The following is a 288,358-nucleotide window of genomic DNA, read 5'->3' as shown; positions in this document are numbered from 1 at the left end:
TTTATATTTTTAAATGCCACAGAAAATTAATCAAGTGGTTTGAAAATATATATTTTTCCTCACTCATAATAGTCTGAAATTTGGACAAAGAAAGAGGACTCTGTGAGAGAAGATGTCACGAAATCCTACACTTAGACAATTTAATATTTTATTTGCATATGAAAGGAATTACTTCCTCCCCACCTATGTCTTTTCCTCATATCTTAGGCTGAAAGAGTGTGACTGATCCAAGATCTCATTATGTGTTTCATGACTAAGTAGGAGTTTAAACTCTGGTTTCCCACTCTAACAACCACACTACTCACACACAGGATATTCAGTAGGAATCTCCAAGTACATATCAGATGCCCGAATCAGTACTGAATTCTCAGATACCCTGGCCTGAAAATATGAGAACATTTTTGGTTTGAAGTAGGGGCCAAGACAGCAGAATTGCCTCCTTTGATTTCTGGTGGATTAGTTTTATCTTTCTCTCCCATGTACAGATGCACAGACATAAAAATGGCTATTCCAACATCTCCCATTTCTTTTTCTCTCAAACTGCAGGTCTCAGGTTACCATGATCCCTTTAACTTCCAGAATTTAAGCCATGGGCCTCTTCTCCACTCTCTCCCCATTTCTTTCACTTCTCTCTCTCTAATGTTGCAAGTTTCAATATACCAAAATCACCTTAACTTTCAGTATGTTATCTCTATCAGTGATTCACAGGGTGAAAGTAGAGGTTTTAGGCAGAGCTTCCAAAGATCCCAAAGAAAAATAAGGCAAGGCAGTGGGAGGGTGCTCCTGTGTGGCAAGTAAATAACCCAAAGCCCCAGAGAAAGAAAAAGCAGAATCAGCAGCAAAACACTTTCTTTTCAGCCTAGTTTATTGCTGTATTCTTGAGATGCCTTCAACAACTTGCTACTGCCCGTAAATATTGAGCACATGTATGTATTGATGGACCACAGTGCTACAAAACTGTTTCCAAGGGGCTTGAAGTCAATTGTGTTTGTTGCAGGGGGGGGGGGGGGAGATAAGTCACAGCATTTAAAGCATTCCACAGTCTGCAAAGGAATTATGTAGCAGCAACTGATCATTTTATTAGTTCTCTTTATGTTATTGTTAGCCACATATTGTGGAAACAGGTCATTGAAAAGTTAAGGCAATTAATTTTTCAATAGGAAACTGCTGCCATTCAGTGTGTCTTATATTCTATGGCAAAGCATTCAAGTTTATCTTGCTTGAATAATAAACATCTGAAAAACAGCCATCTCTGCCGCAAATTGAACAAATTGAACTGCTTAGTTGAATATATTCTGGACCTCTTTACATACATGTAGCTGTTAACCATATGTTGTAAGATGAAAAAGACTGGATGAGACTACAACTGTAATTATTGTGAAGATTAAATGACTTCCGCCAGCACTGTTATTCTTGTCACGATCAGTAAAAAGATACTAAAAGTCCATCATGATAATGGACTAGTACTAAAATACAAGAACTAATGTGGCGTTCATCTAGCATTTCTAGTATTGGCCCACTATGGGGGTAACTGAAGTTCAAATGCCCCACTTTTCCATGTAGCTCCCTGGATGACACTGGGTCACTGGCCTCCCTCAGCATAACCTACCCAAGATTCATGGAAAATGGAATGGAGAAGCTTGTTACTCTGAGCTTCCTGGAGGAATAATGGGATACATAAAGTGGAGGTTGTAGCTGCTGAAGCTATTGTGATTAAATAAAAAATAGGTACTCTGTGTTAAGTTTAGCATGTCATGTATGCAGTCACATGACAGCGCAGCAGTGCAGCCGGAAATCAGTATACGCTGCTGAAAAAAATACAGGTGAATAATGTAAGGTCTTCCCAACATGGGGAAAATTATTTTTTTAGCGGAAAGGAGTTGTTGTTTAGACATGTTGCTCCCTTTAAATGCAAACAATGATGTGTAATAAGGCACATGGAGGGAACTTTCATGTTGCCATAAGTCAGTCCTTAATGACTGAAAAGAGAAAATACATGAAAGCATAGCTGGCAGGAAAGAAGTACTTTGCATAAGCATCAAGTTTTGTTTTGTTTTTTTAAAAAGGGTTAGCAATTGAAAATATTTTGATGTTGCACTAGCTTAATTACTGCAGTGATATGTTCATATCAAATTCATTAACTGTTGTGCAGTTCACTAACAAGCATCTCCTCCCAGACACCCAAACATTGAAGATCCTAGAATCATAGAAACATGGAATTGGAAGAGTATTTAGTCCAATACCCTGCAGAATGCAGGAAACTCACAACTACCTGCCCACCCACAGTGACCTCAGTTCTAAGCCCAGAAGATGCCGCCCCCCCAACCCCCCCCTCCCAGAATCCATGGCCAGTCTGGCCTGGAGGAAATTCACCTCCCAACCCTAAAGTAGTGATCCCTGGAATGCAAGAAAGGGCCACATGAGCCAAGCACTGACACAAGCCTTCCTGCTCACCCACTCACTTATAATCTGATCCAAGCATGCAAATAGATTCCTTTCTACCTGCTTATCTAGAAGTAAGATATAGGGGTGAGACAAATATAGTTTGAGCTCATGAACGGTGAGTAGAAAAGTTGGCTATTTCCTACCTTCCCCTTCTTCTGGCCACTCTTTATTACCCCCCCCCACCAACAGCTGCACAGTGGTCAGTAGGTTTCTAATGTAAAGTGGTGTTTATATATCTTTTAAAAAGGTAAAGGTATCCCCTGTGCAAGCACGGGGTCATGTCTGACCCTTGGGGTGACGCCTTCTAGCGTTTTCATAGCAGACTCAATACAGGGTGGTTTGCCATTCCCTTCCCCAGTCATTACCGTTTACCCCTCAGCAAGCTGGGTACTCATTTTACCGACCTCAGAAGGATGGAAGGCTGAGTCAACCTTGAGCCAGCTGCTGGAATTGAACTCCCAGCCTCATAGGCAGAGATTTCAGACAGCATATCTGCTGCCTTACCACTCTGCACCACAAGAGGCTCTTATATATCTTTTACAGAGCTGTATAAAGGTGTCCAGAATGTGAAACTGCTATGTTAGCTGGTTTATGCTGGCTTAGGTGTAAGTTGATGCAAAGCTGGGTAGGTTGTTGAACTTCTGATTGGATCATTTCTTTTTAGAGATTTATTTGCATGAGTATAGATATTAAAACTGCATCTCAAGTAGAGGAGATGGGTGCTGTGAAAGTATTGTTCTAAGGGAGTGTTCATTTGCCATCTGATATGTAACCCATGGAAGCATATGCTCCAATATGTTACTTAGACTTTCAGATAGCACAAAAGTCTGTTTTTTTTTTTGCTGCAACAGGTTGCAGAAGTCTCCTACTGTTTTCATTTAAACACAATTTTAATCTTTAGCATTGATTGCAGTGACGGTGGAAGCAGTTTTTAAAATAAAGTCCTACTGATGAAGGGACAATAGAAGAAGAAGAAGAATAGTTGGTGCAGTTTGGTGTAGTGGTTTGGTGTAGTGGTTAGGAGTGCGGACTTCTAATCTGGCATGCCGGGTTCGATTCTGCACTCCCCCACATACAGCCAGCTGGGTGACCTTGGGCTCGACACGGCACTGATAAAACTGTTCTGACCGAGCGGCGATATCAGGGCTCTCTCAGCCTCACCCACCCCAGAGGGTGTCTGTTGTGGAGAGAGGAATGGGAAGGCGACTGTAAGCCGCTTTGAGCCTCCTTCGGGTAGGGAAAAGCAGCATATAAGAACCAACTCTTCTTCTTCTTCTTCTTCTTCTTCTTCTTCTTCTTCTTCTTCTTCTTCTTCTTCTTCTTCTTCTTCTTCTTCTTCTTCTTCTTCTTCTTCTTCTTCTTCTTCTTCTTCTTCTTCTTCTTCTTCTTCTTCTTCTTCTTCTTCTTCTTCTTCTTCTTCTTCTTCTTCTTCTTCTTCTTCTTCTTCTTCTTCTTCTTCTTCTTCTTCTTCTTCTTCTTCTTCTTCTTCTTATATGCCACTTTTCTCTACCCGGAGGTGTCCTTTCATCCATTGTTATTATTTATGGACTAATGTAGATATAATGTTATTATTTATGGACTAATGTAGATCTACCTGTTATTTATTTTTATAAACTCTTGTGAGGTTATTTCCCCCCATTTTCTAAGGGTTGTTGAATATAACAAGCAAGATTTTTTTTAGGTTAATGGTGGTTTTGCCAAAATTAGGATTACATGAAAAACAAATATTCTCTGGACAGATTACACATATCCCATTATTTTTAGATTTAGACTTTTTCAGTGTTCTTCATTGCAGAGCTCTAAGTAGCATTTTGGATTATATGAATCCATTAAGCATTATTTTCAATTTGGTTTCCAAATTAAAATGCCTGAACTGAAACCTTATGATGCTTAACAGCATCTTTTCAACACATGTCATTTGCTGTAAATTAGTGTTTTCAAACTGAAAAATAATGGTGTGGGAAGGAAAATGCTTGCTTTACAATGAGGTGCTATGTGATGTGGCCTAGATAATTTAAAGAAGCACTAAAGCATGTGAGTGGAGTGTGTAAAGAGAAGAATGAAATGCACAGTTAAAAAAAAGAACAGAGAGAGCAAATCTCAGTGATATCTGCATATAAGTTTTTTTTATCTCTGTTTGCAGATCAGACAGAAAGGGGGGGGGAGGAATCAGTTCAATCACTTCCTAGACTTACCTAAGACTGCCTTTATACAAATGCTAATAAATCCAGACAAGCTTCCCCTCCCAAATAGGGAACAGAGTTTTGGAGGGGTTAAATACTAAGACATTCCAGAAAGGCACTATAGGAAGAATCTCCAGGGGGAAAGTAAAACCTCTTTGACTGGGCCTGACCTGATCAATGGGTAGGGATAAGAGAGGTGATAAGAAGCGGCTGGGAACTTACCCAAGCCGCTGTTGCCTGGCAGACGGGCGGGCGAGGGAAGATGCGGCGGACGGTGGGCGGCGGGTGGCGGGCGGCAGGCGGATGCATGTGTGCTGCGTGGGGTGGGGCTGCGAGCGCGGGGCTATTTAAGTGGCCATGTGCTCGTGGCTCGCCCCTTTCGCCCTCAGCCGAGCAAACGCAACCCACCCTTCCCCCCCTTTTTTCTTTTGTTGGTTCAGATGTTATTGAGGTTGGAAGTTGTGTGTTAATTTTGTCATTCACGTCTGTCACAGCTGGCGGGGCAGCACAAGGAGAGGAGCCAGTTTAGGTAAGAAAGCAGGTCATGGGACCTGCAATTTTAAAAAGGGGCCTTCATTGAGGTGGCCAAAACTGCGAGTCAAGCTGAACCCGGCTGGGGAATCCTGATATGACTCGCAGGGCCAGATGGCTCGGGGTGGGCCGAAGAAGGTTTACGCCTTCTTCGGCACCCTGAGTGGTGCATCTCCCTTTAGTAAAATGCCCATCGGCCAGGCTCAGGGCTGCATGAGGTAATGCAGTCGGACGATGGGTAGGGGGCATGTGGTTGGCTGACCACCAAAGGGGCGTCCTCTCCTTGTTTAGCCAACATCTCAGGTGGTTTTTTGTGTATTCAATAAAGCTGTGGCCAGTTTGTTTAAGAGCCATACAGGTCTACGAGTCATTCATGAGCACAAGCATGCCCGGCCTGCAAGTCAAAACTCAGAGGATCAAGGAGAAAGGTCTTTTTGATGCTGAATCCATCAGAGCAGACAGATGGTCTTAACTGAGGTCTGAAGGCAGTGGCAATTAATCATGGTCTGATGAGATGGGGAAGCCAGTTTTTAAGAAGCCACAAAGTAATGGAAACTCTGTAGAGATCTAACATGGCACTTGTCCTATATTTTAATATATGATAGGGCATGCATATATATATATAGAGAGAGAGGAATTGTGTTTTACCCATTTCTTTTGAATCCCGCGTTCAGTCTGGTGCTGTGCTAAAAGTATTCTTGTGAGCAAGTTCTCTTTAATTAATACTTTGTAACTTTGGATGCTGGTAATGGCTCTCTGTACCCCATACACCTCCATTGTCTTGGTCATGCTATTTTAAAAGGTGTGCTATGGGAAGGCAGGCAGTTGGCAAGTGACTCCAGTGTCACATAAGACAGTAAACTTTCCCTGTGGCAACCAAGCATTGGATAGCAGGAGACAAAGGGGCTAATCCTCAGAATTTAGAAGGAAAGCTGGGAGTCCTGACCATCCCAATGGGCAATTCTTTATAAAGGTCAGGTGGTGGCAATGGTTACCGTGCATAATGGGCCTTTGTGATATTATAAACAACAATCTAATGTTATCACAATAAGAATTCAAATGTTTTGGAAAATCAGCACCAAATTCATTCCTTTGAAGCTCCAACTTGAAATATGGCAGCCACACTTAGATAGCTTTTACCTTGGAAATAACCCCCCAATATGATTCCCCCAATCACATTTTAAATGTGAAACTATGAATAAAGGGGAAGAAAATGCTCCAGGGTACAAATCCATGCCTCCTCCCCTTGAGAACTGTATTTCATCTTAAAAACTGGCCGTTATCCAAAAACTGGTTGTATTGGTCTGAAAGCTGCCATCAAATGATCTTACCAGTGGGCAATTTCCAGACTTCACTAGAATGCATATGCTACATTTTAATTCTTTGTCTAATGTGGAAACGGCATAAATATTTCAATGCCACCTTCAGTAATGTGTAAAAGGAAGCAATGGGAGTAACATGACAGAATATGACATGGGAAAAAGCACAAAGTGATGAAGGTGGCATAAAAATCCACAAAACAGAATTGTTATTTTTAATGATTCAAATACTTTCCCCTGCTTTCCTAAGCAGTCTTGAAAATAAAATGTCTTTCTCCCTTTCAACACGTTAACTCTAAATGTATTCTGGTACCAGTGCTTTCAACATCTTTGCTCCCAAGTTTTAAAAGTTGTGCTAATAGGATGTCTTGCAGCCACTGAGGTGTGAGAAAGCATTCTGGGGAAGGAATGTATAATCACCTTGAGACTTTTGCAAAGGTCTGAAGTCACCTGGAAAGGAAGAAATTACTAAAGCAGTCATTAGCATCTGCTTTGTGGTGACAGCAAAAGCTAGGTAAATAGAGTGGTTTCTGAGACTATCCCACACCATGTGTCATTATAGAAAAAATCTATATTTTAATGGGTATACTGATTTAAACATTAGGCATTGTTGCATATGTATCCAAATCCTAATTGTCTGTCATCAGAAAATACCAGTGCCCTGGTACAACTTGCACCCAGGATGGTTTGCACTGCATACTAGAGATGCTAGAACATTCCCTGCCCACCAGTCATAAGCTGACCTCTCCTTTGGCTGTTTGACTGTTCATGAGGGTGTCAGCTCTGTCCATGGGGCCACTCTTCATATGTAGCATGAGGATACGCTCCTTTCTCCTAAACTGGATCCAGAGGGTGGCGTTGGGGGATGAGTTGTCGAGTCCGTTTGGGCTCTCTTATGGACTACCTCAGGGCTTGGTGCTCTCCTCCACACTTTTCAATATCTTTATGCGCCCTCTGGCCCAGCGGGTGAGGAGTTACAGCTTGGATTGCCATCAGTATGCGGATTATGCCCAGCTGTATCTCCTGATGTGTGGCCAGCCGGACTCCCCCAGATCCATTTGCCAGATGTTTGGAAGCCCTGGCTGGGTGGCTTGAGCAGAGCTGGCTGAAACTCAACCCTGCCAAGACAGAGGTCCTGTGGTTCATTGGGAGGGGGCAGCTAAGGAAGCGCATCTCCCCAGCTTGGCTGGGACACAACTGGTCATCGCGTCCCAAGCCAGGAATCTTGGAGTGACCTTAGATGCCTTGCTAACCTTGGAAGCTCAAGTCAAAAAGGTAGGGGGGCAGGCATTTTTCCATCTTTGCCAGGCTCGGCTACTAGATCTCTACCTGTCTCCTGATCACCTAGCCACAGTGATCCATGTGACAGTCACCTCCAAAATAGATTTCTGGAACTAGCTCTACATGGGCCTACCCTTGCACCTGATATGGAAATTACAACTGGTACAAAATGCAGCTGCTAGGATCCTCACAGGGACATCTTGGAGGACCCATATCCATCCTGTGTTTAGGCAGCTGCATTGGCTACCGATTGCTGCCTGGATCAGATTCAAGGTTTTGGTTTTAACCTTTAAGGCCCTCCACGGTCTGGGACCAACATACTTGAGGGACTGCCTTGCGCCCTACTCCCCCCGCAGGGCCTTGCGCTCTACAGGCACAAATCGGATGGTCATACCCGGTCCCCGGGAGGCACGTCTGGCCTCGGCCTTTTTGGTCCTGGCCCCCACCTGGTGGAATGAGCTCCCGGAAGAGCTGCGGGCCCTGCGGGATTTACCAGTTTTCCACAGGGCCTGCAAAATGGAGCTCTTCCGCAGGTTTATGGTTGAGATCGTCTCCTCAATAGTAGATCGGACCCCTCCCCCGGGTTACTTTGGTGGTGATTGTTTATTCCTCCCTTGGGATATGGGCTTGGTTGTGTAGTGCCGCCACCACTTGGATTGGTTTGGGTTAGGTTGGGTTTGCTGGTTTTAGGTGGGATTTTATTGTATTAGGAGTTTTATGGGGGGGTTATTGAATGTGACCCGCCACGAGCCTCATGGGAGTGACGGGCTATAAGTCAAATAAATAAACAAAGAAACAAACACATAAATAAATAAATAAATAAATAAATAAATAAATTATTATTATTATTGTTATTATTATTTTTTATTTGATTTGTATGACCGCCGCTCTCGGAAACCGGCTCGCGGCGGTTCACAACATTTTAATACAGATACAATATATTAACCATTAAAATTCCCCATTAAAACCCCATTAAAACAATGACTAAGTCATAATGATGGCGATTAAAACTATTCCCGTACAGGCCCACTGGATGAGCAGAAGGGAACGGAGGATAATTGGGCATAGGATGGAACACTCTGGGGAACCAGGTCAGTCTAGTACTGGCCTCCCCCCTCCGGGGAGAGGGGTCCGATCTTAGCCCCGGGCCATCACCCGGCCATAGACAAACGCCTGGTGGAAGAGCTCCGTTTTGCAGGCTCTGCGGAACTCAGAGAGCTCCGACAGGGCCCGCAGCTCTTCAGGGAGCTCATTCCACCAGGTAGGGGCCAGGACCGAAAAGGCCCTGGCCCTTGTCGAGGCCAGGCGTGCCTCCCGGGGTCCTGGGATCATCAGCAGATTCTTACCCGCAGAGCGAAGTGCCCTGCGGGGGGCATAAGGAGATAGGCGGTCCCTCAAGTATGCAGGACCCAAGCCGCGTATAGTCTTAAAGGTTAATACCAAAACCTTGAACCTGATCCGGAAACAAACTGGCAACCAGTGCAGCTGCTTCAGCAGAGGCTGAACATGGGACCTCCAAGATGATTTAGTGAGGACCCGTGCAGCTGCATTCTGTACCAGCTGTAACTTCCGGGTTAGAGACAAGGGTAGGCCCGCGTAGAGCGAGTTACAGAAGTCTAATCTAGAAGTAACCGTTGCATGGATCACAGTGGCCAGGTGTTCCGGGGGCAGGTAGGGCGCTAGTAGCCGAGCTTGGCGTAGATGGAGAAACGCCGTCCGGGCTACCTTAGTGACCTGGGCCTCCATGGAAAGTGAGGCATCCAGAATCACTCCCAAATTCCTGGCTTGGGGCACAGATGACAATTGTACCCCGTCCAGGCAGGGAAGACGCGCTTCCTGTTCCTGCTCCCTTCGGCCTAGTCTTAGAGGGGTTGAGTCTCAGGCGGCTCTTCCTGATCCATCCAGCCACTGCTTCCAAACAACTGGCGAATTTTTCTGGGGGGAGATCTGGCCGGCCATCCATCAAGAGATAGAGCTGGGTATCATCAGCGTACTGGTGACACCCAAGCCCATAACTCCGTACCAGCTGAGCCAGGGGACGCATATAGATGTTAAATAACGTGGGGGAGAGCACCGCTCCCTGTGGCACCCCACATGGGAGTGCAAAGGAGTCGGATAACTCCTCCCCCACAGCGACCCTCTGTGATCTGTTCTCTAGAAAGGAGGATAGCCATTTAAGAGCCACCCTTCCAATCCCAGTATCAGCGAGGCGGTGAACCAAGAGCTCGTGGTCAACCACATCAAATGCGGCTGACAGGTCTAATAGCACGAGAATGGCCGACCCGCCCCGGTCCAGCTGGCGCCGGAGATCATCTGTCAGGGCGACCAGCACAGTCTCCACCCCATGGCCAGGACGGAAGCCAGACTGGTATGGATCAAGGGCCGAAGTTTCCTCCAAAAATGCTAGGAGCTGGTCCGCGGCGGCCCTCTCAACCACCTTGCCCAGGAATGCAAGATGCGATACCGGGCGGTAGCTGGCGGGGTCCCGCGGATTCAGCGATGTTTTTTTCAGAAGAGGGCGAACCACTGCCTCCTTGAGCCGCTCAATAAATAAATAAATAAATAAATAAATTGGCACAGCTCATTCTGTGCATAATCACAGCAGACAAGCATGAGTAGCTCCCCAATGAACCTTTCTACCACAAAGTTCACAACATTCTTTTTTGGTACTATTGGAAAGTTACTGGGTGCAGAGGTACTCCGCCCAGTGGGACCTGGATTTATCCCAGAATTACAATTGGTTTCTAGACTTCAGAGATCAGTTCCCTTTGAAGAAACAACAGTTTTGGAGGGTAGACTTCATGGAACCACTACACCACTGAGTTCCCTCCTCAAAGACCCAGGCTCCATCTCCAGGAATTTCCCAATCCAGAGTTATAGTGTTAAGTGGGGTTAAAAGGACAGCAAAACATAATGAATATGGTATTCACCTGCCATTCTCAACTAATAACCCCAGGATTACTCCAGAGCCCCAGAGGGGTTATGCCAGTTGAGGGGGGATTTAAATATACATTTATTTAAACCTCCCCATAACATTTAAAAACTAAACTGGGGAGGAGTCAAGAGGACAGAGTGGCTTTCTGTTCATCTGTCTGGTCAGTGGTGGCCTTGTTAAATTTGCGCATAATGTAGAAGTAATGGAAGCGAAGATATTAATCTGTTGCACTCCCCCCAGTTGCTCCTACCATTTCCCCAAAGTTATAAGTTCACAAATAATTTTCCTTGAGGAGAATTGCTGCTTTGCATGGTGGCCTTTATGATATCTGAGACAAATGTTTCCTTCCTTGGCTCATCAAGGTACTGTACGCACAAAAATGAAACTAACTTCTTATTTAACAAGCATTTTATTTTATTAGTGATACCATGTACACTATAAACATGTGACTTCCAGAGGCATGACAGGGAGGCATGGCCAGCTGGCATCACTTCTGGGGGTTCTTGAAACCTGAAGAACATAAAATATATTTGAATTTAGAATTTAAGATCAATTAAAAGCCATCTCCTCTTTCCAAAGGTTAAAAGTCACTATGAGGTAGGGAAAAGGCAGCTAATTAATGTATACAGAGTTTAGTTCATTAGGGTGGTTTTAGACAGGTGGGGCCAGCATTTTTAGATGTCATTGCTGACCTCAATTATAGGCTTGGTGCAATAGCTCTAGTTTGCTGGCCCTGTGGAACTGTTTCTGGTCCCATAGGGCCCTAATTTGGCAGAGCTTTTCACCTGGTTGAAAAGTTTTACCTGCTTGAGACCACAACACTGATTATACCACAACTTTACACTGATATATTGGTAAATTGTTTAAAATGCAGTTTTTTTTATGGAGCTGAAATTTGGCAGATTCAGTGGAGAAAGAAAATCATGGTTTTTTAAAAATGTAAGATTTGTGACCTGTCAAAGTATTGAAAATGCTGTTGAAGCTTTTCTTGAGAGGAAACCAGATGGTCATTTATTAATTGTTTGGGAAGGCAAAGAACTTCATCTATTCCTTGGTTAGGGGAAAATACTCTGACCATTTCCACGTTTGAGACATGCCTTGTTTTAGCCTCATTTTGGATTTCGATTTGGATTTCGATTTGATGCTATGTGTTGGCACTTTGTTCCGTACATTTGAGCTTTCCGCCCCTTGTTTCCCAGGCTGAAAATTGCCATATGTTTTCCACATTTCCTCTTTTCATTTTTTTTTGTTCAGAAAATCGTCCCTGCGTGCACCTTCCTTATTGTCATGCCCCTTTGATCCACTGTTCTATGCCCTTGATCGTCATATTGGAGGTAATTTCTTTTAAACTTGGGTTATCATCTTACAACACTTTTTAAAATACCTAACAACTATGTTGTAATTCTATCACCACTTTTTTTTTTAAGTTCAGATTTTTGGGACAGAGGGAGGAAGTGAGGGGGGAGGATGGCAATGAGGAAAGGAGCAAGCAGAAATGACTAAAAATGGCAGCCACAGGAAAAACCCCAAATGCAACCATTTCTCCATTGGGCAGCCCCGAATTAGATTTCATCTCGTAAGGTGAAATATCTGTAACGAGGAATTTTCTAACTGCACCATAAGTGAGAGTGCAATTCAGGTCTGCTCCTGGAAGGGAGGACTGTAATGCAGAAATTGAAGGAAAAGTCAGTCCTTTAAAAATGCAAATGTAAGCAGTATCAAGAGGTGCTTTTTCATCTTGTACAAAGATGAACTAGTGAGTAGGATTCAGTAAAGGTGTAGAATGCTAGGGAAAGATCCTAACGACTAGTAATTAACTAACCTGCATATGGTTCCTTTGTTTGTTTAATTTTTTCTTGTATCAACAAATGTCTTGTCTACTTATATCTGAAAACTGACAGCAAATTAGAATTATAGAGTTCAACAGGACATTTAGGGGTTGATGAGAAATTTGGATATGTCTGAATTTGACATTGAGAGCAAAATCAATCATCAACTGATTTAATTATTCAGAAACTACTATATATTCCTTTCATTTTCTTTATATAGAAGATTTGGTTTTCATGCCCCACTTTACAATCACTTTCCCTTCCTCTCTCCACAACAATCCTTTGGAGAGGTAGGTGGGTTCTGAGATATCTGTGACTGGCCCAATGTCTCCTAGTAGACATGAGGAGGAAAGGAGAATCCAACTTGGTCCTTCAGATTAGAATCCACTGCTCCTAAGCACTACAACAGGGGTAGTTAACCTGTGGTCCTCCAGATGTTCATGGGCTACAATTCCCATGAGCCCCTGGCAGCATGAGAATTGTAGTCCATGGACATCTGAAGGACCACAAGTTGACTACCCCTGCACTACACCACAGTGTTTGTCAGTGCACTAGTAATTATTTTTTTTAAAAAAACCTATTGATTTTAAGGGATTTAGAAGAAAATTAATTTCCTCAGGATAGCACTGAAAGTGGCAGATCCATGCTCATTGTTTTTGAATGTTAAAAAGCAGTCATGGGGCTGATGATGTGGATTAGGATGTTTAACATTTCACTCCATTTAACAATTCACTCCATTTTGCTAGTAGAACTCTCCTGAGCTGCTGCTAGTCCTGGTAAGGCGAAGAAGACAGTTACCCATTTTGTAAGGGAAAGGAACAATTTTCTTTCTTTCTTTCTTTCTTTCTTTCTTTCTTTCTTTCTTTCTTTCTTTCTTTCTTTCTTTCTTTCTTTCTTTCTTTCTTTCTTCTTTCTTTCTTTCTTTCTTTCTTTCTTTCTTTCAAACTGGCTCCAAGTTTGAGAAGTATTTTAAATATAATGTGGAAGGCATAGGTGCTTTTCACAAGGGGATAGGGGGACATCCCAGGAGAAGGAGGGAGACCCGGGTGACATTGTTGATGACATGAGTACATCACTGCCAGTATGCACTGGAAGTGACATCATCATGCCTCCACTGGAGGGCTGGTGACTCTATCTGCATAGTTTAACTGGCCAGGATCCCTAATAGTAGCCAGTCCCCTCATACCACCAGGGGTTTGTCATTCTTATAAAAGGTAAATAGGTTATATCAGTGTAATGTTATAACAATTTGCATATCATTTTCAGTGAATTTTCTGTGAGTAACCAGAATTCTTTTTTTTAAGTTTCTAGCCCCCTTTATGGTGGAAATTGCTATAACAATATCACAGCAGTGGGTAAATGTTGTTGTGGAGACAAAGGGTAGCAAAAATATTTTACCCATATGGCAGCCATAATGGCCTTGTTGCACACTTTCACAAAAGTTCACAACAAAAACTTCACAGAAATATTAAATAAAATCCTGGGATTCCTTGGGAGGTGCACAAATATGACATGATGATACGGGGAATCAGGGATGGGGGGAATCCAGCAGCATTGAACTTGGGACAAATCATCCATGTGGAAATGGGATAAATATGCCATCTGGAAATGGCCATAAAGAAACCAAGGTTGTATTTGTAGCTAATGTTTTTGCAATGTTCCTTGATGTGGAAATTTTCAGAATTCTCAATCCTGTTTTACAATATGGTAGTTTAATGGGTGGCCTTGGATGTGCATTCCAGATGTGGTCTGATTACATACAGTTAGAAATTCTATGCAGCATGCAGAAATAATGGCTTTCTTGTTCCCAGTGTGCATGCACAGCAGTAAAGACTATAGAAAATGCATCCATAAATAATACGCTGCCAAGTTATCCCAATACTACAAAAAAACAAAAGCTATAATTTACATAATCCTTCTGTAAATTCAAGAATAATCGTTTTTCAGCATTTTGACTATGTGTGAGCCAGGAAGACCGACAAGCCACAGTTAATTTATTAAAGTATAATTGTCATATTCAAATGCAAGAATAACACCATATGGAACTTTATGCTAATATGTTTCACACTAATTACTTCTTATATTACTCACCCTTCAGAGTTAACAAATACAACCTGTTTACCTTTAAAACTACTGGGAAAGAGTTTGTTATTTTGACCAACATATCAATATCTAAAACTTTTTTTGGGGGGGGGGAGTTTAAGAAGCATTTGCAGAATTTACTAATTCTAAAAAATTTAACTGTGAGACAGTATTACTTTTTTATTGTTATTGTTATACTATCTGGTGCTAGAGAGAATATAAATACAATGGCTATTTCAGAAACCTGGGGGCTTTCCGCACCGGGATCCTTATAGCAAATTGTTTGCTGAACGAAAAATCGCCATTTAAAATAGTGGAATTCGTCATTATGCATACCTGACTTTGTAGTGGAATCCAGTTGCGTTTCCATCGTTTCCCACAAGCTTCCGGTCTCAGCAAAAATCGCTAGAAAGGAAGCGCTATTGCCAAGCTCGTCCTGCCCCTAGCCGTCAAGCAGCCAATGGGCAGCCGTTAGCATGCTCCCAAACAGCCCCTTTCCCTTTAAGAAAGTTTTTTTTAAAAAAAAGAAACACACCCATTGCAACGAATATGTGTTGATTCGTTGCAACGGAGAGACCCATCCAGCTGGCAGGTGTGTTTGAGCTGTCGTTTCATCGTTGCCACGCTCCTCCCGAGTGAAAAAAAAAAATCCCCCCCCCTCACGGGCCCGATTTTCGGCCGAAAACAGTGTAAAAAATAAAGGGAAAATACATCATCAAACGGAGGGTGAATCCACTTTTGGGGATTTCCCTGAAAGCGCTACAAGGAAGCGCTTTTTGCGGATCGGTTTCAGGTGTGTGGCAGATTGTCAACGACGTTGTGCATAATGGCAAATCAGTAGCGTTTTCAATTGGCAACCATTGTGCGATTTTGAAGGCGTGCGAAAAGCCCCCTGGTAAAATGCTGGACCCGGGGAGCCCCCAGAATGACAGTTTATCTGCAGACTACAGACATTAGTTGCTCTGGAAACAATGGAGACTGGGAGATTGGACTCTGGGGCATTGCACTCCACTGAGGTCCCTTGGCTCCCCATACTCCACCCCCAAATCTCCAGGAGTTGTCCAGTCTAGATCTGGCAACCCAGATCTAGTATAATTGCAAAAATTGAAGACCTGGATTTAAATCCTCACAAAGATCATAAAATGACTTGGGATGAGTTACTTTGCCTCTCTCCTTAAACTCCTCCAAAGGGTCTTTGTGTAACATGAGCAAAGGGTGAGAAACAAATAAGAAAAATGATTACTCACTGTGTCCCCTTGGTCAGTGAACATGATAACAAGCTTGTTCCATACACATTTCTCTAAGACATGCAGTAGTTGGACAAGTGGCTTGATGACTGAGCTCTTGGATTTTTCGAGGCAGGTTCATAGAAATTGCATGCATTAAGCAGTTCAAAAGTATAAAGTTGGAAGAGTTAGGAGAATAAAGTATAACTTGTTCTAATGTGTGTAGATATGTGAGACACAATAGTCTTTGCACTGACTGTGTGAAATTTCACACAGCTGCATTAATGAGATACTTGATAAGAGAGGAGAGAATCTGCCACATTATTATGCTGCCTTTTATAGTAGAATCAAATCTAAATGATAGATTTGAATAAAGCAACAAAGATACATTTGAACTACAAATACATATATTTAAAATTCCTGTCACTATATAGAAATAATATACAAATGCATAAAAATAGTGGAAAGAGACAGGGTTCTGTATGCCAGATGCATATACACCTCAACCTTCTTGCAGCCAAGAAATGAAGAATTTCTCTGCTGGATCAGATCAGTTTACCATGTCTAGAATCCCATTTTAGACATTGGCTAACCATTCTTTATACTTTGCTGCCCCCACAACTGGAATCCTTTGTTGGTGCATGCTGCAGAAGCTTCTGTCTGGCAGAGGAACTTTATGGAATATTACATTATTTTCCTGAAACAACAACAACAAACCACCCCTGGAAGTGGCCTTAACAGTATTGGCCACAAATGATTCTGAAAGCTCTGTTTCAGACATGTTGGAGTGAAAAGGGAAGAGCTGTTTTTTTGTACCTCATTTTTTATTACCTGAAAGATTCTCAAAGCAGCTTACAATCGCCTACCCTTCCTCTCCGCACAACAGAAACCCTGTGAGGTAGGTGAGGCTGAGAATGCTGACCCAAAATATCCTAGCTGGCTGAATGTGAAGCAGCAGGGAATTAAACCAGATTCTCCAGATTAGAGGCCACCGCTCTTAACCACTAGACCAAGCTGGCTCACCTAGATGCTGTCAAATCTGTCTTGCTGCAGTAGTCACACCTAGTTTATGCATTAGAGGATCTTTCTCAAGGCCCACATTTTGATTCTGACTGGCAAAAAATGTACTTTGTCATTTTTGTACCCAATTAGGGCTTTTAACATGGTAAACAGTTAGAAAAAGACAAAGCAACTCAATTTTTACAGCAACATATATGTATAAGCCAACAATTTAAGCCTGGGAGCATATTTGTTGGAACAATATATTTGTTGCATCAAACATGTACTTAAAAGAATGCATTTTGCAGTATTATAAATGGGGCTTTCCCCCCTTGTACTAGTTATGTCTCCTTTCATCCAGTGATGAGAAATAAAATCATATTCATCTTTCATCCTCCTCTGCAACCCACACTGGGACTATGCCTGCATAGGCCGGCCACAGAAATTTGTTTCTAGTCTAAATTTCTACAACAGCCTTTCTCAACATTTTACTGTTGAGAAACCCCAGAAACATTCTTCATAAACTTCATAAAAGTTTCAAAATTCAAAATGGTTTGAGTTCCTCATCATGAGTGCTTGGTTTGTAGTTCTTGACTTCAGTTCTTAACTTTCAATCCACCAGTCCCACAAGATGTTTTTATGTTTCAGACAGGGTTCCAAAGTATTCCAGTATGCCTCTCTGCCATTTGGACTGCCTATAGTCTTTACAAAGTACACGACACTGTTTGTGGCACATTTATGTATACATGGCTGTCCGATGTCTTTATGCCTGGACAACTGGCTTATTGTGGCCTATAGTAATGAGAGTTTGAATGACCAGGACAGTTTCTGCACTGGGAACTTTGCTGCCCCCACTGCCATGTGGGAGCACGAATTTGGGGCAGATGAGATGCACCAGGCCAAGTGCTCCCCCATGGGGGAGCATGAAGAGGTGGGGCAACCTGATGTGACTCAAACTCCAGCCTGCAGTCCGGCACAAAGCCTCCAGTGTGGAGAGCTCTGCTTTGTATAACCTTCAAACTTGCACAGTCGAGGCTGCCATAGAGTTGGCAGATGTTGCAGTGACCTGTGGTAACACTAGTTGTTACTTGCTTTGTGAAGAAGTCTACCAAGTCTCCAGCATATGATTGTGCTAGTCTTCTAAACTAGCCTTCTCCACATGAAGGAACTGAGGCAGACATACAATACCTGCTACTGAGATTTCTGCTTGTGTAAAGCCCCCATTCTCCAGAATTCTCATTTTTTGGCTCCTGCCTGAGCAATTATTCTCTCCCTTGTGCCTGCTTCTCTAGCCTAATTGTCAAATTAAGTACTATAATGAAGAAAATATCATTTAAGTCCATTTAAATTAAACATTCACCAAGCCTGCACAGTCTGTGATCCACCAAACTAACAATACCAAACAAAACATAGTGTCACCAGATCTTCAATATACTTCTGGTTTTTCTGTATTTTTGAAAGTGCAATATCTGAAAATGAACTGAAGCTAACAGGCAAATTACTTAACCAGCAGGTTGTGTTAATCTTGGTGTTTCACAAGATGTGCAGGCCTGCAATACTAAAACCAGGCAATTTTCTTGTGAGGTACATTTCATGAGCCCCAGTTTCAATTAAATTCTGGCTTCTCGCATGCCCATTTTAGATTACTGGGGGTTGGTCAATGGAGTTTGAAGATGTCATAATGATATGTTTTAAGAAATCAGATATTGTAATCACCTAGCAACCTTATGCGGAAATGTTCATCTGTACTAGAAATATTATGAATAGTCTTCTCTCATCCCAATCATGCCCTGTGATCCAGAACACAAAGGGCAGGTTATTTCTATTTCAAAAACTAGCTTGGTACATGGTTCTTCTTGGAACTTGAGGTGAGTGATATTCTTAATCTGTGAGTCCTATACTATTGTTAGCTGCTGGCCACTCTTCATAGGTGAAAAGTTAGCTGTGATTATCCTTTCTTTTTTAATACAAGTTTATATTAAATAATTAAGTGCCAAACTTGAGACGTTTGTGAGGCCATAATGAACTTGACACACATTCTGGGTGGTATAGTTTCTGCTAAATTTATATATAAATTTACACTTGTTTAAATGTAGGTATAAAATAGGTAAGTATAAAGGTATAAAATAATGGCAGAAGTGAGGGGATGCCAAGGACAAACTTTTGCCGTATTTAATTTCAACGTTTTTATACTAAATTAGTATACATAAAATATACAAGTACTTGGGCTTGATAACAGAGGTCTAAAATTCATGTTTATTTTCAGAAAGGCAATTTGCCTAATCTGTTGTGTCTATGTTCTGTACAGACAGTCTGAATCTGGTTAGTCGGGCAGCACTTGCCAGACTGTATCATGAGGCGGCCTGTTATGAACATGGCAATCTTCACCTGACCACTAAAATAGAAGTGTGGTAATTGAGAAGGAAAATACATATTCGTTAACTATCTTAGTGTGCTCTGACACCAACAACTTTTTCCTCTAAATTAATACTGCATAGTGGTGTCAAATTTTGATTTTTCAAATTTCCTAGAGCTCTGGCAGCTGTTGTTCTCCCACTCTCAAATAATAACTTAGTTAGTGAGAGGATATGTATTAAACCTTGTTACATTTCTTCATCTGTTTTCCCTATCCTTTTTGACATTTTATTGTGTTTTTGTCATTTATCTATATGTACATGAAAATGTATTAAGAAACAGATTCAATCTGGCATTCAATTGTAACTGGATTGCCTTCATAAATCATATATTGTGCATATCAGTTCTAACAGAGAAGGAGAAAGATATCTAAGTTTCACACAACTCATAATTGTCATAGTTATTCAGCCAGGGTCAAACACAGAGCCCTTGCATAACTCAATTTTCTTTTTGATGTGTTTTTATATGAATGCATGGGATTAAAAATGCATGTTTAGAACTGATCACAGGGTGGTGATGTTGGGACCACCCATAAGGCAGGTCACAGAGTAGATTAAAAAGAAAAGGTTTTTTTTTCACAGAAGGGCTTTAGGATGAGTTAAAAGGAGGCAAAGTATAGGAATCAGACTCAATAATCCATGTTTGGTTTGCATCTTGCTCACTATTTACAATAACAAAGAAAAGAGTATGAGTTCAACATTGGGGGAGGGATGGGATTTTTAGCCGTCATGTTAGTTTTAATGGGAATTTTAATGGGGTTAGTTGTTGTGACCCGCCTCGAGCCTGTCGGGAGAGGCGGCAAATAAATCTAAAAATAAATAAATAATAATAATAATAATAACAACAACAACAACAACAGCAAAGATTAACAAAATAGGACAAGTAGACTACTTTAATGACTTGACCATGGCATCAGGAAATATATACCACATTTCTAGTGACCAAGCTTGTGCATGTACAGCAACATGTCTGTTGGAAATGATGTCATGTCTCCCGGGGGACTGGGCAAAATTCTATAGTAATCACTGAAAATTATATGACTTCACTGTAAAGATTCAAACAATTTCTAGAGAGGCAGAATTGCAATCAAACAGCTGGTCATTAGCTAACTACTCCTTATCTCTGCTCGTTCCCCTCCATGATCTGAGAGAGAATGGCAAAGACTGTTTATGCACTGGAGGTTTCATGCTGGGCTGCAGGTTGGAGTTTTAGTCGTGGCAGGTTGCCTCACTTCTTCCTGTACCCACATGGGGGAGCATTTGGCTTGGTGTACCTCATCCACCCCCGATTTGTGCTCCTACATGGAAGCTGGGGCAGTGAAGTTCCCAGTGCATAAACAGTCAAAGTGGCACAAACCAGACACAAGCAAAAAATTAAGTACATGCAAGAAAATCACTCCAGAGGAGGCAACCAACACAACAATTCCATGCACATTACAAAATTTCTATGTTTGTTGGTGCAAGGACTTTAAAACTTGTGGTGCTCAATAGGCCTTTTCTCCTACTGTCCACAGAACTTGGGACAAAGTTGCTTCACTCTCAGAGCACAAAACATAAGTACTGTCATATGTACCCATGGGGTTAGAAATATAAGAAAATTCATTGCAAAAACTGTAAAAAATTAAAATCTGTTTGCTCCCCTACACACCAATTTAAATAAAGTTTTGGGGAGCTTTAGAAAGTAAGAGATTAATTTGGGTAACTCTAATGAAGGAAACAGAATCACTTGATAAAAGCTGTTGAAAGAAAACAATGGAACTAGGGGAAAGACAGCTTTCTCCACCCTGTTTTCTGAAAACATTTTGCATGGATTATACAGAGGTAAGAGCTCTTGTTTACATTACCCACAGAAACTCCAGAACAAAAGACTCTTTTAAATAGAAGCAGCTTAATACACAGGACCATAGTGGAGGAAAGGCTGCTATTTGCGTCACTGCCTGCCCCCCTACCCAATCAGATCCATAGGCAAGGTTTCACTAAACCCTTCAATCAGCAAGGCTGGGTGACTCATTCTTTTGAACCAAGACAAAATTACCTTGTTGAAACATGACAAATCCTTTCTTTAAAAACTTATTGTGTTTTAGAAAACAAGCATGGGGGCAGTTGGATATAGAGAAAAGCAGTCTATGAAATGGCAAATGCCTTCATGTGCCTGGTCCTGCCATGGGTGTGCTATAATGAAGGTGAACATGTTAACTGTATTCTTGTTGGAAAGCATGCAAGCAAACTTGACATCTTTACAATATCTTTAACACCTGTTCCATTTTAACATCAGTTTTGCTCCTAGACTGACAGTAGAGAAAGACTTGGGACAAATCTGACAATGTACAGACCCACCCAGTCCAACACTCTGTCACACAGTGGCTATAATCCAGGAGATCCACCAGTGGGACAGAACTTCGGAAACCCTCGAAGCACCAAGAATACAGAGCATCACTGCAACAGACATAGTGCTCCATCTATACCTTGTGGCTAGCAGCCAATGATGGACCTCTGTTCCATATGTTTATCTAATCCAGCCTTTCTCAACCTTTTTAATAATTGAGAAACCACTGAAACATTCTTCAGGCTTTGAGAAACCCAGGAGTGGCATGATCACACAATACTGTTGGGAATCAATGCTGTGTACACACCCACCTGGGGCCCATCCCCCCCAGGCTATTTTGGGAGAGAGGTGCAAGTTGACATGCATATATATGGTTATATTCAAATCACATTTTGAAAATATTAAAATAAATGTATTATTATTTGTATTTATTGCCTGCCACTCTCACCAGAGCTGGCTTGTGGTGGGTTACATTTGGGTCCTGATCCCCTTTCCCAATGCCTGAGGATCAAATGATGCCCCAAGGGAACCTTTTTGGCAAGAACTGAAAAACAAAGACATTCATCTTATCCATCTTTATTTAGTTAGCCTAATTATAGGGTAACGGAGATGTGAAGGAATAGGTTTGCTGTCTCAAGCTGACTTTTTAAGTCTTCTAGCCAACTCATTTTCTCCATGTACCATCAAAATTAATGGTTCGAGTTACAGAAAGCACAATTTTCTGAGCTTGTACAGATAGCAACTACAGATGAGATTTCCCACTATTGATTTTATCCCTTTTCTTTCTTCAACATCTAAATCATATCTGTCTGAATTATGAGCTGAGGCACTTACTTCTTATTTCCAGAGAACAATCCCATACCAAGCTTCATGTTACTGATCAGCAGCAGTCCAAAGCCTGTTCCACAAATGCCTGTTCCTCCTGTGAGAGATGTTTTCATTCAGAAATGCCTACTGTGGCTACTGGGGAAAACAATACACTCTTTGGCAGTGGGGTGGCATTTTTTTGCCAAGTTGGTTAAATGAAGAAAAATATCATCATTTCTTTTTATTACTCGTACCTATTCATTCATTCATTCATTCATTCATTCATTCATTCATTCATTCATTCATTCATTCATTTTTCGATTTCTATACCGACGCTTGCCGTAGCCTCGCGGCAGTTTACACATAGAATTCTAAAACAATAAAACCCCAATAAAATCTCTATTAAAATAACAATCACAATGGCAACTATAATCTCTAGTAATCCCTCCTTGTTCAGGGTGGGACACTAGATCCAATCTAATGTAATGAGAGCCAGGGCCGAGATGAATTTGGGAACCAGTTGGAAAACCCCTCCCCTGGGACTCTGCCCCGGCCTCAACCGTATGCCTGGTGGAAGAGCTCAGTCTTGCAGGCTCTGCGGAAAGCTGGTAACTCCGGCAGGGCCCTTAGCTCTTCCGGGAGCTCATTCCACCAGGTTGGGGCCAGGACCGAAAAGGCCCTGGCCCTGGTCGAGTCCAGACCTGCCTCCCGGGGACTGGGCATGACCATCAGATTTGTGCCCGTAGAGCGCAAGGCCCTGCGGGGGCACAAGGCGGTCCCTCAAGTATGTCGGTCACAGACCGCGGAAGGCCTTAAAGGTTAAAACCAAAACCTTGAATCTGTAGCCAATGCAGCTACCTAAACACAGGATGGATATGGGTCCTCCAAGATGTCCCTGTGAGGACCCTAGCAGCTGCATTTTGTACCAGCTGTAATTTCCATATCAGGCACAAGGGTAGGCCCGCATAGAGCGAGTTTCAGACGACTCTGCCTGATCCATCCAGCCACTGCTTCCAGACAACTGGCGAATGTATCCGGGGGAGGGGGGGAGTCCGGCTGACTGTCCATTAGGAGGTAGAGCTGGGTGTCATCCACATATTGGTGACAACCCAGCCCGTAGCCCTGGATCAGCTGGGCTAGAGGGCGCATATAGATGTTAAAAAGCGTGGGGGAGAGTATTGCTATAAGGGAAAAAAAAAACAAAGCCTTACCATTTGCACATGGATAGCTGAGAAATGAATTTATTTCTCACGCTGTTTCCCAATTTGACAACCAAAGAAAACTGGCAAAATGAAATGTGATTAAAAGGAAATACGTGACAGAAAAGGAAAAAAAATCAAAAACTGCATGTTGGCCTGGCCCTCCTAGAACATCCTCTTAAAATTTTGCTTCTGCCTCTTCCACTGCAATCACAAATCTCAGAATTAAAACCACCATCCGTTGTGATGCGTAGGAGAACTGCCTCTTGTTGAAAAACGCATACAAAGGACACAGACGTCATCAAAGTTCAAGTTTGTTTGGCTGGCCAAATGTGCCTGCTTGTATGTGTGGTCTAGGAAAAAATTGAAATGCCTGTCTCCTTCCATACAAGATCTGTTGTGTTTGTGCTGTTAAGCTGGTATTCCCTGAGACAGTTTTGGCACTATGGATATAATTCGGATTTGCATTTTTAAAAGATCGATTTTTTTGTTTCTACACTACAATCCACCTAAAATCCACCCAAATTGCCTCCTCACTTGTCCCTGAGCAAAGGAATCCCTGCTTTCTAAAGTGGGGACTAAAAGGGTCTAATCTGGGGCTGCCAAATGCGGAAATATGTGCAATCGGGTTTTTCCATGCACCCACCATTTTGAGTTATTTGGGAATATTCCTTTCCTCATTGCTGACCTCCCTCCCCTTTCAAAAAAATCAGCCTTTTTTTAAAGGGGTGATTGCATTACAATGCTGTTTCTAAGTCTATAAAGAGGGTGTGTGTGTTTGTGGGTGGGGGGGAATGATGCACTACTGAAGTACCTGAATACTGTAGTAACCTGAAAGTATTCTAGTTCTAGAGAACATTCTCTTGGTTATCAGAATGCAAGAAGAGTGAAAGGCAGCACAGAACAAACATATGGAACAAAAATTAATTAATCAGGGTAAATCTTTGCATAGCTTTATCTCCAATTTCACTTCTGCTGTGAAAAACACTGCTTGTGGAAAAACACTAGAAGTTTATAACAAGGATAAATGGCTGTTCTTTCTATATGAACAGAAGGCGAATTCTTACCAGTGATTTAAGATAACTGAAAGCAAATTTTACAGGGACCCACGAAGCTGTGTCAGACCATTAACCTATCAAGGTTGGTACTATCTACTCTCTAGCAGTGGATCTCCAGATCTTGGACACCATATCTTTTTAATTGGACATGCCATTGACTGAACCTTAGGCCTCCTTCATGCAAAACAGAGGCTATACCCCCTGAACCTTCATGCAAAACACAGGCTATACCCCCTTTTTATGCGCACACACACACACACACACGTGTAAACATGCACTTATCCTTGGTTTATTTCTATTTATATACTTACTAGAATTATACTTGTCAGGAGGGAATGACCTCTTTCTAATAAGTAATCCAAGGTATCATTTTTTGCAGCAGGAGCAGAACCTACATGATAGTTATTGAATTGTAAGTGGCGGAGAAGGTATATTAGGTGAAATCTGCCTACCTGAGAAAGTATGCAGTCTCAGCCTTACTCACTATAAATGTTTGTATGTGCAAACAGCAGGGATTCCTGCTCTGCTTTCCATTGTACATACTTCATACTATCGGCATGGGTCTATGAAGCCATCAAACTAAGAATTTCCTTACCCCTACAAGCAGTTACCAATGAAGTAGAAAGCCAGCAGGAAAATGATATCTAATTGCTTGTTTATGTTAATAGACATTAAGATAGCAGAGGAGGAGACACTAGGCTGCTACTTTTGCTGGTATTTGTCAGATCATTCTTGCCTCTGCTTTATCTAGTAGGCAGCTCTCTAAAATCATCCTTGTTTCCATAGAAAACGTCACCGTGTACTTCAAAAGTTCATAATAACATGGAGTATGTTCCAGTGTGGCGCAGAGTGGCAAGGCAGCAGACATGCAATCTGAAGCTCTGCCCATGAGGCTGTAAATTCAATCCCAGCAGCCGGCTCAAGGTTGACTCAGCCTTCCATCCTTCTGAGATCGGTAAAATGAGTACCCAGCTTGCTGGGGGGTAAAGAGTAACGACTGGGGAAGTCACTGGCAAACCACCCCGTCTAGAGTCTGCCATGAAAACGCTGGAGGGCGTCACCCCAAGGGTCAGACATGACTCGGTGCTTGCACAGGGGATACCTTTACCTTTATGTTCCACTGGAACCCTTGAATATGTTCCCTACAATCCAACCACTGATGAAATTTTATAAAAATGTTATTTATGTTCATTAACATGGAAGTCTGCAAAGGGCAAGGTGCGTAATGTGATTAAGTGTCTGAACTCAGGAAAGGTTCTAAAATTGGGTCATTATTGAGATTAACTACTGGATTAAAAGGATTAGGAAAGTGGTAAAATTTGATTCCCATATTGCTCTAAAGACCTTTGACTTATGTAAAGTTTCCTCTTAGAGAATATATTATAGAAGTATTACATCAAGCAATTTATCAAGTTACAGATTATTCTTGTCTTTAAAAAAATGCATTTTAATAGTTTGCAATGTATTTGTTTTCTATCATTTATAATATGTATTGTTCCATATAGAAGTGGTCCCCAACCTGCGGGCTGCGGCCCAGTGCCGGGCCGCGGTTCCCTCTCCCCGCCCCCCCGCAGTAAAAAACTTCCCAGGCCGCAACCTTGCGGCCCGGGAAGCTTCTTACTGCGGGAGGGGGGGGGGGAGAGGGAATCAGGGACGCGCCCGCACATTGTGCATTGGTTTCTCAATGAAAGTGCCACACATGCGCAATTTCAGCCGCGCATGGCGCATGTGCACATGTGCTATGCAAGGCCGCGAATGCGCGATGCATGGGCGGGGCAGCCTGCTGGTCCCCAGCCTAAAAAAGGTTTGGGACCACTGCCATATAGGAGCAATATAAGTGAAAAGCAGGGATACACATGATCCAGCTCACAAAGTAAAGTTTATCTAGTATGGAGCTCAGTGCATGGTCCAAACCTTGAATCAGGTGGAGGACTTGACACAAGCTAGGTGTATGGGCACACAGTGTCCTGGTGTCCTGGAAGGATCTGAGGACAAGTATCATTTGGTAGAGGGCCAGCCAGTCATTGGAGTTGATGTTGAGCTCCTCTTCCCTGGGCTAGATAGTAATGGAGAGGATTGTATCCTGCATGGCACTCTTCTGCTCCACCATGCACGCAATCATGGCATAAGTGTACTTCCTAATACCTCTTCCCTTGCTTCTCATATAGGGCAGCCAGGCACCAACAGGTATTGAGCAAGAACAGTATTTTGAGGGGGGATACATTGCAGGTAGCCTTGACAGTGCTCCCCTGATCCAGAGCATCCTTCACCACTAGCCAAAGAGTTTGTACTACAGGGACTTTGGCACTGATGGCACTGCCCATGGATCTGGAAATGATGTCAGTGTATTATAGGGGGCTGTTTAGGACACTCGGGCATTAAACCATTGGGTTTTGTCCAAATGCCAGATAGTTGCCAGCATCCACCATTGATGCACAGATATCACACCGGAAGTGACATCATTGTGTCACCAGTGAAGGCGCCCATCACCTATAAGTTCCCCCACTTGTTGCCATACCCAGTAATGTCAAGGAAGAGTGTATGAGCGGGGTGAGGAGATCACTTCGGTTGAAAGAAAATTAGTTATGGAACTGTATTGTTGCAGTTTGAAGTTCTGTGAATGTTTTCATGCAGTTTGCAAACTTCCCCCTAGGAAACACCATTTGAAGAATATGAATATTTTAAAATCTGGTTTAACAAATTGTTTAAAATTCTGTTATTGTATAATAAACATTATTGTTAGTATCTGCCTAATATTTAAAATGATCTTAACAGAAAAATCCACCTAGAGCAGATGAATAGCAGTTCTGATTTTTCCTGTTGAGGAAATGGTTCTGACTGGGCTTTGTAGTTAAAGCACGGTGGACAAATGTGTTCGATAGGAATAGGGGTTCTAAGAAATAATTCCAATTTTTATTGCTGAATGAAATGCCTCATCCCAACCAATTTGATGGCAGTCACCATTAGCTTGCTAAAAAAAAGAGAGAGTCCCTTTTAGTCCCCAAATCACGTCCTTATTGACATTGACCAATCACTCATACCTCAATTGCAGTCTATTTCCTGCCATCACCATTAACCTGACTTAGACTCTTGTCGCTCTAGTGCATACCCTCTATTACTTTAAAATACCAGGCTCAGCTGGCTAGCCATTTTAGCCCAGTGCTTTATATTACATTCCTACTTTATAATAAAGAAGCTAGATTAAGTCATTTCAAATTATTCTCCTGTCACCTTCAGGTTCACAAACACATGCCTCACTCAGGCTGCTAAAACTCCATCCCTGCTGACATATAGTTTTGAATGGTGAATTCCTAAGAGCAGCTCATGAAAGTAAATGAGCTTGTCCATAAGCATTTTCCTGGAGAAGAGGGAAAGGCCCAATCTATCTCCTGCTGCTGTCAGTGTTAAAAAAGCCATACACACTCCTGCATCTGAACCCTACAGTGTTGCCATTAAAAGGATTTATGGGCCTTAAAGTAAACCTGACTATGTCCCCAACATTTTTAGGTTGACAAGTATTGGGAAGATCCACAACACACATTTGCACCTCCCCACCCACCTATTCCTTAGTACTGTTTCCATGATGAGGGTGAAAGAAGAAAGAGGGGGGGGGGATCAGTAATTACATTCCACTTTGGTATAACATGTATGAGAATTGCTGAGGAGGGTTTACACAGCTACAACCCTGAGTCACTTGAAGGAAGAATGAGGTAGAAAAGTGATAGACATAAAGGTTTGAAATGATCTCTAGAAACAAGAAGATGGACAGTAAAAGCAGTCTGCTTAATTGACAGAAGCGTATGCAGAATATATGTGTGAAGGGGTTGTATCTCCATTACTCTAAGCACTAGGAAGAGGTTTCATGAATGTGCTCATGCCTGCAATATTTAGTGAGGGGGATATTGTTTGGGTTCTCAGCCCTGAGTGGGGAAATTCCTATAGATTTAGGGGGTGGAGCCTGGAGAGGATGGGAGGAACCTCAGCAAGGTATAATGTCAAACAGTCCACCTTCCATAGCAGGCATTTCCTCCAGGGGATTTGGAGATCAGTTGTAATTCCAGATGTCTAGCCACCACCTGGAGACTGGCAATCCTAGGTATTGAAATTCATGGAAGTATTTGTAGAGTTATACCTTATATCAGCGGACCACAACCTTTTTCGAGTTGCAGACCGCTGCCAAGGGGTGTGGGGGGGAGGCAACCCGGGGCCCCACGCATGTGCGGCAGCCCCCACATAAATGCGCATGTGTGGACCTGCAGCACATCCGTGTTTGCACCCAAGCAGGGCTGCAAATGCGCACAAGCGTCAGTTTTTTGCATGCCCCTGTCAACTCCACAAAGCTGCAGAGCTGACTGGAGAGTCCCCCCACCCCCACCTTGGTGGGAAAGTGGCATGCCGCTCCCTGCCATTGTGTGTGTGGGGGCCTATTCCCCCCACTCTCCCCCTCACTGTTTCTGCCTCCTGGCAGTGTGTCAGGCTTTCCAGCCCCAGCGTTGTATGCATGCGAGTGTGTGTGCCCATACTATGCTGGGGCAGCCCATATACTCCAGGGGATACCTCTCCCGTGAGTACACGGGAATCACCAAGGCATGCTGCCCCGGTGTAATGCCCGACAGCAGCCCGGCATGGCTACTGCTGTGCATAATGGGTCATAGTAAATCAATAAACTCACTAAGTAAATAAACTCCATTTTATTCGTAATTGACTCACAGGAGGGCATTTTGGGTTGGAATAAGATGCAACACACCAATGTTAGGTATAAACAAGGCCACAGCTTTAAGGGTGACGTAGCATGGGAGAGGGAGACTGACCTAGCAGTCAGCGGACCGCACCACAACCCAGAGTCCAGAGGCGCCCTGGGGATCCGCACTGTTCCCAGCCAGGCGAGCAGATTCCCTTGCCTACTTTAATCTGCCCTAAGGGAAATGACCTATGTAGGGGAGCCAATGAGCATCCACTTCATTTGGCTGTCCCCAGGCTGCCTGGCAAAACAAGCCCATGGCCTCCCAGCTGTGTTAGCTGCATTCATTTACATGCCACCTCTTATGGAGGTCCCAAACTCCAGAGAGTCTGATTGCACACTGGACTCCCTGCCAACAGGCTCCATCCCATGCGAACCTGCAACTGCAATGAAAGATTAAGAAACATCCACCTCAAACATTGACATAGGGTGGATGGTAGGGAATCTGCTCCACGGCCTCCTGGAGAGTCTTTGCCACGCATTGACAGTATGAAATTACACATCCCCAGTGTCTCAATTAAACTGGTCTGCTACCAGGACAATAATGCTAAATGGACGGTATTAATGCACCAATGAACTATAATTCTCTGGTGTGGATTGCCATGCCATCTAGGTTGTTGTTGTTAGGTGCAAAGTTGTGTCTGACCCATCGCGACCCCATGGACAATGATCCTCCAAGCCTTCCTGTCCTCTACCATTCCCCAGAGTCCATTTAAGTTTGCAGCCATCTAGTTAGCATTTAACAACTGAGAAAACCATGAGAACTTAAGAATGATCTGAGAGAATCAGCACATGGAAATGTTATGGGATTACTTGTTTTTCTACACAGGAGCTAGTTCCCTATCATTGTCCCAACAACCTTTGGATCTTGTCATTTTATATGAGCTTAAAAACAGAACACTGGGAGGAGAAAATTCTTGGAGCCCATTAAGCAAGAGTCCAGCTGAATGCATTTCATTTTCTTTTAAACTTATTTAATGCAGTTGTGTGCTGCAGCCATGGAATGCAGAGAACTCTGAGTATAGTAAACAGCAGCCACTCTGACTATCTGTTCCCCTTACCTTTCTTTAATGGCTTCTCATCCTGGTTTGCAACTTAGAATATAGTAGTATAACAATAAATCTTTGTTAATATTAAGAACAAAAGGGTATATGTTAATATTTCGCCATGAACTACTGAAGAAGTAAAAAGATGCTTCACTCTTTACATGCAAGTATTCATCTATTTTAGTATACATATAGAACAGAAGTTAGAACTTCTCTCCCCTTAATTAGATCTAATTACATTTTAAACAGTGTTCAGGAACCCAATTGGTCTGCTATTGTAAGCATTTATCTTAATGTTATGTGACAAATGATGTAATCTTTTAAAATACTATCAGCAAATCCAATCCCAATACGTCTCATCCAGCACCACTATATAAACTATTTTGTTTCTCCTTTTGTGCTAGGAAAACGTATAGGTACCAGGGTAAACTGAAGCAGATTACTTAATGATTTGCTTATTAAAAATATATTGTGGCACAAACTAGAGTCCACTTCATCATCATCATCAGATATAAAAAGTGTATCCTACATTGTAAAGACATATATATATGTGTGTGTGTGTGAACATAAATATAAAATTGCACAATTAGACACATGGCTATAGAGAGTAATTCTGAGAGGCACAGGCTGTGCAAATGGAAGAGTTGAAGGGGATATTTTTAGAAGCTTGTCTTGGAAGAAGGAGGAAAACTGCTTTTTTTGTGCATGATTATGATGGCTTCTATAAATATGAGTCTTCCCCCAATCTTTGTGTTCACGGTATTTCACAGTAGGGTGAATGCTGAATGATCAGTCCTTCCAAATGTGAGAAGAGTAGCAGCAATACTTGATAAAGAAATAGCAATAGCTATCATCCTTTTTTTGGTAAACAAATGTCATATTCTGTCATTCTATCCAATGGGAACCCAAAGCAGTATGTTTTTCTGTCCTCCATTTTATCTTCACAACAGTCCTGTGAGCTAGGTCTGTCCAAAATTGTGTCATCCAACAACTTTCCATGGCTGATTGGAGACCTGAGCATTAGAGAAACGTGACCACATCAAATGTAACCAACAGGTTTAACATTAAGAGAATGGCCAAACTGCTCCTATCCAGCTGGCACCAGAGATCATCCACCAAGGCAACCAACATCATCTCCACCCTGTGGTCAGGATGGAAGCCTGACTGGTATGGATCACGTGCCGAAGCTTCTCCAAGAATGCCAGGAGCTGATCCATGGCAGCCCTCTTAACCACCATGCCCAAAAAAGCAAGGTGGGAGACTGGCTGATAGTTGGACGGATCTTGTGGGGCAAGCAATAGCTTTTATATTTTAATAAATATAAAATTAGACATATAACAATATAATAAATAAAATATAAACCCTATATAGTATAGTAGTATAAAATAGAAATATAAACTCTATGCAACATAGCAAGTTATAACTGTAAGTAATATAATGTTATGCATGCTCACCAGGGAGAAAGCATCACTGAATATAGAGGGAATTATATCTCAAATTCTGCCTAGACCGAAATACCATTGTGTTGACAGAATAGCATTCTATGTGTCTTTATTAATATCCTACAGATTAATTTAGAATTTTAAAAGCCAGACATACATTTTTTAAAAGTCTCTCTGTCTGCTATCTAGCTCTGGATCTCTTCAAAATGTATGGTAATTTATATCAGTATGTCTGTTCACGTACACACATGCAGTATGGTAGGTAGCCTGTGGCTGCTTCTTCACACTCAAGATTAAAGTAGTCCTCGCATGGCTCGTACAATCAACACACTTATTTTTAAACTCATGTGTTAAGCAGTAATTAACATTCTTTTTCCTAAAATTTCCAGTGCAAGATGTCTAACGAGAACATTTTAAATAATGCTCCCAGGGCAAAGAAAATGATAAAGGAGATAGCAGCATGATAGGAATTTCAAAACTTACAGGCTTCAGAGGACAGTGACACAATTGTTTATTTACTTCATTTATGCCCCCACCTTTTCCCCGAATGCGGACCCACAACCATCTTACTTCTTCCTCAAGTTTTCCATTTTATCCTCAGAGCCATACTATGAGGTAGGTGAAGTGGAATACATGGGACTGGTTCAAGGTCACCCAGAAAACTTCTGTGTCACCATTCCAGATATCATTGATGAAGAGTTTTCTGTGAAATTAACATTTTGTCCAACAGGTTTAGATTTTTTTTTTACTCCCCCTGCTCCCACAGTACATATTAAAATCTAGTGGATTTGGTGCTGAAATGGCACTCAGTTGATGTCGTGGATCAACCAGGGCTCAGTGACAGTGAGGACTCCTCAGAAGAGAAGGGACCCTGTATAGCCAGCCCAGTCAACAGGAGCAATAGATAGGTAAGATTTATTTTATTTATTCATATTTATATACCGCCCTCCCCGAAGGCTCAGGGCGGTTTACATATAACAGTAACTAAAACTATACATGGAACCATACATATAATAATTATAACATTCATATTATTAGCTGGTATAACCGGGTAAGTATAACATAACAATATAACATAAGCAATAGTAATTCAAACAGGTCCAGGAGTCTTAGTGGGCTTATGCGGGGGGAGAGGGGGGCCCTGCATATGTTCAATGAAACTCAATGTGTGTAAATAGGGTTGCTAGCTCTTGGTAGAGAAATACCTGGAGATTTTTTTTGGGGGGGGGAAGTGTGGGGAGCATGGGCTTTGGAGAAGAAAGGGACTCAGTGGGGTATAATGCCATAGAATCCACCATCCATAACAACCATTTTCCCCAATGGAACTGATCTCTGTAACCTGGAGAGCAGCTGTAATTCTGGGAAGTCTCCAGCCATCACCTAACTGGCTGCATGTGATGGAGCGGGGAATCAAACCCTGTTCTCCAGGTTAGAGGCCACCCCTCTTAATTACACCAAGCTGGCTTTCAGATTGTAGTCTGAACTAACCTCTACACCATACAGTACTCAGGAAACAAAACAAACAGAAAAATGTAACGAAAATAATAAAGTGGGGCTGCAAAATTTAGCAGAATCCCTAATGAAAGTCAAAAGGAATGTCTGAAAGTCTCCATTGCTGCCAGATCACACTGGCAATTAAGCTATCAGCAAACATGGATTCCAGATCCTGGATTTTAAAAATCTGAGGTATAAATCATTCACAAGACTGGAGTAATCTCTGTAAATTCAACCAAAAGTAGTCTTCTTAAATCCCCTCCTTATCATCTAATTCACTTGTGTTTTTTTTCTGAAGTTGATAGTCATTTCTTATCCTTCTATAGACTCTCCTAGCAGTTTTCAAGGTAACTGAAAAAAAGAATCTCCTGGTGAGAAGTTGGTAGCGGATAGTGTTGTTCCTTGTTAAAAATGATTTCCTACTAATAGTCTGTGTTTTATTTGACTCTTTCTTGTAAACTATGCCTGTGTGATGAATTATATTTTTTCAGTCACTTAGACTTCAGCTTCATTCTTGCATGAAAACAGCAAACTTCAATTACATGCTCATGATCCTTTAAGAAAAGATATTTGGTGGCTGATTTCTTGTACAGACACTTGTGAAGGCCTCGGGCATTTACTTTAATTGTAATTACCCCATTAAATCTTTGGCTTTTAAACAACATTCTTGGGGCAAGGATGTGAGCACCCTAACAAGTGTCTTTTAAATTATCACTTTCCCATTCAATTAAAAACACAAGATGCCATAGGGTCATTTAGCATCATCGTTATATTTTTGCCCAAGTATTAGTTCATCACATTATGTTAAATGTCATCATGGTTTTAGGCTATAAAATATGTTATTTTGTAGGTCCAGCAAGTTTTAAATTCATCTGTTAAAAGATACACTCTGAGAGCAATTGAATCGCAGGAGGGCATTTTCGGCTGGAATAAGATACGACACACGACTGTTGGGTATAAACAAGGCCACAGCTTTATTACTTCCCCACGGGAGTGTTGGCACAGCATGGGAGGGGGAGCCTGACCTAGCAGTCAGCGGACTGCATCAAAACCCTCGGAGTCCAGAGGCTCCCTGGGGATCTGCCACTAAGGGAAACGACCTATGTGGGGGAGCAAACGGGGTGCAAACCTCAGTTGGCTGCCCCCAGACTGCCTGGCGAAATGAGCTCCTGGCCTCTCCGTCGGGTCAGCCACACTCATTTAGGTGCCACTTCTTAGGGAGGCCCTGAACCCCAAGGAGTCCGATTGAACCCTGGACTCCGCGCCAACAGGCTCCATCCCACGCAAACCCACAACTGTGATGAAATATTAACCATGAAACATCCAGCTCAAACACTGCAGCAAGGCTGTTCACACAACAACATAGGGTGGCTGTTAGGAAAGCTTCTCTGTGGCATCCTGGGCAAAGAGGCTGGGACTCCGCATATTGCGCCACCGGCCCCACCTGCCCCCTTCGACGCTACATGCTGTGTACATGCAGCATGTACCACAAACGGGCTGCTGGGACAGTCGCGTCTGCTTCCTGCCAGCCCTCCGCAGCATTAACAGCAGCCTTGGTGAGTCTTGGTCGCGCATTATGGTCATTCAGCAATTGCACACATTGCTCATAAGATTGACTATGTAAACTTGCAGCTGGCATTTTGAATATCATGACTTCACAACTTTTGATTCTCAAAGAATTAATAGCAACATGCATATCATTATGATAGGCACAGTGTGGAAGGAAGATTTGTGCACTTCATGCACCACACGGAACACCGTGATTGCCAAGTCCCTGGAGGAAAACAAAATCTGTCAGCACTGCATTACTTTTGGTAAAAAACAAAACAGAACAAAAAACTCAAACCCTCAAGTGACATAGGGCATTTCTAGAAACTGCATGAGTTTCCAGCAACTGGAAGTGACATCATCACATCAGTGATGCTCCCCTGTCCCCAACCTTCAATTTTCCCACTGGGAGCCAGGTTCAGATTGGGCACTTTAGAGATTGCTATGCTGTATGCTTCTGTGTGCGCATCATAAAGTGAAATCATCCATGTGCACACATGTACATACTCATACAATGTGACAGCTTGGGAGCGATGGTGTGATCCCCAGTCTTTGAGAGAAATTCTCAATTTCATTTTGATAATTTGTCTACACCCTAACTTTTAAGCATTGATTTCCTATGGGAACTTTTCATATGAATGTGTAATTTATCACATTTCAGAATAAATTACTAGATTTGGTAAATGTTAGGTTTCAGCTGCAGAGCTATATTCAGTTGTAATGAACAGATTTCAATAGGCTTGTTTTGTTTTGAGGGTCATGTTAGCTCTCTTCCTTTCATGTTCAGACATGAGAGTGAAGACTTCCTAGTATAGTTAACTGGCTGTGGCATGTGATTGAGGGGTGGTGGTGGGAGAGATGAAACAGTGGGGGGGATGCAGAAGAATCAGGCCTTCTCTTATTTGCACATCTCTGGATTGACAACTGAGACCACTTGGCCCCAAGCCATGAGCCATCACATATGTACAGCCTTGCTAAGGCTTCACAATGCTCAAGAGAGGTATGCCACTTCGAGTGTCCCTAGATACAGGGTCTTTGGGTAAAGGATAATGACACCACTCAAGGGCTTTCTGTCCCAGATCCACAAAGGCACTGAGATATAAGCCTGTTCTGAGAGTTTACCATCATCCAAATGATGCTCCAGGATGCTCACCTGTACTGTATACCATTCAGTCAACTTGACCTGCCTTACTACTGCCAATATGGAACACTAAGGGTTTGGCAACATCAAAACTGGTGGATGACCTGTTGCCCTTTTCAGAGTAGAGTAATGAAAAACTTACCCATGCTAGTGCCAAACTGCCAGATAGGAAAATATTCCTACTTGGTCTCCCAATGATCAACCAGCTAAAGCCCACTCTGAAGGGAGGGAGGGAGAGAGGAAGGGAAAGTGTCTCCCTTGGTGGAAAAGAGAAGGAGGTGGGACATATTCCGTCTCTTATATGCCATTGCCCCCCATCCCCAAATGCATCACAAAGAGTAGCAAAAGATATCCAGCTCTCATAGCCACGGATTCAAATAGCGCCTTTCAGACTCTTGCTATTTTGAGGGTTCAGGAAATCACTTATTAAAAGGTCTGAATTCAAACATCACAACAACATAGGAACTCTTCAATCACAGCTCTGTGCACAAGGCAAGAAGGAAGGAGTGTGTAAACCTGAGATTAAACCAGGATTAGTTCCATCATGAAGTAGTAGTTTGTTTGTGATGTTTGGATGTAACCTAGGATATATTCAACGGGAAAATATTAACTGATAAAAATTACTGCTTAAGTAACATTTTAGGGTTTATGCTGTGTCAAAATTGAACATGAGACATTGTGGGAAGCAATAGCAACTGGGTTAAAGACTTCAGTTAAGTTAACCTGATTCACCCCCAGAAACCTTTGTCAGATGTCTGGAAGCAGTGATGAGGTGGCTCAAGCACAGTCATCTGAAGCTCAACACTTCAAAGACATGGTTAGGTAGGAAGGGTCCAAGCAAGGAAGCGCATCTGCCCATCCTGGTTCTATGGTTCACTTTGCTAGGAACCTGGGGGTGATCCTGGATGCCTCCCTCTCTATGGAGGCACAGGTTACAGGAGTAGTGCAGCTGGCATTTTACCACCTGTGCTAAGCCAAACAACCAGCGCTGTACTTTGCCCTGGAACACCAAGCCACAGTGATCCATATGATGGTCACCTGTAGGCTGGATTTCTGCAACTTGCTCTATGGGGGGCCTACCCTGATCTGGAAGCTACAACTGGTCCAGAATGCAGCAGCTAGGGTTCTCATGGACCCACATCCGGCCCATACTCCAACAACTGCACTGGCTACCAGTTGAATCTTGGATCAGGCTTCAGTTCTTGATAATTATTTTCAAGGCCATGCGTGGTCTGGGCCCAGTGTACCCGAGGGACCACCTCCTTGCCTATGCCCCTCAAAGTGCACTAAACTCACCCAGCACTAACTGGCTGGTGATCCCTGGCCTCAAGGAAGCACATTTGGCCTCAATCAGGGCAAGATCATTCTCTGTTCCAACCTGGTGCCATGAGCTTCCTGAAGAGTTCTGGGACCTGTTGGAGCAATCAGAATTCCTCAGTGCCTGCAAAATAGAGCTCTTCTGCCAGGCATTTGGTTGAGGCTAGTCAAAATCAGCAACACCTACATGGCCCTCAGAACTCCTCTATGGGGTTACAAGTTACAGTTGATATGTTAACATTGGATCATAACTGTTGTTATTGTTACTATTGGTTGTTACTGTTACTATTGTTACGGCTCCTATAACCATTACTATTGATTCTATTATTGAATTTATAATTTACCTGTTCATGATATCTGTAAACTACCATGAGCTGCAAGGGGAGGGCAGTATATAAATATAATAGATAGACAGACAGACAGATGATAGGTAGATAATTTGGCATTGCATCATCTCTGTACTAATGAAAACCAGAGGGGAGAACTCCCCCCACAGGATTGGCTGAATGGCAGGTTCTGTTGGGCAGTTTAGTTTAGTCCCAGTCTGGCTCCTTGGCAGGTTCTGTTTGGCATGGATATGAGTCACAGACAAGTTTGAACATGCAGTTTACAGGGGTGAGAAAGAGCGGCTGACTCACTAACAACCTTGTCCCCACCCAAGGGAGATGAATAATTAGGACAATGGGCATCCCAAGAACATATTGTCTCATCTTGATTTAATTCTGTCAGTACCAAACCTCAGGGTGGATAACAACAATAAGCAAACACAAAACTAGAAAATCATGAATTTAAAAAGGCAACCCAGCAGTATGGATAGATTGCTTAAGGGGGGGGGGGGAGTAGGGTAGACCAGGAGGCCAGCAATGGAAGGCAGCTATTGTCAACCATAGACCCAAGGGGGAAAGATCAGTGCTACAGGCCCTGCAGAAATGTAATAAATCCCGCAGGGCCTGGATCTAAACAGGAAGATTATTCTACCAAGCTGGTTGATGAAGGGGGCACTTGTTTCAGACCAGGGACCACCAGGAGATTCACAGTTTGAGAATGTAAAATACTAACAGTAGTATATAATTAAAGGTAAAGGTATCCCCTGTGCAAGCACCGAGTCATGTCTGACCCTTGGGGTGACGCCCATTAAGCAATACCTAACACTATGCACCATCCCTGGTAGCCTTTCCTCTCCAATTCTCACAGGGTCATCAAGCAACTAATTAATTAATTAATTATATTTTTGTACTGGTGAGCCGGCTCGGTTTACAACATTCTATATAAACAATTTACACCTATAGTTCTCAAGTGAACTCATCAAGTTTCTTTCAGATTATTTCTCGGCTCCGGAAAACCCATCAAGTTATTGTTTTGGGGACTACCATGTCAGCTAGCCCCAGGGAACATTTTGCCCTATAAAATATGGCATCTTGCTCCATAGCAGTATGTGGTGTATTCATGGATTCACTGCACATTCCACTTGCATTTGGGCCTTCTCTTCTTCCCATGAAATGCTGGTTATTGTCCTGCTGCCTCTACAGACTTCTATTTTTGAACCTGGTGCCTATAACCTTCCGTGAAATTGCCATCTCCCCCACCCCCATGATTTCCCCTTACCTAGTCTTGTATGTGTTTTCATCATTTTTGCATGTGTGCTTATTTCTCCTTTAAATAAAAAACTCTTCCGATCAACATAGCCAGGTTTATTTCAAAAGTTCTCTTGAGGAAACAATCCCAGTATACATAGATGGAGAATTCCAGTTACCAGGACACACAGTTTGCTACAGAGAACATAAAGCTGGGAAGGAAGCTTGTAATTTGCATGGGAGACCTAATCTTGGGCATGTTTTCATACATCTCATTTGAAAAGATGGATAGTCCTTTAAGAAATTCATATATCTATATAAAAAACAGAGCCTGTGGAACTCTTGCGTAAGGCTTGCTTAAGGTAAGTTTTTATATGAAGTGAGACATATTTTCTAAATTTCTGCTTATTTACAAGTTAATGGGGAACCAGAAATACTTGTACACATGTACACTTATGTACACCTATAACTGTGCTCATGCAAACATATACATACCTTAGGGTATGTGAACTTTTTCCAGGCCATACCAGTAACATCTATTGCAAATTAAAGAACCATTTTGGGATTTATAGTCCCTCTCCCCAGCTGTTTTCTATTCATGGGCATGATGTGTGGCCGTTTTTTAAAAAGCACAGTGAAATCTGTTGTTGCTTTCTTGTGGCTAGAAAGCCCTCCAATGTCTCCTTTATATGCCAGCATGTGTGTTTTCTTTCTAAAGGATCTAAGGGTGAGCCATATTGAAATATTACTTCCTGTTATAATTTGCACATGGCTGGAAGTTTTTCTTGCTGCTGTTCCACAAGACATTATACAGGTTTTCAGAATGACAGATAGCAGCAGTCAGTCCGATCGAGCACCAGAAATTGTTTTAATGTCATCATTATCTCTTAAGCAAATCGGACACTGGCAATCTCAGGTGATGTGTAAAACCCAGTTCATATATCAACTGGCCATTGTGCACTGCTTTTATTGTCAACGGATAACGAACCTGGGGGACAGACGGTAGGACAAATGCCCGGCATTGATTTACTCTTGATCTTTTGACAAGCACATTGGCTGGAGTATGATCTCTTGGTTTTTTGCAGAAGGAATGCATATTCCTTTTGAAACTTGTTGCCATAGGCTGAAACACATGCCAATATGCAATAGCTGTACCATTTAACACAATGAGGTTTTATAGTGTGAAGAATTTGGTTAACGTGCCAGGGAAAACATTATTTCGATGTGGTTAATAGACCGATTATGCATGGGGCAGGTAGTCCATGTTGGTGGCAGCAGGGCTAACCCTTGATTGTGCATGACGCTGCCACCATCCGAGCCCTGGCCTGGCACAGTGCCCCGGTTAACCCATGGTATGTGAATGCAGGAACTCCCACATTCTCTGTGGCCCTCCGGCACCATCCCCGTGCATAATCAGAAAGGCCCAGTGCCACCCCTGACCTACAGTGTATCTGCAGGGACACCACACGACCCTGTCAGCTCTGCAGAACCACGGAGTTGAACAGGGTGTTCCCCCACCCTCACCTAAGAGCGGCATATTGCTCCCCTGCCAATGTGTGGCGGGGGCCTCTTTCCTCCGCTGCCACCACTCCACAGTGCACCAGGCTCTTCCAGACCCTGCATGGCGCACACTCATACACTATGCCAGGGAAGTCTGTGTATGTTGAGGGATTCCCTTCCCCGTGCATATGCAGGAAGTGGTGGGGCATACCACCCTGCCGTAGGGACCCAGCAGCAGACCAGTGTGGCTGCTGCCATGCATAATCAGTCATACAATGTTTTGTTTCCATCTCCTGATAATTTGGTGCATGGTGACACTACTGTTTCTTCATCTGTTAGACATCAGTGGTATTCAGGTTCTCTCAAAATTGGGTTTATTCAAGAAATTAAAAACAGCATTAGCTAGTATACAAGATCCACAGTAAAAATGTTAAAGTCTGTCACAAACCCCTTCAGTACCCTTGCAGGGAAACAAAATAAATATCATTAAAAAAATTAAAAGAGAAAGTTATTATTATTATTATTATTATTATTATTATTATTATTATTATTATTATTATTATTATTATTATTATTATTATTATTATTATTATTATTATTATTATTATTAAAGAGAAAGTTGGTCTTGGCTGAGCCTTAAAATCTATTCTCCCTTTCGGAGTTTGTCCTGTAAGATTATTAGTGATTCAGATTATTGGGTGGTTTTCAGGACAAATGGAATCAGCATTGTAAGGCAACTTTGCAGCCCTACACTACAAACCATACCATTCCTCTACAAAATGGAAAATGATACCCTGGGGCTCTCTAAATCCAGAGCTCCAAAGGAGATTCCACAGGGCAGTCTTAAGCATAGTTGCATCTTTGTAAGACCACTGAAATCAGAGGGTTTAAAAAGATATGATTCTGAGTAGGATATTACTGCAAGTCTACCAAGATACAGTGACACCCCCCCCCTTTGCAAATATTAATGTAGTCTGAATAACAGGGGTCATGGTTCCTCTTAGGCAGTTGGCATTAGCCTGGACCTAAATATATTAGCAATAGAATTCGTTCACTCCTATTCAGCAGCTCAACAAAAGGCAAATGATAGGCAGTGTAGGCCTGCTCTGTTTTGCACTTCAATATGCTTATACATAGCCCTGCTCTTTTTTTATTGCAAACATGTGTGTGCCTGATTATTGTAAGGATGTAAAAAAATACCAACTTAGCCAGGATGTATATTTCTGGACTTTCTGAAATCAAAGTCTTTACTTTGAACCATTTCTCATCTTTGTCACAATATGAATGAGTTAGCACTGTGCCATCTTCTGGTTTCCTTTGCAGTCGGAAGCGCTAGATTTATTTTATGCTGCTGTCAGTTCTCATTTCTGTCTTTGTCAGAAGAATGAATTATAGCAGCACCGTAATGCCAGTTCCTCTTGTTACAGACTTTTATGTGTGGTATGGAGATGGTAATCAGAATAGAACATTGTGTTTTTTAAAAAAATGAAGACCATTCTGATGGTAATATTGAGGATGTGATGAAAATGTGAATACCTGAGGCTAGGAAAGGGGACAGCATTAATCAATTTCCCTTGCACCATTTATCCTTACAATTAAACAAGCCTTCTCATCAAAAATATTCATTGTAGCAGCGTCACCATCATATTCACACAAAGAAGAAGCCCAGTATCTCTTGATAAGAAATGTGATAAATCACTATAGCCAAGACTGATGCACCTTTTGCAACAGTAATACTAAATATATTACCTGGGAGGATGGCTACATCTGACATAATACCAATGACTTAGAAAGGGAATGTGGATGCGGACAAAGGCAGGATTCTATGGTTGGATAGTCTTCATGACATATCCTGAGGTTACCCAGCATGGACTAAACTAGAAAAGATGTAGGAAGCCTGTGACTGGCTCACCAGTTTCTTTACAGTTCTACAAATAACACCTGTGAGGAAAGGCCCGAAAAATACCAAGACTTTAAGAATGGGAAAGTGTGTGTGTTAACCCTGTCCTTTGTGCTGTTTTCTCAGTGTATCTGAGAATTGCTGTTTGCCCTGATAGGCCAAACATAGTCTGTTTTCTGCAACCTATGTCTCTGGGGGACATAGGAAAACAGTTACAAGAAGAAAGGTTGACTCATCCATTCACTGTCCCAGTCCTGATCCAACTTGGGGGAGCAGAGTCCCTATTCATCTATATATAGATGAGCAATCTAATCATAGCACCAGTTAGTATCTCCCCTGATCCCACGCTAAACTTGTCTGAGTAGGGATTTATATGAACTATAGTTTAATTTAATCTTTCCTCCAAAGAACTCAAGCTGCAACACTTATTTATGTTTTTTATAGTCCCTCACAGGGACTCAGCAGATTACCCATAGTGAGTCAGTACAATCGAAAAAATAGGACATCCAGTGAACAAACAGTGCACTAGGAGTGCCCCGGAACCACCAAAAAGAACTGAAGCATAGAATAAGTATTGACATATCACATTAAGCGGTACAAAAATTCTATAATAAGATCTTACAATAAACACAGCAGTACAGTCCACAGTCCCTAATCATTTATCCAAGTAAGTGTGTGAGTCATTTTGTACAGTGCATGGTTCTCCTTCCCCCATTATAATCTCAACAATCCTGTGAGGTAAATTAGGCTCTAAGGCCCATCCAGTGAACTTCATAGCAAAATGTCTTTCTTCATAATGTCAAACCAAAGTGGCTTTTACAAAGAATTTATATATTTTTTTTCTAGAGTAAAATATGGCCACTGCACAACAATAGAAAAGTGCAGGCAATATAGTATGTTTTGAATTTGAAGTATACCTAACAACTAGGAAAGAGGTTTGTGTTTGCATGTAGGTGATGTGGCATGAGAGCCAGGGTGTGGCAGCCTGAAACAGTTTGGGTACCACTGGTTTAGAGTGTTGGGCTGAAACAGGGGCGGCTCTTCGGATGTCCATGGACTACAATATCATGAGCCCTGTCAGCATTTCCAAAAGTGTGCATGTGCCATCAGGCTGCTAAGACACTAAAGCACTGTACTAGAGTGATTATCAGCACAAGAGAGATTTCCTTTCATCCCCATAATGTACATTGCTGCACAGCTCTTATATGGAATCTGAAAATGTCTTAATGTCAATAGCATGGGTAATGCAGAGCAGGGAGGGCCAGGCATGAGCTGGGATGGATAGCGAATGGAGTTCTATCCATAGCTAGGAGGTTCTGGCAGGTGAAGAAGAAGAGTTGGTTCTTACATGCTGCTATTTTCTTCCCGAAGGCATCTCAAAGCAGCTTACAGTTGCCTTCCCTTTCCTCTCCCCACAACAGACACCCTGTGGGGTGGGTGAGGCTGAGAGAGCCCTGATATCACTGCTCGGTCAGAACAGCTTTATCAGTGCTGTGCCGAGCCCAAGGTCACCCAGCTGGTTGCATGTGGGGGAGCAGGGAATGAAACCCGGCTCGCCAGATTAGTGGTCCACATTCTTAACCACTACACCCAGCTGCCCAAAAGGCCTTCCCTATCCCCAAGCTCTTCCTGTGGCCAGGAGGCCTGGGAGTGTGGTATAGCCACTATAGAGAGCTTCTGGATGACCTTCCCTGAACCCTCTCTGAGGCCAGGGGGGTGGGGATATAGGGGCAGCTGCAGCAGAGCACAGCTGAACTGCTGTCCCCAGCTCCTAGGCTTACCTCCTGGCTTCTCTTCCTCACATTAAGTGCCAGAAAACAGTACAGAGTAGGAGGGGCAGGGTGTAGGGAAAAGCCTCTGATTGGCCACCAGTTGGGGACGGTTGCCCTTTTGGAGGGATATCCCCAGGGAGGGCCAAGCAGAGACTCAGCACCTTGTTGGCAGGATGATACAGTTGTGGGAGTTCAAATTAAATGGTTTTGGATAAATGGCTATTTTTGCTATAATTTTCAGACTATAAAATCAGAATCATCATGAATCTCCTAATCCAGCTGCTGTGAAGTTTATTAAATATTTTGCACTTTGCAATTTATAAAGCATTTTTAAAAATTTATAATCAAAACATAAGCCCCTTCTCATTTGAATCCTACAAAAATGTAGAACAGGTGGATCACTAGAAGCAAAAAGTTGTTTTTACATCGTATATTCTCATCAAGATCCCCTTCTTAAAGTTCTGGAATACAGATGGTACCATCAAAGTAGATTTACTTGATTGATCTGAACTCTGGTGGGATTGCATCTTAGAGGGACTTGATCTTTGGGTAGGAAAGATGTGGCTCAAACAGAATACCCCGAGATCTTCTGTTGCAAAACACCTATTGACTAAATATGCCTATTTTTCAAGTGCAAGTCACAAAATGGATCAACAATTTTATGTTCATTTACTTCTTTGTCAGTTTTGCACTTGACAGTGCTTTGGCAGCTTGTTACTTAACTGGCCAGGGAAGAGGGGGCCAGGAACAATGTTCTTCTGGCTCTTGAGGTTGTATATCTCAGTCTGTAGATCCAGTGGCAACAGATAAAGGACAAAGAGTTAAAAACAAGGAAAGTCCAGATTCAAATCTGATGATTAGCAAGGTTCACAAACATAATAGCAGAAATTTTAATGAATATTAATCGCCATCAAACAAGCAAATAAGTAAGGGAAAATTTCCAAAGAAAATACTGGTAGCCAAGATGAAAAATACCATTCATGAAAGTTAAAAGAACCAAGGGGGGAATTTGTTTTTATGGTAAAGAAGCCACTTTGTGCTAAAGTAAAGATTTATGTGAACAGGTATCTGTGACATTTCTCTCCCAGGTTGTGTTTCTTCTCTGATATGTAGGTAATAGAAAGTGAGGGTAGCTATAGAATTCTGTAGATAAATAGCAGATTTGGCAATCTTATATTCATGAAATATTTGAATTCCCAGCTGAATATTGCCGAAATCAGAGTCCCCCAATAATTTTCTGGACCTTGTTCAAGGTTAATGATGCCTAAAAGCCTCTGAACAAGGGAGCCATGTGTTTTGCAGGCTGTCTTTTCCTTTGCATTGCAAGGGAGTCATCTGGCTGGGCTGGCAGAGAGTGCCTAAGCTGTCCTACAGATGCTGCAGCTTGTGAAAAAGACCCTGGAGACTCCTGTGCATGGGAACTACAATGGCTGACCTACATTAATACAAGGATTAGCATGATAGGAGGACTCCGATGGAAACATTATTTTTTTTAAAAGATGGAACACTAAAGCTTTGTTAGCCTCTGTATGAGTAGGGATGTGGGGTTCTTCTGGAAACAGCAGAAGTTTTTCCTAAAGGCAAGAATAAAAATAACAGCACCTCCATCCTGGTGAGAGATGCAAACGTGATAGCATCAGCTGGGAACTGTAACCATTTTCCTATTAAGTCTAGCATTTTTTAAAATAGGGTGTTGCTCCAAAAGACCAACACAATGACATTTAACTTCAGAAGGGATAACTTCTCTCAAAGAAGCAGGCTTGTGAAGGAAAAAAATGAAAGAAAACAAGGGTCAAATCCTTTTTTAAAATCTGGAGACTATTTTAAATTAGGATCCTGGAAATTCGGATAAAATGTATACAGCAAATTAGGAAAGGTATAAATAAGCATTAAAAAAGGCCTACATGGTAACAAACAGAAGTAATGGAATTTCTTAGTAGCCACTAAAAAAAGAACCAGCAAATCCTGCTTGCCTAAGAAATATCCCAAAGAACTATGTGAACCACCCTGTGCCTTAGGGCAGTGGTCCCCAACCTTTTTATCACCGGGGACCACTCAACGCCTTTTACTCAGGCCCGGTGGGGGGGGGGTAGTTTACTCCTCTACTCTCAACCACTGCCCTAACGCTCTCTGATTGCTATGGTAATGTTTAAACATCCCTTCAAAATAAGATACAGGCACGCCACAACAATGAACATAAGGAACATTTTATTTTCATGGAAATTTTACCTCATGACAATGACAAATCAATGGGAACCCTGAGCTTGTTTCTCTGCAACGAGATAGTCCCATCTGGGAGTGATGGGAGACAATGACATGCGAAGTGTGTTGTAAAGGGCCGGGGGGGGGGGAGAAGGCGTCCTTCGGGGCCCACCTCCAATTAGTCGAAGGACCACATGTGGTCTGCAGCCCACAGGTTGGGGATCGCTACCTTAGGGGAGAGTGGTAAACACATGTAATAAATAAATAGGCCTGAGCCAGGACCAGGGCTTTTTTTGCTCTGGCCCCATTCTCACAGAACAATCTGCCTGATGAGTTTAAGGTCCTGAGGGACCTTAAAACAATTCCACAGGATCTGTAAAACCAAGATTTGTTTTTGCCAGACCTATGGTTGAGGCCCTGGAATAACATCTGTAAATTTTCTGTCCTCCCTGTCCAAGTTTATCTTATCAATTTACACCATGAGGACTACATTTCATCTACGCCCCCCTCTTTCCTTTCTTGTTTAAAGAATGTGGCATTTAGAAATCAATTTTTAAATCAATGTTAAATTGTTTTAAGCCTCTGTTTTAAGGTGTTGTAATTTGCCCTGCACCTTTGGGGACAGGCAGACTAGAAATCCAATAATAAAGAAATATTCACAATGCAGTGATCAGCCAAATATAAGGCACAGAAATGGGGAATATAAAAAGGGCACTGTAGTGTGTCCTGCTTTGGCACACATTACCCTGATTTGGGAGTTTTTTTAACCCTTTAATGCCTGAGAGAAAAGTGAATTGACTTGTGAAATAATGTAATATTATTAAAATGCTATAATACTGAGTGACTTCAAGTACACTCAGTGATTGGGTAAATATGTCCTTAAGTCATAATGCAGAAACAAGCATTCTGGCCATCATAAAAGGCAATTGGAGCAATTAATCATAGAGCCAGCTAGCAACCCTGGACTTGGTTTTGAGCAGGACTAGTGACCTGGCACAAGTATATTGGTGCACCAACTTGACAGGGTGACAACAATCCTTTTAGGTTCAGCATTTATAACAGAAAGCTGTTTCTCAAATCTAAAACAGTCATATAATTGGACTTCTACAAAACTTTTGACAAGTTACCTTACCAAAGCTTAGGAATCATAGGACAGGAAGACAGTTCCACATAGATTAAAAGTTAGTTAAGTGCCAGGAAACAGAGAATAGGAATAAATGAACAGTTCATGCAATGGAGGGAGGTGAGCTGTGGGGACCCAAAAGGATCAATACTGGGAACATTGCTATTCAATTTGTTCAGAAATAATCTAGAATTGGGTCTGAGCAGTATAGAGGCCAGGTTTGAAGGTGATACTGAACTGTTAAAGATGGTGAAAACCAAGTTAGATGTCATTGAGTGTGTAAGAGCATGGCAAATGAATGCCACCTGGGCATTTTTTGTCCCTTCCAGAATGCCATATCTTGGTGAGGGTGGGAAGGAGCTGGGCCAGGGCAGTCCGATTCTTCCCTTCTGGATGGCCCTGGCCTGACATAGGCTGAAATGCCACCCAAAGGGCAACTGAGGGCCTTAGTCAGACCAGGCCTGGGATGGCCCTGGGCCAGCACCAATATCATGCAGAACTGGGAATGTGAGCAGTGAGTTGGGGCAAATTTCTGGTGCAGAAAAGGTATGGGTTGTATTGAGACTAAACTTTCTGCTAATCGTGAACCGATTATCCTTCTTTTTTGGGCAACCATACACACACACACGCAATATACAAATTAAACAAGTAAATAAACCTACAGCTTCAAGGTTTATTATGTTCATGACGAGAAGACCATGCATCTTGTTCCTTTACATGTATGAAACCAGGAAGCCTGGAGGCAGCACATGAAAGTCATTCACCCTTTCTTGCCACTTCTCTGAAATGTCAACAGCTGCTTTATATTCCTCTCAAAGTTTGTGGCAAGTCCTGTGATGGATTTTGCCAAGAAGCCAGAGACTTCTGAAAACATCCTCCCTTAATTAGATAAATTGATTCCAGTATTGCAAGCAGCATAGGCTGTATGGTCTTTCAGTTAAAAGCAGCAAGCCGTGGATCAAAAGCACACAGTTACTAAAGCCAATGGCATTACTTAAAGTTGGCACATGTAATAGGAGATGTTGATGGCAGACAACAGTGAGGCCAGATATAATCACTTAGAAATATCAATAGCTGGACTCAAGCCAAGCGTCATCTTTATCTAACATGTCTTCTCACTATCTCGAAAAATGATAGCCTCTTTTTGAGGAGACGAAGTCCTGATCAATAATGAATCTTAAATTGTCTATTGGACAGGCTCTAAATTATTTGTGACGTGTTTCTGACAATGAGATGAGTTTAATGAAGAATGAATAGAAGAAACTGTATGCTACAAATGCTAATACCAAATTTGACATATGATTTACCAAAGCAGAAAGTTATAGCTGTTTGACTACTGAGAAAAATTACAGTGGCATTAATTTTAGATTTGATTTTTACCCTGAAATATATTAGGACTATTTAAAGAGCCTTATTTCATGTAGATTTGCACAGCATTTTTTCCTCCCTCAGCGTTCACTGCTCTACTGTGTGTATGTACACAAACACACAGAGTGAATATTTTGGATATATTAGATCCATTCTCAATTTATGAAATATATAGGAGTGACAAAGCAAAGATGCTTTAAATAGCATGTTATTCCTAGGTCAAAGTTCAAAAACCACACAGGTTACTTTGAACTTTCCTTATTTAAATTAATACTTACTACTTTAGAAGCATTTCTTTTTATAAATGATTTAGAGACACTAAAGCAATAATTCTTCTCAATAGAAGTCCAAGTTTTAACTTTATTTAAATTAAGGTTTTAAAATAGCTACTCTGGGAATTAACAGCATTTTCATGCCATTTATATACCGTTTGCATTTAATCAACACAGAGATAATTCTGGCAAAATTCAATGCAATGGAACAGAAAATGATGTGAAAGTATACAATGACAGATTCAGTACACCCAAGGGGGAATCAAAACTGAAACAGAAATTTTCTAGCTGAGCCAGAAGGAATGAGAAATTGGATAGTGACAGAGATCCCAGCCAGATCTCCCTGAGTTGTTGCTCCTGGTCACTTGCTTGGAACCCTGAACAACTTCCCAGACCTGTGTGTCCTTGAGGTTAGACACACACAATCAGACCTTATAAAATGTATAAAGGCAGATTAAATAATTAAAAGAATTTACTATGCAATAAAATCTCCATAGTTTAGCGACAAGAAAATAAAAGAGATATTTTTTCTAGTGCATTGAATTCCTTAGTGTTATATGGCAGATCTCTTGTAGCATAAAATCCAAACAGTGGCATAAAAACATTGGATGTGTTGCAGTTCATCATGATGAATAACATATCTAAGCATACTAGCATGGTGTTAGCATAACTCTGGCTGGTCTATACTCTTATTATACCTTTCTAAATGATAGCATGAGGGCTTCTCTTTGGTTCAATCAGGGATCTTCTTCTGAGGAACTTTTCCAGAGGATGTTGGCAACTGCTCCTAATTCTGCCTTTCCATCCAGTTATACAGAAGAACATGGATTCTCAATTTGGAACCTAATTATTACATTCCTGCCTCTTGCTTTGAAGGCAATATGGATGATAGTTGCAGGAACACTGATGTCTGTGAGCAGAACTAGGCCTTCCAATATTCATAACAAAATTTGAGTCCAATGGCACCTTTAAGACCAACATAGATTTATTCAAGCCATAAGCTTTCATGTGCATACACACTTCCTCAGACAATAGAACAAAAAATATAAGAGTACAGATATAAGGAGAAAGTAAGTTAGTAGCAAATTAGTAAACAGCATCACATCCAAAATATGCAGTGTGATAATGCCTTGCTAGAAAAGCTAATCCATCTTTTGGGTTTAATTGTCATTCACAAAACATTGGGGGAATAAAAATGTCAAGGTAAGTGATTAATGGCAGACACTAACCTTTGTTGGTCTTAAAGGTGCCATTGGACTCGCATTTTGTTGTTCTACTTCAGACCAACATGGCTTACCCACTTCAGTTTGCACACTATGTTCCCCCCCCCCCCCCCGGAGATATCATCAATATATATCTTACAAAAAAAGTGTGAAGTCTCAGAGCACAAATACGTATTTTAAAGATAGACCTGTAGTAATGTCCGTTAGGTGCTGGAATACAATGGGCACTAGCTCATGGTTTGGTGTGAGTTATGTGCCTCACTTGGATGCTGGCAATCCTAAGAGGAGTCCTGACCCAAGTCAGGTTCAAGCACACCTAGGAAGTGTGGAATTCTAGATCATGAACCTACACGTATCTGGCATCCTTACCTCCTATCTGCAATGTTTTCTTGACCTGAAATAAGCTGGGGAGCACTATGTGGCTGGTTGTATAGCTGCGGAGGCATTATATCCTTTTGAGGCCCCACTTTCAGACCTCAAGCAATTGGCCCTGTGGGGGATATTCTACCCATAGGAGGCTTTGGAACCTTCAGCATTTTGTCTGGGTATATGCTCACCATCATATATATATATATATATATATATATATATATATATATATATATATATATATATATATATATATATATATATATATATATATATATACATAGAGGTAACACAATAGGTTTTTCATCCTGCTGTGTTAGAGTAGAAGATAATGATAATTATTTTATAATAGTCTGAAATTAAACTGAGTTCAGACTTAGGTTTTTCAAATGTGTTGATCACTATAGTGATTGGTGGATTTATCTGCTCTGTTCTCATGAAGTTCAGTGTTGGAAGAGTCATTGCATGTGTGTGTTGATAACTCATATAGTTACAATTATTCTTGTTGGCATGGGAAGAAGAATTCAGGCAGGAAAGAAGATTTTTTGGAACAAAGTGTTAACAGGCCCATGTGAGGACTTGCCACATCAAAAAAGAGTATGTCTGAAAAAGCTCTTAATGCATCCAGAAGAAGTTGCAATCAAACATAAATAAAAGTGTCCAGGCAGGACGGACATAGCCGGAGAGAAAAACCCCACAGTGCATTTGGGATATCAAGGGAGGTCTGAGGAACAGAGAAATAGGGGAAGACAACCCTCTGGGAGTAGCCCAGGCCCAGAAAAAGCAAGTAGTAAAGAGGAACAAACCTGGCAGGTCCCACGAGACACAGCGACTGTACCATCAGGAGAAACGGGCCAGGACCATACAAGCAGGGAAAGACAAGCCGGGGGGAAAAGATGCTGAGCTGATAGAAATTAAAGGGAAAGCCGCAGGGAACCAGAAGAAGCTCCCAAGCCTGTCCGGACTTGAAGAGACAGATAGAGGGGAAGTTAGGAAGACTAAGAGGGAGAAAGAAGAGAGATAAAGGAAGGGCAGAGGGTACTTACCAGGAGGGAAGGGCCATTCCAGAGAACTGTAGGAAGGCTTGGGGAGAGGTTTCTCAGCCAGCCCACAAGCAGGGTGAAGAGCTGGAGAAAACGACAATAGACCCCCAGCTCTGCCACTCCCACAAAGGGCCAGACCAAGGTCCAGAATGCGATGGAACCTAGAAGCCAGTAAAATTAACTTATCTGAATGCTCAGAAGAGGAGAGAAGAATGCTATAGGGGAAATAAAGGGTGAACACAGCTGAGGGGAACACACAATGGGGCTTAGAGCCAGGTGAGGCAAGGCTAGAATGGAGTGAGGGTGACTAAATAAGGGGGTGGAGTCAGCACAGGGGAATATAAGGAGGGGAAAAAGAAAGGGGAGTTGGCTGGTGTATGTTGGAGGTAACACTTGTGTGGAAGAGCTGATGCTGAATAAACTGTTGCTGTGGAGAGCTGTGTATTTTTGACAAAAGTGATGGAGGAAGGTTCACATCATGGTGGAGAAAGGGGAAGCCGGGAGCGGGACCCAAGAGCGCCTCACAAAAAGGTATGCCAAAAGCATATTATGACAAGTCAAAGCCTATTCAAATTGGATAACACTCTACCCCAGTCATTCTCAACCATGGTTACTATTAACTCCAGGGTTGCTCCAGAGTTCTGCAGGGGTTATGGGGGGGATTTAATTTATGCCTATCTTCTTATGTCCCTCACAGGGCCTTATGATCAGAGGGTATGAATTTGTTGGAGGTCCCTGGCCTGAGGGAGGTTTGCCTGGCCATGACCAGCACTAGACCTTTTCGGCCCTGGCCCTTATCAGATGGAATGAGCTCTCAGGAGAGCTGCGGGCCCTGTCAGAGCTTCCACAGTTCTGCAGGGCCAGCAAAATTGAGCTCTTCTGCCAGGTTTTTGGTTGAGGCCAGGGCTAAGAAGATCATGGGCCCCTCGCATAGGTCATCAGCTCCTCCTAGGAAAATCTCCCCTGAGGCTTGCATCCAGTTGATCTGTGAGCAGGGAAGGGGTAGGAGTTTGGCATCGAGGGGGTTAAATGTGGATTTTAATATTTTTTAAATGGGTTTTTATATCTGTGTTGTGAACATGAGCCTATTTGGGAGTGGTGGTATGGAAGCTGAAGTATAAATAACTACATAAATAAGGCAGGTTTGAGCCAGGAACTGAAGAATCCCTGCTTTGGGTGGGGCTGAACTCCCCCTAAAAGAGAAAGTTCATAGCTTGGGGGTCCCGTTGGATAAGCAGGGTTGCCTTTCACCAGCTTGGGCTGGTGAGCCAGCTGTGGCTGTTCCTGGGTAAAAAGATCATGAACTTTGGTATATGCCCTAGTAACATGTAGATTAGGTTGCTGCAATGTTTTTTACATAGGGTTGCCATTGAAGAATTTCTGGATGCTACAGTTGGTACAGAATGCTGCCACCACAATGCCGACTGCAGTGGGTTGTAGAGAGCACGTCACTCCAATCTTGTTCTATCTAGTCTGGCTCCCAATTTGGTTCCAGACTGAATTCAAGGTGCCGCTATTGACTCTTAAGTCCTGTACAATATGGGCCCAGCATACCCATCAGACCCACATGAACCTACCCAACCACTCTGATGATCTTCAGAAGCTTTGCTTTGGGTCCCCTCACTATCTGAGAATAGATGGGTGGAAACCTGAAAAACCTAAATCATGATGCTGATTGTGGGATTTCCTCCCCAGAAAGACTTGTCTGCTTCCCTTTGTCATTGTCTTTTGTCAGCAGATGAAAGCTTTCTAGTTTTATTTGGCTTTTTCTCACTAACTTTTATTAGCCCTCTTCCCTGTTTGTTTTTATGTGTTTAATTTTTTAGTATTTGCTAGTGTGGAGTCGCGATGGGTCGGACACGACTTCGCACCTAACAACAACAACAGTGTGGAGACCCTGAACTGGATCCGCTTAGAAATCTTTTAAATAAGCTCTGGGAATTTTTGTCACAGCATGAAACACAACAGCAAATGATGGTTGACTCCTCTGAGTCTTCATAACAGGGAGATGTACGGGGGGGGGGGGGAGAGAATCAACAAATCCAGAGCAAACTGCCTTCAAGTTGCAAACAGGATCAAGCTAGGGAAGGGAATAGCAATTCTGAATTTATAGTCTCTGGAACAGGATTTCAGTAAATTTGAGCAGTCAGGCTGTGGTTAGCTTGGCTTAAGAATGGCTGTTAGATTGTAAATGTGGCATGTTTGTATGGGGAAAGGGATGAGAAATGAATGAATTAAAATAAGGGGAAGAAGTTGCTATTCCTGTTCTCTCAAATTATTTCTTTGTCTTGCTTGTACCACTTTCCTCTGAAGCGATCATACAGCATTTCCTTTGCCTGTTACAACATTACATGTTGGAGGAAAGTTAAACAGAGGGAAACCACTCTAGTATTTTAAGTATAGATTATAGTACAGTAATCTGGGGGAGTGAATTTGGAGCTTATTTTCCTCTCCCCATTTATAGAAGTTTCTGTGGTCTTGCTCTGTACTGAATGGGTCAGGCCAGCCTGATCTTATCAGTTTGTGGAAACTAAGTAGGGTCAGTCCTAGTACTTGGATGGGTAGAACAAAAAGGAGGACCAGGGTTACTATGCAGAACTGGCAAAGGCAACTGTCTCTAAACATGCCATGTCTTGCAAACCCCATGAGCGGTCACCATAAGTTGGCAGCAATTTAATGGTGCTTTCCACCAGTACATGGTATTCTATGGAGGGATAAGGTCTCTTTTTATGTACATCCTGTGCCCATGTCAGAAGCTGCCTCAACATATAAAAAGTTGGAGGTAACTGTGGACAAGGAGCAGATAATAAATATTCTTAAGTGTTGTGTATGTGAAGGGGAAACATTTCACAAATTAACAAACCTCTACTTGAATTTATTAAAGCCATACTACAAGTATTTATTAGGTAAACCCAAACCAAGTGTGCGGCTATATGATGCTTTCCTGGACCCAGATAGTCCAGGCTATCCCAGTCTTACCTGTTCTTGGAAGCTAAGCAGAGTTGGCTCTGGCTAATGTTTGCATGGGAGACCCCTAAGGAGTGATATGGAGGCAGACAAGAACATAGTACCTCTGAATGTCTTCTTGCCTTGAAAGCCCTATGGCAGGGGTAGTCAACCTGTGGTCCTCCAGATGTTCATGGACTACAATTCCCATGAGCCCCTGCCTGAGGCTCATGGGAATTGTAGTCCATGAACATCTGGAGGACCACAGGTTGACTACCCCTGCCCTATGGGGTTGCCACAAAGCAGCTAGACTTATTTTATTTACAGTATTTGCTGGCGTATAAGACTACTTTCCCCCCCTGAAAAACATGCCTCCAAGTGGGGGGGGGGGTCATCTTATACGCCGGGTGCACTTCAGCTGGGATAGACATCGTTGCCCATAGTGGCCCATAGTACTGTATTTTGAGTGGAAATGTTGAGGGGTCGTCTTATACACCCAGTCGTCTTATACGCCGGCAAATATGGTATTTTATTTTTTTGAATTTATAACTCCACCCCAACCCCACTTGACAGCCCCCCCAAAAAGACCATTTTTATAAAGATCTAAAAGTCCATCAGCTAACACTGGAAACTTCAAAAGTAAAGAAAGTCTTAAAAAATCCTCTTCCCATTCCTAATTTTTATTTTACATGTGTGCTTCCGCAGACGAGTACCTAGACTGTTGTGCTTTCTTGTAAATTTTATTTTAATAATGACTTTTCCATCATATTTCAGCTGTTTCATTTTTTTCAGTTATAATTGCCACTATAGAATGAAAATGAAATATACTTAATTAAGCGATTGTTTCAAAGACAACTAGATAATTAAGGCCTATGGCAAAGCAGCCTAAAAACAAACAAAAAGATTTTAAAAGGCTTATCTTAAAAGGTAGGGGGAAGATGATACTTTTTTTAAAAAAAGGAAAAACTGTAAGAAGGGAAATAAGTACTCTAGAAATATGCCTCAAAGCCCGCCGCTGCCTTCCCGAACCTTCTGCCGGGCCCTGGAGCAGCCGAGACTGCCCCTGGCCCCAGCAGAAGGTCCCAAGGCCACCTACCTTCCTCTGTTCTTCCCTTCCTCCCAGCGTTCCCGTTGTCCTTCCCTTCCTCCCAGCGTTCCCTTTGTCCCTCCCTTCCTCCCTCTCTTCCATCTGCCTCTTTCTGGCTACCTGTTTCTCTCCCTCTTCTTCTGTCTCTATCTTCCTCCCTTTCTTTCTGTCTTTCTGTCTCTTTCTCCTTTTCCTCCTTCCTTCGCCCCATCCCTTCACCCACCCATCATGCTAGGGCCCGCTGTATTTTGGCCACAGTGGGCTTAATGTCTAGTCCAAAATAAATCAGACAAGCAAACTTCTGAATGAAGCAAAGAGAAAAGTTTATTTTGTGCAAAATAGGGAGATCAAAACAGCACAGCAAAGATGGCTGAAACTGGGATCTCTGCCCTCCCAGAGCTGGAGAAGAAGTTTTAATACTTTGAATTCCCATACTTTTACAGTATTCATCATTGATTGGCACGCAAACAGGTGCTAATTAGTATTCTTACTAACTATGGATCTAATAGGAAGTAATCCCACAATTTCTACAAGGCTAGCTTTTCTCAAGTATCTTCTCTCAGGTCTCTCATCACCTAATGCACATTTTTGAAACTGCTTAAAAAGGTTATTTTGAACTGAGATTGCGCAAAATGTTTTTGCAGCTGAATTGCACAAGACTGTCCTCTCAGATACAAAATCTTTGGGTTATTATGCCATCACTAGAGCTTCCTCATCTCTCATCCTGCCTCAAGAAGCCAACCAGTCATAGACTGTCTAGTAGTGGCAGGTATGATGACTGCGTCTGGTCAGGTTCTGATCTTCTTTTACCCTCTGCTGCTGAGGTCTGGTCTATCTCTTGCTCACTTGGCATATATAACATGTAAAACGGAACATTTCTACTTCACATTTACCTTCCATGGTTTTAGTTTCACAATAAATATAGCTGAAGTTGCCAATAATTCAATGGAAATTTGGCAGACATGAGGGAGAACATATTTTATTGTTATTTATTTTTTTACAAGACTTGTAGAACATATTCAGGCCATTGCAACAATGATCTTGCAAGTAGAAGTGTTTCAGTTCAGGCTCAGGAAAACAGAATCAGTGCTGTTGGGCTGGGTAACAGTGGCCTCTAGCGGAACACTTTCGGTAACATAACTGAGGTTTATTCTGACTGCTAATGCAATGGACTCTTCCCTCGGTTCTTCAGATCAGCTTGGCACCCACAGTTCTTCACTTGAATTTTATTTCTGACCGAGCACAGTCATGAGATATCAAATATTATAAGATATTGCTCTATTGATGATCTTGAATCTGGTGAAGCCAGCATGAACGCTTAAATCTTCTGGAGATTTTGTCAAGTCTCCAAGGTGCCACTGGGGTCCTATTTTGTGGCTACACAGACTAACACAGCTACCCATAGAAAGCACTGAATAACATCAATAGGCTTGGGAAATTTCAAAGAATATAAAGTCAATAATCCCTGAGGGAAACAATGCTATGATGCTTACAGGAGCCTTGTTTTTATTAATGTGTTTTGTAAAATCCATGAGCCCAAGCAGTGAGAAATGTGGAGGTCGTGGTTCTCTGTACGCAAACACTCGCATTTTTGCAGATGCCATTATGGCTTTGTTTCATCTTCCGTCTGCTTAAAGGACTGGACTGCTTTATTGCTTTGCAAAACCGCAACCAAAATAATTTCTACAGCCTGAAGCCATTTGACATGGCTAAAGCGCTTCACACATACACAGACTGAATTGCTTTTGTTCTCAATGACTCCCATAGGCTAGGCAGATTGGTGCAGTTAACCAATCAGAAGCCAGTTGTTAGGCTGCTCGTTCTATTTTTAGCATGTCTAAACACACATGCCCAGAGGCGCAGACAGTTTCACAATGAAAGATAGGAAAATGAACGTCAGCAGAATAAAGCCAACAGATCCTTGCATTTCGCAAAAAGCATTTTAGCTCTTGAACAGAATCTGAAGAAAGAACCAGAGACACCTTTGTTGCGCACTTTTAGCAGAGGAAAATTGTCAGACTGATTCTGTTTCAGGCTTTTCCATGCAACAAAAAACAAATGCTGAAAACGATGAAATTAGCTGTGTGGAAGCATTTGTGTCTTAATTTTTAACACTGTTTTCACAAGCAAAACACAGATATCTAAATAAAGGTCTGTATAATATGTGCAGCTAGAATCTTAAGAGTGTGATGCCAGTTCATGAAGTTTAAAAACAATGTAGAAAAACCACCTAAAGTATTCAAAGCGGAAAAAAAGGGTTTGTTTTCTGGTATCATTTACTGTTATTTTTAGTAACCAAATTAGTTTATAAATCAAGTTTACAATAAATCAAGCACACAGTTTAAAGCAGTAGTGTTTAGAGAGAGACAGACCCAAACTCAAACAGATGCCATTCATTTGAAATCAGAATTTCTTACTTTTACACACTTAGGAAAGTGACAAATATTACAATTCTATCTGGCTTCCATTGAACAATACTATGTTATATTAGTTGAATTCAAGTCTAAATTCAGTGGAGCAGTTTGCTCCTGAAATTAAGTATGTTTTAGATGCTTTGCATGCAAGCAGGATAGTTTAATCAAATGTCAGATGCAATGCATCTGTGAGTATCTGATAAGGCAACACTAATTGGATTTAAGAAACATGCATTGTTCTGCAGAGCAGTTAATATCCCAGAATAATGGGGAAATCCTTTAAAATATGTTTTTTTTAATTGACCTTACGACATCTCATATTAACTGAGTGAAACAAAAAGCACTATGGACAGTACCATGAGAATTAAATGTGAACAAACCTTACCATTATATATCAGCATCCAGTCAGTAATCAAGATTGCTGTTAAGATATCTGCTTTTTCTAAAATGATTAGCTTCTGGATCCTACAGTGCGTAGAACTGACAGGGATATACAAAACAGTTATCCCCTTTTAAGCCCATTGACTTCAATGAACTTAGAAGGGCTCTGCTCAGGATAATACTGTGAGAAGGAGCAGCTTCTGAATCCTATAGTGCATGGCACAGCATCATTCCATTGGCTTTTCTTTGCTATGGGGAAAATATGATGATTCCTGTAGTAATGGGACTACTGGAGTTTGGAATTCTAACTAGTTATGTGTTATGTTATAAATACTACTAAATGTTTAACTTCTCAGATGAACAGTGATGTTATTTTTGTCTATGCTTCTTCCATTTTATACTCCTGTCTACAGGACTTCCATAGAAAATGAAACTGCCAGGTCTTAAGGCATTGTGGACAAATGCCTTAAAATATACAGACTTAAGTTGGATTCACTGCTAATGTTAGACTGAATATATACCATTCAATTTGTATATCCTGTTTCCTTACAACCCACCCCCATACATTATGGATGTACTACTCATCACACCATAGAATTACAATTTGCCAGATTACTGCATCAAGAATATAATGTGGGAATAACATATTTTGAATGTTTATTTATTATTTAGATTTATAAGCCTCCTCTCTGGAGCCCATCATCTTGAGGCAGTGTACAACATTATAAATAAACTAAATAAAAACACATAAGTACATTAAAATTGCTAAAAAGCTAACATTGACCCCTTCAGAGTCTTAGTTTATTGGTTCCCCATTAGGGAAGATGTAGAAGGAGATCCCAACCGGTTGGAGAGGCCCATATGGTGTTCTGATCTTCCAGGAGTATATCATCTTGATAAGCTCAAAGAAGTTTGATTAAATGTACAAACTCCAATATTTGCTTGTATTATAGTTATACTTATTTGATACAGATTTTCATGTTTGGTGGTCTCCATATAGAGAGTTTAGGCATAGCAGCTGCCCTTCACTCCTATTAGTGCAGTTCCTGCTCAGAGGTACAGTATTTTCTTATACGTAAGCATAATTAAAATGACTGCCAGTAAATACTATTTTCCCAAAAGGATGCTTCATACACAAATATGAAAGTGCTCAAATAAAACCATTAAACCATCCCAGTTATTTTTTTGTATTACATTTCTTTAGCTTTGAACCTATATATATATATCTACCCCCTCATTACCTATCAAGAGATGGTTATCTTTCAAAACAGGTATCTTCTTTAATAAATATTTTACATGCTGTTGAAGGCTTGTCCATGGGTTGTCAGGCTAATCTACAGATTAAACTAAATTTTCACCAAGATAGGTCACCCAGCATGGATTCTGTTAGCTTTTGCTGATCCCATTATATGCCTTGATGTGAAAGTGAACATTGTGTGCTGCATAAATATTAATCTGGTGTCTTTTGAGATTTTACTCCTCATTCATTTGCTGCCTGACCCCCTTTGCCATTTCCTTCCTGAATAATCATCTCTGCTGAGCAAACCAAATGGAGAAAAATGAATTTGCAAGATTAAAACATCAGATGAAAATAGTGAAGTGTCTTGAGGACATGCAGGATTATTCATTTTAGAGTTTAAAAGTGTGGTGTTGAATCCCTTGCATTTTATTCTCATGCTGGTAGACAATGTATTATATCTTTGTTTAAAAACATTGGTAGACAGAAACTAATCCCAGCACTGCTGGCAGAATGCACAAACATATGGCATGATAAACCTCCCCCTCATGGACACAAAGCCTACAGGCAGAAGCACCATATGAACCATGTATTTCTTTTCCTATTCTGTTTGTCACATTTATACACTACCCTTCCTCCAGGTAGCCCAGGGCAATCTACAAGATTCCCCTAGGGTTACCAAGTTCCAGGAAGGAATGCAGCTTCCAGGTGAGACCAAATGTGACCCCCTCTCCAGACTACAGATATCAGTTCCCCTAGATGCTGGGTGTTTTGGAGTGCAAATTCTGTGGCAATTTACCCCACTGAGGTCCCTGTCTACCCCAGGTTCCAATCCCAAATCTCTGGGTGTTTCCCATCCTGGATCTGGCAGCCCTATCCCTCTACCCAGATCAATGGCCATGGGGGACCCCTCAACCCTAGCTATTCCTGAATTACAACTGATCTACAGACTACAGTTTCCCTGGTAGAAATGGCTGCTTTTGAGGGTAGACTATGTAAAATTACACTCCAGACCCTGCCTTCCCTAGGTTCAACCCCCAAATCTCCAGCAATTTCCCTAGGTAGAGATGGCAATCTTAGGTTCTTCCAATGTTACTCAATATTACCCCCTGCAAGACGGAGCTCTTCCGCCAGGTCTACGGTTGAGGCCAAGGCTAACACCTATGCCCCCCTGAGATCTGGGATCGGGATTGGGACTGCTATCCCCCCCTCCACCTGTCAGTAGTGGGAGGGGAAGTGATTAGCCGATCTTGCCATGCTAGTTAGTTAACTAATAATGTTGAATTGTAGTCGTGGTTTTAATGGATTTTAATGGGGTTTTAGGATGTTGTAACCTGCCACGAGCCGCAAGGGAATGGCGGGGAATAAATCGAATGATAATAATAATAATACTCTCCAATTAGGTTAGACTGAGAGAGAGTAAACTAGCCCACAGTCACACCTCTCATTTCCCACTCCCCTCAGTAAAGTTGCTATTGAATTCAAAGTCAACGTCAAATACCTTTATTGGAATAATGCTATTGAATTTATAGAACACACCAGCAGCACCTTACTCAGTTCTTTTATCCATCATGATGACCAGGGCCTTGGGGATTTTCTTCCTCAAAGCCCATACCATTAATGAAACATAGTTTGCTGGCCAGAAATAACAATAACAAACAACGAATATTGTTTTTTATTTGTTTGTTTTACTGCAGTAGAAAGTCATGAAGATGTTGTTCATCCATACTACATCCAGCCACTGACATCACGGGGCCATAGAAACTGCCAGACCCAATATTTCTGATTAAATTATCCTATAAAACAATTTACAGCATGAAAGTATTTATAGATGTGTCACTTCTGAGCACATCAGTCACATTGGATTACATGGTGTTTGGTCAATCAACCATATGAGTGGTGCCATACGCAGAAGCTTTTGAGATGCTCCAGGGTTACAGCCCTCTCAGCTATGGTTCACAAATTCTTGCTGTCACATAGGACATAAGTCACAGAACTAGAAATATCCTATGGCTCTTCTGAACAATGCAAGGATTTGTGGAGGGTCCTCTCGATTTCCCTCGCATTCTCTTTTACTGTTCTCTGACAGTTCCAAGAGCCTCTCTCCATTTCCTGCTTCCTTCTGTCTTTCCCATCCACCAGTCAACCTACTGTCCTTATTGCAGACGCAAAGCACACAGGTAAAAATAGTTTCTAATCAGAGTTTGTCAAAATACCTTCCCAATTCGATTTAGTTCAAACTTACAGCTTCAAGGCCAAGGGGAAATCAAGAGCATAGCTCTAGAGCACAGGCCACTCCCTAGTTTTCTGCTTCTATAAAGGTAAAGGTAAAGGTATCCCCTGTGCAAGCACCGAGTCATGTCTGACCCTTGGGGTGACGCCCTCCAGCGTTTTCATGGCAGACTCAATACGGGGTGGTTTGCCAGTGCCTCTGCTTCTATACATCACACTAAACACCTGCCAGTCACCTCAGCCCTGCTCCTACAAAACACTCTTCCTCAATGTTGATGTTGAGTAGGTGCTGTGCTGCCAGATGTGCACTGCACCTTCTATCTTGCAGTTCCTTCCTTTTCTTCTATGCTCTCGGGGCAGGGTAGGTGAGCTGGCCAGCAGAAGACTCTCTGCTGCCAACTAAGGGCTTAGGGGCCATTGTATTGGTACTTAGCTGCAAATTTCTTCCTGCAGGGTCTTTGTCACTAGCAGAGGCTGGGTCAGGTCTTCCGACTGCTTCTTCCTCAGAGCAATCCTCTGCATCACTTGACTCTGCTGGAATTGGCTGACCAAGGACACCTATCGTTATCTGCCCCCCCCCCCCCCAGCTTTCCTTGCTTTTTTTCTTCCTGGCCAATTTATCTGCCCAACTATATTCCAGTTGTGCACTGCTGGTAGCCAAGCCAGGCCCAGTTATGCAGGAGGGAAACTGAAAGGGCGTATGCAGGAGTTATCTCGCCCATTTCCCGTTCCCCAAACTATTTGTTTTTCCCTTCCTCCTGGCAACACTCATATCCTCTCTTTTTCCTGCTTTCTTCTCTCCTTTCCACACACCAGATCTACCTTTTTCTGTCCCTTACTTTTTATATTTAGTTACTTCATATATACTCTCTACAACCCAAAGCACCTTACATCATTCTCCATTTTATTCTCACAACAACCTTGTGCGATAAGTTAGGCTACGGGTATGCGAATTGTCCGAGCTTTCACAGCCGAGTGAATGGATATGTTTCTAGGCAGACTGTGTCCACTCAAACAAAATGTTTACCAAACTATAAAGTAGTGGGAGGTGGAATTCAATCTTATGAATGTGTTTGGCACAAAGGGAGGAGACACTCACAGGCTGAATGCATGCAGTGCTGATCTCACATCCACAGGCAATTTTCTAAGAACAAACTCAGTGATCAGAGCTTATCCATGGAAGAAAAATAAGGGTCAGGGAAGAGGACAGAGATTTATGTTCAGATCTCCGTGTCCAAGCATCCATTAACTCTACATAGTTGTCTAAACAGAACTCTCACAAAGTCTCAATGAGCATTTGTTCTTTTAGCTGAACACACTGTGAAGAGCCAATGTTTAAGTGGAATCCAGAAGTGCTTCTTGTGCTTGGAAATAATTCCCATTAATTCTGAGTGGCGTTTCTGCTGGAACATTTCACTTTTCTACTATCCTTTCCATTAATTTACCTTGTTCATAGGCTAAAAGGCACATTAGAGAGGAAAAGCCACAGCATGTTGTTAATATTCGGAGCCAGCCTGTAGTTCAAGAAAACAAAAGATCACCTTAAGCTGTTGCTTTGAAGTTTCACCGTGTTTTTATACTCATTTCCTCCCACATGGAAAAAGCCTGCCCAAAGCAGCCTCAAGAGGGAGAAAAACACAATTAGACTACCAGAGATTCATGCAATCCTTGTAGATTGTCAGCAGGTCAAATATGTAGGTGAGGAAGGATGTTCCTTTATAGAGATTTTACTTTAAATACCCACATTTTTATCCCAGATAATTATGCTGGACACTATGCAGTACAAAAACACCTAGGAAGTAATGCTGGACCAACTTGCAGTTTCTGTGTAGCTTCCACAAAATATTGGATTATTTACTTTATTTCAAAAACTATTATATCCAGTAGTGTTTCAGATACATGTCTGGCTGTTTTTGTTGTTGTTGTTATTTTGTTTTTCTAATCTATATTGTAAACAATTTTTCTTCTAGTGGGCATGATGATATACACAGTGCCCTCCAGTATTTTATAATCTAAAACAGTCCTGTGAGGTAAGTATTTAGTCTTCTCAATTCACAAAGTACACAGGTGGGGTCTGGGAATGCCATTGTCTTGTATAACAGTCACTTCCCTCAATACACATCATTTTTCTAACTCAAAACGATTGGGAAGGCAGGCCTTATTTACCTATACATGTGCATTTCCCCAATGGTACAAATAATGAACCCACAGAACTATTACAAATTGAGAAAACAGTGCAGCATGAAGTTTGAAGCCTGTTCACTGCATGCACCATAGCTGCAATCCAAATCAGGCACTGCATGCCTAGAAATTGAGGCAGGGGAATTGAGGAGGCCCATACAAAAAGAAACTGAGTGTTCTGCAGAGAAGTTTAGAGATTACAAAGCAGAAATTTTGCTAGTCACAATTACCTATCAGCTAATTGTCCCTGACTCACTTCAAGGGAGCTATGTGTATTCATTTGTTTTTATACCTGAAGACTGAGGGTGGGCAACAATTTAAATGTATGACTATCCAATAAAAAATATACAGTCCTGTTCATATACCAGTTCTTTGCCCCTTTAATTTAAATCCCCTCCAAGAGTGTAGTCTATGCTGCTTCCAATGGTGATTTGCTTCAACTGCGTAGTGAAGAATAGTTCCCAAATGATGAGAAATTGTGCCCCAGATTAAGTGAGAATCTAGGGCATTTCTGCACCAATTTAAATGTAGCATAATGTTTGCCAAAAGAAGGCGCTATATTCTGGCCCCTCCATATGACATTGCCAACATCCAGCATCTGGGCTACATTCTCCATTTTAAAGTGTGAGTTCAGGAATTGAATAAAGTGAATCCACCAACCTATTTAGCGCAAGCTACTGGAGAGCACCCAGCAGAGGGAAGGTATTGAGGCTCAAATGCGCTAAAGTCGCCTGCCTCATCTCACCCTCACACCTGCCTTTCCTGGGGACAGGAATTTCTTTTTAAAAATGGCTAACTTCCTGGAGGAAAAAATAGGCAGACAAGCGTACAGGCGATGCCAAAAATAAATGAATTTTTTTCCAAAGTTGTAACAGAAAGCGTGCCTCCCTCAAAAATCAGAAACAAGATTAATTTTATCAAAGGACTCGTAATCCCTTAAGGGGTGGCGTTCAAAAAGCACTATGCATCTATGATTCTATGCATAGGCATTTCAATGGTGAAGTATGATTTACAAAAAATTAGCAGGTAACATGAGACCTTTAAAACATGGAGAAAGGGAATTGGTTGCCTGGCTTGATTGGCAGGCGGAAGTGTGACATGTATAAGGTGCATTGCTGTCTTCTGCCATTTCCAGCAGCAGATGTGGAGGGTAAGATCTGTGAAAAGAAGGCAGACAAAGGCAAGACAGCAAAAAGGTGAGAAAGGGTTGGGAGGCACAATAAAATTTAGTGCTTTGCCATTCAGCTGGCACAATGCTATATTTGCTGATTTGCGGAAATTGCCCCAATATTACTTCATGAGTGGATGTATCCATGTACATTCCAAGATAAGTAAAAGATGATAGATAGATTATATAATACTAGATTTTAAGCCCATTTTAATTTTAAATAAAATGGGCGCTAGTTGGGCTGGGGGGGAGAGCCCGTCCCCGGCAGAAGCTGTAGAGAAAAGGGGGCTGCGGAAAGGAGGCTTCTGGTGGGGACGGGATCTCCCTCGGGGAATGGACGGTAGCCTCTCGCCACAGGGAGTGCCTCGCAGCCGCGCAGAGCGCTGCTGGCCCCAGCTCACTTACCGGGCAGCTGGCGTCGAGGTGGTACAGCTTCAGATGGGTGAAGAGTAGTTAGCTTGTCCCCGCGGCTGCCGGGCGTCTCCCGGGCCTCCAGCGGCGGCGGCGGCGGCTTTTGTGGGCGATTGGCGGCCTGGCGAAGGGAGTGAGGCTGCTGGGCGTATCCCAGGCCTCGTGCGGTGGCTGCGGCGGCTGTTGTGGGCGATTCCCAGGCTGGGTAAGGGAGCGATGCTGGCGGGCGTCTCCCGGGCCTCGTGCGGCGGCGGCGGCGGCTTTAGGGGCCGATTCCTGGCCTGGGCAAGGGAGTGAGTCTGCTGGGCGTCTTCCGGGCCTTGTGCGGTGGCGGCAGCGGCTTTAGGGGCCGATTTCCGGCCTGGGCAAGGGAGGAATGCTGGCGGGCGTCTCCCGGGCCTCCTGCAGCGGCGGCGGCTTTTGGGGGCGATTCCCGGCCTGGGCAAGTGAGCGATGTTGCCGGGCGTCTCGTGGGCCTCGTGCGGCGGCGGCGGCTTTAGGGGCCGATTCCCTGCCTGGGCAAGGGAGGAATGCTGGCGGGCGTCTCCCGGGCCTCGTGCGGCGGCGGCTTTAGGGGACGATTCCCGGCTTGTGCGGCGGGCTGAGGCGTCGGGAGGCGCTTTGTGGCTCTGTCGGCGGCGTGGCTCGCATCAGGGCCAGTGGGGCAGGTGAAAGCGGCGGCGGGTGGGCAGCGGGCGAGAAGCCGGTTTGGAGGGCGGCAAGGCGGGCTGCTGGCGGCCGTATGCGGTCCGCTGGCGACAGGAGGAGGCACTGGTCCTGCTGGAGATGCGTCCAGCTCACCGGCAAGTGGGGAAATGGCGGGTGTGGGCGGCCAGTCCAGGGCGGGCCAAGTGGCCACTTGGCCCTCGAGTGGCACTCGGAGGGGCCCAATCAGGAGCCGCTTTGCAGCTCCTGATTGGACACCTTCGAGTTTTTATCCCGGACCGGTCCCGCCCTAACTCCTCCCCACTACCCCTTACTCTTTTATTCAGTCCGTGGCGCCCGTGGCGCCACGGGCTGTGTACAGATGATGATTATGGTAACTTTTCAAAGGGGAAAATCATTTAGAATTTTGTAAGAGTAGCTGTGTGAGTTGTGGCAGCAAAATCATAAAGGGGTCCCAAATTCTTGAAAGACTGATGCTCTATAAGCTTCTGCTTGTGATTATTCAAGCTAAATATTGCCCTCAGGCCATTTATTATGGCCTGCCATGTACTTGACAAGCACTAAGTTTCTGCAGTCTCAAACTGGCAGCAAAACCCAGCTTGGGAATTATAACACACCTCTCTTCATAGATAAGGTAAGACTGGCTCAGTGGACCACAAGTTTAGCTAGCTTGCTTTCAAGGGTTTTTAAGCAATTTAGAGAACTAGTTTTTGCAGGCTAAAGCTTGTTTTACCAAATACTTGAAGCAGACAGAGAAGCAAAATTCCATTGGGGTTCAAACCTAGGGGCCTGTGCTGCCTTATATTCAGCCAGTACAAACTAGAACATAAAATCATAGATGTTTAACAAATAAATGTAAAATGGGATTCGTATTACCATGTGAGTGATTATTACATTTGTATATTTATTTACATATTCATTTTCTATCCTGCCACTTTCCGTAGACTCATGGCGGGTTACATAAAACCCCAATAAAACTGATCCCCTTAACATAAATCACAAGAAGACAGCCCTATTATCAGCCAATTGATATAGGATGGGAGGATCACATGATGGTGTTGTGTTGGTCGGAGGAGGGGCCCCAGTTGTTCCTAACCCCTGCCTCAACCAAAGACCTGGCAAAAGAGCTCCATTTTACAGGCCCTGCGGAACTTGGACAGCACTGTCAAGGCCCTCAGTTCCTCTAGGAGCTCATTCCACCAGGTCATGGCCAGAAGGCCCTGGTCTGGGTCAAGTGGAAGAGGCACCAAATGGATAAGATTACATAGGACCAGCCCTTCTACCGATCCACTGCTTACTTCCCTCCATTGTGAGAACTGTCCGTTGATTCTTACTTTTTGCTTACTGTTTAATCACTTTTTATTCCTAAGCCTTATTTTTAATCCATAAGAGAATCCGTCTTCCTATCCCATGACTGCTAAGATTACTAAAGAGCCTTTGGTGATTTCCCCACAGCAGGGGCTCATTAGAGTTTCTACTAATTTGCCTGGGGCCTGTAATTTCTTGGTCCCCCTTTGGATCCCGCTTTAAAACATGGTATAGCATTTGTTACTCTCCAATCTTCAAATGCAGCAGTTGAATTCAGTGATGGGTTACATATATAGATTAATCAGTGATCTCACTGAGAACTCTTGGGTGTTTGCCATCAGGACCTGGAGACTTATCAGTTTTTAATTTCCCCAGTAGGACTAGAACTTCATCTCTAACAACCTGTTTCACCTGCTGAAGGCATTTGTGAAATCTGCACCATATGCATAGCTGTAAGAAATTGGTTGGCTGCTCTTCTGGGTGCATCAGCAGCATCAAGAGATATCAGGAGATCAGTAATAGAAAATGCACTCTGCCAAATATGTATCAACTAGATTAAAAGCCCATTTTATATTAGAATAAAATGGACGCTAGATGGGTTCTCCCTCCCCCCACCTGACTCCCAAAGGCTTCTGGGGCTGCAGAAGCCTTTCTCCTCCTGTGTCTTGAAGCGAGACTCTCCTGGCGGAGGGCCACTGGGAGCGGTGGTCGGCAGCGGCCTGGCCAGTCCAGGGGGCCGGGCGCGTGTCGGGCTGACGGCGGGCGGAAGGAGGCAAGCTCTGAGGAGGGTGCCCATTTTCTGCGCCGCGGGTGCGGCGGCTTGGCTGGGGGTGTCTTCGCCCTCATGGAGGCAGGCAGGTGGTCGTCAGGACCTGGGCGCGGTGGTGGCTGCGGAGGCCGGGGACAGGCGGGGAAGCGGCGACCGGTAAGTCATGGTGTGGGGGTCGGGATGGGAAGGGGGCAGGCGGCGGCTGCATATGGACGATCGTCATCGGGGTGGGAAGGGCGTGCGCTGGGGCAGGCAGGGACTAAGGGTCGGGGTCGGCCACACAGGCGGGCGGCGGTGTGTGGGGAGGGGGTGGGGTAGTGGTGAGTTCCGTCAGTGTCCGAGGGCAGTCGCTGGGCAGAGGGAAAGTAGTTTTCCCGGAGCCCAGCGGCGTGGGGCAAGGCTACTCGGGAGGACTGTAGAGTTGGCGGCGCAGTGTTCGGGAGACGCGCCTCCCAATTGGCCACTTGGCCCTGGATTGCCACTCTGAGGAGCGAATCAGGAGCCGCAAAGCTACTCAGAGTTTTTATCCCGGACAGGGCCCACCCTAACTCCTCCCCAACAGCCATTAGCCATTAGCCTTTTATTTAATCCGCTCTGCAGGAGCAGATTAAAGATATCAGCAAAAAAAGGGGGGGCTTCAAACTACATTTTAGGATATGGGATGTTGGCAGAATTCAGGAAATAAACCAATTTAGCCTTTAAAGTTTTTTTTTTAGGTGAATTTGCTGCAAGGGTATTTTTGCAAAAATTCAGTAATTTACTACAGGTCACTAAGACAACAGAGAGCCCTTCAGAGCACAAGCACTAAAACATATGACACACAGCAGAGAGGGAAGCAACAAGAGATAGCAGAACTACAAGTGGAAAAAATAATAAATCCTAACTCTAGAGGATGCATCATGGCTCATCCAAGGGTACAAGCAGACTAAACTACTATTTCACTAGTATTTGCAGTAATTAGACTCTTAGCAGGTTATTGTTTCTCCAACATGGAAGAAATGCAAAAGAATATACATTAGAATCACAGAATCATAGAATCATAGAATCATAGAGTTGGAAGGGGCCATACAGGCCATCTAGTCCAACCCCCTGCTCTACGCAGGATCAGCCCTAAGCATCCTAAAGCATCCAAGAAAAGTGTGCATCCAACCTTTGCTTGAAGACTGTCAGTGAGGGGGAGTTCACCACCTCCTTAGGCAGCCTATTCCACTGCTGAACTACTCTGACTGTGAATTTTTTTCCTCTGATATCTAGCCTATATCGTTTTACTTGAAGTTTAAACCCATTACTGCGTGTCCTCTCCTCTGCAGCCAACAGAAACAGCATCCTGCCCTCCTCCAAGTGACAACCTTTCAAATACTTAAAGAGGGCTATCATGTCCCCTCTCAACCTCCTTTTCTCCAGGCTGAACATTCCCAAGTCCTTCAACCTATCTTCATAGGGCTTGGTCCCTTGGCCCCAGATCATCTTCGTCGCTCTCCTCTGTACCCTTTCAATTTTATCTACATCCTTCTTGAAGTGAGGCCTCCAGAACTGTACACAGTACTCCAGGTGTGGTCTGACCAGTGCCGTATACAATGGGACTATGACATCTTGTGATTTTGATGTTGATGCTGTTGATACAGCCCAAAATGGCATTCGCCTTTTTTACCACTGCATCACACTGCCTGCTCATGTTTAGTTTACAATCCACAAGTACCCCAAGGTCTCGTTCACACACAGTGTTACCTAGAAGCGTATCCCCCATCCAGTAGGCATGCTTTTCATTTTTCTGACCCAGATGCAGAACTTTACACTTATCTTTATTAAATTGCATCTTGTTCTCATTTGCCCATTTTTCCATTGTGTTCAGATCTCGCTGAACTCTGTCTCTATCTTCCGGAGTATTTGCCAGTCCTCCCAATTTGGTGTCATCTGCAAACTTGATGAGTAGTCCCTCCACCCCCTCATCTAGATCATTAATAAATATGTTAAAAAGTACCGGGCCGAGCACCGAGCCCTGAAGTACCCCGCTACTCACTTATATTTTTAATTCTCAAGAAAGCATTCTTGTCTTCGGTGATGCCCATTTTTTCTCTTTAGAAGTACAGTGGCACATTGATGCACTTAAAATCGAACCCAATTAGTCCACTTGTGTATTTCCACTTCTGCTGATTTAAAACTATCAAGACAAGGATGCAAAGTCATTTTTAGTTTCACTAGGTAAATAATGTCTCTGGCCACTTGATGTCACTATTTCCAACTTCAGTTTTAAGTACTCGGTGACCCTGTTTTTAATATGTTGCTAGCCATTAGCTCCATATGGAGTTACTAACTAGAGAGTCACATGGAAATATCTGGAGACAGTATGTTTAGTTTGAAAAAAATATATTGAGTAGTTGCACATAAAATGTGTAAGTCAATATATGTCTAGTATCCATTGTGAAGATACAGGTTGACTTCTTCACAATGGTTTGCTAATGATAGAGTTTACTCACACTGCACTCTTAAATATATTTAAAAACATGTTACTGTTAAAATAGGAAAATCTTATTGGTCAGTGGTAGAGTATATGTTTTGCATTTCTAAACCTCAAATCTTGTCCTCTCTATTTGAATAAGGGCGGGCAGTAGACTTCAGAAAATTATCTCATATCTCTAGAGAGCTGCTTTCAGGACAGAAGAGATATTGAATTATCAGTCAGTATTGAATTATGTGGATCAGAGGTGTGAATAATATATGGTTGCTTCATATGGAAACCCATTTTCAAAAAACGTGCTCCAAGGGCCCAAATCAGATTCTCTCTCTGACCACTAGATGGTAGTGTAAGCTTTTGATGGTATTTCTGCTTTGCCAGCTGAAACCCTTGAATATATTTTCTAATTTTTTTTGTCATACCTGATAAGTAACAGCGAAGTAACAGTTTTTTAAACATTGGAGTGTTCATGTATCCTTTACTCATCTTGAAGACTTAACAAGCCATTGTGACTCTACTGCCTCCTTGAACTAGCACACGTAGTGAACAAGGATTGATTTTCAAATAACATTGGTGTGAAGGGATGCAGTTCATCATAGCCACCCAAGTTGACATATGTTTGATGCAGCAGTCTAGTTCTAATAACTGTATTTAATTTGTTTATATTATTCAGTATATTTTTACTCAGGCTGTCTGCCGAGAAGATCAAAGCAACATAAATGGAGGAAATATTTTGGGCTAAACAACTGGCCATATTCTTGTTTTGTAAAAATGTATGAGATCCTATTCCTACAATTGTTTAAATGTTGATTTCACAATATAATCTATGTATGTATACAAATTCATGCTCATCTTTTTTGTTAGCCATCATAGGAGAAATCATGTAATGGGGAGACTAAACATTTTTAGTGTGTTCCAGGATCAAATTTTCATCCAGGTCACTTGCCTGCTTCATCGCCAAATCACCTGGTCCATTAGGTAAAGATTTATGTTGAACAATGCCAAATATATATGTTAACTTTCAAAACCTGAGGAAACGGGAATTTGGAACCTGTTGAACAGCATTTGTGGTTTGAACCCAGGTAAACTCCACACTTCTGTTATAGTGGACTGGGATCCTGAGCCTTCCTTCCATTTGCACCCTACTATGCCCATGGTAGAGGTGGTCCTCCATTGACCATTGGTTTGGTCTGGCTTTTTGATGCACTGAAACAGTGGTCCCCAACCTTTATTAGGCTGGGGACTGGCAGGGCATCGGGACGCGCCCGCGGAGACCGCGCCCACGCTTCGGGCCGTGCCCGCGCATTGGGCCGCGCGGGCGCAGCCCGGCCCTGATTCCCTCTCCCTGCCCTCCCGCAGTAAGAAGCTTCCCGGGCCGCAAGCTTGCGGCCTGGGAAGTTTTTTACTGCGGGGGGGCGGGGAGAGGGAGCCGCGGCCCGGTGCCATGGCCTTTGCGGCCCGGCGGCAGGCCGCGGCCCGCAGGTTGGGGACCACTGCACTGAAATATATTAATCTTGCATAACTGGGAGTTCTTAGTGCTGGAGCAATGTTCTTTGTGGTAGAGGACAGCTCTTCGGTGGAAAATAGCACAGTGCGGGTGGAAGCAAAGTTTGATATCCAAGCCCCAAGCAAAGTCCCAGCTAGTCACTAGATGAACAGAAATCACCCATTTATTATTCATTATATCTTGTTTTCAATCAGGCCATAGCATAAGAATTAAAAATACACAAAATGGGGCTATGGACAGGCAGGAGGCATTGCTTTACAAGCTTGGTGGAAGCTGTATGAAATGTAAAACAAAATGTATTATGGGTTAGAAAAAGCATAAGCTTTGTTTGCTTCCTTAAGTGTGCTATTGAGATAAGAACCGAAGAAGGCCCTGCTGAATCCCATCATTTGTCTAGTCCCGGGTTTCATACAGGGGTTAAACAGTTGCCCTGCATGGCCAAACAAATGGCATAGAGACTGAGAACCTCTCAAATGCTGCCTCTCCGTATGGAGGCTTCCATTCAGTCACCATGACAGCCATTTGTGGCCATCTTTTCCATGAATCTATCTAATTCCCTTAATTAAATGGACTTCGAGGAATGGTGGAGGACAGGAAGGCCTGGAGGATCATTATCCATGGGGTCGCAATGGGTCGGACATGATTTTGCACCTAACAACAACATCTAATTCCCTTATAACATCTGGAGAATTGGGGAAATGATTAATGAACAGAACATGAAGGAAGATTGTACCTGTAAGTTATATACCACTTGAGTTGATAATGTCGAAGTAGAAGTGAGGCCTGAAGCTTAGAGGCAACCCCAGGGTAGGAAATTTACTTAGCAGTCCTAAGGAAAGTGATACTTTTGAAAGTCCATCAGTTAGTGGACTTGGCTCCACCTACAACTGCACCATAAATCCATTTGCAGGTGAAAAAAATTACCCACTGGGTCCCGGTAAGAGTTGAGCTGAGGTTCTTGCAATTTCTATTTTCTAATGTTATGGTTATGATGGTGTTATTAGTGTTATCGCCTGTTAATCTATGTTATATGTATCTTTTCCTGTTTCCTGTAAACCGCCCTAAGCCCTCGGGGATGGTGGTATATAATATAATAACTAAAATAAGAATTTATATAGGAAGTTGAACCACAACTGAAAAATATACAAAGAAATGTAAGGTGGCAATATGTGACTCAGAAGAACTTAATATATAGAGAGCAAAATCTGATCAAGATCCCTAGCCCCAAAGATATCAAACTTGCCTCAAACAGGGCCAAAGCTCTCTTCCTGGGGAGATTAGGGCCCTGTGGAATCTTGGAGCATGCTGCAGGGCCTGCAAAAGAGAGATGTTCCATCTGGTTGAAGCCTAAAATGTTGTTGAAATCCTGACCTTCCTGTTCAAAATACCAGCCACAATTACATCAGAAGTCTAGACCTATATTAATCCTCCTGGCCAGTACAAGGAGGTGGTTATGGTATGAATTAAGGGATCTATTATACATTGTAATGTTTTATGCGTTAATGTTTTATTTAATTTGTTATTGTTTTAGAAATGTTACCTACCCTGCCCCCAACTGAACTATCATTATCATCATCACCACCATCAGTATGGTTGGCTATCGTCCTGACCACCCAGTCCTGGAACCCCGTCGGGGCTCCCGGCTGAGAAGTCGGGGCTTCCTGCCCAGTTCTCTACCCCACCCAACGTTTCAGGAAGTCCCCAATGGGCCTGGGGCTGGAAAACAATGGCGACCACACTTCCTGTGCCACAGCTGACCGGTGCATACTTTGGAGCACCATAGGAGGGTGGGGACCAGCAGGTGCCACCCACCTGCCAGCAACCTCAACACTGCCAGAGGGGGGCAGAATTGAATCGTCACAACTATTCATAAATTATCATTATTATTATCCATTTGTATCAGACATCTGTACTTATTTACTTGTAACCTGCATTGAAGAGCTGGAAACATTCCCATTTCTCATTTAGTTTTATATCTCATTTTATACTCTTTGACTGTTCAAAGTGAATTACAAATGGAAAACTAAAATGCAATTTCAAAGTACAACTTAGTGAAGGAAAAATTCAGGCTGGCTGGGAATATGGATTAGTTTTCATTCAGGAAGAACTACTAATATTTATATTTTTATATGTTCTAATTTCCAGTTATTGGTGAACATGTTCAGAAGCCATTTAAGGCACACCCAACTCTGAAGGATCAACTATATTATATTTAAAAGCAATACTTCCTATCATGTGAATATTCCTACTAAGGAAAAGAGGCTGCTTTAGTTGTAATGTGTAATGTTGCTTCCTTTATCAGTCTAATATAGTCTAGTGTAGTGGTCCCCAACCTTCTTATCACCAGGGACCACTCAATGCTTTTTACTGAGGCCTGGTGGGGGGGACAGTTTACTCCCCTACTCTCAACCACTGCCCTAGCGCTCTCTGATCACTATGGTAATGTTTAAAAATCCCTTCAAAATAAGGTACAGACACGCCACAACAATGAAGTGTGTTGTAAAGGGCCGGGGGAGATGAAGTGAAGGCCGGGGTGGGGGGAGAAAGCGTCCTTCGGGGCCCACCTACAATTATTCGAAGGACCACATGTGGTCCGCCACCCACGGGTTGGGGATCGCTAGTCTAGTGGATGTAAGAGAGGACTGAAGCTTAGTGGCAACCTTGTGGTTGGAAATATACTGAGCACCAGTCTTGTTTGCCATCACCTACATATGTCATCTATTGAGAGCTACCAAGTTTCATCACACACTCCAGTCATTTCTCCAGTTGGCAAGAGACACAACCTTTGGCCAATCCAACCCAGTGTCTTATTGGAATTGAAGAAGGGGCTGGGACAAACATATCCCTAGCCATATTGCAAAGTATCCACTTCCTCTGGGCATGTAAAAAGTCTACATTAGGAGGAACACATATTTGATTTCAAAATGGCTATACTCTACTTTGCACAAACAATATTCACACATACAGGATGAAAGAGACTGAAATGTGCTTTGTGTGACAAGTAGTTGGATGAAAAAATATTTTTATGCATTGAAGGTTTCCCCCCTATCCCGTCCCATCCAGAGAAAGTACTCCACACTAACGGGAGATATCTTCCAGCAGGTTTCAGTTCTTGATACATCCTGTTGATAGTACAGTGTCTGACGGCTTAGCCAATAGAAAGCATGATTTATTTTGTGGTTTGGATTTATGTAAGGTCTCTTTTTCTGCTGAAACTCTCACTTGGATCCTATTTAGAACTGCCTGTTACAAATATTTTAGAAGCCTCTTTATATTTTAACACACTTGCCTAATATCTTTAAACTCTAGCCATGATCACAGTAGGCAACTATTCAAAGTTCTAACATGCACAGCGAAAAACATGTAGAAGCCTATAAATTATCAGTGTTCAAAATATGACCACATTAAAATAATTCTCAAAACTGTGCCAACATGAAAATAAGAAACAAACTGAAAACTTATATTTGATTTATGATTTCACTGTGCTCCCATATAAAGGCAAGAAAAAAAATATCCTTCAGGGAGGTATTCTTTTGTTTTTATAAGCTATTAGTTATATATTAGCCCTGTAACTTTCCAGGGCTTTGTTTCAGGTACACAAGGCATGACAAAGCTAGTTGAGTACTTTGAAGTCCCATCCATTTTTTTTAATGGGAGATATTTTAGTAAGTGTTTCATTCTCTTATTGAAATCTGTGAAACTTCAAAGCATCTAACTTTGGCTAGATCATGGCCAGGGAGGGAATGCAGGATGGTACAGCCCAATCTTGTAAGATCTTGGAAGCTCAGCAAGGTCAGTACTTGGATGAGAGACTGCCTGGGAAGACTTTTCAGAGGAAGGCACTGGCAAACCACCTCTGCTTCCTATTTGCCTTTAAGGCCCCATGCTGGAGTTGCTGTAAGTCAGTTGTGCCTTCATGTCACTTAGAAGGTGATTTTGCTCCTTGCCTGAATGGCGTCAGAGGGTGGCTTTAGCCAAGCCCACTCATACGGGATGCAGGATGAAACATGCAGGGTGACTGGGCATCTGGGTCACTGGTGTCTTGTGTGCCAGGCCCAACGTGTGACTGACTGGTGTCCCTGGCAGTACTTAAAGTAAAGCTGCCTCTTCCAGCCGGGCTTTTGTTTTCCATTCAAAGGTTTTAAAATAAATAAATGTATCTTTGAAGATAAACATCTTTATGCTTGTTAACAAAGTCTGTTCCTTCCTCCCCCTCCCCCCTTCATTAACTTTCTTAGCAGTGTCTGGGAAATTATTCATCCAAACTGGCACAATACACACTGTTGGATAAGAGTCTTGTTACATTAGATACTTGGAAAAGATATAGGCAGATACTAGCCAAATAAAATAAGAATGAATCTTAGGATTGTTCCAGACTGAGAATTCATTTCCAAACAACTTTGTGGGGATATCAGTACTTGTCAAACCAAGGGAAAAGAACTTTTTCTTTTACTATTAGTAACTTTCATGTTATGTTGAATAACCTATCCTTTTTCAGAACAAATAGCGAAGAAGCCATGACGGTAAGATCTGAAGGCACTTTAATTCTTCCTCTTTATTTCTCTCCTCCATTTATTCACATAACTAGCTTCAAAGCCCATTCCTAAGAACGGGCCTTGAAAGGGTCCCCTCCCCTGGCCCCCATCCGGGCAGCTTAAGGTGGCTTTGGGCCGCAGCTCGCAGCTGGATCAAGTGGGGCGGACAGGGGCTGGCCAGCTCATTAGCAGGCCCGGGACAGAGCTCCTTAGCAGGCAGTCAGCAGGCTGGGAGGCCCTCGTTAGCAGGCCCTCCACCACAACCCTTTGCCCAGGGCACTCTCCCTTTACCTGCTGCTGGCTCCAGGCACTGAGGTGCATCTGAGGGCCCTGGGCAAAGGTATGGAGGCCGGGAGCTGCAGGGGCAGGGCCAATCTGGGTGCAGTCAGCTTTGTTGCACACTGATTTGGCCTATTCCAACTTGGACAGCCCGACATGTTCCACCTCCCAGGCAGTTTCACAAATATATAGAGGAACCATGGATAAGGATTACCACTCAGGCCTAAACCTTCAAGGTTTATTGAGAAGCTTAGGTCTCCCACACTTCCCATTATGCCCCACTGGACTTCAGAATGAAACTACCAGGCCAAACAACCTCCGCATAAGTGCAGAAAATAATAATTAAAATATCTATATTCTCTTTTATTGTAAATGTGTGTATAGTTGGCATAAATCTGGATAACTCCTGTTCAAAATCAGATTCCTATCTCCAGAAAAACTGGAGCTTGGAAACTAAACACACAAAACTGACTGTATACTGTGTTAGACCATTAGAATATAAAGGTTAGCTTTCTGATAGCTGCTCTACGTTGTGTATGCAGAGGTCTTTCACATCCCCTCTGTCTTTCAGCATGAGATGCTGTGGAGTGTCCTTGGAGCTTCTGTATGAAAAGCAGACACTGCACCACTGAGCCTCAGCTCTTCTTATAAGGAATGGAAAGGGCCATTAGCAGGAGAACTGGAATTTTAGCTTATATTTTAAATATATATTTATTGGAGGTTAAAATTTAGTATCCATGCTATGATAATGTAGGCAACTTCCATGTACATGTAAGCACTGCTGATTTCAGTGGGTGCACATTGCACATACATTATTTATATGCAGCATGTGTTTATTTGTAGCTTTTGATGTTCTGGCCTCTGCCTTCTGTTGTATTTTTTACAGTAATCCTGTCTCTTTTGTTGTAGCCCACACTGTCTCACCTTGTTTTACTTCGGAAAGATGTCTCTGATTTGCAATGAAATAAACATGATTAGTAGGGATGTTTGTTGAAATTGTTTTAGCTAATTTTGTTCTTTAATCATTTATTCTAATTACTCTATTATTCATTCATTTCCTCTCATCGCAAAGAGGGTAAAGTTTTGTTGTCCACACAATTCCCTCACTCAGGAATTGTACCCATTACTGAATGAGTTCTATCAAATTTCTGGCAGACAGAAAGTTGGGATCAAATTTTCAAGATGATCTCTGACAAATTTTAAGCAGATCAGAGAAAGACAGATCAGGCATAAGGGAGCATTTGGAAATTCAGGATGACAGGCATAAGAGCAGAGAAGACAGCAGGCGGCGTTTGGCACCCTAAGAAATGGTGGCACAAAATGGCACAGGTGTTTACATTTGGCAACCCTCTCTCAGTTATATGTACAATACTGCTATGAAAGCTTCAGGTTTCAGGGGAATATAGGTGGTATTCTATGGTAGCACATCTAAAGGCTTTATTTGGGTAAGTTTTATTCAATGAAGATATGCCTTTCCCCTCACGTCTCCAAAAGGCAAGGGGCATACTTAAAAAGTCAACAACAACAACTGAGAATTCATCGAACCTGCTATACTTACTGTTAGAATTAATGGTATTTTTAAGCTGATTTTAAAAAAAAAACTGGAAAAGCTCTTATGGCCCAGGGATAGCGGTAGCTACTTCTGGGGGACTGGAGCTGGGAAATTGTTAAAAAACCCACCATGTGAAAGCCTCAATGCTGCTGTGCTTTATCTATAGATGCGCCAGCATTGGGGAAGCTACCAGACCAGTCCCTGTGTGCCAAACATTCGCTAACAATTTCCCCAAATTATGCTTTCTCGAACAAGGCTCAGTTCATTTGATTACTATATATATTGTCTGTCTGAAAATAGCATATATTTATTCTTCTACATATTTACTGAAGACTTTTAAACTGGCTCGCACATTTTTGGTGTCACCTTTTTACTGAGCCTTGAAAACAAAAGTATGGTATGGAAGAGGGCAATATAATGCCATGAGGCATGTTGTGCATCAGGCCCAACACATAACTTACACTGACTGCTTACATGTTCTCCGTATTCATGAATAGGTATCCCCATGGGCAGGAAGGGGAGGCAGCAGCTCTGGTACCATTTACTATTACATAGACAAAAGAGCAGTTTCAGCAGTCAACAGGTTTACACTGAGACTAAGTAAGAGGTTCAAGAGGCATCAACAGTGGTGGCCAGCATTAGTCCTCTAGTTTGATGAATGCCAACCATAAAAGTAACACTATTAATGTGATTTAAAAAAATTGCACTTCCAGCTGCTATTTTCCCCAGTGAGGAAAAGATAGGAAAGTTCCCATTCTTGTATGAAGAAAGTGGAGTGGGCTTTTAATTATAGAAATCTGGGCCACAGGGGAGAGGACAGGTAAACCTGGGCCTTTTTCCAGCACAGTATGTCAGCTGAAAAATATTGTCATCACAGAGATAAAGCAAGGGAAGTTTCAGCTTTTCTTGCTGGTATGCTCCATTTTTTTGTATAAAAAGAGGCCTATTGTGTCCACATTCAGAGACCTCAGATTAGGGGTGAGCGCTTTGGTGCAGTTTGGCTGCCTCGGCAATCACCGAAGCCCAAGAGGGCCACTGCTGCGGCATGGAGGGGAGGGACGGTGTCAGCATTTTTAATTCCCTATAAAACATTCATTCTTTCATTGGTCTTTCTGACATCTGGCACAGGTACAGGAGTATAACCAGGAGAAATTTTATTTGAATATGAAACAAACAAATTTGCATAAACAAAACAACCACTATGTGTTTCCTATTGAAACCAGTGAATTAATGAATAATTGAATAATCACTTTTCACTTCCTAGTAACCATACCTGCAAGGCTCTAGAAATTTCACAAAGAGACTGGGGATATTCCAAGGGCAATTGTCCACAAAGATGGGTGGGATTCCTAGAGCATCAGTTACACAATGATGTCTCTTCTGGGTAATAACTGGAAGTGATGTTGTCACATTGTTAATGCTTCCCCTATCTATGTTCTCCCCCTACCCCCCACCCCAAGCTTCTGAGGGTTGACAGCACAGAGATGAGAAATTTAGCACCAATAAAAAGGGCAGAGAACTGAAGACTCCAAATAGATTATTTAGGGAGCAGTTGATGATTTAGGGATCAGTATCCCCTCCCATTAATAAGACAAATTTGTTCAGAAAAATAAAATATTCTAATTATGCTATTTAAAAATGTGAAGAATAGAAAAGTTAAGAGAAAGCCCCTTGATCTCTGGAAATAGTGATATATGGGGAATACATTTCTGGGAATGGAGATATAAAGTTGAGTATTTTAACTGCCATTAAATTTTCATTTAAGTAATGGGAAAGGCATGTCTTTTTGGAGCCTGGACTTTTTACTTCATTTAGGGGACTCTTCTAGGCTTTACAAATTGCAATACAATGCTGTCTCACTGGCAAGCAGCGTGGAAATTTTGAAAGCACTTTTGAATGGAAAAGCTTTTTCATGCTAGGTTGCTGCATTTTGGTTAAGTCTTAGGACAAGGAGGTTTCTTCTGAAGTATGCAGTTAGATTATAAGATGGAAGACTGGAACTGATTCAATCTGTTATGTGCTGAAATCAGAAGAATGTAAACTTCTGGTTTATCATCATTAATTATAAAAAAATGACTCCATTCTGTACTTGAGCATTGAAAATCTTCTTTACTTAATTTTTCTGGCCTAAACCCTGTTACAACTTCTGAATATGTGGGTCTCTGTTGGTCTAAGAACTAATCCATGGGTTTAATAGGGACTCCTCTTATTTTAATTAACTGAGGTTTCTGTTAATAGTTTCCTATTCTTTTTATAACAAGTAAGAGCAACCAGCATGAATAACTATGCAAATGGAATAAGGAACCTAGAGGATAAACTGGTAGAGAACATACTCTGAAAAGTCTTTTTATCTGTTTGGATTTTTTAAAAGACTTTACCTATATATCTTTTGACAGCAAGCTTGTCTCTTGTCAGAGAATGGATGTATTTTAAATGGTACATCTGATATTAATACAGGTATAGTTTGGAAGAGTAATGATATTCTTGGTAAAATATTCATTTTCATCACAGCTATTCTCCCCAGCAGAGACCATTTCAATTTATCCAATTTTAACAAATCTTTTAAAACTTCATTCCAGTTCCTGGCATAATTATTTTGAAATAACATAAAATTCATATTTATTAGCATTATGCATAAATACCTTCTTTTCAATCTTAAAGTAAGTTCTTTTCATCAGTCATAATTGGTCTTATGTATTCCGACTTTTTGTTCATATCTTTTTCAAAATTTATCTTAAATTATGAACTAAACAAAATTCTTTTAACTTAATCATTAAGTTGTCATGAATCTGTCTGAAGCTCTGACCATGAGGGAGTTCGATCCCAGCAGCCAGCTCAAGGTTGACTCAGCCTTCCATCCTTCTGAGATCGGTAAAATGAGTACCCGGCTTGCTGGGGGATAAAATGGTAATGACTGGGGAAAGGAATGGCAAACCACCCTGTATTGAGTCTGCCAAGAAAACGCTAGAGGGCGTCCCCCCAAGGGTCAGACATAACTCAGTGCTTGCACAGGGGATACCTTTACCTTTTTCATTAATATCTCAGTTCCTTCCAAGGGATCTTCCAAGGTTAAAATCAAGTCATTTGCAAAAGTTCATAGCTTATAAGTTTCTTTTCTAATATACCTCTAATTTTCTCATCTTGTCTTAGATGTCACAAGTGCTAAAATGAACAAGAGGGAGGGCAGTGGCTATCCTAGTCTAGTCCCTTTTTGTCTAGTCAATTTATAATTTTTCTTGCTGTTTGTGAAGTGAATTAAATCCATTAAAATTTCCCACAAAATCCATATTTTCTACAACAAAAAAGACCAATTTAAATAGCCAAATGTTGTCTTTGTACCTCACCCTATTGCTGCTTGCCTGTTATTAAGCTGTCTAAGAAGCTAACCACCTGGCACCAGTGTGCTCACTAGTGGTGCCAGGTGGTTAATGCTGGGGACTGCACCCATAACCAGTAGAAAGTTCCCAGCATATGCTCTGGGGCTGCTTTGATTAAGGTAGGTTCTCACCTACTTCCTGCTTCTTCAGGAAGAAGAAGCTCAGAGTGGCCCATTCTACATGGCAGTGACCATGCCAGGCTGCCACAGATAAATTGCTTCAGAGCTGCATGTTCCACAACATTCTGTGTCCCCATGGGGGGCTGCTCCAGCACTGAAAAGTGTCCTCCTGGGAAACACATCGTTTCCAGGAACAATTCCATCATGTGGGGAGGGGGGGACAGGGTTTTTTAATGTTGCAGAAAGCACTGCAAAGCCAACCAGGGGATTTTTTGCCTCCTTTGGGCCATTGTAGGAAGGCCTGGTGCTTCCCTGTCTACATGGGCCTGCTGCATGACAGGCTCTGCTGGCATTCCCTTAGACTGGGGCAACTTAGGTCCCTATCCTCAGCAGGCCTGGGAAGGGGCCTGTCTAGCAGTTGTGTCATATAGAAGCAAGGATTAGTCCCACATCCATACGACTGCCCTCGGTCTTTTCCACTCATGCAGAATTGGCCTTTGTGTGCTTTTTTTCAAGCAAGGAGCAGCAGCCATTAGGGCTCTCTGCCACTTTGTAGGCATGTAGTCTGCTTGCAGCCTAGCCACAAGAGGCTTGCAATGTTCTGCTTTGGTAACTACTCTTTAAGTTTTTCTACTCTGCTTCAGTAAGGAGTCTGAAGCAGATGAATATGATATGTTTTGTAAATAATCTTTCCCAGTAAAAAATCTCTCTTTTAAACCTTAAAGCTCTGTGAATCTGGATCTGTGCCTCATCCACGAAGGTAACTAATAACTGCATACTTTCAAAATGCTCTGTCACTCTACAGCTCTATTTGTTCTTCTGTAATTTCAGGTATATTTTGCTTTCCACTAATTTTGTCAATGATACATCATTTCCTTTATACAAAATTGCATAGTATCTATAAAATGCTTTTTGTATAGCTCCATTTTCAGAAATAGTCTTATAGCCCTCTTGAATATGCAAAATTGGTTTCTTTCTCAGTTTGTACACCAACCATTTCACTAGTTTAATTGCCTGTTTGAAATGTCTTTGCTTAGGCAGGGGGATATTATTCATGTTGAATAACTCATGTTATTCATAAGGACTCTGACACCAAAGTTGCCATATTTGAGGCCATATTTGAGGCCATAGCTTTTATTCAACATGGAGCATGGTGTTGCATGGGAAGGACATCTGCCAACTAGTGGCCACAATGGTGGTCAGACAGCAGGCCGCCATCCCAGCTCTGCTAGTGAGCCAGGCACTTGGGACCCACAAGGCCTCCTGTCTTGTGGGAGGCGGCTGTAAATAGAGTCCGGTGGTGTTAGCCTCTTGCCCTCTTGCCCTCTAGCCCTCTTGCCCATGTGAGAATGCCGCATGGCTCCACATTCATGCAACCCCACATGGGGGCCCCCTCACCTTGGGGAGGCCAGTGCTTAAGCTGTCCAGGCAGCAAAAGGGGGAAGAGGCAGACCGTTGCTGGTTGTTTCTTATAAAGGGAAGCGTCTGGTTCTGCCATTGGTGGTTCAGCACACATCCCGCTGGCCAAAACAGGGTGAAGTCCCGGCTGGAGCTCTGGCTCACGAGCGGGAATCCATCTCATGCCGCGAATCCCCCGTGTGAGCAAAAACTGCCCGGGTGAGTCTGGGCTGCTCGTTTTTTTTTCATAATTGAATTTTATGTAAAGATGAAAAAGTAAAATTTTAATATGAGAATTATGATGATAGCAGCAACAACAACAACAATAAACACTTCCATTCAACAACAATAAACACTTCCATTCAGAACTTTCCCCATGTTCATCTTTCAACTTTCAAACACTCAGCTTTTATGGAAGGACCTTGCTTTTCAGCCTAACAATCACCACAAAGAGACATCTTAAAGATTCCTCTGTTTTTATGGAAGTCTGCAGGGGTTTTACCTTTCACGAGCATAGGGAACTTCCTTTGTTACACTGAAAGTTGAGTCTCCTGGAAATATAAGAAGTGCTCATGAAAAGTCCTACTTTGTCCAGCCTCAAATTAGTTCAAACATGTTTGGCTGAGATATATCTCCTTGTTAGTTCCATTTTAATCTCCGCAAGTACTATAATCACATTCAGTATCATTATCTTTTCCAGGTGGATATTTTTGGCACATAAAACTGAAACATAATAGCAGTAATAACAGAAGAATTTTGCCTACAGTGCAATGAAAGTTTCAAAATGTGCCGAGGCATAGAGCTAAATGTATAAATGTCAGCAGTCAGCAACAGGAGTTAATATTTTAAAATGATGTATGGGAAAATAATAAGAATGTGAGCCCCGGAGGTGATCTTAGGTGTTTCAATAGTCAGAAGGAAGTGGCTGGCAATAAAAGTGAAGTTCAACATCTGCAATTAGAACAGCTGGATCAGAGACAATTATTTTTGCTGTTCTAGGCTATATGAAAATACATAATGTGTCTTTTGCTGAGCAACAATAGTCTAGTGTTGTGACACATAACAGCAATAAAGGTAACCACAATACTAGTATAATAAATTCACCAGTTACTAGGAGCCTATCGTCTACCCACTTAGAACCGACATAAGTGGTATATTCTTTCTGAGCTGGATCAATCGTATCTTGATCTTCTCACAGGCCCGCACAGTGTGGGAATTTGTTCATGGGTCAGTTGGCCCCAGAATGAAGAAACTAGTCAGCCATACTTGATTTTAAATGGCTGGTTTATGTTATAAATCTATGAATGTATTTAAGAGCTGGATGGCCTAGGCTGCCTAGTGGCAACACCACTAACCTTGCCCAGCAATTTATTCTGCCTTTGTTTATCTGCATGCAAATTGTGCTGAGAGGTGCCAAGTCTTATTTCCTTCCCCCAAGATGTCACATGTATGAGATAAAAACAACAACCATGGATTTTGCATAGAGGAAGATGACCCACTAAGCCAGGGGTAGTCAAACTGCAGCCCTCTAGATGTCCATGGACTACAATTCCTAGGAGTCCCCTGCCAGCGAACGCTGGCAGGGGGCTCCTGGGAATTGTAGTCCATGGACATCTGGAGGGCCACAGTTTGACTACCCCTGCACTAAGCGCTGCTGTTAAACCTGACCAGAACCATGTAGCAGGGCCACTCGGCAGCTTCGCCCTCCCCCTCCAAGTATGCTCTGGCCCTGCTTGCTCATGTTTTCAATCTGTAATTTAAAACATATAGCTTTGATTCAGTAAGAACAAATATAAATGTAGGAGTTGATGTCTCAACACATTACTCTGAATACTGGCTGTGTAGATAGGGAAGCATTTCCAGTCACAGGAGAACTTCAGGTTCTTTCACAATCAGACAACCCCCCCCCCCCCTCCTGAGAATTCAAACTCTAATCTAGCACAATCTTTGTATATTTTTCATATAATTTCTCTTTTAAAAAAATGACTATAGAGTCCAGCATGGAGGTTTTACGATCTTCATTTTAAGAATAACTTTGATTTGTGCCAAGTAGATTTTGTCTGGGTCCGCATGGCTGTGTGCTACCCTGTTCTCATATTAGGACAAGATAGCCTGTTGGGATTTCTAGATCTCAGAACAATAAAATATTATGTCTAGAAATAGGCCCAAATAGGTTCAAGCCTGAAAGCTTATGGACACTTACTTAGCAATAAGGCTTAGTAAACACATGGGCTTTATTTCCAAGTAAGCACAGAGGGAACTGTTGTCAAAGAAAGAGGAATTAGCTTAGTGGAACAATACAAAAAAAATGAAAAAATGAAAAGTTGCTGTGAACTGAAGAAGTAACCAGCATGGTATAGTAATTGGGATATTGGTCTAGGATCTGTGAGATCCCTTTTCTGCAATGATGCTTGCTGGGTAACACTGGACTAATCATTCTCTCTCAGCCCTAATCAGCTTACAGGGCTGTTGTGAGGGTGAAATGAGGAAGGGAGAACAAGGCCCCAAGTTCCTTGGAAGAAGCGTGGGATAAAAATGTACTGAAACTTTCAGAGCTAGCTGAAGAGGTGCAAGAAACAGCAATAAAGAAAAAAAAACCCTTCCTTGCACATATTTATACTACAGACTCAAATGAGAGTGTAAAGTTATAATGTTCCATGTAAACTGCCCAGTGCTGTAAAGAATGGGCAGTATAACAATCCAAATGAATGAATGAATGAATGAATGAATGAATGAATGAATGAATGAATGGTTATTTGCTTTCCCCCCTCAGAAAATGTGGACGTGGTAGTTCTGTGAAGACACTAGCAGTCACTAAGAGATAAGTTTGAATGCCTTATTAAAATTCTCAGGATTCTCTGGTGATTAAATGGTTGTTTAACCAGTATAGGCCAGGAGCTTAGGGTGTTTTCGCACAAGGACCAATGTTGCCAATTGGTTCCACAAAGCAGAAACGCTATTTTAAATAGTGGAATCTCGGCGTTACGCATACCTGCATTTGTAGTGGAATCCAGTAGTGTTTCATTCATTCCCCACAGGTTTTCTTATATGCCACTTTTCTCTACCCAAAGGAGGCTCAAAGCAGCTTACAGTCGCCTTCCCATTCCTCTCCCCACAACAGACGCCCAGTGAGGTAGGTGAGGCTGAGAGAGCCCTGATATTACTGGTATGTCAGAACAGCTTTATCAGTGCTGTGGCAAGCCCAAGGTCACCTAACTGGCTGCATGTGGAGGAGGAGGAGTGGGGAATCAAATCCGGCTTGCCAGAGGAGAAGTCCATGGTCCTAACCACTATACCAAGTTTAGAGACTGTGCTATACTTTCTAATGGGTGCCAGTATTATCGCCTAGAATGTTCCATATATTATTCCTGGGTCTTTCCCTAAACCCATGGCTCCCAATCATTTGTTTATTTGTTTATTTTTGGATTTATATCCCACCATTTCTCCAGGGACTCATGATGGCTTCTAATAAAATATGAATGTTTTATTAGATTATGAATTTAATAAATCCCCAATAACACCCCTGAAACACCCCACAATTCAAAGAGAAGATCTGTGAGCTCCCCCAAAGGAAGGAAGGAAGGTATTCCACCACATTCTAACAGTGGTGGCCAGAAGTTTCCCCTAGTCCCCAACGGGGGTAGGTTGGGGGTTGGTTTTCTACCATGTTTGTTACTGGTTTTTGTATTCTGTTAACTAAAAAGCAAGGTAAAACCAAAGTAAATAAGCATTCCTTAATGTTCTGTGAAGGGATGAAAGCTCCCTGAACTTCCAAGCAAATTTCCATGAATACAAATACACTGCTGAAAGGGATCATTCTAGGCAACTACACCAATAAGTCCAAACTATACAAGCATGTGATGCCTTCTTATACTGTATCAAGTCATTGGTCTGTACCATCTACCCTTCAACCAGATTTCCAATCTTTAAAAGTGGCACACCCCCATGCCCCCCCTAAACCCCCCCAAAACAACCACAAATATGTCCAGCCATCTCATTACAGGACTCAGTATGGTAGACTGAATGAATAAATATCTTGCAGATATAGGTACTGCTATTTTTCAAATGCTTGTAGATGTCATTGTGAGAAATGAAGTACAATTTAATCAGGCTACTGAATTCAGAGTAGCTTTCTGTCACTGTGCATTTTATCAATCAATGAATAATAGCACAATTACTATCATTTGAGGGTCTACAGACAATTTTGAAGTTAGAAAGGAGTCTCATACTCAAAAAAGCTGGGAACCACTGCTTTAAAAGAATCAATTGACACATTCCAGGCAATTCTTGCTCTTGTAGAAATGAATCATCTTACTCTAGATATGCTACCAAAACAATACACTCTATGGTCTAAGAAGTTCTCAGGTTGTCTGCTTCTATTAAACAAACAGTGCCAATCAAGGTGGGCTTTTGTTTTGTGTAACAGAAAATGGAATTTAATTATGAAGGAATGTTAACCCTAGACAACCTTTCACCCCCTAGAACAATTTTGCCTGTTTGACCTTGTCACTCATGATAGAAATTCTTCAAAGACCTTGGCAGAGTCTGCACTTACTTTGTTTATTCCATTGTCAATCCTGTTGAATTCAGATCGCTTTGAACTCGGGTCTTCCTCTTCCCCCCCTCCCCATTGAAACAGGAAAGTCTTCTGCATGTGGTTAGGGAGGCTCAGAAGAGGGGGGGGAGGCAAATGGAGACACTTTCTTTGTTTTCTTGAAGGGGGGGAGAGGATCAAAGAAGTCAGAGGAGGGAGGAAAAAATCCTTTCTTTTCTTGAAGGTGGGGGGGAATGAAGAAGGCCCCCCCAAAAATCCAAGGCCGACAGAAGTTGAGAGAAATTAGGGGCTTCTCCTTTAAGGCAGGCTTGTCACATGACCACCTGTAGCCAATCACGGGTCCTCTACCACGGAGGAGAGCCCAGATTCCAAACAATGCGATTTTATCATATATTCAGGATTAAAAGCACTCCAAGATATCGCACAATAAAGGTAGGGTCCCTCCGGATCAATCCTTCTTGCTGCAGAAGGAAAATTTAAATCACCCCAAATCCAAATGGATATCACATTCTGTGTAGACGGCAGGGACTGAATCGATTTGGGGTTGGAATAAAAGCTCCGTGTAGTTTACACCCTTCTTGGAATAACTGTTGCACTTTCTGAAGTGTTTAACATAGTAGTTTAAACACCAAATGTTAAAAATTAAAGTCAACACACTAGTAATGGAATCCTAAACAGCACTATACCCTTTGAAGTCACTTTGGTCAATATAGAAGAGTGTAGCTCTAGGAATATACTGTAAAATGCATTATATGTGAATAAAGTTTCTCTGCATGTTTATATATATTGGTTTTAATATGTGCAATCATTTGCTGTTTGTCAATATGTATAGAATGAACCAAACTGCTGAATCAATATTATTTTTGAGAAATTTATCAAATATTGTGCCATTCATCAACAGCTATACTGGTTTTTAAGTCTGTGGAATGTGAAATTATGGGACAATAGTGATATGTATTTGAGGATCCTGTCAGTGCTGATTTTTTGGCACCCAGTTTGAATGGCATTCTGATAATACCCCCTCTGTCCTTTTTAAATATCATAGTATTTTGAGATCCAGTGTAGTCTAGTAGTTAGATGAGGCAGATTTAGATTCACATCCTCTCTTAACCATGAATATTCATTGGTGGCTTTGGGCCAGTCACTCTTTTCAGTCAATTTGTTTTAGGAATAAATTAGAAGAACTGAGCGTGCCACTCTAGACTCCTTAGCTGACAGGTAAGGAGATGAATTGAGCAACAGTGGATGAGGACTTTGAATTAGGTATACGGAAACACCTGCTAGTTCAGCTCACATCCTGTTCACCAGTTGTGACCAGGGAGCGGGTTTCATGGTCATTGGTTTAACTATTTGTTGACTTATTCAAGGTAGTTCAGCAGGTTGCTTCACCATATTTCCTCTTATTAGAGCAGTACAGTGCAATTGGATACTTAAATCCAGAGGCTGGATCTGTGAATGGGCAAGAAAGACAGATTTTCCTACAAAGCTGAAAATCCTCAGATTTTCAGAAAACCCTGAATTAAGAACAATACCCTGGGGGACTGAGGGACAAAAGAAACAGCTCCATTAAGAAATGGATTCCCTCAGGGGTTGTTGCTAGGCAACCATACAGGCATCTGTCAGTAAAAGGCAGGGACAGCGGGACAGGACCCTTTCATGTATGTTTTGGCCTTTGAGGGAAGGCAGAAACCTGGCAGAAACTACTCCATAACATGATGCCAGAACAGCCATCCCATGAAAAACAGTTTTGTGTAGTGGTTAGAATTCCAGACTAGGTCTTGAAATCCCCATTCCATCCTAGAAACTCTCGGGAAGACCCTGTGCCAATTGTACATTTTCAAACTAAGCTACTCACAAGAAGCGCCAAGATTGACCATTAACAGCACCTGTACACCTCCCAGTGAGCCAGTGGCCTCCCTGCCACACCTGAGCCAGGTAAGGGGGAAAAAGGAAATAGTGTGGGGAAGCTGAGATGGGAAAATGATTGCACTTTCAAAGTCTGTTCTCTCCAGTGCAAATGAGTCCACTTTGGCAACTAGCACTGCACAACTGGGACATAGTTTTCTGGGGTAGAAAATGACCAAGTGTAGGGTAGGGAGGCAAAGTTGGCAAACAGATGAGGGAGCAAAGGTAAAGGTAGGCTGGCTGGTGGATGGGAGGAGGCAGGAAAGGGAGACAGGTTATGGGGATTTTCAAAGAAGGGAAAGAGGAAAAAATAGGGAAGGGGAAAAACATCCTGCAAATCCTTGGCAAGTTCCAGCTTGTGATCTGTGAATTCTAAGCTTCCTTTAAAATAAAGTACCTTGCAGAATTATAAAAGAAAATGTGAATATATGGTTAGGAACGTTGATTTGAAAGTACTGAGCCTCAGCTTTGACATTTGATCCATTCTTATAATGGTGAAATGTGAGCAAGTTCATTCAGCTCCTTTTCCAGGCCCCACATGACACATTAAAAACACAAGCTCTCTCTTACCAGTCTGAGAGTAATATAATATTTCTTCCTGGCCCCATCAGCTGGTGACTAATTGGAGGTCTATAGAAGATTAATTAATAATGGTAGCATAAATTTATTAATTTTGGATGGAAAGGAGAGCAGGCAAAAATAGAATTGTATGTAATTCCTGGATTCAGCTTTCTCGATTTGTACTGTTTAGAGCAAAACATGCCACTCTGATCCATCCTATTCAATTCCATCTTCAATTCAACAATCTCTGTGTTGATTAATCTATGGGTGAACTGTTGGACTTGATTGAAAAGATCATAGAAGATGCTTTTGCAAGTTAAAATCATGGCTGGCCTGATAGCTAGACATACAAATAGGGAGTCTAGAAATCCAGAACAAAACAGTCTTGAAGAGGGGTAAAAACCCTAACAAATAACAGGCTAGTTCGGCCTCTAGTAGATTAGAAGTAGTACAATTCATACCAATAGTCATAATTTAGGTCTGAGAATGGTAAGTATGGTCAACTAAATACAGAAGTAATCTATAGTTCAAAGGTGGAGTTTATTGGCTGAGGTCCAACAGTTGAAATCCATGAAAAACATAGATTTTTACATGAGGAGTTATGATAAAAACAAAAAAATTAACACAACTTTTTATAAATGTTAATAAAATATGTGTATCTAGATAACTTTTGTTATAACTAGTTAGCAAAGAATGTAATCTTTGTCAGGCGAAAGAGCTAGCTATTGTTGGAAGCTAATTTTTAAAAATCTATAAATATGTGAAACTGAAGTGAATAGAAATATAGAAGCTTGCCTGGCCTCGACCAGGGCCAGGGCCTTTTCAGTCCTGTCCCCCCCGGTGGAATGAGCTCCTGGAAGAGCTGTGGGACTTGCGGGGGCTTTTGGACTTCTGCAGGGCCTGCCAGATGAAGCTCTTCTGCCAGGTTGAGGCTGGAGTGCAGAAAAGATCAGTTAGGGCTAAGAAGCAGTTACACCCATTGAAAATTTATGGTGTCTAGTTATGGCTCCCTCTCTCTTTCCCTGCTGGGTGTTATGTTAGGGGGAAGAGTTGATGAGTTACACTGCCATGATTTACTTCTTGTTTTTGTATTTTTATGTCCTGCATGTAATGTTTTAATGGGGTTTTATTGGGGTTTTAGTGTTCATGGACTACGATTACCTGCCACAAGCCGGTTCCAGGAGCGGCAAGAAATACAAATCTAAATAATAATGATAATGATGATGATGACATCTGATGGTACACATTATCTATGGGGATTTTTGTTAAAATTTGTTGAAAATGTTATCCAGAGGGTAACACCATAACCAATGGGTTGAAATTAAATCAAAAGAATTTTCAGCTAAACATCTGGAAGAAGTTCCTGACTGTTAGAGTGGTTCCTCATTGGAACATGTTTCCTTGGGAGGTGGTGAGTTCTCCTTCTTTGGAAGTTTTTAAGTAGAGGCTAGATAGTCATCTAACAGAAATGCTAATTTTATGAATTTAGGCAGATTGTGAGTGGGTAGGTAGGAAGGGATTGTGTCAGTGTTTGTCTCTTGTGGCCCTTCCTTCCGTATTCAGGAAATTGCTAATCACCACTATGGGATGGTAGGTGAATTTCTTTAAGATCAGGCTGGATTCTTGAGATTTTTGGTGGGATGATAATTTAGCCATTAAATTGGCGTTGCTGTGGATGGGCAGGTAATTATGAGTTCCTGCACTGTGCAGGGGATTGGACTAGATGTCCCTGGATTTATCTTCCAACTCTATTATATATATGTTATATATTTTTATTCTTGTGTTTCATGTATACCTTCTTGGTGTAGTCAGCTTGATGTAATGGTTAGGAGCGCTGACTTCTAATTGGGCATTCCCTGCTTCTCCACATGCAGCCAGCTGGGTGATCTTGGGCTCTCCACAGCACACCGAGCAGTAATATCAGGGCTCTCTCAGCCTCACCTACCTCATGGAGTGTCTGTTGTGGGGAGAGGAAAGATTAATTAAACAAATAAATAATGGCATGATTTTATGATGTTACGTTTGATGTGATTATATTGCTTATCTCAGTAGATAAAATCATATGTCAGTCAGATTTATGTTCTGATGGGAAATATGATAATGTGTTAGGAAATCAAATGAGGGATAAAAATGAATGAAATGTTCAAGAAGAGTGCCAACAATATCTTATGAAAAAGAGAAAAATTTTAAATGTAAGCAAAAATGAAAGGAAAGATGTACAAATTACTTCAGCTCTACCTTATTTTCCAGACTGATCTGTCATAGTCACTGCATATCTGGTTCAAGGCTAACAATGGACTTGGAATGTTCACAGACCCCAGTCTTGAATAGTTTGTGGCTTAGGCCTTGGATAAGGTGCTGAAGACTCTTGGATTAGTTCAGGCTAAGCCACATTTATCTCTCCGGGCCAATGAACTTCTGCTGGGAAAGCAGTGATTTCCTAGAATCAATGAAATCTAAATGGCAATTCCAGGCTTTAAAACTGAAATTGTGGAATGCTGAGATGAAACACAGAAATTCAAGAGTTTAGTACATTTGGTGCAAATGTACTATTTGGCAAGATTTACATGAATAGTGATGAAGCTGTGCCAGTTATAGTTTTTTTTTTAATCAAAAATAACATACCAAATAAGTTTTATTACATAAATGCTATGCCAGTGGGGGCTGCCACGATGCCAGCAATGAACTAGGCACGTGGAAATGTTGGCAGCTATTTACAAATATTGTTCCTTAACATGCAAGAAGTAGGGAGCATTGCTAATCACAAGGACTAGAGGATACTGCTGATCATACGTGCTGATCTTTTGCAAAGTTTAGCAGGAGTGCAGAATGAATATTTGCAAGACATTATATATATTTTCTGTGAACAAACTAAGCAAGTAACCTGTTTAGTGTACCCCAGTGCACCAATGTGTCCTTATGGTCCTCTAGGACCCTTGTATCACCAAAAAAATCTTGTTACAAAAACATGCAACAACTGCTCATAACGCATGTAGAAGAAACACTAATCAGCATTAAAACTGCTAATGAAACATCCACCTATGAAACTTATTTTCTCATCTGAGCAACAAAATCTGGTTTTGAATGGCTTTCTATTTCCACAGGTGTTTTCTATAAGACATGGCTTTTCAATTTACAACATGGATGGCACAGATGAACAGCACTTGCTGTGTTTTACCTTTCCTCAGGCCAAGAGAACTTCTCCAGTACCAAAGCCTGGGTGGTCTGACTGCTGGAAGAACAATGGATCTCCGAAACATCTGTCAGTTAGATTGTTTCAATTTACTTCACACATCTAGCTTTTGGAATGAGAAAAAAACCTAGTCCCAGAACCAGCCCTCATTGGTAGATCTGGAAAAAAATTCTCAACTTTGTTGATTTGATTTGATTTGAAGCAAGCTATTTTGAGAGGGTTCTTTTTGTTGGTATATGCAAGATCTGTAGGGTGCATTTTTTAACAGCATAAGAATATCCTGCAGGGGGCATCAAAGGAGATGTGGATTTAGCATAGTTAGATTAGGAATTTACTGATATTTTTCAAATAGTCTCCTCCAGTATCCTGATTGGCTCACTATAGACCAGGGGTAGTCAAACTGCAGCTCTCCAGATGTCCAAAGACCACAATTCCCATGAGCTCCTGCCAGCATTCACTGGCAGGGGCTCATGGGAATTGTAGTCCATGGACATCTGGAGGGCCGCAGTTTGATTATCCTTTTTGCTCCTTTGAGCACACATCCTCCCTCCTTGCCTCCAGAACAGACAGAATAAATGAAAGAACAGAACAAAACCTGCGGAGCGGTTAAAGATTTCAAAGCATGGGGCAAGAAGGAGACTTGTGCAGTCTCTTAGGCCACAGGACAGAGCAGCAGTTCCCCAGCATCACATTCTGAAACTTACCTTCAAGGTAGACCAAAACCACTGCAGCACAGTCCAAACCATGAAAGAGAGTACAGGAGGATATTGTGATCAGTGGTATTAGAAGAAGTAGTGCCGTTTTTTTGTACCCTACGTCTCACTACCCAAAGCAGTCCCAAAGCAGCTTACAAACACCTTTCCCTTCCTCTTCTCACAAGAGGCACTCTATGAGGTAGGTGGAACTGAGAGAGTTGTTAGATCGCCCTCCCCGGGCCTGGGAAGGCTTTTTCCCTGGGGGGGAGGAAAAAGCCTTCCCAGGCCCTGGGGAGCACGATCGCCGGCTCAGAGAGGCTTTTTCCTCCCCCCCCCCCCAGGGAGCCTGGAGAGGCTTCCCCCACCCTGCTGGGAAAAACCCTTTCCAGCTGCCCAGGAGTCCGATCGCCTCCTCGGAGAGGTAGCGATCGCCCTCCCGGCCGCCTGGGAACGGCTTCAACCTGGGGGGGGGGAGGGGAATGTAAAGAATGTAAAATGTATTTAAAGACACAGAATAAATATCATGCATATGCATGAATGGTGACATCAAAGTAGGGCAAAGTTCTATCTCACATATTATTGAAAAATCCCGAGAGCTCAATGTGACTATGTTAAATATGTCCAAAGGCATTATGGGGTGTCAGCTAAGAGGCCCATTTTGCCCCTCTCTTCTTCAGAGTGAGCTTCCTCAATCACTAATTTCCAGATTATCTTCAACATGATAATGTGAAATGGGCCAATGGAGCCCTACCCCCCCTAATGGTACCACATCCTGAATTGTAACCACTGACAACCAGACCCTTTGGATTGCAGTCTATGGTGCCAGAAACCCTGAATCAGCACCTATAATAACAGACCACATCATGGGACAAGACTAGCACCTGTGTGCTCTCCAAGCAAGACTCTGAACTATGGATTCTCTCTCCCCCCCCCCCCCCCGTTGTTTGGTGCGAAGTCGTGTCCGACCCATTGCGACCACATGGACAATGATCCTCCAGGCCTTCCTGTCCTCTACCATTCCCCGGAGTCCATTTAAGTTTGCACCTACTGCTTCAGTGACTCCATCCAGCCACCTTATTCTCTGTCGTCCCCTTCTTCTTTTGCCCTCGATCGCTCCCAGCATTAGGCTCTTCTCCAGGGAGTCCTTCCTTCTCATGAGGTGGCCAATATAGGAGATCTCCCCTATAGCGACGCCCAACTTGGATGCTGGCTGTTCGGGTTGCTGACCTCCCCCCCCCCAAGGGCTTCTCCAACTTTCTAAAGAAGATAGGTAATCATATGATTTCTGCTGCCCCTTCCTTTCCCCCTTAGAACTTAGCTATATCTTATTGTTTTCTGCTGTAATTGTTAGTGGTGGTCTATGTCTTATTTCATAAATAAAGCATACACCTTATGTATTTGTACCCCGTGGATTCCTACAAGGATTAATCACCTCGTTAACACAGCAAACAGATTTCGCTACTTATCCCTTGTGCATAGCTAAATTCCCCAATTTTTGATAGAGCATAAGGGGTACTTGTGCATTTCGCTTAACATTGGTACAGGATGAACCTGTGGAGTAGCTGTTCCTACAACAGTGATGTAATATAATAAAGACAACTCAGGCACTCTTGGGTTAGCACTCACTTTTGTAGTCAAGATGGAGCCTCCACTGAAAGCAGTAGACCTGTGTCTTATTTTTATCCTTCCTTGTAATATCTGGAAATGCAAAATGTGTAATGTGATATCAGTTGCTGCACTGTGAGCTCCATCCTCCTCCCCCCACACACACACACCCACACATGCAAATGGCAGCAAATAAAGCAGAGTACCAAAACTGTAATAATAAGGATGATGGCAATGAGGCTGGGTGAAAAAAAAAGCTCCCCAGGGCTTGACTGGCTGCTGTAAATTCAAGACATTAAAAAAAATCCTGAGGTAGCCTACTTTGCTCCTTTCTAAAATATTAACAAATGTTCTAGTAAAAGATCCGTACACCCAATGTTTACACAAAATCTGTGATCATAAAATTCTTACTTTGAGCACATGATGCGGTAAGCAAAGACATTTGAAATGCTGTATGCTGCTATTATGCTTTTGAAAGTGAGGTGGCGCTTGTGTAGTCTCTCTCTCTCTCTGTCTGTCTCAGAGCCAGGGGAGCCAGGCGGACCCACCATCTGATTCTCGACATTTCCACAGGCCAGAGTACAGCTGTAAACATCAGCAGGGACATTGCTGAGTCTCACTTTACTGTACATGTTTCTGCAAGACAGAGATTGCTATTTATGTTAGGTTGAAAGCAGATCTCTTGTGTTTGTAGTGGGACAGCATTCCTTATATACTCTGCGCATCCCTTGTTTTTAATTTGCTCATTAAAAATGAGCAGGCCTGGTTTTTATCTGGAAAATTAAAAAGCTTCTTCCCATCTTCCTCATCTAATTAATACAAAATTTTGACAGCCCTGTTAGGCAGCTGGTCTGTGTTAGGATGTGGGTGTCGATCTTTTCTTCCAGTATTCAGATAAAGTCATCTGTTAGTGTTTCACTTCAGCAGGCTGTTACTGGTGATAGAACTCTAGCCCTTTCTCTTTAAGAAATAACTGGAAGCCGATAAGAACATGCACACATTTGCAAAATGGAATGACACGTGGCCAGCGGTGGAAATTCCAGCAATGTTCTGTATGTTTCCAGATAAGGAGGAATGATGGAGCATCTGACTGAAGTTTTACTGAGTCTTACCTTCAGGGGAAGGACTTTACCTCAGCTCATTCCATGCTAAGGACACAAAATCCTTAGAAACAGACTTCTGCTTGTTAGTAGCACACCCCAGCCACACCCCGGTATATTCAGTAGTTCTAATATAATTGACCCAAGGCACAGTGGGAAGCATAATCATCCAACCCCCTCCCCCCATAAAAACTTGGAGTTTCAACACACATTAGATTCCCACAGAGTAGCCCTCACTGAATTAAGTTAGATTTGCTCTTCAGCAGAACAGGATCAGATTGTGATTTTGAATTGTAATAATGTAAAATGGGCTAGGAAATTGGCTGAAAAATCTTCAAATGCTGGCTGATTTTGATGAGGAATTTGACAGATGTTTGTAAGGAAATTACAAAAGACAGTTTAAGGGATGTCAGGCTGCATAGCCACAACAAGCAATACACAGAGACCAGCATGAAACCATGTCAAGTAAAATGTCCATAAATCATTCATTCTGGCTTTAGAACACCCATATTTTGCAATTCATTGCAACATCAGATTGCAACCAAGGGGAACTGCTCTGGAGGCCAGATGAGTCAGGGGAATCATAATGGCCATGCAGTCTGTGGGTTTCTGGCTCAGATATAACTATGCCAAAAATATATGAGAGCAGTTATCATACAGTAGTTGCTCAGCAGCTTATGAAAAACTATTAGTCTGTCTTCCATCTGGTTTCCTATGAAAGGAAAACTTATATCTTCACAGTCCTGTAAGAATGAAGGTCCTCATTTGATGCTCTCAGCAAAGAGCTGAACTAGATGCTGAACTAATGTTTACCCCCAGTTTAGCCAGGATGGAGCAGCAGTTTCTTGTTCACAGCCTTCTGAAGCACTTATTGGTATGATCCTGAAGCAACAGCCTCTTAAACCAGCTCAGATCTGCCTATATAATTATGGGAAACCACATGGAAGTCTGAAGTGAGTGAAGGAAAGAAATGCTGTCAAACATGGCTCTATTTCATCTTCAGATGACATACCTTTCAATATTACTGTGATGCATTAACTCTGCTCTTCTGTGGATTTATTCCACTGTGCTGCTGTAATGCTTGAAGGCCCTCATTTACATGTTCATAGCAGGTCAGCACAAAAACATCATTTGGCTCAGGAGCAATGCTGAAGACCTCTCCATGCCACAGAAACATTTATGGTATTAATTCTTAGAAACGAAGCTCCAAGAGCTCTGCAGTGGAAGGGGTAAAGCCCCAAAGAAAACCACAGACCTCTTTTGAGAGGAGGGTCATTAAAAGCTTACATTACTTATAGGTAGGCAACGGTTTGACAAATAGCTTAAGAAAAGGGTTGCCAATTCTGGCCTGGGAAATTTCTGGAGATATGAGTGGATCCTGGGAAGTGTGCATTTTGGAGCTCAGTAGGACATAATCCTATAGAATCTACTCTCCAAAGCTGCCATTTCTATGTAGTCTAGAGTAGGCTTGTGCACCAGGGGCCCGATCTGGCCCGATTTGGCTTCGGTGCCCATTAAAGTCAATGGTGCCATAGACTTCAATTGGAATGCAGGTGTTTCTGACTTTCCTGGGGCCTGGGGGGGGGTCAGTTACAGCCTCCAAACTTTCAGGGTATCTCTGGGAGGCTCTCCCCTGGCCCCCCCTATGAATTTCACAACAATTGGACACGGGGTTGACTTTCATGGGTTCCAAAAGAGGGTGCCCCCATCCACTCCATTCTATCCAATGGGAAAGACTCTCCCTTGGGTAGAATAGAGAGATGGGGTACCTTCTTTCAGAACACCTGGAAGTGAATCCCATGTTCCAGTCATTGTGAAATTGGGAGGGGGGTCATGAGAGAGCCTCATGGAGCTACCCTGAAAGCTGCAGAAACCAAGGGAAAAGCACAGTGCTTCTTTCTTGGGAACCGATAAGTACTGGCACAAAGAATAGATACAGCACTCAGCTTTCCTATGTGATTTCACATTTCAAATATTACTAGACCAAGATGATAATGCGACCAATTAATTAAGGATCCTTAGATTCAGAATACCGGTGTTGAACATGGCTGGTCTGAGAGGGGAGGTCTTTTACATTCAATAATAATAAAAATTCAATAATAATTTACACAGTCAGATATTAGGGACAAAAAGCAGAACATATTCCAAGTTGCCAACAATTCATGTTTATGTTTTAAAGTTAACCACAGGAAAAAATGTTACTTTTTCACTTTCTTTAGGAATCATTTCAACATCAAAGAACATGAAGCCATACTATATATCAAGTATGCTTAGTTTATGAAACCTGTGATTCAGCTTGCATATGGTCATTCCAATCCTTTATTTATTTTTTAATGCTGTTTTAAGGACCTTCACAAGAGCCAGAAGTTTCTTTGAAAAGGGAAGAAATAAGCACAGTGATGTGGAACAGGATTAAGTTCAGATGTTTGGGTCAAGCAAAAGCATAGTTAAGCCTACCTTTGGTTAATTAGCTTCAAACCATTGTTTCAAATCTTGGTGTAATAGAACCTAATTAAAGATACTTAGTGGATTGGCTCATGTTCAGACAAGCACACGAACCACTGGAAGTTTAATTAAACCATGGTTTTATACCATGCCTGAAGCTAGCCAGTACATCAAACTTGGCTCATGTTACAGAATCAACTGACAGTCAAACATCGAAACAGGAAATAATATGAGCTACAAAGACAACATCATTAAAAAAAGGCCATTGGCATCCATAACATTAATTTTATTAAATTTCTGTGTATAACAATAAGCTGTTGATGTACTTAAGAACTATGTTTTCAAGGCCTTGTAATCGTCTTCATCTTTCTTTGCTGTGGCTGAAGTAAATTGTAAACGATGCATATGTACAAAGATTATTTTAGCCAAGTCACCACTAAATATATAGCACTGTCTGTTTTCAGCACAGTAGAGTGGAAACTTGAGATAAACCATCCTGTGAAAGAAATTAAGTTATATTTTTACCAATTGCTAGTTAGAAGCAAAAGAGCAGTAGGCATTTAAGCTTAAAATGGACTTTTGTCATGTCTGGTTTCATTTTGGAGTTGGGAAGTGGAAGGTCCATGCTTTGACAAAGTTATTCATTACGAGTAGTTCATTCAAACTAATCCCCACCCAGATTGCAGTTCAACAGTGAAGGATAAAATCGTGGGGGTGTCCATGAGATTGGCTGAGAGATTTGTTTGTTTGTTTATTTTGCCTTCCCCCTTACTGTTGGCCCCGAGTGGATGATAGGTTAAAGGTAAAGGTATCCCCTGTGCAAGCACCGAGTCATGTCTGACCCTTGGGGTGACGCCCTCTAGCGTTTTCTTGGCAGACTCAATACGGGGTGGTTTGCCAGTGCCTTCCCCAGTCATCACCGTTTAGGTTAACTAGGTTAACTAGGCCTAATTAAGGGACTGGTGGCTGGAATAGCATGAATTATATAATTTACAGGGCCTCATGCAGCATATAGCTTGGACCTGGGGTCCCCACCTTGGATCAGACATAACACAGCAATGAGTTGCAAATTCTTGATTCCTTTGTGAGGAGAACCTGACTAATGTCAGGAGAATAGCACAGGGGCAAAAGGGTGAAGCAGTTTCAAGGAGAACTATTTGGAGAAAACCCACATGCTCCCTGGGCCACCAAACAGGCTCGATAGGACCCTTCCTAGGACTGTTCCAAGCTGGGAAAATGTTGCAAAGGTGAACATCTTTCTCCATTTTTTCATGTCAGCATTTATTTAGAAAATATTATATTCTTTTCATTCCCTGTATAAAAATATGCCCACATAACAGGACTGTGTAGTTTTCCAGGTTTTTTTTGTTTGTTTCTTCAGAAATATCAGTTCTCTTGTACATCCGTCATGACCGCAGGATTATAAACATAACGATTCATCTATTTAGGTGACCTCACATTTTTCATGTTTTGCATGCCAACAAAACCAACTTCTTGCCTTAAACATCAGCCTGTTCTTAAAAAAATGTCACATTAGCTTCACTTTGTTGGGATACTTGAGGGAAAACAGTAATTGGATTAAATCTGAAGTAACATTGCTTGCTTATGTTTGCCTGTACTGCACTGCTCTGATAGAACTTCATTTTCTGCAGAAGTTAGATTAATATGTTTAACTGCACTATATGGGGCTTTTTAATAGAAATGCAATTATGGTTCCATATCTGAAAATCTTTGTCTATTAGGAAACCACTCAATCACTGTTTGAAAATCTTCTTGCATGCAATTAGGTGATGTTATTAAAGAGGGCCATTTGAAGCAGGGAGCAGATTTAGGATTGGCTGCTCTCCTATGAAATGTTTATATTGTGGCAAATTGCCTTGAATAAACATCTCAAGAGGAAAGGCAACTGACGCATTTTAATAGCAATGCTTGTTGTTAAGGTTACCTGTCCTTTCAATTCTCTTCATGCATGTGCATGCAAGGTAAGCAGGCAGCCAAGCCTCTTGGAACAAAATCAGATAAATCTATGACCACTTACAAATAATATGTATGGCTGCTCTAAGACTAGGCAGAGAAGCTTTTGTGGTGAAAGTCATTTGTAGCCAGTTATTTGTCACCAGTAAAGCTGAAAATAAAAGCAACAGCATTCCGCCATGCAGGTTTCCTGATTCCTGAGAAGGAAGACGAGACAGTGGCAAGCAGTAGGCAGAGCAAGAGCAAGAGGCAGTGCCAATTTGGCATCAAATCATGGTGGCAGCTGAGCATCTAAGATGACGGCTATATGCTACAAGTTGAAAGGAAAAAGGTACCCACTGAATATCTGACTGACATTGACTATACTTGTTGTGGGCTTGGAAATTCCTGGAGATGTGGAGGTGGAGCTTGTAATGGCAGGGCTTGGGAGGTGAAGGCAGTAACTTCAGCAGAGTATGCCATGGAGTCTGCCATCTCAAGTAGACATATTTGTCTGTTGGAAGCATCTTGGATGCTTTAGGATGCTTTGGACTGATCCTACGTTGAGCGGGGGGTTGGACTAGATAGCCTGTATGGCCCCTTCCAACGCTATGATTCTATGAAGTCACTTGAAATTCCAGGAGATTTCCAGGTTCTATCTAGAGGCTAAAAGAGACTGTTTCTGCACTAGCAATATCATTTAGATTCACATTTTTAAAGGGCTGGCTTTTCCGTTTGTTTCCACACTAAAATTTGCTTGTCGAGGCGCAGCCTCAAATTGCCTTCTGACTTACCACACATTTTGTGAATTCCCGGTTACAGCGCTTTCATCACTCAAGGCAGAGTCTAATTTGGGGCTGCCCAATGTGGAATTGCTTGCAATAGGGTTTCCCCCTTTACCCACTATTTTGAGTTGTTTGGGCACACCCCTTTCTTCATCACTGTCCTTCCTCCCCCCTTCCTTCCTGTTACACTTGGCAGGACCCTGCCTTATACATCGGCACACTTTACTCCTTAACCAGTAGTACACTGCAACTGTCTAGGCTTGGGAGCAAGCCAGACACAGGAACACACTCAAACACCCTAACAAGACACACTTCTGGGGCAGATTCCATCTTGGAAACCAGGACATGCCTCTGCTTGCCCTTTGCTACAGGTTATTATTTCAGGTGCCTCTGGACTCTGATTCCTCCCACCCCATAGTTTTGCTGATAGCATGGTCTGGCCAGGGGCTCTTGGGCACTTTCTTTGTCTCCTCACACTTGGCTGCTCTGCCAGGGGTTAAGCCCATCATCCACTCAATAGATAGCACCATCTCTAGGATGGGTCCTTTTGTCTAACGCCATTAACAGCCATCTCTGGCTTGATCTAGCAATTGCCCTATACATGGTTCAGTGAAAATTTCCACTTGCCTTATGCCTGGCTTGCATCACATAAGCCAGCTCCAACCCCCCCCCAAAAAACTCTATATAAACAGTGGCTTTAGCATGCCCCCATTGTGTATTTTTGGATTTGGGACTCATCTGAAACATCCTGCACAGTCCCCGTGCAGCCTGCTTTCTCTTGCTTATCTACTCTATAGGAAAGGTAATTATATTAGACTCTCTTTTCCAACCCCATTCTTCTCTATATTACTGCTTGTTAGTGCACTGGATATATTTATGCTTTTATTATTATAAATTCTATTCTTATTATTTTTACAATTTACCAACATTGTCTGCCTTGAGTTCTTAAGGGCACAATTACCTTGTAAACACAGGCATTCGATCCTTAAATGCTAAGTTGCCTCCCTTTTGATCTGCTATTTTTTAATACTTTTATTTGTTGAATGGGGGTAACCATCAAAGTAAATCAAAAGACTAACCTAACATACAGACTGCTTTCCGGTTTGGTCATAATCTATATCAGTCACTGTTATAGCATGGTTAGAGTTCAAGTACCTGTATGAAAACTTAAAAAAAATAAATTAATGATGCTCCCAAATGTTTCTCCATCTAAATTGATCTCTAGATTTTGCAGTTTTAAATTACCCGTTTTCATTTCTGAAAGGGAATTAATAAATTAGAAAACTTCCTTTATTCCCTATTTGTATTTCTGTATTTGGGTACAACAGGATGCATTTGCCACAGTTTCTGAAGTTCATTTACACATCTTCATGAATGTAGGATTTTATCATATCATAACATCCCTGATGACCACAGTGGTGTAGTTACTGACCTGGAGCCAGACATCCTGGAATGTGAAGTCAAATGGGCCTTAGGAAGTCTGAGCAACAATAAAGCTAGTGGTGGTGACAGCATTCCAGTTGAACTATTCAAAATCTTAAAGGACGATGCAGTAAAAGTGCTACACTCAATATGCCAGCAAATTTGGAAAACTCAACAATGGCCACAGGATTGGAAAAGGTCAGTTTACATTCCAATCCCAAAGAAGGGCAATGCCAAAGAATGTTCAAACTACCGCACCATCGCACTAATTTCTCATGCTAGCAAAGTTATGCTCAAAATCCTACAAGCTAGGCTCCAGCAATATGTGGACCGAGAACTTCCAGAAGTACAGGCAGGATTTCAAAGAGGCAGAGGAACTAGAGATCAAATTGCCAAAATACGCTGGATCATGGAGAAAGCTAGGGAGTACCAGAAGAACGTCTACTTCTGCTTCATTGACTATGCTAAAGCCTTTGATTGTGTGGAGCACAACAAATTGTGGCAAGTTCTTAAAGAGATGGGAATACCAGAGCATCTTATTTGTCTCTTGAGAAATTTATATGCAGGTCAAGAAGCAACAGTGAGAACTGAACATGGAATCACTGACTGGTTCAAAATTGAGAAAGGAGTTCGGCAAGGCTGTATACTGTCGCCTTGCCTATTTAACTTGTATGCAGAGCACATCATGAGAAATGCGGGATTAGAGGAGTCACAAACTGGGATCAAGATTGCAGGGAGAAATATCAACAACCTCAGATATGCCGATGATACCACTCTAATGGCAGAAAGTGAAGAGGAACTAAAGAGCCTGTTGATGCGGGTGAAGGAGGAGAGTGCAAAAGTTGGCTTGAAACTCAACATCAAGAAAACAAAGATCATGGCATCCGGCCCTCTCAATTCCTGGCAAATAGATGGGGAAGAAATGGAGATAGTGACAGATTTTATTTTCCTGGGCTCCAAGATCACTGCAGATGGGGACTGCAGCAAAGAAATTAAAAGACGCTTGCTCCTGGGGAGGAAAGCTATGGCAAATCTAGACATCATCCTAAAAAGCAGAGACATCACCCTGCCAACAAAAGTGTGTTTAGTCAAGGCTATGGTCTTCCCAGTTGCAACGTATGGCTGCGAAAGTTGGACCATAAGGAAGGCTGAGCGTCAAAGAAGTGAGGCTTTTGAACTCTGGTGCTGGAGAAGACTCTTGCGAGTCCCTTGGACTGCAAGGCGAACAAACCGGTCAGTCCTAGAGGAGATCAGCCCTGACTGCTCCTTAGAAGGCCAGATCCTGAAGATGAAACTCAAATACTTTGGCCACCTCATGAGAAGGAAGGACTCCCTGGAGAAGAGCCTAATGCTGGGAGCGATCGAGGGCAAAAGAAGAAGGGGACGACAGAGAATGAGGTGGCTGGATGGAGTCACTGAAGCAGTAGGTGCAAACTTAAATGGACTCCGGGGAATGGTAGAGGACAGGAAGGCCTGGAGGATCATTGTCCATGGAGTCGCGATGGGTCGGACACGACTTCGCACATAACAACAACAATCATATCATAGTTTGCTTCTGGATAAAGTTCAAAGTTCTGGTATTGCATTTTAAGGCTATACCTGGCCTGGGTCCTACCTATCTGTAGTACTACTTATCTCCTTATGCTCCCCACAGAGCACTTTGCTCTGTGAGTATGAATTTCCTGGTGGTCCTGGGTCCCAGAAGAGCTAAGGGCCCTGACAGAGCTCTTTGGGTTCCTCAGGGCCTGCAAATTGGAGTTCTTTTCTGATTTCCATTTTGATAGCTTTAAATGGGCTATCTGGGAGCAGATATTATCCACTAAATCTGAGAAATGTGCTCTGAAATCCCAGTATTGCAAGTGTAGATGTCCTCCTTTTTTTTGTTTTATCTTCCACCCTCTTCTCTGTGCCTCCACCACTGACCTAGTGGGGTAGTCTGTCACTGATTGGTCATGGCATCCATTCAGAGACTGTAGGACAGTGGTCCCCAATGCCCAGTCCGGGGACCAGTACTGGTCCATAGATCAGTTGATACCTGGCCGCAGCTCCTCCTTGTCCTCAGGCCCGGCTGCTGCCTTGGGGGCTGCCCTGCCACTCTGCCACCAGCTCACCTTTGGTGCTCTCTGGCGGCCATCATAGCTGGGGCTCCCCCTTGGTGTGGCACTGCGCAGCTGCTGCTGGCAGCGCCCCTGAGTGGGCAGTGGGAAGTCAGGGGCACCGGTGGGAAAGCAAGTGGAGCAGGGGCTCAGGTGGTGGTGGAGACGTCCCTTGGCAAAAGAATACCCCCCCCCCAGGCCTCAGGAAAATTGTCAAGCGTTGACCAGTCCCCGGTGATAAAAAGGTTGGGGACCACTGCTGTAGGAGACTTCCTCCTCCCCCCTTCCCTGTCCTCCAACTTGCTCTGACTGTAGAATCAGGGGACAAAAGGCTAAAAATAATGCCCTATCCAGCCTCATTCTCCTTCAACGTCGGCTGGAAGCTCCCCCGCCCCGGCAGCAATCTAGCCTCAAAGCTGGCCAGAGAGGTAGATGAAAGTGCACATGACCGCGCCCCCACCTCAGTCAAGCTGGAAGGAGAGAGGAGACTGACAATTCAAATGATTCAAGTGCAGAATGTAGTATCTTAGTAAAAGCTGTTTCTGGTCAGGGAAAAAAGAACATTGCAGATCTGTTGCAAAATCCAGGTTCAGATCAATTAGAATTTATTGTTTATGTGATTTTAGTGCTGTAACTGCCCCAAGCCCATACGGGGAGTGGTGATATAGAAATGTGATAATAATAATCTTACAGATGTGAGGAATTGCCCACTTTCCCTTATGGCTGCCTGACTTTATGCTAGTTCTTGACATATCTGAAACACTTATTCATCCCTGAGTTGAATGTAATTGTAAGAACTTGGTCTCTTCACCTAGACCTGCAGTGCAGCACAGAGGTTTAATGGCTGCTCTGTGAAACACTGAGATTATCTTTTCTTTCTATCTAACTTCTCATAGATAAATTCTCCCCTGTATTGTTACACGAATAAAGGACTTTCCCCTAATTGAAGTATGTCTTTCCAAACAGCACATTCCTAACATCTGAGACCATAAAGGATTGGATGATAAATATTTATCCAAGAGACCACAAAATGTTCAAAAGATTACTTGAATATTTTTTGTAACAGAGTTAATAGGAAATTATATTAAGTTGATATATATGGATGAAAAAGAGAACATGTTTCTTACTTCTAACAGCACACATATTCTATTTTATTTTCATTAATAAAATGAGATTCTTACCCCCTGCATTTAAGTGAAGAGCAAAACATTCCATTGAATATAAGCCTGACTTATGTTTAGACATGAGAGTCCCATCTAAGTTCAGAGAAACTATGATTGTTGAATATGAATGCTTGCAAAGCTAAAATACAAGTTCTTGAGGAATTTGGAATGCCACTGTACATTCAGTAAAATCTTCAATAAGGGGTCTTCAATTTGTCCTCTTATCCTGTTTCCTCTTCTGGCTCACCACAGCTAAATTGTCTTATGCAGGGGTAGTCAAACTGCGGCCCTCCAGATATCTATGGACTACAATTCCCATGGAAAATTGTAGTCCATGGACATCTGGAGGGCCGCAGTTTGACTACCCCTGGTCTTATGGATAGGCAGCAATGGTCCAGCAAGACAAGGAAGGTGAGAAGAAGCGACATATTTTTAATGTCTGTCAGTTTTTTTCTATCTCTTATTTTTCTTCACTGCATTCTGGGATAGTTAATGCCAGGAATTCTGGCATTAAGGAGATGCTGGAAATACATTATCTTCGATCTGCTGCCCACAGTTAGGAGATAAATCAGAGTGGATGGGATTTTTTTGGTTCAGACTTACTATGCAAGTTAGAGTGGAATCTGGTAGTTGTGAAGCTCATTTGGCTTTGAAGGTGGGCTGTTTGAGCGGTGAGAGTTCATACTTAAAGCCAGTGGATTCCAGATTTGATTTTGTTGTTGTTACTAGGTGCAAAGTTGTATCTGACCCATCGTGACCCCATGGACAATGATCCTCCAGGCCTTCCTGTCCTCTACCATTCCCCGGAGTCCATTTAAGTTTGCACCTACTGCTTCATCAGATTTGATAGCATATCTAATTATTTTGCTATTGTCTGAGGATGGATTCTTACAACCAATTTTCCACCATTTAACATCCATTCAAAGTGTTTGTAGAACTGAATATTGACAATTTCAGGATTGAGATGTTCTGAATTTATTACTGAAAGATCTATGATTACTAAAGATTTTAGTAATTAAAAATCCACATAGGGAACATAAGGCACATATTTACTTGGGACTCAATGTTCCAAATGATGGATATAGAAACAGCTGCTCCTCATTCAGGTTGGAGACGATGTTACTGTCTCTCCCCAACTCCATATTTATTTATTTATTTATTTATTTATTTATTTATTTATTTATTTATTTATTTATTTATTTATTTATTTATTTATCATACTTCTATACCGCCCTCCCCGGAGGCTCAGGGTGGTTTACATCATAACAAAGAACAATACATAAAACAGTCTGTAAAACATGTATAACTGATAACTAATAATTGTAACCAAAATAACAGCACAATATAACTGTATAATAATATAGTAATACAAACAGGTCCAGGGCTTGTTGATGTGATTCTGAGGGTGGGGGTGGGGGGGAGCAGGGGCCCTTTGGTTGCTGTTGATTACGTCTGCTCTCAGCCAAATGCCTGGTGGAGGAGCTCCTTTTTGCAGGCCTTGCGGAACTGTTTAAGCTCCGCCAGGGCCCTGATCTCCTCTGGGAGCTCGTACCACCAGGTAGGGGCCAGAACAGAGACCAGAACAGAACAGGTCGAGACCAGACAGACTTCTTTAGGGCCAGGGATCCTTAGCTGGTTGGTGGCAGTAGAGCGCAGAGCTCTTCTGGGGGCATAGGCGGGGAGGCGGTCCCTCAGGTACACTGGGCCCTGACCGCATATGGCTTTGAAGGTAATTACCATAACCTTTAGTCTGATCTGGAATTCAACTGGTAACCATTGCAGCTGGTGGAGAATAGGCCGGATATGAGACCTCCACGGTGTTGCTATGAGGATCCTGGCTACTGCATTTTGAACCAGTTGTAGTTTCCGGGTCAGGGCTAAGGGCAGGCCTGTGTAGAGCGAGTTACAAAAGTCCAGTCTAGAGGTGACCGTCGCATGGATCACTGTGGCTAGGTGTTCCGGGGCCAGGTAGGGCGCTAGTAGTTTGGCTTGGCGGAGATGGTAGAATGCCAGCTGCGCTACCTTTGTGATCTGGGCCTCCATTGTGAGGGAAGCATCCAGAATCACGCCTAGGTTCCTGGCGGAGTGAGCCGTAGAGAGCTGCACGCCATCCAGGGTAGGCAGGCGCGCTTCTTCGCATGGGCCCTTCCTACCTAGCCACAGGACCTCTGTCTTTGAAGGATTGAGCTTCAGACGACTCTGCTTGAGCCATCTCGTCACTGCTTCCAGGCAGCTGGCTAATGCTTCTGGGGGAGAGTCAGGGCGGCCATCCATCAGGAGGAAGAGCTGGGTGTCATCTGCATATTGATGGCAACCCAGCACAAACTTCCGTACCAGTTGTGCGAGAGGGCGCATGAAGATGTTGAATAGGATAGGAGAGAGGACCGCTCCTTGTGGGACTCCACAAGTAAGTTGCCGGCGGTCTGATGTTTTCTCTCCTATTGCAACCCTCTGTCCACGATCCTGGAGGAAGGAGATCAGCCACTGAAGGGCTGTCCCTTGTATTCCAGCATCGATGAGGCGGCGAGCTATAAGCTCGTGATCGACTGTGTCGAACGCCGCTGAGAGGTCTAATAATATCAGCAGCGCTGACCCGCCTCGATCCAACTGGCGACGGAGGTCGTCCGTCAGGGCGACTAGCGCTGTCTCTACCCCATGGCCAGGCCGGAAGCCTGACTGGGATGGGTCTAGGACCGAAGCTTCTTCCAGGTATTCTGTCAGTTGGTTTGCGACTGATTAGATATTGATCCCAATATCTAATGAAAGTTAGCAATGTTTTTCAACTTTATGTCTCATGTCAGTATATGTGCCATCATAAGTTAATAGAATAATCATCCTATTTGGGTTGTTATTGTGACTCTTACATGTAAATATGGATTCCCTTGGTGTGTTTGTAGTTTTTTAGAAGGCTGGTTTGAGAATTTTTGAAAAATATCTTCTATTCTTTAATTGTTCTGTAAGGATGTTGGCTTGCCTATAAAAATCTATATCATAGCTGCAGTTTCTTCTAATAACATCTAAGAGAAAGGTAAATTTCTCTTCAGGTGATGATGGAAACGATCTCCTGCTAGAAATGAGTTAACATCCATGGGTTTTCTGAAAACACCAGCATATAGTTCAATACCTTCCCTTTTAAATCAAAACATCTAAAAAGTTAATCCTAGCCCTGTCAGATACCTTTCAAAATCAATACTGTGATGTATAGTATTAATATATTCCTCAAAATGGATAAGAAGCTTCTCTGAAACTTTCCAAATGATGAAAGTATCATCCAGGAACCTTTTTATAGGATGATGCTGTCTCCATGGGGGAATAAATGTATTTTTAAATGAACAAAATTTGCTAATTCTGTGGAAGATTTGCACCCCATGGTTCTGCCTGAGATTTGCCAAAAGAATTGTTCTTGAAACTGGAAAAAATTCTTTGTTAAACATAACTCAGCCAAGTGATATAAAAAAAACTGAGGGGGTGGGGTGGAGAAAGAAGGCATTCTTTCTTATCCAAAACAGAGGCCCATAGAAACAAAATCCACAGTATCCATAGAAACAAAAATAGCCTCCTGCAATACCTTCTGACTATAGTTAATATGATTTTAAAAATCCATTTTGTCTCTCAAAAAAGATGTATTGCAGGGGACAAATACTTTGAAGAAAGAATCTTGATACTTTGCTTGAGGTTCCAAAATCAAGATACAGCCTGAGACAATAGGTCTATTGGGAGCTGGGAAGGTTCCTTCATGGATTTTAGGAAGGAGGGAGAACTGTGGCATTTGTATGTGGACTTAGAAGAAGAAGAGCTGGTTTTATGGGTCGCTTTTCTCTACCTGGAGGAGTCTCAAAGTTGCTTACCATTTCCTTCCCATTTCTTTCCCCGCAACAGACACCTTGTGAGGTAGATGAGGCTGAGAGAGCCCTGATATTACTGCTTGGTCAGAACAGCCTTATCAATGCTGTGGTGAGCCCAAGGTCACCCAGCTGGCTGCATGTGGGGGGAGTAAGGAATCAAATCCGGCTTGCCGGATTAGAAGTCCGCACTGCTAACCACTACACCAAGCTGGCTCTAATATAGCTTCCAGTAGTGTTTCCTCTAAAAAACTTGCAGTGTTTTTCCTAATTAGAGAAGCAGGGTTCTCTGTGAGCCTTTTGCAGTGATTGTTGCTATTCAGCTGTCCATCAGTCTCCATAATATAAATATTTCTGTCCCATATCACTACTGCACCCCACCCCCATCTGCTGGTTTTAAAATAACTTCACTGCGAATGCAGAGTATTTTTAATATACTCTGTTCCAGCTTAAGTTATGCCAGAGGGACAAACTTGAAAGTTAAAGTTGTTTAATTTCTACCTCTACAAGTTCCTGAAAGATCAGTACTCAAGGTTTTTTTTTTAAGTAGATTTGAGTCTAGATGTATTGTCTTAAGTGAGGCATCAACAATTACATTTCTGTTCTTGAAACATGCCAAGGGCATCTTCATTAACCCCTAAGCTTCATAATAACTCACTTATATGATAATTGAAAAACATTGGTACCTTTTGCCTGACATACCTAGATGTAGATCTAAATTTCTCTTTAAAAGTAAAGAGGCTCTGTATCTAATGGCTAAGGGCAGAGCCTATGTTAAAGATAGAAATAGCTGCAGTATGGAGTTCTGCAAACCCAGACGTAGCCCCCAGGTTTGTATAAAATTGTTTTAATATTTTAAAATATTATTTTGAGGGTTACAATTTCCAAAGTTTAATGAGGACATGTGAACATGCTCCATTAATAACCGAACATTTGAGCAGTACTTTAGGTTGATCTAGCAACCCAAATACCATTTGAATGTGGCCTTAAGCAGGAGGGCTTGCCTCCTCCCACCTACTTACTTTGATCTCTATTGTCACACCAGTAGGGTAGAGGCAAGCAGAAGAGGAGATGGAAATTGAAGTATGTAACTGAAGCAGTGTCTAGCAAGACGGAGGCCAAAACAACTAAAAATTTAACTCTTTAAAAAAGGAAGAAGCAAGCATATAAAACTACCCCCAACTATAATTAATGTCCTGATGTTCAAATAGCCTCTGATAATCTTTAGTCTCATAGACAATGAGATGAAATACAAGGATTAGCATTTTGCAAAATATCTCATTTTCATTGATGCAAGCACATTCTCTCATTTCAAGCTGTGTTAATAAAGGAAGAAGCAAGAAAGCCACAGGAATGGTGGGACAATTTTTTTTTAATTTTTAAAAGAGCAGACAAAAAAAAATCTCAACATCTCGAAAGAAGTCTAGAGTAATCTTCAAGGTGGAAGAATGGAAGGAATAAGTAGCCTTTCATTTATTTCCAAGGCTAACAAAAATGTTCTGTGTGGAAATTTATTTCACTTACCCAACATAGGCTAGCTCTTACTCACATGAGGCAAAGATAGAATTTCTTCCAATGGAATACATTCCTTCTTAGGTTGGGTTTTTCTTTTTTGTCTCCAAGGCACGCTCACTATGCCACGTACATTCAGACAATGTTCAAACTCTGAATGCTGATGTGTCTATAAAACAGTGTCATATGCAAGAAGGCAAAAAATCTTACAGATGTTGGTACAAAATCTGATACTGTTTAGAGGTGCACATTTCCTGTCAATAATAGTGCCAGACAAATTATTCACCCCAGGAAAAACTCTTATTTTTCTTTTTAAAACTTTTTGTTTGTTTATATCATTCCCCGCCCCCCCCATTATTTTCTGTCATCTCACTTCTGATATAGGCCAGGCTACTGCATAGGCTGTGGCCAGGAGTACGGCCAGCAAACTAACTAGGCAAGAAGAAGGACAACTAGCAAAAAAACTGGCTTCTCCCACCTGCCTTGACTACTGGGCATATAACTAAGGTACCTGAGATTTGTATCTAAATGCACCATGGGAAATGTAGTGCTAGGTTGTCTGATAATAATTAAAAACATGAACTGATATTTTATCATCACATATGACAGCCTCCCTCAGAGGTAAGATTTTCCCTGTTTTTCTTTCCCTCCTGTGACTAACCTGCCTAGTTATCTGTTTTCTCCTTTCCTGAATAATTCTGGTTGACCCACTCTGGCACAGTATAATGTTTTGACTGTTGGCTCAGTGCAGGAACATAAAGGAAGGAATGGGAGCCCCCTTTAGCTTTTATAACTTAAATGGCACTCAAATTTTTATATTCCAAAATAACAAAATATTCTGTTCAACATAGAGATGAAAGATCAGGGGTAATCAGGGTAAAATTATTGAGGTAACTCAATATATCTATGAGGAAAATATAACTCTGAGGAAAAATCAGTACATACACAGACTTTAGTTCTTGTATTTCAGGCTAATGAGAGTTACTTAATCTCTTACTTACACCATTACTTAAAATGGTGAGAGGATTTTGTTCCAGTTTTTACTCGAGCACATTTTCTCTGACTCTTTCCAGAAGGCTAGTACACTCTTTCCTGTACCCAAACTCTTTCTCTTGAAACCCCAATACTCATCTTGGGTTTTTTAACTGCCCATGAGTTCTTCTCTGTTCTTCCCTCTAAGAGGCCGGATAGAAGCTTCAGCACTTCCCATTCACCCTGCCACCATGCCTGGCCTCATCCTCCACTGAAGCTGGTGCCCACAGGCAGCACCCTCCATTGCCTGCCTCTGCCCACCACCCACCACTAATTTGGGAAAGAGGAACCACATTCATACTTCTCCACTCCAGACCCACCACCACTCCAAGCAGGCACCATCACCACCCAGATAAATGTCCACCCCCACCAGATTGTGGCTGTTTTTTGTTGCAGCCTCCCAATGGCCTGTTGGGGACCAGCACTTGGTAGGAGGGAAGGAGCTAGGTGGGCATGCCCAGATGCTACCACCAAGGGACCAAAGGAGGACTACTGGCCACTCAGGTGGACAATACATACATAATAAACAAAACATACCTAATAAAACAAAAAGAACTATTAGTACCAAAGAAAAACACATCAGTAAAGCAACTAAATCCAAAGCTAAAATACATGTACAAAAACATAAAAGCAGAAATTAAAACATGGGGTTTAAAGGAAACACTAAAGAAGAGCTAGGGTAGCCTAATGGTTAAAAGCAGCATCTTCTAATCTGGAGAGCCGGGTTTGATTCCCCACTCCTCAGAAGCTCTCTCAGCCTCACCTATCTCCTTGGGTGTCTGTTGTAGGGAAAGGAAGGGAAGGCAACTGTAAGCCACTTTGAGGGTCCTTTGGGCAGTGAAAAGCAGAGTATAAAAACCAACTCTTCTTCCTCAGATGATACAAAAAGGTTTACACCCTGTTGCAAAAGGCAGCAATGAAAGGTGACCTACAGATGGAACCTAGTGATCTCCTAAGAAATACAACTGATTTCCTGATTACAGGCATCAGTTCCTCTAGAGAAAATGGCTGCTTCGGAGAATGGCCTTTGTGGCATGATACCTGGCTGAGGTCCCTCTCCTTCCCAAACCTGTCATTTCCGAGCTTTACCCCCACATCTTTAGGACTGTCCCAATCTGGAGCTGACAATCCTATGAGTCTCACTAGGGAGAGAATTACAGAGATTTATTGTCACGGCCAAGAAGACCCTTTCCCAGATTTTCACCTGCCTAATTTTAGGTTTGCTATTTATCTACTGGGGTAGAGTCTGCACTCCCAGCTATAATAAATCCCTCCCTTCTGCATTGAATTTGATTCCCATTTTGATTTTCAGTGCTTTACATTTACCCTCTGCAACATGCATGATTGATCCACGGTGACCCTATCTTTCTCCCGCGTTATCCAGGGGCGGATATAAGTTGTGATAATAGAAAAACTGCCACCAGTATAAGTGTAGATTTCTGCTTTTTGCAAATCAACTTCCTGCTCAGTGCCTGCAACGCTGCAATAATAAAGCAGTCTTCCCTGATTGGCCAGTGTCAGTTCAAAGACTTCCTGGTTCTTGATTGCAAGGCTTCCCTCCCTGTTTTAAAGTGACTGTACTCCAGAAGCCCACACTTCTGTCAGCAGGGATTTGCCTCATTCTCTGAGAGTCAAAAGAGAATTAGTAAAGCACTAATGCCAGCTGGACTTCACCCGCCCCCCTGCCCCCACACTAGTTCAGGAAAGATAGTTCAGCTTTGTGACCACCACTCCCCTTCTCCCTATTCCCCAATCAAGTGCAAAGGCTTTATATTTCAATTCGGGGGGGGGGGGGAGACCCAGGTTCTAATTGATCTGAATTCAGCAGGATCGACAATGGAAAAAACAAACTAAGTGTAGAATCAGCCTGGGAGTAGGAATGCAGCTCTATTAGGAAAATACATATAGCTTTCTTTTGAGACTCCTTAGCAGGGGTAGTCAAACTGCGGCCCTCCAGATGTCCATGGACTACAATTCCCAGGAGCCCTTGCCAGCATTCGCCAGCAAATGCTGGCAAGGGCTCCTGGGAATTGTAGTCCATGGACATCTGGAAGGCCGCAGTTTGACTACCCCTGCTCCTTAGGGTAGAGAAAAGCTGGGTATGAAAACCTTTTTTCTCTTTCTTCTATAGATCAATGTTCTAGTATAAGTTCATATATGATTTTTCAGGGGGGAAATGTAATTTAACTATAGAAGATAGGTCCTTTACCAAGGTCATTTGCTAAGACCTGTGAAACACTGCAAACAAGATCATTTCTCTGAATATACCTCCATAATGTTGTTGATAACAAGAGGCAAGTTAAGTACTTACATAAATGAGGCCCTGTGTAATGAGACCCGGGTGGAGATTTTAGAGTTTATTTTCAAACAGAGCACAATAGCAGCTGTCTAGTCTGTTCTCTTGTCTGCAGTCCCAAGTGTCCAATGCATGTTTTCTAAGACATATTTCATACAGGGTTTTTTCCACTGAGGAATAATGTACATAACAATTATTTATATTTTAACCCCTCCTGACTATTATATATTAATAGATTAATTTGTATAAAAAATGTTATTCTCACATTTTAATGTCACTCTGTTTTTCTTTAAAAAAAAATATGTTTCAGCATTCCACAACTTTGCTAACTGGAGATTAAAAGCATGTTTTCTGTCAGATCGCTCCCTTGACACATTCAGCCCACGCATTGTACTTTTTCTGCCAATAACCCTTTTAGTGACGTAGAACTGTATATTTGTTTAGCTGTCAGAGAGCCACAGGACTTGAACCTCAGTAAAATATTTTTAAAATTAGTTTCGAACATTAAAGAGATTAAAACATTAGTACTGGACTGCTCGGCCTACGGATTTTATACACACTGTGTTTGAGTTTGTTCATCTTAAATTGCTGGTTCTACCCATGCTCACTCATAGCTTAATGAAACTTCATTTCCAGTGTGCTAAATCCAAACCACTACCTCCACTACCTTCAGGTTTCCCATTGGAGTTTACTTATTCAAGTTACTAAAAAGAGGATAACCTATTTTGTATATTATGTAAACCAAGCACATTAATAGTTGTGTTATTTACCAGTTGCTTTGCATTTCATCCTGTTAATTATTGCATACAAAGATGGGGGAAGATCCTATAAAATATGTCTTTGGCTGATCCATTGCTCATGCCAGGATTTACTCAAATTCTTTTCTGAGACAACCGCAAACCTTATCTGGAAGAGATGAAGATGGAGCAAGGCAGGCATGCCCTGCCATGGTTTCTGGCTTTATTGCTCTTGCACTACATGGCTCTGCTTTTGCTCAATACTCTGCAAGCAGATTTTCCCATTTAGGAGCTTTTTGTTTGTTCTCTCTCAAGTCTTGATCCCTTGACAGTTAAATATTATAAACACACACATCAGCTAGTTGTTTTATATATTCTACATTTCCTTACCCGAAAGAGCCTCAAAGAGGTTTACAATCACCTTCCCTTCCTCTCCTCACAACAGTCACCCTGAGAGTTAGGTGGGGCTGAGAGAGCTCTGACAGGACTGCTTTGTGAGAACAACTCTAGCAGGATTGTGATGAGCCCAAGTTAACACAGCTGGCTGCATGTGGAGGAGTGGAGAATCAAGCCCATCTTGCCAGTTTAGAAGCCATCATCATTAACCACTACTCTAAGCTGGCTTTACTCCAAATCTATTCTTATAACAACACTAACATCTAATCCATTTCTATAAAATGTGTGAAATGACAAAAATGATGAAGGGGGGAGTTGGTTGGTTTTAAAAGGGAGAAATGAGAGAAAAGGAAAGGGAGGTTCCTGTCCCCAGGCTTAGCTCTTGTGCCCAGACTTTGTAAAATAAATGTCTGCAATCAGTTCCAGAAGACTGGAACTCAAATAGCCTTGCCATCTCTGGTTGGGGAAATACCTGGAGATTTTCGGGGTGTAACCTGGAGAGGGCAGGGTTTGGGTAGGGGAGGTAGCTCAGCAAAGTACAATGTCATAGAGACTACCCTCCAAAGCATCCATTTTCCCCAGGGGGACTGATTATGGTTGTATGGAGATCAATTGTAATAGAGGGATATGTTCAGGTGCCACCTGGATGTTACCATGAATTACAAGCAAAATGCAGCTAGTTTGAACATAAATATTGATAAACTGGTACAATATCAAACAACCCACCAGTTAATGCTGTGTTTCAAAATGTTCTTCATCAGAAATAGTAATTTTCAAATGCAAAAACAGAGTTCTTTATAAGAAAAACCTCAAATGGCTCTAAAATATATCTTTGCAGCCAAAATCTCTACAATGCAGCATAAACACTTGCATGGTTGAGGGTCTTCTGACTTCCCCATTCCTTCCCACCAGGCCATTATCTGTGGAGTTTTAAGACTGCATTCAGTCTCCCCAGAACATTCTCTCTTTAAAGACTGTTCCTTCTCTCATGTTTACTAGAGAACACACTAACCAGTCTCCCTAAACAGTAGGGTGACTAAAAACATTACAGCAAACAAACAAGCCTGCAGTGAATCAGCTCTAATAGGGTGTACTTATTTCCAATTGCTTTCTAGGAGTCGGAGTGCCCAAGGAACTGCTCGCTCATGTCTCTTATTTTTCTGTCTGCAGAATGATTAGTTTTTATCATGGTCAGCAGCGTTATCGCATATGTATTATTTACTGAGTGCCAAGAGCATGCTAGATGAAACAAGGTATTCCTGTTGGTTTACAATCAAGCACTATAAATAGCTGTAAAAAAGTTAAGAAAACTGAGAAAGAATACTGAGAAAGAGATAGAACAAAGTTTGAGTCCAGTGACACCTTTAAGACCAACAATGTTTAATTCTGGAAGTGTTTCCGTACAGTGGCCAAAATAGTAGAACGCCTCCCGCCTGCAATAGCATGATAGCGAATCATGCTTTTACCCCCCTGCACACAGTACAGTACAGTATAGCCTCCCCGCCGTGTCTTTCCCTTCCCAAATGCTGTGCAATCAGCAAATGTGTACACAAACCCACGGCTGGCAGCAGAGGGCACGGTGATGGCTGAAGACCCCCCCCCCCCACCGCCATGTCAAACAGCAGCCTTCCCATTCTCTTCAGCCCACAGACCCCCATCCCATCTGCTGCCCCCCCCCCCACTGTTCTGCCAGTCTATGCTAGTCCAGTCACCCTGGATGCCTTCTCTCCCTCTCCATGCTGTTTGACATGGCATGGGAATCTGCCGCCGTCGCTGGGCAGGGAATGGAGGGGGGGCAGGGGGGGCAAAGGCTAAAGCACATTTCCCCCTCAAAATCTTCTTTCTACTGTTTGCAGGCAGGTTGTTTGCTGGGGGATTGCAATTAACTGGGAGGTAATCCACTTTTGGGGAATCCCCCTGTTGTGGGTGAATATTGCAAGCTGGCCACCAGAGGTAAGGGATGTCATCTGGAGGGGCTGGAATATGCCGCCTACCTTCGGCAGCTAGCACGCTATATTCGCTGCATGCAAAAATGCTCTGGGTATAAGCTTGTGTGTGCATTCACATTTCCTCAGAACAAACATATGCAGGCTGAACCTCCCAGGAGCTTCCCAATGTGGTGCAGTGGTTAAAGAGCAGCAGACTCTAATCTGGAGAACTGGGTTTTATTTCCCACACCTCCACATGCAGCCAGCCAGGTGACTTTGGGCTACTCACAGTTCTCTCACAACTGTTTTAATTTAGAGCTCACAAGGTTTCTGTCATGGGAAGGGAACAGTGTTTGTAAGCCAGTATGGGAATCCTTCAGGTACTGAAAAACAAGATCGGTTTCAAAAAGCTCTTCTCTGGCATTAACTGATAGAGCAAGACTTGGAGGCAAATCAGAGAGAGGGAGAGAGGGAGAGAGGGAGAGAGGGAGAGATGTTGACTGTTTTGTCAGTATTTCCTACAGCCTCAAACACCACAGAGAAAGGACAGCATGAGAAAACTTGTTCAGGCCATCTAACAAATGCATAACTGTAAATTAGGCAAAGTAAAATAAGTGGAACAGAAAGAACAGAACAGAGCTCTAATGAAAGCTCCATAAAGCCAGGCACCTGGGCAGTCCATGGATGCAGTCCAAGCTGATCCACTGGACTCACAAGGCACGGGGCTTTCAGATCTCACGGCACTTCTCTAGCCTCCATATACGTATCTACAGAAAGATGAATAACTTGCTTTCTGGAGGCCAGCAGCAGCAGCTGTTTTCTTCATCCATTTGAACTTTACATAACCTATTTCATAATGTTCTGAGTAACTTATTTTTCCTTTGTATTAAAAGGGAAAATCAAAACCACAATGCAAGAACGTGAGCAACACAGGCAGTCAGAACTGCCTAGTTCTTTTTGTGCTTGGTGCAGTTGCATTTGTAATGAGAGCTTCACCAGATGTTTTCAAATACTCAAAGACCGACGGTAGGAAGGAAAAAGAGAGAAATGAGGCTATGCAGGGTCTATGCTTAAGAGATTTACTTCTCTGCAAGAAGCCTTTGCAGGAATGTCTCAAGCTGACAACTCGGCTGCAGCATTTTGACACAGCTAGTGAAGCCTTTTTCCTTCAGCAGTCAACTTCCCTACATGCAACCCACATTATTTGAGGAGCCTGTGATGAAAGGTGCAACTTTTGAAAGACTTTGGATGAGCCCAGAAAGTACATAGGCTTCCTCACAACATAATTTGCACAGGCATCCCTACTGTGAAGACAATCACATGTATTTCCACCTCACAGGAAGTCATCATCAGAGTCAGATTCTTGTGGCAAGTATGCATGGCAAAATAGACCTTCATGAACTCTGAGTTGGTAGTCAAATTTCTATCACTTTTCATGGCAGAATAGCAAGATCCCACTAATTGCATCTGAAGAAGTACCCATGAAAGCTCATACTGGAATAAAATTACATTGGTTTTTAGGGAGTCTCAAGACTTCCCTAAGTGGGCATAATAAACCCATTCTATTTTGTTTGAATGGATGACCTTTATGTTAACCCTTAGCCAGATTAATTAAATGTAGTAGTTCAAGTCCATCAACCTGATCTATTTATTTATTTATTTATTTGTTTGTTCGTTTGTTTAGATTTCTATACTGCCCATTTCTTTGCAGCTCTGGGCGGTTTACACTGAACATTATATAACTTACATAGAATATTATACAGACTATATACATGGAACATTATACAGACTAGCAGTTTCAGTGGACAAATGGGCTCACAACACCCTCTTGTTAAGGAACAAACTAAAGTGGTCTGTCTTTAGCACAAAGTTACCAGTTAAACCATCAGTTTTTTGTAGAATTAGCACCAATGCAGATTCAACCGAACGCTCAGACATGCAACAGTGCCACTCACTGGTGTAGGGATGGTTATTTAATTATTACAGAATTCTGTGTGTTGGAGGATGCTCTATTCATCTTTTTTTCATGTGAAGTTTAAGGATCTACATTCATAAAAGAACTGGAAGTCCAAAACATCTTCTCACACTTGAACTACAGGGAGCCATATAGAACCATACTAGCAAAACACAGATGTGTTCCAGTAATAAATGCCCTGAGCTGGATGACACGGGTCAGCTTGATCTCATTGGAGCGCAGAAAATAAAAAATATGGTTGGCCCTTGCTAGTTCTTAGAGGGACACAACCAAGGATGTTCAGGGTTGCTACACAGAGGCTACACACCTCTGAATATCTCTTTCCTTGAAAACCCTTTGGGGGTCACCATAATCTGGCTGTGATTTGATGGCGTTTTTCCACCACCACCACCACCACCGCTGATGAATAAACGTTAATCATAGGCCTTGGTTGGGTTAGCCTTTGACATTACAATTAAAACAAAACAAAACACGTGTTTGTAAAATGATGAAAGCAATCCCCCCACCCACACGCATTCAGGAAGAAAACTTTCCCTTCAAAATAGGTGTTATTTTTATTTCTAGAAATGAGATAATATGCAAGGACACAACAACACAAAACCAAAAGGGTGGAGGGATACATTGTCTGTTGCACGTATTGCACTAGGTCCAGGACTTTATCTTCATAATAATGTAGCTGCATTGCAAACAGTTCTCTGTGACAGCTCTGCTCTCCGCTGTGCTTGCTTCCCACGCCAGGAACAGGATAACCACAGCTTTTGTATTTCATTAATAGCTCTTGCCAAGATGAAGTTGGCAAGCAGGCAAGAGCCAGCTGTAAGGCTGCTTTTAATCAAGTTCTTGTTCCATACAATTATGGAGGCAAATGTCTTCTTTTCCTATTGGGCAAACAGGCTCTGATTCAGCAATAAGTGAAGCCTGAACACTTTGATAAACTCATTTTCAGTGACAGACACTAAACATCAACAAAATTAACTGTGACTCTGAGCCCATTTTGCTAGTTATGGATCACAAGGGAAATACACACATTAAGGGCAGTCATTTGGTGCTTCCTATTGGACGGACATCTTGATAAAGTACATTTCCAAACACTTGCCATACCATACAGTGGGACCAGGTATCTTCAAAGATTGCTGAACATTGAATTATCCAAAGATTTTATCTATGCTGGCTTCTCTATGTGTTCTCTATACAAAACATATTAAGAAATTTAAACTAAATAGGCTTTGAAAGGGGAGAAGGAGAAAGGGGAAGGGAAGAAGAAGCCTGCCCCCCCCCCGCTAACCTGATGGTCGTTGTCCTCGGCAGAGTAGAGCTGGGTGATGGTCCAGGAAGGCCTCTTGCCAAGCCAGCAATGGGGCAAAAGGCCTTCCCGGACCCAGGGGCCCTGGAAACGGTGCTCCTGGCAGGACACGGCAACGGAGAGCTGCCCCTGGGCCTGGGAAGGCCCCGGTCCCAAGGACAGCAGGGAGGACCATCCCTGCCGGCCACACTGTTGGAGAGCTGGCCTCAGGCCCAGGAAGGCCTTTTGAGGTTTGCTGGCCACACCGTGATTAGCCCTATTCTAACTTGGACAGCCAGACTCGCTCCACCCCAGGCCAGTTTCCCTTTTTTAACGGGGAACCCAATGGATAAGATACTGCCATCCCTTTCTGCTCAGGGCGGTTTACATTATAACTCTAATATATAACTTATTTAACAGTCAAACTTGTATCAAACAGTGTAATATAATAACAGTTCTTAATAACAACAAATAGTGCGATATAACAACTATACTCAATAAAAAACAACAGTTCAGTGTCTGTCTGCACTGTGGTCCAGTTTTCTATTACTGGATATTATGGGGCTTCTGGATGGTGGTTAGTGGCTTTGTTCAGTTGTCTTGACCAAATGCCTGGTGGAAGAGCTCCTTTTTGCAGACCCTGCTTTAGCTCCTTCAGGGCCCTGATGTCTTCTGGGAGCTCATTCCTCCAGGTTGGGGCCAAGACTGAGAAAGCCCTGGCTCTAGTCGTTGACAGACAAGCTTCCCTGGAGCCAGGGATCATCAGTTTATTGGTGGAGGAGTGTAAAGCTCTTTGGGGGACACAGATGGAAAGGCAGTTTCTCAGATACTCAAGAACTAGACTGCATATGGCCTTGAAGGTAATTACCAGAACCTTAATCTTGATCTGGTAGTCAAATGGTAGCCAGTGCAGCTGTTGGAATGTGGGCCGAATATGGGCCCTCCAAGGTGTTCCCATGAGAACCTTGGCTGCTGCATTCTGCACCAGTTGGAGTTTCTGGGTCAGGGATAAGGGTAGGCCTGCATAGAGTGAATTGCAGCCTAGAGGTGACTGTTGCCTGGATCATTGTGGCTAGGTGTTCTGGGACCAGGTAGGACATGAGTAAGTGGAAGAATGCCAGTGAAGTTACTTTTGTGATCTGTTCCTCTATGGAAAGGGAGGTGTCAGAGATCATGTCCGGGTTCTTGACTGAGCATGTGACTGACAGTTGCACCCCATCCAGATGGAACAGTCATGGTTCTTCGCTTGGCCCTTTCCTACTGAACTGCAGGGCCTCTGTCTTTGCAGGATTAAGTTTCAGATGGCTTTACTTGAGCCAGCTTGTCACTGCTTCCAGAATTCTGGCTAATGAGTCTGTGGGTGAGTCAGGATGGCTGTCCATCATGAGGAAAAGCTGGGTGTCATCAGCATATTAGTGACATCCCAGCAACCAATGGGTAGTGCAAGACCCATGTGGCTCCAGATCGCTGTTTAGTCCTATGTTAATGAGTGGTCGCTCACATGCACAGCTTAGAGGGAACACTGAGTAGAAGAACACAGAGATTAAAGTTTGATTTAAATATGAATTTACCTCCTACAAATGATATATATTACCAGTGTCTCCTTTTGTCCTGGTCCAGCCAGGCTTAGCAGAGAACGGGGCTACAGAGTCAGAGGTGGGAGTATTTGCAGGACACAACCTGGAACCTCAGGCTGCACCTTAGCCTTCCAGAGTCTCTGCAGGACCAGGCTCAGAAACTCACACCCAGAGCTACAACCAAGCACAAGTGCTGAGGTCCTTCAGTCCACTGGCATCAGGCCAATCAGAGGAGGCCTGGCACCAGATGACTCTTCTCTTGAGCCTCAGGAGCAGCAAAGGAGAAGACTGCATGCCAGCTTGCAGGAATGGAAATGCAGCAGTAGGCTGGCAGATCCGGATCATGACAGCCTCAGTTCTAATGACTTGCAGGAGCCAGGCTGAGAGCCAACCCAGCTGCACTGACAGGTGGGGCCTCTGGCATGACAAGGTGAAAGAGATACAGCTGTGTTGTAGCAGCAATGTTGTTGTATTACTCCAGTGCCACTGAATATGTTCCTGTATTTCAGTCTAGACCTTGGCTCCTGTTTCTGGACTCATCTTTTGCTTCACACTATGGACTTGGAAGCTGTTGTTTATTTGGAACTTTTGGCTTAATCTAGATTGTATGTGGGGGGGTGTCTATGACATTTTAAGTCTTGGACCTCCACCATTATTGTGTGCATTTTTATCAACCCACTGGGGTACATCTCATTGAATCAAAGTATTCACAGTACCCAATCTTATATATCAATGGAATATCTATAACCAATGATCATACCATTCTTTCCCTGGAAATGGGCAGGTTGTCCCTCCCACATAAACACACATTGGGAATGAGTATTCTTGGTTAGTGGGAGAGATATCCCAGTTGTTGTTTTTTTAGTAGCAGTAAGGAATCATTTTTCATCTCTGACTAAAAATTCAATAGAAATTGTAATGGTTTTTGTGATGGCAAAGAAAATTTGCATTTAAATTGACAATACTGGCAGTTTCATGGCAAACTATTATTTGTGCTGGGGAGGTGAATAAAGCGAATGGGTTTTTGTAATTATTCCCTGATCAAGAGTCATCTAGTAACATCTCCTTAAAAGGTCTCTGCATTTATTTTAATAAATAAATCTGTGGCATTCCTTAAATACTGTTTTTAGGCAAAGGCAGGATGAAAGCAGTCCTGCATCGACCAAGTAGGCCATGTGGCCGGAATATGGGGGAGGAAAGGCTCCTCAAAGTCTCAGCGAATGGATTTGCAAGAGCACAGGCAAACCCTGTAAAAGCAGCACTGCCCACTTGGAAAGATGAGAAAAGCCAACGTCACAGAGCTGTAAACTATAACTTGAGTTAGAAATGTGTAACGCTACTCAGGAATGTACTGTAACAGCAACGCAGTTCTCTGTTGGATGATGTGAATAAATGTAGCTGGACAAAGGAAAGTGCAACAGGACTAAAATTGTCCTGCCTCTGATATTGCTGTGGAAGTCTACGTATGGGCAGTCTATATAAAAGTTAGTTCCACCAGAATCTATAGTATACTTCTTGTTACATTTTATACTGTACTTTACAAAGTACTGTATTTTACAAAATAATGGTTTCTAATAATATTCCAGAAAGAAATTGCATTGCATAAAGTACTAGTTAATGACGCCAGTAGTTTGACCAACACTACAATTGTCTGCAAAATGGACTGCTGCTTCAGTAAGTATCAATCATTGTTGACCACATGACATCCAAATGAATACGGCAAGGTTATTTAATAGGATGCTGCATACAGGAAAACCTGAAACAATCCTCACCATGCCACTAAGCTGGGTCCCATGTTTAACTTTTTTTTCAAACATCTAGCAATGGGAATCATGTATTTCCATTCAAACTTATATTTGTTGTCTCTTTGGAAGCTGCTATATGGCTTTCAAAGGCATTTTTACAGCATTTTCCATCTTTCTTTTTCCAAGATGTGCCACATAGCCACTTAGTTCTGTCTATGAATGAAGGCATGGTTGTGAATGTATATATAGTGCCTACACATTTACAAGTTCACTCACATAAGGCTGGACTATGTATATATACTTGCATGCATGTAGAATCCATACATGCATTCCAATAAACATAATAAATCAGGACCAGAAATTGCTGCTGCAATCTTGTTTTCTCATACATGTATTCTAGCCCCCAAACATATGTAATTGATATGTAATTGATGCCCATTGATACTGTGCATCCATCCTGCATCTGAGGAGGACTCTCAGATCTAAGTACCAACAACACATAGCAGCTTACAAGGTCAGGTCCCAGCCTGTCTACTGTAGCATTAGAAAATGCTACTTATCAGATGTGTCAAAATCATAGAATCATAGAATAATAGAGTTGGAAGGGATTTCATGGATCATCTAGTCCAACCCCCTGCAATATGCAGGACACTCACAACCCTATCGCTCATCCACTGTAACCTGCCACCCCTTTGCTACCGAACATGCTCAGTAGCAGGCTCTGTAGCAACTGAAGCTCTTTGCTATTTTTATTGCCCACAATTAATATCAGATATGTCGATACCACAGAAAATGTACTCAAAGGTCTTAAGTGATATTTTAAGTGATATTTTAGACTAAAAGTTTAAAAGGTCTTGTAAGTGGAGAGAGTACATTGCCTGTTATGAAAAATCTGTCATGTTGCAAAAGGTCTCAAGCTAAGAAAAATAGAATTTTGCTCTGTCTCTCTCATTGTAACCACTGTCTTTACATGCTTTTACTGGCTTTCAAAGTGTGCACAGCTGTATGTTCTTCCAGTCCAACTTTGTTCCAGCAAGGTTATTTATATTCGCGGATTTCTTCGAAATGCCTTGATCAGTATTAGACCTAGGAATTGGCACAAACCAGCTCACAAATGAAAGTTTGTGATGAATTTTGGCTCATTTTCACAGGTGCAAGTTTCAGGAGGGTGAGGAGTGTATCCTGTACAAGCTAGAGTCACCAAACTCAGAGCAGACCTCACCTAGATATTCCTCTACATGTTCTCCAAGTTCCTGAATACATTCCTGAATCTCCTGAACCTGTGCTTATCAAAATGATCACTTTAAGAGGTGTAGGTTTTTATGCCAATTAAATGATACTGACTGACTGACAGATGTAGATGCAGGAGGTTAGGGTGTATAGAATGGATCCTGTGCAAGCTAAGGAAACCAAACTCTCAGGGGATCTATGTCTGGTTCTCCTCTATGTGCCCTCTAAGTTTAGTGAGAACTTATGAAGTCTGACTTACAGCCTCCCAGAGAAGGTGCCCCCAGGTAAGTGTTTTTAGGGGAAATGACAGGAGGGGCCATAACTTGGACACTGTAAATTCAATTTTCACCACACTAGGAGACTTGGTAGGGGTGATTCAGCCAGAGATACACCTACAAGTTCATGAACCAAATCAGTTCATAAGGGAGCTATAAATTAGTGACAGTCCATGGTTCACAAACAGGGTATGTCAGAAATCATCATCATCATCATCATCATCATCATCATCATCATCATCATTATTATTATTATTATTATTAGATTTATAGCCCGCCACTCCCTTGCGGCTCGTGGCGGGTAACAATATCGCAATTCCCCATTAAAACCCCATAAAACAATAATAACATTGCCAATATTGCCGGCATGGCAAGAATGGCAGCTCAACTCCCCCCCCCCTCCCACTACTAGCGGGTGGAGAGGAGGTCCTGATGATGTTTTGCTTCGGGTCCAGAACCTGAGTCCCCAGGGGAGGCATAGATCTATTATCAGCCCCGGCCTCAACCATAAACCTGGCGGAAGAGCTCCGTCTTGCAGGCCCTGCGGAATGTTGAAAGATCCCGCAGGGCCCGCAGCTCTCCCGGGAACTCATTCCACCAGGTCGGGGCCAGGACCGAAAAGGCCCTGGCCCTGGTCGAGTCCAGGCGTGCTTCCCTAGGGCCGGGAATGACCAACAGGTTTTCACCCGCAGAGCGCAAGGCCCTGCGAGGGGCATAGGGCGATAGGCGGTCCCTCAGGTATGTGGGTCCCAACTCGCGTAAAGCCTTGAAGGTTAGAACCAGAATCTTGAACCGGATCCGGGCAGCAATTGGCAACCAGTGCAGCTGCCTCAGCATGATCATGATCTGAATTTCATTTTTCTGGTTTTTGCCCACCCTTAGTCAGACCTTAGCAGGCACTGCTGTAAGATACTCATTGAACAAGACAGGTAAAAGATCTTGTGTAGTTTGGATTAAGGTCCTGTTTGGACAAGCATCTTAAATTGAAGGAAAATAGTAGTTTCAGCTTGATTTAAGGGAAATGGGTTTATTTGTCATTAAACACTGCACTTAAAGAATGAGGTTAAACTATGTTTTAATAAAGCATTTTTGAGAAAAGTAGTCACTCAGCTTTACTTGGAACCTGTTTCTTAGCCAAAGGAAAAAAAGCATAGAGCTTTCTGTATATCAGTTTTCCATGACAATGAATAGAAATAGTACTATGTGTTTCCTCTGAAAGTCTCAATAAGAAGCTAAATGCAGATGAATGCATGTCAGGCTAACAGGCCACAATTTAGTTTTGTTTAAATTTTAGAGGAATTAAGTCAGCTAAGATTCAATCCCCTAGTCCTACATTCAGTTGAAACCAGTGAAATATCTACATCATGACTAATTTAGCTCATTCTTTCCCCCTGACTTTCATGGGGTTGGAGTCTAAATATTTTGACCACATTGATTACAAATCATGCTGTCAGTTTAGGATCTAGTTAAAGATATTAAACTCATGACACGATGGGAAACATAGCTTTATAAAAATACTTAGGATCCAATCCAGTTGAATTTCTTCATGACTGATATGTGAAAGAAATTAAATTTACTACTATGAAGGAAAGAAGAGTGCAGCAGTGTGACACGTAAGATAGGGCTTGTCCAGAGGCTGCATGTTGGGCCTCATGGTTCCAAATGTCCACTATATCCAGCTATGTCAGCAGGACCCCCCCCCCACACACACACAGTGGATCGTACAGAGATCCTTAGTATCTGGAGACTGATTAACAGGATGACTGGTAAGTGAGGTGGTGTCACAAGAGACCTTCTGGTGACGTAATGTAGCCTACTGTTGAACTGAGAATACTGAAGAGCAAAGTTCAGTTCAATTTGTGTCACCATTTTTATTTCAATATCATAAGTAGGTATGGCCATTTACTGGGAAAGGTGGCCTGTGGATAGTGATGTGCACAGTTCACTTATAAAGAATGCAAGAACTTTTTGATGCTAGATAGATTGGTTCAGTTTGTGATGTGGTAGACCACCCCCACTCTAAATGCTAGAGACACCAAACTTGTAGGGGATCTCTGGCTAACACCTCTCCCTGACCTCCAAGTTTGAAGACGATTGTGTTTATGGGGTCTGAGTTACTTCTTCCCAAAGAAAGTACCATCATCCTCCATTGCTTCCAATGGACTAAGGTCAAACTAGAGAATTTCTCAGTAGAAAGTGAAGATGGGGGAAAATTTTGCAAGGCCAGTAGAACCAGTGCAATGTGCCCAGCAGAACCGATGCCACTGTGGCACTGCAAACCTGATAGGATTAAGTTAATAAGGAAATGTCCTTTTGGGGATGTTGAACCCAAAGAAATTATGACCTGTTAAACTTAGCTTGATATTTCTATTAACCCTTGTATCCGGAAAATATCTTCATTTATGCTGTGTACTAATCCATGGCCCACCCTCTATTTAATATATGTGACCTAGTAACATCCATTCCATTGTCCAGTGAAGTGTGCTGTGCACACAAAAAGCTTATACTTTGAATAGAACGTAGTTGGATTTGGTGTAGTGGGTAAGAGCAGCGACTTTGATTCCTCAGTCCTCCGCATGGAGCCAGCTGGGTGACTTTGAACAAGTCACAACTGTGATAGTGTGATTCTCACAGAGGAATCCTGTCAGAGCTCTCTCATCCCTACCTACCTCACAGGGTGTCTGTTCTCTGGAGAGGAAGGGAAGGAGATTGTAAACCACTTTGAGACTCCTTAGAGTAGGGGAAAGCAGGGTATAAAAACCAACTCTTCTTCTAAAGATGCTACTGGACTCAAACTTTGTTGAACAGATACAATCTGTCTGGAAAATGTAATTGTTCATGAAATGCCACAATCAGCACCAAAGTTCATGAAATGTTTGTGCCAAATATTCTTTCACAAGCATTGCTTCGCAAACCACGAACCAGCCAAAATTCATGATGAACTTTAGTTTGTCAGCCAATTCGTGCCCATCCCTAATCATAAGTGATAAAAAATCATAAGGGATAAAAAAATGCTGAAAGAAATTTTTAAAAAGAGAAGTGAGAAGTTTAAGCACTCTTTGTTTGTGTGTTCCATCTTTGCTTTAAAATGACAGACTCTTTCTTTCTTTATGGATAAAGGATCCTATACATACACAAAGATGCTATTGTCATTTCTCTTTTTGTCCTTTGTTTAGTTAATGAAATACGATGAAGATGATCTGGGGCCAAGGGACCAAGCCCTATGAAGATAGGTTGAGGGACTTGGGAATGTTCAGCCTGGAGAAAAGGAGGTTGAGAGGGGACATGATAGCCCTCTTTGAGTATTTGAAAGGTTGTCACTTGGAGGAGGGCAGGATGCTGTTTCTGTTGGCTGCAGAGGAGAGGACACGCAGTAATGGGTTTAAACTTCAAGTACAACGATATAGGCTAGATATCAGGAAAAAAAAATTCACAGTCAGAGTAGTTCAGCAGTGGAATAGGCTGCCTAAGGAGGTGGTGAGCTCCCCCTCACTGGCAGTCTTCAAGCAAAGGTTGGATACACACTTTTCTTGGATGCTTTAGGATGCCTAGGGCTGATCCTGCGTTGAGCAGGGGGTTGGACTAGATCAGTGGTCCCCAACCTTTTTATCACCGGGGACCTCTCAACGCCGGGGACCACTCACCGGGGACCACTCAACATCTTTTACTGAGGCCCGGTGGGCGGGGGGTAGTTTACTCCTCTACTCTCAACCACTGCCCTAATGCTCTCTGATTGCTATGGTAATGTTTAAACATCCCTTCAAAATAAAATACAGACACGCCACAACAATGAACATAAGGAACATTTTATTTTCATGGAAATTTTAACTCATGACAATGACAAATCAATGGGAACCCTGAGCTTGTTTCTCTGCAACGAGATAGTCCCATCTGGGAGTGATGGGAGACAATGACACCCAAAGTGTGTTGTAAAGGGTCGGGGGGGGGGGGGAGAAGGCATCCTTCGGGGCCCACCTCCAATTAGCCGAAGGACCACATGTGGTCCGCGGCCCACAGGTTGGGGATCGCTAGACTAGATGGCCTGTATGCCCCCTTCCAACTCTATGTTTCTATGATTCTATGATTCCCTCTCTTTCTTCACTGCAATGCCTAATTGTGGTTAGGGAGATGAGGTCTATAATACGGAACCAAATGATGGAGAAAGGCCATATGAATAGCCAGCTGCTTATAAAGAAAATATACTAATATGTAATCCCATTTCTTGGATCTCCACAGCTTGTTTTGTTTCAGTAGAAGTTTGTCTTTGGTGTCTTTGCTGTGTTCACACAGTATGGAGAGGATATGGTGGAGAAAGTATAACTTTCCTCTCTTTTCTCCTTCCCAGAGACTACCAGCAAAACATTTTTATCAGCTGTCAAAATCTCATTCCCAAATATTTTTATAATATAGGTCTTTACTTTTCAAGCATAGTCTTTGGCCTTCCAACCGTCTGAATTCTATAAATATTTGAAATAGAAGCACACAAAAATTCTGATCTACATTGCACCTGTCTTCTTAGTCAGTTTCCTTTTATGGCTGCGTAACATAAATGGTGACCAGATGGATTTTTACAATTTGAAACCAAATCAACAGCAGCCTTTGCAAGGATTTAAGCAGGGATTTTTTTTTTTGGTCATGCCTTGAATTCTTTATTTAATCATACATTGTGTCTCTTTTCCAATATTATTTTCCACAATGCCCATTCATTTCAATGGAACCTGCTCAGGAGAGCATATTCTGACCTAACAGTTTTCTGAACTCTTAGGTTACATATTTGTGTGAACTATCAGAACTGCAAGACACATTCCAGGCTTTTCTGTTAGAACAATCCGCACTTATACCACAAAGCTGTGATACAAAATGCAGTTTGGAGCCACTGGTACATAAGGATTGCAAGGCTCGAACATTCTGAATGCAGCACGATAAACCTCTGAAAAAGCATTTGCAAGCTAACAATGATTTCTCACGTGCCCTCCATTTTGCAGGCCATACAGAACAGGTTAAAATCCCTCAGGGTCATGATATTATCTGGCAGAGCATTCTATCAGGCCAGGGCTCTGCCATCTTGGCCCTGGTTGAGTCCAATTTCACCTCTGTGGGGCTGAGTATCCTGAGCAAAGAGCCTCTTGTGGTGCAGAGTGGTAAGGCAGCAGACATGCAGTCTGAAAGCTCTGCCCATGAGGCTGGGAGTTCAATCCCAGCAGCCGGCTCAAGGTTAACTCAGCCTTCCATCCTTCCAAGGTCGGTAAAATGAGTACCCAGCTTGCTGGGGGGTAAACAGTAATGACTGGGGAAGGTACTGGCAAACCACCCCATATTGAGTCTGCCATGGAAACGCTAGAGGGCGTCACCCCAAGGGTCAGACATGACTCAGTGCTTGCACAGGTGATACCTTTACCTTTACCCTGAGCAAATTTCAATTGCTATATCTTAATGCTCTTTGGGGGCCATACTGGGAGAGATGGTTCTGAAAATATGAAGGTCCCTGACCATTTAGGGCTTTGAAGGTTAATACCAAAACCTTGAACCTAATCTGGTCTTTAATCTGGAGGCAGTGCAGTTGTGACAGCACAGATTGAATATGTGCTCTCCATTGGGTCCCACTAAGGACTTGAGCAGCTGCATTCTGGACAAGTTGAAGTTTCCAGAGTAGCTTCAAGGGAAGTCCTGTGCAGAGTGACCTTCAGTAGTCTAGCCTGATGAGGTTGGATGCCAACAGGTAAGACATTGTCATGCCTGACAGAGATTATAGAACTCCTGGTAGTTAACATTTGTGATCTGGTCATTCATAGACAGAGATATATCCAGAATCACACTCAGGCTCTTGACCTTATTGAACTGAATAAAATTACTACATTTACCCATAAATATAGCCTAGTGATTGTTAATTGTAGCCGCTCTATTTTCCTTCCAATTTTACAAAGACATTATTGTCTAGAGAAGGAAATGATGCTGAATCATGTCTCAGTTTTCTTAAATTTTAGAAGCCTATTGGACAATTGCTTGTGGAGACTATGAACATCACAAAATATCACAAGAACAGTTACTGTCTTAGCTGAACTTCTCAGCACACCCAGGGAAGAAGTGCTTATAGTACTTCTATGATATTAAATACTTTAATGAACTGTTTATTTGGGATATTATATGAGCCTTTGTAACTCTGCAGAGGATTGTTATTGAAAATGCCACAAAATACATCTGTCTTTGATTTATCTTAATCACATAACTAAAAATTATTTTTTGGCTTTGGAAGGCCCGGTGTATTATACTTAAAGAATCCTAAAGAAAAGGATGACTATACTAAAGTGGAGAGAACACTTTAGAATAAGCAGAATCAAGCAGCATTTATGTAAGTATTTTGTAAAATGTGTGACCTATTCCATATGAGGAATTTGCCCCTGGACAGCCTCTTGTTGCTGGCAGGTTTTAGTGCTGCTCCCACATGACATTATCAGGAACCCGAGGCTGTCCAGGAGCTGGCATGAGTTTTGGCCAGATTTGCCTAAAGATGAGGGAAATCGCCAACACTCAAATTGCCATTTCTTATCATGTTTCACATCAGGGAGCAACCAGGTGCAAGCCTGTGTAGAGGAAAAAACATGTGACAGTCCCTGCAACATTTTGCCCGCCCTGGTATCCACCCTTCCTCTCCATGTTGCTATGGGACTGCAAATTACTTTGCCTAAGTTAAAATAAAATGTTCTCTTAAGTCTCCATGATCTTTTTTGGGTTCGGCAGTCAAAACACAGTCCTGTTAGTGTTTTATGGCAGTGGGGAATGAATGGGGAACGGGGGAAAATGTGATGAAGCAGCCTTCTTCTGATCAGCTAGACATCTGTTCTCTTTGTTTTTAAGCCATACTGTTTACACACAATCACTCTTTGGGGCCCAGTTACCATGTCCAGCCTCTCACAAACCTACCAGAACATAAATAGAACATAAATGGAAACCAAAACACCAAGAATCCAAAAAGGGAGGGGGGAATGCTTTATTGTTGTGGCATTTCTCCATAGCAACGTGGAAGTGTTAATCCTTTAATAAAAATGCTTTTACATTGTGGTATTACTGCCTAGCGACATGGAAGTGCACTATTTTTTAAAATTAATTTTGGGGCTTGGGGGGGGATGGAAGTTTGATTCCCCAAAACAATCACTGTGCTGTGATTGGTGGCTTGCTGTGATTGATTAGCTGAGGAGCAGGGAGAGAAGTTCGCTTTTGTACCTCTGTGCAGAATTGGTCTGGGTATAAATATTAGGAATCGCAGTCCTCAGGTGAGACCTGGTGATCCCCTGGTTTTACAGCTCATATCCAGGCAACAGAGATCAGATTTCCTGGAGAAAATGGCTGCTTTGGAGAGTGAACTCCATAGCATTATTCTCAATTGAGATCCCTTCCTTTCCTAAATACCACACACTCCTGGCTCCACCCACAAAATCTCCACTATTTCCCAATCCTAACCTGGCAATCCTAATAAAGATACATGTAAATAACACATTACATTACATTTCAAATTGTTACTACATTCATATACAAATGGAAACAATCTGAGCTATTGTAACAGGAAACAAAGTAGAGAACATTTGTTTCTTACTAGAACCCTCTATTTATGGCAATGGCAGGATATTGCTGATTACTAGTAAGAATGAAGATAGTCTGAGGGCAACTGGTTGGCTTTGGTATTAAACAGGTTACTGGACTAAATAAGGATCCAGCAAGGTCCTTATGGTATGACATGTGTTAAAATCAACACACATATAGGGGAAACAGGCATGCATGCTAGTTCCATCCTCTGTCTACATGCAAACCTTTTAGAAGCTGGGAGCACAGAGTCTACATACATAAGAAAGGCATACATGTAGGCTCCCTCTGCGTGATAAGAAAAACTGCTCCTTTTAATATTTCTGTTCATGGGAAGAAAGTGGAAATTCCAGGCTTCCCAGCAATTAACTTTGATGCCCACAAGTGCCCCGGAAACTGGCAGAAGGAATTTGGGGGGGGGGGGTTGTCCTACATGAAGTTACCAACTCAAGGTTGGAAATGACCTGAAGATTTTGTGAAATGGAGGGTGGGATTTGAGGTGGAAAGGGACTTCCATGGGACTCACCTTCCAAAGTGGCCATTTTCTCCAGGTGAACTGATCTCTGTCACTGGAGTTCAAGGGTAATAGCTGGAGATCTCTAGGCACAATCTAAAGGTTGACTACCCTAGTCTTGCTAGTAGAATCCATGCTCATGAGCCTTTCACTCTATGCCTCCTGCAGGGTCTTACGCTCTGTGGGTTTAAATTTGTTGGTCATACCTGGCCCCCGAGGAGCATGTCTGGCCTTGATTAGGGCCAGGGCCTTCTCGGTCCTGGCCCCTACCTGGTGGAATGAGCTCCCAGAAAAGATGCAGGCCTTGCAGGAACTTTTGATATTCTGCAGGGCCTGAAAGATGGAGCTCTTCCACCAGGTCTATGGTTGAGGCTGGCGCACTAAGGAAGACCTGGACCCCCCTCCCAAGTTATACTGATGGCGGGTGAAATGTCAGCATCCCCTTTTTGTCTGCCCTAGGGCTGGTATTAGGACTGGGGTTTAGTGGTATTATGTTTCTGCCGCATCTTGTATACTTATGTATTGGACTGTTTGTGCATGGAATTGTTGTTTTTAGGGGTAATTTTATTGGGGGTTTTATGCACTTTTGTAACCCGCCATGAGCCCCTTATTGGGAGTGGCGTGTAAGAAATCAAATCATCATCATCATCAACATCAACATCACCATCATCATCAACATCACTAATAGTAATAGTAATAGTAGTAGTAGTAGTAGTAGTAGTAGTAGTAGTAGTAGTAGTAGTAGTAGTAATAATAATAATAATTGACAGGGACAGGCTCAGCACCTTCCCTCTCTATGTGTTGATTTCAGTGCATGCAATGTTATTTGCAGAGGTACACATTTCAGTGACATTACACTTCCCCCCTGAAATATAACCATTATATTCATGCTCCCATCCTGCAATATTCTGAATGCTTTTTTATTGTTCATAAAAAAAATTACAAATCTGCTAGGGTCTGTATTCTTTGCTGAAAAAGAACCTTTCAGTGCTGCATATGTAATAATTTTTCTGACCTTTCTCATGATTATCTCTAAATGACATCATTTGAACCTGGTAAGAAATGTCAGCACTTACAAAAAATATTTGAAGCCAAAGAGCAGCCAACTGCAACTTTATGGCAAAGTCATTTTTTTTTAATTTACTAAGTATTTTTCAAAACATGTAATTATTTCCAAGAAAGAGAGTTTTCTTCCTCTTGCTCTCCCACTCATAACACTTATTAAGATGTAGCATAAATGTATGAGCGTACATACATACAATATTCTGACTACTCTTTGTCTTGATTGATTCAATTTCAGTAACTGAAAATATAGCTGCTCATTGAGTTTTTCATTTAAGCTAATAAGAAAACATGAAACAGTAAACTATAATAATACCATAGAGCATAAACTAACATGCTGACATTATGTCCATGTTTTTGCTTGGGCATGATGTTGACATGTGACATAACCCCTCTTGTCCTTCCCCCAAGAGTCCAGGGGTTGGCCTGGCATCCCTGTGCTTGAATCAGTTCTCTGGGCAATGGAAATCCTAGGTCTGACTTATAACTCAGGAGTCATGACAGACCCAAATTTTCTAGGACCTCAGGTGCCCATGCGTGGCCAAACATAGCTTTCTCAGTGCAGAGGCAGCTCTAGCTTCACCTTTATAAGCCATGACAGAAGGTACCAGGGATGTCCATGGATTTATTGATTTATTTATTAGAATTTATGAAATGACTGGGATGGGGGGAAAGAATAACTACACACTGGGCTTTTCTAGTGGTGCATTCTTTGGAATAACCTCCTTTGATGCCAGTCATGCTTTTAATTGGTAGAAAGTTAGCACTTTCTATCTGTAATGATGAAAATTAAGTTGCTGTTAACAATCCCCATCAAATTTTCCTTACACCTTTACAACAGCTACCACCTCCTCCATACTGCTGGTGGTACTGATGATATCTTGCTGCTGGCTGTGACGTCTTCCATCAGCCACTCCTGATCAGCCCCTGGGACTACACAGAGATTTATTATTTATTACAAAAAAAAAACATTTGTATGATACTTTCCCACTCCTGAGGCCTTAAAGCAGCAAACAATCAAAACATTCATAGAATCATAGAGTTGGAAGGAGCCATACAAACCATCTAGTTCAACCCTCTGCTCAATGCAGGATCAGCCTAAAGCATCTAGGAGAAGTATCTGTCTAGCCGGTGCTTGAAGGCTTGAAGTGAGGGGGAGTTTACTCCCTTCTTAGTCAGCCAATTGTGTGGTTGAATTACATTGACTGTAAATCCCCCACCCTGGATATCTAGTTAATACCGTTCTACACAGTATTTACTAAATCCTGAAATGAGAATGTTATGTACTATTCCTGCTTCTTAATGGAACTATGCCAAGCCAAACCGATGCTTCACTCTAATAAAACTTCATTGATTGCCACCAAGGTGATTATTTAGACTTTGTCATGTAAACCTAGAGGGCACAGCCCAGGGAATATTAAAGTATTATTTATCTTATACCACAATACTGTAGAGGGGGGGCAAGTCCAAAAAATTTTAGAACTGAGCTTTCGAGTGCAAGCATGCCCTGAATAAATCTTTGTTGGTCTTAAAGGTGCTACTGGACTCTGATTTTATTGTGCTACTTCAGACCAACACGACTACCCATTTGTATCTATCCTTATGGGTATTCTGAGTTTATCACCAATTTCCCCATCATATGCAAACACACACCTTTGCAGAAGTAATTTTAAAAAATCGTCCTAGCTTTCTGGTCGAAAGAATGATAAGTTGACAAAATACAATAGGATAGTCAATTCAGAACCAATAGGTTTTACCGCATTATAACCATAAGCTTGGCTCCACTTTTTTGGGGTGACTAGGTTAAATGAGGCTATACTTCTGGACTCTCCTTTTCATTTACAAAGTACATAATTTTGGCTATGGTAGATGTGAAACTAATGCACACCAGACTAGATGATGGTGCTATTCAACCAGTAATAACTGCAGATGAATTTATCTGATAACCCTGCAGAAAGGTTCCTTCCTAGAATTGTGCTACATAATTATGTCAACTGTACTAGCAATACTAATTGACTGCCAGTGGGTGCTTAGCAAAAGGTTGGAGTGTTTATAACTAGACAGTATCTGGAAAACTTGCAAGGCCAAAATCTGGACTCTTAGTTCATTCTTGAGGGCTTATAAAGGCTTGCAGCACAGTCAATTGGAAAGATTTCTGGAAATTACTGGTAAGATCTGGGCTCTGTCCTCAGGCTTTTCTTATTCTATGATGGCACAACATCCAGAATTAAGACAGATGGTGTCTTTGCAGTTGAGAGCATCCTCACCTCAAGGCCTTCCAATACTTGCTTCTGTATTTATTTATGCCTTCAGAGATTTGGACAATGATAGTGATGTTTGCCTTAGGGCAGATGTCAAATTGTCTAGCCTTCATTATCAGCAGTCCAAAGCAAAGTCCTTTGAAGAAATTGTTCAGAAATGCTTGTTTGGTGATCGCTGGGCTCTTGCTGTCTGAACAGAAAATTGCTTCCAGATTATTTCCTTTTCAGATGCTTGTAAAACATCGGACCTTATTGCAAGCTTAAAGTAGACATATGTAGCAGACAAACTTGCCTCTTATGGTGCAGACCGTCTATCGTGAACAGTTTTCTCTGTGTGAAATACTGTTTTCACGTGCTGCACTTTTAGACACCGAAGGCCTCTGTCCGTTGGAAAGTTCTCTTGTGCAGGGTCCAGACCAGCAAGGAGAAGCAGGCCTGTAGAGCGGTAGAAATGGAAGGGAAGAAGGAAGTCTCACCCTGTCAGAGCCACTCAATCACAGGCAAGCCACAAACAGAACTGCCAGTCCCATGAGTATTCAGATCAGGTGTGCCGAATAGGAGGGAGCACCTTTTGCCGACAAGGATGATAAAATGCACCTGAGCCTATGGAAAATATTCTGGAATGCTTTTTGGCTAGTTATACATGTGTCTATAACTAGCCAAAAAAAAAAAAAGACAAGGAACATCACAATTTGTAGGAAAAAAGAACAAGCCATGTGTTGTTTACATCTGATAAAAGATTCTTTATGGAGATGGAAACATAGTGACTCATAAGAATAAGAATTGCAATAAATTCATTTGGAAATCAGATAACAAGGGTAAATACAAATCCTTAAGATAAAGTTGTGTATTTCAAAGACTGATGTATATAAAACAAAAACCACACTGAAGCTATCTGAAATCATTCTTCATTTGGCACTCTGCACCCTGTTTGGTGGCATAGTAGTTAGAGTAAGATCTGGGAGTCACAACTTCAAGATTGTGCTTGCCACCATGACTTTGGGGCAGTCAGTCTCTTTCAACCCAGCCTACTTTACAGGGTGGTTGTGAAGATGAAATGTAGAAGGGAATAGAACCATGAAGGCTGTTAGATCCGTAGGTTCAGAGACCAGGACACTGGGAGTTCATTTCAGCTCTTTATTGACCCCAGCTCTAAGGTACAGGGAACCTAAACTGGACTGAGAAAAACCCCTGCCAGCATACTATTACTCAGTTTCACTTTGAACTGACTGGATTTGGCAGTTGGGATCCCACTGCACATTGGCCAGTTATATTTGCAGGATTACAATCCTACCTCGGAATCCAAGCTCTGGTTCTCAGCTGACCTACATACACAACACCCATGCTTCCTAAGATTGTCACTTAACAAGTGATGCACAAAATTCTGAAGTTACTGGGGTGAGGATGGAGTCTTTATCTATCTATCTATCTATCTATCTATCTATCTATCTATCTATCTATCTATCTATCTATCTATCTATCTATCTATCTATCTATCTATCTATCTATCTATCTATCTATCTATCTATCTATCTATTTCGATTTCTATACCACCCTTACCTATGGCTCTAGGCAGTTTACATTAAACATTGTGGAATATATAATACTATAAATAACATTCATAACATAACATGGCATAACATAATCATAACAAAACATGAAAACCAGAACAGTGTTTTGACAGCTGAAAGAGATTTTTAACAGAACAACAATGACAATCCCTGGGCAGGTCAGATTTGTCAGTCTTGGAAGGGCATCTGGGGGGGGGGCACCAGCAGATCTTTCAGTCGGTTGGCCTCATGCAAATGCCAAGTGGAGGAGCTCTCATATGCAGGCCCTGCGGAATTGTGGAAGTTCAGGCAGGGCCCTGATCTCTTCAGGGAGCTTGTTCCACCAGTTGGGGGCCAGGACCGAAAAGGCTCTGGCCCTTGTTGAGGCCTGACGTGCTTCTTTGGGGCCAGGGATCTGCAGCCAGTTGGAGGTGGCGGAGCGTAAGGCTCTTTTGGGGGTGTAGGCAGGGAGGTGGTCTCTCAGGTACACTGGGCCCAGAGTTAAGCCACCATCGTACATGGCACTGGCTCTGCAACCTGGTGCTCCTGAGGGGCTGGACCTGGCGCTGGAGGTGACAGGTCTCCAGGGACAGCTGTGGATGCTTGAACCATGATGGCTGGTTCTTCCGTGTCGACAGGTTATGCTTGTTGTTGTTATGTGCGAAGTCGTGTCCGACCCATCGCGACCCCATGGACAATGACCCTCCAGGCCTTCCTGTCCTCTACCATTCCCCGGAGTCCATTTAAGTTTGCACCTACTGCTTCAGTGACTCCATCCAGCCACCTCATTCTCTGTCGTCCCCTTCTTCTTTTGCCCTCGATCGCTCCCAGCATTAGGCTCCTCTCCAGGGAGTCCTTCCTTCTCATGAGGTGGCCAAAGTATTTGAGTTTCATCTTCAGGATCTGGCCTTCTAAAGAGCAGTCAGGGCTGATCTCCTCTAGGACTGACCGGTTTGTTCGTCTTGCAGTCCAAGGGACTCGCAAGAGTCTTCTCCAGCACCAGAGTTCAAAAGCCTCAATTCTTTGACGCTCGGTCTTCCTTATGGTCCAACTTTCGCAGCCATACATTGCAACTGGGAATACCATAGCCTTGACTAAACGCACTTTTGTTGGCAGGGTGATGTCTCTGCTTTTTAGGATGCTGTCTAGATTTGCCATAGCTTTCCTCCCCAGGAGCAAGCGTCTTTTAATTTCTTTGCTGCAGTCCCCATCTGCAGTGATCTTGGAGCCCAGGAAAATAAAATCTGTCACTATCTCCATTTCTTCCCCATCTATTTGCCATGAATTGAGAGGGCCGGATGCCATGATCTTTGTTATGCTACCGCACCTGATTCATGTGGTGGTAAAGACTGTAGCCATCCCATGACTGGGCCTGGTAAGAGATGGGTCCAGTAGACTGGGTGACTGTTGCTACCCAATTGGGTCGAATAGAAGAACACTGTAGATTTCTTGTGAAAAATAAGAAGTCAAAAATTGAAATTAATAACTTTCTAATTTTCAATTTATTAGTATTAATAAATTCCAGATATGAGAAACTAGAATAGGGTCCCGGGTGTGCTTATCCCACTTTCAGTGTCTTCTTCAGTGATTATCAGTCAATGTCTGAACAAAATATCACATCACATTTCACCATGAATATGAGCCAGTAATACGAATCACCTAGGCAAGAGCTCTGCTTTTCGCTGGGGCAGCTTCTCCTCATGTACCCTGGGATATTTTGTTCTGATATTGTCTGGCAATCACTGAAGAAGACACTGAAAGCAGGATAAGCGCACCTGGGACCCCGTTCTGGTTGTTCATATCTGGTATTTATGGATACTGATAAGTTGAAAATTAGAAATATATTAATTTAATAAGAAAAAAGACTTTATTACATTTTGTGCCATTTTGATTTTGATTTTTGACTTCTTATGTAACCCAATTGTGGCTGCCTGCATAGTTCCTAATGTAGACCGGGTCATCAGCACAAAGGAACAAGGTGGTGCTGCTGTCTCCTCTTTCCAGGAAGTGGTCAGGCCCTGATTCAAGAGCAGCTTGGTGGGGCTCTTCCTGGTGGCAGACATTGGGGTGACATGTTGGCAGACAGGAAGTTTGCCACGAACTGGTGCCAGTCCACTTGGCTTACCCAGAAGAGGGCGTCCTTTGCAATGTGCACCATATGCTTTGCTTGTCCGTTTGTGGACAGGTAGAAAGGTATTGAGGTGACATGTCGGATGAAGTGGGCAAACAGGAATTCCTTTAACTCTGCTGAGCTAAATTGGGCTCTGTTGTCCGAGGCTATAGTGTCTGGCAGCCAATGCATTGCAAAGAGGCTTTGCCGAATTCTAATGATGACGGACAAGGTCATGGCGGACACAGGAACCACCTTTAGCCTTTTGGAGTAGGAGTCCACCATATTCAGGAATGTATGTCCTTGAAAGGTGCCAGCAAGTCCACAAGCAACCAGAACCATGGATTCTTGGCAGACTCCCATGGCTGAACCAGTGATTGTGGCATCTCTTGGCAGGCCTGGCATTGGTATACCTGGTTTCAACCTCCCTGTTGATGACTGACCACCACACACAGCTCTGGGTGAGAACCTTCATGTGGACTATGCCTGGGTGGCCCTTATCATGATCCTTCAATACTTGTCAGTGCAGCTTGAGGGGAACCACCACACAATGGCCCCATAGCAGGCAGCCCTTGTGTATCGATAGCTCGGTCTGCCAGGTGACAAAGAGTTTAAAGTTTGGGTCCAGCTTGCTGCTAGGCACCCCCTCCACACTCAGTTGAGGATGTGGGGGAGGATCCAGTCTCTGGCAATGTCTGCAGCACACAGTGGCGACTGGGGCAATGTGTCCAACAGCATGACACTGGAAGTGAGGGCTGAATCAGCCTTGACAGGACAGCAGCAGCCAGATAAGTGTGTCAGCATTGCTGAAGAAGATGGACCAGTGTAGCATGACAGTGACAGAAACTGTCTCATCTGTCGGTCTATAGTGAAGAGGCCCAGGTTGTGATCGGTGATAATTGTGAAGGGTCAGCCATAGACGTAGTCTTGGATTTTTTTAACTCCCGCAATGATGGCGAGGGCTTCCTTGTTGATTTGCATTTAGTTGTGCTCCGCTGATGATATGATGTGGGAGTAACATGCCACTAGAGTTTCGCAGCAATCTGGAAGGTGGTGGCTGAGGACAGAGCCATTTCTGTGCTGGGAGATATCTCAAGCAAGGACAACCTGCTTGGCCTCAGTGTGGGCTAGGATGCTGTCAGAGGAGGCATTTGCCGGCAGTGAAGGCAGCCTGTTGAGCTGAGCCACAGATCCAGCAGGTCTTCTTGTCCATGAGCTGACGGACCATAGCCTTGTTGGGCAGGAATGGTAAATCAGGAGACCACCTTGAATGTGGTAGATCTGGAGACACTCAGGAAAATGGCTTTCTTTCTTTCACCATCAGTGATGCCATTGGGAGTAAGGTAGCACTGCAGGTGCTTAACATAAGAGACCCATCTGGTGGGGTAGCTAGGGTCAAAGGACTTGATTTGACCTATAGTGGCCATGATTTACATTATGACAGGCTGCTCTCTGGTCAGTTCATCAGCCATGTCAGCTGGTCCCTTCCCTGGAGGTTCAGCACTAAATGGAAGGAGTGATTTCAGGGAGCTTGTCCCTCCTCACAAGGTAGGGCCCTACTGCAGTGATTTCAGGTGGTTTGTTCCCCCTCAAAAGGCAGGCCGCCATGGCAGTGATTTCAGTGGTCACAGCAATCCCATATTCATCACCAGTGTTAGATCCATGGGTTCAGAGACCAAGACACTGGGAGTTCATTTCAGCTCTTTATTGACCCAGTTCTAATGTACAGAGAACCAAAACTGAACTCAGGAAACCCCCAGAAAGCACCCCAAATATATACAACTGAGAATAATAGAAGATTATCGGTCAGTTTCAATTTGAACTGACTAGATCCAGCAGTTGGGATGCAGCTGCACGTTGGTCAACTACATTTGCAGGAATATGATCCTGCCTTGGACCTCAAAACATCAACAAAAACAAATTAAATTTCCAGTGACTCAATGCATTTATATTTGCTGCCACAGCAAGAACTGTGAGATTGCACATACAATTCTCAAACCACTGACTAGGAAGTAAGCAGCCATATTACATAGGATATACATCAGGTTTCCTACTTTTGTTAAAACTTTTTGATAATGAAAAATGGGAAATGCACAAGTCGAGAGAGTCTACTTTTTATGACTGGAAAGAGATATTTTTAATTGAGAGGCTTTTGTTTCAAATGTTCAACAAAAGTTTCCTCAAGCTACACAAAACAAAGCTGTGCAAAGTTTTGCTGTAAAGTAGTAAAGTAATTCTACCTCATTGTTGAAACAGAGGATATTACTAGAACAAAACTTAGCTCTGAAACATATCAGTTCATTTTGACTATCCTCGATGTTTTAATTGTAAACATAAGCTTATGTTTTGGCCTCAGTTTTGAGCAAGATCTTTTCAGATTTAATTTCACAGGAAAAACCATAAAAATGTTTCCAGACTAAACCTTCCCTTTGAGGCCCAAAGTATATTTTAGCCAATATAAAACCTTTTTTGCTCTCTCCAGCATACTTAGTGGAAACATTTTGCACAAATTTTACCAGCATCATTACTTTTTAAATAAAAAGCATACTGAAAAGGAGTTTTAAAAGGATTTTAAAAGACTGCTAGAGAAAAAATACTGAAAATTGTTATGAGTTTCCCAACAAAATTCAAAAATGTAGTTGACAGGACAGCAGGGAGGAAAGTTGTCTCTTTTTCACAATGGACAATGAGGAAACATACTGTCAGTGTAAGTATTACATATTTTAGCATTGTTTTGTTTATTTTCTAAAAACTTTGCATTGGTTCCATTAAACCCCTGATTCAAGCTGTTATCTTTATTAGTTCAATCTGGGTTTACTACTCCCAATGGTTTCAATGGGGCCCATTATGTACGGCCGCCGAAACGGCGATTTTGGGTCACATGGAAAACGCAGAGGGGGAAGAAGCGAAGCACACCGCTTATGCATGGGACGGGGCGCGACGGCAGCAAAACCCAGAGTAACCGATTATGCACGCAGCGATCCCGGCACCGCTTCTGGTTGCGCCCCGGTCACCCGGAAGTTGCGCTTTCTTCCGCGTTTTGCTAACGCGGCTTTTTCGGCAGCATGCACCGAAGCTGCGGCCGGTTGCAGCCGGCACCGTGTGTTATCAGTGATTTTAGTTGCCGCCATTCCACCCCGAATGTGCGTTATTCCCCCCATGCATAATGGGTCTGGATGACACATTTCATCCCAATTGAGATGAAATACCAAGGGAGATGAAATACTCAATGCTATTGCTTGATATTAGACTTGAACCACCACAGAGCATCTTACTGCATGCTGAAAGATCATGGGATGGGTCACATGTTGCTAGATGACATACGTGTATAATTTATGCTGTTGTATCTTGTAACCATCTTTGCACCTGCACAATTAGCAAATTAAATATTCTTGACCACCAAATGCAAAGCAATAATCATTCAGAGTCATTAAATCAATTTTCCACTCCTCCACATGCAGCCAGCTGAGTGATCTTGGGCTAGTCATAGTTCTCTTAAGACAGTTATTGCAGAGCAGTTATCTCAAAGCTTTCTCAGCCCAACCTACTTAACAAGGTATCTGTTGAGAGGAGATGAAGAGAAAGATGTTCATACGCTACTTTGAACTCCTTAGGTAGTGAAAAGTGGGGTATAAAAACCCAGCGCTTCTTCTTTAAAGCAACCTATAGGGATGGCATTGGTTTAGGATTATCAGACAACAAAGACATTGGGGGGGGGGGCACCATAAGTGCAATGGCATTTACATCACTTCTCAGGAAAACCCGTAAGTGACATAATACCTCTTTGGGAATCATCAGAAACTCTATAGGAACCAGGTTTGCCTTCACACTGATTTCAACTTTTTACTTAATTTTTCTTCCACTGGCCAACAGAGCAGCAGTGGACATTGTTGGGAGTGGGGTGGGAGATATTGCTGATTGAAGGTCTCCATAGCAGGCTGATTTTGTGAACTTAGGCATATTGTCAGTGGGCGGGCAGGAAGGGAAGTGCCAGTGTTTGTGTCTTGTGGCCATTCCTTGCATACTCAGGGAATTGCTAATTGCTGCTGTGGGACAGTATGTGAATTTTTTCCAGACCAGGTTGGATTCTGGATATTTTTGGTAGTGGTGGGAATCATTTGGGCATGAAATTGGGGTCACTGTGAGTAGGCAGGTAGTTGTGAGTTCCTGCATTGTGCAGGGGGTTGGATAAGATGACCCTGGAAGTTGGTGGGAACTACAGTTTCTGTGAGACCATACAAAAATGCACACACATTCTGCACTGTCTGTGAATCCCTCTGCACTGTAGGGATGCTAATGATCCAACAGTGAGCCAAAGGCCGGGATATACTTTAGTCAATTGAATTGGTGTAATAGAGGTATTTAAGTACCAATTTACTTACAAGTGAGAGGAACAACCACTGAGGAAAATTACCCTTTGAAAATGGGAGGCATCTAGAAACCCTTATGGTGGATCCTACAATAAAACAACATAGAAAGAAGGGACTTTTTACTTTACTTTTCTTTATTTTGTATACATTTTGAAAATATGGGTAGTAGCCTTGGTATGCGTTTTTCTCTCTTTTTGATTGTAGACTCTACAAACTGTCCCTCTTGTCTGTATATACTTGGTATGGAAACAGAATTGTGGCAAGAGAGAGTAAGATAATTAAATTACCAAGAATATCTCCATATTGTGAACTTAATACCTGTTGAAGGGTTACAAATGTAAAATGTGGTATGGATTCTGTCAGGTGGATCAATAACTGGTTGACAAGTCGTACCCAGAGGGTACTTGTTAATGGTTCAGCATCTTCTTGGAAAAGAGTGACAAGTGGAGTACCCAAAGAATCTGTCCTGGGGCCTGTGTTGTTCAACATATTTATAAATGATTTGGATGAGGGATTAGAGGGGATACTTATTAAATTTGCAGATGATACTAAACTGGGAGGGGTAGCAAACAAAACTGAAGACAGCAACAGAATACAGGATGATCTTGATAGGCTCGAGAAGTGGGCTAAACTGAATAAAATGAAGTTCAATAGGGACAAATGTAAAGTTCTGCATTTAGGTAGGAAAAACCAAATACACCAATATAAGATGGGGGAGATTTGTCTTGGCAGTAGCATGTGCGAAAAGGATCTAGGGGTCTTAGTAGACCATACATTGAACATGAGTCAGCAGTGTGACTCAGTGGCTAAAAAGGCAAATGGGATTTTGGGCTGTATCAAATGGAGTATCGTGTCCAGATCATGGGAGGTGATGGTACCACTTTGCTCTGGTTCAGCCTCACTTGGAGTACTATGTTCAGTTTTGGGCACCCCAGTTGAATAGGGATGTAGACAAACTGGAACGTGTCCAGAGGAGGGCAACAAAGATGGTGAGGAGTATGGAGACCAAGACATATGAAGAAATGCTGGGGGAGCTTGGTCTGTCTAGCCTAGAGAGGAGACGACTGAGAGGGGATCTGATAACCATCAAGTATTTAAAAGGGTGTCATATGGAGGATGGAGCAGAATTGTTCTCTCTTGCACCAGAGGGATAGACCTGAACGAATAGGATGAAATTAATTCAAAAGAAATTCCATCTAAACATCAGGAAGAAGTTACTGACAGTTAGAGCGGTTTCTTTGTGGAACAGGCTTCCTCGGGAGGTGGTGGGTTCTCCACCTTTGGAAATTTTTAAACAGAGGCTAGATAGCCATCTGATGGAGAGGCTGATTCTGTGAAGGCAAAGGGGTGGCAGGTTACAGTGGATGAATGATAGGGATGTGTCCTGCATAGTGCAGGGGGTTGGACTAGATGACCCATGAGGTCCCTTCCAACTCTATTATTCTATGATTCTATGATTCTAAATGATTATTTATGTTTTTAAAGGGTCAGAGTATTCCAACTGTATGCCACCAATTTGGGTGACAGCAGAGGAATTTTATTTTAAATGACATTGGCATCATGTTTTTTCTAGTGAAAAACCTGAAGTGATAAAGAGTAGCTGTAGGAAATGTGGGTTTTTAAAATTTATTTATTGGTCTTATATACTGCCCCTTCCTGCAAGCAGACTGGAAGTAATATGATTTCACAGTAAACATTCAAAGTGATGTCATGTCACCGTCAATATTGTATCTCCTCCATCCTCAGCCCTTCTGCAAGTTGCTGGCACTGCCTTGCAACCTGAAGCCCATGAGAAAGTGGCAGTCCTTCCATTTTGAATAACTTCATTCTTATTCATCCAAAGGTTACTCAAACCATAAACTGGTCTTCCCAGCATGAGGACCAAAATGAAGAGTCCACATTTTCCAAGCTTAAACTTTTCAAGAGCTGTAGGGGCAAACAGATTCATATGCAAGGAGGATACTTGTTTTACCCCCCTCTTTTTCTGGAGCAAAAAGAAACAGCCTATTAAATAACGAGTAATCTTCATTAGCAACATAGTCATTTTAGCTATATGTTTAAGAATTTGAGTGAAGGATAGTTAAATACTCTGCAGCAAAAATGACAAGAGAAGAAATTCAAACTGACCTACTGTCTGACCTTCCCTCTATCATTATGCTTGTTTCAAAGATACCCAAGCAGCAGGCAACGTAAGTGACGTGGATCTGAATACCTGAAATTGTTAAGAAATTATCATAAACTCAGTGAACCTAACAGTGACACCTCTAAAAAAAGATTTAATTTCTGCTAGACACACAAAAAACCTGAAGCATGAGCAATCATGTGTACCATGATGCCTCATTTGAGAACATTGCCAATTATTGTGCTCAGTAAGTAGTACAAAGGGGACTATCAGCCCTTTACAACTCCTTTGACTTAAACTCCTCAAAGGATGGATAAGTGTTTCTAACAGTGTTTTTGAAAGGTTCCCAGGAGTAGCAGTCTTTCTTTCACACAAACTCCTTGATTACAACTCATTGCTGAAATAAGTACTGCCCAAATTTGAATTGTTCTTAGACCTCTCTATTTGTGGGTGGAGGATGGGCAGGAACGTAATGGTTTTCCCCCCAGATCTTTAGGATTCCAGACAGGGAAATGAACTGGGTAACACTTCAAAGTTTAAGTTTAGCATTATTGACCTCCCCTCCTGCTCCTAAGAAGCCTTTTGTGGGCTCTGCGGTTGCACCTGGTTTGAGCCTGAGGGGAGAGAGAACAGTGCAAGTTCAAACAAACCCTCACATGTTATCCAAGAAAGACAAAGGAATGACATTTGCTCATATGGCGATTGCATGTTTACTCAAGAAAAAGCTAGTCTGCTTCAATGGGCTTTCTTCTGAAATGTGAATAGGATTGCAGACTGCTAAGTACTAGCTACTGTGGATGATACTGGAACACCATCTTCATGCTACAGAGCATTATGGATCAAGTAAAAATGGGTAATTATGGAGTGAGAAAAAATGAGCAACTTTCATTCATGGTTGCTAGTCTGCTCCTTTTAAAATCAGTTGCTAGTTTACAAATTAGTTTGTGTTTCTGTTTCATACTTCTTCAGGCTCTTCATTATATTTTGAAAACATCCTTTGTAAAACATTTTTGATGGGACATTAAACAAATGAATTAAACCATGAGATAAAATACAAACTGCACTCTTGGAAGTTAAAAATCACATATGTGTTACAAACACCAGCCATTCCTCTTGCAAAGACAAAGGCAAATTATGCTTTGCAAAAATATTTTATTCCCATTTATTCATTTATTTCCTCCTGAAAAATGCTATTTTGACTAACTCCAGGAGATTACTTTCATTGAATTTCATGCACCACAAAGGAGAAAACTCTCCAGGCATTTTTCTTTCACTAAAGAAAACAACCCAGTTTAAAATCCCTCAAGCTAAATAGGTGATTTTTGAAAGGGGGGGGGGAGGAGAATGACATCAAGCGGCTGGCTGTGCTGATCTGCAAAAGTACTTAGGAAATGTGAAAATGAAATAAGGGAAAACTGAAAAAAGGGGGCTGATAAAGTTTCTGGCTACAATACAGGAGACATATCATTACCATATGATCTACTGTGGGTGTCAGCCTGGATTCTGTTCATTGAGGGAAATCTTACTTTTTTAACTGTGCTGTGCATGGAAGAAGCAGGAGGATTTTCCACCAAGTGACAGTCACTGGGCAGTAACTTCCCCTCCTCCTTTCCACACCTGCATGGTCCGCTGCCTGGGTTGAATATTTTGGTTGAATTGCATCGCAGCTTTGAGGGCGCCTGTTGCAAATCCTTGGATTCAAAGGTATGGCTTTCAAATAACTCTCCTGAACTTTTGCTGCAGTACAATAAAACTTCAGAAAATGCTAGAGGGAACAAGATGAAGCCCGTCAGAAGAGCCTTTCACAAAACCTTTAGTACAGTACTTATTGCAATATTTGAGATTGCTCTCGAGAATTGCGGACATTTCCTTTCTTTTAAGCAGCTTTTAGAGCAAATTGTTTGTATTTGCCAAAGTTATTGGTATGTTCCTTAAGACATTTTGCAGCTGTGCATTTTCAGATTGAAATGTAAAGTTTGGAATAGGTGATGTTGTAAGAAGAAACAATGTTGATTCAGTTTTGTAATCCGGAAACTGGAAGGCATTTCTGAAGGAGGAAAGTGCCTTTCCTAGATTAACAGACATCTTTGTAAGCATCGCAAAGTGGCATATTACAGATGTAAACAATGATTACATATTTAAGGCAAGAGGATTCAGGACAGAGTGAGTTGAAGGTAAATAAACACAGCTAACCATGCTCTGGTAAAATTCTACGACTAGGGAGAACGGACATCCCTGCTGCTTTAAAATCTGAATGAATGTGCTTCCAAAACCTTTGAGTGTTCCCCAGCAGAATGGGTTCCTCATCAGCTCTTGATCCCTGGTTGTAAAAGATTCCTGTGTTTGCTCAGGAAAATCAGTGCAACGAATTGGATGCTGTTGAAGGTTTTAAAAAGTGATTTTGCATTGAGATGGAGTTTAGGTTCCTCTTTCCAGAAAAACCTCTGCTCAATGTCTATATGTTTTTAATGCAGTGTGAATGTAGGAAGACTGCATCCTATTAACCACTTAAGGCTCAAGCCAAACATACTGAATTTTCTGCAGGGGCTCTGCTCCGTTGATTTATGAATCAGGATACAACCTCCTATGTGGAAATACCACATCATATTTCAGAGTGAAACTAATGACTCCCACACCCTGCCCATCCGTGCACCAAATGTGCACTCCAATGCCTTTCCTCATATGGTTTGTACATTTTGCTCCATGTTTATATATCATTTTTCTATTTGTTCTCAATTTATATACCATCTCCTGTTATATGGGAGTTAACCTTGGTTTGCTGCTTGCTCAAATCAATCTAGAGTAGTTACTAAAGATGCTCAAGGACAAGGCCCATGGTTAGCTGGTAGACACAGACAGCTTTGCATATATTTTGGTCAGGGTGTCATTACCCTGCCATTTTCTTTGTGCCAGAACTTGATGGCCAAACATTTTGGTTTATTACAAAGTTACAAGTTTACAAATATTTTATTCTATGCTCTAACTAATACACAGATTTTTTTTCCATAGAGTCATAAACATATAAAACCTCAAGAGAACGAAAAGCTCAGAAATTACATAATAAATAATGGGCATGTTTTTTGTTTCAGTTTTAGAAATCCTCAGGTAATTTAATAATACCATATCTCTCTAGATTAGAATACCAATTACATGTATTAATATCTAGAAGCACATAACAGGCTCTTAATTACAAATGGAGCCATTTACTTTTGATAAAGGGGTAGTAGGCCATTGAGAATAAGTGTGATTGTGGGACAATATTGGATGAATCCATAGCTCTAGTTTCAGGTGCCTTTCTGAGGAAACTCATTGATGGACAAATTAGTACCTTAGTTGTGTTGTGATGATAAAACAGAATGTGTGTAGAATAATGTCTGCCACCCAGAGCTGAACAAAACATATATTTAAGTAAAACAAAACATTTGCTTGTACTTTGATTCACATTCATTTAAAAGGCAAAGTGAAAAATGCTATGAAATTTATTACATTTCTGAATTTAGTTATTTTAGAAGGTAATTTTGTCTGTTTACCTGAAATTTTGCTTCTCCCCTTTCCCACTGTTCATAGTGCTGCACATGATATTTATTTATTTATTTATTTATTTATTTATTTATTTATTTATTTATTTATTTATTTATTTATTTATTTATTTATTTATTTATTTATTTATTTATTTATCGCCCTCCCCGGGGGCTCAGGGCGGTTTACATAAGAACAAACAACAATACATAAAACAATCTATAAACATGTGAATAACTTTACAATAATAACTAATGGTAATCTAAGTTCTACTTTACTGTTAAATGGCTTTCTCATTGTCATAAGTGTTTCAAAGATTCTGACCTGTTGCATTTTGGGATACATGGAGATCCGTTAGTTATGGTTCAAGGTAAAAACTATGCAGAATTATGAGGGAACAATAAACAATTGTAACATTATATTTATTCATTCAGAAAATTCATACCTCACCTTACTGTCCTCATCCAGACCACCAAGGCACCCAACAAATTATATAGTAAAATGTATATAATATATAACAACAATACACAGACGTATTCAAACAAATAAAACCAAGTTAAAATACACATACAGCACAGTAAAATACACAAACAGAAAAGCAACAATAAAAAACAGAATAACAGACAAAACAAAATGTTTTCAACTGTTGTCCTATGATGACAACAGGAGGCAGGAGAATCTCTGTGGTGCCACAACCGAGAAGGCCTTTTCCCACATTGTCACCTGACTAATCTCAGAAGACAGGAGCATCCAGAACAGGGCCCCATAGGAAAACTGTAGAAATATCCAAGTCGTCATGATACTATAAACTGCTAGGGGTGTGTAGTCAGTCCCAGAGGTGGGGCATCCCGACCCTCAGCCACTCCCCTGCCACCAGTTATCTGGCCTGCAGACTGACCAGCAGCATGGGGGGATTAGGCTGGTGATGCAGTGATATTGTTGACAATGTAGTACTATCACTTCCAGAATGCATGGGAAGTGATGTCATTGAGTTGCTGGCAACATGGGATGTTCTAGTATCTGGATGAAAACTCTACAGTAAAAAGAGTCAAACATAGAGTTTTTGCTCAAATATCACAGTATCTCATATTGCCACTAAAATGATGACATCACTTTCACTTGCTGGCCAAGGCCTCTCCTTGCTGTTAGATGCAGGTGTAACAGACCAATACTCTCAGAGTATTCCTTTTGGAAGGAGTCTTCTTTTTTAATGCAAGCCTTAATATTTTGCACAGCCTTTGACAGGGCACTTTTTGCATTCCCATTGTCCTCTCCAGACTTCTACAGATTTAGACTCAGGAAAGCCAGTGGGATGGAGTGGTTGAACTAGAATTTGGGAAACTTAAAATAAAATCTCCTGTCTGGGTTACTTTAGGCTGGTCACACACTATCAGCCTTGTAGATGAGAATCAGAAAGCTGCCTTAGCAGTTACTAAATATTTAGCTGCAGTGATTGGACCTTGATCTATTCAAGACTTTTGAGTCAAAAGAACAGTAAGATACAACTACAGCCACTTACAAATCTACCTCACAGAGTTGTTGTGAGGATAAGATGGGGTACAAAAGAACAATGAAAGCTGGTTTGAGTGACCACTGGGGAAAAAGTTGAGGTATTAATGAAATAAATACAATAAATAGAGATATTGACAGACAATCCCTGTTTCCCCCCTCTGTACTTTGAGCAGAACTCATCATAAGAGATCTTTTTTTTTTGCAATACCATTTTATTTAGATAAGAGCATAACAGATCTTAACATACTTCTAGTGCATGCATGCCCAGTCTTTATCATACTGTAAATTAATCCCCCAAAAGGGGAGGACTCATATTTTCTGTGAAAAGTCAACCTAAGTATACCCCTATCTTATCTGTGGATGTTCTGGTTTTACTCTGTTCTTAGAGGTATACATCTCCCACTTCACTGCGGTAGCAATATATTGGAAGGCATAATAGAGAAACTACTGTCAAAATAGTTTCCACACAAAGAATTTTCCTTGGTTTTCTATTACTGTTTCTGCATTGGGAACTTTCCTGTCCTGGCTCTTGTGTTGTAGCACATATCCATTGTGGATGAGATGCACTGGGCCATATACTCCCACGTGTGGAAGCAGGAAGAGGCAGGGCAACCTGCCTCAACTCAAACCTGCAGCCCAGTGTGGAACCTCCAGTGCAGAAATAATCTATGAGTTGCAATAGCCACACATAAGAGGCCTCATAACCAAAACAAAGCCTCCTTAGCTGACTTGTACACTATCACTGTAGCCTGTAGACAGCCTGTAGACACTGTAGACAGTCAAATGTCAGTGGTAACATTTAATAAACAGAAATAGCATGGATAGCATGCTTTCTGCCAGGCTCTTGCAATGCTGGTGTATGAAATAACCATATTCTCCCTTTATCTAATGAAGTATCTTCAACACGTATTATTCTTGTAGAATATATATCTAAAAGTGACACAATAGTATCTATGGCAACATATCAATGGGGTTGTGTACTCACATCAAGAGCAGCTTGGTGTAGTGGTTAGGAGTGCGGACTTCTAATACGGCGAGCCGGGTTTGATCTTGTGCTTCCCCACATGCAGCCAGCTGGGTGACCTTGCCACAGCACAGATAAAGCTCTCTGACCAAGTAGTAATATTAGGGCTCTCTCATCCTCACCCACCTCACAGGGTGTCTGTTGTGGGGAGAGGAAAGGGAAGGCGATTGTAAGCAACTTTGAGACTCCTTTGGGTAGCGAAAAGCGGCATATAAGAACCAACTCTTCTTCATCTTCTAAACCTCTATAGAACCACAATGCACTTAAAAAGGAATTTAGTTAATAGATATCAGCCCAGCTCTTTTATTAGCTTGTGGTCGTAATAGCTCCTGAGCTAAACAAGAGCTTTTATGTGCTACATCCCTCTGAGCCTTTTCTATGTTGCTCAGGATCCATGAGGAAGCTTGTGACTCAATAGTAGTACACATGCTTTGCAAACCAAAGATAACAGGTTCAATCTAGTCAAATGGCCTCAGAAAAGACCTTGGACAGCTACTGCCAACCATGCTGAATGGACAAAGATCTGATCTAGTATAAGTTCCCCAGGGATCTGTCCTGGGGCCTGTGTTGTTCTATATATTTATAAATGATTTGGATGAGGGTTTAGAGGAGATTTACTTAGTAAATTTGCAAATGATACTAAACTGGGAGGGGTAGCAAACACAACCAAAGACAGAATCAGAATACAGGATGATCTTGATAGACTCAAGAAGTCTACTAAATGGAATAAAATGTTCAATAGGGACAAATGAAGTCCCTTCCATAGAATCATAGAATAATAGAGTTGGAAGGGACCTCAAGGGTCATCTAGTCCAACCCCCTGCACTATGCAGGACACTCACATCCCAATCGCTCATCTACTGTAACCTGCCACCCCTTTGCCTTCACAGAATCAGCCTCTCCGTCAGATGGCTATCTAGCCTCTGTTTAAAAATTTCCAAAGATGGAGAACCCACCACCTCCCGAGGAAGCCTGTTCTACTGAGAAACCGCTCTAACTGTCAGGAACTTCTTCCTGGTGCTTAGATGGAATTTCTTGTGAATTAATTTCATCCCATTGGTTCTGGTCCGTTCCTCTGGGGCAAGAGAGAACAACTCTGCTCCATCCTCTATATGGCACCCTTTTAAATACTTGAAGATGGTTATCAAATCCCCTCTCAGTCATCTCCTCTCTAGGCTAAACAGGCCAAGTACCCCCAACCTTTCTCCATACGTCTTGGTCTCCAAACTCCTCACCATCTTTATTGCCCTCCTCTGGACATGCTTCAGTTTGTCTACATCCCTCTTCAACTGGGGTGCCCAAAACTGAACACAGTACTCCAAGTGAGGCCAAACCAGAGCAGAGTACAATTCTATTATTCTATGATTCTATGAAGGCAAATTCGTTTACTTCTGCATCTGAAACATCTGGAATGGTTTTTGGCTGGATATCTAGTGCAAAGGTTAGGAATCTAGTTTTAACATTATTGGGTGAGATATCTGACTGTTTTATACAAATCTTTGAACATTGGGCTAAATGTTACTTAACTGGAAAAGAAACCAAGAACCACGAATGTGAAATGAAAATAAGAATGAGCCCTGTGACATCTTAAAAACTAACTAATTTATTGTGACATAAGCTTTTGTGAGCAAGATATCTTTAATCAGCTAAAATGTTACATTCAATTGACAGAATGTTTTACACCTGAAGTTACAATGAGCAGGGGAGGGGAGAGTACTAACAAAGAGTGGTCAGAAGAGAGGCCCTGTTTCCCAAAGCACAGATGAAAATAAGAACTAGTCAAAGTAATAAACCATTAATGGGCTTGTGGTGGTGGCAGACCACTCCCAACTGTTGATGATTTGGCACAGTAGGAAAGGAACCAAACTGGGGGATCCCAAGTCCCAACTGGGGACTGATCATTCTAATTGGATTGCAACCTCAAAAAAACTACCTGAACTTTGGCAGTGTTTTAATTTTTGGTGTAATGTCAACACATGCCAATGAAGAAATGTCACCTTAGCTATTAAATACAGCGATGCACAGGGAGGTTGATATGCTTCCCCCACTTATGTTTCTGGATTTTTCTGTTTAAAAAGTCTGAATTGTGTCTGTTTATTCTTTAGTGTAGAGGTTGAAATGGAACCTTTCATATGAAATACTTTTTAAGCTTTGTTTTAAGTAACTAACATTTCTTTTAATGTGACCTTAGCACTCTGGCAGTTGAATGGAAGCAAGGAAACACTGGAAAAATGAAAATGTTGCGAAACTGTGCAAACCACACTCAGCTGATATGCCAGTTATGGCACTTCCTCAAACAGTTGGGTCTGGACAGAATAGTTTACTATCATGTACTTTACACTATCATGTAATTTAAGAGCCTCTTGTGGCGCAAAGTGGTAAAGCAGCAGTCATGCAGTCTGAAAGCTTTGCCCATGAGGCTGGGAGTTCGATCCCAGCAGCCGGCTCAGGGTTGACTCAGCCTTCCATCCTTCCGAGGTCGGTAAAATGAGTATCCAGCTTGCTGGGGGGTAAACGGTAATGACTGGGGAAGTCACTGGCAAACCACCCTGTATTGAGTCTGCCATGAAAATGCTAGAGGGCGTCACCCCAAGGGCCAGACATGACTCAGTGCTTGCACAGGGGATACCTTTACTTTACACAGGCTTTTGAATTTGTTTGGAAAGGTCAGTTGTTCCAGAATGCAGCAAACAGCCACTGTCAGCTCCCCCTATGTTGAAAGATCTACATAGACTGTCCATCTTTTTTTCATTCACAATGTAAAGGGCTGGTTCTTATGTAGAAAAACCTAAAAGGTTTGGGCCTGGGAAGACCCACTTCCATTTTGCCCAACCTACCAGATGAGATCATCTTCCCAAGCACTGCTGTCTGTGCTCCCAGCTGTAAGGGGAACATAGAGGGGGAAAGTCAGATGAAATCAGAGGTAAAATTTCTGAGGTAACCAGAAACTGTGAGGTAAAATCAGTACAAGCATAGAGTTGAGTTCTTATATTTCAGGCTGATGAGAATGTCTTAAGCTATTCACAGTTACTTAAAATAGTTATGCTGAGAGGCTTTTGTTCCAGTGTTTTTTATAACAGTTTTGGTTTTCAGAAGATTGGTACACTCTTTTCAGTACCAAAACCCAAACTTTTGATGTGCCAGTATTCATCTTGAGTTTTTAATTGACTCTTAAGGTCTTTATAGGCAGTTTCTAACCACACCACTCTTCAACTGGGTATAAAATTCTTCTTTCACTAAAGATCTATCCCCTCTATTTGGCCCAACTGGGAATCTTCACCTACTCCCCAACATTCCTGCCAACTTTGTCCCAATTCTCTCTGTATTAAACTGCTCTCATCTAAGGCTGAAATCAGACTCAGGTCCATCAAGGCTGAAATCTGACTGTTTCCTCAGCATGCATTCTAGTCTTTCTCTGCTCAGCCAATGCTAACTAAGCAGATTGCTTGGGGCAGCCTGCCCCTCAAAGCTCTTTGTTTCTGTGACAAATTAACCTTTCACAGTCCTACAGTTGCTTGTACAATATTTCTAAGTTTCATAAAGGTATACTCTGTCCTACCTGCTTTCCTTTCCTTTAGGCGACAATCCCAAACATTTTTCACCCATGCTTTTAATTAAGAGGTTCCATTTTTGTAGTTGTTTTATGGGCTATTTTATTAACATCATTTTAGACTACTCCCTTTTATGTACTTTTATGCCTTGGCTTGCTTTTAGAAGTGGGTTTTATTGGTAGTATTTTAATGCACTTTTACTGGTCTATGGCTTCTCTTTATTATTTTTTATTGTATGCTTTGTTTTATGTCATTTTTCTAAGCCACTTTGAGCTGGTTTGAGAAGCAGCATATAAACTTTCTAAATCAATAAAATGCTACCAACTGGTAAATCTTTGATTTTGTTTCCAGATTCATTGCAGCTTCCAAGAATAGATGAACTAAACCATGAAGGTGGCTGTCTTCTTAATTCTGCTCCTGCCAGCTTGCTTTGCCAAACCATTCCATCAGAAAGGCTTGTTTGATTTTATGCTTGAAGATGAACCTGGTTCAGGTGATGAAGTTACAGGACTGCCTCCCCTTGCACCGGGCCCCACATGCCCGTTCCGCTGTCAGTGTTACCTTCGGGTTGTTCAGTGTTCTGATTTAGGTAAGATGAATAACAAATGACTTCATAAAATGTCTGCTTATGGTGGTTTTCAGAAAAGCTGAGTTATTTTAGGGCAGTAACGCTGACATAGCTAGTGATGTCTTCTGTCCTACTGTAATTTCAATGTAGCTTACTATGGTCATATCTGTATCATCATCTTCCTAAACTTATGTTGACAAGACAGAATTATCCAGAGGTCAGTGGTAAAACAGGCTGGGCCTTTGTGGTGGTTGACCATGAAAATAACAGTGTACGTTTGCTTTCTTTCCTTCCTTTTAGTCAAGACCACAGGGAATTTTTCTTTAGGTTAAAGTTCGCTTTCAATATTCTATATACGCATGTACAAAATATAATGGGTCACACATTCAGAATGGCACAGAAAGCCTAGGGAATTCAAAATTCTTTGTCTGTTCTATTAATCTTATAGTGCAATCCTACATAGTGTTACTGCAGTCAATTATATTGTAATTAGTGAATCTGTGTGTGTAAAGGGCCGTCAAGTTGCTCCTGATTTATGCCAGCCTTAACAAGAGGCTTTCAAGGCAGGTAGGGAGCAGAGGTAGTTTAGCATTGCTCTCCTCTGCAACGTTTTCCCTGGCTGTCTCCCTTCCAAGTACTGACCCTGCTTAGCTTCTGAAATCTGATGAGATCAGGCTATAACATGTTGCCTTCCCTCACAAATCAATGAGCCTAGGCTGGAATAAATTTACATAGTATTGTGTTTATAATCACATCAAGAAATTGTATAGTCTTGTGAGTGGTTGATGCTGTCATCAATTTGGCATACTGAGCATGTGAAGTCTAACCTTTACTGGAACTTGGTTTTTGGGGGGCCAATTAGGAACACTACTACTGAGTCTATCATTTTATTTTACAGTTACAATGAAAAAACATCATTGTTATACAAACATAAAGATGGAGCAAGATAAGGGACAGAAGAGAAATTTCTAGATGAGGAAAGCACACTTTCTCAACACCCCCTTCCTAAAAACATGGCAGACACCATAAAAGGGGCCAGTAAGCACCATGGCTCCAATGGGCAGCACACTGGGGATCCCTGAGTTAAAATATAATTTCACATAGCATTGCTAAAAATCAGGTAGGTCCTGGGGAATCTCCTGAAATTACAAATGATTTCCCAATGACAGTCCGTAGAGAAAATGGCTTAATTCATTCATTCATTCATTCATTCATTCATTCATTCATTCATTCATTCATTCATTCATTCATTCATTCATTCATTTTTTAATTTATACCCTGTATCTCTTGACAATTTCGCCTCAAGGGTAGACTCTGGCATTATGCTTCTTGCCCTCCTCAGGTTCCATCCTCAGATATTCAGGAATTTTCCAACCTGTAGTTGCCAACCCTAATTTCAAAATATTTCTGTATCTTATGATGCATTATCAAGATGAGTAGCCATATTAGACTGACTGTAACAGTAGAAAAGAGCAGGAGTCTAGTAGCTCCCTAAATACTAACTAAATTTTGTCTCATACCCTGACCCAAATTTTGTTAGACTTTAAGGTGTTTCAGGACTCTTACTCTTTTCTCCAGCCCATGGAGTATGAATAAGACAAATAATTGCCCCAACTGGAGCTATGTATGCCTTCTAAGTTTACCTAAATGATAGCTAGGACTGGAATAAATGTTTGAGTGGGTTACAAAGCTGACACAAATGTCACAGCTTTTCAAAACTCTAACTTGTACATGTTCATGCATCACTACTTTATATAAATGACAGAGAAATACCGTATTGGCCAGCGTATAAGACGACTGGGCGTATAAGACGACCCCCCAACATTTCCACTCAAAATATAGAGTTTGTTACATTACATTACAGTACCTGTTATTGTCACCATTGTGCGGCTGCAGCACAACCGCAGCGCCTCCGACCCGCCCCTACATCTTTCTGTGACCGGCACCAGTGCGCAAGTGCACATGTGTGAGCTCTGCATAGACAAGGGGCGGGGCGGAGTGCCGCTGCTTCCCACCGAGCAGAACGGGCCAGTCACACCGAAAAGGCTGGCACCCCTGTCTCACTGCTGATGCTCGCCACAGCCACGCTGATGACCCGCTGTGGCCACGCTGGATACCGCGCGATACTGGATGGTATGTAGAATGAAGTGGCCGAGCATCGGGAGGCCACTATGGGCAGCTATGTCTATCCCAACTGAAGTGCACCTGGCGTATAGGACGACCCCCCCCACTTGGAGGCATGTTTTTCAGGGGGGAAAGTAGTCTTATACGCCTGCAAATACTGTACCTATAACAAGAGTGGGAAGTAAGATTCTTTATTTTGCAGAAACTCTTAAGTGCTTAGAGATTCTTCAGGCCCCATATCCAAGTATCTGTGGCTGGATTTACTCTTTTACATCAGTATAGACCTTTGGTATTAGAAAAGTGATAAATGGCTGCCATTTTCTTACAAGAGAACAATTAAAATGAATACACTCAGAAATGCCATGGAGATAATGTTTGTGACAAAGTATAGATTTTCAGCCCCTTAAGTGTTTCTAACATTCCTACCTGTTAACTTTGTCCCAGAGAACTCTGAGGGACTCACTGAAACATAACTTGCCTTTGCATGCATAGTTCCACAAACTGAAATATATGAATATGAATGTGTGGGACATGTGCTTATTTTGAAAGTAGACAAATGCAGACACATCTGTAGTTCTTTAGATAAATTAATATTGGAATATATCTATATAATAAATATAATAAATAAATAAATATCTACATCAAATGTTATTATACAAGCAGTCCTCCATTATGAGGATCTACAATCGATCATAGCTGTAGATTCTACTTTCATATTACAATTGCTTGTAGAGAAGAAGCTAAACGTTTTCATCATCCAGAAAGTACAAATATATGAGTACAAATCTAGTCTCAGAATCTTCTCAGCAGTTTAGATAATGTGTACATATTGGTACCCTTTCCAATATTAACACAGGCACTTCATGGAGGACTTCTTTGCCTGGTGTCTTTTTACATGTATTTTTTACAAACTTGAGTCCAAAATTGAAATTTAAAACCACCCCTAATTGGAGCTAGTATTTCAGAGTCCCTTTGTTCCCACAATCCAGCTTCAGAAAGGACTTGCAGTTTGCAGCCTATCAAAATGCAGGGACAAAAGTCTCCTGTAGCTTTGTCAAAATAAAGATAAATTTCACTTCTATTTATTCCCAAAGATCCTTCAGGGAGAAATTCTGAAGTATAACAAAGGAGTTCCACAATGCACAGGAAGGAATCACCCGAACTGCCGATTGACATGGTGGAGGGCTGGCTGGAGGCTGCCCCAATGGCCTTTTCATGGAACGAGCTGCACGCATACAGCGTGTGCAGCATCCATGGGGGCAGGTGGGATCCAAGGCACCTATAAAGGTGCTTCATGTGCGGGTTCCACCCTCTTTGCCCCAGCATGCCATGGAACAGCTTCCCTCCCACCCACCCTATGTTGATGTGAAAACAGGCTTGCAGCTGTCTTTGAGGTTCATGTTTCATGGTTGATATTTCATCACAGCTGCGGGTTTGTATGGAATGGAGCCTGTTGGCAGGGAGTCCGGTTTGCGATTGGACTCCCTGGGGTTCAGGGCTTCTCTAAGAGGTGGCACATAAACGAGCATGGCTGACCCAGCGGGGGAGGTTAGGGGTTTGTTTTGCTAGGTGGCTTGAGGGCAGCCAACTGAGGTTTGTGTCCAGTTTTCTCCCCCACATAGGTTGCTTCCCTTAGTGATGGACGTCAGTAGGAAAGGGGATCCGCTCTCCCAGCTGGGAATGGTGCAGATCCCCAGGGCACCTCTGTACTCCGTGGGGTGTTGGTGCAATCTGATGACTACTAGATCAGACTCCCTCTTCCATGCTATGCCAACCCTTCCATGGGGAGGTTATAAATCTGTGGCCTTGTGTATACTCAATAACTGTGTGTTGCATCTTATTCCAGCCCCAAATGCCCTCCTGCAAGTCAATTACTCTACTGGTATCACATGGATGAGTGATGTCCATCAAAAAGTGTTAATGTAGAGTCATTTAATATCTCTTGCAATGTGATATACACTATTCACATCCAGATTCAGCATGACTGGAGCTACAGGATAGGCACTTCCTCTATGACTGATTTCCCCACCCAAAAAATTGCTGTTTGTGCCAGCTGCTGAAGGTCCAGAACTTTAGCTGAAAATTCTGCTGTGGTATAACTGTTCTAGTTGACTACTGTCCAGAGTTCCTGCTCCCTAGCATACAAGGGTGGAACATATCCTGTCAGACAGCCTATTACTGCTTATATTATGCATGCTGAAACTCCCTCTGGACTAAATGATCCAATGTGTAAACATATTTTTGAGAGCTCATTCAGCTGTCCTGGGAGTTGATGGTAATACCTACTTAAATGCTTAGCAATTTGGGTGGAGGCTCCATTTTTTGGTCGGGTTTAATCATTTCAATGCATTCTTGCTCCAAACCACTTCTTAATTGTTCACACAACTTTAATTCTATTCACAAATACAAGAAATATAAAGCCACGTTTTTATGCATCCTGTTCATCTGGTTTGAGTCAAAAGCTCTGAATTGTAAGAACTGAGTAATTGTAAGAACTCCATGTCTGAGCAATAAATTTCCATTGTTGATTTGATTGCTCTTGAAGATCCAATTATTAGTAAAGTAAATTAATATGTGAAAAATCTATGTTTTGTGAAGGATTCTCTATAATGTAGGAAATTATTTGCCATTCATATTATTCTTCAGAAATTATTTAGGGGAGAGTTCATTGTACTATGGCTTTCAAAGAAAGTTTTAAAATATTAATATATCAAGTAATCAATTTAAAAGAAGATCTACTTGATTTGTAAACAGTCTTATAGGCACTAAGTAGTTCTCATTAAATCTAGTAAAGACAGAGGCATTTGTTTAGGAGCGTGCATTTTGGTCTAATTAGGCTGAAATCTACTGTATATCAGCCAATAAAAGCACCAAAGTAAGAGCTGTAAAATACCAGAGTCAATCATGACTGAAGATGTCTATTTATCAGCCATTAACTCCCTTCCAAAGGCTACCCAAAATTTTTAATGGTGCATGTCTCTTATTAGTGCATGTATTGCAATGAGGAAGCCAGACTGATAAGGGTCAAGAATTGAAGCTTCATCTAGGTATGCTAGAAGTTGGTCTGCAGCAGCCACCTTCCCTAGAAAGTTGTGGGATGGGGCAGTAGTTAGCAGGTGTGGCTCCTTCAGTCTAGTTAGATCAATCTACAGTGTGGCACCCATTGGTAATTATTGATCTCCTGGAGGGGCAGCTTTTAGATTCTGTTTAATTGTGATTATTATGACTAATATGCCATACTTTTATGTATTGCACATATAGTAGCAATTCATCTTCAGTTGTTTGTTACCAAGAAAAATACAGTCTGAAATTAATCTCTAGGCTTTGTGACAACTGAACATAACAGCTGTTTCTAAAAGATAGAGTCTGCCAGGATTGTTTGTACAGTAAGTCATAGAATCATAGAGTTGGAAGGGGCTATTCAGGCCATCAGCCCTAAGCATCCTAAAGCATCCAAGAAAAGTGTGTATCCAACCTTTGCTTGAAGACTGCCAGTGAGGGGGAGCTCACCACCTCCTTAGGCAGCCTATTCCACTGCTGAACTACTCTGACTGTGAAAAGATTTTTCCTGATATCTAGCCTATATCATTGTACTTCTAGTTTAAACCCATTACTGCGTGTCCTCTCCTCTGCAGCCAACAGAAACAATATCCTGCCCTCCTCCAAGTGACAACCTTTCAAATAGTTAAAGAGGGCTATCATGTCCCCTCTCAACCTCCTTTTCTCCAGGCTGAACATTCCCAAGTCCCTCAACCTATCTTCATAGGGCTTGGTCCCTTGGCCCCAGATCATCTTCGTCGCTCTCCTCTGTACCCTTTCAATTTTATCTGTGTCCTTTTTGAAGTGAGGCCTCCAGAACTGTACACAGTACTCCAGGTGTGGTCTGACCAGTGCCGTATACAATGGGACTATGACATCTTGTGATTTTGATGTGATGCCCCTGTTGATACAGCCCAAAATGGCATTCTCCATTTTTGCTGCTGCATCACACTGCCTGCTCATGTTTAGTTTAAAATCCACAAGTACCCCAAGGTCTCGTTCACACACAGTGTTACCTAGAAGCGTATCCGCCATCCAGTAGGCATGCTTTTCATTTTTCTGACCCAGATGCAGAACTTTACACTTATCTTTATTAAATTGCATCTTGTTCTCATTTGCCCATTTTTCCATTGTGTTCAGATCTCATTGAACTCTGTTTCTATCTTCCAAAGTATTTGCTAGTCCTCCCAATTTGGTGTCATCTGCAAACTTGATGAGTAGTCTCTCCACCCCCTCATCTAGATCAGCGGTCCGCAACCTTTTGGCTGACGCAGACCACTGCTCCGGAGTGGGGGGAGAGGGCAGGCCAGGGGCCCGCGCACGCGCAGCAGCCCCAGCGCAAACGCGCATGTGCGGACTGCCGCGCACGTGTGTTTGCGCCCAGCAGGGGCGCAAACGTGCGTGCGAGGCAGTCCGCGCATGCGTGTTTGCGCCGCTGCCATACCAGCGGCCGCGGCTCCTCTTCACGGCCACTCCGGCCACCAGCAAATCGCCCGCCAAAGCGGGCCGCGAAGGCCTTGGCACCAGGCCGCGGCTCCTTCTTCCCTCCCCCCCTGAAGCGAGAAACTCACCAGGCCACGAGGAAAGCGGCCGCCAAAGCAAGCTTCTCTTCCCTCCCCTCCCGAAACAAGAAGCTTGCCGGGCCGCGAGCTAATCGGCCGCTTTGGTGGCCGATTTGCTCGCGGCCTGGCGAGCTTCTCACTTCAGGGGGGAAGGGAAGAAGGAGTGGCGGCCTGGCGCCAAGGCCTTCGCGGCCCGACACCGGGCCGCGGCCCGCGGGTTGGGGACCACTGATCTAGATCATTAATAAATATGTTAAAAAGTACCGGGCTGAGCACCGAGCCCTGAGGTACCCCACTAATCACCTCCCTCCAGTCTGATGAAACACCATTGACAACAACTCTTTGAGTGTGGTTCTCTAACCAATTCCCTTTCCAACTATCTGAAAATCCAGATTGCAGTCCTTCAATTTATCCATCAGAACATCATGGGGAACCTTATCAAAAGCTTTACTAAAATCCAAGTAAACGACATGATGTAAACGACAAGTCTATGTAAACGACAAGTCTATGATGTTAGTAGGAAGACACAGATACCAAAGTGTTACTGATGTAAATTAAATGATTTGTTGGCATTACACAAACAAATTGCCAAGTGCAAACTGAGTCAGATTCCGTAGCATGATGCAGGGTTACACATAATTGTGGTTATCTGGTCGGAGAGGTCTTCCATTGAAAAACTCCATGTGGATAAGATTTAGATAAGCTTTAGTCAAGTTCTGGGCACGTAGCCATCCCTTAACACAAGTTTTCTTGCAATACTAAGAGATGTTGACCCAGTTTTTCCAACTATTTGCTGCTGGATATTTCTCATGCAATGCACAATAATCCCTCAGTACTTTATCACTGCAGTCTCAACAAAAGTAATAAATGTTGATAGCAAATGATATGGAGTCAGGGTCTAAATCCATTTTGTACAAAGATGGAGGTTGTAACTGTCAGTTCAGGGCCAAAAGGGTATTTAATTAATACAGTGCATTCAAGCAACCAATCAAGGCAATGGAGACAAGGAGTCGTTCAGTATCCTGAAAGCTTTGCATGGTTCTTCAACAATTCAAGTATCACTTTTTGGCAGTTCAAGAGAGAATTAATTATTAAGATACAGAGTCTCATCCACGTTCCCTGTTTCAGGAACATGTGGCAAAAAGTATAAAGAATATAAATAGCTGACATGCTGTATGACAATGAGCCTAAGAGTTTGGCTGGACTCTATAAGGAAGAGTTTGCCAAGTGACTCTGTAAGGAAGGCTAAGCAGCTGACAAACTAGAAAGAAGCCCAGAAGTAAGAGAGAAGAATTTTCAGGGTGAGGAGAGGCAGGAGAAAAACAATGTCAGGTTGTTTTTTTTCTTAAATTTCAGTGTCATAGATTTTGGTTCTTGATGGATCTTGATTGCTCATGTTCAGCAACATCCGTTGCCTATAGCACTGCTTTGCTGTTTGTTTGTTTGTTCGTTTATTTATTTATTTCTACACCACCCTCCCTTTTGACTCAGGGCAGTTTACATATAACAAGAAGAAGAGCAAGATAATTGATAAATTCAAGTAAACAATAGTAACAGTGATTTTAACTGGTAATAACGGTGTGTATAGCATCTTGTTAACTTGCTAACTATATGACAATTAGATCTTCGTACTTTATGATCCTCTGATAAAAATTACAGTGCTTCAGTGCCTGTGTGTTGGGGACATTTGCTGTTGGTTCAGATTTACATACATTTTTGCAAAGATCTGAGAGACGTTATTTAAGGAGGATCTGTGCAAATCAAGTCAGGCATACCATTAACAAGTAGATATTTATGCAAGAAAAAGACTCTTTTTGCCTTGTGCTTCTGTTTTTAGGAACAGATTGCATGTAGAACTCATATATTTCTGAGAAACCACTAGCTTGTAATAAGGAAAGGGAAACCAGGGTTATAGCCAGAAATTGGCATGTGGTACCATAGCATAAGCATGTGGTTACTTTGCGCTATGCAGACACTTGGATCAGTTTGATACAGGATATCTAGACACCAATTCTTTTGGCACGCATGAGTCAGGGAGAAGAAACGATAACCAGGATTTCAAGTACTAGTTGCAAAGTAGAATTAATGAGTACTTACTCAAATAATAAACAGCATGGGCTGTGGAAAAGATGGCAGAATATTCACCAAATGATAAAAACAAAAGATAAGGAAGTTTATAGGCACAACAGCTCAGACTGAGTTCAGACTGAGTCATGTGCACAAGTTTTCTAAAAACTGAGGTACCCACACAACGCCTTATGCCTTTGTTTGTTTTAAACTGTAAATCTTTCCCACAGTTATTAGGGTAGCAGACTTTGGGTTACGCATGAGGTAAGTTGGGGGGTGGGTGGAGCCAGCAGGACATGAAGATCACTGAGGCAGCAATTGCATTTAAATAACAAATAACCGCCCTTCCTGGGCTCTGTCCCCAAATCTCATCTGGAAAAGGCCTAAACCATAGCAACAAATATCTCATCAAAACTATAATACATCCAAAACTATGAGTTTAAGAAACTCTAGCTATGAGAAACAATTTATAGTAGCTACTCGTACAATGAGGAAAGGCAGCATGGTATTGTCTGATCTTGTCAAATTTTAGAAGCTGATCAAGGTTGTTACTTGAAAGGGAGATGACCAAGGAAGACTCTGATAGCACGGCTTCCCCTGGGCTCTCCGCACAGGCCCGCCACCTCTGGGAGGCAGCGGGCCTGATCGGCAGACTAAGGTAAAACCATCCCTGGCCCCCTTGGCCAGGGATGGTGAGGCCAGCAGCTGGACTGATTGCCTACTCACAGTGGTCAGTGTGGCTTCTGAACAGAGATCTGGCTTGTGCTGGTGAGGGCCCAATCAGAAGGCGCTTCGCCTGACTGGTTAGAACTCTTGTCCATCCAGGTGAATGACCAGCCCCGCCTACTATCCGCCCACTTACCCCTTAACCAAATATGATACCGATCATCGAGTGGTTTCAGATATTATAATGATTATGGAGATAAAGCGAAAAAGTTTTGAAGGTTTTAAATATGAATATGTCCATTAATTTTTCGATGGTGGTTTCATTTCTTATCTTTCCTCTTGTGTTTTTCTTTGGGTTTTTTTGTTAAATAATAAATTAAAAACTAAAAGGAGAAACTGAAAATATGATTAACAGATTGGACAGTTATGTTGCTAATAGTTACTGAGGGTCTATACAAAAGTTCAGCCTTCAGTACATTTAGAAATTGAATAGGAATATATTCCAGTATGGTCATCTTCTAGGAAATTAAACTCTTTTAAAGTAAATAGAGTCTAAAATTATATTCATAAAACAATCTTCAGTCTAGGAGCAGACTATAAAGTAGCTGAAAAAGGTGAGACCTTCTCAGTTTAAGCAAAAACATATATTTTGGCCTTTTATCTTTCTGCTTGTTAGCCCTCATCCATTCCCAAACTCCAGGAACCTGTTCACAGCCTGTATCTCTAGTTGACTTCTTCCAGCAGCGTTACATATATATTGAAAAGCATGACTGACAAGGTAGTCAATGGGCCAGGTTGCAGCACTCTGAAATCAGGGTAGAACCAGAACCACTGCAGAATACTGCTTCCCAGTCCCAATCAGGAAGAGTGATCTGGAAGGATGTTATTAAAATGATGCCTTTCTTGGCATGGTCATCCCAGTTTCCCCTTTCCACTCTCAGACAGATTGTTTTATCCTATAGTTGTGAACCATCCCAAGCCCATTTGTGAAGAGTGGCAGTATACAAGCTGAATACATTAATAATTAAAAGCCACCAAGAAGTCCAGAAAAATTAACAGGATTGCCTTCTCAGTATATAACAAAAACAGGAATATAAGAATAATTTCAAAATTAAGAGGTTAGAATTTAGTTATGAAATTTCATTAGAAGTGTAGTTTTTACAGAGCCAATAAACTTCACATTTTAGTTTTGGAATATATATGAGAACACTGACAGATGAAAAAGTCTAAATTTTAGAAATCATGCTAGATACTTTAATTATACTTGGACATTTTACTCATTACACTCAGTGATAATTTAGTTGTTTACTAAAGTGGAAGAAGGATAAATCACAAGAGGCACATTCTTGCTGTAACTACTCTGATTATATACAATTTGCTCTCTTCAGAAACATATCTAGAAACATAATCCAAACATAGCCCTTCTTACAGCAATTCTTATTGGCTGAAGTTAAGAGAAAGCACCTGGAAAGTTTCCAGCACCAGGTCCCTGAACTTCATCTAGAAGTACAGTTTAGAATATGACCATAATTAGAGTATACAAATCTAAATCAATGCATATAAAAACTTGATTTGCCATCATACACATTTGTTTGAAAGGGAGGAGAAGAGAAACCTGAGGGACAAGTGATTGATCTAAGCAAAGGAAAACGGGGAAATATAAGTTGTTTCCATAAAGTGCTTCCACAGTGTGAATACTGAAAAGAAGAAATGCTTTGTGTCTAATAAAACACATGGGGATTGTTGAAAAAGCGGAGGACCTTAAATGGGTTCATAAAATTTAGTTCCATTAACAGAGAACTGGACTATTGCTGTTCAGACCCAGAGGTAACCATTCTAGTTGCCAGAGTTTTAACTAAGATGCTTTTATAATATGCTGCCTACCTTTTATTTTATCTTTTATAGTTTATTTAATCATTTTAAGATCCTTGGTTATGTAACCCCATGGCCTATTTTATCATTTTGTTGAAATTTTAAACCCTATTTTTATGTCTTATACATATTTTATGCCAATAAAAGGTTACTGACTGACTGACTGTTCAGATGTATTAGGCACAATAATAGATTTTCATGCTATTTTTATGTGATGGAACACCTCTTAGGGAGGAGCTGCAGCTCTGTTGTAGATAGGGATGGGCAGGAACAGTCTATTTTAATTACTTCTTTCCACAACCTGGAAATCATCTGCCATTAATCACTATCCTTGAGATTTTTATAACTCCTTTGTTTTTGTGAACAACAACTGAACCCAAAAAAACAGATTTTGTTATTCTAGCAAGGAACTATCCCATCTTCATCATCATGCTACATATTTGTTGTGATGCAGTTTACCAATTTAATACTAATTTACACTTTCCTTATATCTGTAGTCTTATGATTTTTGTTTCATTGGCTGAGGAAGTGTGCATGCACACGAAAGCTCACGCCTAGAAGAAATGTTTGTTGGTCTTAAAGGTGCCATTGGACTCAAATTTTGTTGTTTCACAAACAAAACTGATTCATTAGGTACCTAAAAGTTTGTGATGATTCATGGCTCACAGACTTGGCACACCATGAACCATGAATCAAAATGAGCCACATTTTCTCATTTCATGCCCATCCTTAGTGATAGAGCATCTGCTTTCCATGCAGAAGGTCACAGGTTCAATTATTAGTGTCAATCAAAAACATCAGGGGGCTTTACGCACCGGGATCTTTGTTGCAAATTGGTCACTGAATGAAAAATCGCCATTTAAAATAGTGGAATTCGTCGTTATGCATACCTGCCTTTGTAGTGGAATCCAGTTGCGTTTTGTAGCGTTTCCCACAGCTTCCGGTCTCGGCAGAAAAGGAAGCGCTATTGCCAAGCTCGTCCCGCCCCTGGCCGTCAAGCAGCCAATGGGCAGCCGTTAGCATGCTCCCAAACAGCCCCTTTCCCTTTAAGAAAGGTTTTTTTAAAAAAAAAAAAAACAGACCCATTGTAACGAATCTGTGTAGATTCGTTGCAACGGAGAGACCCATCCAGCTGCCTAATGTGAGCTGTCGTTTGATCGTATGATCGTTGCCACGCTGCCTCGAGTGAAAAAAAAAAAAATCCCCCCCCCCCTTTCACGGGCCCGATTTTCGGCTGAATTAATGTGTAAAAAGTAAAGGGACTTTATTTCAGCAAACGGGCTTTTCTGTGGTTTGTGCTTAGTGACTAAAGGTGAAGGACTGAAGCCAGGGAAGCCTCTAAACAGAAAGAGGCTCGCTGGTGCGTTTATTCCCGCTCGCTCGGAGAAAAAAAAATGGCGATCGCTTCGCCGGAAGATCAGAGAACAGAGCCAGGGGGAGGGACTTTGTAGAAACCGCAACAATGTTAACGCACAGGTCTTTTTCGCTAGTGTTGCAGATTGGTTGCAAGAGTGTAGCGCTTTCCGGAGGGTGAATCCACTTTTTGGGATTCCCCTGAAAGCGCTACAAGGAAGCGCTTTTTGCAGATTGGTTTCAGGTGTGTCGCAGATTGTCTACGACGTCGTGCGTTATGGCAAATCAATAGCGTTTCCAATTGGCAACCATTGTGCGATTTTGAAGGCGTGCAAAAAGCCCCCAGGTATTAATTGATGTGAGACATTGGAAACTCTGAAAAGCTATTGCTTATAAGAGTAAACATTATGGATCTTGGTAGTCAGATTGGGTTAACTCAGTACAAGGCAGTTACACTTGTTCTTTCAGCCATTTTGGTTCTTTTATGATAAATTGTTTATCTTAATTTCATAATTACAGGCCTGGATCAAGTTCCAAAGGATCTTCCCTCAGATACTACTCTTCTGGACTTACAGAACAATAAAATAACTGAAATCAGGGATGGAGATTTCAAGAATTTGAAAGACCTTCATGTAAGTTCTAACAAAAGTGTATTCAGTGTTGGTTGTTATCTATATATGTGCCATAGCTGATAAATGGCACCGACATTGTGGGAACATGAGAGTTACATATGTACTTCCTGTCCCATATAATGGCCCTTTCTAGTGACTACACTTGTTCCTACTTGGATTGGGATGACTGGAAATAAGGAAAGCAGGGCACTATTTCTGTGAGATTACTGTAGCTATGGAATCAGGTGTAGACAAACCAATCTATTTACTGATCAGTCAGTATATAAGTTGGGTTACCCTGAACTCAGTCAATTGGAAACTGTCAGAATTCGGTTGTGTTGCTAACAATGTCACTGAGAGGGACAGTATAACTGAAGTGTCCTAAACCGTATTTCCACACTAACTGGCTTCTACAGAATACTAAACTGCTGCTTGGAATCACAGCAAGAGCAGAAATTGGGAGAGGGGGAATTATTTGGCTTACAGTGTGAGCTAAAGGACTACAGCCTTTAGTGGCATTACTAGAATTCGTTGTGAACACAGACCAAAATCAGTCTGTAGTAGAATTAGGCCCATAGTACAGTGGTTCTCAGCCTTGGGGTCCCAACCCCAAGTGGGGACTCCTGGCCTCTTCCATAGGGTCACCATGTTGGTGGTGGTGGCAGTGGTGGTGGAGGCCGGCGGCGGTGGTAGCAGGCGGTGGCCACAGCAGAGCCATGGCAATGCCCACCTCCACGCTGCCTCCAGATTGTTCTTTGCCTGCACACCTGCCCCCTGCGTGCATGCGCTCTCGTGTGCGTGCCACCACCGCACCCATTAAGCCATTTGTGGCACAAAGGCATGGCAACACAGAACATGACATTGGCGGCATTAAATGCAATCTGATGCATGATCTGATTTGGCTGCAAGCAGCCCTAGAGCTCCTCCCCCATATATTCAAGATTAGGTGGACTAAGGGGGGAAGTTGTAGTATAATATCCTTCCTGGAATGCCATAATAGGAAGTGTTGGAATTCAGTTAAAGAAAGCTCACACCCTGAATAAATCTTTGTTGGTCTTAAAGGTGCTACTGGACTCTGATTGTATTGTGCTACTTCAGACCAACACAGCTACTCATTTGAATCTAAGGGTGTGTGTGTGAAAGATGCACATGCAATTTTTTTGTTTGCTTTAAGACAAGGTTAAGTAGTCAGACAGAAGTTTGGGGTATTTCTATCCAACTCCCAAATGAAAAACTATTTCTTCTATGATCATTTTTTCCAGGGGTCACTTTGAAGGCTGCTTGCTTACACACATAGGTGTTACAATTGGTCTATTATACCACAAGGTTGTCTTGCTGTTGCCTATGATAATAGATTTTGCTATGGGAAAAAAAAATCTCTGCATGAGTTTCATGTTCAATGTCTAACGATATAATCTCTGCCCAGGTTGTCTGTCCTGCTTTGTGCAAAATCTGTCTCCAGTTATTTATTACAAACGTTTCAAGGAGCTGAGGAGAAGGCAGATGAATAGATTTTTCTAGAGTATCCTGCTGGCTTGATAAGAGTTTACATTATTCAGCGGTGGTCCCCAACCACCGGGCCGTGGCCCGGTGCCGGGCTGCGAAGGATCCGACCCCGGGCTGCAGCTCCCTCTCCCCCCCCCCCGCAGAGAGAAACTTCCCAGGCCGCAAGCAAATTGGCTGCAAAAGCGGCCGATTAGCTTGCGGCCCAGCAAGCTTCTTTTGGGGGGGGGGAGGGAATTAGGCCACATGTGTCGCACATGCACGTTTGCGGCCGGGCATGGCGAAACGTGCATGCGCGAACCTGCCGCACATGCATGGCATGCATGGCGGCCGGATCGCCCTCCCCACCACTACCGGTCCGCAGCCTTAGAAAGGTTGTGGACCACTGTTATACAGGAAAAGAAAATGATTGCTGTGATGAGTTATAAACTGTAAATGGTATTTATTCCTTCAAATTATTGTACTGTCTTAACCAGAGCATATTATTAGAAGTAGATTCTGTACCTTTATATCAGCATTAAAGCACCCACTGGTTCTGTGACTGTTAGTCTGTGGGAGGTGAGCATGATATGTATTGTCATCTATGGCAAACTATTGTTCCTGCTTACTATGAGATCTAGAAAACCAATATTTTCCACAGCAACTTCACAAAAAAAATCAATACATGCCTAGGACATGGGAGCAGTCTGTATTTCTTAGATGTGTACACTTGAACATTTAGTAAACATGAAAACATGAATCTTATTGCCATAGAGGCTTGTCATGAGTATGTACAGTTGAACTGTATCAACAGAAATATACATCTCAAGTCGGGGGAACATTGAGCATTAATGTTAGCTGATGATGACATTGGCCCACATCTTTATAAGGGACTGTTCCACAGAACAGAGCAGTGATAGGATGATTATTTCAGTGATTCCTAGCCTTTAATCCACTACAGGCCTCCAATGGCATAGCATTTTCAGGTATACTTCTGAGGCTTGGATTCAATGACACCCCTGGGTTTGATGGTCAACAGCCAATTCCTTACCACTCAGAAGGATTCCCATCAGTGGAGCATGAAATGTCTTATCACCCCGCTCCAATGATAACCCCTGATCACCCAGTGATGTTCTGGAGGGAGGGAGGGAACTACCCAGGGACAGAATTACTGAGGATTCAGAAGTCTGCTGTTTTAGGGTAGAATGAGTTATTTCCATCTCTGACAGGATTCAGTTCCTTTTCTCTGAGTAAGCACTGTGATTATGCGGCCTGCTCTTTCTTGAATGCTTACATATTTAATCCCAACAAGGCAGACATGCTACTGATAAGCAGGAGGTCTGCTCTGGTTCTTATGGTATCACCCATCCTGGATGAAGTTACACTCTTTTTGATGGAACTGGTGTGTAATTTGGAGGTATTCTGGACTCAGACCTATGGCTGAATAAATAGGTAGCTACTGTGAGAAGAGTCTTTTACCCACTTCAGTTGGTTAGTCTAAGCCTTTCCTGTGCAGAGAAGATCTGGCCACTGTTGGTGCATGCAGTAATTTACAGTAGATTAATGCAATCCACTGCCCATGGATCTGCTCTTGAAAATGTTCAGGAACTTCAATTGATGGAACATCCTGCAGCCAGGATGTTGACTGGAGTGGGCCATAGGGACTATATCACTCCATCTGCACTGGCTATCAATTTTGGCCATTTACTCTAGCCTATCTGAACTGGTTTCCAGTCCCTGTTCAGGCATAATTCAAGGTGTTGGTGTTGGCCTTTAAAGCCTTATATGGCTTGTAATCAGCACACCTGAAGGACTCCCTACTGGCTTAAGAACCTACCTGACTACTTTGGTCATATCCTATAACCAAAGGGAATCCTTCAGGTTCCCTTGCATTATAAGATTAGGAGAGAGAGCCTTTTTGGTTGTGTCACCAAAACCCTGAAACTTTCTCTACAGAGATACTTGTCTGTCCCCTTTTGTTGCAGTCTTCAACCAACAGATGAAGACTTATTTGATCTTGTACTTACTCTGTGATCCCTCTTTCCTGACTTTGTTTAAATTGTCATTTTAAATATTTTTATACATGTATTTTAGAGCCTCTTGTGGCGCAGAGTGGTAAGGCAGCGAAGCTGTCTGAAGCTGTCTGCCCATGAGGTTGGGAGTTCGATCCCAGCAGCCGGCTCAAGGTTGACTCAGCCTTCTATCCTTCCGAGGTCGGTAAAATGAGTACCCAGCTTGCTGGGGGGTAAATGGTAATGACTGGGGAAGGCACTGGCAAACCACCCCATATTGAGTCTGCCAAGAAAATGCCAGAGGGCATCACCCTAAGGGTCAGACATGACCCGGTGCTTGCACAGGGGATACCTTTACATTACATGTATTTTAGCTTTTTTATTTTAATGGGTTTAAAAACATGTTTTTATTATGCATGTTTTTCATCTCTTAGCCACCTTGGGACCTCTAATGAAGGCAGAAAAGCACAATATAAATCAGTATAATTCTTAACATGGCCAGATCTGTGGTTACGTAAATCAACAGCCTGGAGCCATGAAAAGACAAGACAGGTCATTTTACAAATCAGAAAAAATACCCTTTCAGGGCTGTTTTAGACTTTGTGGAAGGATACTTCAGGATCAAAGCAACTAGCAATTATCAGGTGACTAGCAACCACCCAACTTGCATGACTCACCCAAACCTTGGTGCTTACTACTATTGAAAATTAGCCACCCATGCAGTGATTTAACAGTCTAATGTACACTTTCTCAACCAGGGTTCAGTGAAACCCTGGGGTTTCTTAACAGCCCTGGAAGGGTTTCCTGAATGGATGTAAGTTAATTATTTTTATATAGTTTTAAAATTTGTTAAACATTTTGTGGGGACCAGAGGAGGTTGTAGGTGAAGATCTCTGGGTGGGCACATACACAGCTATGCTTCTCAACCATATTCTGCACAATTGTGCTACTTCTGTGGTTTCTTGAAGCCTCAAGAATGTTTCAGGGGTTTCTCAATGGTTTAAATGTTGAGAAAGTTTGGTCTAATGGTTAAGAGACTAAGATCTGAGAGATCCAGGTTTGAATAACCAATCTGCCATGGAACTTACAGTTACAGACACTGAAACTTACAGTTGTTTTGAGGACAAAATGGAGGAAAGGCAAATTGATGTTAGTTACTTTGTGTCTCCATTGTGGAGAAAAATTGAGTATAAATGAAATGATTATAGGTGAAGGAGGATAGATAAAAGGTGAGTTGATGGATGGAAAGGAGAGAAGGAAGCAGGGAAAAATCAGGACAGGGAATTGCCAGTAGAAATGAAAGAGAAAATAGTGTGGAGTGGGGAATACAGGAGAAAATGAGATGTTCTCTGCAAGTTCCCACAACACAATTGGGCCAAGTACGTCCCAGTGTCTGAATTCTATAACTGGGCCATAGTTTTGCTACATGGGGAGGAAACGAAAGAAAGCTAAAGCCAGGGGTGCAGATAAAGGTAAGTTTGCTTGTTGATGAGGAGAGAAGGCGGCAAAAGAAAGGAAGGGTAATCCTGCCAGAACTCAAGAGGACTCAGATAATTAAGAGTTCAAAAATCAGTTCAGGTCTGTTAATCTAACTAGAGACTCCACCTCACACAAGAGAATTCCTTAATTTTTTAACATAATTATAATTCTATATTGTAACACAAGTGTACTATTTCAAATAAATCATTGGAAGAATATACAAGAATTTTGTGTCCATAAGTGGAAAGATAAATAAAATCTCCTGATTATATAATATTATTCATTACCTGCACTCATAAGGACAAAACTTTGGTCTAATTTACAAAGATTTTTTGTAATGCAAGATAAGAAGAATAAATTTCCTTGTTTTTGGATTGTTCTTTCCCAAAGGAAAGTACCCACACCAAAGGGATCACTAATTAAACAGCAGTTCCTCAGAATGTTACCGAGTGAAATGGATTTGGGGATAATTCTTCCCTTCTCTATATCCATATCATAAGAACATGAATAAGAAATGTATGGAGTCAGACAGCTGATCTTGTAAGATCTGTAATGTCTGCTCTTGGCTGGAAATGGCTCTTTATGGTTTCAGGCAGAGATCATTCATATCATCCATCAAGTGATCATTTTAATTGTAGATATCAAGACTTGAACATGTGACAGTCTGCATACAAGGAAATGCAGAAGCACTACCCTAGAGTATGGCTTCCGCCCCACAATCATAACTTAAAATCAGCCACCAGAAATACATGTACTAGGAAGGTGGACCTATTTTAAATTAATCAAAGTATACTAGTAGGAGCTGCAGTCTTTCCAGTTAAACATATATATTCTATATATAAAACTGAAAAAAATGCATATCAATCATTATTTGAGTACCCTGCTGCTTCCAAATTGTACAGTATAGTTGTCCAGCAACTATACATCCTAGAAAATATGCTCTGAAATTCACAGTAATTAGGGAAAAGGAAGTGCTAGGATTTTGGTATGTGTGGTGGAGTGGGTATGTAAAACATATGGAGAACAATATTACTAAGCTATCAAACTAGTAATTTTCAGGGACAGGAACTACAATTGACCGGCCATTGGTGTGTTTTAGAAGTAGACTTTGTAGTTCTAACTTGGGATAATGAAACATATGCTCATGGTTTCTAAATCAACTGTAAACGTTTTTAAGATAGGCTTCTTGCTGGTACTGAACTATGTATGACCTTGTCCTCTCACAAATCCGGTCACTGCCGGCTAGCATGCAAAATTAAAACCATCCACATCTATCGTATACACAGAGGAGCCATCTGCAAAACATACCTCTTATTTTACTGATGATGAACAGGAAATCAAATACACTGGGGAGAAAATACACAACACATTTAGCTGTTCAAAATAATAGTGTCTTCTTCTTTGCTTCTCCTTCAAGCTTTCCCTCCAGAAATGGCTGTCATTGCAGCTGTTTATGTATTTTTTGGTTTTCTTAAATGATATTTTCCCTTCTTGCCAATTTTAACAATGGCTGGCAGAAGTTTAATTATAAAAGGATTTAGAATGGTTAGATATCAAAACACAGAGATATGAGCCATCTGGGTTTTTTACATCCTTACAAATAAGATGATGCATTCAGTGACCAAAAATGTACTACAGCTGTGCTGTACTAGTCAAAATGATAAATAAAACTTTGAGTCAGGAATAATTATAGTTTTTGAGCATATTGAAGCACTTTTCAAACATAAGTGCATTTAATCTCCATGTGAGAGTTCAGGTAGACAGGAAGAAAGGATTACATTTCATATCATACAGAAAGTTCACATAACATCCTCTGTGCTTCATTGGCTAAAGAGATAGCCCAGGAGCCTGTGTCAAGCCCTGAACAGCCACAAACAGCACCAAAAAGTGGTGAAGACTTAATTGCAGCCGCCATTGATGTGGCAGAAAAGCGGGCAGCAAGAAGATGCACTGGGAGAGGAGCCCTGGCAGTGTGGAGGGCAGGTGCCACATCATAAGTGGCATGCCTGTGTTGGTGGTGAGAGGTGGGGGCCTGGGGCACTTAAAAGGCACCACATGCGAGGCACTACTTAAAAGAAACCACCTTTTATTTATTATTTATTTATGTGTTTGTTTGTTTATTTATTTATTAGCTTTAGATACTGCCCTTCCATATGGCTCAGGACGGTTTACATATAACAACATGGAGGGATACATGGAATGACCTAACATACAATATAGTCAAATACATCAACAATAATCCAATGGTGATTCTGAACAACACAATTTCAGTGGTCTTAAACAACAACAACATAACAGGAATAGTAACTTAGCTAAGGCCCCCAAAGAGGTCAGACTGGTTCCGGCCATGGAGGGGATGTCTGAGGGGGACCTGTGGATGTTATTTAGGTTTGGTCAGTCTCAGGCAAATGCCTGGTGGAGGAGCAGCCTTTTGCAGGCCCTGTGGAATTGTTGGAGTGCAGGCAGGGCCCTGATCTCTTCAGGGAGCTCAATCCACCAGATGGGGGTCAGGACAGAAATAGCTTGTTAAGGACTGACCTGCTTGTTTGGGGCCAGGGATCACTAGCCAGTTGGAGGTGGCAGAGCGTAATGCTGTTTTGGGGTTATAGGCAGAAAGACGGTATCTCAGGTACACTGGACCCAGACCATGTATGGTCTGGAAGGTAAGAACCAAAACCTTAAGCCTGATCCAGAATTCAGTTGGAAGCCAGCTGAGTTGTTGAAGTATAGGCCAGATGTGGGATTTCCACAGTGTTTTGGCCACAGCATTCTGAACCTATTGCGGTTTCCTGGTCATGGATAAGGCTAGGCCTATGTAAAATGAGATACAGAAATCCAGTCTAGAGGTGACTGTTGCATGGATCACTGTGGATAGGTCTTCTGGTGCCAAGTAGGGCGCTAGTAGCTTGGCTTGGCAGAGGTGGTAAAATGCCAGCCGCACTACCTTTGCGACCTGGGCTTCCCCTGTATCCTGGTGTTGGCAAGGTGGTGAGCTAGGAGTTTGTGATCGACAATGTCAAACGCTGCTGATAGATCTAATAGTATAAGCAGTGCTGACCCGCCTCAGTCTAGGTGGCAATGGAGGTCATCTGTCAGGGCGACTAGCACCATTTCCACCCCATGGCCAGGCCAAAACTGAAGTGGGTCAAGGGTTGATGTTTCCTCCAGGAATGCTGATATTTGGTCCACTGCAGCCTTTTCAACTAACTTCCCCAGGAATGCTAGGTGTGAGACAGGACGGTAGTTGTTGGGCTTCTGCAGGTCCAGAGATGGTTTTTTGAGAAATGGGAGCACCACTGCTTCTTGTAGTCCTTCCAGGAATTCTTCCGTTGAGAGGGAGAGATTATTTCCTGGAAGGTGCCCCCCAATTCTTATGTCCATTGTTTTTAGGAGCCATGATGGACATGGGTCTAATGAGCAAGTGGTTAGTCTCGTTGTTAGCATCCTGTCCACTTCAGCTTTTGAGAGTTGTCTGAAGTAACTCAGTGTTCTCTCCAAACACGGCCAAGGGGCCTCTAGCTCACTTTCTATGTCCAAAGTTGGAGGAAGGTCATGGAGGAAATTCAAGATTTTTCTATGAAGTGACTTGCAAATGTCTCACAGCTGGTATCCAATTGGCTATTATTTTGGTGCCCTTCATTGAGGGCAGTGAAGGATTGAACTACCTTGAATAATTGTGCTGGGCGTGAGTGCACACATGCGATGCATGTCGAGTAAACGCTGCATTTCAGTGACTTCACCACCATCTCATAGGCTTTTATCTGCATTCTATAAGATGCTCTCAATTGTTCATCATGAGTCTTCCTCCAAATTTGCACTTATTATTTCAGTTACTGTTTCTTCCAGTGAAGCTGCTCAGTATACCCGGGGTCCTGCTTGAGAAAGGGGCAGAGCTGATGTCTGGGAGCTATCTCATCAATGTGCCAGCCCCACCACCAGAGCAGCTTCCCTCCCACCCACCCTGTTTCGTTGGCTGATATGTCTATGTCTGAATGGCCACTGTAAATTGTTTATAAATTTCATTTCACCACAGCTGGTGGCTTTGGGCATGGGATGGGGCCTGCTTGGGGGGAGTTCGGTCTGTGCATCGGACTCCCCAGGTTTGGGACCTCCTTATGGGGTGGCAGGTATGTGAACAGGACAATCCTGGCTGAGGATTCATGGGCTCGCAGTGCCATGTAGCTTGGGGTGGGACCAAGGAGGAGATGGGCACCTCTCCTTGGCACCCCAGAGTTCACAATACCAGGTGGCCTGGGGTGGTGCCAAGGGAACACTTCCTCTACGCACCCCAGGTGGACATTTCCCTTCAGTGGGAATCCAGCAGCAATGGGACCCGCATTCTCAGTGGGGAAACCAGGTGTGGTTTGCAGGGTGCGGCTGGACACTTCCCTTGGGTGGGATCCCAGCAGCAAGGAGACACGTGTTCGCACCAGGGAACCGGGTGGGCTCTAGGACACTGCTGGGGTCCGGGTTCTTGTGGTCAGTGACACTCCTGAGGAGTAATAATAAAGCTGTGCCCTTGTTTTAAGCCAATCATAATGTGTGCATGTCTTCCTTAAGCCCAAGATGCCCTCCTGCAAGTAAATACCTGTTAAAATCTTTCGTGCTTCAGACCCGCCAACTCAAGTCACATTAACAAAATCTCTACTGTATTTGTGTTAAAGCAGCAACATGAACAGCATATACTCCAAGAGCCAGAGAGAAATAAATTTCCCCCTGAAGTCTAAAAAAGACAAGATGAACTCTACTGGGTCAGACCCACTGTCCATCTAGTCCAGCAGTCAGTTTCATACAGTGACTGAACCAGTTGCACTGCTGGATCAGCAAACAGCTCACAGAGGCCAGGGCCTTCCCTAGATATTGCTTCCTAGCACCGTTACATATAATTTTTCTGCCACGGAATATTATTTTTTAATGTATGGGGAAAATCTACACTTTCTCTCCAGGGAACAAGCCTGTGGAGGATATGATGGTCACCTTGTACAAGATGTAGTTGTGTAACGGGCAAAGAATGAAAGTTTCAGGGTGGCAGAGAGATAAAAGGGAGAGTCTTGAGAGGGGAAGGAACTGTTTGAAAGGTTGGTGGAAAGTCACAAAATGACAATATTTTGGAAGACCATGGCTCAGGTCTGTACAGAAAAGATGTCAAACCCTACAAGAAGAGACTTCAGGGTCTGTTGATAGTTTGTTTGAGATAGGTTATGTTTTCTCTTCAACATTTAAAGTTGTGTGAAATGAATTTCTTTGTTTTTAATTAATGGAAAGATATTTTAAAATTAATTTTGAGTGAAAAATGCATCCAAGCTTCTGTGTGATCTTTGTGAATTAAACAGATTTGCCCCTACCTCAATCTTTGCTGAATATACTGTGCAGGATATTTTTCCTTCATGTGGATGTTAAGTACATGGGAAAAGTCTCTGTGTTGACATGTATTAAGCATAAGATAAAAAATTTATACTGTGAATATACCGTTGTCCAAATTAAAAAACGGCACAAAACTGATATGTAGCTCATCAGCATTCTGTGTACTGCTTAGTTACCACAGTGACATGCTAATATTGCATACATTATGGCTGAAGTTCCAACTTGAAAGTGAAGCTTAAAATGAGGAAGGCCAAGTGTGGATGATTGCACCTGCATGTCTGTTATTCAATTCAGCCTGTGAGTACATGTTAGCTGGTAAAGGCAGATGTACCTCTTATCAGCCTTCTCAGATATAACAACCATGACTCGTCATGGCTAAAATTTCTCATACCAGTTCCAGTCCTTACTACTCTACACTGGTCACAGCAGAAATACCAAACAATAACAACACAATCCCTTGCATTCAGAAACAAGGCAACTAGGGACATGTAATTTGATGGAAGGAGGGACATAATCAGTAAGTTGATGGCTAATAAAAATGCATAAGAAGGAAATAACAACTGAGTCTTGGGAGAGATTTCTGTGTGCTGATCTAGAGGAGGGGAATGCTAACTAAAGGCCAAAATCAGCAGCTGTGGGAGCCTCAAAATCTATTGGAGAAAATGTGAGGTCTCTTGAAAATGTACATTCTCAATTGATGACTTTCCTAAGTATCTGACAGAGATATCATAACAGAACTGTGAGGCCAGGCACTATGTTGTGGTTTCACAATAAATGTGGTCTGTTTAATTGTTATTTTAAATTGTAGTTATCCTATATAGTTTAAAATATTGTTTTAATGTTTTTCATATTTTTATCAGGTTCTAGTCTGAACTTCTAGCCACTTTACCACATTGGGGTGACTGTTGTATAGTAGCAAGTGGATGGGCAAGTGAATCAGGTGGCAGTGAGTTATTTGGTGATTTCTATCAGGCCTGGCCCCAAGGAGTCCTCCTTCAAAGGCCAAGACAACTGTGCCTTTTACTGACATAAACCAAAGCTTAAAAGCTGATAATAATGCCATTGTTACCTAGCAACAGGCACCGAGGACACTGTTTTCTTAAAGCTATAGATGCTGCTTGTATTGGGGGTTAACCCCATTTTTTGTTTGTTTGTTTTTTGTTTCAGAGATTTCTGCATGTTTCAGGCTTGTAGAAAGAACTGTCTTGTCCTGTTCATGGTTCTAGTCTATGAATTTATGTAACTACAGATTTAGCCATGTTGAGAATTAGCTATATTGGCAAGATATATTCTGCCCAAGGTGATCTAGCATGCTTCCCCAACAGACTAGGGAATGGAACCTGGATTTCCCAGGCCATGGTCTGAAATAATAACTATTACACCATACTGACTTTTATTGGGTGGTGATAATTGAACACTAGCAAGTGGCCAGGTCTGGATAAGTCATGCAAGTTGGGTGATAGCAAGTTGTCTTTTGGTTGCTGCCACTCCTGGCCCTGATAAATACTCCCTCAAGAGCGAAAACAGCCCTCAGTTGGGTCCTGCCTCCACTTTTTATTGACAGAAAGACAGGATTGAAGTATTATGAAGTATTACTACCACACTGGCTACTGAGAGGCCATTAATTAAATCTAGAAGCACTGTTTCTATCATTTGGGGGGTATTAATGCCTTCTCCCTTTGAATATCAGATTGCTCTCCAAACCTGGGATTTTTCTCAGTCTTGCCCTTGGCACCAATCTCCCCAGATCAAGCTATGTTGAGAATCAGGTAACTTGATGACCCCGAAGAATTTCTCTTGAGTGCACCTATCTTCTCTTGGATACCATATTTCTGAGTGACATTAATAAAATATTTTACTTTGCTGTTTCCCATTTTATAGGCATTGATCCTTGTTAATAACAAAATAAGCAAAATCAGTCCCAATGCTTTTGCTCCACTCAAGAAACTAGAAAGACTTTACCTTTCTAAGAACAACTTAAAAGAGCTTCCAGAAAACATGCCCAAAAGCTTGCAGGAGCTTCGGGCACACGAGAATGAAATCAACAAAATAAAGAAATCCGTCTTCAGTGGACTGAACAATGTGATCGTTGTAGGTATGTGTCACAGCTTGTAACTTAGGTTTGTGAGAAGTTTGTGCCATAATGTAAAAAGTCAGTTTATTATGAGAAACTCTAGCAACCTACCTGGACAGATGATATATACTCTCTTAGGTGATGATGCAACAATAGATGGATGCATGCAAAAAAAAAAGTGAGCAAGTGTAACTCTCAAAGTCTGTGTTGTGGTTTGTGCAGGGGTCAGTAAGGTGGTAAACTACTGGCATAAGGAAACAGAAAAATACTTTCCCATCGACAGTTTTCTGTGTGTCAGTTTAAGATCTTCCTTCCCCACTACCACTACTACTCCTACTTCTACTACTTGCAGAAAACATTCAGCATAGAAAAAGTGGACACAGGTATAAAAACCAAGGAGAGAGCAAGTATTGCTCATAGTCTTTCATTCCATTTCTCAAGTATGCACCAACACTTTAGATTTTAGAGGAGTATAACTCTTTTTCAGGGGCATTCTAAACTGGTTAAACAAGTTAAACTCTTCCAAGTGGCATCCTAAACCAGTTAAACCCTAAACCTTTGATAATCTTTCCAGAACCACTACAATTCCTCTTTAACACAAAGATAATTTTTTGCAAAGTACAATGAAACTGAATTGTTGAGAAATAATTATTGTTAATTTAACCAGTGTCATCATTATGACTTCACAGTTCACATGTTTTTTCTTTGTAGAATTAGGCACCAACCCACTAAAGAGTTCAGGTATAGAAAATGGAGCTTTTCAGGGGATGAAGAAACTCTCCTACATCCGTATTTCAGATACCAACATAACTTCTGTCCCTAAAGGTAAGAATACTTTGGAAGACTACATGAAGCATGATCATCTTAAATATATAAATTTCCTTAGAACAAATTATTTTACTTTTAGAACCAAAAGGACAACATTCTTTACCTTAATAGTAAATATGTGTGCTGCGGAAAGGGATTCTGTTCTGAATAGCAAATCTGTATTTATATCTGGGGCTTCTTATGATAAGTAAGTAGGTAGGTGAAGCCTGGTAGATGTTAACTTTGGCCCCAACTAAAGGCCTGGTGGAAGACCTCTGAACTGTACCAGCTCCTGCAAGGCCCAGATATGTTCCAGGAGCTCATTCTACCAGGCAGAGGTCAGGACAGAGAACGTCCTGGCCCTGGTTGAGGTCAGATGTATCTCCTTGGAGCCAGGGACCACCAACTGGTTGGTGTTAGCAGAGTGAAGTGCTCTACGGGAAGGGGGGTATAGATAGAAAGGCAGTCTCTCAGATACACAAGACTCAGATTGCAGATGGCCTTCTGGGTAAGTACCAGTACATTAAACTTGATCTGCAATTCAACTGTTGGAGCACCAGGCAAATGTGCGCCCTCCAAGGTGTGCCCTTAAGTACCCTAGTCTCTGCATTCTCAATGGGAAAGGCCATTGGGTCTATCTGAATTTTCTCATTCCAAGAGTGCATTGAGTATTGAAAGGCACGGAGAGGATTTCATGGGTTAAATTTGTGCCAAGACTATATCCAGCTTCACAGCACTTCCTGTTAAGTAAAATTATTGCTGACATGTATAACTGAGGCAACACAAATCAACTATACAGTTCTGCCAAACCAAAATATAATCCTATTGACAGTGTAAAAGATAATAATTGGGATCAGTGTTCCTTTGCCATATGTGACAAAATGGTTTTGTTGCAATGTTTTATTGCAGGTCTCCCCCCATCTCTGACAGAACTCCATCTTGATGGCAACAAAATTAGCAAGATTGATGCAGATAGTCTAAATGGACTTAACAACTTGGCTAAGTAATAACGGCTTTATATAACTTTGGAATGTAAAACAAGTTCCTTCCTACTTCTCCTTCCCACCTACCAGTCAATATACCTATATTTCCTCCCTTCATCTTCAATTGCTCCCTCTTTATCCCTCAGCTGAGGAACCAATGAAGTTAAGCCCATTTGATGTAAGCAGAAGGATAGGTGCCCCAGAGTCCTGAAGCCAAACATCCAACCCCATTGGGAAATTTTAAAATATTTTCCAACAGTATTCCAGTGGATCCCCTCCATCTCTGCCCCACTGTTTGAGTTCCAATAGTCTTCCCAGGTGCCTTCCCTCTCTGCCTTGGACCTCAGGCTATCAAAACTGCTGTGGGAAAAAAAAAACTGCATGTGAATTGGGTGTATGTATACCATTCTGTTTACATAGAACAGAATGGGTGCTCTCTTATTGGCTGCCAGGGCTGCAGAAGTATGTTCCCCCCTCACTGCTTTGACAATCAATTGATCAGTGGTCAGTGTATCTGCCATGGATGGTACAACACACCCCACCACAACTGTCTAACCTCAGAAAACCATGTGGACAGTCATGGGAGGCTAATACTGGTGAAATCACACAAGCCTGTGTTCGTGGACCCAGGCAATTTTTGTGATGTTTTAAGGTTCCTATGCTGGGTCATGCCCATTCCTGAAGCTTAGAGTCGCAGAGCAGCTTTCAGTTCAGCTTCAGAATAAAGAGGGTTAAAGTCAGCCATGAGGAGATGCAGTAATGGAACTGAGTAGCCCATGTTTTTAGTATAGCATCTTGTATATTATCTTGACATATTTTTATAGCATGGATACAGAATACAAATAACACAGCATAAATACTTCAAGAGAAACCATACCTAAATTATAAGGTATAAAAATGTATTTTATGAATCTGTAAGAACAAACGGTTGATGATGAGAAGTTACTGGAATACAGTTTGTGCAATTTTGTTTTTGTAGACTTGGTCTTGGTTTCAACAGCATCTCTAGTGTGGATAATGGCACTTTAGGTGATGTGCCTCATTTGAGAGAGCTCCACTTAAACAACAATGAACTTGACAAAATACCAGGTGGGCTTGGAGAACACAAATACATACAGGTAAAGTGAAACATATTTTAATCATTTTGTTTTGTTCACACATACCCTATCCTACTAGTACTTATGCAAAGATTTAGAGGGAGTTTTACTAGGCAGTAAACAGTACTTTACAATTCACTAACATACAATGTAAAGTTTCAGTTATATATCAGGTGGGAAGGGAAACAACAGAAGACAGTATATTGTAATTTTACAGGATATTTTATATTGTAAGATATTTTACATTTTAGAATTTATATTATAAAGAATCTTATATTCCAATAGTGAAGTGACCCCATTTGCAGATATTTATATCTGTGACTTGGGAGGCCACAGAGAGGGAAAAATCAGTTCTACAAACATGAGGGACCTACCAGTTTTGCAGAAAACTCTGAACACAATCAAAAACACATGGGGGGGATTATCCCCCTCTCACACAAGCATTGTCTATCCAGACCATGCATGTATCTGCTCCATGTGGTGGCCAGAAGCTGCAAGGGGAGTACTGAGAACAACCAAGATCACTGGGAGAAGTTGCATAGAGCTTGACAGTGGAGGATGGGTAACCATGCTAGGTCTGACGATGGCAGCAGTGATTGGGGAGGAGAAGCCATGGTGACTCTGGCAATGTAGTTCTGGAGCCATGCTAGGCCTGATGCCAATGGGTGGTGGCAGCGGTGAGCCCTGTACGGGCAGCTGAGCCCTAGCAATGGCAGCTGCAATGAGGAGGAGGTAAGAACCCACAGTGACAGAGGCCAGTAGCTGCACTGATCCTCCCAGAAAGAGAGAGACAGTAGAACGAGAGGGAAGGAAGCAAAGGTGGAGGAAATGGGATAGACACTACCACAAGTTTCTTCCATGTCCCGTCTTGTAATCCCCATTTTCAATAACTGATTCAGCAGCTGCTGTGACCACTGGAACACCACTGTGTACAAAGACACCCATTCTTCTCACTTGCAGAAAGTATTACACAGAAATAATAGAAAAAGCATTCCTCAACTGAGATTTCATTCACAGGCAGCCCAGCAGGTGGGGAGGAAAGGGATGAGTGGTTAATGGCCTCTAGTGCTGACTGTCATCCTTTTTGCCCTTCAGCTGTCAATTACAAATCTGTTTCTGTTTTCAATCTCACCTTTGCTATGTTCAAAGGGGCTCAAGACAGCTAATTACTACGTATTTAGCAAAGTACATTAGAGGTGTGTAGAAAACTGGAGACTCATTGAGGATGGATGATAAGTTATGGGGAAGCTCTGTATCCTGGTCTTTTGGGATAATCAAGTGTGGCAGGAGAGTCCAACATAAAGAAGCAAGGTGGGGAGCTTACCTTTTTGTTGTGCGACCAGAGTGTAGCTGAGTAGGTTTTTGTTTTGTTTTGTTTTATTAATATTGCAGTGGGAGCTTATGGGATAAACTTTCAAAGTGTTTTTGACACAAACATTTGGAAACCCAACTATATATTTCCTGCATGTTTACTGCCATACAGTAGCTCAGTTACCTGATTTCTATAATGTTTATAACTTTCAGGTGGTCTACCTTCATAACAACAAAATTGCTGCAGTTGGTCCCAATGATTTTTGCCCTCCTGGATACAACACCAAGAAGGCTTCTTATTCAGGAGTGAGCCTGTTCAGTAACCCTGTGCAGTACTGGGAAATCCAGCCATCCACTTTCCGATGTATCTATGAACGGTCTGCAATACAAATTGGAAATTACAAATAGATGCACAGCTGCATTACAACTCTATATGACCTGTTACCTGTTAAAATTGTTGCAAACCATTAAAACCAAATACTGGAAACTTACCTGCAGAGTGGATATCATTATATATGTAAGAGACATAACAGATCAGTCCAAAACCATAATGCCTAATGTACTTTCTCTTCACTTCATTGCCCCCATGTGGAATACTTCTGCGGAATCTGTCAGTTAACTGAGTATGATCAATTTCAGTCTTTAACTTTGTATGGCATTTGGGGTAAATATTTTTAAAGCTTTTCATATAATTATAAATAATTACGTAGGGAATAGTATTTACAGCTATTAAAGTGAAAATGAGATTAAATCTTCAGTATCCTTCAAACAGAATCTTGGGTAAAAGTAATCCACTGAAGCCTTAATCAAACTCCAGAAGTCTGATAAGATCTACAAGTTAAGTTTGAGAGTATGTTCTCGGGTTTTTATATGGCATATGCAATATCAAAATGTTGCTTTGTCAATTTTTAAAAACAATAATCTCTTAATATATACTTCTTTTCTGAATATTTTTGAAAAGCTTTCCCTGATTATTCTATGCAAGATTAAGAATAAATTGTACAGAACAAAGTAATAGTGCAAGGTGTTACATCAGTTTTTTTAGTCCTGGATGCTGCAATTTTTGCATTACAACAGCTCATCCTAGAGGATTAGTTTGTCTTATTACATGGCCACTCATAATCCACTGAGCAGCATTCCCATTCTATTTCCACTCATTTCAACAGGACCTACACATTAAACCACTCAATGGGAGTAAGCCTACTGAACTACAGGCATGAGTAAATTAAATTGGAATTAGGATCTGATTTGTTTTTCTTAAATGCAACAAACATTCATTTACATTTTTCGCTGCATTTGAGTTTTAATCATATTTTCAAGTACAATATGGAGATATGCAGGTTATTTGTTTGGCAATGTACACAAGCCTGTATGCTAGGGACAAGGAAACATCAACCTGCCAGAATTCAGAAAGCATGTTATAGAATCTTTTGCTCTTGTTAAAGGTCATCCAGAAGCAAAACCTATACATACATTCCTATTACTGGTTTTAGTTAGTAGTGAGCATATCAAAGGAAGGTTGTACATTTCTAGGATCAATATCTACAGAATTAACTGTATATCTCTTTTCACATGTCACACTAAAAAGAAGTTTGGATACCTCTTAATTGTCCACAATACAATCTTTTCATTGTATGCATATGATTTTATATTAAACAATACTGGCAAACTCCAAAATCTTGGTGTGTGTTATATAGGTTCTGTCACCGGAAGCAATGTCAGCATAGCTTCAGAAAGCTAACATATATGAAATATAACAGCTTCAGTTAGCACATAAGATGTTAATGGTCTTTTAACATACAGAGAAAAATTATGAAGATTTTTCCCCTGTTCAGCAAATTTTACAGAAAGAAAATGATCACTGTATAGCGAATAAATTCCCAAAGCACATCTGGCGGTGGAAAAATCCTTGAGAGATGTGGAAAATCTACAGCTTCATTCTTGCATAATCTGTTACATGTTTAGATCTTATAGACCTCACTATGGAAGCATGAGAAAAGGTAAGGTATTTTTCTTGATCTACACGCAAATTTCAGTATATCCTTCAACAGAACAAAAATAGTAGCTTTAGAACTGAACCAAGAGAATATTCCAAACACTTATCTGAAGTGAGGCCTTGTTTTGGAGACTAGCTTTCAATTTCTAAAAAAAATCAGCCAGGCCACAAGAAATGTTAATGTTTCAATTAAAATGTCAGATGGGCCACCAGAATCCATCCAGCCTCACAGTTATTTGTCTGAAGCTTATGTTATTCATATCCAGTCCTCAACCTCCATAATTGTAATTCTCTAGAGACTTTGATGATTTTGTAACAGTTGATCTGAATGAAAGAGCCGACAGTTGGTAGAGAAGTATAGGCATTAGCAAGGAGCTAGCTATTATACACAAAAAGCAGGAGGATATGGAGGTTAAGGGGGAGAACGGTGTTCACAATCACTTTTGAGAAATGGGAGGAAAACAGAATGGTACCCTTAAGCTATACTAATATTCTGCAGCACAACAGTCTCTGGATATAGTAACTCACAACTAAAAAGGAGTCAGAAGCATTCTAGTGCTACTAGGAGTTGGAGGGTATATGTCTAACGCTTAGGCCTAATATTAACGCAACAATCATGTGCAGAATTACCCCAGTCTAAATTCACTGGTGTCAGTTGGCTTAGAATTGAAGTAATTCTGCACAGGATTGCACTCTAAATTTCTTAGCAGTGTTTAATATCTTTGTTCATGATTGTTATCTTTTTTCTTGAGTCTCAGTTAAGAGAAGGAGACAACTGCTTTAAAACCAGGAAAACACACACATAAATTTACACATGATTAACAAATGCTAAAAGATCTGCAGAATTATGAGATTTCTACTCGTATCAACTTGCTGGGAAAATCTGTATGTTGCTATTTTGAAAGTAAAGACGGGAGGAATCTGGGAATAAATGACTGGTAGAGATGAGAATGCTAAGGTTATTCTTGATAGAGGGATCCAAGGAGTCACATGTTCATGGCAAAAAGCAGGGAGCAATTAAAAGGAAAAAGAGCTGGGATAATGGTGAGTTTGTTGATCTACATACATCCCTTATCATTTGTCTACAGTCTGCAAGTAGACCAGACAGTTTAACATCTTATACCGTAAGAAGCACAGTGGCCTCTAGTGATCAGCCCTTGTTCCTGCATTTGGTTCCAATTGCCTGGGAGAATGAATAGGCATGATGAGATACAAATGCTGGATAATATCCTGCTTAAAGTACATACAGTTATAACAGAAGTACTTTGAATTTCTATAAATATACATTTTAGATGTTTCAAACTTTAGCAAAACTTCTATTTTCTATTGCAAAAAACAAACCACATTTTAAACCAAGAGCGGTTGCAGAACAGAAAATGAACTTCTCACATGTAGGATCGTAACATTCACATCTGGATTATAATAAAAGTGATTGGTCATCCCCCCCTCCTTCCTTATGTATTTAAGATGCTTGTGGGGAGGCAAAGTAACAGCCAGAGATAACCTAATTGGTTGTTCCTACTTTCTTTTTTTCAGTTTCTTAAACTCTGCAGCAGCATCACAATTCATTGTTAATACTAGTGAAGCATAACCATGTACAACACATAGCATAATATAATGGTAAACTGATAAGTGAATGAGTAAGTGTTGCATGTAAATTATCCAGGTCATTGTTGTTCCTATATGAATTCACAGGAAGAACAGCTTATTGTTGCTGAGTTATTTCTCTCTAGTCAGATGACAAAATTTGTATGGCCAAAGCATTGGGACAAATTTACTGTACATAATGATCATAGAATCATAGAGTTGGAAGGGGCCATACAGGCCATCTAGTCCAACCCCCTGCTCAACGCAGGATCAGCCCTAACCAGCCTAAAGCATCCAAGAAAAGTGTGTATCCAGCCTTTGCTTGAAGACTGCCAGTGAGGGGGAGCTCACCATATCCTTAGGCAGCCTATTCCACAGCTGAACTACTCTGACTGTGAAAAAGTTTTTCCTGATATCTAGCCTATATCGTTGTACTTGTAGTTTAAACCCATTACTGCGTGTTCTTTCCTCTGCAGCCAATGGGAACAGCATCCTGCCCTCCTCTAAGGGACAACCTTTCAAATACTTAAAGAGGGCTATCATGTCCCCTCTCAACCTCCTTTTCTCTAGGCTGAACATTCCCAAGTCCCTCAACCTATCTTCATAGGGCTTGGTCCCTTGGCCCCAGATCATCTTCGTCGCTCTCCTCTGATAAGGAAAACAAAGAGGTGCTACAAATGAACCATCAAATTTGTTCTGAAATTATCATTACAAGTGCTTCTTTTCCACTACAAAGCCCTAAAAAGAGAAGTATTGGTTTCTTTCTGTCATAGTAAAAATAAATATCTTGAATTACTGTATTTGCCAGCGTATAAGACGACTGGGCTTAGAAGACGACCCCCCGAACATTTCCACTCAAAATATAGAGTTTGTTATATACTCAACGTATAAGACTACCCCTTCTTCCTCACACATTCCATACAACAAATAAAACGTAGAAGAGCATCAGAAGGGGGGGGGAGGAGAGAGAGAGACAAAGAGAGCAATAAAAAAAGAAAAGAAAGCAAGAGAGTGCTTGGATTAGTGATTACCTCCCTTCCCCCAAAAAAGGCGAGAGAAGAGGGGTAACTCTCTCACTCTCTCTGTCCCTCTCTCTCTGTCTCTCTGTCTCCCTGTCTCTCTCTCTCTCGCAAGTTGAGGCTGCTTTTGTGCATGGCGGCGCCTCTACATTGAACTGAAACAGCTTCCTCTGCTTATTTAACTGCAAACAAAGAGGGAGCGAGCAAGCGAGCGGAGGGCAGAGCAAGGAGTAGCATTCCCTGTGCGCCAAGCTTTCAGGCCCCAGCACCAGTCTGGCTGTGTTTGGTCTCTGCCTGAATGGGGGCGGCTTAAAAACACCAGAAACCGCGAAAGGTAAAGGGAGGGGGAGCAGAGGCTGGCACCTCCCTCCCAGCATCCTCCTCCTTCTCCACTCCTTCGCCACTCACTCGCTCGCCCAGCTGGCCCTTCAGGAGCGCTCTCTCTCCCCCTCCCGCTTCAGAGTCTTATGTGGTTGGGAGGGCCTGTCGCTGCCGTGGCAAGGTGGGGTGTGCACGCAGGCACAAGTTTGGAGGACCCAGCGAGTTCCGAGCCAGGAGAAGTTCACAAGACAGCAGCAGAGTTGGTGAGCCCAGTCAGGGGGGGGGCACCGCCGCAACTGAGGCGGAGTTCTGGTCACCTTACACTATGGGCACCAGGCTAGCATCAGGAGGCCACTATGGGCAGCTACATCTATCCCAACTGAAGTGCACCTGGCATATAGGATGACCCCCCCCCACTTGGAGGCATGTTTTTCAGGGGGGGGAGTCGTCTTATATGCCAGCAAATATGGTATTGAAGTATTTTTCTGACCTGACCTGTCTTTCTGCTAAGGCCCAAACTTAGTGTAAAGTAAAATACATTGAATATCACAGTAACTTGGCAGCAGTTTAGACCCTAAACATCCATCGGTGAAATATGAAACTGGATTTTAAAATATTTAGTTGACTTGAAGTACAGTTACCATAGGCAAATGTTCACTGCCGAAACAGAAATGGCTTCAATGAATTCAGAAGAATGTAGTTTGTTTAGGACTGCATGTATGGCATGTAAAGGTTTCTTTTTCTACATTCTGTATATGGAGAGAGTAACATAGTATATACCTTATAACGGTATATAATGAATGCACATGGGGATCTCACTTGCTGCCCTTATTTCACTCCTACCTGTATTCATCCTGATGTTGGCACAGAGTCTAGGTTTTCAGCATATGTGCATAAACCCTGGAAAAGCAAATGCACTGATCACAGGGATGAAGCATACACAAGTAGTGGGTAGCCTGGGGATTACCCACAAGGAGACCATATGTACAGGGGAACTCTTGGCTAGCCAATGGGGAGTTTTTAGCATTAGTTAGGACTGGAGGGGGGATGGTGGCAGAGGTGATAAAGTTAGAGCGCTGACTAGGGTGCAGAGATTATTGGGATGCAGAGGGGTCTTGAGAGGGACCCTCCCCGGGAGGGTGATTCCAATGATTCAGGGCCAAGGGAGACATAGCAGTGTGGGAAGGTTCAATAAAAGGGGAGCAGTGATGTACAGAGGTCCACGAAGGCCCCGGCTGTGGGTTTTCCATGGCCATGGGCCTGGTCGATTCACATGCAGCCCTATATACCTCTGTCCCATCTTCAGACTTGGGAGGGGTGAGAGCTAGAATGGAGCTGACTCTAATGTTATGCAATACCAAGACTCTCCCTCTACTGATGATCCCAGGGGTGGAATGTGTCAGCTTAGGGTGGGAGTTGTCGAGAACTTGGCCATCTGGTTGGTTTACTGTCCACCCAAGGATCCTCCAGAAGCCCTGCTGGGCCTGCTGGAGGTGGTACTCACCTGAGCATTCCAGTTTCCCAGTCTTACAATCCTGGGTGACTTCAATGTCCATGCAGAATCATCATCTCCAGGACCTGGCCTGAACCTGGCATCAGCCATAGTAACACCAGGGTTTTTGCAACTTGTTGCTGGTCCCACCCATCAGGCTGGCCATATTTGATCTTTGGTGCAGGGATAGAGGTAAACCTGTTGGTGAATAATATCATCCCATGGTCAGACCACCATGCCCTGAAGACCCAGATGAGGGTACCACACCCTCCCTCTTTGGGCGATGGGCTCGCCTGCAGAGACTCATAAAGCCCGAAGGATTCCTGAATGTTCTGCAAGACCCAATGCCCTCCAGTGATTTGTTAGTGGCCTTGGAGGAGGACTGTCAGTCCTGTTTTATGGCTGTCATTAACAAGATCATTCCTAAGGACCCTCTTGATGTAGTGGTTAGGAGTGCAGACTTCTATTCTGGAGAGCCGGGTTTGATTCCGCGCTCCCCTACGTGTAACCAGCTGGGTGATCTTGAGCTTGCCACAGCACTGATAAAGCTGTTCCAACTGAGCAGTAATATCAGGGGTCTTTCAGGCTCACCTACCTCACAGGGTGTCTGTTGTCGGGAGAAGAAAGGGAAGTCGAATGTAAGCCACTTCGAGACTCCTTCAGGGAGAAAAAAGTGGCATATACGAACCAACTCTTCTTCTCTCCCTCCTTGCCTTATGCAGGCTCCATGGTATAAGTCACAAAGTGGGGCACTTTATAAAATCCCCAGACGATTATGAGCATTTTGCCAATGTGATACTACAATTACTACTATGACAGTATATTGGAAGAGCAACCACTGACGAAGATAGAACAGAAAGCAGGTTACTTAACCTAGGATCCCGTTTTGGTTGACTCTTTATGTTTGATCATATGTTTGACCATTTAGACTTTATATTATAACCTTTTCACTTATAAACATAGAGAAGACCACTACATCATTATGCCTCGTGATTTCCTTTTTTCTTCTGGCTCCATGGTATACCTAGGAGCTTCCTGAGAAGAATAGGGAAGTGAGTTGACTAGAATGAGTATGGTGGAACACTCACAATGAAGCAGCAAGAACATCCTACTACACACTTATCAGATGGTGGTGAAGGTGGCAAAATGTGAGTTTTATGCCACTGAAATTGCATCCACAAGCTGTCACCTGGCACAATTATTTAGGGTAGTTCAGACTCTTAATGCCCTCGAGGAAAGGTGCCAGAATAGTAGTAGATTGGATTTGAGCTGTAAAGCACTTGCCAAGTCCTTTGCAGATAAAGTCTTGTCGCTTTGCCGTGACTTTCCCATCACAATTGATAAAGAATGTGAACTGGAAGCTCTGTGGCTGAGGAGAATGATGTATGACGGCTTCAGGTGGCTCTCTTTAACCAAAGCGGACAAGTTGCTGGGGTCAGTAAGGGCAACCGCTTGTCACATGGATCCCTGTTTGTTGTGGCTGCTCAAATTGGGTGATCAATGGATAGAATGCCCTTTGATGGATTTTGTCAACCTCTCCTTATCATCTGGAGAGTTTCCTGAAGGGCTGAAGGAGGCAGTGTTTCTCCCACTTCTGAAAAAAAAAAAACATTGCTGGATCCGTGGGACCTCGCCAGCCACTGCCCGATATTGCATTTGGCGTTTCTGGGCACGATGCTTGAGAGAGCCATTGCAGACCAGCTCTTGCCATTCTCGGAGGAAACTTTGGCCCTGGACCAATACAAGTCAGGCTTTAACCTGGGGTGGAGACTGCATTGGTCGCCTTGATGAATGATCTCCGGTACCAGCTGGATTGGGTTGGCTTGGCACTCCTCGTGCTTTTAGATCTGACGGCTGCATTCAAGGTGGTCAACCATGATTTGTTAGCCTACCACCTCACTGGAATGGGGATTAGGGGGACAGCCTTACAGTGGGGCTTGCCTTCTTCCTCTAGAGGGTGGTTGTGGGAGAAGAGTTGTCATGCCCCTTTGCACTCCCCTGTAGGGTGCCGCAGAGGAAAATACTCCCCCACACACTATTTAACATCTATATGCACCCTCTGAGCCTCTTGTGGCGCAGGGTGGTAAGGCAGCCAACATGCTATCTGAAGGTCTGACCATGAGGCTGGGAGTTCGATCCCAGCAGCTGGCTCAGCCTTCCATCCTTCCAAGGTCGGTAAAATGAGTACCCAGTTTGGTGGGGGGTAAAACGGTAATGACTGGGGAAGGGAATGGCAAACCACCCCGTATTGATGCCAAGCTCTTTCTCCTGATGGATGGATAGCCAGACTCTTCCCCAGAAATATTTGCTGGATGTTTGGAAGTGGTTTCTGGATGGCTCAGGAAGAGTCATCTGAAACTCAGCCCCTCCTAGGTGGAGGTCCTGTGGCTGGGTAGACGGGGCAGGACCAGGAAGAGTGCCTTCCCCTGGAAGTTCCTGGCAGCTTAAGGCTCTATCTGCCACCAGGAATTTGTGGGTGATCTTTGCTGCCTCCTTGTCTTTGGAGGCTCAGATCTCTATAGTTATTACCAATGAATTTGGGTGAAATTTCTAAAGCATCACAATCAATGCCATTTCCCTACACCCATCCCCCCCCCAGTGTTCAGACAAATGGTGTCTAGTAGCCGGGGGACGTGCCCTTCATTAACACTCTGGTAGGCTGTTCCAAAGGACTAGTTCTATGAGAGAAAAAATCCATGACTTAGAGGTTCTAGCAAAAGACACCACAAGAAGAAGGTAGGAGCATGCAAGTATCATTAGTACACTAGGGGGCAAAGCCTGCTTACTTTCCTGTTTCACAGACAAATACTAAGGTATCATATTGGTTTCTATAAGCAAACACAACAAATATGACCTCATCACACAGACTGTTTAAACAACATTCAAAGGAAATTGTAATTCAAAAATATTAAAATAAAAACAATGTAACTCCTTTGACATGTCATCAGTAGTGAAAATTCTGATTTTCTGATTGGAACTGGCATTCAATCAGGCATTTTCTCCCTCCCTCCAAACCTATAACAGTAAAATAATAGTTGGATCAGAGCTTCTGTATTTATCTAGTGGGTGCCCTTCATACTTTTTTTCTCACCAAAAATAGACATGCCAAAAAGATTTTTTTTTAATATAGAAAGAGACATGTAACCATCATTCTCAAAGTAGATCTGTCCAGGAGAATAATTCGAGCTGTTTTTACAAATTATCATCTTTTAATTTTTTTATCCCAATATCTCAAAGCAATACTATCCGGAAATGATAATATGACAATAAATTATCTCTAATGATACAAGGAGCACCTGTAGTTTTAAGAAATGGTTGTCCTCAATTGCCATTGCCCAGGTCCACAGTAGGCTTAGTTTCTGCAAGTTAAAAGTGGGGAGTCCCTTTTCAGGGCTGTTTTGGACATTGAACGAGGAGTCGTTGAGGGGAGGCCTAGAAGGGACCACTGGATGATCTGTGTTCATTGCCACATCCAGAGCCAGCCAACCCATCACTGCCCTCTGAGCCATGATAAGCAGGACGAAGCTAACGCCTTAATGCAGAGTCCTACATGGTTGGGAGCCAGATGCAGCAGTGAGAGAGCTGAAGCTAACATAGGCAGTGGCAGGATGATGATGGATGACAAGCTCCAGGACTACCACATAACAAGCAACAGAGGCAGGGAGAAAGGCCACAGAGTCAATTGTGACTCCCTGATGGGCACAGGCAGCACCAGAAGAGTCTGGAGAGGCCAGTGGAACCACCCCGGTAGAAACTATCTGGAACTAGAAGCCTATGTATGGGCAGATTCTCCTTCGACCATCTGTTCCCTTCCCAACTGGGCCTTAGATTGGTGGTGGGTGGGCCAGGCCAACATTGAGGGGAGGCAGAGCCCTGGAACATTGCAGCTGCAGCCCTGATGGATAGGCGTGGCTGGTCCATAGAGGGAAAAGGGAAGGATAAAGTCAATCAGGAGAGGGAGAATTAAAAGGAAGCTCCTGGCAGCAAACTGGGGCGAAAAAACCTGGAGGATCCAAGCTGGTCAAGGAAGTCTTCTGGAAGGAGAGGGGAAGAAACAGTGTGATGGCAAACCCTTCCCTCTCATTCTGAGGTCTGCGGACTGTCCCTCCAATCCAGCAGTTGCAATAAAAGAAGGCCGTGTAAACCCAGGCTTATAGAAGCCAGCATGGTGTAATGGTTAGACCATTAGAGCTTCAGAGTAGGAGCTTGAATCCATATTCTACCCTGAAACTCTCCAGGTGACTTTGGACCAGTTATGCATTTTCAACTTAAGTTATCTCACAGTCAGGGCCAGGGTTGACTATTAAGAGCACCTGAATACCTCTAAGTGGGTCAATGGCTTCCCACCCATACCTAGGCTACTAACAGAAGGGCTGAGACCAATATACCAGGCCCCAGATATGAGGCAGGGGGGATAGAACTTGACCCACTGGAGCCCCACACAAGAGGTGAGATGGAGGAAGTGATGGTGCCTGGCTCATCCTACTCAAGGCAGACAATGGTGCCTGGTCCAGCCAAAGCCCATGCAAGCAAAAGAAGGTAACAACATGGGCCTGGCCTCACATGAGGCAGAAAGTGGTGCCTGACCCCACTGAGCTCTGTGCAAGGTGAGGAAAGGCTGCACCTGGCCCAGCCAAACACAGTGCAAGGTGAGGCAAAGGCCCCTAAACTAATGATAGCACAAGGTGGTGCCTGGGCAAGCCTATGTGCAGCACAGTAGAGGTTAATCCTCAGTTTGTCATAAGTGTGCAAAGTGAATGAGGAATCCAGCTGAGATGAGGCTTACATTTAAGTAAAACCAGGAAAGGACATAATTTTTCCCTAGTAATCAACAGAATCTCTATGGTAAAACCATAGAGCTTCCAGTGGTTCTGAGAACGAATTGATGACACTTCATGATTTTCCTGAAAGTGATGTCACTCCATCATCAACAACATTTTAAAATATTGTGCTTCTTCTTCTGGTCACAGGCCCAGTATTGGGAAACAGGACCCTTGGTTGGGTTTCCAGATGGGAACAGGCAGTTGTAGGTATTGCCTACCTTTTCTTTGTAACTGGGCTAATAGGAGAGATTTGTGTGAGGGAAATGATGCAACTACTTCATGCTTTTACATAAAATTAGGACAATTTTAAATTAGCAGTTTTTTCCCACATAAATAGGGTTATCTCATCCTTTCTCACCTCATTTCATCTGACTGGGTATTTATATGTGGTTTATTTTTACTGTTAGGGAGAGAGGGTGAAAAACCTCAGACTTTGTCTCCATCCATCTCAGGAATGAAACTGATTATGTTGTTTTAAAAAAATATTAAATAGCCCCTCAGGCCTATCTAAATGGCAGGCCAGGTAACAATTACTAGTGGAGGAAGGAAAGCAGGGCCTTTATCTCTCCCTCCCTCCTTGATCATTAATGCCTTGCCTGCCTGTCAGTGGGTAACACTAAAGTGTTTCCATCTGTCCCCTCTAGAGCATATACAGTGCCTGATAATATTTATCTATTGTGTGTTTGTATGTCTTGGTCCTGCCAACTGTCTTGCTTATCTACTAGAGATATAAATGAAGCATTTTCTCCTGCAAGTTAAACAGTCTGTCTAGTGCTGGCTACTGTTTATGGTCCACAATAAGCCAAAGGTGTGCCTCCATCCCACCCATCAGCTTTACCAGTTTGCCTGCAAATACAAATGATATCTTGCTTTTGCATGCCTAGTATGTATGCAGTTTCAGGTAATAGAGTAGTTCAGGCAACCAAGATCCATGCTTCTATAAAATCATATATCAGTTTCCCTGGAGAAAATGTCTGCTTAGGAGAAAGGATTCTATGGCATTACACTCCATTGAGATTCCTCCCCTCCCCAGATCCTAGGCACATATCTCCAGGAATTTCCCAAAATAGAGTTGGCAACCTGATCAATGAGACAGTGCAAGACTGGCAGAAACTAAGTAATGTTGAACATGAAAATATTAACTGGGACCACTTTAGTCAACAGGAAGACTTAGCTGGATCCTGTCCCTATCAACTGTAAGAAAATATATGTATTTATTATATACACAAATTCATGCTGATGTTGAAACTCTCAGACATGTCAATACCCAGGAAATCTGTGTGCTCCCTGATTTCAGAATTTTAAGAAATATATGAGCACTAATAATATTTGTAAATGGGGCCATTCTTTGGTCATATGTAGAACTACACTTTCCAGAATCACAGCTTTTATTACCCAATCTATTACATCTGGGGAAGATTCAGTCCTTCACCTCACCTCAACCTCCTTTTCTTCTCCAGAAGACACATGGAAAGTCTTGCCTATGCCTTTCTCTGATCAGGTTCCTTACTGCATGTTCTGCATATTTTCAAGGAGGTTGGGGAGGTGTGCTGAATCATCTCCTGAATTTCTTCCACCTTGGTCACATTAAAAGCATGTTCTGCAAAAATCTTCATCTTTTTGTTTTGCTTTGCATCTCCTTGTTTTTTTCTCAAAAAGTAGCAAAAAAGAGAGCACTTCTTTACAAACACAATGAAAATACATGTTAAGAAGCAATGATAAATCATCATACTACTAAGCCCTGGACATTTTCAAGAAGGAAAAAGCGCCATGCAATGAGTAATTCTTCTGATAAACATTCTTGTGGTCTGTTAATAGGTTGTACCAGGACTACCACTTTGTAAATCTCCCAAACTACCACTTCCTTTTTAGGAATAAAAAACAAGCATGAGATTCCCACAGATGTAGTAATGCTTATATTACATGTTAATACTTTCCATTTGTAATGCAAGTACATTATGGAAGTCAGACATTTAAAATTACAGATTGGGAGCCTTCAAATACAAAATAATGAATGTCTTACACTAAGTTCATTTTATATGAACCAGAGTTAACGCACAGCTCTGTGTGTGTGTATATATATATATATATATATATATATATATATATATATATACTATCTCATATTAAAAGCTAAAGCAGCAATTTGCCATTTTCAACAGACATTACATTTCTTTCATTGGGACCTGACCTCACCTATTATTGTGGAATAACGACTGTATTTTACCCATTAAATGTTAGTCCAGCAGCATCCAAAAGACCAGAAAGGGTTTCAGGGCATAAACTTGCAAGAGTCAAAGCTCCCTTCATTGGTCATGAAGTCTTCTTTCTTTCAAAGCTCTGACTACCAAAAATTTATACCATGAAACTCTTGTTGGCCTCTGGGGTGCTGCTGGACTCAACCTAACTGTTCTTGGGCAGACCCACACAGCTATACTCTGAAATGATCTTCATGGAAAGGCACTGCATTTGAACAGGCCTTCGACTTCCAACAAAAATAATGCTGCATTACACCAGTAATAATGGAACTTATGTTTTAATGACTGCTTATGTTCTTTAAAAAGTTTGTTACTTCTGATGTTGTCTTATTGTTTATTTTAACAATAATTTTGGCAGCTCTGACAAAGGAGAAAGGTAAAGGTAAAGGTATCCCCTGTGCAAGCACCGAGTCATGTCTGACCCTTGGGGTGACGCCCTCCAGCGTTTTCTTGGCAGACTCAATACAGGGTGGTTTGCCAGTGCCTTCCCCAGTCATGACCGTTTACCCCCCAGCAGCAAGCTGGGTACTCATTTTACCGACCTCTGAAGGATGGAAGGCTGAGTCAACCTTGAGCCGGCTGCTGGGATCGAACTCCCAGCCTCATGGGCAAAGCTTTCAGACGGCTGCCTTACCACTCTGCGCCACAAGAGGCTCTCAAAGGAGAAAGGCAGGGTACAAATTTTCTAAGTAAGTTATAAGCAATTACTTGAGGCTACATGTGCTAGTAGAGTGCTAGTAGAACAAAGAGCAGACGTGGCTGGATGCGGCCACAGTTGATGCAGAGGAACAAGAAGATGTGGCTACGTCAGCCCGGCAGCAGGGTCGCACTGATGGGAGCGTCATCGCAATGCAGAGGGGGTGGGGCAGGGCGTTTATAGGTGCCCCATGCCCCGGGATCTCCCTCTTTGCTGCTGGAGTAGCCAGAGGACAGAACCCCCCCTCCCCATCTCTCATTCCATAGTATTATGTTGTTTGTTAGTTATTCATCACAGCTGCAGAATAGGGAACATGAGGTAGAGGAAGGGGGACCCAGGGCGCCCCTTGAACCCATGTCAGCAACCAGACAGCCACACGGGGATTACTCTGTACCTCATGCCAGGCCAACCCCTGGTTTGTTATTGTTAATAAAGCTGTGGCCTTGTTCATGCCAAAAGCTGACTCGCGTCTTCTTGAACTGAGTACACCATGCCAGTCAACATCTGAGTTGCAGTATTACAGAGGATAGATACTTATCAGACTGTACAGTGATTCAGGTATGCAAACATGATTGCCAGATGAACTTACTTTGATCACACATCCTCAGTTACATACAACAAAAGCTCCCAATTGGCTCATATTTATGGGTTTTTTTGTCAAAATTAAAGTGCCCACGTTGGGTAGTTTTGTCTCTGAATGATAGCTTCTTACTTATGAGGTCATGTCATACTTTATTTTAAAACAATAAAAAAATCAACCAACAATAAGGGCCATTTCGCACGGCTTCAAAATAGCACAATGGTTGCTAATTGAAAACGCTACTAATTTGCCTTAACGCACGACGTCGCAGACAATCTGCAACACTCCTGAAACCAATCAGCAAAAAGCGCTTCGTTGTAGCGCTTTTAGGGGAATCCAGAAAAGTGGATTCACCCTCCGGATAGCGATACACTCCTACAACCAATCTGCGACACTAGCGCTAAAGACCTGTGCGTTACCATTGTTGCGGGTTCTTCAAAGTCCCTCCTCCTGAGCCTGTCCTCCAAACTTCCGGCGAAGCGATCGCCATTTTTTTTTCTCCGAGCGAGCGGGGATAAACGCACCAGCGAGCCTCTTTCTGTTTAGAGGCTTCCCTGGCTTCAGTCCTTCACCTTTAATCACTAAGCACAAACCACATAAAAGCCCGTTTGCTGAAATAGTCCCTTTATTTTTTACACATTAATTCAGCCGAAAATCGGGCCCGTGAGAGGAGGGGGGGGATTTTTTTTTTATCACTCGAGGCAGCGTGCCAACGATCATACAATCAAACGACAGCTCACATTAGGCAGCTGGATGGGTCTCTCCGTTGCAACGAATCTACCTAGATTCGTTGCTATGGGTCGGTTTTTTTTTTTTTAAAAACCTTTCTTAAAGGGAAAGGGGCTGTTTGGGAGCATGCTAACGGCTGCCCATTGGCTGCTTGACGGCCAGGGGCGGGACGAGCTTGGCAATAGCGCTTCCTTTCTAGCGATTTCTGCCGAGACCGGAAGCCTGTGGGAAACGCTAAAAAACGCAACTGATTCCACTACAAAGGCAGGTATGCATAACGACGAATTCCACTATTTTAAATGGCGATTTTTCATTCCGCAAACAATTTGCAACAAAGATCCCCGTGCGTAAAGGCCCTAATTCTCTCCCCTTATGTGGAACGTCCTCCTCCCCTCCACCCCCCACTCCCTGTCCTTAGCTGCTGGCATGGCTCGCTGGGCTGGCCCCTGCCCCACCAATCTCCTGAGGCTTCCCCTGCTCTCCGGAGGGCAGGAGTGGCCTCAGAAGGCCAACAGAGGTGGTGCCAGCCCAGCAAGCCCCAGCACTGAGGCGTGCTTGCTGCCGCCACACCTGCCAGTCTTCCGAGTCTGCTCCTGCTCTGTGGAAGGCGGGAGCAGCCTTGGAATACTGGCAGGACAAGCAACACCAGTGCAACGAAAGCGCCTCATTGCTCTGGTGCCACCACTGCGGTCCATTTAGTGCCATGCTCCTTAAGGCTGGATGGCGGACATCACATCCATCTACATTTCAATTTGAGGGAGCGCGCCAGTAGATGTTCCACATCAATAACACATTTTTCTAGTTCCCAAAGAAGAGATGTGTCATGCTATTAAATTCAGACTTGCTGGCAATTCATCTCCAATATGCATGCATTTGTGATTGCAAGAACTGATCACAAAATTAGCTAGCGTCATGGGCAGGAAGACACTGAAGGCACACAAACTAAGTAACAAGTCCCAACTCAAAAATCTGCTCTTGAAGCTATAATCAAATTTAAGCAATTAAGCGCAGTGGTGATTGATGGGAGAATCTAAGAAAAAACAATCAAATCTTACAAATTAACACAATCATATATATTTAGATGTATCTAATGACCTTAAAGCACAAACAGCTCTCTGATCATAGCAAACAAACAATATGCGAGTTAAATCTGAGGATGCCAGAGCATTAGCTAGTAGTGATAACACAATAGTTTCCTCACATTAAAGGTAAAGGTATCCCCTGTGCAAGCACCGAGTCATATCTGACGCTTGGGGTGACGTCCTCTAGCGTTTTCATGGCAGACTCAATACGGGGTGGTTTGCTAGTGCCTTCCCCAGTCATTACCGTTTACCCCCCAGCAAGCTGGGTACTCATTTTACCGACCTCAGAAGGATGGAAGGCTGAGTCAACCTTGAGCCAGCTGCTGGGATTGAACTCCCAGCCTCATGGGCAGAGCTTTCAGACTTCATGTCTGCTGCATTACCACTCTGTGCCACAAGAGGCTCCTCACATTATTGGAGCTATATTTTGTTAACTCTCCAGTGGCTTGGCAGGCAAAAAGAAATGCTTGGCCTAATCTTGAACACAAAAGCAGAATACCACCCCCACCCCCCGGCTGCAAATAAAGAAAAATCTAAAAATGTATCTTCCCTACCACCTCCTTCTTCCTCCTTTGGGGCTAGATCTTGGGGGAAAGACAGCAAGGAAGAAATCTAATTAGCATCCTGGGAAAGGCATGACTTCTTTAGTCACCACTTAGCAGGGGCAGTGGTCCCCTCACACCCCTTACCACTGCTCTTTTATTCACAATACAGAAGATTAATGTTAGAATGCTGCACTACCTACTACAGGGATTGCCATGAGCCACTACTGAAAGATAATCAGTCAACTACAGAAGCAGATTATAACAATAATAATTTTGTTGTTACTTCAGAAAACGTATTGCCCAGTTTCTGTTAGGAAGTATAGTCTATCTATTAAAAATATAGTTTAGAATTTTGATCCCAACGAGTTACTTCATGAAGATCACAGAGCATCTGACAATACATAACCCAGTCATGCAAGGTGTTATGTTATTGTTGGTTATATTTTCTTGTTTTTCAACAGAAACCAAAGTGAGAAGTAAGACACCAATAAAATAAACACCTTGTTTATACAAAATCTTTGGGGTTTTTTGATAGCTCGAATCCAACAGGCTTGGAAAGCAACCATTCTATTCAAACCCCAATAGTAGTAGTAGAAGAAGAAGAAGAAGAAGAAGAAGAAGAAGAGTTGGTTTTTATATGCCGCTTTTCCCTACCCGAAGGAGGCTCAAAGCGGCTTACAGTCGCCTTCCCATTTCTCCCCCCACAACAGACACCCTGTGGGGTTGGTGAGGCTGAGAAAGCGCTTATATCACTGCCTGGTCAGAACAGTTTTATCAGTGCCGTGGTGAGCCCAAGGTCACCCAGCTGGTTGCATGTGGGGGAGCGCAGAATCGAACCGGGCTTGCCAGATTAGAAGTCCGCACTCCTAACCACTACACCAAACTGTGTGTTACTCCCACAACACCCAAGAACTGAGGCTATCTATAGGACTGATTGTCCTGCTGCAGCAGTGGCGGGGGGGGGGGGGGGGTCTGCAGACATTCGCAGCTGGACCTTGTCCAGCATCCTACAAAGGATTACCTTGAATCAGACTGCTGATGCCTCACAATTTGTGGGGAAACCTGGAACTGCCTGTCATGCATTCCATCATGGAAGCTGTGCTTCTGCCCAAGCTTTCTACCTGCTCTTCTCACAGGGTTCTGGGAGCAACCATGCTGCTCTCCACACACAGATGAATACCACATGGAATCTATGATTTTTATTTTTGAATATCTGTGGGAAGCTTAACAAGGAGCATTAGAGGTTTGGTGTACTTTACCAGTTTAAGTTCCAGTCTTAGACCACAAGCTCTCAAATTCATATCCAAAGCATATAAGCTGTCACAATTCCCAGCCATGGGTAGACACCAGACCATGGTTCTATATCCAGAATAAAACTGTGTTGGTTTTAGAGTTGTCACTGGACTCCAGCTTTGTTCTGTTGCTTCAGACCAACGTGGCTACCCACCTGAGTCCATTAAAAGAAGGAGAGTCCATAAGGGCATGCCGGTTGAAACAGAAAAGTATCTACTTGCTGTCAGAAGACAATGATTGAGGATGGAATTCCATAATTTCAATGCCCTGATCAAGAAGGCTCTTTCTCAGGTTGCCACCCATCTAACCTATTTCTTTGTTAATGTGCAAGAATCTTTGAAGTTGTTATACACTGTGAATCCATCGATGACATATGAAATCAATAAATCTCCTTTTCTGGGATAATAAAAAATAGTGGAATAACTTTTATTTTTAATAACAATTCAAATCATACAAAATAGTGCACTTATTGTCCTTCTAATGAAAATCTTATGGTTGCTGCATGCTGCATAGGGCAGTGATCCCCAATGGAGTGCCCATGGCTACAGTGTCATCCACAGATGGGTTTTTTTCTTGATGCTCATTTCCTTGAGTCTCATTCCTAAAAGCAATCCTGGTTTACCAGGAGGAGTTATCTGACGTCTGCAGGGAACACCAGTGTCTACACCAGGGGTAGTCAAACAGTGGCCCTCCAGATGTCCATGGACTACAATTCCCAGGAGCCCCTGCCAGCATTTGCTGGCAGGGGCTCCTGGGAATTGTAGTCCATGGACATCTGGAGGGCTGCAGTTTGACTACCCCTGGTCTACACCATAGGAGGACACTGGTGTTGAAATCTCCCAGTAAACTGTGGCCAATTCTACAAATATCGGATAAGGCAATTTTAATGTGCTTTTGCTGCTGGATTTTCCTGTGTAGTAAGGAAAATCTATTTCTGAAATACATTGAAAATGTATTATCCACATGTGCAGTACGGGCCTGTAATTGACCATAGCCTTCATGGCAGCCATTTGGTGGTAATACACAGTACACGTTTGCAAAATGTTGAAAATGACCATTGGTAATTCCTGTAGTAGGTAATGCAGCATTCTAACATTAATCTTCTGTATTGTGAATAAAAGGACTACTACATTTTTAGTTGTTCAAGACTAATAAGAACCTCTGAGTTTCAGACAATAATGGGGTGGATTGTTATGAAAATTTCTGGCTGTCATGTCTAGAGATGGGCATGAGCTGGCTCATGAACTGAAGTTCATGATGGATTTGGGCTGGTTTGAGATGCGTGAACTGCAGTCAGTGGCAGGTTAACCAGCATAAAACTTCCATGAATTTTCAAGCAGTTTGTGGAGATTTGTTGTGATTCCTGAATAGATACATTGCCAGACAGGCTGTCTCCAAATGTTGAAGCAATAGGAAGCAGAATTCACCATCTTTGGAAACATGCTTATCAGTTTCAAATGAATCTTGATGTTTTAAGAGGGCTTTCCCACACCTTTGCTAGTGTTCCTTTGTGTTGAATACCCATTGCAGACTTTCCCCCTTGCAGACTTTCCCCCTTGCTTGGATTTGTTGTGATTCTGTAGTTTGGGAACAGTCATTTTAAGCTTGCAATGACACAGTGGCACTGGGTTCTGCTGAGTATTATGTTCACTAAGCAGGTTGTGCTCAGATTAACTCCCCCCCCCCCCCACATCCAGTCTTCACTGCAGAGATATTTTTGGTTTGACCTTAGCTCTGTTGGAGTGGAACTGATTCTGCTAGGCACATTGCACTGGTTCTGTTGGGCTTGAAAAATGCTCCCCTGCCCCTTTCAGTTTCTATTGCAGAGATTCTCTGTGACTTTTATTTAGTTTTGCTGGCTTCTGTTGGCCTTTGTTTTTTGCTGTCTCCCCAATACTCCATTGGAAACAATAGAGAATGAGGCATCTTCTTTGGGGATCCATAATTCAGACTCTGTAAATCCAATTCTTACCAAACTTGGAGGGCAAGTAGAGGAAAGTCAGGTGGTTAGGCTGAGAGATCTCTAAGAGGTCTGTGACTGACCCAAGGTCAGTCAACTGGCTTCATGTGGAGAAGTAGGGAATCAAACCCAGTTCTCCAGATTAGAGGCTGCCACTTTTAACCACTACACCAATATGGCTCTCTAGAAATCATTAGGAATTCTATGGTCAGAACTTCCTGTAAGGCCTTCTGAATTTATTATACTTTCCCCCTTGGATGCTGTACCCCCACTCTCTTGTCATAAACAGTATACCTGAGGCATATAAACAGTGAGGTGGCCATATAAGAGAGGCTTTATTGTTTTTCTGAAAGCTCCTTTGTGTGCCAGTTGTGTCCTTGCTGGGAATATATTCTGTGTTAGACCTTCTGCACAATTACTACTATTTTCTCCATGTGTTTGAGTATTATCACATTTTGATTAATAAACCAGTTGCTTTATTCTACCTGGGTCCTCATTCCTCAAGTGTGGTCCTACACTCGATAGAGCCCCACTGGTACCGTGGTGCTGCTAGGAAGGGTAAGGGGAGGGGGCTGCTCTGGTGCTATCCCCCCCCAGACTAGAGTGGCCATTTCCTGCTCCAAGGCTGCTGGGAGAAGGAAGGGGAAGGGGGTAAGTGTGGTGGGGACTCCTTGGAAGAGACATCCCAATGATAAAAAGCCCTCACACTGGCAACATTCCATATGACAAGCCTAATGAAGAACTCTGAGTAATTCAAAAGCTTGTGCTTACTGTTTTGTGATTAAAATATTACTTCAGATTTTTGCTATGCTCCAACATTTTTTTCCATACTTACCCACCTTCATTTGTTGTCTACGTGACACAGTAATGGCAAGCTGTTTCTAGATTGCCCCGAAAAATTCATACCTTTCTCTTTTGTCCCCCTCACTTACTCAAACTAGTTAAGAGTAAAGATTTAAGTTTAAAGGAGCAATATATCCTTTAACAAATAGAAGACTTTGATGGGAGTTTCATAGAGATATTAGAACCAGAAATAATACTTAACGTTGGCTAGTAAATTTCCGTATTATTCTTATGGCAGTGCCTTATTTTTGGCAGTGCCTTATTTCAACAACTGTCATCCAAGCTTTAGGATGCATTCTTGAACAGTATCCATGAAATATGGAACAGACAACACACAGTTGATTGGTTCCAGATTCTGAGGTTTTAAGTCCTAACAGGGCCATATGTTAGAGTGCTGTGAGAGAAAATGCCAACTTTCTGTTTCTTATCTTTAAATTTATATATGTAATTGTTTTCTATTGTGCAAAAATAGATTAAAAAACAAATAAACAAATATTCAGACCCTTTGACAATGTGGAAGAATATTTCCACAATGCAATGTGGCAAACTGAAATCCACGTTTGCTTTTTATCACTGGGGTTATTTTCCACTGCAGAGGCTTTCATTAGTCTATTGCATACATAACTTAGTAGAAAGAAAAACAAGGGGGAAAAGAATGACTCCTCTGGTTTAAGAACTGTGGCTACACTGAGGTTGGAGTGTTATTTGTTCGATCTTGCTGAGGGCTCTAAAATCAGCTGGGGGAAACGTAATATCTGTTTGCAATTTGTATATTATTTACATTGTTTTTCCACATCAAGATTCTGCGCTATGATAGGCAGCCTGAACTTTCCCAAGTTGCTTAAAGGGTCATCTTTCTCCTGTTCCACAGGGAGAGCAGACGGGTTGTCCTTTACCACTGTCCACCTGCACTTGATTAGACAGCAGCCGTTTTACATGCCCCACCACCAGAATCCCATGATGACATAGAGAACAGCGTGACTAGGAATTTTTTCTTCCCCAAGCTCTTGTATCACAGAGGATCTGGCAGCAGATTACCTCCTGACACTGTTTAAAGCATATATTGGTTGATCCAGTCTCTTACAGAATCTGCTGTGGGAATTATAGCAAGCAACGTCAAGTCAGAAAGGTAAGTGCTTTAATGCTCATGATCAAGCTGCTGAATGAAGCACTAATGAGAACATGGCAGGAGAACTTAGCCAATTTGTAGACTGAAAACAAGCAGTTGTTTTTTTGTATGCTTGCCTTTGCAGTTTGTTTTAAAATGCTCCACATGTTTTGTGGGTTATTGCTGCACTTCTTTTGCAGAAGATGCAGACTTCTAGAAGCATCATTCAATACAAATGGCCAAGGCTCGGGGCAGGAGAGAAAAGAAAACACCAGTGTACATTAAATAATCATCCAATAGATGAATTATGTTGGAAGAACACATTTGTTAGCAGACTGTGTTAAACATTCTAGTAATTTCAGACATTAATGTGCACTTCAAAACCTTCAGTTTTCATTAATATTAATGGCAACATCTAATTGCATTATTGAGAGCTAAGTAACATATATAGGTGATATTTTAAAGGGTGACAACCTATTCTTTGCAAACTTATTGATGTCTTCATATTAAATGTTTTGAAACAGATTTAAAAGTTTGCTTGTTTTCTGTTAGAGAACTTTTCCTACTGCTATTAAGTGCACAACTGTAAGTAGAGTTATATCTTTCTAAAGCTTTTGAAGCTAATGTATTTAGAAGGGTGCAGTTGTGTTTATGACTGCACTGCAACTTCAGTGCACCTTTAAATAAGATTTCTGTATGGTGTTCTTAAATGCCATGCAGTTAGCTAAAGATCTAACTATTAGACTGATAAAAACACACATGTGCATGGTGAATGAATAAGGTTTCAAAATATAATTATATATATTGTGCCTCCCACAGTTTACAAAGAAATATTGAAATGAAGGTTTAATTGAATGGATACCATGTATAGTTTCAATAGGAAAAGGATCATATAGAATTTCTTACTGTACTGTTCTCAGCGCACTGTATATTTAATTTATAACCATATAATAGGCAATGTTTATGTTACAGCTTTTATATGGAAATTTTACAGATATTGTTTACATATATTCATATCTGTGCTTTAGTTTCTTTGTGGACATAATGCCAGATAAGCACAATATCTTTGATCTAATTTGTAATATTTACCTCTGTTCTTATTTGATATTAAATTAAAACCACTGCATATATACATTTCTAAATATTCAAATACTTATGTTTCTAAGTCAGTTTCCAAAAGAAATTGCTCTAATGCTATGGCCATCTACTAGTCTACCTTTTCAAAGCATTGGGGGTAAATGCAATGGCTGAACATTGATCTGAGCAAAAATGACAAGGCCAAGGTGTGCCAATCCAAATGACAGGCCTGAATTGTGACTTTGCATTGTTTTAAAGAAACAGCAATGTTGATTACTGTGATTGGTTAACATGTCAAGGCAGCCTATACATTAACTCTGCTCAATTAATGATAATCTACAACAGCTGCAGCTCAAAATTATTCTTTGGCAGTTGATTTAGTATGTTCTCATACAAGCATATTTAGGATGCAGTTCAACTCTACTAAAAATGGGCACTTTTCCAGTGTCTTCAATACAAGCTCAACTGCACCTAATAAAGAAAATTCTCATCCAAATTTTTCTGCAACTCTATCCTCTCGACACTTGCAAAGCATCAAATGGTATTTAGCTTGCAAATCTGCATGGAAAAAATAACTGTATGCCAAGATTTAACAGAAGTACTTATGACTCAATTACATATTACAATCTCTAAAGCTACTGACGCCCCCTAGCCACCTTTCTCTGCACTTTCCTTCTACTTCCACCTCCTTCCTCCATCTTTTTCTTTCTATAGCTTATATCTTCTCCTCCTTACCCCCAACAATGGTGCCCACATTCACCTTGCCCTCCCACAACCCTTTCTTTCCTCAGTTGGATCTTCCCAACACCCACTTCAGTCCTTGCTGCTTGATTTGCCCATCTGTTGCACTCCTCTGTTCTGTCTGCCCGCCCATTTTGCCTACTCATCCGCCTGCATTGCTCAGCTTACCCAGCCATCCCTCCTTGTCAGAGTTCCCCATCTCTCTTCACCATTCCCCCACTCCCTTTTTACTGTTCTGACTGCCCATCCCCAAGTTGCCATTCTGCCTAACAGTTCATATCTTCTTTGTCACTCTATCTGACCACTCCTTACTGTTTTGCTGTCCTCCTCCTTTTCCACTCAGCCTAACCAACCACCCTTTTTGTTGTTCTGCCAGCATACTCTCTTCTTGTCATTCTGTTCAACTACCTCCTCATCACTCTATCTTCTTGATCGCCCACCCAGCCATCCCTCCTCACCAACCCCAGATGACCACCTCTTTTACTTGTACCCATCATGGTGGCTCAGATTCCTCAGAATGTGGAAGCACTTGAGGAGGATGTTCTTGTTGCTGATGCTGTTGGCCTTTCAGCTTGACCTGCAGGTTGGTCAGATATGAGCCCACTGAGGGAGGAGGAGGTAGAAACAGCAACATGACCTCTTTTGCACCTGACCTAGCTGATGCTTGGCTTTTGGACACTGATACTTTTCCTCCCAAACTCAGAAAGTGGGAGAGAGGTATGCAGGTGTCAACTCCCACAGAGGTGTGTTGTGTGACTATGCATAAACACTTCTCTACTTGGGGAGATTTCATACCCCCCTATTTTTCCTTAAGATTGCAGGAAAATGTCCATAATCCGCATATGTTAGAGAAGAATCAAGAGCTTCATGAGCATTACAAATCAGGAGAGGTCATATTTCCAAGCTCAGAGATGTAGGCTTGGCCAGCAAGTCTAGTATCTTTAAAGGAAATATGACGTACAAAGAACTTTTTGGAACAGATGGTATACAGTCTTTTATAAAAGAGTAATGTAGTATAATTGTCCTTGACCTTTTCTGTACAGCGGTGGTTGCACGGGGCTGTGCTGGTTACCACCAGTTCCTTGCAAAGGAGCAATTAGCCTCACCACTTCCCGGATACTCATGAGGGAAGATTTTTCCCACCAGACCTGGTCCACCCTATATTACTGCCTCCACATGAAACAACTGGGATGAAGAGGTTCCACCATGCTTCATAGTGGTAGTGGTGGTGGAGGGTTATTTATTTATTTATTTATTTATTATATTATATTTTCATGAGGGTGGGATTGCATTATCACACAATCCCACCTTCATGAAAATAAAATTTAAAAATGTCCCAGTTGGCTCCATGCCACAGCAAAGTGCCATGGAGCTGACTGGGCCATTTTTGGTCCCTTCTGGGATGCTGTAAGAGGGGGAGGAACTGGGCCTGGAAGGCCCAGCTCTGCCCTTTCTACATGGACCTGCCCTGGGATAGGGAAATATCCATGCTTTGTTGCCACAGGGCAACAGGTGTGGGACAGCACCAATGTCATGTGGAATCGGGGATTAGCCCGGCTGCTATATGAGCGTTAGCCCAGCCTTTTTCCCCTGTGTAATGTTAAACTAAAGTCTGGTAACACTACTTTATCTTTATATGCACAAGTATATTAAACTAAATGGTAACACCAGTCAAAAAGTAATCCAGTGAGTCTCACCTGAGTTGGACTCAGGCGGGACTTCATTCCAATACCAATACTCCTCATTCATGAGTGAGAGTCTTCATTCCAATATCAACAGTCTATCATTTGGTAGCAGTTCACTTTCATGTCTTATTCATGCATCACATTCCAATTTGGAAATATTTATTATAACTTTATGGTATAGCTATCCAAACAGAGCAGTTATCAGATTCTAGTTATTAATACTCAATGGTTGTTGTCATGTTTGAGCCAACTGTTAATTGCATGATTTACTGAATTAATGGAATGATTTCTACCTGATCGATACCTGTGTCATAATGGTCTTATGCTAGAAATATGCTGTTATAAAGAAATATTTTTAAATTTAAAGTTATGTGAAATGAAAACTCTTCAAATGTACATCTTGGTAATGTCCAGTCATCTAATGGTATTCATTTAAATTCCTTTTACAGAAAAAAAAATACACACTGCAAAGATGCATCTGAACTCTCTTCCTTTCTTTTTTTTCTTGATTACTGGCATCTTCTGTCAATATGATTATGACCCTGGATATTTTCATCCAGACCCAGATTATGGTTATGCCCATTCCATGTATGGGCCATCAACAGCACTCTGTGCACCAGAATGTAATTGCCCTGTAAACTATCCATCAGCCATGTATTGTGATGACCTTAAACTGAAAAGTCTTCCAATCATTCCTTCTGGAATTAAATACCTATATGTCCGAAATAATATGATTGAAGGAATCGAAGAAAAGGCTTTTGAAAATGTAACAGACCTGGAATGGCTAATCCTAGATAATAACCATTTGGAAAATTCAAAAATTAAAGGCAAAGTGTTCGCCAAATTAAAGAATTTGAAAAAACTGCATATTAACTACAACAACTTAACCGAAGTTGTTGGGCCACTTCCCAATACCTTGGATGACCTACAACTTACTCACAACAAGATTGCAAAAATCAGCCCCAAAGCACTAGAAGGATTAGTGAATCTAACTGTTGTTCACCTACAGCACAACCAACTGACAACAGATTCACTTTCTGGGGTTTTTAAAGGCTTGGATTCGCTTTTGTATCTTGATCTCAGTTACAATAAACTTTCTAAATTGCCTAGGGGACTGCCTCCTAACATACTGATGCTATATTTTGACAACAATGACATCACCAACATTCCTGATGAATACTTCCAAGGTTTTAAAACACTTCAGTTTTTACGTATCTCCCACAATAAGTTGACAGATTCTGGAATACCAGGCAATGCTTTCAATATTTCCACCCTTGTTGAGCTGGATCTCTCCTACAATAAACTGAAGAGCATTCCAACAGTTAATGAACACCTCGAAAATTACTACCTCCAAGTCAATCAGATTAACAGTGAGTAGTATTTATTTGGAAGAAAAGGGGGAGGTGGTAAGATTACATTGACACTCTAGGAGCTAACCTGTTGTTCATTCTACAGGATTCTTTTCTTGACTGGTAATAATACTAGAGGAAATAACAGTTTATGAAATTTTTCTCAGGACATTTCTTCTTTTTGTATAGATCCTTACTGTTACAGTGAAGCCCCACAACAGGCTTGTAAATGGAAAACATCAGTCTCCCTTTATGTCTTTAATGAAGAAGAAAAAGAGTTGGTTCTTATATGCCGCTTTTCCCTACCCGAAGGAGGCTCAAAGCGGCTTACAGTCACCTTCTCATTCCTCTCCCCACAACAGACACCGTGGGGTGGGTGAGGCTGAGAGAGCCCTGATATTACTGCTCAATCAGAACAGTTTTATCAGTGCCGTGGCAAGCCCAAGGTCACCCAGCTGGCTGCATGTGGGGGAGTGCAGAATTGAACCCGGCGTGCCAGATTAGAAGTCCGCACTCCTAACCACTACACCAAACTGGCTCTCTAATGATGAGCCCCCAGGTCTAGTTCAGAAACATAAAGCATCTAGAATGAAACTGTAATATGTTAATGAAGCACAAAAACACATGTATCTGACATGCACAGTGAGATGCTCAACTTGGAACTAACAAAGTTGCAGTTTAAAATATCTTAGATAATACTGTAGGGAAAGACCGGCCAGCCCAAGCCCAAGCCCAAGCCCACATTCTCTGCTAGTATTCAATAGGCAGCAGGGAGGAAGGGTTTTTTGAACCTGTAATGTATAATAATGACACTGAGTTTACATAAATATAATTACAATTGTATAAAAGATACTGTATTAAAGGTTACAATCCAGGTCCTAAAATACAAAACCTCTAGATCTTCAGATTGCATGAGGAAGAGAAACTCTTGGTAGAGTACAGTGATAAGATAAGGCACCCAACAGATTGTGGCTCAAAATTCAAGAAATCTTTTACTGTGCTTGAGTGAATGTTACCAAATGTTCACCTTGCAGTCATTCTTCAAAAAGATTAAAAGACCATTAGCTAATTGTCACTGGAAGAACATTGCATCCAGTTACTGGAAGACCTTTATACTGAGTCAGCTGATAGCATCAGGAAGATCAAGGAAAGGGTTGACATGTATGAACCTGGCAGGTAAAGTGCTGTCTAGAAGACCATTGGGTTAGTGTGCGTTTTGGATCTTGACACCTGATAGAGTGCCATGTATAATAAGGTCTTCATTGTGCCAAAGACCGCTGGAGGTACACATGCATGAGCAGAAGTCTGCAGTTCCTGTTTAAAATCTGTAATACAAAATGCTTCTTCCAGAAACCCGGCAACCTAGGTAATCTCCCCCTTAACAATATTTGATTTGTGGCTGAAACGATACACTCCTTAAAAATGGAGGTGATTGGCCTTAGTAGGGGTGTCTCAACAATCAGAAAAGGGCAGCAACCACTGACCAACATGGACTGCCATTTTCCTGATGGTGGAAACACCCCATATAGCTGTAGAAGAAGAAGAGTTGATACTTATATACTGCTTTTCTCTACCTGAAGAAGTCTCAAAGTGGCTTACAATCGCCTTCCCTCTCCCCACAATAGACACCCTCTGAGGTAGGTGAGGCTGAAAGAGCCCTAATATTACTGCTCGGTCAGAGCAGCTCTTCCAGTGCTGTGGCAAGCCCAAGGTCACCCAGCTGGCTGCATGTTGGGGAGCAGGGAATCATGTCCATGCTCCTAACCACTACACCAAGCTGGCTTTTGTGTACCACTCTCCCTGGGCAGGCGCTGCTGAGATACCCATGGGAGCCTGCGCCCTGGCCCCTCATTGGTCAATCCTTTGCCAGAGGGGGCAGCAAAGGAGGCTGGCTGAGGTGACGGTGGCACCCAAAAGTAGTCTGGCTGCCCACAGCCTGTCCATAGAGCAGCTGCCGATACTGCTGCCACCTGAAGAAGTCCAGGCTAGGGCAGCAGCACTGTCCCAGGAGGGCCACAGGTAGATGTTCTGGGGACAGGTTGTGGGCAGCCAGGCCTCTTTGGGCTACTGTAGTAGCTACTATGCTGCCCTCCCTTTTTGGGAGCCCGCAGGGGAGGCCTGTTGTTCCCTGGAGCTGTTGCCACTGTATCACTCCTCCCCCCCTCGGGTAAACTACAAGGCCCTGCTGAGTCACCATGGGGCTTGAGTGGCTATGAGCCACAAGTTGGTCTTCACAGGTAGGCCATGGGCAAGGCCCCTGGGCACCTGCCCAGGGGTGAGGGGAATGTGTGGAGGTGACCCAAGCAACTCACAGTGGTTTGGGTGGTTTGGGTAGCAGGCCAATGACATTGCCCCAAAGTAGCCATTATCTCCAGGGGACTCATTTCTGTTGCTTGGAGATGTCCTGTAATTCCAGGGGATCCCTAGATCCTGCCTGGAGCTTAGCATCTCTAAACCTCAATGGAGTCTAACACCTCAGAATCCCTCCTCCAAAGCAACCATTTTTCCTAGGGAGCTGATCTCTATAGTCTGTAAATGAGGTCTAATTCTAGATCTCTAAGCTACCCCTGGATTAGGGGCATTGCTTGCAGTTTGGAGATGGCACCTCAGAATGTAGTGACTCAGTCCACCCTCCAAAGTGGCTTTTTGCCTTGCAGAGCTGATCTTTATAGTCTGAGGATGTGCACTTTGTCATGAAATGCATGTTTGTGTGTGTGAAGTTACCCTGGCAAGACCCACATCAGGCCACTGGCTAGCACCCATTGCCTTCAAGGGTGCAGCTTGGTGTAGTGGTTAAGAGTGGCAATTTCTAACCTGGCAAATGGGGTTTGATTTCCCATTTTTCCACATGCAGCCAGTTGGGTGACCTTGGGCTCGTCACAGCCCTGTTAGAAGCTATTCTCACACAGCAGTCTCTCTCAGAGCTCTCTCAGGCTCATCTACTTCACAGGTTTTCCAACTCTTTGTGGATTTTATTTGTAGGCTTGAGATAAGTTGATTAATATCCTTTCATCCCTCTTTACAGCTAAGTTCTTTCCTACACTTTATAACTGTTTCATGAAATGTTAAGAAAACTATCTGCCCATCATGCCACAACCTAATGGAGATAATTTATCAGGAAAATCTTTTGCATGATATTGTTAAGCCAGTCAGTTCTACCCCAAGTATGAAGAATGGGGGGGGGGGGGGATTCATGATATTCTTATTTTTAAAAAATGTTAGGAACTTCTTTCCATGAAGCTTACTTCAGCAGAAGCAAATTTCAAGGAGAACATTAGCAAGCTACATACTTGCACTAGTATCATCTCAGATGATGATGATTATTAAAATCAAACAAGGATAAGTGAAAAGAGAAGACTACAAGTGCCAAGTCTATGGCCACTTGTAATTTTCCTAGTTCCAATTAATGACATGTTCCTGACAGAGCGGTTTCTCAGTGGAACAGACTTCCTTGGGAGGTGATGGGTTCTCCATCTTTGGAAATTTTTAAACAGAGATTTAAACAGGCTCAAGGGGGTGGCTAAGATCAAAGAAAAATTACAACAAGTAGAATAATTACATCAGCAGCAAAAGACCAGAAGATTAGTGAAGCAAAAAAAAACAACTATTAAGAATACAGAGGGATACTATTCCAAGCTACTACTGCCCTTCTCAGAGTGTAAAAGCTCAAACAGCTACTTTAGTTCATTTGGCAGTAAGCTGGCCATGCTAAGAGGAAACTGCTTTGGTGTACCAGCTTTATTTAACTTGAAAAGACTAAATTGTGGGAATGTAGCCTGCACCTCAACAAACTGTGTGTGTGTGTGTTTGTGTGTGGGCTTATTTGTGAAATCTGAGACTTTTCTAGAGCTCCAGACCGCATGTGCCTTGACCAGGGCAGAGTCTGCACTTACTTTCTTTATTCCATTGTCAATCCTGTTGAATTCAGATTGCTTTCAACTCGGGTCTTCCTCTCCCCCCCCCCCATTGAAACAGGAAAGTCTTCTGCACGTGGTTAGAGTAGTTCAGAAGGGGGGGGGGAGAGGAGCCAGGCAGGGAGCCTCTTTCTTTTCTTGGAAGGGTAGGGGAGAAGATCAAAAAAGGCAGAGGAGGGAGGAAAAATCCAGGACCGACAGAAGTTGAGAGAAATTAGCAGCTTCTCCTTTACATGATCAGGTGTGGTCTATCAGAGGTTCTCTACCACAGAGCTTGGTTTCCCAATCCAGATATTGAGCATTAAAAGCACAATAAAGGGTCACTCCGGATCAATCCTTCTTGCTGCAGAAGGAAAATTTAAATCACCCAAAATCCAAACGGAAATCGCATTCTGTGTAGAGGGCAGGGACTGAATCAGGGTTGGAATAAAAGCTCCGTGCAGTTTACACCCTGGATGGCTTAGGCTAGCCCAGACTCATCAGATCTCAGAAGCTAAGCAGTGCTGGCCCTGGCCAGTGTTTGGATAGAAGACCACCAAGGAAGTCCAGGGTTGCTATGCAGAGGAAGGCTCTGGCAAACCACCTCTGAATGTCTCTTGCTTTGAAAACCCTATGGGGTCGCCATATGTCAGCTGTGACCTGATAATACTTTATACACATACAGACTGCATGTTAGGGTTGCCTGGAGACTTCAGGGGTGGAGCCAGGAGTGGGTGGGGTTTGGGGCATGGAAGGATCTCTTTAGACCAGAGATGAGCTGCAATTCTGGGGGATCCCCTAGTCCCACCTGGGATTGGCATCTACTGCATATTCAAAGCCTACATAAAGAGAATCTATACAGGCAGAGGGATTGTTTCTAGTCTACTGAACGCATATACATTGGGGTGTTCAAAGAATAGCCTTACGTTTATTATGTGAACTGAGGATTTTTAAACCCTGACCAATGAGAGTCTTACGAATCCTCTTGACAACTGATGTGATAATTTCTACTGAGAGTCATAATGTATTAAGATCAGTATGGGTGTGTTCATTAACAATGTGTCATTGATATTACAGAATTTCCAGTGAGCAGCTTTTGTAAGGTTGTTGGTGCGCTCGCTTATTCCCGGGTCAGACATCTGCGTTTGGATGCAAATAATCTCACAAGAGCTGATCTTCCTCATGAAATGTACAACTGTCTTCGTATGGCTGCTGATATCTCCCTAGACTGAATTGCTACACCTCACTTCATACAGAACCCATCCCTTCTTTTCAGTTTTACACCACAGTTACACTTTAAAACTAGAATGAGTCACCTTGCATAATATATCTATTGTGTTTGTTAATAATCAGCATGACTTTGACCTCCTTTTAAACAGCGTGTATTTATATGTATTCTATGAGTCTGCATTGCAAATGTTTCATAAAGCTAAGAAGTCCCATAGAGTGTGGACAATATTGTTTTCATGCTTCTTTCTTAAGACTGTTTCGGGTAAGACAATATAATGCAGCCTGAGTTTTCAAAGTATTTTTTTAAAGCACTGGGATATACCCAATAAACACACCCTATATTCCTTGCAGGTGTGCAGTCCTACTCAGGTTTGCCAAAGTCAGGCATATTCTTACCTAAATAGAGTATTTAGTATGCTAGGGCTGGACCATTCATGTACATTATTCTCACAGATTTCTATCAATGTTCTATGTTGTTTAATAACTTTGATTTGCATTTCATTGTAATTATATTACACAGGAAAGCCATAATCCATTATAGCTATATAAATTGATAAGAAATTGTATTTTTAAGAGCCCACTAAATATGATTCATGTGAAGGATTGAGAAAGTTTTAAATTTTGTTAATGCCTTTTAGGTTTGTTAAATAAATATGTTTTTCCTTGAAAAAATATTACTTTGGAGTGAATCATGTACACTGTTGTTCAAGTATTTGCATGCTATATTTAACATTATTGTAGAAAATAAAACATAGCAAATAAAAATATGGAGTCCAGATTATTGTCAAAATACATTTACATTTTAAAGCAATGTTTAGAAATGCAGATGAAAACAGACAAAAAAAGCTATTTTATATTTTGCTGATTTATTGTAAGGTTTAAACACCATTCAATAAATGTTTTTTTCTGTATTCTGTAGTTTTAAAAGTTTTTAAACAATGTTTTCAAGATTACCATGTGCCTCACATCAAATTCTGATGAATTACAAGGATCAGAGCATGCAGAAGCAATTTCTATTATAAAAGTCCTGTGAAATTGATGGAGCACCTACATATAGAACTGTGTGCAGCATTACAGACAATGGTTATTTAATAGGCTATACAATAAGGTGACCAGATTGTCCCACTTTTGGAGGGACATCTGGGGGTACCTGGCAAATTGTACTTATGTTGAAATTAAAAAAATATATATATTACAATACTATTTTTGCATTCTATGAACATTTTTGTTGCTCCATATAGACCAAATTTTTAATCAAGAACCCCCCACCACGGTCAATTAGCTTTACTAATGTTAAAACCTGGTCACCTTACTATACAAGGTGCTTGAGGAGTGCCCAGAAACACTCGATTGTCTAAAAGAAGCCTATTTTATTACTGGATTAAATGTAGAATTTCTTCAGCAAACTAAAAGATACATTTCTTTGGCATTTTATGTATTGACAGCACAGGAGAACAATGGGATGGTGGACAGCAGGAAATTCTTAGTCTCAGATACCACTGGACTTACATACCATAAATACAGGTGTAATACTTCATTTAATTAGACTCTAAGGGAAGCAGATGTAGATTTAAATACCAACAGCTTCCCTAGCAGATTTTGCATATATTTATCATCTCACTTAAGTTGTACTGCAACCTGTGCAGATCAACTTCCTGAGATGAGAATATTGCTTTGTAGAAGATTTCATCCACAGTGACTGCAATCAGCCACATTCCCATCATTAACAGACACAAACACACACCATGCCTTTTCCACATGCCCTCAGAACTCTTAGATAATCTGTACTGTTACTTCCCACATTCCTTGGGTTCTTCAAAACATCCTCAATAAGCCTTCAAAATGCTACTTGACTCCTGGTGAGACAGGACTCTTCTCAATGTGGCCACCCTGAAACTATGGAGACTTTCAAACTGAGGAGAATTTTGGAAGCAGATTGTGATATTAAACAGATGCCTGCTGTTTAATGTGTGTGTGTAGAGTTAAAATCCTGCTGGTATGGCAAAACTTTATAACATACCTAAAATAGCTCTTTGGGACCCTCTCTTTTGCAGCTGTGAGAACATTCCATTTCTGACACGTGAGGTTATTCTTCTGAATGATCTTTGTGCCCCACATGTACACAGAATTTTAATATAGGAAAGTTATATAAGTGAGAGGTGAAATAAACGTGTAGTGGCCAATGAACAAGTCTCTTTTTCCTTACTGTTATAGATTCCTTCCAGATCTATTTCTTAAAGCATATATTGTAAACAGTATGAAAGTTGCTTCTCTCAAGGCTGCCCTGTCCTCAGTTACGCTTTTCATTTCTAAGCATGCTGCAAACTTAGCCAGAGTGAGAAAAGGCACTAAGTAAATGAAGAGTGGTTTCGAAATTACAGATGTTTGGGAAGATGATCTACTCACCATCCTATGCTCATGCCCACAAACATGAGAAAGTTGAAGATTAAATTGATTATTCAGAATCTGAGTTATTGCTCACTACTAATCAAGATGTCATGAAAATGCTGCTCATTTGCAATATAAATATAATAAATACTCTGAAACTGAACTAAAGTATTTCCTGCTAAAAATTACCAGTCTGACTGTCATGCTGGGATCTCACCTTCTGGTTTAACTTTCCCTGAGCAGTGGGAAGAATGGCATGAAGAAAGAATGACTCAACACATCTTTCAACCGCTCGAGGAGCAGTATACATAATTGTTTTAGGGCTAAGTGGGGGGGGGGAGTGGGCAGGGCCAGCCCTCACCAGGACAGGCCAGAGCTCTACCCAGTCAGAATGCACAAAGCCTCAGACAGGTCACGCCCACTCAGGCCTGTATAATTCTATAAATGTGTAATTCTATAATTGTATAATTCTATAAATGTGTGGGTAACATATTTATTAATTAAACCATTTAGACCCTGCCTTTCCTCATGTTTCAAATGACTTACAATAGTTTAAAAACCTTAGTTAAATAAAATAGGAACCTCTGAAATGTTTCCTCACTCCCTCCTTAAAAGATATAAATCATTGACATTCCTTCAAAAGCCTTGATAAATGGGTCGCGGCAAGGCAAGCAGCTTGGCCAGGGGGCACCATCCGCACAACAGCTTTGCTGGATAGATTGAGATAAGAGCGTTCATCTGTTTGGAGTAGTGGAAAAGAGCAAGATCGGCATGATGGACAAGAGGCAGAACTGAACTGAGAATCCCCAGGGAAAAAAACACAATTTATATACAATCCTGGACAATGGATTTTCATGCCATTGGTCAGTTTTGGTTTAATTTCTGTGAAAGAACACTTGCATAATGTTATGGCTGGGGGTCACCACGACATGAGGAACTGTATTAAAGGGTTGTGGCATTAGGAAGGTTGAGAACTACTGGAATAGACTCTTTGCACATGTGTTATCTACCAGATAATGTAAGGAGGACTAAGCTACTACACTTTGCTTAGCAATGGCATGTGCTTAAACAAACTATGGTAACAGATTCATGACAAAATTTACATACCAGATTGGTAGATTTTATAGCCAAGAGAAACTTCATTCTTAATCACTAGCATAGAATTGTAGTACCTTTATGGAATCACTATGGTAAATCAAACAGCACAAAAAGAGCTAAATTTATTGGAAAGCAAAGGATTTCCATAATAAATGGTGTTAAATACAACCTGGAAATTTGGTCATAGTAGCCAAGCTAACATTCCTTTTAGATGGAATGCGTTACTAAAAGAGACTGTATTAATTATATTGGATGAATTATATATAAAGTTTGCTTAGGGAACTCACCTCATGACCACAAGTGCTGAATTAGAATTTGTACCATGTGACAGTGAAGATGCTGGACCCAACCATTTGCTTTGAATTGGGAAGTCAGGCAGAACATGATCTTGATTACCCATGATCTTAGACCTCTTCTGCATGACCAATTAGGCTCAGATCACCGCTTGTTTGTGTGCATCTTTTTTCCCCCTGGTTATACATGGAATCAGGCCAAGTCTGGGCAGTCCTAGGGCTGGCCCGACTTGCCCCTCAGTTGCCCCGCAGCAAGGGAACCCATAGAAATTGAAGGGATACAACAGGGTATATGTTAGGGCAGGGCCATGTGTAAGCGGGGAAATCCAGGTTGCCCCAGTCGGCTGACATTGTTCCCACTCCCCTGTAGTGTCACTTTCATCCTCCTCCCTCACGACCTCCCCCACCCTTTTTTAAAAGCAGGTGATGCTGTTGCAGCGTGGGATGGGTGATAGGCAGCCATGGGTCTCTCCAAAATAACAATGTTTAACAAATTAACACAATAGCAGTGTTTAAAAACATTGCTTAAAATGTTTTTTTTTTTTAAACCAGGATGGCTCTGGGCTTTGAATTCCTGTCCCTCAGGTGTAAACAAATATGGGGGGGGGGGAAGTGAGGCAAGGGTTCCCCATGCATTCATGGGAAAAGACGGGGAGAGCCATCCTGAGGCCAAAAACCAGGGGACAGCATGGCATAATGGGTGGGTGAATCTTCTATGTGACTTAGAGTGCTTTAAAAAAGTAAATTATAACCTAATTCTAACATCTACACATAATAACATCTTATTTGACATGAACCTCCCCCCCCCCCAAATGAATATTAAATGCTACAGAATTTAATACTGTAGGATTCAGGATACTACAGAAGGTAAAAGATGAGCAGGGAAGGTGTTATCATGACTAGGACAATTGGTTCTTGCATAAGAGTTATATGATTGCCTGCATTTACCTTGATCCTCACAGGCTCAAAATGGTTGGGGATACCTGCTCTAGTGCATATGTGTACACTGAATTTATTTTAAGTATCAGGCTACCAACATTTTATTGAGAGTAAAAATAAAAATGTTTATCAGGCATATGCACCAGACAATAAGAACTACTACTGGCACACAGTGACATTTGGAGCAAGTGAACTTATTATATCTCCACCACCAAAGTTATATCTCCACCACCAACAGATGATATGAGAATAGACAATATGAACTAAAAAGTAGGCCTGGAGGCCTTGCAATATACTTCTCTCTTTTTCTATTTAGTATAAAAGAAAGTACATTTTGTGCTCCCAATACACAGTATGGCTGAAGGAACAGACCATGTTGGGCAACTTCAACCAGCCTCCAACCTTCTGTTCTCAGACAAGGTACTTGAATGGGTAGTTGCTTTCCACCTCCAGGGGCTCTTGGGTGAGACTGATTTTCTGACCATTTCAATCTTGCTTCATCTTGAGATTTGGAACAGCTTTGGTCACCTTGGTGACATATATTGAGAACAAGACAGAGGGAATGTGACCTTGCTAGTTCTGCTGGATCTCTCAGTGGCCTTTGATATAACCAGAATATCCCACTGAGCCACCTGTTGGCACTGGGACTGGGAGGCACTATTTTATGGTGGTTAAAGTCCAATCGGGGTGGGGGGCTCAAAAGATAGTGCTGGAGGATTTCTGCTCTGCTCATGGCCTGCTTTGTTCTGAGAGGTTCTGGAGAGTTTGATCACATTCAACATGCCATTTAATATCTATGTGAAGCCACTGTGAGAGGACATCAGGAAGTGAAGAAGATTTGGTTTTTATACAACACTTTTCACTACCTGAAGGAGGCTCAAACAGCTTACAATCACCTACTCTTCTTCTCCCCACAACAGACACCCTATGAGGTAGATGCTGTGAGAGCTCTAAGAACTATGACTGGCCCAGGTCACCTAGCTGGCTGTATGTGGAGGAGTGGGGAATCAAACACAGTTCTGTAGATTAGAGGCTGTCTCTCTTAACCACTAACCTGGAGATTAGGTCTCCAGTGTTACCAATATGTGAATGGTACCCAGCTGTAACTTTCTCATCTAAATCCAAGGATGATCTTGATGTTCTGAACCTGTTCTTGGAGCAAATAATGTGCTGGATGAGGGTGAACTAGCTAAAACTAAATCCTAATAAGACAGAGGATTTGGACACTGAAACACCCAACACCACTTTCTGCCATGGTGGGGTTTTGCTCAACCTGAAAAGCCAGGATCATAGCTTGAGAGTGCTACTCAATACAGCAGTCACCTTGAAAAACCAGGTGGCTGCAGTAGTCTGGAGTGATTTTGACCCGCTTCAGCTGTTATATCAACTGTATCTGTTCCTGGTTTACTCAGAATCAGTCACAATGATCCATGCCTTAGTTACCTCTAGGCTGGACTATTGCAATGTGCTCTACTTGGGGTTACCCTTGAAGAGTGTTCAGAGGCTGCAGCTAGTGCAGAACTTTGAGGCTAGACTGCTGGCTAGGCCCAGCTTTTGGGACCTTGTAACCCTGATATTACATCAGCTAATGATCCATGCCTGAGGCTTGGGTCCAAGATGTATGAATGACTGTCTTCTCTGATATGCTCCTGCCTGGGAATGAAGATCAAAGGAAAAGGCTCTCCTGACTATTCCATCAGTCAAAGTTCTGTGGGTACATCAAAGCAGGCCTTCTCAGTGGCAAACCCACAATTCTGTAACCACCTCCCCAGGGAGGCACCTGGCCCCTCACTTGCAGTCTTTGGGGGGCAGTCAAAATGGTTTTATTTAGGACATTTGGTTACATTTACTAGCAATCTTGAGTTGCGATTCTAAATTTTGGGTTTTAGGTTTTTAATCTATTTTATTGTATATGTTTTATCTGTGGTGTAAGCCACCTCAGCCCTGATCCTTATAGCCCTATCTTGTCAGATCTTGGAAACTAAGCAGGGTTGCTCCTTGCTAGTATTTGGATGGAAGATGACCAAGGAGGTCCAGGCAGTCAATTGCAAACCAATTAGTCTTTTGCCTTGAAAATGCTATGAGGTCGCCATAACCCAGCTGTCACCTGATGTCACTTTACACATACACAAAATGCATGTACAGAGCCTACACATAGAGAGAAGCTGTACAAGCATAGGGACTGTTCTCAAATTCTAGTGAATGAACATAGGTTGGGTATCCTTATATTTGTTGTGTGAGCTGCAAAGTTTTATACCCCAGACAATGTGAATTTTTAAAATCCTCTTGCAGATGATTTGATCATTTCTCTGGCCAATTTTATATTAGCTTTTATAAACTTCCACTCCTGGATCCTACTGGCTCATGGCGGTTTACAATAAAATCCATAAAACAAATAAAATTACAACAGTAATGATGGCATAATCCAATTCTATAGCCTCCCCTTCCTCCATGCCCAGTGATAGCAATACACCACTGCCCTCAGGAGAGGTAGTCCCTGCCCAGATGTCCAGCATGTGGGGCTTCTACAGGGAGAGATCAGTCTTCCTTGGCCTGGCCTCAACCAAATGCTTGATGGAAGAGCTCCATCTTGCAAATCCTGAAGGACTGTGACAGCTCCATCAAAGCCCTCAGCTCTTCCAGGGGTGCATTCCAACAGGTTGGGGTCAGGATCGAAAAGGACTTGTCCCTGGTCAAGGCCAGGCACACCTCCTGGAGACCAGGGCCAACTAGCAGATTCAAACCTGCAAAGGGAAGAGCCCTACAGGGAACATAAGGAGATAAGCAGTCCCTCAGAAATGCGGAACTCAGACTGTGGATAGCCTTGAAGATAAGAACCAAAACCTTGAACCTGATCTGGAAGCTAATTGTTAGCCAATACAACTACCTCAGCACAGGTTATATATAGGCCCTCCAAGATGACCTTGAGAGGACCCTATCAGCCACATTTTGCATCAATTGTAAATTCCAGGTCAAAGGCCAGGGAAGGCACAGATGGCGTGAGTTACAGAAGTCTAGTTTGGAAGTGACTGTTGTATGGATAATTGAGGCCAAGTGTCCTGAGGACAGGTAGGGTGCTGGTAGCCTATCTTGGCACAGATGGAAGAATGCCATTTGGGCTACCTTCATGACCTGCACCTCCATAGATAAGAAGGAATCAAAGATCATCCCCAAATTCCTGGCAGTAGGTACAGCCATAAGCTGCACCCCATCTAGGAAGGGGAGACACGTTTCCTGGTCCTGCCCCCTTCTACCCAGCCACAGGACCTGCATCTTGGAGGGGTAGAGTTTCAAGTGACTCTGCCTGAGCCTTCCAGACATTGCTTCCAAAAATATGGCAAATGTTTATAGGAAAAAGTCCAATCAGACATCCATCAGGAGATAGAGCTGGGTGTCATCTGCATACTGGTGACAACCCAGCCCAAAACTCTGTACCAGCTGTGCCAGACAGCACATATAGATACTAAAGAGCATGGGGGAGAGAATCACCCCCTGCGGCACCCCACAGGGGAGCGCAAAAGGGCAAATTGTCTCATCCCCCACTGCTACCCTCTGAGTCTAGTTCTGGAGGAAGGAGATCAGCCACTGTAAGGCTGTTCCCTGGTGAGGTGGTGGACTAGCAACTCATGGTCAACCATGTCAATCATGGCTTACAGAACTAAAACCATGAGGATAGCCAAGCCACCCTGATTCAGCTGGCACCAGAGATCATCCACCAAGGCAACCAGCATAGTCTCCACCCCATGGCCATGTTGGAAGCCTGACTGAGTTACAGGTCTTGACATTGACATTTGTACAAATAAACATTTTAAGATTAGTATGGGTGTGTTCATCAACACTCTGTCATTGATATTACAGAATTTCCAGTGAGCAGCTTTTATAAGGTTGTTGGAGCACTCACTTATTTCCAGGTCAGACATCTTTGTTCGGATGCTCTTCCTCGAGAAAGGTACATACTGTCTTCGTTTGGATCCCTAGAGTGTGTTGCTCATTTCATACAGAGGCCATCCCTATTTCCTAGTGTTACACCTGCAAAAACTACTTTCTTGTCTCAGTGTCTGAAGATGTGCAATGGTCTATAATGTTGAGGCTAGTCTCCTGGATTTTCATAGTACTGTCCCTTGGCAAAATCTGTTTTAGCAGAAGATTGCTCCTGTGGCTATGTTGCCAGTGTCTTCTGGCTGAGGCTGGCCCAGCCGCAGTTCCCAAGAAGGAGGTCCCCAATGTGAAGCAACGTTCTAAGTGACATCTCCCTCACCAGGAAGTGATTTCAGTCAAGAAGCCATGAGGGCCCATATCAGCAGAAACTGGCTTCTACTATAGAATTTTTGCCTAAATGGCTCCTACAGTAGAGCTTTGCCTGGACATTGCTGACATGATGATGTCAATTCTTATACATATGGGATGTGATGTGACCATGTTGCGGATAAAGTAGCCTGAGCCTCCCTTTGGCTTAAGGTACGTTGACCCACTGGCCAGTTGATAATGGGAGGTGGGGTCCAGGGGCAGAGGATCCTTTTCTCCAGAGGGAGATTGGCAATGCTCTAATTATTTAAGCAATCACCTGCTAAATGAAGCAGTTATGGAGCAAGGTGGGGGGGAGCAGTAGGCTGTGTGAGAAAGTGCATGCACAAAAAGCCTATTGGGCTATACTGCATGGCTAGTAAGGAGTATAGTGAAACAACATACTGAACATCCACAAACTGATCAATGAATTATCAAACCAACCATTTTTAAAAAATCTCAAGGGGGTGGCAGGTTACAGGGGATGAGCAATAGGCCTGGGAGTGTCCTACATAGTGCAGAGGGTTGGACTAGATGACCAAGGAGGTCCCTTCCAACTCTATGATTCTAAGAATCTGATCTTTGTTTGTAACTAGCGAACCACATGTGAGCTGAACTGGTGGGCGTCAAAAATATCTAATTTAATATTTAAAAGATTCTCTGAGTTGCCACTATAAATTGGCAGCCTAACTGTTATGATTTTGTTTTGTTGCATTTGTGAAGAAGAGTTGTTTCTTATATGCCAATTTCTCTACCCAAAGGAGTCTCAAAGGGGCTTACAGTCACTTTCCCTTTCCTCACCCAGTGAGGTTGGTGAGGCTGAGAGAGCCCTGATATCGCTGCTCAGTCAGAAAAGCTTAAATTATCGCTATGGCGAGCCCTGGCTGCATGTGGGGGAGTGCGGAATCAAACCTGGCTCTCCAGATTAAAGTCGGTGCTCCTAACCGTTGCACAAAGCTGGGATGTATTACAGCAATTGGTATATTTATATCTTTTAAACTATTGATAGATTGTAAGAATATTGTTCTAAGAGACTTTGAGGGGGGTTTTAAAGAGGAAAGGCAAGATACAATATCTCAAACAAATGCATTTCTTTGTAATATAGTACTTGAAACATTGTTGATAAAAATAATCAACTGATTTGAAAGGAGAAAATATTCTCTGTTGCCAGTCTGGCAACATTTATCAGTAGTTCTTCTGCATTTGGTTTCTCTCTGTCTCTCTGTCTCTCTCTCTCTTGCAAAGGGGATAGTCACATGTGGAGTACACATGCATCTTACTCTGGGATGCAAAAACTAGACAAAACACCTGAATGCTGCTCAGAAATGAAGAGGAAGGTTTGTGCTGTATTTATATAAATACAATTTTGAGTAGGTGGCAAAAGAACCCAAAAAACAACCAGTTCTAGGACCATGAGTCGAACAACAATCTAAAACTACTTTATCAGAGAGAGAAAATACTTTTTTTTTAAATTGAAAGCCGTCTGCCTTGCATTCCCTAATCAAGAAGCATATCTCTGACAGCATTCCTACATCTGTTTTTTATCAGAGTTGAATAAAAGATTTCTGCAGGAACAGATGGCACTAGTTTTAATTCTGCCTTCTTTAATTTAGATAGTACAAACATAATTTATTGATATTTGATTACTGAAGCATTAATATCACTTGATTTCCCTAGTTCAGCATTTCCATTCTAAAATCTGAACTTAGCATCCCTGGGAATGACTTTAAAGACTACAGTTGCTTGATGTGAAATCCAGGATTTCCTACATTTTAGTGTATAGGTGCTGAGGTACGTTAGCAATTTTAGGGGTTAAAAATTGTAGTCAATGATGCGTATATATTAGGCTGTATTCAGGCGTGTTGCCTGACTCAGCCTCTTACAGTCTAACAACAGTGGCCAATAGAAAGAACAGAAGAGAATCCAAGAAAGATGAGGTAAGCTTGATTCTGTAGCATTGTCAAATTAGAAACAATGGAATATTAGGTGTCTTTAGTAGTGTGTCGCAGGGCTACTACTATAGATTTTAGGTTTTATACTGCTAATTTCCAGGAACTCAGACTGAAAAAAATGTTGAAAGGAGATATTTTTTACTCAAACTATTTCTAACAGCCTCCAGAATCAGCACTTAACCTGAACAAGGTAAACTCATTTTAATTATTCATTATAATGATTTTTTAAAAAATAGATATGTAATAGAAAGATATTTCAATCTAATATTTAAATCGATAACCTTTTCTTTAACACTTTTTTGTGTTCATTTCTTTGTTTTCTCATTATTTTAAGCATTCTTCAGCAATTGTGTAGACTGTTATCAAACAGCAGTTGAAGCAGACTTCAAGATTCTGGCACAGCAATAATTACTATAGTATAGCAATAGCTACAATAATAACTACTATAGCTACTAAAATACTATTTTGTGAACAATGTAACACATAGGGATTCCTTTTTGCATTAACGATCTGTCTTTGTGATTCTCTTTCAATTTTAACGCTTTTAGGGGGTAAAAATTAACTTTTCCCCATTTGTGCTGCTGGCTAATTTTCTTCAAAATAAACAAGGGAACAACACAGTTTATTGATTAAGGAAGACATCAGAAAAATGTGATATTATTATTGTAATGTACATCCATTCTCTGTAGGAATTTGGCTTGCATATAAAGTTTTTAAGAATAATTATATACTGAATGGAAAATGTTAGTGTGACAAGAATAGTTTAGGACAAAGAAACCTGAGAATGTGCCAAGCAATAAAATTTAAGTCTGGGCAGCATTTGCTTTATAAGCAACTTACAATCTTTTTTAAAAAGAGCAAACCAATTTGGGCACAAGGGGTGATTGAAAAAGTACATAAATGATTCAAACTAATTTTTCCAGAATTCTAAGAACATGACCTGCAAACAGCTGTTAAAATAGTCTTTGATCTTTCCTTTGTGTGCAATGAGAACTGGGCCTAGAAAATCTGATCCAGATGCCCTTCTCATTTAGAAGTACAAAAGAACATGTGAGTTTTTTAAAAGGAGAGCCAAAACAGCTGGACAGCTGTCAGTAAATGAAATCATATCAATACTATTCTAAAGCAGGCCTCCTCTGTTTCAGATGACATTGTTTTGCATAGAGAATATTTTGCATTGCAGGGTCCAAGGCCAAATTAAAAGTGACAGAAAGCATTGGTTATATTTCTAGCTTCCTTTGACTGAAAGTAGTTTTGGCTTATCTAATAAACAATATATGATATAGTCATGATGAGAAATATACTTGAAGGTAGTTCCCATTGTTTTTAAATATATGACCTTTTATGTTAGTTAAACAAATCTCAGTGATACCATGTCAGGCAGTATTAAATATATTATAAAAATGAAATTGAAATCATTGAAAACTTTATGGCTTTCAGAAACAAATGTTGAAGAAAGTATTCACTCCTCCCCCTCTTTTTCAGGCAAACTATGAATGTAAAACTGTGTTCCTGCTTTTTGGTAATCTTCCTGGCCAATATTGTATGGACTCGAAATGTCAGACCAATATATGACCAGGACTCCTCATATGATTGGTCATCCTACAGCTTTGAATGTCCACAACAATGTTTCTGTCCACCTGGCTTCCCAAGTGCTTTGTACTGTGATAGTAGGGAACTTAAAGAAATACCCACCATCCCAGCAAGAATTTGGTATCTTTATCTCCAAAACAACCTAATTGAAACAATTAGAGGGAAATCCTTTGAGAATGCCACTCAACTAAAATGGATAAATTTGAACAACAACAAGCTCACTAGCAATGGAATCGAAAAGGGCGTGTTTGCCAGCTTGAAGAGTCTCCTTTATTTGTTTCTGGAAGACAATGAGTTAGGAGAGGTGCCTGCTCCACTGCCAGCAAGTTTGGAGCAGCTTCGTTTGGCACGAAACAAAATCACCACAATCCCAGGAGAAGTCTTCAACAATTTGGAAAACCTCACTCTGCTAGATCTGCATCACAACAAACTTTTGGACAGTACTCTTTCAGGGGCCACCTTTCAAGGCTTAAGCAACCTCATACAACTCAACATCGCTCAAAACTCACTCACTAGGATGCCACCAATCCTACCCGCCAATGTGATGCAGCTGTTTCTGGATAATAACTCTATTGAAGCCATACCGGAGAACTACTTTAATGCAATGCTCAAACTGCTTTTCCTTCGACTGAATAACAATAAATTAACTGATGAAGGTCTACCAGCTAAAATCTTTAATATTTCATCTCTTCTTGACCTACAGCTGTCTAACAATGAGCTCACTAAGATCCCAGCTATTGGTGTTCACCTTGAGCATCTTCATCTTGATAACAACAGAATCAACAGTAAGTCTTAGTCTAAGAAGTGAGAACCTTTTTCAATGGAATAACCTCTTTTGCTTACTACTACTTGGTGGCATAAAAGGAAGAAAAGGGCAGCTTTCGAAAATAAGTCACAAGCATATCAGCAGATTGATATCAGGAGAACAGACAAACTGGGGCAGTTTGTAGTTACTTGGAGCCTAATGCATTTTTAAAAGATAGGTAACTTTGGCCTAAAAATTATGACAGCTCCACTATGACTACTAGTGAAATGCCTGTCAATATGATACTGGAGACCGTCCACAAGCTGGAGGGATCTCAACAGAGAAGAGCCAGTCTGCTATTTTTTTTAATCATATGGCATGTGTAACACAGTCAGCAGATCTGAGGATTGTCTGGTAGCCAGGCAAGAGATGTTTGGAGGTGGTTTGTCATTTCCTGCCTTTGAACCACGACCCCTACTGTTCATTGGAGGAACTACCACCCAAAGGCTTGGTGGTCTCCCATCCAAATATTAGCCTGCTTAGTTTCTGAGATCTGGTAGGATTGGGCATGCCTGGGCTGCTCATATCACATTTATATACCCTGCCATTCTCCTGATACTGTGAGGGATAAAGTGCGGTTGACAACTCAGAGTTTGGAAATTCCTGGAGATTTGGGGCAAAACCCAGAGACAGTGAAGTTTGGAGGGGGTGGGGGTGGGGGAAAGCTCAGCAGAGATATGATGCCATAGAGTCTGCCCTCAGAAGCAGCTGTTTTCTTCAGGAGAACTGATCTCTGTAGTCTTGACTGTTGAGATCAACTGGAAGCTGTTAACTCTCTGCCCAAGGACGGCAACAGCAATAAATACAAAGCTTATCTATTAATATCATTACAGTACATCATAAAAAAACAATTAAGATAGATAAGCTAGAACACACCCCTATAGCCTTCATGATGCCACAAACTCTTTTAAAGAGCTTTCTCTGACAGCCACCAGATGGTCCCAAGGCCATGTGCATGCTTCTCCATTTCCAGGAGGCTGTTCCTTGGCAGCAGAACAGCAACAGAAAAAGCATGTGCCGAAACAATAGACAAACTTAACCTTGAGAGTGAGGAAACTGGCTTGAGTCCTATACCTTGTTTCTGCTTGTATTTGCTTCATTCTTTGGTCCTCTGCTCTGGAGGCCACTTCTGCTAGTTGCATTGCTGCAAATTGATTGACATTGCTCTTGAATGGGAGTGCAGTGCTCCCAAGGAATAGATGCTTTTGCAATGGATAAAGGAAGCACGGCTTGAAACAACATAGGATCAAAGTGTCTGTTTCTACTTGAATGATGATGCAGATTAGGAATGATGCATTCATCTCAATGACTGGAAACAATGAGGTGTGAATTTAGTGGCAGAGCCAGATGGGAGGAGATTAATACTTCTACTAATACATTGTTACAGTACCTTAGGGATAGAGTTGTATTTATTCAAAAGATTTTTGTGCTTAGTTTCTACCCAAACCTCTAAAAGTGTATGGGTAGGTTCATATGGGAGAAGTCAATCCTTAAATTATGCTCGGTTCAAATGGCTGGCACCCCTGGGGGATGAGACGGCAGAGACATTGGAATGGGGGGGGGGGCACTGGTAGAGCGCATTGGTAGGGTGCTGCTGTAGGGATAACCAGGAACTATATGGTAAAACTCTAGTCACCAAGCACAACACAGCCCCATTTGCAAGTTCTCTTTATTTTCAGCCGAAAATCGTGCCCATGCACGGGGGGGGGTTCACTCGGGGGAGCGTGGCAACGATAAATTGCCAGCTCATACACCACCTGCCAGCTAGATGGGTCTCTCCATTGCAACGAATCAACGCAGATTCATTGCAACGTTTGTGTGTGGTTTTTTTTAAAACCTGTCTTAAAGGGAAAGGGGCTTTTCGGGAGCATGATAACGGCCGCCCATTGGCTGTTCGTTTGAGTGACGATCAGGGGCGGGACAAAGCACAGGAGAAATCGCTTCCTGGCTAGTGATTTTTGGCGAGACCGGAAACCTGTGGGAAACAATTGCAATGCTACTGAATTCAACTACAAAGGCAGGTATGCATAATGCCAAATTCCACTCTTTTAAATTTCAGAATTGCTTACTGTAAACAATTGGCCACATTGATTCTTGTGCGGAATGGGCCTGAGTTTTCCCTGAAAGTGATGTCATACCGCATGAGATACAGGATTTTTTTTTTATGTAAAAAAAAAATTACAGCAGGGTTGCTACCACCATAATGGGAGGCAAAGAAACCCTGGAGCAGATACCAAAGGGCTCAAGGGATGCAACCTGGTAATTCCAGATCAGGTTCAAGGTTTTGGTACTTACCTTTATGGCCATTCACAGCCTGGGCCCCATTTATGAGGGGCCACTTGTCTCCTTATGCCCACCATTCTGCAGGCAGGAATCTGCTGGTTGTCCCTAGCCCCCAGGAGGTATGCCTGGCCTCGACCAGGGCCAGGTCCTTTTTGGTGCTGGCCCCAACTTGGTGGAATGAGCTCCTAGATGAGCTCAGGGCCCTGATGGAGCTTTCATCATTCCACAGGGCCTGTAAGACACAGCTCTTCTGCCAAGTGTTTGGTTGTGGCCCAGGCTAGGAAGAACTGCTCCCTCCCTGTGCAGGCATGTAAAGTTTGCCAGGACATACCTTGAAGCTATGCCCTGGTGGTCTGGTAGCTGCTGGATATGGGGGTCGTGTGGGTGTAACAGGTGATCCTGTTGCTGTGGTTTTACCTCCACCTTGGGGTTTTGTGTGAGTATAGTTGTACTGGGCATTGTTTTATTGTTTTAAGGGATTTTAGATTTTATGTAAACTGCCATGAGCTGGCTGACTCCAGAAATGGCAGTCTAAAATTTTGAATATAAATAAAATAAACAATTTAATGGGCAGCACTTATGAAGGTTAGGCTATAGACCCAGTAGGGCCTATGGCAAAACCTTCCACTTAGGGTACAGCATGTGTATCCAGAGAAAAGATATGTTGTTCATTTGAGGTGTGTAAATATTTTTCATGTATAAAAGTTCTCATGTTACAAAGCAAGAAATGCTTTCACGCAGGTAAACAGATAGCTGTGAATTACATATTCAGCCACAATATATTAATGTATTGCAATCTGTATTTTAATTAATTAATATTTATTTATTTATTATATTTGTTGGCTGCCGCTCCTGGCCTACAGACTCACGGCAGCTAACAACAATAAAGCATACAATAAAATCATACAAAAATTACAATCTACAACCCTCCTGCAGAACCCGGCACCCATCCCCCCCAGTCTGCCAATCCACCAAGTCAAATCCCAAATCAGATCCCAAGTCTGATGTCACAAGCAAGTTACCCCAGAGGAGGAGCAAGATCCTGCCCCTTTCCATCATGATTCAAGACAGCAAATATAGGTTTTCCAGATTTCTGATGCTGGTACTGGCCATATCCAGTACTTAGCTTTAACATGATGCCTCCAACTATACAGTTTTCTGTAGCATACTGTTAAGGAATTCTGAGGCAAAGAATTCCTGGTCTCAAGGGCATCCAGTGATTCCATGACAGAGAACTGAAAACCCATGCAAAGCAGGAAATCTAAAATCAGCCAAATCTGATGCTATGGATAAAGTAAATATAAAACCCAAAATTCAAAACAAGCTCAGAGCAAATCACTCAAGAATAGAGCCAGGTAGTCAGGATTACAAATTATTTTAACATGCTTCATTTCAGTTAATTAAAACATTTATCCATTGCACGCACACACATCCTTCAAACAGACACAGGAACGTTCTCAACTCAGTCTTTCATATTGTCACAGAGAATCAAATCTTTTCAAGAAGGCATCTCTACCTCCTTGTCTGTCTGTTGGGCCTGCATACACACACACACACACACACACACACACACAATGGGCAACTGCAATAGCCGTCCAGTACATCCAAGTCCAGTCCAACTCAACTGGGCATGAATAGGCTTGCCCTAATTGTTGGAGGAAGGGCTTATTAGTCAGGTCAGCAGGGCCGGTTGCAGTGTTGCTCAGGTAGCTGTAGAGTTGTCAACTCTGGATTGGGAAATACTTTGGATTGGAGCCAGGGAAGGGAGTGGTTTGGGAAGGGTCAGGACTTCAGCAGGATATCACATCATGGATTCTACCCTCCAAAGCAGCTGTTTTCTCCAGGAGAACCGATTTCTGTTGTTGTATAGTGGGTTCGATAGGGAATAAGCGATGCGCAGTCGTGCATTAGAGCTCTTTATTATTTCTGATAGTGATTCCAGGTTGAAAGTAACCATGCTGACTGGGGACTTACCTGGACAAGCCCCCAATATATACACATGGCAGAGGTGGACATGCCCTTAGCTGAGCCTTGATTGTGTCAGCGGAGCCTAATTGATTGAAACTCATTGGACCCCGTGGTTGGGAACCTGGCAGCTCATTGGCTGTCCACGGATCAAGTTCATTGGGTCCTGTGGTTGGGATCCGGCAGTTCATTGGATGTCCTTCGAGGCTGCTTGGATCCTACTCCAGACCCCAAGCTGAACCCTCTGTTGCCTCGCATACACAACATCTGTCACCTGGAGAGGAGTTTGAATTCTGGGAGGTTTTCAGGTACCACCTGGAGGTTGGCAACCCAATGTAGCTAAAGAGTAGAGTGTGGCCCAACCAGCATGACACAGTTCCTTCATGCAATCTTCAGTTCTTCTTCCTATTCCTTCTCCTCTGCCATCACTGATACTGGTGCCAAACACAGAGGTAAGGACATCTTACAATGGAAGGGGAGACCCAGATGAAGGCCTCTGTGAGGACAGGGCAGTGATTTCATTGTCACCCCTTGCTACCATAACACACACACATACTTTTAAATAAGCAGTCACTCTTGCCAGTGTGCACATGCATACATTTGTCATGCATATGTAAAATCAAGATATCAATTGATGGGAAATAAAGCAGAACATGTAAAATTTTCTTTTCACCACTTCCCCCCTTAAATTGATGTTTCCCTTTTCCCTGGCAAGGAGCTGTTGGAACTCCACTGAGCTGTTACAGAACAGCTCAGTAGGGAAAGTGAGGGGAATATGTGTGTGTATGTTGGGGGGGGCGGTGGTCTATGTCATGGTGGGTCTTGGCAAAATTGCCAGCATGCCTCCTGCACCTGTGCAGGGGGGAAACTGGGAGGAGGACGGGGAGAGTGAGGGTGGCATTTCTGGGCATTCCTGTGCCACTTGCTACTACCATCATGGTGGGGCATGACCCTCCCAACTAGGATGCTAGTGAAGGACTTGCAGAAAGGATAGAACAAGAACTTAAGAACTAGCTTGGTATAGTAAGAGACAGCTTGGTTAAGAGTGGTGGCCTCTAATCTGGAGAACCAGATTTTATTCTCTAATTCTCCTCTATCCCTCCTCCGCCTCCTCCTCCACATGGAGTCAGCCAGTCACAGTTTTCAGAACTCTCAGTCACACATACTTCATGGAGTGTCTGCTGCGGGGAGACAAAGGGTAGGTGATTATAAACTGTTTTGAGACTCCTTCAGGCATTAAAACATGGGGGTACAAAAACCTCAGCTCTTCTTCTTAATATAATGATCCTGTGCTTTGCATTCTTTGCTCTCCCATCCTCAAGATCTGCAAGCCAAAATCATTTAATGTCACTGCTGTGTACGATTATTATTATTGTTATTGTTATTGTTATTATTATTATTATTATTTAGATTTATTACTCCCTTTTCTAATTTCATAGTAAATATGAAATGCCATCTTCCTAGACTCATGACAATAAAATATAGCCTTGTCTTAATATATTCTCCTAACACTTCTGTAAAATAGGTTAGTCTGATACACACAGCTGGCTGGATATTTGAATACGGTTCCCATATCCAAATCATATAGTAATTATTGCACCATGTGATTATAATGTCTAAAGCATGCGTGTGTATGTACACACATACATAAACATACACTAACAGAAAATTAATATTAAAAACATACACTATCAGAAAATTAGAAACACACTACATTCAACTGAGGTTTAGAGCATTTGACCAGATTTCATTGCCAGTTTGCTAAAATGAATGACATTAAATCACCTCAAAGTTTTCAATCAGAGCCATGAGAAAATTAAAATCAGCCTCTACCTGATAATGCTGCAGCCCTTTGCAGTGCCAATGTCTTTCTCACTCTGGCAACTAAAAGTTTGCTTGGAACAATTTCTCTCAGGGTCAAATGTATATATTCCAAGGATATCATAGACCAAAGTTTTCAGGAATGAGGAAGTCAGTGGCCATTTCCGCATGAGGAAAATGTACCTGGACAGCCTTCGCATGTTGGCGGCAGATAGAGTGTTCTCCATATGATGTCGCCAACATTCTACGGCTGTCCAGTAGCCAGGATGCAATTCAGTAATTTTTAAGTCATGATTTTGTGAATTCAGAAAACTGGATTTACCACCCTAAATCGAACGAACCACCAGAGAGCAACCAGTGAGCAACAAGGGATAAGGCCGTATGGATGGAGAAATGCATGATAGTCTTAGAAGCTTTGTCCCACCCTTGCACCCACCCTTCCCTCTCCATTTCCTGATCTGAATAATTTGTTTAAATGGTGCAGTCTGTGTTGCAGCACGACTGCAAACCAACATTGTCAAAGGTGAAATAAAATCTTCTTTAACGTGTCCACAGTCTTAGTGTCTACAGTCTTTTTGGGATCAGGTAGGCAAAACACAATCCCTTTTCTGTTTTCTGGAGGTGGGGAATGAACTGAGAAAGGGGGGGCAAGTGATCTTGCACCCTTCCCCATTCATACAGGGGTCTGAGCACCTTGTTTTAAAGCCAACCATTAGCATAAAATGTATTTTTGGGCTCCAGTTATCGTGTTCAGGGTCTCAGAAATCCACCCAAACAGAAATAGTGGGAAAAAACATGAATTCCAAAAAGGGGTAATGCTGTATCATTCTGGTGTGTCTCCATAGCAAAGGGGCAATGTAGATTTCTATTAAAAATACGTTGTGGCATTACTGCACAGCAACATATAAGTACCCTTAAAAAAATTAATTTCAGGGCAGCGGGGGAGGGGGGAGGAGAAGGTTTCAGTCCAGGAGAGAACTAATATGCTGTGATTGGTGGACTGCTGTGATTGACAAGCCAAGGGATGGAGGGAGAATTTCATGTTGCATTCCCTTGCAGCCTCATCAGGAGGCAAAAAGCCGCAATGGGGCAGAGGGAAAACGCAAGAGGGGTCTCCCCATGAGGAGGGCTGAAAATGTGAGATTTACCATCCCACACCATCCCATATTTGCAAGCAGGAAGCCACTTGCATTTTACCCCATTGTGTGGCTTGTTTAACTCAAGATATTCACAACTGTGTCGGTCCACAGCAGAATCTAAAACAAAATTTATGGAATATTTTTTATTAAGATCAACCTAAAATAGTATGCTGGGTTCTTTCTTTTACTTGCTCTTAAAATAATTTTGCTTTATTAAATGCAAGGAAGCCACAAGGCTTCTCATCATCGGCAGGAGGGCAAGCAGCTCTTTCCTCTGCCTCCAGGGGAATAGGCCCAATGAAGGACACTGAAGCTGAACTGTGACTCTGCTGTATTCCCACAAAGACCTAAACTTCCAAGATAATATCTGCAAATTCTATTCTGAATATTGATTACAGAGAACCTTGGGAGGAGGAACTCTCATGTCTTCTTTATGTTTTCTTTTATAGGTATAAATGGGACCCAAATATGTCCAATTCCTATTCCTGGAGATCATGTCTATGATATGGATCTGCCACGCCTCCGCTACCTCCGCTTGGATGGCAATGAAATTAAACCTCCAATTCCATTTGACCTCATGCTATGTTTCCGCCTCCTTCAGGCCATTGTTATTTAAAGATAGCGGTGTCAGTTATTTTGTCACAATTTAAAGAGCAAGTTTTGCTGGCATAAAACTTGTTAGACCTTCCCTATGTTGTTCAGGATTTTCTTTTGATATTAATTTCTATGGAAATCTCCGTGAAAAATCTCCCCCCTTTTATAGCTGTACCACTTTCCTTTTTTTTTGTAAAGGTTTACCAGTTCCAGCCTATATGCTCCATTTTGTCGTATAAATGTAATTCTATTGAAACGATACTTTTGCCACTCAAATGTATTTCTTGATTATTGGTTCCCCCAGAACCAATCGATTTACTATTGTTCTATTCTCTGTAGAGTTTGACTTGCTTATTTAGGAGTATCGCATTCAAAATACATGATAAGCAAAAGTAGAATTTATAGATGTTTGTTTTGTTTTGTCTTTCCTATACCGAAAAATAAAAATAAACATTGCTATATAAGACATAGCTATGTTTCATTGTGAAATAAATAGCACATATTTTTCTTTTTTCCATGTATTTGTTACTGGTCTTAAGGACTGCAGTGCCTTCATTTTAAGGGACTCAGGCCAATAATAAGATAAGCATACAGTTAGGAAACTTGAAGAATGTTGAAAATGGTATTTCATTAACAGCAACTGTTAAACACTTCCATTATTGTTGTATGTATATCTTTACCATTCAGCCATGTTCAAAATGTATATCGATAGATGGCAATGTATGAATGACTTCATCTTAGCTGAGTCAGTGATGAAAATTTCTGCTTCTATAAGACTTATCTCTCTTTTTGACTTTGCAAATTAAACTCTAGTGTCAATTCATAACTATACATTTTACATTTTTAAGGTTGTTGTTTAAAGTCCTATCCAGTGCATTAGTCCCCTGCTATACATGAGAGTATCAGCCAAACAACAACAGCAAGAAATTATGAACAAAGATAAATCAAGGCCTCTGGCACTGCTTATTATTATTATTATTATTATTATTATTATTATTATTATTATTATTATTATTATTATTATTAGATTTATAGCCCGCCACTCCCTTGCGGCTTGTGGCGCAAAGACAGTGTGTCAACTCAATTACGATATGTATATTTTAGGGCATAGTGTATTTGCTGTATATAGAATAATTATTTACATTCAAAAGTACTTCAAAAATAATGTTTTTAATTAAAGAATGAGTTGGATCCAAGACAAAATTTCTGGTGGCCACTAATGCAAAGTCAATATTCTTATAGGCCCATTTGTGTTTCTTCTTGTGCAAGGCCTTGTGCAACCAATTTCCAAGCAATATAGGGAGGTAAGTGCTAGGTGGTGCACAAGATCTTGCACAAGTGGAATTGTGTTACGTCTACGTAGGTTTCCACTTCAACATCACTGGATCTGAGCCAATGTTTCCCCAAAAAGGAGATCCCAAGTACATAAATTTGGATGTTAGTTGTCCATTTCTAGGTAACTAGTAGCCACTGTGATTTATTTTAAGGAAAGAAAATTGTACATGGCAACAATGTTATTAAACTAATGTGGATCAAGACGATCTTTACTGCATACCTAGTTCTGAGTACAGAACCATGTTTTTCTTTTCTTTTCTGATAACAAAATCTATACATGTTCCTCAGTCTCAAACTGTGAATAGAACAGTTAGCCCAATTGACCCATTATGCACGGGGGTTTTAGCGCACATTCGGGGTGGAATGGCGGCGACTAAAATCACGGATAACGCACGGAGCCGGCTGCAACCGGCTGCAGCTTCGGTGCATGCCGCCGAAAAAGCCGCGTCAGTGAAACGCGGAAGAAAGCGCAGCTTCCGGGTGAGCGGGGCGCAACCAGAAGCGGCGCCCGGATCGGCGCGTGCATAATCGGTTACTCTGGGTTTTGCCGCCGTCGCGCCCCGCCCCGTGCATAACCAGTATGCGTCGCGTCTTCCCCCTCCGCGTTTTCCACGTGACCCGAAATCGCCGTTTCGGCGGCCGTGCATAATGGGCCACTGAGATCACAGGGCCATCTTAGAAGTAACTAATGACCTGTCATTCAAAATCAGTTATGAGTCATGCCTTTGGAAATTAGTTAAAACTAAATACATCAGTCTCCCAAACCTTGCCAATTTTTTTTAAACTTTGAAGAGTGAGGAGGAAGATCATCCAAAGACAACCTACCTTGTCAGATGTACAATGCCTTGGTCTACAGAGTATTATACTATAACAAATCTGGACTCTTCCACACCAGTTTTGGTTCAGCTTTGTATCAGATGTAAAGTGGGTTTTTCTCCTGTTTCCACAAAGCATCATGATACTGTCATATACTTTCACTTTCCCCAGATTCCTTTTGATTTTCCCAACCTGATTTATTACAGTCTTGTAGGAAAGATCAAAGCACAGCCAGGTAGCTGTCATGAGAAAGAAGAAGCCCATATCTTTCCCTGTCCTGCCAACACTGGCACCATTTCCCCAGGTTCAGTTCCCCATGGCAATAATTTCCCTTCATGCCACATAAGGGATTTGTGCTATAATTCTATGATTCTATAATTCTATGATTGTCTGTCCTATATTTTTAAACATTTGGAACTGTGGGAAAGTCATATTTATTCTCAGATGATCCAACCAATATTTTAAGCTCAACCAGCTGCAGCAACCTAAGAGCTACTCCTTCCTGCCTAGCAAACAAAACACATTTTCACCGAAGGTACCAGAGATGTATATTGTTAATATTACAAAGAAAAGTATCAAATGGAAACAAGTGTTAAGACAGGCTTTATTCTCATTTTTCTGCCTCTTTCCCCCAGCTGTTGCACCCAAATAATCTTTCTGTTTTTATATCAGGACAGTGAATAGACTTCTAGTCATCACAGGCCCGACCTAGATGTATATTTTATGTACTTCATCATTTATTATATTTCTCTTTCTTCCTAATAGAGACCCAAAGTAGCTTACATCATTGTCTTCTATATTTTTTCATCACAATAACCCTATGAGATAGGTTAGATTGGCCCAAGGTCACCCAGCAACCTTCCATGATATAATGGGGATTTGAACCTAGTTCTCTGAGTTCATCACACTGGTTGTCAAAGAGAATCCATCATGTCCCTGGCTGTGTGTTATATGTAATGCAAGCTGCCACATGGCATCTGAGATTTCCCCATGGGAACTCAATTCTGAAATGCTTCAGGAACCATATTTGGATTACAACAGTAGTGTGGGGAAAGGAATTGCTTCGGTCTTCTTCTCAGCACCATTTTCAGCACCCAAAATGGCACCATAGGAGATGTCATTTGCTCCATGGAAAGGCTGTATTTTATGGATGTAATTGTCCTGGTTGGAGAGGGACATCTTCTGCCCTGAGTTCCTGTTTCCTATCTCCAATTGTGAGGAAAATAGGGGGAGATGGAGGCCTGGGCCCCTTCATTTCTGGAAGTGATGGCAAGTAGCTCAAGAAATTGTCAGAAACGCTATGGTTTTGTCATAGAGTTTCCAGCAATTTCTAGAGTTACTAATGCCACATTCATGTTCTTCCCAAAAGTGTCATCATCACATCTACAACCCTACAATGTCCCCACTCCAAGCCCCTTGCTGATTGTTCAGCCTGGCTACTACATTTACAAGTTTTTTAGTGGTTTAAAATAATTTATGAAAGAAGCCTATTACCCCAACAGAAAGAAAATGATAGAGACAACAACAGTTTCTCAGATTTTTAGCTCTGGAAAATTAACAGCAGAAATGGGGAAGGACATTCAAACTACTTGAAAAGGAACTGTAGATAAAGCTTATATTAGTATCTATCAAAACCACAGTACAAACAGTATGTTGAAAATTAGTTCAATAATTAGTGAAGGGAGTCTTGAATTTCTATTAATACTGAGCAACAAGATGAACAAATATTGTAGTATTATATCTATTTGTCCCTTATGCTTCACATGCAAGAAATTTACACTAAGCTATGTTCCTGGAAAGAATTAGATCATCTATCATTGGCAAGTGTATAGGAAAAATTTACAAGAGTTACATTTATATAACAAAATGTCTTGTATTTCAAAGAAGCAGAAAATAACTACTAAGGGTAAAGAGAAAACCCTCACTGGAAGATTGTACATTTTAATGAAGCAGCATTGCATATGGAATACATACACACCCCATTTGAATTTATTTGAAGTATTAGTAAAAGGCATTTGTCAATGTAAGAAATTCCCTAATAGAATCAAAAGATACTGATGCCTAATGTTACTATATAGCTGAAGTTTAAGAGTATTAGACACTGGCATTAATGCTATTTCCCCCCAGTTCTTCAGTATAGTATTTTCTGTCTCCCACAGGTATAAAATTGTTTCTCTGCTATAAAAGCGAGGCCAATCTGAGGCGGCATGAAAGTACTTGTGGAAAGGAAATGCTTCCCAGAGGCTGGTAACTAAGCAAACAGGCAATTTGTAAATTCGGTTGTCTTGGCCTTAGACCAAACATTATAATCCCAATAAAAAGGAATAGTTTTGTGACATCATCCAAGAACAGGTTGGATTAGAATTTGCATTGGGAAGACTATAGAAATTGGAAGAATATAATCTGTCCCCAGTTTGGAGATACTGGAGAGGCACTGGTGGCAGCGTAAGGTTCCCTGGGCATTTGGTGTGTGTAGTTTTCAGGGAGTTCATCCTATATACTTTTGAACCTGTGACTGATGTTTTCACCAGAAACACTTCTGTGGCTTGACCTTAGTCCTGTTGGGTTTGCAGTGCCACGGTGGCTCTGATTCTTCTCAGCACATTGCAATAGTTTTGCTGGGCTTGCAAATCCTCCACCCTTCTTCTGTTTCTAAAGCATACATTATCAAGGACTTTGATTCTTGCTTTTTTGTTGGTTTTCTCCTCCTCCATTAGAAAAAAATGGAGGATGGTGGCAGCTTCTTTACGAGGCCATAACTTGGACTCAGTGAATCCAATAGAATCATAGAATCATAGAGTTGGAAGGGGCCATACAGACCATCTAGTCCAACCCCCTGGGGCTCAACGCAGGATTAGCCCTAATCATCCTAAAGCATCCAAGAAAAGTGTGTATCCAACCTTTGCTTGAAGACTGCCAGTGAGGGGGAGCTCACCACCTCCTTAGGCAGCCTATTGCACTGCTGAACTACTCTGACTGTGAAAAACTTTTTCCTGATATCTAGCCTATATCGTTGTACTTGAAGTTTTTCTCCAGGCTGAACATTCCCAAGTCCCTCAGCCTATCTTCATAGGGCTTGGTCCCTTGGCCCCAGATCATCTTCGTCGCTCTCCTCTGTACCCTTTCAATTTTATCTACGTCCTTCTTGAAGTTTTTATCTACGTCCTCCAGAACTGCACACAGTACTCCAAGTGTGGTCTGACCAGTGCCGTATACAATGGGACTATGACATCTTGTGATTTTGATGTGATGCCTCTGTTGATACAGCCCAAAATGTATCAACATCACTTACCAAACTTGGAGGACAAGTAAAAGAATGTCAGTTGGAAGTTCCCTGTGAGTTTTATGCTAACAGCATGCATGGGGATCAGTTTATCAGTCATGATGAATCTCACAAGCCAATTCATCTATCATCAAAATGTTTGTGGTGGTTCATGAACTCCATGAACCATAAACCCAACTATATTTTCCTGTTTCATGACCATCTCTATTCACTAGATGATTGGGTAAAGTTTTCCAGTAATAGGCCACTTCTTTCATTTCCAGAGAAACAAGCTTTTAATATTGACAAGATTTTAAAAAACAAATTTGAAGTATTAGTAAAATGCATTTGTCATTGTAAGAAATTCCCTAATAGAATCAGAAGATACTGACCTATACAGTTCTATATTGTCTCTGCAATTAGATGTGTCCGAGCTACCAGAAGACTGAGTTCCTATGATCTACCATGATGGCACAATGGGGATGGTGAATGCAGTTCATGACTGTGTCATTGTTGAAGTTCATTAATTTAATGTCTTAAAGTGTATATCTTTTCTCCCTTTAAAATGATAATAGCAAAGCATGGAGTCTGTTTCCAGATAGGGAAGTCAAGTGGGGAAGGGGGTGAAGGTGTAATCTCCCTCTTTTCATACATGGCATTCTACATACAAAATGGGACATATGATCTTCTGTTTGAATCCTGAAACTTAGATTGTAAAATTCATGGTTGGTAGTTGTAAGTGTAAGCTTTATTATACATTGCATGAAACATACTTACTTTTATGCTCTTAAAATAATCTTAATAACCTATAAATTCTTCGTAACACTAATTGTGGCCCTATGATCAATGTTATTGGTGGAAAAAATAGAAAGGGTAGAGAAAATAGAAGAGGGAGGGAAGAAACTTTTCTTGTCTCCTATCACATTGGAATTTAGAGATTTCCAATGAAGCTGATTAGTTGATGAACAACAGAAAAAAGTATTCCTTCATACTAATAGTGACTGGTTTGTGGAATTCAAAGGTGCAGGATATGGTGACATCCACTAGTTTGGCTGGCTTTAAGGGGGATTCGACATATTCATGGAGAAAAAGGTCCATTAGTGGACCTGCCTTAATTTGGATGGGATATTTGAATTCTAAGAAGTTCCATATTGTCAGCTTCCTTGAGCAGAATTCTGAAGAGGCAGCACAGAAATAATCTAAATAAATAAATAAATGTAACCCTAGTTTCTCCCAACTTTCTTGATGGAAGAAATTGTGGGACCTGAGGCTGTTTATGGGAAGGATGTCAAAAAAGAAGAAGAAGAAGAAGAAGAAGAAGAAGAAGCAGTGATGCCTCCAGTGTGATGTAGTGGTTAGAGTGCAGACTTCTAATCTGGCAAGTTGGGTTCGATTCTGCACTCCCCCACGAGCAGCCAGCTGGGTGACCTTGGGCTCACCACGGCGCTGATAAAGCTGTTCTGACTGAGCAGTATATCAGATCTCTCTCAGCCTGACCCACCTCACAAGGTCCCTGTTGTGGGGAGTGGAAAGGTGACTATAAGCTGCTTTGAGACTCCTTCGAGTAGAGAAAAGCAGCATATAAGAACCAACTCTTCTTCTTCTTCTTCTTCTGAAAGCCTCTTACACTCTGCCTCCTGTGACTTGGCTGATGGTGTGGTACCTAGAAATCACCTAAATAAATTAATATATAGTTAAATGTATGAATAAATACATAAAATATGTAAAAGAACTCCACTTAGTTGCCATTTGTAATAACCATATATATTTGCGGTTCATTACCACATTCATGGCAGTTTTAAAGTACATGTCATATGTGGAGTGTACTATGTCAGGTTTAGTTATTACAATAATTAGTGAAGAGGAAAATAATTTGTGGCCATTAGACAAAACCTTGTTGTAATTTCTAACTATGGATAATTGGGTTCACGTGGTTTAGCTGTGAGCTCTCCGGATGGCCTTGAGCAAGTCATTTTCTCTTAGCCTCAAATGAGAATATTAACCTTTCTCACAGAGTTCTCATCCAGATGGATGATCAATTACTGTGAAGCACTTTATAAAGTCATGCTGACATGATAAAAAATAACTAATAACAATTTCATTAACAGCAAAACACTATCTTGTGTACAATATATACAGTGAATTTAGATATTTCCTACTTTTCTCTGATTCAAAACTCTTCTTGTATATACAAGCACTCAAAATGATGTATTGGCTGATTTCTTTTTAAAAAAATACATCTTCCTTCAAAAATGAATTGTACCCAGTTGCAGCACTGACTTTGGCATTTAGATGCCTTTCAGCATATGTGATATGAAGGTGTTTCAGCAGCAAGAAATTTCTCAGAATTAAAGCTTCCTGTTCTACCCTCCCACCAAGCCAGCATCCCACTGCCATTGGTTAGGGTCAAATACCAGAGTCCCTGCATTCAGAACAACTCTGTGCCATTTGAGAAAGCAGAAGCCAAAGGTAAGTTTTCTGCTTTCCCCCCCTCCCCCATTAATTAGTAAACTGGAGTTTTGGAAGCAATGCTTAAAGGCATGTTTTAATCTTTATAACAGAATGGTACTTAATTATGAAGCTTAACTCTGGTATTTGCTTTTTAGCTGGACATTTCTGAGAGCATTCCTGTGAAAAGCCTCAATCAAAATATTTGACAGCTCTTGGAGATGCCGTTATAATAATTAGTCTGTTTCAACATCTTGCATATAGAAAATAAAACTTTCTGGTTTTACAAAATGGTTTTAGCAGAATGGGAAGATTTAAAGGCATATTTAGAGAGTTATGTATAATTTATATGTATAAATCCAGATATAGATACAGGTGTATGTTGAAGATTTCTGCAGCCAGATATATTTCAGAATTATACAAAAACGTGATTAATGCCCTTGAATCCCTTCTGTTTATGCTGCTATCGTAATAAATGCTGGTGGATTAAATGCCACTTCCTAATATTCTTTTTACCCTTTACAGTCCCATATTTTCCTAGTGAAACAAGGCACTATCACTCAGCAAATGCTACAATGGAGCTGTGTCTAGGAAACCCAGATCTGGCTGCCTGTCAAGTCATGCATTCAAGGCACAATCCTTCAGTCTCACTTTTCCATTTGTACCATTAGTTCAGTAATGAACTACCTCAGAAGTGCTTTGTAAAAATGTCCAGATGTGTTGTCCAGATACTGTGACAATTAAGAGTCCTAGGCAACATGAGTAGTTGTAATAATTCTAGCTATGATGCAAATTGACATGAAATGTCATATAGTTTGGATTTATAAGTTTTAAAAGATTTTTTTAAAAACTATCAGTTTAGAATTATCCTTTCCTAAGTATTCCAACAATTAGCAAATATGTGTCAAGGTACTGACAGGTGCGTGTACTCTAATTTATCCACATGATATCAGTAATGTTTTGAGAAAAAACAAAACATTCTGTTGAAGATTAATGGGTGCTGTGAATGTGTAATACAATTAACCCTTGGTTAAAGGCAAAGAGATCTGCCTCCAGATTCTGTGTATTAGCTAGTTTTTTTTTTCAAAAAAGGAAACCCCTCATAAGAGAAAAAAGAGAGCCTTGTGCTATTCACCATTCCCATTGGAATTTCATGCCTCCATGTGTAAACCTACTTCACAAAGGCCTTCTTTCAAGAGGCAAAATATCAGTTTGTCTGAGTCTAGGCAGCCTCAAAAGGAAAAGTGTCTCATGAATTTCTAATATCATGCACAGTGTGTTGCTCTAGAAGCACAGTTTGTACATAAATGAAATGCTTCAGTTGTATATGTTTTCAGCACACCCATCTATGATTCCACTATTCATTGGTACAAGTTGTCTGCGAGTAAGAATTTAATGAAAAGCGAAAACTAAATTCTATATAGACATATATAAAAACTGGGAAGAGTTGTGTAAAAATCAGGATATGCCAAAACTTTAAATAAAATTAAAAGGATGTGTTCTAAATCTCATTGGATGCAATTAAAATGATAGACACACATGAACTGAATCAATCCAGCATGCAAAAGAATTTCTGTATACTCAAATGAACTGCATAGGCCAGATCCTATGAACTTGCATCCAGGCCACTGGGGCATCACACAAATGAAGACCCTGCCCCCAATTTACTCACTGTGTCAAGAATATTCTGAGTTCATGTGCAGTTACCTCCAGAAGTTATTTGGCATACTGGTCCAATGCATGCATGGGTTACTCCACTTTAAGTCATACATAACATATTGCTGATTTATATCACTCCTCACAGCCATATTATAACTGGATACATCTGCTTAGGGCATGCTTACTCAACCAGAGCTTTGTGATAGCCCTAGCTGATTGTGTGGGATTTAATTAATTTATATATATTTTTAAAAAGTTAAAAAAAAAACAAAATCAGCCGATATGACCATATATGGTTATGTCAACATACCACAATGACCAATGATGGGCCTGAAAAGGGTTGGAAGGGAGGGTCCCCAGCCATACAAATCCTTGCTGGCTGAGGCTCATCACATATCATAGTGACTGGAGTCTAGAGAGGAAAGTACTCTCTCATTTTAACTTAACTGTGTGTGTGTGGGGGGGGGAGCAGCATAGGCCTGCCCCAGCCCAGTTCCTGGTCCAGCAGAGTAGGCTGCTGAGTCATTTCTGGCATGGGGGGGGGCAATGAATTAACATAGGCCTTCTCTGACCTATGGTAGGGGTGACAGTGGCACAGACCTGTCCCAACTCTGCTTCTGCAGGCCCCACGACATGCTCCTTTTGATAAAGAAAAGCAAATCGGTAGCCAGCCAAGAGTGCATGTATGGTCCTGTTCACAAATAACTTGAACATATTTCTGTGCTTTCACTTCCTGTGTTGTGGGAGTGGCTTGGTGATATCACTTCTGGTAATATGTGACTTCCATAGGTGTGGCAGGAAGGTGTTTCTCCTTGCTAAAAACTTTAAGAATGTTTCAGGGGTTTCTCAATGGTAAAAAGGTTGAGAAAGGTTGACTTAGGGGATAGCCGCAAGGGAGTGGCGGGCTATAAATCTAATAACAATAACAATAACAATAACAATAACAATAACAATAACAATAACAATAACAATAACAATAACAATAACAATAACAATAACAATAACAATAACAATAACAATAACAATAACAATAACAATAACAATAGAGTTGGCATTCCCCAATGATGGATGCTAGGACCCCCCCCCACACACACACACACACACTGCCAGCATGCTTGTAGATTGCAGTTCTGACAAGGGGATAAGAATAATCTCTGATGACAGTTGGACCTGTTTGTGTTGCTCGATCTTACAGCAGTGTTCGGTGTGGTAGATCATAAGCTTCTTGCTCTCTGCCTGAATGACATGAGGATATGGGGGACCTCATTTTTCTGTGGTTGATGGCAGAGGATTGCTATTGGGGATAATCAGTCATATCACTGTGAACTACATTGCAGGGTTCTCTGCATGACATTATTTAACATTTTTATGCATTCCTTCACCCAGCTAGACTGGATCTTTGGGCTTGGGTGCCATCAATATGCTGATGACACCCAGATCTATTTCCTGATGGATAACTAGCCAGATGCCCCTCCAAGCTCACTTGCAAGGTGTTTTGAGGTGGTGGTGGACTGGCTCAGAGCAATCTGTCTCAAGGTAAATCCTTCAAAGACGGGCTGGGAAGGAAAGGACTAGATCAGAAAGCATATTTACCAAAATTGGATGGAGTGCAGCTTTCAACTGCACAGATGGTCAGAACTGATGCTTCCCTTTCAATGGAGTCTCAGGTTATGACAGTAGCATATCTGTCCTTTTTCATCTTTGCCAAGCTAAGCTATTAGAGCTCTTTCTGGCCCCACAGCACATAGTCACAGTGATCCATGTGACAGTCACTAGACTTGATTATTGTAAATCACTCTATGTGGGCCTTCCCTTGTCCCTGCTCCAGAAATTGCAATTGGTCCATAATGCAGCTGCATGGATTCTCACCCAAACACCCTGGAGGCCTTATATTTGACCAGTCTCCTTGCAGCTGCTCTGGCTCCCAAATGAATTCCAGATCTGGTTCAAGGTTCTGGTTTAATCTTTAAGGCAGAATTCTCAACCAGGTTTTCATGAAAGCCTGGTGTTTCTTGACAGCCCTGGAAGGGTTCCTGAATGTTAATTAATTAATTAATTAATTAATTAATTTTATATATTTTTTCAGAACTTGAGCAGTTCTTCAGGGCCTGCAAGACAGAACTCTTCCACAAATCTTATAGCTGAGTCCAGCAATGATGATATGGGGGGTCTCCCTCCATTATGGGACTAGTCGTTCTTGATTTTTAATTTTTAATTGATTTTAATTGTATTTTAAATTACGGTGCCCATTCATGGGGGAATGGTATAGAAATCTCAGAATAAATGTTGGCTGGCTGGCTGGCCGGCCGGCCAGCCGGATGGATGGATGGATGATAGTACCTTACATAGTGCCTTTTCCCATAAAGCTTACAAATTGCATATTTTGTACTTCTATAACCAAGTCAGGAGGACATGAGTCATATTTATCCATTTATTTTCTTATAAACAAAATTATTATTTTATATAAAATTATATATTTTAAACCAAAGACAAATAATAGTAACTAGGGTTTCCCAATCTTGAAAGACATACCTCTGGAAAGGAAGAGTACATGCAAATACAGAAGCTGCTCACCTTGCCATACCTGGGCTATCCATTCAAGACAGGGATCTCCCTGACTTGCCCCTAGCAATCCTTGCCACTGGCAGCCTTTTCACCTTTGATGTTATGGCTAGGGAGGGATGTGATCATAGGCTCTCTAGGGGAGTGGTCGTTGACTAGCATTCCCCGCAGTACCCTGGAGAGCCTATGGCCGATTGATACTAAAATATTCACAATAGTAATATAAGAAAAGGCGATAGGATTTTGCCATCTTTGATACTACAAACTGTTTTTGGAGGATTGGAGGTTTCAACCACTGATGAAGCCAATGAAAACAGAATTGATCTAGAACCCGTTATGGTTGTTCCTTCTGGTATATAAAAGATGTAAAAGAAATTGTATTTACTCATTGTATATATATTACAAACATATAGAAAGGCTCCCAGTTCTCTTCTACTTAACATCATTGGCAAAATCTATGCAAGACATCTGCTAGATAAATTATCCATCTGGCTGGAGGATAAAGATATTGTAGCACAAGAACAGGCTAGACTATTGCCTAACCTTCCAATATCTGGTAGAAAAGTATCACTCAAAAGGCCCTATATGCTGCATTTATTGATCTTCAGGTGGCATTTGATTCAACTTCTAGGCATGAAACTTGCATCCTCATGGATTTCCAGGAGAATCCTCTTTCTTATTCAGACTTCACATGCATGGACTTCACTGAAAGTTAGATATAGTCCTACAGGATATCTCACTGACTCTATAAACACCTTCAAAGGTATTAGGCTGCTTACCAGATCCTAAGCTTTTTAATATATTATATATCAATAGCATCATCACCTGTCAAGTTGATGAAGTGAGGAATATTTTCAGCCTCCCAAATTGGCAGATGGGCATATTTCAGTTCTGCTCTTTGCTGATGATGCTGTCATACTCTCCAGAACCCCTGTTGGACTAAGGATTTGCTGAATTCTGCAAGAAGGAAAGGCTAGAAATAGACTACAGGAAGGTAAAAGTCATGGCCTTTGGCCTTCATCCAAAATATAGTATTAATGGGCATAAGATTGAGCAGATCAGCCAGTTTCAATATCTGGGCAAGGTCCTCAGAGCATCAGCCCCAATCTGGGACAGAGAACTGCTTTTAATACAATCATATTTCTTAGAATTAAAGGTACCTTTTTTGTCCCAGCTGCTCTGAGACTTTATTCAGCAAAAACCTTACCTCAATTGCTTTATGAGACTTTTCTTGGACCTCATATTTCTTGTTCAGCATCATTAGAATTGGTCCAGTCTAATTTAAAATAGCAGAATTAACACACCAAGTTAAAAACTGACTTTAACCAATAGCTTTTACCAAAAAATTTGCCACTTCAGTAGTAATTTCAGGACTGAAATTAAATAAATGCTGACATGTTGTCTCTTTGTTCACCAAGCTGTTTCCTTAAGCTTTTATCCTATTATAGGATTGAGAAAAACCTTCTTTGAGAATCTTAATAAAAGGAGCAGTCTAAAGTTACGTGTTAAATAGAATCAGACCAATGCATTCCACAGGAGCAGACCGTATTATGGTAGGGGGTACAATGGAAACTTCTGCATAGAACTCTTGATGGAAAATGGTTCATTTGTGCTAACACGAAAAATCTGTGTTGTGATGGAACATCAAGGGCATGAAAATATTGGGGCTTCCTCCTAAAATGTTTCATACATCTAGTTTAAGGGAGGAACAGACCACAGCCTGAGCAGGAAAAAGTTCTTGTTCATGGTCTAAAACTCTTTGTTTGATTATTTGAAGAATATGGACTTCATCTGAAAGTAACAGAGTCTAGGGAAATTGCAATTTAATTGATACAATTGCAATAGACCATGTAGCTCTATATGGATCACTTATTAGATGAAATATTAAACATCTTGGCTCAGATCTGAAGTAAATTTTGAGCCAATATTTAAAAGTTGTAATTTGCCATCTAATCATAAGTCCTTGACACAAATTCTTGGCAAGCAGAGATAAGAGATACACTTGTGAACCCCTAATATTTGGTGGGAAAAAACAAGTCCCTGAAGGAGGTCTCTCTCCCTGAAGGAGTCTCAAAGCGACTTACATTCACCTTCCCTTTCCTCTCCCCTCAACAGATACCCTGTGAGATGGGTGAGACTGAGACAGCCCTGATATTACTGTTCAGTTAGAACAGCTTTATCAGTAATGTAGCGCGCCCAGGGTCACCCAGCTGATTGCATGTGGGGGAGCACAGAATCAAACCTGGTTTGCCAGATTAGAAGTCCGCACTCCTAACCACTTCACCACACTGGCTCTCTACACCAAGCAAAAGTAAACCTAGATGTTTGAAGGTTCTAACTGAGATTATTTCTTTATTACCAATGCTCCATTTCAATGAATATCAACTATTCGAAAATACTAGCACTTTAGATTTGGAATAGGTAATTAGTAGCCTATTACACTGAAAATATTGAGAAAATGCTTCCAGATACCTTTGAAGACCAACTCTGGAATAGGAAAGAATAACAGTATAATTTGTTTATAATAATAACAGAGTTGCAAACTCACCTAATTTCCTAATTTAGGGGGTTGACCATTTATTGACTTAATGCTTTGTGACAAATCATTCAGAAATAGACTGAAGAGATGAGGGACCAAAACACAACCTTGTTTGACTCCTGTAAACATTAAGATTCTAATAGAAGGAGGAGGAGGAGGAGGAGGAGAAGAGTTGGTTCTTATATGATGCTTTTCTCTACCTGAAGGAGGCTCAAAGCAGCTTACAATCGCCTTTCCTTTCCTCTCCCCACAACAGACACCCTGTGAAGTGGGAGAGGCTGAGAGAGCCCTGATATCACTGCTTGGTCAGAACAGTTTTATCAGTGCTGTGGCGAGCCCAAGGTCACCCAGCTGGCTGCATGTGGGGGGGGGGGCAGAATCAAACCCAGCATGCCAGATTAGAAGTCTGCACTCCTAACCACTACACCAAATTGGCTCTAGGTGTTAAATGGCACCTAGCTGTAAATTTGACTAGGCTTGTAGTGTTAACATAAAGGTTTTTTTTTTAAACAAGCAAGAGTAACTGATGATCGATTCCCACATTTTCCAGTTTGTCCCACAACAACTGGGAAAAGAGTCATCCTGGAGCTCATTCCATCAGGTAGAGGCCAGGACCTGGTTGAGGCCAGGTGTGCTTCCTGAAGTCCCAGGACCTTCAGCAGATTCATGCTTACAGAGTGAAGTGCTCTGTGGGGGGGGGGGGCATAAGGAGGCAGGTGGTCCAGAAGGTAAGTAGCGCCCAAGCCACGTAAGGCCTGAAAGGTCAAAACCAGTACCTTGAACCGGATCTAGAAACAAATTGGTAATCAATGAAGTTGTTTCAGTAGCAGCTGAAAATTAGTCCTCCAGGAGGACCTGATCAGGACCCATGCCACTGTATTTTGTACCAATTGCAATTTCCGGGTCAATGACAAGGATAGGTCCGCGTAGAGCGAGTTACAGAAGTCCAGCCTGGATCACAGTGGGAGCACTGAACAGTTAAAAATCATCCCATCTTTTAAACTCACAATAAGGGGTGGGGGGATTCATCTGGTTCCTGACCAGAAGAAGAAATATCTATTTCTGCTGGTGGCAAACAGGGCCAGTTGGTAACTCTAATAGTAACATAATTTGGAAAGACATTACTGCACTTGGATAAATGAGATCTACAGCTTTGTGTCTGTTGTTTATGTTGCTTTATTTCACAGCAGGTAAATAATTCATTAGAAGGCTTCATGAATGGTGATTGTTCATCATTTTAAAAACCACTGAAATGTTTTTCATTTGTCAGTTTAGATGACGGGTTGCACTGTATGTGAACATAGAATTACTTTCAAAAGCCCTCTAATTATCAAACTTATAGGTAAAGGTATCCTCTGTGCAAGCACCGAGTCATGTCTGACCCTTGGGGTGACGCCCTCTAGCATTTTCATGGCAGACTCAATACGGGCTGGTTTGCCAGTATGTTCCCCAGTCATTACTGTTTACCCCTCAGCAAGCTGGGTACTCATTTTACCGACCTCAGAAGGATGGAAGGCTGCGTCAACCTTGTGCCGGCTGCTGTGATTGAACTCCCAGCCTCATGGGCAGAGCTTTCAGACTGCATGTCTGCTGCCTTACCACTCTGTGCCACAAGAGGCTCTTTTATCAAACATATAGTTAATGTTAAATATTGAATCTAAAATTACATATTTTCCAGCTGATTTTAATCATATATTTTTCTGCTTTTTTCTACTAGAACAAGACTGAAGAATGAAGAACCTGGCAAGCATTTTTGTGGGCTTTATATCCTTCAACTTTATTGCAGCTGCCCCTACAATGAGTTCTACAACTTATGATTCTGAAACATATGACATTGCTCTAGAAGATCTGGATAACCTGTATGATTACGATGAAAATCTATCAGTTGATCAGGCACAGGTAATTCACAAGTGGTGTATTTGACCATGTTTTTTTCAAAGGTAGACCCTCCGCTCTGGAGAGTGGCAACTCAGAATTCTAGTGGTTGTTCTGTAAAATATGAATTTAAAACAGAACTATCCATGCAGTTATGTAAGCAACAATTTGTCAGTTTTGGCCATGACTACAGGAAGACCCAGTTCCAAATGGCTTCAAAGACACTAGCTGAGATTGGCAGAAAAGTGCTTAAAATGTCTGAGCTCATGAGACAAGTGCTCATTTAAAGTGAAGATTTTTTCCCCTTTTGTTTCCCATAGTGTGTTAGATTTCTGCAAAATGAAGACAGATGCAGTGAAATAATTCATACTTAGCTATCTCAATATGTTTACTTATTTTGTATGTATGTAAGAAAATATTTTAAAAGAATATTTTAATGTTTAAAAGGCAGAGCTTAAATAGATCTTCTGAATGTCCGATTATGCATGGAGCAGGAACCCTGGGATGGTGGCAGCAGGGAAACCTCGATTATGCATGATGCTGCCGCCCTCCCAGCCCTGGCCCAGTGCAGCACCCCGGAAAACCCGTGGCAAGGGAACATGGAATTTTCCATGTTCCCTGGGATGCAGCGGACATGAGTGAGGGCTGGGTCGGGCCAGCACCATGCACAATCGGTAGACCCAGGCCTTTCAGCCCAGCCCTTCCCCCAACCTACAGTGGCCCTGCAGGGAAGTCATTTCCCACATGGGATTTTGTTTTTCAAATAAGGACATATTAAATAAACCTTACATTTATCCAAGCATGGTGTTTTGTAAGAATGTTTTACATATCCTGCCTTTCTAATAATTTAGGTTCAAACCATATCTGAGGCATGAAGGAGTTTTTATATTTTGTGTTGATCTGTATCCTATAGAAGAAATTCAGTGGAAACCGCTTTTTGTTTATCACTGTGAGCCCTTCAAAGAGGAAATGAACACAACGAAATAGAAGTGTGAATTTATTTTAATTATCTTAAAACAATAGCTCGGAATAATACTAGAGATAAATGTTCTGGAAGTTACGTACTATTCTGCATAAATGTGCAGATGAGGTGAATGTCTGTCTTTCATTTCTCCTGTAACTTCAGATTCCAGTAACGTGAAACATTTTTGAAAGACATCCTAAGGGAGCTTATTGTTGAGAAGAGCCTTAAGCAAAGAAAAATGTCATTGAAGTTGGGAGTTAATTTATGTGGCTGTTTCAGAGCAGAGACAACAGGAAAAAGGAAATGTGCAAAGAAAATAAACATGAGAACAAGGAAGATATGGTTAGGTCCAGCAGGAGAAAGGGAATAGGAAGGAGTACAATTTTAGCTGAATGTATTCATTTTCACTAAAGGTTTTGTGTGTCTTTGAGGTCAGCTTCTAAAAGTAGCCTTTTTTGTATCAAAAACATTTCTTTCTTATTAGGTGGACTGGAGCAGACATAGCCCAGAGATTTAGCCATGCTAGCCTGTTGCTGCTAGAATATTATTGGAGAGGGGATATTATCAATGCATCATATTCAAATCATGACACATGAAGTCTGACAATGAAGATAGCATTCTGGACAGAAAACAAGCTGAACTACATGCCCACAAAATGAAAGGGTGAAGGAATTCAACTTTCTCACCAATGAATTGGTTGCAGAATGGACATGGTCTGGAGTAAAAGTTTGGGAATTTTAATCATATAGTTTGAAACAGACTGGATGTGAAACTTCTTCCTTTAAACAGGTCAGGGAATGAGAATTCCCAATACCTGTATGTAGAATCTAAGCTGCACTTATGAATTTATTTAAACACACACACAGGCTGAAGTACAATAATGGAAATTTATTGGACCTTAGTTGGCTTACCTCAGATAAGAAAATTGAAGTAAATTGTTTTACCTTAGAACCAGTGTAACATATTGCAGGGTTCCTCAGCAAGGTGCCTGTGGGTGCTATAGCATCTGATGACACAATTGCCAAGTATTTCTAGAAAGTGGGTGTGACTAGGTGGGGCTTTAGTCCAGGTAATTTTCTGATCAACCATTGGAGATTTGATTGACTGCATAGATTTTTTAAAACATTGCTTTAGCAGCAGCTGCTACTGCAGTATAAGAATCTTCATGGTGTGACTAAAGGTAAACTAAGGCAGCTGTGTTTTGATTGGCTCCACCCATTATTGCAGCCATTTTGTGGCTGCAGCCACCATTATCTGTCTGAATTTCAAAACTGACCACAGGTTCAAAAAGATTGGGGACTCCTGTGTTAGATTGTAGGGCTGGGACCCGGAAGATTCTGGTTCAAATCCCCATTCTGCCATGTATGTTGCTTAGTAACCTTGGGTCAGTCACTTGCTTTTAGCCTATGTTACATCACAGGGTGGTTGGAGAAGAAGGAGAAAATGACATTTCTTTGGGTATCTATTTGGGAGAAGAAGAATAGATGGTTTTTAATACCCCACTTTTCATTACCCAAAATAGTCTTAAAGTGGCCTCCAAATGCCTTCTGTTCCTCTCTCCACAAAAGATACCCCGTAGATTAGGAGGGTCTGAAAGAGCTCTAATAGAACTGTGTATGACTCATCATAATAATATCTGAGCTATTATATTTTAAAATTCTAATCAGTGAAAGCAGAGGAGTCACTCATTCTTCCTTAGAAAGAATCTTTTAAATGAGACTTGAGTTGGGATAGCATGGAAATAAATGTCAAGATTTCTTTGGTTTTGCATATTTAGAATATGAAAAGGGGATGGAAATCCTAGTGTAATCACTGTGATTAAAAGGCTGACTTGAACATAATCATTTTCTCTTCTTTGACATTGAACACAACAAAATAACAGGTCTAGATGGCAGAAATATGTTTTCAGATGTGGTAGTACATGAGTCTGTAGCAGAAAAACAAAATTATAAAGAAGTAAAGAGCTCCTGCATGGAAGAAACATGGGGAATTCTAGATATATACCTACAGACTAGAAAGCAGCAGTGTGATGATGTTCTTAAGGTCTCTTGATTAAGGGAACAACCACTTCAGGCAGAATATATGAAATTCCGATTAAAAAACAAAACAGTCCTTCATCACAAATATAAAATCAGTCACTGATACCAATTATGTCACTGCATAAATTTCACTTAATTTCAGATTTCAAACTGTTGTTGGAAGCTTTTATTCGAGGAATAAGATAAGGAATTTGTGGTTTTAAGTGGAATACATTAATGGAAGTCGATAGACACTTTTGTGAAGATTCTGGTCCTATCACTTTGCATCCTGTTTCAAGCAGGATCCTTTCCCCTCCTATATGACTCCAGAGAAAACAAAATTATGCTGATAATAAAAAATAAACTTTTATGAAATGACACCAGTCAACTCAGTTCTGATGCGGATTCACCCAGATTGCTAATGGTTTACAGTAGCCATGGATTACAGCAGCCATTTATTCTCTGAGCTCAGGGAATGAGCACTACTGTTGTGCTAGCTTCAAGAGATTTTGATGTGATTGTTTTCATATTACTATCACAAATAAATGGACCACATTTCCATTTACAAAATGCAGTGAATGTACAAGAACCACTATCTTAGCCATCAGCAACATTACTCGGGTATATTACCAAAATCTAAAACATTAGAATGTTAAGTCAACATGCTTGCTTCTGGATGACACAAGTCCACATCAGCCTGTGGTTTCTGCTGCCAGAGTTAATAGGGAGAAAACCGAGTGCCAGGAAAGAAAAATGAGCTTCCATGATCATCAACCACAAAGGCTAATTTCTGCAGTTAGATTACAACTTGTTTACATAGTGCCATGTAAACAGGAGTGTCTGCCGTCACCGAAGAATTTAAATTATCAGTAGGTACTATATGAATATGTAATTTTTGAGGCTTTCTCTGTCTCAGATTGGAGATTTTGCTATAGTGAGTCAACAGGCACTTAAGAGAAACCACTCATGAGACCATTTCAAAATATAATTCCCTTTCACCAGCAAAACCAAAATAGCAGCCTCCTTTGAAAGAAACTGCAAAACATCTACTTGGCTGAGTAGGATTGGGGGGGGGGGGGGAAGAACCATATAGTGTGCTAGGCAACTGAAATTTGTCACAAAGATAATGTTTAATATTTTATTGTTTCAGGTTTATGCATAATACATAACTGGGCCTTGAACAGACATTACATTAAAATACAGCAATATTACTGATTTAGGCAAAATATCTCCTGCTAGCCGCTTTGTTAAAAGAAACATAAACAAATACAGAATAAAATATTAAAGAGTAATATGTCAAAATAAATGAACACTAGGAATCAGTGTAAACATGTCCAACATAGAAATCCTTTTGGAACAAGTAGGTGTGCCAGTAAGAGTGTGTGTCAAGAAAAAAAATGTAATACTTTTACATATAGGATTCAGGAAGTACACTGCTACCATCTATTCGAGATATGAGGATAGGACGGTACCAAATTTGTGGTTGGTTTGCTTCTCAGTTCTGGAATTGTGGGGCTGTTATTTTCAATGGGAGAACCCATTTGAGGGTCTGGTGCAGCTGTTTTTAAAGACACTGGCACCACAATTGTCCAGAAGTGGGTGCCCCTCAGCGTATTTCTCTCCATTGTCTCTCTCTTTGACTCATTATGCACAGGCCAGAATGCCCGTGCTGGCAACATGGGAACTTCCGCAGCTTCCTGAATATTGTTGGCACCTGCAGAGGCTGGGGCCAGCACTCTGCATAATTGCCACCGCCGGGCCTTTTGGCCTGGCCAGCCCTGACCTACGGTGTCCCTGTAGGGACACTGCACGCCCTGCGGGCTCTGCAGAGCCACGGAGCCGGTAGGGGTGTCCCTCTGCCCCCACAATAGAGTGTGGATGGGGCCCAGCCCCCCCACTCCCCCCAGCCCCTCCCCACCTGCCCCCTGGCCGCTGTGACTTACCCTGCTGGCCCCAGCGCAAGGTGCGTGTGCGTGCACTATGCTGGAGCAGTCCCGTATGCCCCTGCCCCCATGTGTTCACGGGGAACAGCGGAGCATCCTGCCCCACTGAAATGGCACAGCGGCCACCTGACATAGTGGCTGCCATGCATAAAGGGTCAATGTGCATGTTTGTGATTGTGGCAGCCTTGCAGGAGAGGGCTACATCTATATATTTTTAACTGTAATATTTACATTTGCCATCCTTCCTTGTTGTGGTCTGTTGGCTCCCTTCTCTGGGTCCCATCCCCAAGAGTGATTGACTAGGAGAGGCTTCTGATCCTTGCAAAGATCCAATTGGAGGGGAGAAAACAAGATGCCTTCTGCTTATGATGACAGTAAGAACCCAAGCAAGAAGAACAGCATGGATTTTTCCCCCCAGGGGATGTTTCCCATTATGCTTAAAATTCCCAGGTTTTTATGTATCATTCCAGAAATCACAGTAAATGACCTCATACAGCAAGTTGCATATACATTTTCAGTTCAGGAATTTCAGGATACAGCACAAAAGAGATGGGGCCAAATTAACCCTAGTGGTTTATATGTTCCAGATTTTGGAAGGAACATCTGTAAGCACATGTCATGTATGCCCACCAGTCTAATTTCACATAATGAATTGGCTCATCATTAGCAGACATCAAATGCTCAAAATTGTGGCCAGTTCATGTGTGAGGATAATCAATAAGGATAATCAATGCACATCCAAAAGCAAATAAATAGGTTCTCCAACTTTATTTGATGATCATTAAGAACATAATTAGATCCAACCTAAATCAAAACGTACCTGGTGTAGTGAAAGCCAGCTTGATGTACTGGTTAGGAGTGTGGACTTCTTATCTAGGGAGCCGTTTTTGATTCCCTGCTCATCCACATGCAGCCAGCTGAGTGATAAAGCTGTTCTGACCGAGTGGTAATATGCATCACCTACCTCAGCATCACCTACCTCACAAGGTGTCTGTTGTGGGGAGAGGAAAGGGAAGGTGATTGTAGCATATAGGAACAAACTCTTCTTCTTCTACTGACTTCAATAGAAAGTGACAACATTATATTTCATAATCAAATCAGACTACCCCCCCCCCATCAGTTCATATTCTAATGGCCCTTCTAGTTAGGGAGGAAAGGAAAGGGGGGAGGTTTTACTTTCCATGGGTACACATGATCTGACAATCTAGAAATCATGCAGAAAGCATTTTTGTGGTTTTCTTGAGTTTGCACAATGCCTCCCAAGTATTAAGTCTCTGGAGGCATATTTCTGCAATTCAAGAAAAGCCCATCCATCCATGTCTTCCATAAAAATGTCTAAACTGATTTAGGTGATTCTCTCATGTGACATATTTTTAAATCTCAGATTAGAATCTCGTGACTGAACCCCATGTCAGTCCCTCTTTTGCATGCTTCATTAGCATGATGGAAGGACAGATTATGTGGCATGAGCATATCTGAAAAGAGAAGTTGTGATACTTACCTTAAAATTATTCATAAACACTGCTCAAGACCTATGAGAACATGGAGGAGCTTTGGCACAAACTACATTGGGTTGTGCATATGAGCAGCATATGAGTTACAAGCAGCATATGAGAATGCTAAAAAAAACAGAAAAGGAAAAAAGGTTGTTCCTAATTGGCTCACTTTTTTTAAAGGCACATTATTGCAATGTTACTTGGAAATTGTTGTAGAAGTGCTCAAGAACATGACATGTTACCTATGGAAGTATGCAATGATCCATTCCCTTCTGGGTTCGCTCTAAGTGGCTAGGTCCCGGCCCCCCAGGACATACGCTTGGCCTCGATCAGGGCATTTTCAGCCCTGGCCCCAACCTGGTAGAACGAGCTCCTGGAAGAGCTGCGGGCCGTGCGGGATTTGTCAGCTTTCCACAGGGCCTGCAAGATGGAGCTCTTCCGTCAGGCATATGGTTGAGGCCTGGGCGACTCCCGGCACTGTCAGCTGTGGATCTCTAGCCGAAACCAACTAAGTCCCTCACTCCCAGATTGAGAGTAATAGACCTTTGCTGGACAGGGGGAGGGGGGTGAGTTATTATCCGACATTGTGATATTGTGTTTTAATTATATTTTAATGTGTTTTATGGGATTTTGTTGTTTTTATGAATCTCTGTAAACCGCCACGAGACTTTTGAGAGTGGTGGTATATAAATAAATAAATAAATAAATAAATAAATAAATAAATAAATAAATAAGATACCATAATTTATGCTCTAACATTCAGTGCAACACTCAGCAATATTACTCCCTTTGAAGGCCATTGAAATCTTCTGCTTGAACACCATTGACCTCCTTCTCCTCCATCCCCCCCCCCTTTTTAGGAAGGGGGGTAGGAAGGGGATTTTATTATTGCGCCGCCATGCTGTGATGGTTTTTAAGTCTTTTAATGGGAGTTTTAATGGGGTTTTAAGACACTGTAACCTGCCACGAGCCATTTGGGAGTGGCAGGAAATAAATTGAAATAATAATAATAATAATAATAATAATAATAATAATAATAATAATAATAATAATAATAATAATAATAATAATAGATTACCTCCCAAATGTCTATTGTTAACTGGTCTTGCAAAGTGAGGGACTGGATTCCGTGAATGAGTCCATCTGTTTCATGCTGAGTCTTCCTCTTTTTCTGCCACTTTCAACTTATTGCCTTTTCCAATGACTCTTATTTTCCAATAACTCTTATATCTCTGTAAGACTGGACAGAATGTTGAGAAGGGGGTCTTGAAAATCAGCAGTTGAAAAACAGGGGGTTAGTAGTAGACAGACCATGGGACTGCCAAGAGTTGGACATGACTGAATGGCAGGCAAGCAACAACAACAACAATAACAACAACAGTAGACGGAAGTTGAGTGGACAAGAGGAACTGAAGTACAATAGCCTCAGTTCAGTCATTTCAGGTACTAGGGACAGTTTAGCTCATTTTATCTGGAACCTACCAAATATAGATTTGATCTAGAACCAATATTATTAGCCAATCAAGTTTGCTTCAAGGCATCTGTCATAATTTAATTAATTCCAACTTATTTATTTATTTAGATTTATATACCACCACTCATGACAAGCCATCTCATGGCGGTTCACAATAAAAAACGATAAAAACACAATACAGAACGCCCAAAAAAACCCCTTAAACAGTAGATTCAAGTGAGTAGCCATGTTGGTCTGACGTAGCACAACAAAATCAGAGTCCAATAGCACCAATAGTAACAGCCGTTAATCACTAACGTAGACAATTTTATTTCTCCAATGTTTTTGTGAACTACAACTGAATTCAAGGGGATTGATTGGCTGTTTTGGCAAAGAATTATCATATGGCATCATATGGCTGAATTTGGATGTTGTGATAGTTTACTAATTTAACAGAAATAACTTTAGCTTTATATTCCCACTGTTATGATGGTAGTTCATACTCTGAGGAAGAGTGCTCGCACTTGAAAGCCCACGCCTTGAATAAATCTTTGTTGGTCTTAAAGGTGCTATTGGACTCTGAGTTTGTTTTCCTTAAACAGTAAACAGCTTTTCTCATCATAGGCCAAAATTCATCCAAGAGACATAGATTGTCCCTAATTCATTTTTTCTTCACATTTACTCATGATTCACCTTTGTGAAATTCATGACAATTTAATGGATCAGAACACCCAATTTTAAAATCCTTTATTTCATTCACTCTGTTATTTCCTTTGTGTATAAAACATTATTTGAAGAAATTCTTAGATTAACAAACAAATGCACAAAGAAGAGGGGGGGACCATTAAGTCAGATGTGTTATTTTTTCCATCAGTATCAAATATCTGATCATTCGAGTGCTGCCAAAAGCAAACAAATATGTGGAAGATAAAGAGCCATTGTGTTCATTAACTAAACTAGAAACATCTTTGTCTTGTTAAGGTCGTGTTTGATGGACCAAATATATAAAAGGAGGAATAATGCGTGGCTTAGGGAAATTCTAATGAGAAGCAGATTTTTTTAAAATCAATAGGCCACATGTCCTCAATACATTTCTGTATAGTAGCATATTTAACTGTATTTTAACCAATTGTTATTGGATTGATGTTCCACAATACTAAGCTGAAATAATGTTCTCTCATCAGTTTTGCTTGTGGCATTTACGATGCAATGGATAAGAATAAAAGCATTGTCTGTCACCCTATTTTTAGGTTTTAATGAAATGGTGTAGTGGTTAGTAGTACAGATTTCTAATCTGGTGAGCCAGGTCTGATTCCACACTCCTCCACACTCAACAGCTGGGTGACCTTGGGCTTGCCACAGCACTGATAAAGTTGTTCTGACTCAGCAGTAATATTGGGGATCTCTCAGCCGCTCCTGCCTCACAAGATTACTGTTGTGGGGAGAGGAAAGGGAAGGCAATTGTAAGCTGCTTCGAGACTGCTTCTAGTAGAGAAAAACAGCATAAAAGAACCAACTCTATTTCTTCTTCTTCTTCTTCTTCCTCCTCCTCCTCCTCCTCCTCCTTCTAGTGATTGTTTGTTATTACCCACCCTGAGGTACCAGGAAGGGTGGGATACAAGATCTTTCTTTTCTTTTCTTTTCTTTTCTTTTCTTTTCTTTTTTCTTTTCTTATCATCTATCTATCTACCTACCTATCCATCTAGCAATTTTTATATTGCCCCTCTCAGATATTGTTGTCTCAGGGAGATGGAAAACAGTTTGGATAAAACAGTAAACAAACAATAGACAATTAAATTCTACATAAAACAACCCAATATCTATAAAATCACCATTAAACCAGAAATTAGTACCAACAGAGATTAATGTTGAATACATTCCATCTAGCAGAATGTTAACTGTAAGGAGGGAGGGGTCAAAAAGAAAAGGAAGGAAGGGAGAGAGGCCAAAATTTTGATATAGATGTTTTTCTAAGTGGCCTCAACCACATGCCCAGCAGAAGAGCTCTGTTTTACCCTCCCTGTGGAACCCATATTTTGCAAAGGCTTTTGCAGATTTAATTTTGGAAGGATTGTTTAGAGGTAGCACTGTGTTCTCAAGGAGCAATTAAGTCTCTTACCCATAGAATAGACAACATAAGGATTTCCTTATGGTGGAAGTGGTAAATTACTTGTGAGGAGAGTGCACTCTTCAGATTGCAACCATGAACCTTTCTATTTGCTGGTTTCTTTTGGATGTTGCAGTAAGAACACAAAGGAACCCTGCCTAAGAGAAATTAAGGCTTAGAAATAAATGTAAACATTTAACATGGATAAATCAAAAACATGAATAAAGAAAAACCCTCAAGGGATATGTTAACCTGGCTTCAACCAGGGCCAGGGCTTATTTGGCTCTGGCCCTCACCTGGTGGAATGAGCTACAGTAGGAGCTGAGAGCCCTAACAGAACTAACATGGTTCCACAGGGCCTGCAAGATGGAGCTCTTTCTCCAGGCATTTGGTTGAAGCTGGGCAGAAGGAACATATTAACTCCTCCTCCAATATGTCCAATGATAATAAAAATAAAAATAAAATTTAAAAATTACCTTCCTCTTTTTGATGCCTGTATGATATTTGACATAGTACAATAGAAGTGCAAGCACTCTTCGTCAGACTATGATCTTCTTACATGACAGGAAATATATAGCAGAAATCAATTCTGTTACATCAGTAGATTGTAGACAGCCAATGTATTTGGTTGTGACACAGTCTAGTGATGTAACAGAATTGATTTTTGCTATATATTCCCTGTCATGTAAGAAGATCATAGTCTGACGAAGAGTGCTTACATCTGAAAGCTCACGCCCTGAATAAATCTTTGTTGGTCTTAAAGGTGCTACTGGATTTTATTGTGCTTCTTCAGACCAACACGGCTACCCATTTGAATCTAAAATAAAAGTGTTGCTGCTCAAAAGCTCTGGTTGGAAAAGTAAAATTTTTCAGTGCTACTGAACTGATTCTAAAAAATAGCTTGTTTAGAATGCCTACCATTCTAGTGAATAGATTGCCATATGAATATGCTAACACTTTTGCCTGATGCTAATGCTGGGCCAATATGTCTGGAACACATCCCTCCCTCTAGGCTTCCTCCATGCAGAAAACATCTGCCTTGATTTCCTGTGTTCTTCAGGTCTTCTTTTGATTTGTCCCCAAGTCCATTTTTCATAAACTGTCTCCCTTTTTAAAATGACAGATGGGAGCAATGTGTTGTTGTAATGCATATAATATCCTCCATCCTTTCCCTTGCCACCCTGGGGGGACAGGAACTCAGATATAGATATTCCATGAATTGTTTCTTCAGTAGCTTTATGGTTATGAAAGCAAAACCGAATAGCTTTAATGCTTGGAAGGTCTGGACTTTAGAAATTCAAATTGGTGGTGCTAGACTGGAAATTATTAAGAAGTTTTCCCCTCCCCAAGTTTCAACAGGGACTGAAGCCTGTGACTTGTCATCCATCACATGTGTCAACTAGCTTAGCACAATTAGTGATTTGTTTATTTAAAAATATCTATGCTGCCTTTCCACTCAAATGGAATTCCCAAGCCAGAGAACATCAAAACATTAAATGTTTCAACATTAAAACATCAAGACATTAAAACATCAAGACATTTAAAATAAAAGTGCTTCGAGGTGAACCAAGTGAATCTAAACAGTAATTTCTCATGAGTGTTAGAGGTGAACTTCTGAATAATTGGGTGGCACTGAAAACTGTAAGATACCTATCACACCAGCTGAAGCTTATAGCAGCATAAAAGAACAATTCAGATTTCTGAAGCTTTTTATATGGAATTCAGCTCATAAAGAGGTCATGTTCATGTTTTTCCGAGAGGCCAGAAAATGCAGTGGATGAAGACATCCTAGAGGGTCCTAGAAGCAAAGAGTAGAGCTAGTAATTAAAAATGCTGTAAAATCTATTGTTGCAATATTTGTTTCTTTTTAATGAAAAATGAAACAGAGATTCAGAGGACCAATTCCTGCAGCTCGTAAAGGAAGAGATATCCTGTCTATAAAGTAGCAGCAAACAACAATAAATTTGAAGCCAAATATTTAAACACCTCCTATCCTCATCCCTCCTGGAAAGATCATTAAACGTATTGAAATCCTTCATTTTCAATTACTGCTTCCCCACCCCCCAGCATTCTTGCATATGTTTTCTTTAGCTGAGGACTTTCCAATTTCCCCTTAAATTTTCTCCTTAGATTCTTCCTGCATATTTCCTGCAACAACCTGCAGGAAGGTTGTTGACATGGGAAGAGAAAGGATCTTTCACATACATTAGGACTTCCAGAGGTGAAGAAAGTTGAGAAGAATGCAGCAACGGCCTGAATAATCTCTATGCCAGCTTGGTGTAGTGGTTAAGAGTGCAGACTTCTAATCTGGCGAGTGGAGTTTGATTCCACGCTCCCCCACATGCAACCAGCTGGGTGACCTTGGACTTTCCACAGCACTGATAAAGCTGTTCTGACTGATCAGGGCTCTCTCGGGCTCACCTATCTCACAGGGTTTCTGTTATGGGGAGAAGAAAAGGAAGGAGAATGTAAGCCATTTTTAATCTTCTTCTGGTAGAGAAAAGTGGCATATATATGATTAATTAAATTCAACATTGCCTACTTTCAGACTTCAGAATCAGAATCATACAGAACTGGAAGAGACCACAAAGGGCCATTCAATCCAGCCTTCCCCCTCTTCTCTGCAATTGAATTTCCCAGTGTACCCCCACATGCCAGGGATGCTCTTCTTTCTCTTTGTAGTGCTCTCTCTTAGGATTATCTGTATGGGCTTTCTTAGAATTAGGTCCAGTCTTATAAGAGAGGGTGTAGGGATGCTCCTGTTCTGGATTGGTCTATCATAAGTGTTATATTATTGCTATTACATTGGTATCTCCCTTTTTCTATTGATGTGTGAGCTTTAGAGCTATAGAATGAGATAGATCAAGATGGGTAGAGATGACTGGCCCATGACCCAAACCTTAGTCTTCTATGCTTTTTAAGCAATATTCCCATTTGTTGTTGGTACTAAGACTGAATATTGACATCATTTCAACTGTATTCAGTTATTCAGATTTCTGAAAAAGTTTGACATTCACAACATTTATTAAAAGTAGCTATTGTCTCACTAACTTTATAGCTGTATTCAATCTCATATTCTGAACAAACTCCATTTTACAGCAGCCTTCCTTTTTATAGAATTGATTGCCAGATTTCTCTAAGTTGGTTGATATAGTATGAGTGAGAAACAAAGCTTTGCATTGTATGAAAAATTTGTGCTTGCTAAATCAAGCAACTGAGACATGTTTCTGCTTTAGACATGTGGCATGGTTGCAGAATGGACAATGAACTATAGCATTGTGTTCTGGAGCATATACACCATCTAGTGGTGATATAGGATTGTGATCCTCCATCTTGGGGCTGCCTGCAATGGATATGTATAAACCAGAGTTCTAAAGAGTTAATTTTTGTGTCCCCGAAACCATAGACATGCTCAATAGATCTTGGGATAATCATGTTCTCGAGGTGCTATAACAACAATAATAGTAACACAGAGAATGTCAGTATGATGTTATGTTTAGAATGTTAGACGAAGATCATGGAGACCTAAAATAAAATCCCCAGATAGCCATAAAGCTAACTTCTGTCATTGTCTCTCATTCTACCTGATCTCAGGGGATAGTTGTTTGGGTCAATAGAGATGAAGACATTTATTTATTTTTCCCTTAGCTCCCCAGAACATAAAAATGAGAGATATATATTTAAATCATATTAATGTAATCTACAATCTACAATCTATGCTGATTTTGAGGCCAGTGGCACTTTTAAGACCAACTAAGTATAAACTGGGTATAAGCGTTTGTGTGCATACACACTTCTTCAGATACATTGAAACAGTGTTCCTCAAGCCTTACATAGGGGAGGATGTCAGTTGACAGAAATGGCAAGTTAGAGTCAAGATGCATGAGTAACTGGTTGATAAGTATAGCTGGATTAAAGCAGTTGATAAAACCTGTGAATGGCAGCCAATTAGCATACAGAGTTAACAAACGGATGTGAGAAGTAAGTTTGAGTCTAGTGGCACCTCCAAGAACAGCAAAGTTTCATTCTCAGTAAAGGTGAGAATTGAGAAACTTAACATATGTAGATTCACACGTCTTTAGACACAGGTTGGAATAATACTATTGCTAAACTCTGTGAACAGCAGCAGATGATTGTACAGATAATAAAAGAGTTAGCAACAGATGCGAGAACTAAGTCCACTGCTACCTTTCAGTTCAACAAAATTTAATTCTGAGTATAAGTGAAAACAGTGAGTTAAGAACCGGATATCTCTCTTAAGCCAGTGGGTTTCCATTGTCCTGAGTGTAGTAATAATTTGTAATTCAGATGTTGAGCTCTTTGGCCATTCCCAGGGTTGTGCCACCTTCCACAGTTCTTTCCCCCATCAGGAGACTACAGGAGATCTTAGGGCTTGGCTACTCCCAGCTGCCTGCCCCACCTCCCTCAGCAAGGTAGTTACCATCATTATCACGCTGCCTACTACCTCCCTGACCTCATTTCAGGAGCCTTCTTTAATTCTATCCTCCCCTCTGGCTCCACCCCAATTGAGGCTTTATTGCCCCTACCTGTCAGCTGGGTGCCCTGTGCCCTGTCATTGGAGGCAACTGCATGTGGGTAGTTGCAACAGGTTGGCCCTGAGGTCTGTAGCTCAAAGAGTTTGTGAAAGTTGGAGTTGTGGAGGACCAGTTCCCCTGATAAACAAGTAAGGATCATCTCAAAGCCTTGCTGCTGGCTGAATGTCGATGGGATCTGTGTTGTCTGTCCATTTTTCAAGCAATCCACCAAAGTGCTGGCCTGAGAGGCTAAGTGTGGCATTAAATGCCTGTAGTAGTTGACCATGCTGAGGAACTGCTTCAACTGTCATTTTGTGTGATGCCTTGGGGAATGTTTGATGCCGGCCACTTTTTCCAGGGTGGGTCTTGTTTTTCCTGATGATAAACCCCAGCTGATGATAAACCCCTGATGATAAACCCCAAGACTGACAAGTACTGGGATGCTCTCAATTGGTTAATCAGTAGGTTGGCTCATGGCATAGGGCAGTGGTCCCCACACATCAGGCCGCGCCCCTGCATCGGGCCACGCCCCGTGAGCCGCGCCCACACACCGGCCGCGCCCAGACGGGCGCGGCCCGGCCCCGATTCCCTCTCCCCGCCCTGCCGCAGTAAGAAGCTTCCCGGGCTGCAAGCTTGCGGCCGGGGAAGTTTTTTACTGTTGGGGGGGGGGGGCGGGGAGAGGGAGCTGCGGCCCGGCACCATGGCCTTCACGGCCCGGCACCGGGCTGCGGCCCGCAGGTTGGGGACCACTGGCATAGGGTAGGTATCCAAATGGGCTACACAATTTACCTCCTGGAAGTCCATGCAGAAACATATATTCCCCTTGGGTTTTGGCACCAAAATGCTAAGGCTCTTCCATGTACTTCATGAGGGCTCAATAACACTGAACCTTAGTATTTCCTCTACTTGTGGGGAACAGGAAAGCATGGGACTCATACTATGATCCTGGGGGCAGTCCAGGTTTTAAGGATTGTGAGAGTTATTCAGACCGGTTGCTGGTCAAACATGGCTTGGAACCATGCCACCACTGCTTGAGCTCCAGCCCTGTGGGCTGGGGGTAAAGCTGGATCCAATATTAGGCCTTCCTCCTCAGTAAGGCAGTACATCCACTCTGGCAGTTTGCTTGGATCCTATGGTAGGTGGCTCTCATCCTCATGTTACTTGGTCCATTTCTTCAAGCTCTTGATGTGGAAGGGTTGGTGCTGTCACTGTAAAAGGCCACATTGCACCTCATAGGTCAGTGGCCATAGGTTTCAGGCACTTTGGCATCTGCCCCTGCCTCCATGAATCTTTGGTGTCTTTTAGCTTCTCCGTGATGGCTGGTGGGTGAGTTCTCCCAGGTGGGACTGTGGAGCTCCTGGGTTCCCTTACAGTCAGGGTTTGGGGAACCCAACATCAGCAATCTCCCATTCCAATCTGTTTCTGAAATTCCTTTGCAGTAAAATATCTATTTTGAGGTCCCCCACTGAACACTCTGTTTTAAGAAAGAAAAAAAAACTGCAAAGATCCATCTTGTAGTTTAAAGAAACAATTAAGGTTCATTTTTTAAAATGCATGGATGAATCTGAGTATATAATTCACATTCCTGTGTTTTCGAGACACAGCATTACCCCAACTGCAAGTCAGAGACCCAGATCCAGCTTCTAATGTCAATTAATGGCAAATCATTATCAATGCAGACATCTTAATGTCATAATATTCCTTTTATGTGTGTATATGTACCTTTCATTCTAGGTAGAGATTGGAACAGTGTCACCATCCATAACACGAGAAATTTATGTACCTCCACCACTGCCAGAAGAACCTGAAGAAGAAGCATCTACACCCAAACTTATTGATGGTTCTTCACCTCATGAACCAGGAGTTCTTGGTCCACATACTCATGAAGGTTCTTAAAAATAAAATTGGGGCATAATTATGTTTTGCTTAGTCTGAAAGATTGGGTGTGGGGTTACTTCTAGCCATTATTATATTTCAGGGGGCCTCAAGGTATCTTCTGCATTTTCAATTTATGTTTTTATCTCATACAAATGCTTCCCAATGAGGAATTGAGCACCATCATAATATACTGAAGTGCCACATAATCTCGACACTCCGCCACGACCTCCCTCCAACCTTAGATACAAAAAGTGAACTAGAGGCCCCTTGGCCGTCTTTGGAGAAAACTATGAGTAACTTCAGACAACTCACGCTGACCGAAGTGGACAGGATTCTAGCGACAACAAGACCAACTACATGCCCACTAGATCCTTGCCCATCCTGGCTCCTAAAAACAGCTGGCATAAAGATAAAGGGCCCCCTCCGGGAGATAATCAACCTATCTCTCACAACAGGAGAATTCCCGGAGGGTTTGAAAGAGGCTGTGGTACGTCCACTGTTGAAAAAAACATCTCTAAACCCATAAGAGCCTAACAACTACAGGCCCGTTTCGCACTTAGCGTTTCTGGGCAAGATGATAGAAAGGGCAGTCGCAAACCAACTGACGGAATACCTGGAAGAAGCTTCGGTCCTAGACCCATCCCAGTCAGGCTTCCTGACGGACGACCTCCGTCGCCAGTTGGATCGAGGTGGGTCCGCACTGCTGATATTATTAGACCTCTCAGCAGCGTTCGACACAGTCGATCATGAGCTTATAGCTCGCCGCCTCATCGATGCTGGAATACGAGGGACAGCCCTTCAATGGCTGATCTCCTTCCTCCAGGATCGTGGACAGAGGGTTGCAATAGGAGAGAAAACATCAGACCGCCAGCAACTTACTTGTGGAGTCCCACAAGGAGCGGTCCTCTCTCCTATCCTATTCAACATCTTCATGCACTCTCTCGCACAACTGGTACGGAAGTTTGGGCTGGGTTGCCATCAATATTCAGATGACACCCAGCTCTTCCTCCTGATGGATGGCCGCTCTGACTCTCCTCCAGAAGCATTAGCCAGCTGCCTGGAAGCAGTGACGAGATGGCTCAAGCAGAGTCGCCTGAAGCTCAATCCTTCAAAGACAGAGGTCCTGTGGCTAGGTAGGAAGGGCCCATGCGAGGAAGCGCACCTGCCTACCCTGGATGGCGTGCAGCTCTCTACGGCTCACTCCGCCAGGAACCTAGGCGTGATTCTGGACGCCTCCCTCACAATGGAGGCCCAGATCACAAAGGTAGCGCAGCTGGCATTCTACCATCTCCGCTAAGCCAAACTACTAGCGCCCTACCTGGCCCCGGAACACCTAGCCACAGTGATCCATGCGACGGTCACCTCTAGACTGGACTTTTGTAACTTTCTCTACGCAGGCCTGCCCTTAGCCCTGACCCGGAAACTACAACTAGTTCAAAATGCAGCAGCCAGGATCCTCACAGCAACACCATGGAGGTCTCATATCCGGCCTATTCTCCATCAGCTGCAATGGTTACCAGTTGAATTCCATATCAGACTAAAGGTTCTGGTAATTACCTTCAAGGCCATATGCGGTCAGGGCCCAGTGTACCTGAGGGACCGCCTCCCCGCCTATGCCCCCAAAAGAGCTCTGCGCTCTACTGCCTCCAATCAGCTAAGGATCCCTGGCCCTAAAGAAGTCCGCCTGGTCTCGACCAGGGCCAGAGCATTCTCTGTTCTGGCCCCCACCTGGTGGAATGAGCTCCCAGAGGAGATCAGGGCCCTGACAGAGCTTAAACAGTTCCGCAGGGCCTGCAAAAAGGAGCTCCTCCACCAGGCATTTGGCCGAGACCAGACGTGATCAATCAGTGACCAAGGGCCCCTGCTCCCCCCACTCAGAATCCCATCAATAAGCCCTGGACCTGTTTGTATTACTATATTGTTTACTGTTATACTGTGTTGTTATTTGGTTACAATTATTAGTTATCAGTTATACATGTTCTACAGACTGTTTTATGTATTGTTCTCTGTTATAATGTAAACCGCCCTGAGCCTCCGGGGAGGGCGGTATAGAAGTATGATAAATAAAACAAACAAACAAACAAATAAATAATTGTAGAGTTCCTGAAATGCCTGCAACTTAAACCCACAAAAATAGCTAGTTCTACCATAGAGTTTTACTTTTAAAAAGAGTTGCCCTCTCACATGTTGCTGAAATGTTGCCAGGCCTTACTCCATGCTCCCAATAAGTGTATGCCCTGCTAGCTGTTTGGAGGGACCTGGCAACCACAGACCTCAGAAGTGTTCCATGCCATAGAGTTCACTCTCCAAGGCCACCATTTCCTTCAGGGAAACTGATCTTTGTAATAGGTGGGCGAGCTGTAATTCAAGGATCCCCAGGTCCTTCTGGAGTCTGGCACCCCTAGACAGGTCTAGAAATGGCTGGTCTTCTTGCCCACCCCCCACTATCATGGGCCGTTTAGTAGTAAGGCTATTAAACTGCTTTACTGCCAGTCCCAAAGATGCAATTGCAGTATCAGCTTTTATCCAAAAGCAATGAAATATTTTAAAATGCATTTCTACTTTTTCTATGAAATGTTGATATTTCTCAGTCTCCCCTGTCTTTTCAAAACCATTCTCAAATTCACAGTAGATGATATTTCTATTAATCATTTACTATGCCTTCCTCCAAAATTAAAATATCTCTTCTAATTATAACCACACAGTGCTATAGTGGCAGTTGGGCTGTTTGTGTAATAGTCTACTGCTTTCATCCAGCTTTAGAGGTTAACAGATAACAGAAATATTTCTAGATGCCATTGTTCTGAGTCAGAAAAGATAATTTAAAACAATTCTAAGGATATTGAGGTCAGTATGAAAAAAATTCAATTTCCTCAGAAATCATCAAAAAGAATATTGACTGCATAACTAAATATAAGCAACATTATTTAGGTATTTTTAAGGCATTCAAATCCTTAAATACCATATAGTATAAAGAGGTCACCATGAGCATGGCCCCAAGAATCTAGGAACAGATATTCCATTATTGATAAAATGTATGGCTTGGGTGAGAGAAAAGATATAAATGCCTATGAGTGATAGCAGACTGCCATGTTTACAATGGCCAACAAAAGCATTTAAAACTGCAATCTCCTGGAAAATCCTCATCATATTTTTTTCAATGAGGAAGAGATCTCTTTCTTTTGGAAAAAAGGAAAGAAGGGAGGCTATCCAGCTGAGATTATACCACTGATGGCCATGGGGTAAAATGAAGTAATTCTTAGAATAGATTTATTTTCATGTTTTTGGATAAATTTATACTTAAGGGGATATTTTTATTTCTTATTTTGCTCAATAACTGTGGGTATTTCTGCATATTAGTAAAAATAGTGTCATGCCTGCAGAATGGCAAAGCATGACATTATATCACACACACACATTGCTGTCCTCACCTTTTTGCTGTTTCACCTTCGTCTGACTTCTTTTTGTGCATCTTACGCTCCTCACCTGCTGCTGGAAGAGGCAGAAGAGAGCAACTTGCCTTATAAGTGTTGCGCTTCTGCCTGTCAATCAATTCAGGCAACCAATCCCCTTCCTTCATATTCTGAAGCAATTTAAAGATCCTGCGATGCCCACTAATTTTTTTTCAAAAATCGTACTTCTCAATTGCAATGTCTCTGTATGTAATCATAGATGCATAGTGCTTTTGAACGCCACCCCTTATGGGATCACAAGTAGGCTTGTACACAAAGGGCCTTGGCTTCATTGAAAGTCAATGGCGCCATAGACTATAATGGAGAGTCTGCCCCATAGGATATGATGGAGCAGATGGGCGCACCCTTTTGGGGAACACCTAGACATGGACCCCTTGGACCAATCATTTTGAAATTTGGAGGGGAGTCAGGGAAGAGCCTCCTAGAGTGACCCTGAAATTTTGGAGGCTGTACCTCAAAATTCCCTCTATAACTAGGCATGGTGGACTTCTCTGAGGGTAGCAATCAGAGACAATCAAGCTGCTGCCAACTCGCACAGGGAGTTCCACAGGGAGCGGTCCTCTCTCTGATCTTATTTAACATCCTTATGTGCCCTCTTCCCCAGCTGGTATAGACGTTTGGGCTAGGGTGCCATCAATATGCTGGTGACACCCAGCTCTTCCTCCTGATGGATGGCTGACCTGATTCACCCCCAGAATCTGTAGCAAGATGTCTGGAAGCAGTGACGAGTTGGCTCAGTCAGAGTCATCTGAAGCTTTACCCTTCAAATATGGAAGTCCTGTGGCTGGGCAGAAAGGGTCTAAGCACGGAAGTGCAATTGCCCAATTAGAGGGGTGCAATTGCCAATGGCTCACTTTGCCAGGAACCTGGGCATGATCCAGGATGCCATTCTCTCTATGGAGTCATATATCATGGGAGTAGCGCAGCTGGCATTCTACCATGCTAAGCCAAACTACTAGTGCCTGACTTGGCCCCAGAACACTTAACTACAGTGATCCATGTGATGGTCACCTCTAGATTGGATTTTTGCAACTCATTCTATGCAGACCTATCCTTATCTCTGATCCAGAAAATACAACTGGTCCAGAATGCAGTGGCCAGAGTCCTTGCAGGAACACCATGGAGTTACCACACCCAGCCCATGCTCCAATAGCTCCACTGGTTACCAGCTGAATCCTGGATTAGTTTTAAAGTCCTGGTAATCACCTTTAAGGTCATAGATGGTATAGGCCCAGTGTAGATGAAGGACCACCTCTCTGTCTATACCCCACAATGAGCTCTATGCTCTGCCACCTCCTACTGGCTAGTGATCCCTGGCTCCAAGGAAGCATGTTTTTTTTCTCTGTCCTGCCCACCATATAGTAAAATGAACTTCCAGAAAAAGTCCAGGCCCTGTTGGAGCTAGCACAGTTCTTTGCGGCCTACAAAGTGAGGTTCTTCTGCCAGGCATTTGGTTGAGGTCAACTTAATCCACAACAGCTACTGGGCCCCCAGAACCATTCCTCCCATACCAAAGGGCAACCTGTATTGACCAACCTATGGAGTTTCAGTTAATATGTTAAGGTTTCAATTAGTAAAGATATCATTATCACCAGATATTACTGTTTTTACTATTGCCATGATCTGATCCTATTACTGAACCATGTTGTACCTGTGTTATGATTTCCATGTTCTCTGCAAACTGCCCTGAGCCCAAGGGGAGGGCGGTATATAAATATAATAAATTAATTAATTAAATGAGTGGATAACATTGATTTTTGAAGTCTCTTGACTCTCTTGCCAGCCTGATGCCAAAGCCAGCAGCCAGAATGAACTAGTCAGTGAGTAAACAGCAAGTAAACTGTTCTAATGTTCAGCAGGATGGAAATACCTATGAAAATACCAGGATGGATAAGATTCAGATATTTGTATAGGCTTAAGTATTCAGTACTGCCAGTTGCATGCCTCATGTGGAATATGGGGCCCTTTGGCCGTATAGTTCTGTGGGCCTAGGGAATCCTGCAGCAAAGTCTATTATTATTTAAAAATTTCTCAGAAAACATGAACTGACAAGGCTTTGACATCAATATATTGCAATAAATAAATGCTTTTAAAAATCCTAAATTGGATATCCTGGTGGTTCACAAAGCTGATTGTAAAGTGCTAGAACTACAGTGGGTGTGTATTTGTGCATTTTCAGAGCTGACCCTATGATAACCCCCTCCCCGTATATTTAGATCTCATTCTACACTCTTTGAAACAGGGTCATTATTTGGTTTAGTACAATTCACAGGTGTGTGTTTGAGTATGCTTTTGTGTATCAAAGTACCTTTCATTCCATTTGTGTACCTTTCATTCCATATTCTAGGCCTTCCAACTTGTCTGCTGTGCACTTGCCTGGGTACCTCTGTGTACTGTGATGACCGTGAACTTGAGGATCTCCCACCTTTGCCCAAGCATACCACCCATTTCTACTCCCGCTACAACAGAATCAGAAAGGTCAACAGGGATGACTTTGCTAGCCTAAGTATGGATAATTCTGCTGTCAAAAACCTGTTTATCATTTTCATTTAGTACATGCTATGGGAATATTTATTCATCTTGAACAATCTGATGGTAATAGACCTGAAAATTAATAACCTGTTAAATAATGATTAATGCTTTAGAATTAAGAGCCTCTTGTGGCGCAGAGTGGTAAGGCAGCCGTCTGAAAGCTTTGCCCATGAGGCTGGGAGTTCAATCCCAGCAGCCGGCTCAAGGTTGACTCAGCCTTCTATCCTTCCGAGGTCGGTAAAATGAGTACCCAGCTTGCTGGGGGGTAAATGGTAATGACTGGGGAAGGCACTGGCAAACCACCCCGTATTGAGTCTGCCATGAAAACGCTAGAGGGCATCACCCCAAGGGTCAGACATGACTCGGTGCTTGCACAGGGGATACCTTTACCTTTTAGCTTTACCTTTACTTTAGAATTATTTATATCTATAAAAAAAATAGTGACTTTTATTAATTTTGCTCTTTTACATAGACAGAAATACAATCAAGAGTGCTCTTTAGTTTAATATTGTGTTATTCATTTTCCCCTGCTAGGCAGCTTAAAAAGGATTGACTTGACTTCTAATTTAATATCTCAAATTGATGAAGATGCCTTCAGGAGTCTGCCACAACTTCAGGAGCTGATACTCCGGGATAATCAGATAAGGCAGCTTCCAGAATTACCCCCAACATTGACATTCATCGATATTAGTAACAACAGGCTTGGTCGCAAAGGGATAAAACAGGAAGCTTTCAAAGTGAGTTTGGAATTTAATTGTTCATTTCCTGAAACATTTATACCAAAAAAGCATAACAGAACTCCAGGTGGTCCTCTTGTGAGGCAAGGGGAAGCAGCTTTTTCCACCAGTGGTCTTTGTGTGCCATTGAAGATGGCAGAGTGAGATCCAGACAGAGATACCTGGTTCTCCTGAGTAGCCTTTCTTTAGTTTCATGATGGCTAAACAGAGAAATTTACTGGTGGACTGTGCTCCATACTAAAGAGCACATATATGTGAAGGAAAAGGCAGTAAGAAAAGAGGAAGACCAAGACCCATTCCGCACAAGGACCAATGTTGCCAATTGGTTTCACAAAGCAATAACACTATTTTAAATAGTGGAATCTCGGCGTTCCGTATACCTTCATTTGTAGTGGAATCTAGTAGTGTTTCATTCGTTCCCCACAGGTTTCCGGTCTCGCAGGAATTGCTAGAAAGGAAGCGATTTTTTCTGAGCTTGTTCCCACCCCTGTCCGTCAATCAAACGAACAGCCAATGGGCGGTTGTTGTCATGCTCCCAAAAAGCCCCTTTCCCTTTAAGCACAGTTTAAAAACACACACACATGTTTCAATGAATATGCCTTGATTTTTCCTAACGTAGAGACCCATCTAGCTGGCATGTGAGCTGGTGACTCATCGTTACCACGCTCCCCCGAGTGGACCCCTCCCCCGCACAGGTGCGATTTTTGGCCGAAATTAAAGGGGACTGGTGAACAGGGAGCTGTGTTGTGCTTGGGGACTTAGAGGAGCTTTAAAGCACTTCTGTGGAAGGACTGTAGCCGGAGAAGCCTCACTGGGTGAATGAAGCCTTGCTGGTTTGTTGCTTTCCCTGCTTGCTCCAAGGAAAAAAAATGGCTATCACTTCGCCGGAAGTTTGTAGGAGAGAGCCAGGGGGAGGGGCTTTGTTGCAACCGCTACATTGAGACCGCAGAGGTCTTTTTCGCAAGTGTTGCAGGTTGTTGGCAGGAGTGTAGCAATTTTCTGAGGGTGAATCCACTTTTCTGGATTCCCCGGAAATCGCTACAACGATTGCTCACGACGTGTTGCAGATTGCTCACGACGTCATGCAGAACGTAGTTTTAGTGGCAAAAACAAAATGCAAGACTAGTGCTATATTAAAGTCGTGCGGAATGGACCCAAGTATGAGATGGACTCTCTCAATAAAGGAAGCTATGAACTTCAGTTTCCAAAGTATGATGTTAAAGCCTGTTCAGATTCAGATTTAGAAAGAAAGAATACATCACAAAGCAGTGATAGTTCTACAATTATGAGACCTCATAGCCAGTGGTATAAACTTGGCAACCAATTCAATTACTAGAGAGCTTTTGTTTCCTGGTAAGAAAATGATCTTAGTCTTATCATTAAATCTGTGTTGTTTAGAAAGGACTGGGTTGATGAATTGTCCACGAATAATGGTGTAGAGTGGAGAATAGAAAAACAGATGTAATATGGTTCCAACACAGCCAGAATTATAAGGACAGAAATCTCCCTACGAAAATAGCAGAGGGGAGAGCATAACATCTTGCTAACATAAATGTTTGCCACAGTTGCGGGGGGGGGACTGTTAAATGGTAATAATATAAGGCAAGGGACCCATAGCTTAGAAAAAGTCCAAAACTCAAAGGAGAATTTGATCCTCTGGCAGTGTTTTTTTTGTAATTTCATGTCCAATAATCTACATTTTAGGCTTCCATATGCGTAGGATTTAGTTGCCATAAATAATCTTAGGAAATACCCATAGATCTGATCTTTTGTTCAATACCTCTTAGCCACTTAGATATAGAATATTCCATGAACATTAAAAACACAACTGTTAGAATCAGTTCACATTAAAAGTAAATCTTTGAATGGAAGAATAAGAAGAGTTGGTTCTTATATGCCGCTTTTCTCTCAAAGTGGTTTACGAAGAAAAAGGCAGAAGCTATGTGGTTCCATCTTCTTAATTCTACCTTTCAAACAACAGAAGGGGCATGGGAAGAGTGAGGATAAGTCCACTCTCAACTCCTAAGATTGAACTGATAGACCAAACTATATGGAATAGTAGTAGATCTATGGTAGAGTGGTCCTCTTTACCTCATAGGGTCGATCACACAGGCACCTCACATGTACTCTCATGTATGTTTTTTTTTTCCCCTGAAGGGCAAATGCAGTTTGGGTTTATGTGTGTGTGATTAGATAGGAATGATGGCATAAAATAAATGGTTAAACTGAGTGTCTCTTCCTGCTTTAATCTGGTTTGTGCTCTCTACAGCAGTCTTTCACTTAGAAAGTGTGAGATAGGTAACCTATCTCATCAAGCCTGGCCCGAAGAAATGCAAAAATGTTTCTTCAAACATTATAAGAAAGCCAGTAAATCAAACCAACTGTGACGAAGTCTTCATACAACTGTGACATTTATAGGAACCTCACTAAAGCTTCAAAAGGAATAGTATATTTAAAATGTCCTCATTTGTCCTTCTGACTACTTGGAATAGGATTAACCATTGTATTATTGGAAATAATTTTGTTTTTATTTTCTCCAGGATATGATTGACTTACATCATCTGTACATCACAGATAACAATCTGGATCATATCCCACTTCCACTCCCTGAAAGTCTCCAATCTCTTCATCTCCAGGTAGGTTACAATTGCCTTTAAAATATAGTGTTCCAGGTTACTGGCAATAGGCCAGGGTACTAAGTAACAGGGTAACTTTACCTCATGGGTGTTATTCAAAGACACTGAGACTGTGAAATGTTCAACACATGAACACAGCAATCTAGGATGTTGTTGTAGAGTGAGGAGACCTTGAAAATCCAAGAAAATGAAGGGAAAATTTGGACTGCAAATTAATTACTTACACACCTGAGATTCTATTTCATGGCCACCTGCAAGAAGAATTAAGGAAAATTGATCTCATTGTACCTAGGCATGCTCTTGAATTTGGTTGTGGATATTGAAACTGAGGTTATCTGTTTCTCTTAAAATGCATCTTAAACTGTAATTCAGAAACCTTCTTGATCCTCCTGAGTGAGGGAGAACTTATAATACAGTTTAAATCTGAAAAGATTCTTGAATGAACATGTCTTCTCATTCATAAATCTGCATGTTTAAAACATAATTATTCTCTGTTTGTCTCTCACATGGGATACCCACACTGGTTTACAGCAGCATTCTACCTTCCTCCATTTTGTTCTCACAGTAACCTAGTGTGAGAGAGGGTAATAGGCCTGAGGTTCCTCAGCAAGTATCTATAAAGTGAGGAATGTAGTCTGGATCTCATAGTCTGAATATTAAGCACTACACCATACCAGCTTTCATGTAGAGCCATCCATCTCTTACAGCAAAGTATTCAGTACCCTCATTGGTAGTGTGCACTAGTATCAACTACCACATGACCATGCCCAACAAGGTTTTGGTTTCTCCTTTATTGCACTATTTGGGATGAGGCCGAGGTCAGGGAAAACTTTTACATACGTTTGGACACAGATAAAATCCTTCATTTGTGGTCTTGAAGTCTTTATGTGTGCAGAGGCTATTCAAGGAACTGTGTAGGTACCTCAAATGCCTCAAGAGTGACTGCCTCAGTGACAAGGTAAGTGCTCTGTTGCTCAGTTATTGTCAGACTCACCATGATTGTAATTGTGAAGACTTATACAAGTTTTGGAAAGTTCCTAAAAGAAAAAAAATGGAATACTGGGCTTTATCGAGTAAAAAAGAAATGGTGACATTAATCATGGAGGATTCACAGATGTTCCTGATTTATTTTAGAACAACAACATACAAGAAATGCATGAAGATACTTTCTGCAAAATGAAAGATTATTCTTACATCCGTAAAACTCTTGAAGACATCAGATTAGATGGCAACCCCATTAATCTGAGCAAAACCCCTTATGCCTATATGTGCCTGCCACGTTTGCCTGTTGGAAGCCTGTTTTAAGCCTGGATAGAACTGTCATGCAATATTGCTTCTTCTGAAAGTGAGCATGTCGCTGTTTTCTGAAGCGTTCTATTTTAAACGTTCATACATGGAGTATGGTTTCATTAATGTAAAATAAAGAGCAAACAACCGTAATACATACTGTGCAATAGTGAACATCAGCCCATTTTCTAATCAAGAACAATATGCTTCTATGTGGTATCGATCTGTAGCAACTACAAAACAGAGCAGATTAGCAAGTATGGTTAAAGAGGTGAGTAAATAGAAATATTAAAGAAGGGTGTTTATGGTTCCCTTTTACAATTTTATCCACATCAATTATTGTAGTAAATGTATAAGAACCCTATGTAAATAGTAACAGATTTACACTATCTTGGACTTTAACTAGATTCCCCATTCCTGATATGTGCCAGTCTTTTCTATTCTTTTTGTGTCTTATAGGATCAGGTTGTTTTTCTAAACTCTTAATATTAAAATGAATATATTCCTTTGTAAAATGTTGAAAATTGTTGTGAATCAGAAATAAAATGTGGGAAAGCTACTTATAAACATCTATAAAAATATATACTATGCACAGCCATGCTTTTGTAGTAATAACAGGACCATCTAAGAGTAAATAACAACTATCTCTGCTTCCTGTATCTATGCTCAAACAGTTCTTAGTGCAACAATAAAAAAAATTTTTTTGAAATGGTTCCAAGTGTTGAATGTTTCTTAGATAATACAGAAAAGAGGGAACAGTGATAGTATTTTGGAAACTGTGAAGAATGTATTTACTTATTTTCATACTGTTAGGGGAGAAAGAATGTTAAAATATGAAGCACAGCTCCTTAGAATATGATTGGTATGGAGCTAGTCCAATAATTGCTCTCATAGTTCATTTCTACCTGGCACCCATTACCTAGAAGACTCTAGGGCAGGGGTAGTCAAGCTGCGGCCCTACAGATGTCCAGCGAATGCTGGCAGGGGCTCATGGGAATTGTAATCCATGGACATCTGGAGGGCCGCAGTTTGATTACCCCTGCCTAGCCTTTTTAGTATCCCAGTAACTGCTGCACCATGATTTTAATTTCCTGAAATAGATAGGCCATGGTTCAGTGATAGAGCACAGTTTTCAAATCTAATTGAAGTTAAGGGACATAGAAGGGTATAGCTCTGCTTAGGATGGCTCTAATAGTTTCTGTCATCTCCACATGTCAGGCCTTTTACACAACAGATATTGGAAAAGACCTTTGGAAACCTGCTTTGCTAACTCCCTCAAGGGGTTTTTCTGCTGGACTCATTCTAGTGTGAATGAGCTATGTAGCTAATTGGATTTGGTGTTATATATTGCTATCAAGGAAGACAATCAAAGCAAATCTAAAGACCTAATTCACCTCTAGTCACTCCAGACTAGGTATCTGGATGCTGTCCTCACTAAGCGCAATGTACTGACCTATCCACCTGCCCTGTGCATTCCAAATCTGCACTTGGATGTGCATTTGATGTGTATTCTTCTATTGACAAATATTCCTTGGTTTGTTTTGCTGGTTTCATTTACTATAGTACAGGGCTACAAAACAGGAAGTTTCATCCTGGTCACAAAATCTACCAGGGAACATTCCTTTCCCCCTGCACATCACCTCATGCCTTTAACTGTGCTTTTCAAAAATTGGCCACAAACAAGAGGCCACTTTTGGAGGAATGTACTGTGTTTACTTGGCTTTAATTAGTATATCAGATGTATTGCATGCATATTGACAGATGAAATGCTCCCAGATGACGACTGTACATAAGGAGAATTACAATTACATATTCATAAATAGGAGAGAAAACGGCACTGGAATGAACATGATATTTCTCCTTAATCAGCTTTTAGCACTTTTGCTTGTGTACAATTCTTGTCCTTATTTGGAGCAGGGTGGGGAGCAGGCTGGGAGAAATCAGTCAGCTCCTAGGGAGGGGTGTATAGACAAAATTAAGTGCTTTGTTTGTTCTTGATCATTCGATCACATCTGTCCCCCATTTACAGAATTCTACTGCCACCATGTGTTGAATGATCAGAATATCTTTCAAAAAGCCTTATTTATTTATTTATTTTCAAAACCCCAAATTTTCTGTGGTTTTAGAAATAGGATTGGTGATTATAACACAGTAAACTCCAATTATGACCAAAGTACCACTATATCAGGGTTACAGAATTTGGATGTTATTTAACTTCCTTAAATTGTCAGGAGAGTAAGATAAAGGCAAGGTGGAGTCAGGGTTCTGCTGTGGGCTCAAGTACATTGCACTGGTTCTGCTGTCCCCGAAGAAGTGCCCTCTATTGCCAAATCCAAACACCAATACCAATATTGGTATTCAGGAATACTAGCATATACCAATATTTTTCTGGTTCAATTTATTTGGCCCAAATCCAAAATACTGATTTTTTTTTTTTTTTTGGTACATGCCTATGACAAACTACACATTTGAATTACCTTTTCTGAAGTACAGAGGGCCATTACTACTTGCATGTTTGAACATTTTGCCATTGGTGGTGTTGCTAGGAAAGTTTAATGCTATTCCACAGTCTGATAGACTCTGTAGACGTGGTACTCCCTAGACCATATCGTTCCAGATTTCCCTGGATTTTTAGATTTGAGAAAGCTGAATCCATTTTCC

The 288,358-nt window shown here is 41.9% G+C and overlaps 4 protein-coding genes across 6 annotated transcripts; all 4 read left to right on the top strand.

Annotated features, from left to right (window-relative positions):
* Positions 1-150,019: 150,019 nt before the first annotated feature.
* Positions 150,020-211,034, top strand: DCN (decorin). Its single transcript, XM_077339028.1, has 9 exons — positions 150,020-150,307; positions 158,561-158,798; positions 171,980-172,092; positions 184,290-184,503; positions 185,194-185,307; positions 186,199-186,292; positions 187,252-187,390; positions 188,894-190,680; positions 210,777-211,034. The coding sequence occupies exons 2-8, from the start codon at positions 158,597-158,599 to the stop codon at positions 189,086-189,088; spliced, it is 1,071 nt and encodes a 356-aa protein (XP_077195143.1). The 5' UTR covers positions 150,020-150,307; positions 158,561-158,596; the 3' UTR covers positions 189,089-190,680; positions 210,777-211,034.
* LUM (lumican) lies at positions 210,871-221,899 on the top strand. The gene is made up of 3 exons (XM_077339029.1): positions 210,871-211,034; positions 214,966-215,886; positions 220,836-221,899. The coding sequence occupies exons 2-3, from the start codon at positions 214,989-214,991 to the stop codon at positions 220,988-220,990; spliced, it is 1,053 nt and encodes a 350-aa protein (XP_077195144.1). The 5' UTR covers positions 210,871-211,034; positions 214,966-214,988; the 3' UTR covers positions 220,991-221,899.
* Positions 221,900-231,644: 9,745 nt separating this feature from the next.
* On the top strand, positions 231,645-242,968 carry KERA (keratocan). 2 transcript variants are annotated; one of them, XM_077339024.1, is made up of 3 exons: positions 231,645-231,927; positions 233,428-234,320; positions 241,998-242,968. In XM_077339024.1, exons 1-3 carry the CDS (start codon positions 231,923-231,925, stop codon positions 242,162-242,164), a joined length of 1,065 nt encoding a protein of 354 aa, XP_077195139.1. In that variant the 5' UTR covers positions 231,645-231,922; the 3' UTR covers positions 242,165-242,968. The 2 variants fall into 2 exon arrangements, with proteins under 2 accessions (XP_077195139.1, XP_077195140.1); XM_077339025.1 differs by lacking the exon at positions 231,645-231,927 and adding an exon at positions 231,940-232,132.
* EPYC (epiphycan) lies at positions 234,180-286,406 on the top strand. 2 transcript variants are annotated; one of them, XM_077339027.1, is made up of 7 exons: positions 234,180-234,320; positions 258,481-258,662; positions 274,889-275,042; positions 280,853-281,011; positions 281,572-281,774; positions 284,315-284,410; positions 285,545-286,406. In XM_077339027.1, the coding sequence occupies exons 2-7, from the start codon at positions 258,495-258,497 to the stop codon at positions 285,713-285,715; spliced, it is 951 nt and encodes a 316-aa protein (XP_077195142.1). In that variant the 5' UTR covers positions 234,180-234,320; positions 258,481-258,494; the 3' UTR covers positions 285,716-286,406. The 2 variants fall into 2 exon arrangements, with proteins under 2 accessions (XP_077195142.1, XP_077195141.1); XM_077339026.1 differs by lacking the exon at positions 234,180-234,320 and adding an exon at positions 249,871-250,024.
* Positions 286,407-288,358: the final 1,952 nt, after the last annotated feature.

Source organism: Paroedura picta, chromosome 5 (assembly GCF_049243985.1).
Source record: "Paroedura picta isolate Pp20150507F chromosome 5, Ppicta_v3.0, whole genome shotgun sequence".
Taxonomy (NCBI): Eukaryota; Metazoa; Chordata; class Lepidosauria; order Squamata; family Gekkonidae; genus Paroedura; species Paroedura picta.
Note: the sequence above shows the minus strand (reverse complement) of the source record. Positions and strands in the feature narration are given on the sequence as shown.

What these genes read in the sequence shown, in the direction of transcription:
- DCN (XM_077339028.1), top strand. Translation starts at nt 158,597, where the DNA reads ATGAAGGTGGCTGTCTTCTTAATTCTGCTCCTGCCAGCTTGCTTTGCC. An exon ending in TGTTCAGTGTTCTGATTTAG is followed by an intron (nt 158,799 to 171,979) that starts GTAAGATGAATA and finishes TCATAATTACAG; the next exon opens with GCCTGGATCAAGTTCCAAAG. An exon ending in GGACTTAACAACTTGGCTAA is followed by an intron (nt 186,293 to 187,251) that starts GTAATAACGGCT and finishes TTGTTTTTGTAG; the next exon opens with ACTTGGTCTTGGTTTCAACA.
- LUM (XM_077339029.1), top strand. Translation starts at nt 214,989, where the DNA reads ATGCATCTGAACTCTCTTCCTTTCTTTTTTTTCTTGATTACTGGCATC. An exon ending in CCAAGTCAATCAGATTAACA is followed by an intron (nt 215,887 to 220,835) that starts GTGAGTAGTATT and finishes TTGATATTACAG; the next exon opens with AATTTCCAGTGAGCAGCTTT.
- KERA (XM_077339024.1), top strand. An exon ending in TGATAACAACAGAATCAACA is followed by an intron (nt 234,321 to 241,997) that starts GTAAGTCTTAGT and finishes TTTCTTTTATAG; the next exon opens with GTATAAATGGGACCCAAATA.
- EPYC (XM_077339027.1), top strand. Translation starts at nt 258,495, where the DNA reads ATGAAGAACCTGGCAAGCATTTTTGTGGGCTTTATATCCTTCAACTTT. An exon ending in TGGTCCACATACTCATGAAG is followed by an intron (nt 275,043 to 280,852) that starts GTTCTTAAAAAT and finishes TCCATATTCTAG; the next exon opens with GCCTTCCAACTTGTCTGCTG. An exon ending in TCCAATCTCTTCATCTCCAG is followed by an intron (nt 284,411 to 285,544) that starts GTAGGTTACAAT and finishes GATTTATTTTAG; the next exon opens with AACAACAACATACAAGAAAT.